This window comes from Trachypithecus francoisi, unplaced genomic scaffold (genome assembly GCF_009764315.1).
Source record: "Trachypithecus francoisi isolate TF-2019V2 unplaced genomic scaffold, Tfra_2.0 Lachesis_group5, whole genome shotgun sequence".
In the NCBI taxonomy this organism is placed as follows: domain Eukaryota; kingdom Metazoa; phylum Chordata; class Mammalia; order Primates; family Cercopithecidae; genus Trachypithecus; species Trachypithecus francoisi.
In genome coordinates this window covers 104,330,666-104,619,023 of record NW_022681470.1, presented here as the reverse complement: position 1 = coordinate 104,619,023, position 288,358 = coordinate 104,330,666, and the positions used below count along the sequence as shown (strand labels likewise).

Below are 288,358 nucleotides of genomic sequence, written 5' to 3'. Positions count from 1 at the left end.
TGTCTTCCCACAGCTTTCTTGTAACGGAGGGGTTTCTATGCCGGTTTGTTTGGCTTTGGCTAGAAAGAGAAAAGTTTCTATCATAAACGTGATCCCCACATTTTCACCATGCTGTTTAGTTCATGGACCCTTCCTATATCACTCTCATACTGCCCTTCGCATCCTCCCTAGTGCCAGCAGCCAGGGATTTTTTAATGTTTATTGGGCCCTTATAACTCTTAAGCTTCATAATAATGTATGAGATGGGAGTATTATTATCCTTACATAGGCTTAGAGGGGTTAGGTACTTCATTTTCACATCTCTGCTTCCTTGCCCCTACCCACACAGGTCCCATACAAGTCCAATAATTTTTAAGTATTTTCATTTCAATTTTCACTGAAATAAATATATTAAAGGAATTTTGAAAGTGAATTTAATTTCTAATCACACCATTCTCACTCATTTTTCTGTTTTTCAAAGTTTTGCCGTGTATATATATAAGTTATAACTATATGATCATATATACATTCTTTTTTATGTTTTTTATCGGAAATCTTTTATCTTTTTCTTGAGCTTAAATAACTCTCAAAATCTCATTTTGGGATACAGCTTAACATTGCATTGAGAAGATAAATAATAATCTGCCTAACCATTCCCACATTATTGGTTATTTAGGCTTTTTTAGTTTTAACTAATAAATATTGTGTGAAATAATACATTTGTTAAAGCAAAATATAAAATTTTACATTTATCCCTGTTAAATTTAAATTCATTAGTTTTTGACCAATTATTACAAAATATCAAGAGCTTCTTGAATTTTTACTTTGCTATCCAATGTGCTTGGATGATTCATGGATCCGAGGAGTCATTAGTTAAAGCATGGAAAATGGCAGACCCCAGGACAGAAGCTTACAGAGGTATTTGTGCCAAAAGGCATACTAGAATGTTCAAAATAACACCCATGATATTTCCCAACTTGCAACAGCCCAAATGTCCATCGGTTGCAGAATGTACAAACAAATATATATTCACAGAATGGACTACAATATAAGAATAAAAATGAATGCACTACAGCTAGAACCATTACTTGGATGGATCTCATAAAAAGAAGCCAAACACAAAAGAATACTTACTCTATGGTGCCATTTTAATAAAGTTAAAAAAATAGACAAGACTGATTTATGATATAAGGTATCAATATATTGGTTACCTTTAAGGGGGAGGGGCAGTTTGTGATTGGAAAAGCATGCAAGATAGGCCTTTGAGATGCTAATGAATTTTGTACTTCTAGACCTGAATGATTGCATGGGTATGTTTATTTGGTGATAATTCACCAAGCTGTATCCTTAGGATTTGTGAATTTTTCTGTGTTTTACAATTCAATATGAAGTTTATTTATTTTGTTTTTATATTTATTTATTTATTTGTTTGTTTTTAGAGATGGAGTCTCACTCTGTGGCCCAGGCTGGAGTACAGTGGTGTGACCTTGGCTCACTGCAATCTCTGCCTCCCGGGTTCAAGCAATTCTCCCTGCCTTAGCCTCCTGAGTAGCTGGGATTACAGGTGCCTACCACCATGTCTGGCTAATTTTTCTATTTTTAGTAGAGATGGGGTTTCGCCATGTTGGCCAGGTTAGTCTTGAACTCCTGACCTCAGGTGATCCACCTGCCTTGGCCTCCCAAAGTGCTGGGATTACAGGCGTGAGCCACTGCACCCGGCCCAAAGTTTATTTTACAAATAACAAGAATAATGAATTCAAAAGCTCATAGTGACAGCTGAACACAGTGCTGTGTGCCTGTAGTCCCAGCTACTTGGGAGGCTGAGGCAGGAGGATTGCTTGAGCCCAAGAGTTCAAGGCCACAGTATGCTATGATTGTGCCTGTAAACAGCCACTACTCTCCAGCCTCAGCAACAGAGCGAGAACTCATCTCTAAAAATCAAAAGTTCATAATGATGCTAACAATCATATATAAATCAATAAACATTAAAAAGATAAAAATATAAGATTGGAGCTAGCTTGGAATGGTAAATAGTGAGTTCAGTTTGAATATGTTGAAAGGGAAGCAGTGGAAGAACATGCAGGTGAAAATGTTCAGTAAATGGTGGTATATATGGGTCTGGGGCTCAGGGTAGAGCTCTGAGCTGGAGAGGAATATCTGGGAGTCATCAGTGTATTGATAGTAATTGAAATCATGGAAGTAGATGAGATCTTACACAGACCAAAAAAAAAAAAAAAAAAAAAGCAACCAGAGGAGCTAACCTTAGGGGATTGTCAAGACTTATAGAAAGAGAGCTCATGGAGTCTACAGCTCCCAGCACGAGCGATGCAGAAGATGAGTGATTTCTGCATTTCCAACTGAGGTACCAGGTTCATCTCACTGGAGTTTGTCGGACAGTGGGCGCAGGACAGTGGATGCAGCCCACAAACCGTGAGCCAAAGCAGGGCAAGGCATCACCTCACTCAGGAAGTGCAAGGGGTCAGAGAATTCCCTTTCCTAGCCTAGGGAGGCAGTGACACATGGTACCTGGAAAATCAGGACACTCCCACCCTAATACTGTGCTTTTCTAATGGTCTTAGCAAATGGCACACCAGGAGATTATATCCCATGCCTGGCTCGGAGGGTCCCACGCCCGTGGAGCCTTGCTCACTGCTAGCACAGCAGTTTGAGATCGAACTGCAAGGCAGCAGTGAGGCTAGGGGAGGGGCACCCACCATTGCTGAGGCTTGAGTAGGTAAACCAAGCGGCTGGGAAGCTCAAACTGGGTGGAGCCCACCACAGCTCAAGGAGACCTGCCTGCCTCTGTAGACTCCACCTCTGGGGGCAGGGCATAATTGAACAAAAGGCAGCAGAAACTTCTGCAGACCTAAACATCCCTGTCTGACAACTTTGAAGAGAGTAGTGGTTCTCCCAGCATGGAGTCTGAGATCTGAGAATGGACAGACTACCTCCTCAAGTGGGTCCCTGATCCCTGAGTAGCCTAACTGGGAGGCACCTCCCAGTAGGGGATGACTGATACCTCATACAACCGAGTGCCCCTCTGAGACAAAGCTTCCAGAGGAATTATCAGGCAGCAACATTTGCTGTTCTGCAATATTTGCTGTTCTGCAGTCTCCGCTGGTGATACCCAGGCAAACAGGCTCTGGAGTGGACCTCTAGCAAACTCCAACAGACCTGCAGCTGAGGGTCCTGACTGTTAGAAGGAAAACTAACAAACAGAAAGGACACCACACCAAAACCTCATCTGTACATCACCATCATTAAAGACCAAAGGTAGATAAAACCACAAAGATGGGGAGAAACCAGAGCAGAAAAGCTGAAAATTCTAAAAATCAGAGCACATCTTGTCCTCCAAAGGAATGCAGCTCCTCGTCAGCAATGGAACAAAGCTGGACGGAGAATGACTTTGACAAGTTGAGAGAAGAAGGCTTCAGAAGATTGGTAATAACAGACTTCTCTGAGCAAAAGGAGGATGTTTGAACCCATCGCAAAGAAGCTAAAAACCTTGAGAAAAGATTAGACAAATGGCTAACTAGAATAAACAGCATACAGAAGACCTTAAATGACCTGATGGAGCTGAAAACCATGGCACGAGAACTACGTGATGCATGCACAAGCTTCAGTAGCTGATTTGATAAACTGGAAGAAAGGGTATCAGTGATTGAAGATCAAATGAATGAAATGAAGTGAGAAGTTTAGAGAAAAAAAGAGTAAAAAGAAATGAAAAAAGCCTCCAAGAAATATGGGACTATGTGAAAAGACCAGATCTACATCTGATTGGTGTACCTGAAAATGATAGGGAGAATGGAACCAAGTTGGAAAACACTCTTCAGGACATTATCCAGGAGAACTTCCCCAACCTAGCAAGGTGGGCCAGCATTCAAATGCCACAAAGATACTCCTCAAGAAGAGAAACTCCAAGACACATAATTGTCAGATTCACCAAAGTTGAAATGAAGGAAAAAATGTTAAAGGACAGCCAGAGCGAAAGATCGGGTTACCCACAAAGGGAAGGCCATTAGACTAACAGCAGACCTCTCAGCAGAGACTCTCCAAGACAGAAGGGAGTGGGGGCCAATATTCAACATTCTTAAAGAAAAGAATTTTCAACCCAAAATTTCATATTCAGCCAGACTAAGCTTCATAAGTGAAGGAGAAATAAAATCCTTTACAGATAAGCAAATGCTGAGAGATTTTGTCACCACCAGGCCTGCCTTACAAGAGTTCCTAAAGGAAGCACTAAACATGGAAAGGAACAAACGGTACCAGCCACTGCAAAAATATGCCAAATTGTCAAGACCATTGATGCTAGGAAGAAACTGCATCAACTAATGAGCAAAATAACCAGCTAACATCACAATGACAGGATCATATTCACACGTAACAATATCAACCTTAAATGTAAATGGGCTAAATGCTCCGATTAAAAGACACAGACTGGCAAATTGGATAAAGAGTCAAGACCCATCAGTGTGCTGTATTCAGGAGACCCACCTCACATGCAGAGACACACATAGGCTCAAAATAAAGGGGTGGAGGAAGATCTACCAAGCAAATGGAAAACAAAAAAAAGCAGGGATTGCAATCCTAGTCTCTGATAAAACAGACTTTAAGCCAACAAAGATTAGAAGAGACAAAGAAGGCCATTACATAATGGTAAAGGGATCAATTCAACAAGAAGAGCTAACTATCCTAAATATATATGCACCCAATATAGGAGCACCCAGATTCATAAAGCAAGTCGTTAGAGACTGACAAAGAGACTTAGACTCCCACATAGTAATAATGGGAGACTTTAACACACCCCACTGTCAACATTAGACAGATCCACGAGAGAGAAAGTTAACAAGGATATCCAGGAATTGAACTCAGCTCTGCACTAAGCGGACCTAATAGACATCTACAGAACTCTCCACCCCAAATCAACAGAATATACATTCTTCTCAGCACCACATCGCACTTATTCCAAAATTGACCACATAGTTGGAAGTAAAGCACTCCTCAGCAAATGTAAAAGAACAGAAATCATAACAAACTGTCTCTCAGACCACAGTGCAATCAAACTAGAGCTCAGGATTAGGAAACTCACTCAAAATCACTCAACTACATGGAAACTGAACAACCTGCTCCTGAATGACTACTGGGTACATAACGAAATGAAGGCAGAAATAAAGATGTTCTTTGAAACCAATGAGAACAAAGACACAACATACCAGAATCTCTGGGACACATTTAAAGCAGTGTGTAGAGGCAAATTTACAGCACTAAATGCCCACAAGAGAAAGCAGGAAAGATCTAAAATTGACACCCTCACATCACAATTAAAAGAACTAGAGAAACAAGAGCAAACACATTCAAAAGCTAGCAGAAGACAAGAAATAACTAAGATCAGAGCATAACTGGAGGAGACAGAGACACAAAAAACCCTCCAAAAAATCAATGAATCCAGGAGCTGGTTTTTTGAAAAGATCAATAAAATTGATAGACCGCTGGCAAGACTCACAAAGAAGAAAAGAGAGAAGAATCAAATAGATGCAATAAAAAATGATAAAGGGAATATCACCACCAATCCCACAGAGATACAAACTACCATCAGAGAATACTACAAACATCTCAATGCAAATAAACTAGAAAATCTAGAAGAAATGGATAAATTCCTGGACACATACACCCTCCCAAGACTAAACTGGAAGAAGTTGAATCCCTGAATAGACCAATAACAGGCTCTGAAATTGAGGTAATAATTAAGAGCCTACCAACCAAAAAAAGTCCAGGACCAGACGGATTCACAGCTGAATTCTACCAGAGGTACAAAGAGGAGCTGGTACCATTCCTTCTGAAACTATTCCAATCAATAGAAAAAGAGGGAATCCTCCCTAACTCATGTTATGAGTCCAGCATCATCCTGATACCAAAGCCTAGCAGAGACACAACAAAAAAAGAGAATTTTAGACCAATATCCCTGATAAACATCGATGCAAAAATCCTCAATAAAATACTGGCAAGCTGAATTCAGCAGCGCGTCAACAAGCTTATCCACCACAATCAAGTCGGCTTCATCCCTGGGATGCAAGGCTGGTTCAACATACACAAATCAATAAACATAATCCATCATATAAACAGAACCAATGACAAAAACCACATGATTATTTCAATAGATGCAGAAAAGGTCTTCGACAAAATTCAGCAGCCCTTCATACTAAAAACTCTCAATAAATTAGGTATTGATGGGACGTATCTCAATATAATAAGAGCTATTTATGAGAAACCCACAGACAATAACATACTGAATGGGCAAAAACTGGAAGCATTCCCTTTGAAAACTGGCACAAGACAGGGATGCCCTCTCTCACCACTCCTATTCAGCATAGTGTTGGAAGTTCTGGCCAGGGCAATCAGGCAGGAGAAAGAAATAAAGGGTATTCAATTAGGAAAAGAGGAAGTCAAATTGTCCCTGTTTGTGGATGACATGATTGTATATTTAGAAAATCCCATCGTCTCAGCCAAAAATCTCCTTAAGCTGATAAGCAACTTCAGCAAAGTCTCAGGATACAAAATCAACATGCAAAAATCAGAAGCATTCCTACACACCAATAACAGACAAACAGAGAGCCAAATCGTAAGTGAATTCCCATTCACAATAGCTTCAAAGAGAATAAAATACCTAGGAATCCAACTAACGAGGGATGTGAAGGACCTCTTCAAGGAGAATTACAAACCACTGCTCAATGAAATAAAAGAAGACACAAATAAATGGAAGAACATTCCATGTTCATGGATAGGAAGAATCAATATTGTGAAAATGGCTAAACTGCCCAAGGTAATTTATAGATTCAATGCCATCCCCATCAAGCTACCAATGACTTTCTTCACAGAAATGGAAAAAACTACTTTAAAGTTCATATGGAGCCAAAAAAAGAGGCCACATTGCCAAGACAATCCTAAGCCAAAAGAACAAAGCTGGAGGCATCATGCTACCTGACTTCAAACTATACTACAAGGCTACAGTAACCAAAACAGAGTAGTAGTGGTACCAAAACAGAGATATAGACCAATGGAACAGAACAGAGCCCTCAGAAATAATACCACACATCTACAACCATCTGAACTTTGACAAACCTGACAAAAACAAGAAATGGGGAAAGGATTCTCTATTTAATAGATGGTGCTGGGAAAACTGGCTAACCATATGTAGAAACTGGATCCCTTCCTTACACCTTATACAAAAATTAATTCAAGATGGATTAAAGACTTAAATGTCAGACTTAAAACTGTAAAAACCCTAGAAGAAAACCTAGGCAATACCATTCAGGACATAGGCACGGGCAAGGACTTCATGTCTAAAACACCAAAAGCAACAGCAACAAGAGCCAAAATTGACAGATGGGATCTAATTAAACTAAAGAGCTTCTGCATAGCAAAAGACACTACCATCAGAGTGAACAGGCAACCTACAGAATAGGAGAAAATTTTTGCAATCAAACCATTTGACAAAGAACTAATATCCAGAATCTACAAAGAACTTAAACAAATTTACAAGAAAAAAATCAACCCCATCAAAAAGTGGATGAAGGATATGAACAGGCACTTCTCAAAAGGATACATTTATGCAGCCAACAGACACATAAAAAATGCTCATCATCACTGGCCATCAGAAAAATGCAAATCAAAACCACAATGAGATACCATTTCACACCAGTTAGAATGGCGATCATTAAAAAGTCAGGGAACAACAGGTGCTGGAGAGGATGTGGAGAAACAGGAACACTTTTACACTGTTGGTGGGACTGTAAACTAGTTCAACCATTGTGGAAGACAGTGTGGCAATTCCTCAAGGATCTAGAACTAGAAATACCATTTGACCCAGCCATCCCATTACTGGGTATATACCCAAAGGATTATAAATCATGCTGCTATAAAGACACATGCACATGTATGTTTACTGTGGCGCTATACACAATAGCGAAGACTTGGAACCAACCCAAACGTCCATCAATGACCCCAAAATGCCAAATGCCAGAGATACAGAAAGTAAGTTAAAGACTGAGAAGTCTCCACCGAGTTTAATAACTAGGTCACAAATGACTTTAGTGAGAATAGAGTCAGTGGTATCACGAGGTCTAAGATGGGTTTTCCACATGGATGTCATCTAGGAAGATGGCAGAGTTTAGGAAGAGAGGAGGAACTTAAGATTTTGGTGGGGTTGGTGATAAGGAAGTACAGAGAACAAAGTAGCTAGATGGCATGAATATTGAGTAGTACTGGTCTAAAAGCAGCATGGGGCCTGGAAGAATGCTGACGACCCACCTTCCCGCTCTTTGGTATATGGGGCTAAAAAGCTCTCAGCCTCTATTCAGGAGGCTATAGTCAGAATATATGTCGGGGGAACACTGGGCTTCACACCAGATCAGGAAGTGGAGGAAACATTCTATGAAGTGATTGAGGGAGTCTTTTTTATTATGGATTATGCTTGAAACTGAAGAAGAACAGACTAATAGTCTTCCCCGCTTGGCTGCTTAAGCTTTACCTCTTGTGGTCTGGATGTTTATCTTTGTAACCATTGTAATCAATTAACAGGCATCCTTAGGTAGAATATTACTCTCCTCTTCCTGCTCTCTGTCTGTTCACTTCCCCGGCTCTTGGCTATCCAGTAATTCTACATTCTTGTTAGTCCCAATCTACTCCTGAATGAAAACACTTTCTTTTTCCAGCCCCAAACTTCAGATTCCTCTTGGAATTTTTTGTTATATAGAAAATTCAAAGCCAGTACAGCCCTCCTGGGTGGGAGACTAAGGTGTATTCTGTTGATTCATGAAAAATCAATTACACAGAAAAAGTCTGAAGATACAAAAGCTGTCACCGATTCAAGGGAAAATTGGAATTCCTGATTGGTCATTGAGAAGAAATCTAATGGTCCAGGGCCTGATTCCAGACATGTGCTGTATGCCCATGGCCATTATGTTCAATGGTTCCTGTATGTTATATAATGGTTACTTTTCCATGTGAATAGGATTTGATGAGCAGATGAGCAGAAGGAATGTGAATCAATGCTCTAGTCCATTTCCCTATGGCTTCAATTTCATCCTCTACCTTTTGAGCAAAAGAAAGATACCACAAAAACTACCTTCCCACTTCCTCTTCTACTTGATTGCCTCATTCTCTTTCCATTCCTTCTTTGGGGGTTTGCTCCAGTAGATGGCACAAGCTAGAGTGAGAACTCAGTGAGTCAGAGTATGGGGAAGGCCTGATACAGTGTCTCACATGAAACACAGGTGATTTTCTTCTTCCCAAAGTGGGAAATCTGGGGCAGGGTGTGGTGGTTCATGTCTGTAGTCCCAGTACTTTGGAAGGCTGAGGTGGGCAAATCTCTTGAGGTCAGGAGTTCGAGACAAACCTGGCCAACATGGTGAAACCTGTCTCTGCTAAAAATACAGAAATTAGCCAGGCGTGGTGGTACACGCCTGTAATCCCAGATTCTTGAGTAGCTGAGGCATGAGAATTGCTTGAACTTGGGAGGCGAAGGCAGTGAGCTGAGATTGCACCACTGCACTCCAGCCTGGGTGACAGAATGAGACTCCATCTCAAAAACAAAACAAAACACCAAAGTGGGAAATCTGGTGGGTGGGAGTTGCCTGACCAATGAGTTCACACAGGCTTATCTTTCAGACTTCTGGGGTTCATTCCAATAAAGATTTGATTTAATTAAAGAAGAATCTGTAAAGTGTCTATTTTACATGCAGAGCAATATGGGAAATATATAGAAGAAGCGTGTGTAATAGGCTGCATAATATCTCCTAAGCGCATCAGGTCTTAATCTCTATGATTAACCTCTGTTTTTCAAATATGTTACTGTTAACATATTTGGGAAAAGGGTCTTTGCAGATGTAAGTAAGTTAAGGATTTTGAGATGAGAAAATTATTTGGGATTATCTGAGTGAGCCCCAAATGCAATCACACGTAACCTTAAAATAGAGAGGCAGGCCAGGTGTGGTGACTCATAACTGTAATCCTAGCACTTTGGGAGGCTGATGGGGGTGGCGGATCACGAGGTCAAGAGATCAAGACCATCCTGGCCAACATGGAGAAACCTTGTCTCTACTAAAAATACAAAAATTAGCTAGGCGTGGTGGCAGAGGCCTGTAGTCCCAGCTACTTGGGAGGCTGAGGCAGGAGAATCACTTGAACCCGGGAGGCAGAAGTTGCAGTGAGCCAAGATCGCGCCACTGCACTCCAGCCTGGCAACAGAGCAAGACTCTGTCTCAAAAAAAAAAAAAAAAAAAAAAATAGAGAGGCAGAGGGAGATTAGACACACACAACACAGAGAAGACCATGTAAGGACGCAGCAGAGAGAGATTCGAAGATGTTGGCCTTGAAGATGGGAGCAATGCGGCCAATGAACCAAAGAATCCCGGCAGCTGCCAGAAGCTGGAAAAGGTAAAGAATGGATTCTCCCCTAGAGTGTCTGGAGGGAGCACGGCCCTGCTGACACTCTTATTTTGGCCTAGCGGTGCTGATTTCAGAGTTCTGGCCTCCAGAACTGAAAGAGAATAAATTGCTATGGCTTTATGTCACCAAATTTGTGTTAAGTTGTTATAGCAGCCACAGGAAATTAATACAGCATGTAACAGTTTGGAAACAGCCCAACTCGCTGAAAAGGACATAGGAATAGGTATGCTGACTTACACACACACACACACACACACACACACACACACTCACCCACCAAGGTGATGAAACAAATAATACAGGGTTCAATCCAGCACTAAAGTGCATGCCATCCAGAAGCAGTATTTGATGGTGTAGATGTCTTAGTTCACCGGAATCCTTGGTGTCATTCAATGCCTCTCACTCAGCATTTCCATACAGGCCCACCTCACCCATGATGCCGCCCATCACAAGGCCCTGCACAAGGACCAATGAGAACCTCAAGCCCAACACAGACAAGAGTTGGGTTGGAACTCTAGGAAGAAAGTCATTCTCTGAAATCTTTCTGGGGCTGGAGCACTTGTCAAGAGTAAACAGAAAAGGAATAAAACTTGCCTCTATTTTTGAGAAGTCCAGCTGGACAATGGGCATATTGAATGGCCAAGGCTTCCTCTAATTTCTGACTTGGGAAGAACTGGAGATAACTCAGCAATGGAGAGACAAGGAGGGCTCCTAGGGAACATCTTGGAGAACAAGGAATCTTGCTGAATGCCAGCAGGTTGTAGACAACAGGTGGTGGCTCTTCAGTTGCCATTACAGCCCTGAGGATTGAGTGCAGATGTACTTCATCTTGAGAATTTAATATTATTTAATCACAGAAAGTAAAGGCTCCATATAATTTCATTGGAGCAATCAATGAAAGCATGAGAAATGCCACAAGAGGTCATGACAGTAAATACCCCCAGCACCACATTCTAGCTAGTAGAGGTATCAGTGGAGGTCTGTGGGTAGACACTCTCCAAAGGGTAGGAATGTGTTCTTCTCTCCCTTCCCAAACAACTCTAACTTTTCTAAAGTGTGACCCATTAGCACTGTTAGCATCCATTAGTCATGTAATCCTTTGGTTTGAGAGTTTAGGGCAAGGACTCTGGCCATTATATTTTCTGCTTAGATGCTAAAAAAGGCAAGGCTTCCCTTCATAATTCAGAATGGTCAGTGGTACCTTCATAAAGTCCTTAACAACTACTCCCAGATTAAGGTCCCTGTCAGCACAAGCCTTGTCCAGGTGGCAGTTTATTTTCTATTGCCCTTCCATATGGAGAAGAACAATGTGAGCTGTCCCAGTGACCAGTATATTATGCTACTTCTGACTGCACAGGCTGAATTAACCTCCCTGTGATTTAGAAGCAGATGGGTCTGAATTTCATTATAGATATGACTTCCATGTTCTTCTCCTTGGCTGGGGCACAGGGATTCTCTTGGAGGGGTGTTGTTATTACTATGCAGATTGCTTTCCTATCATTTGATTGAAATTTCAGGAAGAAGGAAGGTCATTAATGTAACTTCTTCCTCAATTTCTCATTTTAGAAAATCTGGAAGCGGAGCCACGTATAATTCAGCATAACTGAACCCACTGAGCTCTCCAGGGAAATATAGATTGAGCACAGAAGCTCTGAAATGGATTGTAATCACAGCATCAGAGGAAGTCTCAAAAGATCCATTCTCTTGGAAAAAAGTTTGCCAAGTGGAGCTGGATCCACAGCTGCCACTCAAGACCTGTTTTCCTCAGAGTGCTGTTCAAGAGACTTTACCTGCTTCGTAACCCATCCCGTGGTGTAGAGCAGAGGGTGTGAAGGCAGCCACTGCAGGGGTGAGTTCGTGGCTCATTCTGTGGGTCTCTTCAGAAAGAGAGCTGCTGTTATGTCAGATGCACAAGGAGCAAGGCATGTGTTTCCCAATGCACAACCCTGTCATTTTACCCCCAGAGCCCATATGGCATCAGCCACCATAAGTAAGGCAAATCTGTTGAAGGCAAGAGACTTGTCAGGCCAAGTTCCCACTATGGCTTTTAGCTTACTGTAGCCTGAACTGGACATACTGCTGTGATTCCACTTCATTCTCCTTCCTTAACCAGTATCTCAAGAGAGATATAAAGGACATTTACTGAAGTATCAAAATAGTATGAGATCAGAAAGAATCTAAATATCTAACAACAAAAGACTGATTAAACTAGAGTACATCTATATCATGGGATACCACATATCCAGTAAAAAAAAAAAAAAAAAAAAAAAGACATGGGCCAGGCATGGTAGCTCACGCCTGTAATCCTAGCACTTTGGGAGGTCGAGGCGGGTGGATCACCTGAGGTCGGGAGTTCGAGACCAGCCTGACCAACATGGAGAAGCCCTTTCTCTACTAAAAATACAAAATTAGCTAGGTGTGGTGGTGCACACCTGTAATCCCAGCTACTTGGGAGGCTGAGGCAGGAGAATCACTTGCGCCTGGGAGGCGGAGGTTGAGGTGAGCTGAGATCATGCCATTGCACTTCAGTCTGGACAACAAGAGCAAAACTCCATCTCAAAAAAAAAAAGAAAAAAGAAAGACATGGATTAACAAAAACCATATGAAATTACTTCAAAATATATTAAATGAAAAGGGTAGGCCGGGCGCGGTGGCTCAAGCCTGTAATCCCAGCACTTTGGGAGGCCGAGACGGGCGGATCACGAGGTCAGGAGATCGAGACCATCCTGGCTAATACGGTGAAACCCTGTCTCTACTTAAAAATACAAAAAACTAGCCGGGCGACGAGACGGGCGCCTGTAGTCCCAGCTACTCGGGAGGCTGAGGCAGGAGAATGGTGTAAACCCGGGAGGCGAAGCTTGCAGTGAGCTGAGATCCAGCCACTGCACTCCAGCCTGGGTGGCAAAGCAAGACTCCGTCTCAAAAAAAAAAAAAAAAGAAAAGGGTAAGGTGCAGAAACTATGCATCATAGGAAAACGTTATGTAAATACAAAATTATTTGTAAATGTACATATCTATATACTAGTATATAAATGTTACACATATAAATTTTATGCTAGACTTTTTTTTTTTTCCAGAATATTCAAGGAAGTGTCAAGAGTGATTGCGTTTGGGGATATAGGCTTCTTACTTTCATTTCTTTCTATATTTTTTAATGCTAAGTGTATATTGTTCTTAATTTTACTTTCGTAACGACTTTCCAAAGTCTCTCTGACCATCCCTCAGAACACTTTCCAGCATCTTCCTCTTGACTCCCGGGTACCTTCTACGGTTATGTAGACTGCATTCTGGACATAAGCTCCTAGCCCATGGGACAGAATCCAGTCTGAAGCATGCTTGTCTAGCTGTGAACCCTGTCACTGCGCTGCATCCACTTACAGGCACATCTTTTTTTAATTCCCCAAAATGCCACCATATGGGCTGGTGGCAGCTCTGCACAGCTCTTCATTCTACCTTTCCCTACCGCCTACCCTTTATTTTTGCCACAGTTTGATTTGGTTCTTGTTTCTCACCTACCCCCTTCAATTTACCTCTTCAGAACATCCCTCATATCCTGTCTTCCTACGCTTAGCCCAGGAGTCAGTGAAACTCCAGGCCCATCCGCTGCCATACCCAGCCCAGGCCTGAAATCAAGCAGCCCTCCCAATTTACCCGAAGGGAAGCCATGCGAAGGTGCTCCTGCTGCCCCAGCTTCTGCATGTGTACCTGTTGGTATTTATCATGCATAGTTTATGGACAGGCAGCTCTGATTATCCACACAAAGGGCAGTGGGCATTGGCACATATCATTTAAAACAGCAGACGATCACAAAATTAGGGCTTTGGGAAATTGTCCTTGGAAGGTCATTGGTGATTCTGTTTAATATAGATTTTGCCACCGTAGATTTACTTGAATTCAAATTAACTGATATTGTTTCATATCTACTGAATGTAGTAGGACTGAAGTAAAAAATCTACCAGCAATTAAATTGACCAGAGATTTAAAAAAAAAAAACAAAAAACCCCGTTTGGGATAATCTACCTGGAGGGGGCTATATTTAAAACTACATTTAGGTTTTTCCTTTCTGTTTTAGCATAGTAGCCTTTTCTCAATACTAATATTCAACCTAAGGCCAAAGTACACTTTCTTCAAACTTTTTTCTTATCTTTTATAAAAGTCTTGTGTGGCTGTGTATGCTATTAGTGAAATTGATTTTACAAAGCACCGAAAATCTTCTCTTATTTAGTTGTAGCCACTTGAATGTCTGTCAGCTTCAGCTCACTTTCTTCGCTGCTTTAGTCTTTGAAGGGAAACATCATCAGCTTATTGATCTTTACATTGCTGGCACTAAATACCATTTTTCAGCTTGCTTCATGGTCACAACTACAAACATAAAAGAAACTTCACAATTTGACTGTTAACTTAAAGGCTTAGAGTACCAGGAGGATGAAGATTTCCAATATATTAATTATAATCACTAGGGGTGTGTGTGCATGTTGGCGGGGGTTTGTTTTGTTTTGTTTTTCTTTTGAGACGGAGTTTCACTCTTGTTGCCCAGGCTGCAGTGCAGTGGCGCGATCTTGGCTCACTGCAACCTCCGCCTCCCTAGTTCAAGCGATGCTCTTGCCTCAGCCTCCTGAGTAACTGGGATTAGAGGCATGTGCCACCATGCCTGGCTAATTTTGTATTTTTAGTAGAGATGGGGTTTCTCCATGTTAGTTGGGCTGGTCTCGAACTCCCGACCTCAGGTGATCTGCCCGTCTCAGCCTCCCAAAGTGTTGGGATTACAGGCATAAGCCACTGTGCCCAGCCATGTGTGTGTGTGTGTGTGTGTGTGTGTGTGTGTGTGTTTACTCATCTTTTGTAATGGTTATGCCTGACTTAGGATATTGGCACATTTTATCAGTGTAATATATATCCACAAAGCCATACTGCTCCTACATGTGAGAATTTAGTTTACATGTTTATGAATGGGTCTATCCGTTATCCATTCATGAATGGACCTCTTCTCTAAAAAGTACAAAATAGATTATTGTATTCTACAACTGTGAGAGCATTAAGAAACAGTAAGCTTTCTTTCTTTCTGTTTTTCTTATTTTCATGGGGTCTCTACTGCCCTGCATGTGGCAATCTGTAGGCTACATATGATCCCAGAGTTTCTACCTAAGGAAGGAACAGGAAGTATCTACCTAGCCCACAAAAAGACATGACTCTAGCAGCAAACTGCAGCTTGTAGCTCACCAGATAAGTTTGTCAGGATGGAAATGTCAATTTGAGCCGATGTGCTTTCTGTTTTTATAAAACAATTTAGGGAGGAGGAATGGTTGTCACAGTGTAGGAGTTTTATCAAGAGTTTTAAATTCAATAGAGAAGGAACCAGGAGGTACATATATAAGCAAGAGTGAGAAAGGCATTTCATAATTTAGCAAGAAACTGACACTTCCCTCTCATCCTTTACTGCAAAGATTTTTTATTTATTTATTTATTTTTAAATAGATGGAGCCTCGCTCTGTCTCCCAGCCTGGAGTGCAGTGGCTCCATCTCAGCTCACTGAAACCTTTGTCTCCGGGGTTCAAGAGATTCTCCCACTTCAGTCTCCCGGGTAGCTGGGATGACAGGTGTCCGCCACTATGCCCAACTAATTTTTGTATTTTTAGTAAAAACAGTGTTTCACCAAGTTGACTAGGCTGGTCTGGAACTCCTGACTTCAGGTGAAGTCCACCTGGCTCAGCCTCCCAAAATGCTGGGATTACAGGCTTGAGCCACCGCACCCGGTCTACTGCAAGATTTTAAAAAATCGGTGATGATAACCTTAATTGCTAACAGTTATGCCACGTAGAGATGAACAGAGTTGTTCTGTGATGAGAGGAGGCTGCTTTGTAACCAACTTCTTGCCTGAGAGCAAAAGTGGCTTAGGTTTAGCTAGGGTTAGATCTAGGGACTGCCACTTACTAGCTATATGACTTTGGACAAGAGGCCCACTTCATTACCTACAAAATGGGGTTCGTAACAGTGCCTGTCTAGTAAGGTGACTGAATAGATTCTGGCTACTAATACATGTGAAGGGTTTAGCACAGTGCGAAGCACATAGTAAGTGCCCAATAAAAGTTTACTTACCATTCTGCTTAAGTATTTGAAAACAGTTTACCTTGTTAAGTAGGCTAACCCATTTTGAATATTTTTCAACAAATGTTGTCTTCCCAAAACATATACAAGTAAACTCCAATCAAGTTTGGGTGAAATTATTATAGATTCTGTATTAGCAGCAACCTAAATAAATGAGGTGTTATTGTTTTTCACTATCTGTGTCAATACGTCCCTCCTTTTGTACAGAGCATTGAGAGCTGAATTAGCCTAAAGAAGATGTTAAGTTGTAATGCCCAAGTAGAACTTATTTAAGGAGTGATTATGGCTAGAAAATGGTCTTTAAAAATAGTTCTCGCCCTTACATCACATCACTTACTTCCAGCGGCGCCTTGAAGTCATCCTGACAAACAGGCCTGCCCTCCTGCAGACCCAGGATTCTATTCTGCCTCACACATCCCCAACACAACTGCCAGCTGAGTTCTAATTGCAGAATCTTCATTACCAGGGATGATTGAAACTATAAAAAGAACCCAGCTGAATTTTTCACATCCTGCTGGGTGAGCACAAGGACCAGCTCTCCTGTTCCTGCTCCCTCCCCCAGCAATTATCCTTGGTACATGTGTGGTCTGGCTTCTGCAGGGAGCTCTGGGCAATTGATAGATGTTATCTTCCTTCTCCTCCAAACCTCCCTCCCCAGGAGGTGGGTTGATGACCGTGACAAATATGCCTGGTCTTCCTCCACAGCTGTGGAGACAGGAGGTTCATTTCTTAACCTTCCCCACCTAAGTATCTTGTCCAAAGTCACCTAAATGTGACAGATCAGAGAGAGATAAGAATCATTTCTCCTAACCCCCTAGGCCTTTATGACCACCTATTATACCCTATGTGAAAATTTGCCTTTTTTTGTTTTGTCCTTTCTTATTTCAGTGAGCATTTCTAAAGCACCTGCTGAGTGCTCAGTACTGCATTAATTGTAGTGAAAGGGGATATCCAGAAATAAGAGGCCACCAAGGAATTTAAAATATAGTTGGAAGGCAAAAGGCAGGACTGTTCTTGATTCTGTAGTTAATAACTGTAAGAATCAAGGAAAAAATTTATGCAAATTTAACGTAAAATTTATGCAAAATAACTTTTCCTGTTTGAAAGAGAGAGAAAAAGAGCACATGTATCTATATATTTAGAAAGAAAAAGAAATGTCTGGAAGGATGTGCATCAGAAAAGTTAATGGTAGCCATCTCTGAGACGCTGTGTAACAAAACGATTAAGAAGGTGGTCTCTGAAGACACGATGACACGATCTAGGTTTAAATCGCAATTCCACCACTGACCATTGCCTTGTGCATGTTACATTTCACCTAAGTTTCAGTTTTCTTACCTATACAATGGGATGGTAATTGTAGTATCTGCTAGGTTTGTTGTGAGGATTAAATAGGATAATATAGATAGGGCATTTAGCAGTGCCTGCCATTTAAATTCAAGTGCTCTAAAAATGTAACTGTTTCTAGTGATGCGATGTTGAAGGAGAGGTGTAAGAGGGGAAGTCTTAGTGGAGGCCCGACTTGAACTGGTCCCTGGTGAATGGTGAAGACTAGGATAGTCGGAGGGGAGAGGCAGGGGCATTCTGGGTTAGGGAATCATCTTGAAGGAAGAGACAGAAAGGAGCCTCGGCTGTTCTCCAAAAGAGAGAGGCCTGTGCATGAACTAAGAAAAAGGTTGCGTAAGAAGACACACAGTGGAGACAGAAAGTTTTGTTGCTTTCTCTTTTGCCCCAGTCCCTATGCATGCACAGCCTCTCCCATCATCAACATCCCCCATCAGATTGGTACATTTGTTACAACTGATGAGCCTACCTAGGCACATCATTATCACGCAAAGCCTATAGTTTAAATTGGGGTTCACTCTTGATGGTGTACATTCTGTGGGTTTGGACAAATGTCTAAGGACTTGCATCTAGATGGTCTGTTTTTTTCATCTCCCTGACTCTCCACCACAAAAAGAGACGCAGCAATTAAAACAGCAAACAAAACCACCTGCAGATAACATCTTGAACAAAACCAGGTATCGAGGTACCTCCATAAACTCCAAAATATCAGAGGGTGAGGCCAAAGCACCTTACTGATGTCAACAAACTAGAAGGAAGCAGAGGAAAGACAAGGAACATATGACAGTTCCAAAAGCCAGGGAAATCTGAGATGACTGATAAATACTTGGCCTCAAAAGGAGGGGACTCCACTAAGGGGATAAACTGCACAGACCCAGCTGAGGTTGGGAGGGGTCGACTCAGGCTCTAAGTCGTGGTTTGTAGTTGGCCAACTTCCCCTTCAGGGGGAGATTCAAAATAAAGAAAACTTTTTAAATGATTCTGCCCACCCCAGCATTATTGAGAGACAGAAAAATTGAGTTCCAAGCCAGTAGAGGGGTGACATGTTCACTGTGTGACTCTGGAAGCCTGCTGTGAGGAGGGATGGACAGGAACAGAAAGGGATTCCTCAGTGCCCTTTCCTTCTACCTTCCCATCAAGAGAGTACAATATCTATGGAAAAAGAAAATAACAAAACCCCAGCCAGTACCTAGGACAGAGCTATGAGGACTTATATTATGGGGGCAGGGTTGCCTTATGAAAAGGCAACAACCAGCAATGATCAAACCCAGACTCTGATCCACTGACTCCCTTCATCCTCCTTACAATCAACAGGAATGACCCCAGTGAGAGGCTGAGATTAGACTTCTCCCCTGTACGTCAAATGTCCTGCCAAATAGCTGACAGCTACATGGCAAAATGAAATTACAGTGAAAAATACCAGATAACTGAGGAATGCAACCACTAAAAGAAAGATAATAAACTTCATCACTCCTACTAGATGGGATAGATGTTAAAAAATTAAAATAGGCTGGGCATGGTGGCTCATGCCTGTAATCCCAGCACTTTGGGAGGCCAAGGCAGGCGGATCACTTGAGGTCAGGAGTTTGAGACCAGCCTGGCCAATGCGGTGAAACCCCGTCTCTACCAAATACATAAAATTCAGTCGGGCATGGTGACAAATGCCTATAATCCCAGCTCTTCGGGAAGCTGAGGCAGAAGAATCACTTGAACCCGGGAGGCAGAGATTATAGTGAGCCAAGATCGTACCCCTGCACTCCAGCCTGGGTGAGAGAGTGAGATCCTGTCTCAAAAACTAAATAATTAATTAATTAAACATTTAAAAGGCATAACATATACTATCAAAGAGAGAGATGATCGTATATTGTTTTTTGTTGTTGTTGCTGTTGTTTTTGAGATGCGGTCTTGCTCTTGTTACCCAGGCTGGAGTGCAATGGCACGATCTCTCCTCACTGCAACCTCTGCCTCCCAGGTTCAAGCAATTCTTCTGCCTCACCCACCCAAGTAGCTGGGATTACAAGTGCCTGCCACCACAACCAGCTAATTTTTGTATTTTTAGTAGAGACAGGGTTTCGCCATGTTGGTCAGCCTGGTCTCAAACTCCTGACCTCAGGTGATCCACCCGCCTCGGCCTCTCAAAGTGCTGGGATTACAGGTGTGAGCCACTGTGCCCAGCCTGATCGTATATTGTTAACATGAAGTGAATACTATCATTTTTAAAAGAACCAAGCAAAAATACCAGGTAGAAAAAATATAACGGCTTAAGGAAATCAAGTGAAGGGAGAAAAAGCAGAATAGATTCAGAAAAATTTGCATTTGTGAACACAAGATTCAGCTAAGGAACTTCACAAGGCACCAGGAAGAAAAAAGTGAAAAAAAAAATAGAATAAAAATTTTAATATCCATGTAATAGAAGTCCCAGAAGGAAAGACAAAGGAGGTGTGGTAGATTGCAAAACTATGCTCCTCAGTGAATTCCATCCACCTCTTACAATGCATAATCAGTCCCATCTAGCAATTCATACTGAACTTGATCATTTTGCCTTACTTTGACGAACGAGACATCAATAAAGGTGATGCAAGCAAAAATGTGTTAAGAACATGTGCTTTGAGATTGGTGTGGAGTATGTGATCATGTAACTTACTTTAGCCAATGAAATATCAGTGAATTTGAAGCAAACAGGCTTAGTAAGCACTCGTGCCAAAAGCTGCTCTGGCCATGTGAGGAAGCCTACTATAGCCCTCTTGAGGACGACAGATTATGTGGAGAGAGGGGCCTAACCACTGCTGTCTAGATGAACCTAGCCCCCTGGATTCTCTTCAGCTGAAAGCAGCCACGTAAGTATGGCCAGAGAAGAGCAGTAGAACCACCCAGCCAACTCACAGAGCCACAAGAAATAACTGTTATTCTTTCAAGCCACTAAGTTTTGAGTAATTTATTATGTTTTTAGCAATAGATGATTGATATAGGAAATAATATATGAATAAAAAACAACCTAAAATTCCCAGAATAAAAGATTTTAGATGAAATAAATATTTTCGATAGAAAGACTAGCACAATACCAAAAGAACAAGAAAAAAAAAGCAGATAAAACCTCACTTAGGATTTATAGTATAATTCTAAAAGGTAATTCTATAATCATGCAGAAAGAGAATATATGACTTACAAAGTAACACAAATACATTTGACATCACTTGTCTCTATTGTGACGTGGGAATCAGTAAGTCAATGGAGTGTTATTTCCTTTTTTTTTTCTTTCTTTTTCTTTTGAGATGGAGTCTCGCTCTGTTGCCCAGGCTGGAGTGCAGTGGCACAATCTCGGCTCACTGAACCTCTGCCTCCTGGGTCCTGGTTCAAGCAATTCTCCTGCCTCCGCCTCTGGAGTAGCTGGTAGCTGGGATTACAGGCATGCGCCACCATGCCCAGCTAATTTTTGTATTTTTAGTAGAGACGGGGTTTCACCATGTTGGCCAGGCTGGTCTTAAACTCCTGACCTCGTGATCTGCCTGTCTCGGCCTCCGAAAGTGCTAGGATTACAGGTGTGAGCCACCGTGCCTGGCATAATGGAGTGTTATTTTCAAGGAGTAAAAATAAAAGGACTTCTAACCTAGAACTAAACTTTCCCATTTAATGTGAAGATTCAATAAAGATATTCATAGGTAAAACAAGGCTAAAGGAACTTTAACAAGCAAGAGATGTTCCAAAAAATACTCCTTGACCAAAAACTAATGAATTAACTAATCAACTCAAAAAGTAAAATACAATAAAGAAGAAAAACAAAACCAAAAGTGTTTTCTTCAAAAAGATTTGTAAGATAGACAAACCTCTGGCAAGAGTAATTAGGGAGAAAAAGTAAGATACAAATAAATAAGATATAGAATAAACATGGAAAATAACTAAAAAATAATAGATTTTAAACATAATGAAAGAATATTATGAGGAATTATATGCTAATAAATTTGATTACACAAGTAAAATGGCGGCGGAACTTTCTCAAGCAAAATTGTTGAGGCAAGAAGAAACAAAAAATTGGAATCAACTATAATCAATTAAAATAGTCACCATGGCCGGGCGCGGTGGCTCAAGCCTGTAATCCCAGCACTTTGGGAGGCCGAGACGGGCGGATCACGAGGTCAGGAGATCGAGACCATCCTGGCTAACACGGTGAAACCCCGTCTCTACTAAAAATACAAAAAAACTAGCCGGGCGAGGTGGCGGGCGCCTGTAGTCCCAGCTACTCGGGAGGCTGAGGCAGGAGAATGGCGTAAACCCGGGAGGCGGAGCTTGCAGTGAGCTGAGATCTGGCCACTGCACTCCAGTCCGGGCAACAGAGCGAGACTCTGCCTCAAAAAAAAAAAATAATAAAAAAAAAAAAATAAAATAAAATAGTCACCAATAACTCTGTACCTAAATGTGCACACACACACACACATACATACCCCTTTTGCATGCACACACACACACATGCCTCAAGTAAATTTATAAAACTTTCAAGGAATAGATACTTTCTGTCTTATCAAAGATGTTTCAGAAAAATTTAAAGGCCTGGAAGGTACTCAACTCTTTTATACCTAAACCAGGTTCCAAAATTTAAAGGATACAAAAAAGCATCCTGTAAGCTAGCAAGAGCCAGCTGAAAAATATATAAACAAAATACTATTTTCAATAGCAACAAAGTAACAAAATATCTAAGAATTAACCTAAAAAAAGAACCTCATAGGGAAAATTTAAAAACTCTATTAAAGGACATAAATGTTTATGCACAAATAAAAAGACATACCATGTTCATGAATGGGGAAAGTTCAAAATTATAAAGAGGTTATTTCCCCTCCAACTTAATCTGCCTACTGTAATTTTAATATTTTCAGATCTTAAACACATACATGGACTAAAAGTTTATAAATAGCTTGCAATCATGAAAATAATGAGTTCATGACAAGAGGGAGAGATGACAAAAGAGAAATAGGGCAGAACTCACTGGGGCAGATATTAAGTACAGAACATAAAGCTGTAATAATAAACATATTGATATACTGGAGGAAAAAAACACATGAGACTGGACTAGAGACAAGGAGCTCAACTCTCAGATGTTCACAAAAGTACAGGCAAGGAGTGATGAGTCTCAGCATTATCTTGGTAGACTAGCAGTGGGAACAGCACAGCAGTGGCTGTGAGATATATTTTATCAAAAAGCCTGGAGGATTTCCTGACTGAATGGATATAGGCGTTAAGGAAAAGAAAAGACTGAGTTGTGCAATGGGAGATGAGTCTGGCAAGATGGATTAAGGATAGACTGTGTGGGATCCTTTATAAGAAGTTAATCTTAGAAAGGTTAAGTGTTGGGGCAGCATAGGGAATGAATCAGCAGAGAAAGAGGCCAATTAAGCTAACTGGAGAAACACCCATTAAACTGTTGCAATTGTCAGGTAGGGAATGATGAAGGATGGAACTAAAACTGTGGGAATTGGGATGGGAAGTGGGGAGGTAGAGACAAGAGATATTCAAAATGTTGAATCTAAATGACTTGGTACATTAGTTAAAGTGGATAGCAAAAGAGGAGAAGGGTTCAAGAAAGCGCTGAGTTTTCTAGCTTTGTTAGGAGGTAGGTGGCAGCAGCTTTAGTCAAGGAAATTCAGGGGTCACCATTTCAGCCAGAAGTCAATTTAACTCTGAATATCCAAGTTTGGATGCTTTCTACACATGTGCAACGGGTAACTGGAAAGGAAGCTCTGGAACTTCAGAGAGAGGTTAGGCCTGCAGATATAGAATCGAGCATCTGACCAGAGTTTGGAAAAGTAATAGAAGCCATGGATATGGCCAGTATTTCACAGGAAATGAACATAGAAGGGGAAAGTCGGGTGGTTGAGTTCTCCAGGAGTCTGTGGTCCCAAGGCAGAATCCAGCACTGCCTTTGAGAGGCACAGGGAATGCCAGAAAAAGTGAGAGCCACATTTGGCAACTGTCACATCACATCTGCTCTCTGTGGCATGGTTTCCTCACTGACTATCAGAATACATAAATATATGTAGCACATCAAACAGACAAATCCACTCTGCACAGATCTGCCTAAATATTTAGACAGAGCAAAGCAGTGACAGAAATGATTAAGAAATTGAAATTCCAGTCACTAAAGGTGATCAGTGAAACAGAGAACAGCTCTCGTTTCAACCTCTCATCATCAGACCCACAGTTGACTTGTCACTTCCGGAACGAGGAAAGAATAGTTCAGCAAATGTGGGAGGCTTTGTAGATTTCTGATGGTGTGTGGGTTAGCCCTTAATTCTCCTTTGGTGAATTTTCTTCTCGTGGCATTCCACCACCAGAGGTTAGACTGGGGAAGTCAGCAAAGGGCAGAGGGTAGGTGCAGTTAAAAGAATATTGAATTTGGCACCAGAAGATTGAGTTCAAGTCCAAGATCCACGGGTTACTACCGACGTGACATAGCCTCCCTGAATCTGTTCTTATCTATAAAATAAGAATGTTAATTCCTGACCTGCCTACCTCCCAGGGCAGGTGAGAGTCGAGAGCTAATGTGTGTTAGTGGTTTTTGAACTGTGTTCTTCAGGGTTCTGAGCTTCCTCTCTGAGCCCTTAGGTGCCACAGCTACAAGGGGGAATGAACTTAAGAGGTATAACTAGAGGCAGTGCTTTGGCTCCCCCATTCCTGGCTATCCCAAAGCAGCCCGACTTTTATCTGTATCTGCTGCTAAAAATACAGAGGGCAAACTCACTGCCCTGGATTAATATTGGATGAAAAAGAACATGTGGCTGAGCACGGCTCATGCCTATAATCCTAGCACTTTGAAAGGCTCAGGTGGGTGGATCACTTGAGGCCAGGAGTTCAAGACCAGCCTGGCAAACATGGTGAAACCCCATCTCTACTAAAAATACAAGAATTAGCTGGGCGTGGTGGCATGCACCTGTAATAACAGCTGCTCAGGACGCTGAGGCAGGAGAATTGCTTGAACCTGGGAGGCAGAGGTTGCAGTGGCCGAGATAGTGCCACTGTACTCCAGCCTGGGCGACAGTACGAGACTTTGTCTCAAAAAAAAAAAAAAGAAAGAAAGAAAAAATAAGTATCTGAAATGAGCTTTTTGGATTATCTGTGAACTGCAATTTCTGGTATCCTCTCTTCATTATCAGATAATTAAGAATTCATTGTATGTGATTTTTTATTATAATAAGTTGGCTCCTAGTACTATCCTAAATTACATCTCCTGTAAGACCACAGATTTACTTATTGTGATTACATCTATGGACTTGGTGCTGAGTTGCCAGGTGAAGACTGCTACCATCTTCTACGACTCCTGGTTTAATTGCAATGCCCCATCCTGCAGCCCAGCAGAATTGCTGTGAAGATGCAGTGTCCCAGCTGTTCTCTACTGCAGAGAGACCATTCAGGAGACTGAATCCCTGCTCAGACAGAGTTCCTGGGGAATAACTCAATTTCCCTTAAAGTTTTAGCACAGGTGGGGCGCAGTGGCTCACGCCTGTAATCCCACCACTTTGGGAGGCTGAGGCAGGTGGATTGCCTGAGCTTGGGAGTTTGCAACCAGTCTGAGCAACACGGTGAAACCCCATCTCTACTAAAATACAAAAAAAAAAAAAAAAAAAGAAAAATCGCCAGGCATGGCGGCATGCGCCTGTAGTCCCAGCTACTCTCTAGGCTGGGGCAGGAGAATTGCTTGAATCCGGAAGGCAGAGGTTGCAGTGAGCTGAGATTGCTCCACTGCACTCCAGCCTGGGCGACAGAGCAAGATTTTGTCTCAAAACAAAACAAAACAAAACAAAACAAAACAAAAAATTTAGCACATTATTTCACACCATTAGACCAAGTTCTATCACAAAAGAAGGTGCCAGGGAGGAGAAGCAGAGCTTAGGTTTTCTGCAGGCAGATCATTAATGACTTTACTCTGGTGTGTTTTAACAGGGTTCCCAGGAGCTCAGGATCTGAATGGTCTGTAGCACAAGTAATGAGAAATGGGTTGACAAAGGAAAGAATCAGATCGGCTCTAGTTTTTTTTTTTTTTTGAGACGGAGTCTCACTCTGTCGCCCAGGCTGGAGTGCAGTGGCCGGATCTCAGCTCACTGCAAGCTCCGCCTCCCGGGTTTATGCCATTCTCCTGCCTCAGCCTCCCAAGTAGCTGGGACTACAGGTGCTGCCACCTCGCCAGGCTAGTTTTTGTATTTTTTAGTAGAGACAGGGTTTCACCGTGTTCGCCAGGATGGTCTCGAACTCCTGACCTCGTGATCCGCCCGTCTCGGCCTCCCAAAGTGCTGGGATTACAGGCTTGAGCCACTGCGCCCGGCCGATCGGCTCTGGTTTTTTATGCCACGAAGAGTGGCATAAATCCTGATCAAGATAGTGACCACAGGAGCTAGAGCTAGTTAATTATTATTTGTGTATAAGGATATCATAAGTTACCCACGAGTCCCTCCTTTATAGCAATAACACCCAAGAAATAGTAGTCAGAAATGAAGGAAGCGTTTACTTTAGGAAAGCTCTTAAATTCTCAATTATCTTAACCTCTGAAGACTGCAGGGCTTTCAATCCACATCTCTCCAGGCAGTAGCTTTTGTAGTCAACCCACCGTTTCCAAGGTCTGTTTCTACCTTCTCAGGGATGTGTCACACAGGGTTTGTCTCTCCCAAAGTGTTGCTTTCTCTAATGCCACCTGGTCATCCAGCCAGAACATGGGAGGAAGTATGGCAGATTTTGTCATTTCTTTCAAACAGGGAAAAGGGAGGATTGGAATAGTGTTTCCTAAAGTTGTGTTCAAGGCCTTGGTAGTTTCTAGCATTACAGGAAAATGAGAAAAGTTTTGGGTCTTGAAGTATGGTGAGCAACAACATCCTATGTAGGAGCTAAAGGGAAATTCCAGAATCCTTCCTTCATTTGCCTCAGGTTGGAGTAGGAAAGAGGCACACAGCCCTGTTGGCAGCCAGGAGAGCCATAGGATCCCAGCTCCCATCAGCTTGCATCATGGAGGTCTGGAGTGAGGACCATGTAAACTGAACGGCAGGGCCCAAAGTACAGAGTCCATATTGTCAGACCTCATTTGGAGATTTCTAGAACCTTACCAGGAGCTCCACTTGCTTCTTCAGAGAATTGAAGAACACAAGAATTACCACATGAGCTCAAAACATGATCCATCCAGCCTAGAAGTTGTTTTATCGTGAAAACTCCAGAGATGTGTTATGGCAGGGCATGCTGTCCCCAAAGCCTCAAACCCCAGATGTCTTTAGCTATTGAGAGGATTTCCAAGACCAAAGTCTCCATAATTTGGAAGAGCCCTTCTGTAGCATAAGCTGAGAAGAAAAACAGAAACTGAGAAGAAAACTAGTTATTTGTGGAAAATCTATTTGTAGAAAGCCCTGTGATAGGTTCTTTTACAATAAGCACCTTTAAGACTCTCAACAACCCTGTGAATTTGGTAATATTACTGCCCATTTTCCAAATGAGGAAACAGAGAATTAGAAAGGTCAGGCCCTGTGCCCAAGGCCACATCACTAATAAGAGGTAGGCTGAGATTTTCTTCAGCCTTTGCATTCAGTTAACTAATCGCTAAATCCTAGAGGTTCTGCCTCTTAAATAAGTCTCAAATCAGTCTCCTCTTTGCCAGTTTTATTACTATGAGCCTACTTCAAACCTTCACCATTTTGGTTTGACTATTGCAATGACCACTTAAAACTGGCCTTCGTACGTGTCTGACTACCCCTGCTTTCCCCTTCCCTCCCCACCCCACCCATACATCATCCTTCACTGTAGCCATGTTTTGCCCATACCACCCACTATAGACTATCTTAGTAAAGTCTTTTTTCTTCCTTTAAGTCTCAACTTACGGCATCACCCCCTATGTGAAGCCCGCCCCGATATCTCAGGCAGACTTAGAAGCTCTTCCCCAGTGCAGTACCTTGTGCATGGGTCCTTCACAGCAGTAGTTGCATTGAGCAGAATTGGCCCTTTAAGTGGCTATATCTTGCCAGACTATCAGCCTTTTATAGACAGGGACCAAGTCTCTTTTCATCCATTTATCCCCTGCCCTTACAGTGTCTTGCCTACAGTAGGCACTCAATAAGAACTTGTAGAATAAAATGAATGAATGGAATGAGTGAAATTTTTAAATACTTACCGAATCAAAGAAATGAATAAATGAAATTTTAAACAAGTTATCTCCGACTCAAAAGCTACACATAAAAGAATCTTGAATCATTACTAGAATGTTAGATTTCTCTTGTAAACACAAAAGGAACTAGAAAAATAACTATAGAATAAACTTTATATGTAAAGTTTGAATTTCAAACAAAGTAATATTATTACTCACTTCAGGTACAAAAGGTATACACAGAACCATAATACATTATATATATGTAACACTGCATAGTCTTCAAAGGATGTTTATATACTCTATTTCATTTCAACCTAACAGCAATCCAGTAGGGTAAAGCAGAGGAGGTGTTTATTATCCCAGGTTTTCAGATGAGGAAACTAAGGATCAGGGAGGTTAAAGTGACATACCCAAAGTCACACAGAGGCAGAAATAGAACAGATCCCAAGATTTCTTTTTTTTTTTTTTTTGAAACGAAGTCTCACTCTTGTCCTCCAGGCTGGAGTGCAATGGAGTAATCTCAGCTCACTGCAACCTCTGCCTCCTGGGTTCAAGCAATTCTCCTGCCTCAGCCTCCCGAGTAGCTGGGATCACAGATGCCTGCCACCACACCCGGCTAATTTTTGTTCTTTTAGTAAAGACGGGGTTTCACCATGTTGGCCAGGCTGGTCTCGAACTCCTGACCTCAGGTGATCTGCCTGTCTCGGCCTCCGAAAGTGCTAGGATTACAGGTGTGAGCCACTGCGCCCAGCCTAGATACCAAGAATTCTAAGTGCAAGTTCATCAGTCTTCTCTACTAGGTGACCTCTGATAGCAGGCTTTGATCATTCCATCGGCAGTGAAAAGGTACAATGATTATCATTCTCACGAACTTTGAAAATCCCCTCCTGACTACAGGCAAAAAGGGTCTCAGGCATCTTAAGAAGCCAAAAGACTGAGGACAGGCAACTCCTTCAGAGCCAAGACTCCATCCCATTTGACATGTCTCAATCTTCCTAGCAGACAGCTGACACTATCATTGATTCGGCTGCTCCATTGTCTCAAGCTCTAGGTTCCTTTCTGAAGGTTGTGGCCAGAAAGGGTAGGTGGGGCAAAGTCAAGGCATGGGAAGGGGGCAGAGAGGTAGTCAGAGGAAAAAGAGGCAGACAGAACTGGGTTCAAAACCTAGTTTTACCTCCTTACTTTTCCAGATGGATATCCAATTGCTCTAGCACCAGCTGTTGAAAACGTTTTTCCTTCCCCATTGGATTGCTATAGAGCTTTTGTTGAAAATCATTTGACTGTACGTGCAAATGGCCTGTTCTAAGGCACTCTATCCTGTTTCAATGATTTATTTGTTTCTCCTGATGCCATACAGTCTTGACAGTGCAGCTTTATAATAAGTCTTGAAACCAGGTAGTTTAAGTCCTTTAACTTTGTTCTCTTCAGCCTTTCTGTAGGCATCCTAGGTTCTTTGCATATAAATGTGAGAGTCGGTTGACAATTTCTACAAAAAACCCGGTGAATCTATAGATCAATATGGGGAGAAGTGACATCCTAACAATATTAAGTCTTCAAATCCATAAACATGGTGTATCTATCTACTTATGTAGGTCTTTAAAATTTTCTCTTAGCAATGTTTTATACTTTCTGGTGTAGAGATCTTGCACATCTTTTGTTAGATTTATTCCTAGGTATTATGTTTTTGTTGTTACTGAAAATAGAATTATAGGTTTTATTTTATTTTTTTAATTTTTCAATTCTAGTAACAGCAAATGTGAATTTACCTTGGAGTTAATACAGCTTAAGCTCCAGAGTTCTCCTTTGCAAAGGCCCTTTGCAAAACCTTCTGAGGTAGCCAAGCAGTTTTATAATCATAATTTTATATTATTTTTATTATGTAGGGCTCTCCAAAATTGTACACCATCCAGACCACACAATACTTAGATTCATCCCCTGCCTGATAGTAATGTTCTTGTCTCTCTCAGAGCCTCAGTCTTCTTATCTCTAAAATTGGAATAATCTTTATTTATCTCCCAGGCTTATTTTTTCTAATGTGGAAACACACACACACACACACAAAATAAAATTCACCGTTTTAACCATTGTAAAGAGTACAATTCAGTGACATTAAGCACAAAATGTTGTGCAACCATTACCTCTATCTAGAATTCTAAGTGCAAGTTCATCAGTCTTCTCTACCAGGGGACCTCTGATAGCAGGGTTTGATCATTCCATCGACAGTGAAAAGGTACAATAATTATCATTCTCAGGAACTTCTAAAATCCCCTCCTGACTACAGGCAAAAGGGTCCCAGGAATCTTAAGAGGCCAAAAGTTTTTAACCTTTTTAAGTGGTTAAAATGGCTGACCTTTACAAATGGTTTTAACCATTTTAAAGAGTACAATTCAGTGATATTAAGCTCACAATGTTTTGCAACCATTACCTCCATCTAGTTCCAGGACTCTTTCATTACCCTGAAAGGAAATCCTATAACTATTAAGCAGATACTACCCATTCTCCCTTTCCACCCAACCCCTGGCAACAACAAATCTGCTCTATTCATGGATTTGCCTTTTCTAGATATTTCATATGAATGGAATCATACAATATGTAGCTTTTTGTGTCTGGCTTCTTTTATTAGCACAATATTTTCAAGATTCATCCATGTTGTAGTGTGTATAATCATTTCATTTCTTTTTATGACTGAGTAATATTCTGTTGCAATATACCACATTTTGTTTAACCATTCATCTGTTGATGTACATCTTGGCTGTTTCCATCTTTTGGTTATTGTGAATATTGTTGCTATGAACAATAACCTGTGCAAGTTTTTGTTTGGGCGTGCAAGTTTTTGTTTGGGCGCCTGTTTCCAATTCTTTTGGGTGTATACCCAGGAATGGAATTGCTGGGTCATATGGTAATTCTATGTTTAACTTATTGAGGAAACACCAAACTGTTTTTCCTCCTAGAGCTATTTTGAGGATCAAATGAGCCAACACATTTGTTAAGCTTTTAGTATAGTTCCTGGCACATAGCAGGAACTCAATAAATCATTACCCAAAGATATAATTCAAATTATACACAAGTTATCAGCAATAGAGTACATCTGCTGTAAAATGTGTCATATGTTGGAGGGAACAAATAGTTCCTGCTCCTGATTTTTTGTGTGAAGTGACCTCCATGATAGTAATATTCCAAACCTCTTGCTCCATCCCCTTTCTCATTCCTTTCAGAAAAAGAGGAGTGATTTACCATCTGGAAGGCCAAAGTAGGCCTGTTCTTGTCAGTCCGTTTTACTGTTCCCTTGGGATCTACATGCCTGTAGGGAGCATGTATTCTAATCTCCTCCACAATTCTGTGCCATAAAGTTTTAAGGGGCACACCCCTATATTGGAAGTCTGAAGCTGTTTCACTCAAAGATTGGCATGGCAGATGTAGTGGGCAAATTTAATCTCAGGGCACAGTACTAGCAAGTATACTCTCACTAATGGAGCCAAACCACCTTTTCTAAACACCTTCATGAGTAATAAAGATTATATTTTTGATTTACACTTACCTTGTGTATCTTACACAACTGCTTCCGTCAATGAGAAGAAAGGGATATTGTATATTGCTTTCCTCCAAAAAAAAAAAAAAAAAAAAAAACCCTGATATACCCAGGTAAATTAACAAGGCTGCTTCAATCCCCAAGTTCTTCTACTTCGAACCTAAGTAGGTAAAAAACAAACTTTAAAATTGAGGTCAAATATAATGAGTGACTACTTGTCTTTTTCAGAGAGTTTTTTATTCTTTGATCTTGGAAAAGTTAAAATTAAAATAGAAAGGCATTGGGCTATTGTGTGGTATTATTACAGTAAACCTTGATATAGAAAATGCTTTGCAAGCAATTCTCCATTGTGGAGAGCCTTTATTTCAACGTCCCTATATTCTTAAATTACCAACCTTGAGATGGCATTTGTTTTCATTTTTGCACTTAATAGAGCATAATATCACATTCACTTTTTTTTCTCCTGGGGTGAGTGCAGAATTGATAAGTAGTGAATGTCTTCTTTTTAATTCCATTCAATAAACATTTATTGGGCACCTGCTATGTGCTAGACACTGTGCCAGGCATTCTGGGGGAGACCAAAATGTGTATCCTTCAGTTTCATAGGCAAATGGCTTTTAATCTAGTGGCAAATGGAAAAAATGATACTTACATAAGTATAAGGCAAATTTTAGCTGATTTGGCTTTAAATGGGTTTCAGCCATTTGGTTTGGATGATTAAAATCTAATACATCTCTACAAAGGAAATTTGATTCAGAATTTTTCTTTCATTACTATTCCCATGCTAGTTATCCTCCCTTCTGTCAGACTAAATTTCTCTCTTCCTTTGGAAAATGACATGTTTTCTACAGTTGCAAACGTATTCCAACCTATTCAACTGGTTTATTAGCTTATTTTATCTTTATGAACCAACCCTTTAAGCAACTTAATTGACTAATTTTTTGCTGCTATTATATTTTTTAGACAGGTAATAGGCAGCAACAGGCTAGTGAATGAACAAATTAATGGATAAATAGAATTCCAGACTGAAACTCAGAAAACTTGAATTTTAGTTTTATCCCAAATATATCCTTTAGAAATTCCTTTCCCCAAAGTTACTTCTCAGGGTTTGGGATCACACTGTCTAAATTTATGTGTTTGTTAGGTAGATTGAAAGGAGTGGAAAACAACACGATCTAGAGTATTTATGTCCAGGAAAACCTAAGTATGAACATATTTCCATAGATGGATGCATTGATCCATTGAAGGCCCAAATGAAACGTGGCTGTAGCAAAATGATTTAAATGGGGCTATGAAGCCAGGCTGTTCAGCCTTGAATCCTGACTCTTTCCCCTGCAAGCTGTGTGACCTTGGACAAGTAAAGTGACTCGGTTTCCTCATCTGTAAAATGAGGATAAATCATATTGTCTGCCTGGCAGATTTCTTTTGGGGAATAAAAGTTAGTTAATATTTGCAAAGTACTTAGACCAGTCCCCGGCACATGGTAAAAACTCTGGAACATCAGTTGAAATGCAGTCAAGAGTTTGGGATACAGAAAGAGGGCTAAAAAACAGTGCCCCCAAAGGACATAAGAAGGTAGAATGAGGTGGAATGAAATGAAACAAAAGAATGCGCCAAATGAAGAGAAAGTTGTAAATGAACACAAGGCAAGTATTTGGCTCAGAGAAAGTAATGAGTCCATTGCAGAGTATAGAAAGAAAGGACCAAAACCTTTTTGTTTCCTTTTCTATATGACCTTGTACAACTCACTTGACCTCCCTGTCCTCTAATTCCTCCCCTACAAAAAAGATAAGAGGCAGTAGAGAGTAGTGGTTAAATACCAGCATCGCCATTGACTAGCTGTATAACCTTGGGCAAGTTACTTAACCTCTCTCGGTCTTAATTTCAACTGTTTCATGAGAATATTAATAGTTCCTAATGTTGGGGCTCAGAAAATGATACCCCAAGCACGGTACTTTGGCATGCTGAGTACTTTGAAGTAAAGGAGATTGGAAGCCTCAGAAGCAGCCTCAGAACCAAGGTTTCTCCAATCTTCTGCTGCCCTCCAGTCTCTTGTCCCTCTTTCTTCCCCAAAGCGTCATAGAAACCAGAATTCCTCTTCCCCAAATCAAGTCATAGAAACTAAAACCATCTCCCCCCAAAGAAAACCATAAAACCTAGATATTTCTCTAACTTTCCCCTGCCTTTCTGTGTAGGAGCTGGTCATAAAGAAATTCTCTGACTTATTGTGTCTGGTTGTAGATTATAAGACCCTCATTCCAGAGTGGTCCTGCCCCATGTCTTGGAAGAAGGAACACCACATGGAAAGACCAAGAAGAATCCTAACAGACAGGCCTTCCTGGGTTTCCCCCTCAGTCTCCTACTGTTAGATCAGACCTAAATGTGGTTTGGTCCAACCACATTTCTACATGGCTGTCCATTCTTCATCGAATCTAAGAATAAAAATGAATAGTTTTCCCTGGGTCTTTGAATCTTCGTTTCTGAAGGCTTCTATATCAGGTAAAGCTTTGATTAAAGAAATCTGTTGTTTTTCTCTTGTTAACCTGTGTTTTGTTATAGAAGTGTCAGGCGTCACCCTTACGATGGGTGAGGAAAGGTATCAAACAAATACTCAAGAGGTCTCAGGATATCAGTTCGAATGTGAAAGCATTTTATACACTTCAGAGGCCTCCACCCTATAAATATTAGAGATTATGATGGCTTTGAAATTTATTTACTGTTTTCCATTTAGATAGTGACATGGGCTAAACATTTTCCTTCTGTCTTCATCCACCTGATTTTTAAAACAAATTGAGAATCTCGGTCAGTAGTGAGATTTCATAGCTTCTATCTCTCCTCTCTGTGGGCTGACTTCCTAGCTAATTCTCTCCCTCTGGATAGCTGTAAAAGCAAGAACTACTGCCAGGACAGCTCTTATCAAAATATTTTAGCACTTCTGCATCTGGTCCTGGCCATAAAATAGAAGTGAAGAAACACTTATGTAAAGCTTTCAGAGCTGTGAAGGAAAAAGAAAGCTCTTATATTATTGGCTCTGGTTCATATATCTCCAGGACAGCAAGGAAAAAAATAACTCAGATTTAAACCAAAAAGGCATCCAGTGAAAGAAACTTAAAGATATGACATGAGCACCAGCAACTAAGATAAACAAGAGAGCAAAAAAGAGTCAATGTTGTTGAGTGAGTTATCTTTCCCCTGAGCTCCGTTCAGCTCTGTGTACCAAGTAAACTAATGAGCTAGGCCAGTGGGAGAACTCAGTGATCCATATGCTAACAAATCAGCTTCTGAGCAATTGTTCCCACCCTTGTCCGATTGCTGTGCTGGCAGCTCACATCCATACCAGTGGGTCCCCGGGTCCTGAAACCTTTTCCTCCTCTGCAGTCAAGTTCTTTCTGTCTCAGCACTTCTCATGATCAAATAGGAAATGGATAACAAAGACAGCATTCATTTAATATTTACTGGGCATCTACCATTCTCCAGGCACTGAGCTAGGATCTGGGGTATGCAGATAAACTAGACAAAAGCCTTGCATTCAAAGAGTTTTCTTGAGTGATGGGAAAGACAACAGCAGTTAAGATGTGGCAAGAACTAAGGAGGTGGGATGCCCTGAGCACACAGATAAGGGAGTCACTGTTCTCTCCGAAGGAGGCGGGAAAGACAAAAGCCTTAGCGTAGCATTTCTTATATATCGACTGTCTCTCATAATCCTCATGACATCTCTTATGAAAGGGATATGATTTGTATCACTTTATAGATTAGGAAACTGAGGCTCAATGTAATTAAGTCACTTATTCCACGTAACAAGACGCTGAATCTAATTCTTAATCCAAAGCTTCTGCTCTTTCCAGTAACCTTGTTTTGTTGACATGACAGGATGATAATGCTGGTGGGATTCAAAGGAAAGGGGAAAGGGTAGGTAGGAAGCACTAGCTGAAATTGTGAGTAATTTCATGGCAGAGAGGGAGGGTAACTGAAAAAAACAGGGAGGAGTGAAGAGAGAGATTATATGAAGAAAGAGAGACGGCAGCATTGGCGTACTGAAGCCTGCCCTAATCTACTCTCACATTCAGCAATTTTGCTATCTGGTTGTTATACCCTTGGCAGCTTAATCCACAATGGTGGGAGTATTTATAGGACAGAAATTGGCAAATCTTACAAATTAGTGTGTTTCTGTCTCCCAGAGACCCAGTTAACCAGCACACTACTGGTGAGAAGGCTGGGAGAGCACGTGGATAGCTGTGGAAGCATTTACAAATAGTAAATTTCTTCTGGGGGAAAACTGAAGTCTTAAGTCATACACATCCCATCTGTTCACATACCTCTATTTCTAGTGATGAAAAAAGTGCGCTGAATGGAGACACTGGTGTGTAAACGCTAATTGATTTTCCTCTTTCACATGCTATAATAGTCAGGATTCTTTGCATTGCAAGTGACAGAAACCAGTGTAATTGGCTTGATTGAAAAAAGGGGTTTATTTGCTCAGACACCCTAATGAGCAAGTCCAGGGAAGGAGCTGACTTTAGGGATTCCTAAGAGTTAACAAGTGCTGTTGGTTGTCAGCTCTAGGTTATTTTTCTCCCTCTCCATTTTTCGCCCTTATTTCTGGATGTTTGCCTTGCTCTTTCCAAATGCATAGATGCTTTCTATGCAGAAGTAGTGCAGAGAAGGGGGTCCTGAGTAGGAAGGGATGAAATGGCCCCAGGCATTGCCAAGCTTGCATCACACCAGCTTGGTGACCCCAGAGAGAAGAGACAGCTTTTCCCTTCTAGCATCCAACTCTATCCCAGGGCACCATTGTGATAGTCCTGGTCAATCACTGTGTTAAGAAGAATGGGATACTTTGATTGGCTAGACCCGGGTAATGTGCATACCCCTGACTCCAGGGAAAGTAGGATTCTGTTTGGTAGACCTGCCTGGATTGGGGTAGGTCAAGAGAGTACAGTTACTAGAAGAAGTGAGGGAAAGGTGGACGAAACCAAAAGATTTCCTTTATATCTGCTCATATTATTTTTAGAAGCACTAACATTCTGGATCTTTAGGATACCTTGAATGAGGCACTTAGATGACACGGGGAAGAATACAATCATTTGACCTTATGGTTATCTCCCTACAAAGTTGATTTCTTTTGAATAAAGTCCAAAATCCTTGTGAAGTCCCGATGAGATCTGGCCCCTGCCCACAACTATATTTCTAGCCTCCTTCTCTATCACTCCCTAGCCACCCCAATTCTCCCTTCATTTATGCCACTTCAATCACACCGGCTTTCTTCCTGTTTCTAGAAGAGGCTGTTCATTCTATCCTCCAGCTTTTCAATGACCATTTACTCTGCCAGAAATGCTCATCTCCTAGACATTCCCATGGCTGGCTCCTTCTCATAATTCATCTCAAATATTACCTTTCAGAAAAGACTTTTTCTTAACCACCATGTGCACACTCACTGTTGCCCCAACCATAAACAACTTCTATCTCATCATTCTGTTTTATTCCACTTGCATCTAGCACCGTGTCATGTTTTTTTAAATTAATATGTTTCCTTGTTAATTGACTGTCTCCCTCTATTAGAAAGTAAGCTTAATCAGAGAAAGAACCATGTCTGTGTCTTATTCTCCAATATGTCCCTCTGTCCTAGCACAGTGCTTCATTCACAATAGTGCTTAACAAATAACTGTGTGATGAGCAGATAAACAGAATGACATGTATAGTTGACCCTTGAACAACACAGGTCTGAACTGCATGGGTTCACTTATACACAGATTTCCTTCCACCTCTGCCACCCCTAAGATAGCAAGACCAACCTCTCCTCATGCTCCTTCTCTTCAGCCTACTTAACTGAAGATGGTGAGGGTGAAGACCTTTATTATGATTGAGTTCCACTTAATGAATAGTAAATATATTTCTCTTCCTTATGATCTTTTCTCTAGTTTACTTAATTGTAAGGACACAGAATATAATACCTATAACATACAAAATACATGTTAATCGACTATTATGCTATCAGTAAGGCTTCCAGTCAACAGTAGACTATGAGTAGTTAAGTTTTGGAATCAAAAGCCATACACAAATTTTCTACTGCACGGGTGGTTGGTTCCCCTAACCCTCGCATTGTTCACGGGTCAACTGTATTATTCCACTGTTATCAGCAGAATGAGTTTGAGGCAAGAGAAGAGGTTCAGGATTTATGGGTTATTAACTCAATGTTCTTGAGGCATTTCCCCTGTCTTCTGTCCTGCATTTCCTTCCACTTAAACTGCTCAAAAGTAAATGATAATCACTTTATGGCCAAAGCTAATGACATCTCTTTGATTCATCTTATCTTGATCTTTCTGTTGTCTTTGACACTATTGCCCAATTATTCACTTGATTTTTCTTTTTCTCAGTTCAACTTCCACAATTCTACAATATCTTCTCCTTCCTGCCTTTTCTGCCTTTCCTTATCTCTCCTTTCCTGGCTTCAGGTCTTCCCATTAATCCTGGGCATCTATCAAGTCTTAGTCTGTTTTATTTGCATATTTATCATCATGAGAACACAGATCAGCCCAAAAAAAACTTCTAGAAGCAAAAAGATTTACAGGATCAAGAGCTCTGTCAACCAACCAAAAATAGGACCCATAATTCTCAGTGCTATTGACATAAACTTATAACGATTTTTCCAGGAACTTTACTGTCTAAATCATTTATATAGTAATGAGAATGGATTTAGGAGTATTACCAAGGAAGTTATCAATTTATTCACAAAATCTGGTGTCAGAAGATATTGCTTTAATGCAAAGGGAAAAATTAGAGATGAAGATGAATATTCATGCCTAAAGTTCTTCCTCATAGTCTTATTCATGATTTTAAAAATAGTACCAGAAGAACCAATGTTCAATAAAAGAGGAATAAATAAGATACCTTTAGACATCATGATTGTTTAAAATATTTAATGTGTGGAAAAATAATCTTGCTATATTGCTGAGTGAAAAATGGAGAACACAAAATATGTAGGAAGAGAGAAGAACAAAGGGCAGACTCTTTTATGAGTGATTTTCAGTATGTCATTAGATATTTTTTTTTTTTTTTCTTTTTTTTTTGAGACAGAGTCTCGCTCTGTCACCCAGGCTGGAGTGCAGTGACCGGATCTCAGCTCACTGCAAACTCCGCCTCCTGGGTTCACGCCATTCTCCTGCCTCAGCCTCCCGAGTAGCTGGGACTACAGGCGCCCGCCACCTCGCCCAGCTAGTTTTTTGTATTTTTTAGTAGAGACAGGATTTCACTGTGTTAGCCAGGATGGTCTCGATCTCCTGACCTCGTGATCCGCCCGTCTCGGCCTCCCAAAGTGCTGGGATTACAGGCTTGAGCCACCGTGCCCGGCCGTCATTAGATATTTTTATATTTTTAAAATATTTTATAAACGGTCTACAGTAAGCATGTATGATTTCATGAAACTATTAATTTTCAAAAAGAACATATTACTTTACAACAAATACCTTCGATAGGCTGGGTGCGGTGGCTCACACCTGTAATCTCAGCACTTTGGGAAGCCGAGGTATGTGGATCATCTGAGGTCAGGAGTTCAAGACCAGCCCAGCCAACATGGCAAAACCTCATCTCTACTAAAAATACAAAAATTAGCTGGGTGTGGGTGTGTGCCTGTAATCCCAGTTACTCAGGAGGCTGAGGCAGGAGAATAGCTTGAAACTGGGAAGCGGAGATTGCAGTGAGCCACTGCACTCTGGCCTGGGTGACAGAGCAAGACTCTGTCTCAAAAAAGAAAAATAAATAAATTAACACCATTGATACATTTATTTGCATGTATAGTGTATTTCACAACATAATTTTTAAAAACATGACTTTGGATCATATTATTTAAAAAGACAAAATATACACAAAGTTCTGAGAAACTGTGCTCAATGCGGAGGTCAGGGTGTGTTGGTCCTCATATAGACAGAGTGGAATAACTGCAACTACACTGAGGAGTTGTCCATCAACTGTCCATGTGGAAGGAGCAAGTGGCAGGGTAAAATCTGGAGTCAGCTTTTAAATTTCTGTCAGTGAAGCATGGCCTTGTTTAATTAGTGTAGGAGATTGTTTGTAGATAGTGGCTTCCTGAATTTTACAGGCAAGCCTCATGATGAGAAAAGAATTGAAATTACAGATGATGAGATAGATATTTAATAGACAAGAACAGCTGATACGTAGAAAATGGGATGCTGATTCAAAAGTTGAAATGCATAATTTAATTATTAGTGATAATAAGTAAATCTTTACATCCACGAACAGAATAAAATACAAATTACATAGTCAGCACAATTCAGGGCTTACAAGCTATGAGACTAATGTAAAATAATAAAGGACAGCAGCTAAGTTAATTGACCATTTCCATGTTATTAATTGGAGAATGATATGGTAATCATTTAAATGGAAAAGAACCATATTTTGTGGAAAATACATATTAACCATTCCAGATACTTTCTTCAGTAAAATATTTTCTTCCTATTATCAGAGTATTTTTATTATTGGTGCTCTTAATATTTAAAAAGTATGCAATATATCTGGGCCTTAATTTTCTCATCTGTAAAATAAGGGTGTTGTGGCACTGGTTTAGTACTTCATTCTATGAGAGTGGTACTGCAACATTTTCATAAATGTTTTATTCCATTTCATGGAAGCTGATGTTGACCAAGACTGTGATCATTATCCATATTCCTGGATTTCAGCTTCTGTTTATCAAACAGCCTTATTGATCTTATTGGTAAGCTTTATAATTAATAAATAGTATACATTCAAGCTTATAAAATAATTATATTCTGATGTTTCAAAATGGTTTTACTTATTGAGTTCTTTGTAAGATTTTGTTGGGGGAAACGTGGTTTTATTGCTTACACAATAACAACAAAGTTGAAAAGGACAGAGCTTTAAGGTTTGCCTGGCACTCAGACTCTGAGGGCGTATCACAAGCAGCATTCCCAAACTTGTAGGTCCAATAAGTAGTAGATGCAGGCTTTGCCCTAACCTCCCTCATCACCTCGAAATAATACCCTTGAAGGACCAGGGCCCATTCCCCCACACCACTTTCTACTTTAAAAAGTCACTCAAAGGATCTAATCATCTCTTTGCACTTTTAGAACCGTCCCACGAGGGAAGAAGTTCATGCTATATATTTACATGAAAAAAGCAAACTACAAGGAAATATGAATACTTCCATATATTTTATAAAAAATATGTAGCTGAATCTAGACAGATAAGTGCTGGAAAGATATAGATTGTGTTATCTTTATAGATGCACAAGGCGTTATGTGAAGCACTCTTTTTTTAACTCATGTTTTGTCCTCGGAGTCTCTCAAATGAGGCAGATATTATTATCATTTTCATTTTACAGATGAGGAAACTGATGCATAGCAATTATTTATAAAAGTTACCTTACAAATGCATGGAAAAAATTCTGGAAGCATTTACTCTAAAAGTTGTAAGACTATGGGTGATGTTTGCTCTTTTGCCTGTGTATAATTTCTAAAAAGAGCTTGTATCACTTATGTAACAAAATGAACAGGGAGACTGTCAGTTCCCACCTTCATTTTCCCATTTTTGGCGTCTGAGCAGTAGAAGGCTCGGAATCACAGACTCGGCCCTGCTTGGGAATGGGACAATGATCCATTAAGACTTGCAGATGATTCTCTGCTCTATGTTACATGGGATGGTAGCAATTTTTATTCAGTTGGAAGGAAGGGATGGGTGGGATGGCTCATGCCTGTAATTTCAACACTTTGGGAAGCTGAGGCAGGAGGATTGCTTGAGCTCGGGAGTTCAAGACCAGCCTGAGCAACAAAGTGAGATCCTGTCTTTCCAAAAAAGTAAAAATTAGCTGGGCATAGTTGTGCCTGCCTGTGGTCCCAGCTACTTGGGAGGCTGAGGTGGGAGGATCACTTGAGTCTAGGAGGTCAAGGAAGTCAAGGCTGCAGTGAGCCAGGATCGTGCCACTGCACTCCAACCTGGGCAACAGAGCAAGACCATGTCTTAAAAAAAAGAAATCCATTGGCAAGAAGTGGTTACAATAACTTGGAAAGAATCCTTGCTCTAGGATGCTTGGATTTTACTAAGGGTGAGCCTTCAACCTGCCCTACCAGGCTAGGATCATTCTGTCAGAGCCAAACCCCAGATAAGTCAGGCCTGCAGAAATTGTGTATTCATCTACCTGGGTCTATGAGAACCAGGGAACTAATGCTAGCTCATGCCACTATTCTGTTGAACTGCTTATTTTTTTTGTGTGTTGTTAATCTGCATTAAGTATCTGTTTTTAATATCTTTAATGAGATTATAAATTCCTGGGTGGAAGTGATGTTCTGGGAAATATCTCTTCATTAAACATAAATGCATTAAACATAAAAAGTGTTTGATGAATGATACCTGAATGAAATGGAATCAAATATATATATAAAATGGTAGATTTTGGCAATTTGGATTATTTATTTTCTGTAACAAATAGGCCGGGCGCGGTGGCTCAAGCCTGTTATCCCAGCACTTTGGGAGGCCGAGACGGGCGGATCACGAGGTCAGGAGATTGAGACCACCCTGGCTAACACGGTGAAACCCCATCACTACTAAAAAATACAGAAAACTAGCCGGGTGAGGTGGCGGGCGCCTGTAGTCCCAGCTACTCGGGAGGCTGAGGCAGGAGAATGGCGTAAACCCGGGAGGCGGAGCTTGCAGTGAGCTGAGATCCGGCCACTGCACTCCAGCCTGGGCGACAGAGCGAAACTCCGTCTCAACAAAAAAACAAAAAAACAAAAAAACAAAAAAACAAAAAAAAAAAAAAACAAAAAAACAAAAAAAACAAAAAAACAAAAAAAAATAAATCAATAAACAAAAAATGGAAGGATCTTCCCTTTCCCTTCCCTTCCTTTTCCTTTCCCTTCTCTTCCTCTTTCTCTTCCCTTCTCCTTTCTTAACAATTCCATCCTACATCCATTGTATGGGGCAGAGAAAGGTAGACATCCATTCAGATGGGTGGCCTGGTGTGGGATGTCAGAACCCAAAGGGGATGGGGGCTCTACTCAGGGACAGGAGCAGCAATGGTGATAAGAGATTGGCTATATACAGGGGAATTGATCTAATAAAATTGATCTAATTAAAAATAATGGGAACCAAGCTTCTCATTGTTGTAGAAGAGAGTCAGAAATCAGGAAAGGGAGAAAACTAGAATGAACACTGTGGCGTTGAATTGGTATTGGAGATACCAGTGTGAACTCATGGATTTCAGTAAATATATATGTAGATATGGAAACAAATTTAGATGTAAATGTGTTTATGTATATCTTTGTCAATAGGTGTGTGTCTGTGTGTATCTTCTTTACCTAAACACTTTTCTTTGTTGTGTTTTCAATTCCACATTTAATTCATCTGGGATTTATTTTTATGTGCAGTATGAGATGGGTGCCACATTTTTTTTGACCAACTAGCCAGCCAATTTTCCCAACACTGTTTATTAAATGATTCACCTATCTCCATTGATCTGAGATACTTCCATTCTGATATGCACATATTAGGTTGACTGCAAACATCTTAGAAAAGCAACATTGATCTTGTTAATGATGGAGCAATGAGACACATCTCCATTTCTCCTGCTCTGACATCTTGGGCATCAATGGCCTATTTCCAATTGAGTGTTCAAAAAACATCCTGAAGGTCAACACTTCCCAAACTAAACTGATCCCATTTGTCTTCATGAATTCCTGACCTCAGAAAACAACATCAGCAGCAGCCTAACTGCCCAATGATCTTTCAAATACTCTGACCCTGTCCTCCCCTCTCACTGTTAAATCCCTTCCTTCTTTCCCTATTGTCTGCAGTTCCTGAGTTTGGACTTTTCCCTTGAGCTATTATGATTATATTATATTTATTTCCAAAGTAATATTGAAAATCTTTCAAAAATTGAAAGAATTCATGAGAAAATAAAGCATTTGGTCTGTTTGACAGTCAGGGCTGATTTGATGAATCTGAGTGACCAGATCCCATCTAATCTACCTTTCACACTGATTTCTGAATAATAAATAGAAATAATAAGTAAATAAATATAATATAGCCATATGGGCCTGTGCTTGTGATTCTGCAACTCAAAACCCTTCAAGTCTGTGAGTTTTCATAAACACCATAGCTGAACATCCAAGGTCACTGGGATTGACCTTCCAGGTGTTCTTTCTTCTACCTGACTTGCACTTTCATCACTTGTGTTAAATTCCGGTTCTGGAACATGCCAAATATTTCCCCAATTTTCTTTTTTTTTTTTGAGACGGAGTCTCGCTCTGCCGCCCAGGCTGAAGTGCAGTGGCCGGATCTCAGCTCACTGCAAGCTCCGCCTCCCGGATTTACGCCATTCTCCTGCCTCAGCCTCCCGAGTAGCTGGGACTACAGGCGCCCGCCACCTCGCCCGGCTAGTTTTTTGTATTTTTTAGTAGAGACGGGGTTTCACCGTGTTAGCCAGGATGGTCTCGATCTCCTGACCTCGTGATCCACCCGTCTCGGCCTCCCAAAGTGCTGGGATTACAGGCTTGAGCCACCGCGCCCGGCCTATTTCCCCAATTTTCTGCTTTTTTGCCTTGCATGGAAAGCTGCCCCTTTCCCCTCTATCAATAATGATATGATCTTTTAAGGTCAGCTTAAACACAGCCCTCTTCCATAAAGTGTTTCCCTAATCCTCCAGTTGGAATTATTACTTACCACCTGTTTTCAAAGCACTTTGTTTGTGCTGTATTGTACTACGTGTTTCATTATGCTTAGAATGGAAGTACTATAATCTTAGTTTTCAGATCCAGATTTTAGCCCCTGAAGCCAGGACTGCATCTTTGTTACCTCTGACCACTGCCTACAGCTAGCAGTTTTAGTACACTCACTTTGGCACCTAGCTAAGTGCTCTTACCCCTCTCCTCCCCTCCCCTCCCCTCCCCTCCCTTTCCCTTCCACATTGATTTAATGAATTGCAATGTATACCAGGCGCTATTCTAGTACTTAGGATACTGTGATGAACCAGACAAAGTTCTTGTCCTTATGAAGCTTATATTTCACGAGGAGTCTTAATTAACCCTTTCAAGAACCCCGTGACATAGGGGCCATTGTAAATTATTCAGGAGTGTAGTAACATATTTGGTAAGTAGCATTACTGGAATTCAAACTAGATCTATGTAATATCACTTGTCCCTAGCATCACAGCTTGTTGAAATATTTGTGGAACTGGGAATAAGTTTGGTGCTTCAAGAGGATTAAATAGGATACTTCTTTAGATGCTGAACTGAGAAGAAAACAATTATGTGTCACTATTGAAAAAGCCATGACCCCCTTTGCTCTCTCCATATGCTCAGGAAATAAATATAGAAACCAAGTCTTATAGCCAAGTTTGATCTTCAGTTCTAACTGAGGGCCCATGTTGCTTTATTACAGAAAGTTGAAAAGAAAGAGAAACTCACATTTGTTTGAGGTAGATGCATCTACATATTTTATTTTTAAAAAATCTTCATAGAAACAATGCAAGGTAGATATTGCTGTTTCCATTTCTACAGGTAGAGAAACAGATCCAGAGGGGTTAAATAACTGTTAAAAATCATGGCTATTTCCTGGCATTATGTTTTAAACAGGAATTTTATAAGCCATATATAGAACTTATATCAATTGAATCATTTTAAATGTACATGGAGACCATTCTATTTAAAGGACTCCTATAAAAGGTAGATTAATTCAATAAATGGTAATGGGATTTACTGACTTGCCATTTTGGGGTAAAAAAAAAAAAAGACAAGTAAAACTGGATCCTTATATCACCTCTTATACCAAAATAAATTCCAGATGGATCAAAGATTTACATGTAAAACACGAAATCACAGACGTCCTAGAAGAACACATGGATGCATATTTTTATAATTATAGAATGGGCAAGACTTTAAAACCCCGGCTGGGCACAGTGGCTCACGCCTGTAATCCTAGCACTTTGGGAGGCCAAGGCAGGCAGATCACCTGAGGTCTGGAGTTCAAGACCAGCCTGGCCAACATGGTGAAACCCTACCTCTACTGAAATACAAAAATTAGCTGGGCATGATGGCAGGTGCCTGTAATCCCAGATACTCAGAAGGCGGAGACGGGAGAATTGCTTGAACCCGGGAGACAGTGGTTGCAGTGAGCTGAGATTGCGCTGCTACACTCCAGCCTGGGTGGCTGAGCGAGACTCCGTCTAAAAAAAAAAAAAAAATATATATATATATGTACACACACACACACATATGTATATAACCCCAAGCCCAGAAGTTATGAAAGAAAAGATTAGTAAATTTGATTATGTAAAAGTTTGAATTTTGTATAGCAAACTTTAGTCTCTTTAAAAACATGGGCAAAGGCAAAAAGAAAAAGAGGAGAAATATTTTCTTTCACTTTTTTTTCTTCTGTCCTTTCTTACCTGCAAGGAAAGAAGAAATATTTTCTTTGGTTTCCAGACCTTAGGTAGATCTCACCAAAGGACTGCTTGGGTATTTGAAGCCAAATCCCTGCTAGTAATGCAGGACTGTATGACCTGGCCATGTCTCATGTGACAAAGTGATAGTTGCCAGCCAATCAGAAACAGAATTGGGGATCAGTATCTATCCTGGACTGTATGTTTCCTGCAAGTCTCAAATTACAACAGAATTCACAAATTACTACCTAGGGACTTGATGGAGGAAAATAACGTGATTCACTGCTTGAGGCTTCAAAAATGGAAAGAATGAATGTGGAAGTAAAGCATTTGGCCTGTTTGACAGTCAGGGCTGATGCGATGAATCTGAGTGACCAGATCCCCAGGGCTCCCTGTCATTCCTTCTTGAAGTTGGGTTTCAGTCATAGAAGAGGGAAGAAAAGCAAGAATGAAAGGGCACGTGAAATCTATTTGATTCTTGGTGGAACACTAGATTTTCTGTGCAAAGTGGTGCTTTACTATTTTTAAAGGATACCTAACTGACAGGAAACTATAACTGAGTTTATGTGACTTTTCTCAGCAAAATTATGGAACATCTCAGTTTAGTAAACATTGGGGACTGGGTTAGAGGGCTATAGGGGACTTGCCATGTATTTGTGTTACATTTATATTTGCCAAGTGCATATCCTCTCTTAAGCTCTTTCTGAGGCAAAACAAACGTGAGCTTATTTGGAATGAGCAATAGATATTTTATTTTGTATAGCTGTGCTTCTATTTTCCATAGTTCCACTAGTATTTAAGTTATTTTCTAATGAGACTTTCTGCATTATGCTGAAGCTTTGCAATAGGAAGACGGGAATTTAGGAAGTCCATTGAGCAGCCCCAGCCTGGTCACCTTTGCTTTGTAATGGAACCTCAGTGTTTGTCATTGACCCAACCCAGTCTAGTCACCTTTGCCCTGTGATAGAACCTCAGTGTTCATGGGGTGTGTGTCAGAGTGAGAAAGAGGGATAGTTGAAAGAGGGGAGCACAATCAAAGAGCTCTAACAGTTTGAGGCCCAGGTAGCTCTGGTGTGGGATATCCTTAAAGGAATATGACTCTGGTAAGCTTCTCCTTTGCATTTCAAAAAAGATTAGGCCAGGTGCAGTGGCTCATGCCTGTAATCCCAGCACTTTGGGAGGCCAAGGCGGCCGGATCAGTTGTGATCAGGAGTTTGAGACCAGCCTGGCCAACATGGTGAAATCCTGTTTCTACTAAAAATATAAAAATTAGCCAGGCGTAGTGGTGGGTGCCTGTAATCCTAGCTATCCGGGAGGCTGAGGCACAAGAATTGCTTGAACCCAGGAGGCAGATGTTGCAGTGAGTCAAGATTGCACCACTGGGGCAATACAGCAAGACTCAGTCTCAAAAAAAAAAAAAAAAGTAATGAGCTGTCATAGAACCCTGAGAATGAGACATGAGACACGGAGGAGACAGTGGAAACCAGGTAGATCTTCATACCTAAAAATTTGAATTAGAAGACAAGGGTGAGAAATTCCCAAGCACACCTTATCAAGTTGGGCAGTTTCTCAGTGCCAGCCTCATTAGCAAGCTGGAGTGGATGTGTACAAACACTCACATTACTTCATGGAAACAATTAAACAGTGGAACCCAGAAAAGTTTGGACTTAGGGCAAATCAGCAAAGGGACAGTGTGAGGGCAGGAAGAGTGCGCTCAGAGATGTTGCAATTTGGGTATAAATGCCCATGAGACCTCCCAAGCAAGAGAAGTCTGAATATTGTTACATTTTAGGGTTCATCCAGGATTTTCCTGAATCCTAATGCTGTACACCTTTGTTGCAAGGACAAATTATTCCCTCTAAGAATTATGGTCAACTGGTATTTGGAAATGGTGATAATGTAGGAGGCCTAATGCATGGAAATGGGTGTGGAATCTGAGCTTGTCTGTGACTGCAAGTCAACAGTGAAGAGCCTGAAATGAAAAATACCTGACAGGTTGCTTTAACCCTGGAAAGGGGTAAAATGCTTGACAAGTTTTTTAGGAAGGGGGAGGAAGCAAATGTAGCCTTACTAGAGCTTAATAACTTGCACCCCTGGAGGGATGTTGGGAAAGTATCTGGAAACTAATCTTTCAGCCCTGTGTTTTTTTTCTCTCTCTCTTTTGAGATGGCGCCTCGCTCTGTCACCCAGGCTGGAGCGCAATGGCATGATCTCGGCTCGCTGCAACCTCCGCCTCCCAGGTTCAAAAGATTCTCCTGCCTCAGCTTCCTGAGCAGCTGGGACTACAGGAGCATGCCACCATGCCCGGCTAATTTTTTGTATTTTTAATAGAGATGGAGGTTTTGCCATGTTGGCGAGGCTGGTCTTGAACTCCTGACCTCAGGTGATCCGCCCACCTCAGCCTCCCAAAGTGCTGGGATTGCAGGCGTGAGCCACTGCGCCCAGCCTGAATACTGAATTTCTGTACAGACTGAAGCTATTCCTAGATCAAGATAGACAAGGAATGTCAGACTTGACGCAAGTCCTTAAGTAATAGTTCACCCAGTGGATTTAAACCTAAGCAGGTCATGTGTCATATGCATACGAGCTCAGGTTCTGGGACAGACATGGTGGAAACCATGGAGGCCAGAGGCAAAAGCTAGGTGTGTTTCTCAAGAGTATCACCACAGCAGCCCTGGGAGGAGAGACATTTAAACTCTGGCTAAGGAAAACCTGTGACACTTCAAAAACTGCATGTATCAGAAGTGAAGTAATAACAGCCCCAAACACAATCCTAACAATAGCTTACATTTACTGATTGCTTACGAGGCTGCAGGCATTGTGTGGAACACTTTACAAGCATTATCTCATTTAGGAAATTGAAGGGGGTTGATGGAGAACTTTAGAGGCTTGACATTTGAGGTCATATATATCCTAAGGGATGTGGTACTTCAATAAGAGTGGTAAAATGTTCAAGAACTCTTGAGCTGGTATGTGGAAGTCCTATAAACTGTAGAGCTGTACAGGTAAAATTGCTAAATTATCAGCGAACAAATTTTTTAAAAGCTTATTTTTTAAAACTGGAAATCCTGTGATGGAAGGTGGTCAAGAAGAAAGCATGGATTGGACTCTCTGTGAACAAGCAATTATTGAGGCTGCCTTGAACAGAACACTTTAATCAAAGCTCCGGCTGCCAGTCCAAGGACAGGCTCCTGCTTCCCTCCAGCTGCCAAGACTTGAGACAAGCAACATGAAATGCCTGTCCAAATCAGGGCGGAGTCACCCAGACCAATTGGGACAGTCACTTAACTGCTAGAAAGGCAAAGCGTTTACTTCACCCTAGGGCTTCTGAGAAGGCTGGTAAGTGGCCTCTTGCCAGCTTCAAGGTTCAGTTGGTCAAGAAAAAAAATGTGAAAGAGGGTGCCCATAAAACAGCTAAACAAAACTGTGCTTTCATGGACAGTGTAGAGAACAAGGCTATATGCAAACAGAAAATGATCAGGATGAAAACCCATCTTTACTATTCCCAAGGTAAACTTGCATTATAGTGAGTCAGACATGGCAATGTGGGCCAGGATATGAACTGGTCCTATCACAATAGCAGTCCTTAGGCGTGTAGAGATTTAAGAGTATCAGACTGGAGTTGAAAGGGAACATGGAGAGATTTGGGGTTCAAGTAGTGCAGGAAAGTGAATCCCAAGCAATGATTTCTTCTCAGTCTCCCCATGACCTATGCCTGACCTACCTCTCTTCACAAGAATCTGATGGATTAGGGTTTGTGGTTTTAGCATAAAGGTTACCCCAACCCGCATTTTTTGTGGGAGGACAGAGTCTTGCTCTGTTGCCCAGCCTGAAGTGCATAGTGGCACAATCACAGCTCAGTGGCACAATCACAGCTCACTGCAGCCTCAACCTCCTGGGCTTAAGCAATCCTCCTGCCTCAGTCTCCCAATTAGCTGGGACTACAGATGTGGGCCACCATGCCCAGCAAATTTTTTTTTCTTTTAAAAGGAGTTTCGCTCTGTCACCCAGGCTGGAGTGCAGTGGCAGGATCTCGGCTCACTGCAAGCTCCACCTCCCGGGTTCACGCCATTCTCCTGCCTCAACATCCCAAGTTGCTGGGACTACAGGCATCTGCCACATCACCAGGCTATTTTTTTTGTGTGTGTGTGCATTTTTTTAGTAGAGATGGGGTTTCACAGTGTTAGCCAGAACGGTCTTGATCTCCTGATCTCATGATCCACCCACCTCACCCACCTTGGCCTCCCAAAGTGCTGGAATTATAGGCGTGAGTCACCACGCCTGGCCACTAATTTTTTTTTAACTCATTTTGTTGCTCAGGCTGGTCTCAAACTCCCGACCTTAACCAATCCTCCTGCCTCAACCTCCCAAAGTGCTAAGATTACAGGCATAAGCCATCACAAGCAACATCCTTAAGCACTTTGGAGCTGTAATCTCAGCACTTTGGGAAGCCGAGGTATGTGGATCATCTGAGGTCAGGAGTTCAAGACAAGCCCAGCCAACATGGCAAAACCCCATCTCTACTAATGCAAAAATTAGCCAGGCGTGGTGGTGCACACTTGTAATCCCAGCTACTTGGGAGGCTGAGGCATGAGAATGGCTTGAACTGAGGAGGCGGAGGTTGCAGTGAGCTAACATTGCACCCATTGCATTCCAGCCTGGGTGAGAGAATGAAACACTGTCTCAAAGACATACAAACCAAAAACAAAGTTGATGGAGTGATTCTAGATCAGTACTTCCCAAACTTCTGACATTCTAGTACTACTACCTTCAAGATTTTTGCCACATCCTTGTATTTAATGTTTTCCTTTAAATTGGTGAGTATTTTAAACTTACATATACTTTTTTAAGGAAGAAACTTCATATCATGACTCTAAAAGAAAACCGATATCATTTGCCATATAGGAGGTAACAATAAAAACAAGTACTTATGTAATAAAAACCAAAACAGAGTTGTAAAACCCTAGCTAGATACCATTACAAGCCAAAGGCTCTCAGCCTGAGGCCTTTTCTCTCTTTTAAAAAGGGAGATTACCAAGTGATAGACCATACAAGGACCAAATGGAAACTTTCTCCTTGGAATAATGAGCAGGAGTGTGAGAGAACTGGAAAGGGAATAGCTCTCTCACTATGTGATTCAATGCCATTTAATGTTGTTTTCTGGGTACCACTGATAATCGTCTCCAGTGTCAGTTAGGCTCAAATCATGATTTGTGTTCTGTATACTGTGGGAAACACAGTTCTTGACCCTCTTAGAGTGATGTAAACCTCATCCACCTGGAAAGGAGTAAAGGTAAGATGGGAAATCAGAGAAAAAAAGGTATTTAAAAACTCTAAAAAGTTAAGAAGCAGCAACACGGCAGGAGCAAAAGATACACAAACATAAGGCAAAACATAAAAGAACATGAGAGGATAAACTCAATGTCTGAAAGTAAGCAAAGATAGCTCATAAAAGGAAGAAGCAAAGCTAATTAAAGACTGAAAGTGGATATGAAGTGACATCACATCCAATCAAGATAAGCATGAACAGAAATGCAGAAAGCTATCCAAATAAGCACACGGGCTAAGTCTGTAGGCCACATCAGCTGTTACTCCCTGCCCTCTGTTCTTGAGGGAAAATGGGGGTGGTGTGAGAGAAATGGCTGACACTTCTGTGTGTGCATCATGAGATCATCACACAACTGAACCTTCTGGTGGCAGGAACAGGACCAACTGGAGAGTCAGGCATTTCAGCTACTTTGAAACAAACATCTTCATTTTCCCATGATTAAAAAAATGCACGTTTGTCCAGCTGAGTTTTGCTTCTCAGATAGCTGTTTTGCATGTAGAATTTGAATTGCCCAGTCCTTAATTTGTTTTTCTAGAAGGCAATAAAAGGTAATTTATAACTGGCAGGTTCGGTGGCCAGAGAGAATGATAAAATTCTAAACCCAAGGCATTGGTATTCAGTGCTTTTAGCAATTCCTCTATATAATCTAGTTTACAGCAAAGTAAAGATGGGTCACTTGGGGCTCCTATAGTTGCCATTTATGCCTCAGAAAATAATTGTTAATGATTGGGGCAACGGTAAATAAATAGAAGACCAATAAAGCTCAAGGTGAAAGCTGTGTTCAGATCACACCAGAAGCTACACATGTGCTAATTAACATAAAACTGTGTTTCATTTCTGTAAACATTCCAGCATCTGAATTGTAACGGTCACATGGGCATAAAAAGCATCAACATGTAATAACATAATTAATATATCTAATATAAACATTTATAAATGTATTTTTAAGCTTCAAGGCAGTGTTTCCCAAGTACTGTTACAAATGTGGTTTTCTGAATTTTGAAAGTTCCTTTCAATTTTTGTTTGTTCTAACATTGACAGAATGAAGTGGGAACCATATTTATGATAAGACTTACTAGATTTTAATGTAAAATAATTTTAGAATAATATTTTACATTTATATAGTATGTTACAGCCTATGGAGTATTCTCACATTCCCACTGACCTTCACCATGACTCTGTGAGGCAAGTAGACTTTACAGAGGAGTTAACAGGCTCAGCAAGATTAAATGACTTGCTCAAGCCCACACAGCCAGTAAGTGAGGTTGACATTTAAAGTGAGCATGTGTTGAAGCTAGTGTGTGTTGCCAGGGGAGAAGAGGCTGATTGTGTCCTCAGAAACCTCACAGGTGACCTTGCCTCATGAAGTCCCCAGGTTGTATGGTCTGTCCCTAGCTTGTCAATGTCCTAGAATGTTGCAATCCAAGTCAACTGACGTACTCTGATCAAACCCATAGGAGACTGAATTCTAAACCAGTGAGCTGGTTTGTTTATTGTCAGAAACATTACTGCCATGTGAACCGGAAAGAATGCAGATGCTGGTACCACCAGTATACTCTCTTCCTTTAGGCAGAATTACATGGGATGACACACTGCGATCATGAGATTAAATGATGGACATGAAGGGAGACTAGGAGACAGATGTTGAGGAGTGGGCAAGCAAAAAAAGTGACATGTATTGATACTCACAAGATGCCTGTCATTATCATGATCAATTTCATTATTACCTGTACTTGTTATCTTCATCTGTCCCATTCTAGAAAGGAAGAAATTGAGACAAAAAAAGATTAATTAACTTGCTCAAGCATTTGTTGGATTTCATTTTTAGGTAGTGCTTGTTGAGATGGATTTCTCACACTTAAGTCAGAAGCTACTTGCTCTAATTACAGCAGGAAAAAAGATAGAACCCACATAGTGGGTTGGGGCATACAAGCTTGCAAGGAGTAGATATATCTATGGGTAAAAACTCACATTAAGGGCCAAGATGATTCACTTTTGAGTCTTGGCTCCTCAACTGGCATCATCAGTGAATTTCTATTATGTATTTATTTAAATGATACCCTCAGAAATGTAGCCCTCTCTATCAGTGATCTTATATAATGGAGCCAGATGACAGGTGGTTCAGGACTTGAATTTAAAGTTTTCAAAATTTTTTGCAAATTTTTTATGAAAAAGTGACATAAATACCCTATTACTAATATTTAATCTGATGAGCAGCCACAGGAGAGCCTTATGCCCTCTCCTTTTGCAATTTTATAGCTTCCACATTATATTTTAGAGGTTTAAATATATCATCTCTTCACGACTCTGTAGGTTTTAATTATCAAAGCAGCTACATCAATTTTTACCAAAAGCAGAGTGACCTTATTTTATAAATGAAACAAAGCCCAAAGCTTGGTCCCAGCAGCAGGCAGTTAATAGGTCATTCCATAAAGATTTATGTATACTTTGTGGATTCGGAAGAATTTTAAATAGGGGAAGTCAAACTTATGGACTCACTTGTCTTTCATCACTTTAGGCAAGATAGGATTTACTTCAATTAAAAGCTGTATCCTGGCTAAATGGGGCTTATTTTTATGAAGACTCAAAAAATAAAAAAATAAGAAAACACTGCCATTAAGCAATTCAGAGACTACTAAATTCAGCAACTAATCTTAACATCCCTTTGTAGGGGAGACAAACACAACAATCAAGTTTTCTTTTGTTTCAGCGTGAAGGTAGCTTCGCTGTGGGATGAGAGAAACAGGCAGTGTTTCATAATTATATTTATACACCTGACATAAGAAAAATATTCCTCCAAAGCGAAAGCAAAAACTAGGGCAGAAATAGCTGGGTGTTGGAGGGAGGTGGGTATGTGTGTAGGAGAGGGTGAGGGACATGTTTCTATTACCTCTTGGATCTAGCAATATCAATAACAGCCTATCTTCTAGCTCATTTTGCCACTGCAAAATTCTTTAGGAAAAAATCTGTGATTAAAATCCTCAACCTCTGCTCCCCCATTCCAATACCCACCGTCCTCTTCCCTGAAAAAATCTGTTGCCAGTGCCTCTTCCGTGATCTTTTCTTGTGTGGGTTTTCTCTCTAGAATAACAGTGAAATCAGGGAAAGGTCTTGGGCATAGCTCACTGCTTCAGTGACTACCTTGAGACCAGCTGGGGACTGACAGTCTTAGACTCCGACCAGTTGCCACAGATGCAATTGCTTTGAAAAGCAGATTCTCTTCTCTGCTAACCTCATGCAGAAAAATAAAAATGAGCAATGCAGTGATATTTTATTTCATTTTCTCCTGCTCATTCTAGGAAATGGAACCAAGGGAATGTATGATTGGAATGAAACAGGGTTTTTCTTAGTAAATAAACATTCCACCTGCAGAATCAGTACCAAATGCGGGTTTGAGAGTATTCTAAACAACACTATATGGCCATTCTTCATCTTCTTATCTGTGAGGGACTGGGGCAGTGGTGGAGGGAGTGTGTGGAGAATAAATGGTCAACACTTAGAGAGTAGATCTCATTACGCTCATTTTTAAAAATAGCATTCAAACGGGTGTAAACTTTATAATTTTGTCATTCCAGAGAGAAGTATCCTTTTAAACATGTTTGGATGTGGTATGAGGAAATGAGATTGTTATGATGCTCTAAGATCTCTTAATTAGGACTACCGGTATTTTCTGCAGTACAAGATATCCATTATTTGCAATTTAAAGCCCAGAGCACCTTTCCTCACGGGTGGGGAGATGGAGAGAGGCTGCACTTCAAAGGGAGAAAGAAACAAGTGCAAGTGGAATGGAAGTGGCAGCTTGCTACCTAACAGAATCCACATCATTTAGCCCTAATGCAGGGAACACATGCCCCTAATAACCTGCCTTATTCCTGGCTCTCTTTCCCCGATAAGCTCATACTGCCAGTTAGTAGTCTCTTGCATCTCCTGAGTGGCTGTGCTTCCTTAGTGAGGGAGCTTGCTGGGGCCTGGGTGCCTAAATAAGCAGAGATGGGGACACCCCGTGTGATCCTGCCATGTAATCACTGCAATTGTCTTCACTGTGAGAAGGGCAAGGGCCTGGTTCCCTACAGTCCATATGTCTTGTGAACCAGGAGTAAATATCACCCAGATTAATCCAACTGAGAGAGATGCTGCTTAGCTCAGGGACTAGAGGAGCTCAGCCTCAGGAAACTAGACTTCAGAATGAGAGTCAGAATGATGGGAAGCTGGGGGGCAGAGAGGGGTTAGACCTGCCGTGCCAGTGGGAGAGAAGACTGGCATCTTGGGAGGTGAGTTCAGTGCAGTGGTTATGAGTTCAGGTTGTCTGGCCATACAGGCTGGTTTTCTACTGACCAATTGATTGTGGGCATATTTCTAGAACTCTGCAGTTTCTGTGACAGCCCCAAGTTTCCTTCTCTCTAGAATGGAAATAATTATGTTCTGAAAATCCAAAGAGACAATGTATATAAGTTGCCTGGCATAAAATAATGTTAAATATTATCATCACAAGCAAGTAGAGGCCAGGTGCAGTTGCTCACACCTGTAATTCCAGCACTCTGGGAGGCCAACGCAGGAGGATTGCTAGAACCCAGGAGTTTGAGACCTGGATAATATAGTGAGACTCCATGCCAACCAAAAAAAAAAAATTTTTTTTTTTAATTAACCAGATGTGGTAGCATGAGCCTGTAGTCCCAGCTACTTGGGGGTGTAAGGTGGGAGGATCTCAAGCCTTGGAGGTCAAGGCTACAGTGAGCCGTGATCATGCCACTGCACTCCAGTATGGGCAGCAGAGCAAGACCTTGTCTTAAAAAAAGCAAATAGATGTGGATTTTTTAAATGGCATCTGGGATGAGACTGACAGTTATTTTGTCCTTGTGCCTAAGTTCTTGCTTGAGCAAGTAGATAGGCACGTGCAGCTGGACTTTAAATTATATCTTTTACTTTGGTCCTGCAAATATTGATTTTTGTGTTGGGTTAATTTCTGTGTGGAGGAGCTGGCATGAAGGCAGGCTGAGCTATTTGTTGGGGATTTTCCCTTTATGCTCTGCCTGGTCTCTATAAGTTGTCTAACGAATATAAATCAGTATTAATAAATGCCTACCTGAGAGAATTGCAGAGCAGTAACCACTGACCTTTCATCCTGTCTCCCCTGTTTTCTGGGGTTTTGATAGCTACAATTATAGTTGTAACATCTGTTTTTACTAAATAAGAAAGGGGACACAATTAGGAAATTGAAAGGTTTGGTTGCACTTGGCTATGCTGCTTTATAAAACATGTACTGACTGTTAACATTAACTCTGCCAGCTGCTTTCCTCATACTCTTTTAGTCATTGCAAGAACCTACAAGAAAGTTATTTTAGCTCTACTTTACTGAGGATGAGAGAAGTTAAGTAGCCTGTTTTAAGTTAACAGCTTCAAGTGGCAGAGTCCTAATCCATCAATAGTTAGCTCTATCTACCTATTTGCTCCTCAAATATTTTTGGATTGCCTCTTGTTCACCGTACTAGGTGCTGAGGGGATAAAGGTCAGTGAGACCGACCCCATCCTGGACCTCACAGAGCTGCTAGCCTGTGGGGTTAGCAAGGCTGAGTGGAAGGCTGACAAGTATATAGGCAATTGCAACTCCATCTCACAATGTAGAGGGTGTGGAGTGGCATAGTCATCCCAGGCAGAAAGAACAGCCTCTGCAAAGGCCCAGGGGCAGAAAAGAGCAAGGCACTTTGGGGGAAGCACAGGGAGTTTGCTATAGTGCTAAGTGCTATGTGATAAATAAGGGTACAGGCAGAATACTGTGGGTTCTCAGGACAGAAAGCCACTACGTCTGCCTGGGGATTGTTAGGTTAAATTTGAGTTTATTTGAGGAATTGTGCTGTCAGACTCTTGAATACTTTGCAAAGCAGTAATAACAGGCTCTGGGGATGATGATGTTCATTTCTCTGATTAGAGTTTTCCAAAAAGGAATGGGACTCAAGGCTCCTCCAGGTTTGTTTCATGTTCCTGTGCTTTAACGTGCGCTGAGGGGCAGCTCTGATCGGGTCCCAACACATCAAGTAAGACATAGCCGAGGCCAGATTGGCCAATATGGTCACTACTAAAAATACAAAAAATCACCAGGCGTAGTGGCAGCTGCCTGTAGTCCCAGCTACTCGGGAGGCTGAGGCAGAAGAATTGCCTGAACTCAGGAGGCAGAGGTTGCAGTGAGCAGAGATTGCGCCACTGCACTCCAGCCTGGGTGACAAAGCAAGACTCCTTCTAAAAAAAAATAAAAAATAAAAAAACCAGACATAGCATGTGTGTGTGTATGTGTAGATGCATATGGAGATCCACTGTAGGATCCTGGTGTCCCAGAGGGGATGAAACACCTCTCCTAATAACATCATTTGGCTCTGTACACCTAACATTTTTGTGCCAGACTGTTTTCTTGAGCTGGTGAGGTACAGACTCAATATGTCTTCATAATAATCCTGTCAGGTAGAAGCAATTATTCCTAATGCTTCAGATAAGGAAATTGAAACACAAAGAAGATATCTACGCTCACACAGCAAGTAGGTACTAGAGTCAGCACTTAATCTCAGAGCAGTGTGGGCCTAGAGTCTGTGCTCTTATTCATAGTCCTCTACCCCAGACTCCTGTGCCTCCTCCTCCCATCATTGCTGAGAATTTAGAACTTTCAAAAGTTCATGAAATCATTTATGTAAATTATGAAAGATAAGCCACAGTTCTGTTCTCTGGTAACATATGAATCAAGACCATTTATGGGCAATCTCAGAAATAAACCTACCACATCCGCCCCCAGTGCTTTTGACTCATTACCTCTATGCCTTTGCCAAACAACCAGATGTTGTAAAGCTGGTTACCTTCAATGGAGCAGTAAGCAAAGGCACTCCACTCAAACCTTGTGATCTATCACGGCAGTGGAGTCACTGCCTGTAGGTGGATTTTTTTTGTTTGTTTTTCATCCAAGCCTGAATCCTGGCTCCCCTGTAGACAGAGCTCCATAAAGGCTCAGCCAAAGGTGAATGGCAGTGACACTGTGGCAGTCTTTTGTTCCTAATGAAGCACCTTAAGGTTCATTATGTGACCAGGTTCTACCCCCAGGAGATCCTAATTTAGTAGCTTAGGGAAGAAGCTGAGGCATACAGATTTAAAAGCAAAACAAACAAAACTAACTCCATGGGTGATTATGACATACAGGTAGAATTGAGAACCCCTGGAATGGGTTAATTGGGTGGAGATCTTTTACCTGCCTGTGAAAGGTAAAGAATGTCTGACATCAATAATGATAATGGTAACAAATTAAATTAGTAGAATGAATGAATGCTTCCATGAAGTCTTGGGATTTAAATGCTTCCTATTTGGTAATTAGAAATAAACATATTTGGGGGTCTATAGTTCCTAGCCTCAGCATCATCAAGAGACCCATCTTTTATAGGAGGTTATGACCTAGCTTAAGTTAGTTCTCTCTGTGTCCCTCACCCATAATTCACTCTCAGCTCTGTGCCCCTTGGTTCATCTTCCCTACAGGTTGCATTTGGATTGCTCCTCAATACTCCTTTTTCTATCTTTATGCCTTGCATAGTTTGATTGGTTACCTTGGGGTCTCCAGCTCTGCTCTTATATATATAGTAGAATTAATTTCTTCTTCTACTATTACATTACCGTAAGTGAACCTGATGCCCAGGAGCCACTGTGACTGACCCATTTCCCTGTTGCCTACAGATATTAGTAGATAGAGAAGTTAAGGCAGAAGAGAGGTTCAGTTTAGAGGCAGAAAACAACTTGTATGAGATAGCAAGACAGACATTTGAAAAGTCTTTATTTTACCCAAATTGATAGAAAAAAGATAGTCATCATCTTGTGGGGACGTTGTGAATATCTTGCTGAAAAATAAGAGAAAGCACTAAAAGACCTTTCCAAGTTACTTGCTATTATGTTATATGTTATGTTATTATGACTAACATTGCTTCTGAGAAAATGCAATTAATTTTTTTTCCTGTTGGATGCTGATTCTATCTTTGAATCTTGATGAATTTTTCTGAGTAGCATCTGTAAATCTTGTGTATTATTCACATCCACCGGTGCATCACTCTCTTCCTTCCTTCCTTTCTTGCATATACATTTCCAGGAAACATGAAGATCAGAAGGAAAAATTCCATCAAATGTAAAAAGAAAAACAACCCAACTGTAATACATTTCTGGCTCAACTGGAAATGTAAAGAACTATAATTTTATTCTCATGGCCTAATTTTGTCTATGCTGTTTAAAACCATTAAGTGATTATTATTTTGAAAAATATCAGAGAAGCATAGTGCATCTGTTCTTTCAGCTTACATTATAGAGAAGAAGAAATCTACATCTTGATAGCAGGACCTCTGTGTTTTTAGCATGTCTCCATTAAGGGAGTGATGTCTATGTAGCAGATGAGAATGAAATGATGCTTTGGGTTGGGTGACAAAATATAATGATTGTCACTAAAGGAGAAGAGCCCACCTTGCTATTTTGCTTGCACTACCCTTCAGTGGAAAGGGCTGCAATTGAAGAAGCAATATGGTCTGGAGCAAAATTACATGCTAATGGCTCATAATAAATAGCGGACCCTGTGTGTGTGAAATTTAATGCAGTATCAGTCCTCAACTAAGTGTTAACATTAAAAGTTAGACACAAAAAAGATTTTGTCATTTCAAAATGCATCTTTATCATCATTCAAGAGGCAATACTAGAGTCAAACATCTCATTAGGGCTCTATTACTACCAGGAAACTTCCAGTCTGCAGACTTCCAAACAATTCCCTGTAGTGGGAATTAAACCAAACCAAAAGGTTTTGTGACTATTTGAGCAGTCCTGTTCTGCATTACAGGCTAACTTTACTCAACTTTTTAGCCTAATAGGCTGCAGTTGCACAGCACATTTGGAACTTTAAAATGTATATTTCATTTGCATTTTGGAATTGCTATAAAATAAATACAAAACCTTAAAATCAATAATTAGAAATCTGTAAGTCCTTTAAACCTTCTTCGTGCTGGAAGATAATAAGTAAAGTACCTTTGGAATAATAGGTCCTTAATTTCCAGCATTTATAAGTAACCTCAGTTTGGTTGTATAATATGTACCCATCTCCCTAACTCCAGTCAATGCAAAATCATTTCTGAAGGATAAACACACATTAAAACTCAAACATTAGTTTAAGGTAATTAATAGCAACTAGGAAAAAGAAGGGAATGTATGTGCTATGAAATCTGTGACTGTAAAAATTCACAGGTCAACAGATTGGATTTACTTGATGCTAACAGCAGCTGTACACAAAGGAAAGCAAAGTCATGATTGGTTTATTACCTCAGGAGTTAGGCATACAGGAGTGCTTGAAAATCCATTATGTATAGGAAAGTAAGAAAAGCTGGCCAGGTGCGGTGGCTCACGCCTGTAATCCCAGCACTTTGGGAGACTGATGTAGGTGGATCACCTGAGGTCAGGAGTTTGAGACCAGCCTGGCCAACATGGTGAAACCCCGTCTCTACCAAAAATACAAAAATTAGCTGGGTGTAGTGGTGGGCACCTTTAATCACAGCTACTCGGGAGACTGAGACAGGAGAATTGCTTGAACCCAAGAGGCAGAGTTGCAATGAACTGAGATTGCACCACTGTCCAGCCTAGGTGACCAAGAGAGACTCCATTAAAAAAAAAAAAAGCTGCAATAAAAATATAATTGTAAAGAACTATCATTGCTATTTGAAAAATTATTTAGAATATACACACGTTTCTGACATTCTTAAGGTATGATTTCCTCTAGATGATTGAAAAATCCCCTAAGCCTCAATAGTTTAAAATAGAATGCTTTTAGATAGATATTTTTAAAAATTGATTTACATACTCCTTGTGTACTGAATATAATTTAACTTTTTTTTTTTTTTGAGACGGAGTCTCGCTCTGCTGCCCAGGCTGGAGTGCAATGGCCGGATCTCAGCTCACTGCAAGCTCCGCCTCCTGGGTTTACACCATTCTCCTGCCTCAGCCTCCCGAGTAGCTGGGACTACAGGCGCCCGCCACCTCGCCCGGCTAGTTTTTTTTTTGTATTTTTTAGTAGAGACGGGGTTTCACCGTGTTAGCCAGGATGGTCTCAATCTCCTGACCTCGTGATCCGCCCGTCTCGGCCTCCCAAAGTGCTGGGATTACAGGCTTGAGCCACCGCGCCCGGCCATAATTTAACTTTTTAATGAACAAGTTTGAATGTCAGAATTGAAGGACTAGCAGTTAAGTGCTATAATAAAAAACAAGGGGAAGCAATATCTTCTCTCCCCTACCCACTAGATATGCTTTTCCTCCACAATGCCATGTATCAAGTTGTCTAGCGGAGAACTATGTATATTATCTTTGATCCCCTCCCCTGCCGTCCAATCAGCTACGTTATCTGAGTGCTTCTTTAAATGCCTGCTCTTTCTTTGCCAATAATACTGCTATAGTTCAGGCCATTAATATTTCCATGTTAGATGACAGGAAGTTTTCTAACGGGGTTCTCTGCCTTTATGTAGTCCGACCACCCTGAAGTCCTTTTCCATTTTATAGACAGAGTGATTCTTCTAAAAATGCATATCTGATCTAATCAATCCTCTGCTTAAAACCCTTTCATGGCTTCCTACTGCTCTCAAAATAAAACCCAACTACTTAATGTGGTCTCTTTCAGGCCCTGTATGATTCAATCTCTATTATTTGCTTTTTGTCTGCTTGATCTAGCTGTTTCTGATTGTTACACTCTCTCATTCATATGGTGGGCTTGTCAATTTATCTTGGTAATTCTAGAGGTTTTGCTTTCTATAATAGAAAGCTGTGTTGTTAGGTGCCTTAAACTTCTTGGTAGTGACCCTCTATTTCTATTAATATATTTGATTTTAAAGACTGTTTTTTGGTCTGATATTAGTAATGTTTCATCAGTTTTCTTTTTGTGTGTGTTTTGATAATTCATCTCTTTTTATTCTCTCATATCAAGACTTTTTGTTTAGTTTTGTGGTCTTTTTTTTTTTTTTTTTTTGAAACAGGCTCTCGCTCTGTCTCCCAGGCTAGAGTGCAGCGGCAGCCTCAACCTCCTGGACTCAAGTGATTCTCTCATTAAGCCTCCCAAGTAGCTGGAACTACTGGTGAGTGCCACCACACTGGGCTAACTTTTGTATTGTTTGTGGAGATGGGTTTTTGCCATGTTGCCCAGGCTAGTCTTGAACTCCTGGGCTCAAGTGATCTACCTGCCTCAGCCTCCCAAAGTGCTGGGATTCCAGGTGTGAGCCACCACACTTGGCCTAATTTTGTGTTGCTTTAAGCCAAGCTGATAATCTCTGTCTTTTAAAGGTAATTCAGATCTGTTTAGTTATTGTGCTTATTAATACAGATTTGAAATTAATTCTACTTTGTTTGTATATTTGTTTTCTTTGCTATAACTGGGAGCGGTCTCACTCTGTCACCCAGGCTGCAGTGCAGTGGAACCATCACGGCTCACTGCAAGCTCCGCCTCCCAGGTTCACACCATTCTCTTGCCTCAGCCTCCTGAGTAGCTGGGACTACAGGTGCCTGCCACCATGCCTGGCTAATATTTGTGTGTGTGTTTTCAGTAGTGACGGGGTTTCACCGTGTTAGTCAGGATGGTCTCGATCTCCTGACCTTGTGATTCGCCCGCCTCAGCCTCCCAAAGTGCTGGGATTACAGGCATGAGCCACTGCGCTTGGCCTATAACTTTATTTTTTTAAACTTTTTCTATTTTCTGTTAAGTTACTAGTTTTCTATATTGCATCTCCCCAACCCTTGGCCACTCTTTCCTCGCTGCTTATTTAGAAGCTCTAGGTGATATTTTTATTAATATAAACTATTTTAAGTACAAAGCATTCAGAGAAGCCAGGCACAGTGTAGCTTGTTCCTGTAATCCCAGCTACTTTGGAGGCTGAGGCAGAGGACCCTTGAGCCCAGGGGTTCAGAGCTAGCCTAGGCAACATAGTGAGATCCTGTCTCTAAAAAAGCAAAACAAAACAAAAACCAAAGTATTCAGACAAAGTCATTATTTCTAGCCCTCTTCCAAACAGATATGACAAAGTCCTTAGCTTACTTTACCCATTTTACACTTCCTTCCCTCTTGTTATTTTTTTTAAACAAAAAGTGGTTATTTTTAATTCTACCACATATTTTAATTTCTTCCCTCACAAGTATCTCTTATATCATATGTTTTCCCTCTGGGCTTATTTTTCTTTAGTAGTTCTTTGGTGTCGGTCTGTTGGCAGTAAGCTCACTTAGTCTTTTATGATTGAAAATGTCTGTTTTGTCCTTTCCCTTAAATGATAGTTTATCTGGAAATCAATTTCTTGTTTGATAGTGTTTCATTCAGCACTTCTATCATTTAGTTGTCTTCTTGTTTCTATTGTTGTTTTGAGGAATCTAGTTAAAGTTCCTTCGTAGATAATCAGTATTTTTTCCCTTTGGTAACTTGTGATTTTATCTTTATCTTTATTGTTCTGTGCTTTCACTATAATGTGACAAAAGTGTTAGCTTATCTTTATGTGCTCAGTACACATGATGCTCTGATATTTTCATTAGAAAACCTCAGCCATTTCGCTCTTTCTTTTTTTTTTTTTTAAGATGGAATTTCACTTTTGTCGCCCAGGCTAGAGTGCAATGGCATGATCTCGGCTCACTGCAAGCTCCATCTCCTGGGTTCAAGCGACCATGCCGAGCTAATTTTGTGTATTTTTGGTAGAGCTGGGTTTTCATCATGTTGGTCAGGCTGGTTTCGAACTGGTGATCCACCCGCCTCAGCCTCCCAAAGTGCTGGGATTATAGGCCTGAGCCACTGAACCCTGCTAGCCATTTCTTTTTCTTCTCCACTCTTCCTTTCAGTGTTTCCTTCCAGAACTTCTATTATACATATGTTGGAGACACTCAATCTAACCCCAGGAATCTGAAATTTTCTTTCACATTAAAAAATCTCTTTATTTTTATTTATTTAATTTATTAATTTTTTTTTTTTTTTTTTTTTTTGAGACAGAGTCTCGCTCTGTCACCCAGGCTGGAGTGCTGTGGTGCAATATCGGCCCATTGCAAGCTCCGTCTCCCAGGTTCACGCCATTCTCCTGCTTCAGCCTCCCCAGTGGCTGGGACTACAGGCGCTCACCACCACGCCTGGCTAATTTTTTGTATTTTTAGTAGAGACGGGGTTTCACTGTTAGCCAGGATGGTCTCGATCTCCTGACCTCGTGATCTGCCTGCCTCAGCCTCCCAAATTGATGGGATTACAGGTGTGAGCCACCGTGACCAGCCAAAAAAAAAAAAAATCCCTTTATTTTTCTAAACTCTGTTCCGGGTGAATTCTTTAGTACATCCCTTTAATTCACTACCTTTTCTCTTCAACTTTGGTTAGCTCCAGACATCTTTTGATTTCAATGACTATATTTTTATTTTTCAAATTTTTATTAGTTCTTTTTCATATTTACCTGTTTTTTAATTCAGCCTGTATACGTTCCTTAATTTCTTGTCCTTTCAAAATGGGTGCTATGCATCCACTTATAAAATATCAAATTCAAAAATATTTAATTTAAAAATATTTGCCAGATAGTTCCACAGAATTATTTTTATTTGGAGGGAATACATGCTCTGAGTGTTCATTTTGTTGGCTATCTTTTATAGTATTAGATATTTTTATGTGTTGAAACTTGGTGGTCAGGCTCATTTTGAGGGGAAGCTTTTATTTGCTTTTTTCTGTTTTGTTTTAGTTTGTTTATTTTTTCTCACTCCCTCTGGGCTCACCTCTCCATGCTTAGTGATTTTGCCTCCATGTGTCTCCCCAGACCTCCATTCTAGAATTAGATCTAAAGCTGACACCTTGATGCTGCTATTCCTAGTGATGCCACAGGCCAAATCACATGGCCAGCTGCTTGACTTCATTCTTGATTCCGAGGCTGTGTCTTTGTTCTTCTACTTTCCCAGGTAGTGGATTGGTAGCGGTTTATTTTCAGCCACTTTTCACGAGTTCCTGGCTTCAAGCACCAAGCCTGGCTCCTGCCCTCAACTGAAGCATCTGTAATTCTTTTCACCTTGCAGGAGACAATAATCTTGGCTTTTGAACCCGAGACCCTAGTGAGTTTGTAGCTTCAGCCTTGCTGAATGCTTTCTGTTTGGTTCCACTTTAGATCCATGAAAATGATCATTTTGTTCTTGAGCCTGGTTATGTCTTTTTGGTTTTCTCTATTTTTTAGCCATCATTTCTCTTTGTGTGGAGGAAAAGCAGTAGATGAAACCATGGTGTTACTGCACCAAGTTGAGTAGATATATTTCTGTGTGTACTTCTCTATTTTTACCTCTCACCGTCGCTACCTTACAGTTTATGTTCTAGCCGTAATGAACTACTTTCAGTTTCCAGAGGGTCAATAAATCGCATGCCTGTCTCCCAACCCCCAACTTTGGATGAAATAAGACAACAGACGAAAGTCAAATAGAGACTTAAAAAATTGGTATCTATATTATATCTATCTCTATCTGCCCTTATGCTTCATTAAAGATGAGCTAATAAAACTAGGTTCTAGATCTGTAACCCAAAAGGGCTTGCCAACATTCTCTGCTGACTCTCAACCCCCACAGAATCTAGCCTTGGAATAGCCCACTAAAGGGGAAGTTTGGGTCTGCAGCCTAACGTGTCTAACCAAGATCATTGCACTGATCTAGGGCAGAAAGCAAAAAAAAAAAGAATGAATTTATTAGATTAGTTCCACCCAGTCAAGAACTATGAGGTAATTAATGTAACAGTACTCACCAATCAAGTAACTCACCCCTGAATGTGAAGAATAGTGGTATAAGAAGCCAGAACTAGTATTCCAGTAGAAATTCCCCTTTCCTCCCATGGAAGCACTGTGCCAAGGGAGAGGAGGTTCCCTTAACACCTTAACACACAGGCCATGCTCTTTCTCATTCCTCTAAGTCTTATTTTTTTCCTTCCTTTCTCCCTCCCTCCCTCCCTCCTTTCTTCTTTACCTCTCTTTTGTTTTTTTCTTTTCTTTTCTTTTTGAGACAGAGTTTTGCTCTTGTTGCCCAGGCTGGAGTGCAATGGTGCAATCTTGGCTCACTGCAATCTCCACCTCCCGGGTTCAAGAGATTCTCCTGCCTCAGTCTCCTGAGTAGCTGGGATTACAGGCATGTGCCACCATGCCCAGCTAATTTTGTATTTTTAGTAGAGACAAGGTTTCTCCACCTTGGTCAGGCTGGTCTTGAACTCGCGACCTCAGGTGATCCTCCCACCTTGGCCTCTCAAAGAGCCGGAATCACAGGCATGAGCCACCGCACCTGGACCTTTTGTCTCTTTCTTTTGAGACAAGGTCTTGCCAGGTTGGAATCCAGTGGTACGATCTTAGCTCACTGCAGCCTTGAACTCCTGGGCTCAAGCTATGGGAGAGGAGGTTCCCTTAACACATGCCATGCCCTTTCTCTTTCCTCTATTCCTTGTCCCCCCTCCCTTCTTCCCTTCCCTTCCCTCCTTCTCTTCCTTTCTCTCCTTTCCTTCCCTCCCCTCCTCCCCACCTTTCCTTTCTCTTCCCTCTCTTTTCTCTTTCGAGACAAGGACTTGCTATATTACACCTTGAACTCCTGGGCTCGAGCTATCCTCCACCTCAGCTTCCTGAGTAGCTAGGACTGCAGGCGCACACAACCGTGCCTGGCTAATTTTTAATTTATTTTTGTAGAGACACAGTCTCACCATGTTGCCCAGGCTTCCAAAGCTGGGATTATAGGTGTGAGTCACCTCACCTGGCCCCTCTAAGTATTTTCAAAGGCTCTTCCCTCCTCTCTTTATCTGCCAACTCTTACTTTTTCTAATGCCTATAATAAAAACAATAGTTAATACTTATTGAATCCCCAACTATGGGGGGGGGAGCACTATCACATACATACATTATTGAGTTTAATCCTCATAACATCCCTATGAGGTATGTATTTTTAACCTGATTTTATGGATGAATAAATTAAGAACAAGTAAGATTTCCTTTGTTTCCAAGATTGTGCAAGTAAATGTCAGAGGCAAGATTAGGCCCAGGTTTCTCCAGCTCCAGAGTCCATGTTCTTTTCATCATATACAGCTGCCTCTCATGTTTTATTCATCTCCGGATGCCTAAAACACAGCCTAACACCAACAAAGAGTGAGTGCTCAATAATAATGAAGGAACATATAAGTCAATGAAACATGTTTTCAAACTAGCTGCCTAGAGTGGATTTAAAACTATTTTAATATAAGGATTTATAAAGAATTCCTAACCTCTTTTGGAGTCAAATTCCTTTTCATAAAGGTGGATATGAGGATCCAGCTTTGAAGGTTTCTGTAGGGTTTGCTAGGTTTGATGTATCTCTGCAGTCACATCTGTCCAGCCCTTCCAGTTTTAGGTTTTCTTCCCCTGGCTAACCAAAGAGACGTCTTCTCTGCTGGTTTCGTTCTGCTTTTGTCCCAAGCTTGTTGCCTACCTGAAAGAGTGGATTCTTTCTAGTCCCTGATCACTTATACTTGTAAAATGACTGAAACTTCACATACTACTACCAGCCACAGTACCTCCACGTAAAGGCACGCTGTGTATTAGCCAAGACTCGACTGTAAGCCACAGAAACTAATTCTGACTGAAAAAGAAATGGATAGGCTTATATAACTGAGAAGTTCAAAACATGAACTAGCCTTAGATATACTTGGATTCAGAGAAGCAGATTTACAATGAGCTCATTGAAGTTTAAATTTCTGGGTTACTAATTGTTCGGTCCTGTCTTAGGCTCTGGGAGAGGTCCTAGCAACGTGTTTACATAATCATGTTTTTCTAAATATTGTAAAAATAAAATATTTCAATCATGATTGGTTAAGATTGTGGTTTCTTTTCTACTCTGATTTCCTGTCACACTGCTCTATTGGTTGCTTGGGTTGGGTGGTGTTGGTGTGGTCTCAGCATTAAGACATACTCACTTGTAATGGAATTCAGTTTAGCAAAATCCACTTTTTTTTTTTTTTCTCTGTCACCAGGCTGCAGTGCAGTGGTGCAATCTTGGCTCACTGTAATCTCTGCCTCCCGAGTTCAAACGATTCTTCTGCCTCAGCTTCCTGAGTAGCTGGGATTACAAGCGCATGCCACCATACCCAGCTACTTTTTGTATTTTTAGTAGAGACAGGTTTTCACCGTGTTGGCCAGGATGGTCTCAATCTCCTGACCTCATGATCCACTCGCCTTGGCCTCCCAAAGTGTTACGATTACAGCATAAGCCACCACACCAGCCCTAAAATCCACGTTTATAATTCATTTTGTATTTGTAATTTTGTATTATTTTTCTTAAAGAGGACTCCTCAAATTATGTATGCTTCAGGCCCCACAAGACCCAGATCCACCCTTGCCAGGGGCTCGAGTGATACCACATGGATACTTTCTCTCTCAGTGTTTCAGCTCTTTTCTTCTCTGTTTGCTTCATTAGTAGCAGACGTCCTCACATGGTGGCAAGAAGGCCATCGACAGCTCTAAGGTTACAGCATGCTCGGGGTTGGTAATTCTAAGGAAGAGATACCACTTTTGCTGATGACATTAGGAAATGACCTATGGAGGGTTTGCATTAGCTTGGGTTGAGTCACTTGCCCTTCTCCAAACCAATCATTATGGCCGGGGAAATGTGGAACACAGGTTAGTCAAATCTGGGTAGCATCCCTGGATCTAGCTGATGACGGGATCAAGTGCTATGGTGGGTGGTTGAGAGATCATCCCAATATAGACTCATAGACTAAGACTGGGGAAAAGATAGTTCTCTAAAGGGATGCTAGACAAACTGGAATTTCATGTTTCCAAGTCACACAAACACTACAACTATCAGCAACCTATCATTTTGAATAGAACAAACAAGTCTTTAGAGCATTTTAGAAACAATAGCTCTTGGATTCTTAAACAGTCCTATAAAATAGGTAAGGACTATTATGTTTTATAAATAAGGAAACTCAGTAAGGAGTTGAGCTAGGTTTGAAATCCATGTCTTTTGACTCCTAGTGCAGTACCTCATATACATTTAAAGAGCTTCATTTTATTAATGGATTTAAAGAGGTAAAACATTGCCTGAAATAAGAGGGTACTGCCTGGGAAAGCACAAATACCATCTATCTCTTTTGCTTACAGAAACATGTTGGCAATACCCATTTGGTCATTCTGAACCCATTTTACTTGCAATGTAATAGCATTGCCCCACCACTTTCACTTTCCCAGCTCAAGAGTGTTGCGAGATTAGGGCCAGGCAAGCTATTTACTGGAAGAGTAGAGCAGGACATTTTCTGCGTAAATGGCAGAAAAACCAGCTATGGGTGCCTGCGCATGCTCTGTTCCCTAGGCTGAAGCATGATCCTTCTCTTATGGTTCAAGGCTCAGCTCAGGTGACACTGGATTGGGTAACTTTCCCTGACACTTTACCAATCCACCTCCTCTCACTCTGGTGGCCCCTTCAGTGTTCCCATAAAGCCCGTGACACTTTGCTCCAACAGCATTCTTCTCACCATCCTGTAATCATCAGTGTTCATCTATTCCTCCACACCAGACTGCAAACTCACTGAGCGTAAGGATTCTGACTTATTTCTCCAAATCTCTAGCACCTAGTATAGGATTTGTTAAATAGTAGTCCTCCAACAAATGAGTCTTTTATAAGCAAATGAGCCTCAAGTACTTTGGCTCAGAGAGGCATCCAAGCTTTTTCGGCTTTGCTGACTTTCATGGATCTAATTTGAGGGCTTCATAGCACTGAACCTCAGTTTATCCCTGACCTCTGAGGAAAATGCCTCATAGAGGAAAGCAAGAGCGGAAGGAGCATGGCTGAAGCCTGTTATTTCCCTACACATTCAGTGGTCACGTCCAGTAATTTCTCCTCTACTATCTTCCTTGTACATTTTGGGCACCAGTTGGAACAGGTTACATAAGTAAATCAAAAGCCTCTTTTTGCATACCAGCTTTTTTTCCTGTGGCACTTCAGTTTCACTTAAAACAGAGCTACGTGTGTGTGTGTGCGTGCATGTGTGTGTTTGTGTGTATAATAGGTGTGAAAATGGTTTCAGTAATAGAAAACTCAACATATGGTTGAACAAATACAAGTAACTTCCATATTGCAATACACGAGTGGATCTTAGGAGTGGTCCTCTAAATCTGTAGGAGTAAATTTTGTTAGTAATTTATTAATTCTGATTTCTAAAATATTAATTTATATGGATTTCTAAAAGGGAAATCATCACTTTGGAATCTCTGATCACAGGTTAACTACTCTTTGAAAATGAAATACTCTTTAGACTCTCTGGAACGAAACCCTTCCCTATTGTACATGTACACACACATACACACATACATAGAACAGGCTGCATACTGTTTCTGCTGACTGCCTTCGGTTGGGCCGGTCTGTGTGTTCATCTTGATACAAGTCAGTCCACCTATTTGAAATCTGACCTTAACTTCTTCAGGCACCAGTTCCTTTGTAATTTTTATTTAATGGTAAATATAATACAACAGAACACAATGCAGAAAATCATATGTAATACCAGTATCTTAACAGAACAGGTGCAATCTTTTTCAAATATTCTTTGTCTTTTTATGTGTTTTTAAGTGCATATAATCATAATGAATACATTTGCAACCTTTTTTTTTTTTTTTTTTGAGACGGAGTCTGGCTGTGTCTCCCAGGCTGGAGTGCAGTGGCGCGATCTCGGCTCACTGCAAGCTCCGCCTCCCGGGTTCATGCCATTCTCCCGCCTCAGCCTCCGAGTAGCTGGGACGACAGGCGCCCGCCACCATGCCCGGCTAATTTTTTGTATTTTTAGTAGAGACGGGGTTTCACCGTGTTAGCCAAGATGGCCTCGATCTCCTGACCTCGTGATCCGCCCGCCTCGGCCTCCCAAAGTGCTGGGATTACAGGCTTGAGCCACCGCGCCGGCCTGCTTTTTTTTTTTTTTTTAAACAACACATTTCTTTAAAAACTCAGACTTGCCTTTAGTAGAGTGGATATATGTAATACTACATATACAATATTTTCATTGGTAGTGTAGGAGTATGATAACTGACGGTATCATCAATGACTTTAAAATTGCTGGCTGCATCATCAATGACTTTAAAATTGCTGGCTGCATTTGGACATCTGCAATAACCCCTAATTTGTTTTTACTCTCATGAAGGAAAAAGGAATTTTGCAAAACAGACAAGCAAAGAAAAAGGGGTCTTCTCCATCAGCCGTGAGGTCTTACTTGCTCAAGCTATACGTGTCAACTACGTTATGTCAGGTTTCATGATTGAAATCTCTTGTGGTTACGTCTGGTGTTAACCTAGGTAATATTTACTTTTCAAGACTTATATAACTTGCTATTTCATTCAGAGTTCAGTATTTACTTTCCCTGTGAACTTTTCATGGAAAATAATGATCTCAACAGCAGGAAAACAGTGTGTTCTTTTTTCCCCTCCTTTGGCTTACAGTCTCAACATTAGAGACTTATTCTTAAATTTGGCACATTTTACAGAGACACACTGGGAAGGCTGAAAGTTTTTTACATATACTCTTCACAACTGTCCACCATAAATCTCACTAGGGACTGGGCACTCCTTGCTTACCAGTCTCCCTGGGTGAACTGGTGAGAGGTGACCCTCAACATTTTTACTTTTTATTTGGTGAAGCAGGATCAATGACAATGACTTCTTTTGTCATGTGGTAGGCAGTTAGATATGCAGAGCTTCTAGAAATAGTGCAGACTGGGAGACTGGAATGTAGTTACCAAGTATGCCAATGAACATGAGATTTTTTTGCTTGATTTTTAAGCTAAGGCTGATTTACTCTCCTGACATTTAAGGGCCTCCTCTCCAATTCCCAGTTATCAGTAAAGGATGTGTACACAGAATGACAATATTAGAGCAAAAACCACCTGCAAGTAAATCGGATACAAGAGTCTATGTATCTTGCAAGGAAATCTTTTGCACTTAATCACAACATGGCTCTTCTCAATACTATGGAGAACAGAATTGATTCAGAATGTTTTCAAGCCTGAACGTAAACAATATTGTTGCCTTTTTGGGTTTCAGCACCTCCTTATTCATCCCTATTTTTTTCTTTTATGGGAAGAGTGGTGGTGAGGTGTGTGAAGATGATAGATCGTGCCCCAGAAACAACCAGGAAGAGGCGCCTGTCATATGGGGGGTACCTAGATTCCTCTGAAAGGAAGCCCAGCTGAAGGAGCAGGTTCACCACTTTATTTTAAACACATAACATGGCACATGTTGGTGCTCTCTCTCTCCATTAATGGAGCCTCGTGAGCATGGGCTGCATGGAAGTTTGAGACCCTGTTGCTGAATCCTCGGGCCTGATGGTCTATCACTGAAGACAAGACTTCCACAGAACCACACTAAACATTAACCTAAGCCATCAGAAGCCGTTAACTCAGGTGACACTAAATTTCAGCGAAACCTTAGCGACCCACCCCCTCACTCCCTCTCGCCTAAACGCTGGGTCAACCCCACGAACTGGCGGTGGCAAGGCCCTGGGCACCGGTGAAGTTCTCCGGGCAGCGCCGATCGGCGATCTTCTCTTCTTTCGCGCTCAGACGGCGGAGGCAGCAGAACGCTTTCGGGCTGCTGGAGCCGGCAGCCGGGCGGGGTGGGGGAGGGGCGGCGGCAGCGGGGCCGGGAGCGTGCGCGCGCACCTTACACTCCGCCACCCGGGGACGCCCACTCGCGAGTCGGGGCCGGTAGGCCGGCCCGGGCCCCGTCGCCCCCGCCCTCCGGTTCCTCTCCAGCGTGAGCCCAACGGGTGTCGGCCTAGCAGCTGCTGCTGCGCTCACCAGGCCTGGGGAGGCAGGGTACCGGGACCGGGCCGCAGCCCCGCGCGGCGTGGGTGCGCTGTCTCTTCGGCAGCCGCCGCCACAGCGAGCAGCTGCGAGCCACCGGAGGCGGCGCGAAAGAGGCCCCCGCGGCCGGGGCAGGAAGGAGACGCGGCCGACCTCTGCCTGCCCGAGGCGCGGCTGCTCCCGCGCGCCCCGGGCCTCCCGCCGCTCCAGGGCTGAGTGAGGAATGAGCCAGCGCCTGCCCTGGACTCTCGGAGCGTGGGCCGCGGCTTGGCTTCTTAGGCGCGGGGGCTCGGCCACTGCGGCCGGCGGCCTAGCTCCGGTAGCACGCGCCGAGGTTCACTGAACCGGCCGCGGAGAGGAGGAGGAGGAGGAGGAGGAGGAGGAGGAGGAGCTCCGCGGGGGCGGCCGCCGCGCCCCCTCCCCCCGTACACGCCAGGGCTTCTCAGTGGCCGCCGGAGCAGGAAGTTCCGCTCCCTGACAGACCCGTGCGGTAGCAACAGCGGCGGCGGCCGCGGCTTTTGGCCGGGCTCAGGTATTTCGGACGCGATTGCCCTTCGCGCCACCCGTCGAGTGGGCAGCCTCAGAACTCAGCCGGGCGCCGGGAAGCGCGGGCAGCCGAGAACTCCTTCCTGCTACTTCGCCCAGCGCCCCTGCTTCGGCTTCCCATCGAGGTGGGAGACCTTCCTCCCTGTTTGCAGACGTCCGTGGGAGACCCTTATTTTTTTCAGCGCTAAGGTTAAGAGATTCTGGAATAGAAGCGTCGAAGGAGATCAAGTGAACCTTCTACACATCCTCGGATGTCGCCAGGCTCCCTTTCGGGGCGGAAGACTACGTTTGAGCATCTCACCGAGGTGCAGGAATGGAAGAACCCACCTTGCAGCTTTTCTGCAGTGTGGCTTGCCTGATCTACCCCTGGGAATGAAGAGGAGGCTTGTAATAACCCAGTGCAGTACAGATGTTAAAGAGGATATCGCAGAACCTAAACTTGTGATCGTTTGGGGGAGGTCACACACGTTTCTGAGTGGAAATGGACGGGCGTGAACGACGTGCCCTCTTAAAAAGCACAACAATCCTTTAAGAGGAGAGAAATTGAGTTTTCCCATTTCGGCCAAGATTTTGAAGACAGTTCAATGTATTGTACATTTGACATAAGATGAGAACTTTCTAAAGTATTCTCTCCGAGAGCGTAAACGATGACTACCCCAGCCCTGCTGCCCCTCTCTGGACGTAGGATACCACCTCTGAACCTGGGGCCGCCCTCCTTCCCACATCACAGGGCTACCTTGAGACTTTCTGAGAAGTTTATTCTTCTCCTTATTCTTAGTGCCTTCATCACCCTGTGTTTTGGGGCATTCTTTTTCCTTCCAGACTCTTCAAAACACAAACGCTTTGATTTGGGTTTAGAAGATGTGTTAATTCCACATGTAGATGCCGGTAAAGGGGCTAAAAACCCTGGAGTCTTCCTGATCCATGGACCCGATGAACATAGACACAGGTTTGTTTATTTCAGAAGTTCTGGTACTAACATTTGGCAGAGCAAGGTACGGTGATTGGATCGAATCTGTCTTTTTTTTTTTCCTTGCAGTAAAATGTAATTTTCCGAGTCCTAAGAATTGTATTACTTCAACACAGGCTGAATAAAACCATAGACTGGAGGGACTCATAGAGTCCTATCTAAGTCGTTCTTCTCTTTGGTTTTATGTAAGAAAAACATTTGGCGTTCAGAGTTGTTGTGTCTAATGTGGAGATCTGGGAAGGGAGGTACGAAAACTTAACCTAAAGAAATGGTGACATAAGCTGTGCCTGCATTTATTAAGAACGTGTTGCAGTCAGTCATTTGTGCCACCATGTGAAATCAAAGCATTGAACCTTGACAGCTCTTTTTTGTTTGCTCTCCCAGAGGGCTCTCATTTTCTGGCTTGTAGTTGAAGCTTAGTAGTGAATCTTAGCCTTTTAGGATGACAAACGTGGGCAGAATATACCTGTCATTTCTTAACGTGAAAATATCCTGGTTTTTGTTCTTTTTTTGGGGATGTGTGTTGGTGCTCTATATGAAATCAGTTAAAAGGTGTTGAATCCTAAGTTATTGCACTTTGTGAGGCTTGTAGACAAGATTTACTTTTGTAAAATTTAATTTTGCTCTCTTTTAATGTAATAGATGGACTGTGTCAAGCAGCTGTTAGAATTTGGTTGATTAAGGGGTTCACTTTCTTTCAGATCACTAAATCTAAAGTGAGCTCTGGAGAGAGCATAGCCAAACTAGGATAAAATGGGAGCTCTAGTTACAATTTTTATAATTTTTATATTTGTATTCAAAAGAAGAGTTTGGGAAAGTAGTAGACTTTTCTTAGACCTGCCATCTTTTCCCTGTTTCTTAAAATAATTCTTGAGTATGTGGGAAAAATCATGCTTGAATTCAGTTCTCATCTGATGATAGTTTTAACTTTTTGTCAAGCACCGAAAAAGCTTAGGTTCACATGTGAGCCTACATTAAATATTTGGGAAAATGCACTGTTTTATGAGAACTGGTTTTTCTTTTTTTCTCAACCTAGTTAATTCATTACTTGTGTGATGGTTCTTTGACTTTTGGGTGAACTTTATGGAGTAGTTGTTGATTTGGAATTTTTTCCATTTTCAACTACTGTACTGGATTTCTTTAATTTTACCCTGTGTTTGTTGTGACTTTAAGAATAAACACTAACATGATCTGTGAAATATGTTACTGAAAAATTAACAGTGAAAATAGTTTTCCTTGAAAATCTTATTTCCCATGGTATTTGTATGTCCTGTGAAATATATTGAGAAAATGTGTTAAGGCTGTTTTTAGAGCTGTTTCACAGCACTCACACATTAACATTACTTAGCTCTATTATTAATAGTGTCTGTCATGTACTAAGCAGTTTAGGAAACACATTTTGCATGGTCTAAAAGTTTAAAATAATATGACCACATTTTAGTTGAAAAACATTTACACAAAAATTCTCAGTAAATGGAGTTAAATATGAAATTTGAATGAAAATACAGATATGTGCCTTTTATTCACATTTTTAACAGTCTGTATAAATAGTGTAAACAAGAATTCTTAAATTTATAAAGCCCTTGGATATATATGCATATGTATTTAGCATCTAAAACTACTGGGTTCCTGAGTTTGGAATGAGAGATTGGTTGTTTTTCTGATAGCAAGGAGTGGTTTGTGAGCCATGCCCTGAGTTTTGGCTAGTAAGAGTCTGGATGGCAAGAGATACATGTGAGTCTGGATAGATTCTAATGCAGTTTTTGGAATCTGGTCGGTTCCTGAGTTTTGGAAAACGAGAATTCAAATAGAGTTCAGGTAGCAAAGGATCCTTGTATTATCTCTTTATATTTCTGTGGTTATATCAGTTTACATTTGCTTTAGCATATTATTTGCTGTTGTTTACTGTATCAGAAAAGAGTCTGTAGTAATAAACTTTCTTTTACTTTGAGCAAGGAAATACATTTTAAATTAAGTGTATGTTTCAAATGTGGAAACAGAAAATATCAAATGTGTAAACATTAACTTATTTAAAAATAACTCAGAAAAGTAACATTTTTACAGTTGGTAACTAAGATCGTAGGAATTTTGGGTGTGGGTCAGAACTTACCTAATTTAGAAAAAACAAATTGTCAGTTTATCTTAATTTAGTGTGTGTGCGTTTAAGGGTACAGGATAGAGAGCTCAGGAATGTTACTTTAGCTGATAAATAATGGAAAATAAGTCATGGCCACCATTTCTTTTTTGCAGTACTTAAGAAATACTTGTTTAGTTAGTATTTCTTTATTAATAGATTAGTATAGTAATTTGGTGTTTAAGTTCTGGAGTCAGACAGTATAGATTCATACCCTAGCTTGCCACTGATTAGATTTATGATACTGAGAAATTTTGAAACTCTGTTGTTTCCTTTGTATGCTAGTGGCATGTATCTACTGTACAGATTGTTTTATTGAAAGAGATAGTACATGCAAAGCACTTAACATAGTTCCTGACATTTAGTAAATGATCAATAAATGTTTATTATTATCATCAGTGATTATAATTTTAATGGATTATTTTTATTCGGAATCTGCTTTCCTTTAAATACTGTATATTTTCTGAAAAGTTGGGTACAGTTTGATTAATATTTAAAAGTATATACTAGAATCTTACTGTCTAAAGGAACATTTTATAACCGATTGGCAACAAATGTATGCCTACTGTGGCAGGCCCTGCTTTTATGGAGCTTTCCATCTAGGGAGAGATGATGGGCATTAAATAAATAATTTTGATTTTGAGGTGTGATGAATGTTATGAAGTTGTACTCAGTGCTATCAGAGCATGTAATGAGTGACCTGGTCTATGGAGTTTGGGGTGGAGGGGCAGTGGGAATAAGGAAGACTTCATTGAGGAAGTGTGCCTCAGAAACATAGAATGAGTAGGAGATCACTTAGTGAAGTAGAATTGGAGGTTGAGGGGAGTTATGGTCAAAGCAGAAGACACAACATGTGTGAGAGCCCTAAGGCAAAAAAGCTTGGCATCACTGAGGATCTGAGAAATGTTAAGTATGGCTGTTGCAGAGTGTGTGGGTCTAGGTGATGAGACTAGATGAGAGGTCAGGTTTGGCCTGCTTACAAGTTTTTTGTCCTCCTTCTTCTTTTTACAAAAGTTCGAATTAGTTGTCAGCATTCACAGTTCAGGAGATTTCATGTAGAAGTCTGGATTTCTGATTTCTCTTGAAAAATTAGAGGTTATGGTAACATCCAATGTATTTTCAGATGGTAATATTCAAGCCACAATCTAGTAGCAGCTGCTCCCTCTAGAGGGGGCATGTGCCACTCAGAGAGCGAAACAAGTAAATATAAATGAATCGATATTTAACCTGGTTGTTGTTGAGTTTGCAAATTCTAGTCAGGATTCTAGACAGTTTGTAGTTAAGTATTTTGGTCTTTATCATAAGTACTAAGAGAAGTTATTGAAGGATTGTAATAAAAGCAAGAGAATGACATGATCACTTTAAACTAAAAAGAAATTAATCACTTTGGTTGCAGCGATTACTTACTGGATGGTGAGAAGCAGGAGGATAACAAGTTAAGAGGGTCTGGGTCACAGAGGATATATTGGCTTAGACGACAGTGGTGATAGTGGAGAATGAGATAAATTAGTGGAGAAAAGTGGTTGATTCAAGAGGGATTAAACTATTAAGTTTCACAGAAAATGGTGGTTGGTTAAATATGGGGCTAAAGTAGAAAGAAAAGAGAGTCCAAGATAACTTCTAGGTTTCTAGGTGACATGGCCATGGATTAGTAAGAAATATATACTATATTTAATTAATGCTTTAATTTATATTAGTGGTATTACATGAATTTAGTATATTTTCATGAGGAAACCAATATGTTCCCTTCTATTAAATAGTTCATAAATAATCCAGAATTTTCAAGCACTATAGATACACTTTATAGATAAGGACATACTAAATGTGTAGTTTGGTTTTGATTATGGTTATTTATAGTATCTATGATTTTGCAGTACCCAAAATAAAGAAGTGGTTATAATATACATGTTATATGCTGATATACATAAAGTAATGTACGTAAGGTATACTTTGTATACATAATAGATCTCAATAATTAAAAACTTACTTTTTTTAAAAAAACTGATATTTGTTTTATATAATGGCATTATATATATGGGCTTTGTGAGTTAAAAAAAAAAAAAAAGAAAAACCCAGCTTATGAGCTGTTTATTTGAATAGCTAATAAGTTTCACCCTCCAGTCAGAATTTTGTTAGTCTGAATTGAATACTTGAGGGTCAGGTATATGTCTACCTTTGATAGTTTCCTCAAAGGGGAAGAATATAGGCATTGGAGGTATAAATAAGGCTGCATCTTAGTTGTACTAACTAGCTGTGCGACTGCTAGACGTAATCACTCAAACCTGTGTGCTGTCCAATACCACAGCCATTAGTTATATATGACTCTTGCACTTAAAATGTGGCTAATCCAGGCTGCAGTGTGCTTTAGTGAGTTTCTCAAGTTCTTTATGTCATGATTTGTGTTTTTTTGCTTGATTCAGTTTTATTACAAGGGTAGAGATTTCAAATCTCACTATTGCAATTTTAATTTTCTTGTCATCTTTCTTTGTCTCGTCCCTCTTCTAGACTTTTTTTTTTTCTATCCTGTTTTTTATTTGGGGCTTTCTGCTCCAGTGTGGGCAACGTCACATTGTTTTATCCTCTCATAAGTCCGCTGGATGTTCCATTTCCCTTGTAAATTGCTCATGGTTCTTTTTCCCACTTCCCTTTACTCAGACATGAATTATTGTGAGGTCTGTTTATATTTGACATTTGTCAACAACAGACTGGTGTAGATGCCTTTGCTGCGTTTCTTTTTGGTCCACTTGTATGCTGAATGAATACCCTTTTCTTCTTTGTAGTTGGAGAGAACAAATTGATCTATACAGCTCTCAGTCTAGTTTCCTCTGTTATAATGGTAGCCTCTTCAGTAGTCTCAACTGTTTTGGTGCTAGAATAGGTTTTTGTGTAATTCCCAAACTCAGGGTACATTTGGAAGTGTGGACAGTCACTGAGATTCTTTTTGTCTTGCCTCTTATCACACAGAATGCAGTTGCTCATCAAACTTCACTCGCACAAATACTCAAAGAGTTGCTCTTCTGACAAAATGTAGCTAAAAAGGTAAGAATTAGGAAGGGACTGTGTGGAAAGGGAGATTGAACTGCATGGAGGTCTCTGTCCCATTTCCTCACTGAGACAGAACATTCGGTCCTTGAGATAGGGTACAATTGGAATAAGGTAATAGTTTGGACATTTTTTGTTTCATGAAGTAAGGCGTTGTTCTGGCAAATCTAGATTTTTTTTTTTATAAGTTCTTTCAGATTCTGACAGTAACTTCGTGATGGCTCTTATTTTTTTTTGACAGTCTGAGTTTTCATCATTTTCTGTGCCTTTCACAGATACAGTAATTTAGAAGAGGCTGTATATTCTGGGGCGGCTTATCAGATAACATTTTGTATATGCTTGTTTAAAGTCTACTTTTGATTTGAAACAAAGATAACAGTGACTTTGCTTTTATTAGTTCAGCATTATAAAGTCACTGAATATCTCAGTATGTTTCATTCTTCTCAGAAATGAGGAGTATTATTATGGCATGGTTAAAATGCAGAGTGCCAAAGTGTGGGTCCTGATTTTCATGTAGGTCAGTGAGGGTTGGACATTTCAGGAGGTGACATAGTGTATAATGTCCATAATAAGTGAAAAGTATTTATTGGATGTAGTTAAATGTTTCAGGGAATTCAAAATGGTTCAAGTACTAGTTTATTTGCTCTAAAAGCTGTAATAACTTTTACACAGTTTCTCTTGGGTTTTATAAGAAGATTTTCAGGGCTGTGAAATATTTATTTTCTCTTGTTAATACTTCTTTTGGGCTTTCTTGATAAAATGTCAAATTCACAATCTCAGAATATTCCTCCAATATTATAATGGGTTTGTATAGATTATTTAGTCTCTATAATATGTAGTTTGAGATTTTGTTTTCTAACATCGCTGTTTACTGTAAATGTTTGCTTGAATTACTTTGAGTTTTTTCACTTAATGTTATTTCTAATAGTGTTTCCTGATCTTCAGGTTCTTGTTAGTATTTTACTTGTTAACAGCTGAGGGTAGCCCACATCCACATGTCTTAGTCAATTTTTTTTGTTGTTAGCATACCACAGACTGGTTAATTTATAAACAATAGAAATGTATTTGGCTCATGGTTCAGGAGATTGAGAAGTCCAAGAGCATGACACTGGCATCTATCTGATGAAGACCTTCTTGCTGTGTCATCCCATGGAGAAAGGTGGAATGGCAAGAGAGTGAGTGAGAGAGAGCAAGAGGGAAGTGGGCAGAAATCATCCTTTTATCAGGAACCCACTCCTGTGACAGTGGCATTAATTCATGAGGGCTCTGCCCCCAGGATGTAATCACCTATTAAAGATCTTACTCCTCAACACTGTTGCCACTGTTGCACGGGGATTAAGTGTCCAACACATGAACTTTGAGGAAGACACACTCAAACCGTAACATCACGTATAGACTTGCTCTCTTACCTCCCCTATCATTAGGTAGTTTTTCTTTTTTTTCAATCTTTCTCATGTACTGTTCATGACTGCATGAAGTGTTTTACAATCATTGCTTATGTATCTGTCTCTTTCAATAGAAGATGTACTCCTTGAGAACAAATTACTATATTTTATTTATGTTTGTGTCTCTAATGTTTGAAGTACATTTGGTCCTTAATAAAATTATATGCCTGTTGAATGAATGTTGTCCATGGCAAGGTAACTAACAAATTCCACGAGAGAAAATATAAACAAAATACCAGGAAGTATTGAGAAATAAGATGCGAAAGCAGAGGGAATGATGTCTTAAAGTGAGAATACATTCTTTAATAAAGGCCCTTTATAAAAGATAATAAGATTAGGAATAATTTGTATTTTCCGTATTTAGAACATACTCTTTTAAATGTATCTAAAATATTTTGCATGCCCCCACGTGGAATTTTTTTTCTTATTTAGGAAAAAAGGAAGAAAATAATAGAGAATATGTGATGAGTGTTTTCATATATTTTCTTTAATCTTTATGTCAGATTTGTAAGTTAGGTATTAAGAATTTTTTTTTTTTTTTTGAAACAGGGTCTCATTCTGTGGTCCAGGCTGGAGTGCAGTGGCACAATTATAGTTCACTATAGTCTCAAACTCCTGTGCTGAAGTGATCCTCCTGTCCCAGCCTTCTGAGTAGCTGAAACTATGGGCATGAGTTGGGACTGCAGGTGTGAGCAACTACGCTAGGCTAAATTTTAATTTTTGTAGAGGTAGGGTCTTACTTGTTGCCCAGGCCGGTCTCAAACTCCTGCGTTCAAGCAATCCTTTTACCTTGGCCTCCCAAAGTATTGGGATTACAGGTGTTAGCCACTGCACCCAAACGAATCTTATTTTTACAGATATGGATACTTTGAAATGGAGCTCATGCCGAAGATTGGAAAGTTGGTAACGTAGAAGCTAAGTATCTTCTAGAAATCAGTAGTACATGGTAAACATTAATTGATTTTTTTTTTAAAGTGAAAGCAAGTTTATTAGAGGAGGAAAGAAACAAAGGATTGGCTACTCCATAGACAGAGCAGCCCATTTAATTTATTTTTAACTGGGCAAATGTTTTGTTTACTATTGTTTGAAAATTATAGCAATATTTAACTTATATAGGAGGCAGAGGTGGGAGGATTGATTGCTTGAGGCCAGGAGACTAGCCTGTGCAGCATAGTGAGACCCTGTCACTGCACACACTCGCACACGCACACACATGCACACAGCTGGGCATGGTGGTTGGTGCTTACCTTTAGTCAGAGGCTGAGGTGGGAGGATCACTTGAGCCCAGGAGTTCGAGGCTGCAGTTAGCTATGATTGTGTCCTTGCATTCCAGCCTGAGAGACAGAGACTCTGCCTCTTTAAAAAAAATTAACTTCTGGTTTGGGCTGACTCCACATATTTCTTGGATAGGAAAATCATATTGCTACTTTTATTTTCCCTAGTTGTGCAAATTCTGTCAGAAAAGTTTATTTTCACTGCTGTTGAATTTTTGCTAGAACTTTATTCTTGTCGGAACATGATTGTAATGAAGTCTGCACTGGAGTTTTATTTTCAGATTGGGTATTAGGATTTGTCATTAAAAAAAATGTCCTTCAAAGAGGAGTTTTTCCAAATATCTGTTTTTGAATTTAATATAGACCAGAAGGAAGGCATCATTATATATTAGAAAGAACATTGGACTCAGTGTTAAGAGACGGGGGCTTTCGTTTCACCATTGTCCTTGGTTGTTGTAGTATATTTAGATAAGCTATTCAACTTCTCTGTGCCTTGATGTTCTTATTTATGAAATGAGGGAATTGATTGAATCTTTAAAGATTTTTTTTCTAGCTCATGCATATGAAATACATCTAATTGTATGAAGTAGGGAACTGAAGAGTGTGCAGTAATTTAGTTCATACATCTCAAATATTACAAAGATAAAATGGATTCTACTAAAGGAATTAGTCTTTTTTGTATATAAAAATTAGTTTAAAATCACTTTAGAAATGACTAAAATTTATTTACATAGTATTATGATTATTTACATAATGAAATCTATACCAATTTAAAATGTGAAAATGAATGAAATGACTTTTATACATTATTGTTTCTCATTAGTTTAAAAGTATAGTTTATTGAGCATTTTATATGCCAGCCTGAAAGTAGTGGGTATATTTACAAAATTGTTTTCAGGTGTCATTTCTTGAGTCCAGTTATCAATTACACATCCTCACCTGTTACCTAAGACTTTAGAATAGATTCTGTGGAATACAACTCCTGTGGCACAATTTTCTTTGATTTAAGGCTATAATTGCCTTTTTAAAAAAATGTTATTTTATTTTTATTTTTTAAACAAAACACACCTGTCATGGGAAGGACTATAATTTTCTAACCTTAATACTGAGAGATACCACTGAAAGTGTTCTCTCCTGTTCTCCATATCTTAAGAACAACTTTTGGTACAAGTTATACAAGTAGTTTTTTTTTTAAAAGAGGAAATTAAGTAATCTGGAGATTACAAAGAACAATGCATGTGTTGTGTTTCCTTTTGACTTTTTAAAATGATCAACCTATTACGTATATCTCTTGGCCTCCCCTTAGTGATATTGCTGTTACCATTAAAAAATATTAGTGACAATCATTTATTCAGCAGGTGTTTTGAGTATTGTATACCAAGCATTTTGCTAATTATTGGAGATTATTAGTGAATGTTACAGAAGATTAATTTTGTCTATTGAAAAATTAAGATCTTAGACTCACATCTTAATATTTTCCTTAAAGTGTATTATTACGTTTGGAGCCAGATTCCAGGAGTCTTAGAGATACCTTTCCATCTATGGGAGGTTCTGGTACAGGCATTTAGGTCATTGGCATTTTTTAAGAGTTCAGATAAGTTACTGGTTTATCTTTCCCCATTTTTGTTTTTTTTCTAAGATATATTTAATATCATTAATTTATGTTTTTTGTTTGTTTTTGTTTTTTTTTTTGAGATGGAGTCTCGCTCTGTTGCCCAGGCTGGAGTGCAGTGGTGTGATCTCGGCTCACTGCATCTCCGCCTCCTGGGTTCACGCCATTCTCCTGCCTCAGCCTTCCGAGTAGCTGGGACTACAGGCGCCTGCCACCACGCCCGGCTAATTTTTTGTATTTTTAGTATAGACGGGGTTTCACAGTGTTAACTAGGATGGTCTTGATCTGCTGACCTTGTGATCCGCCCGCCTCCGCCTCCCAAAGTGCTGGGATTACAGGCGGGAGCCACTGCACCCGGCCCTAATTTATGTATTTCTAACATACGGGCTGGGTTATCTGGTATAAAGAAAATGGATGCTGCGGTCAAGAATAGGTTGAGGCAGACATCTGGTCCAGCATGACTCAGGAAGTTTGGAGTGCAGGCATACAACTCTGCTTATTATGTAACCATGCCATGTGAGGCACATTAGGTGATCACGCATGTGCGTTTGTGCTTGGCTTGGAGCCACTGTTGCCTGTGAAAGGTATAATTACCCTGTTAACATGGTACAAAAGGCTCGTGCCAAGGTTCGCTCACCCCTAGAGAGAGAGAGAGAGAGAGTAAAGCCATGTTGATACTGTCTATGATTCCTCTAGTATTTTTCCAGCTACCTGCCACTCACCCACCAACTCTCCTCAGACCTCAGTTAGAACGTGACATCTAGAAATAAGAGACAAATATTTTGAAGCTTTTTGATAAGGAATCAGGCTCTGGCATCTGAAAAGAATGCCTGACATTGTGTGAAGTTGAGATCTGGTACATTTGTATGTACAGTTGGCCCTCTGTATCCATAGGTTCCACATGTGTGGATTCAACCAACTGCAGGTTGAAAATATTCAGAAAAAAATTTAAAAAGATGATTGTGTTTGTACTGAACATGTACTGACTATTTTTCCTTCTCATTATTTCCTAAAGAATACAGTATAACCACTATTTACATAGCATTTATGTTATATTAGGTATTATAAATAATCTAGACTTATTTTAAAGTATGAGAGAGGATGTACATGGGTTATATGCAAATACCACACTATTTTATATGAGACTTAAGTATTTGTGGATTTTGGTTTCCAAGGGAGGTCCTGGAACCAATTCCTCATGGATATCAAGGAACAACTGTGTTTATATTTAGCCGTATATACGTATACATATTTACATATGGCTATATATGGTTATATCTGTATGTTTATAATGTTATACATGCATACATGACTTTTTTCCAATTGGCTGTCAGGTGGCATCTGATACAAAGTTTGTTATGTGTTTGGTATGTATCTGTTAAATATAATAAATGAGAATTATTTTTCTATTTGTGATGTCATTAATAAATATGTTTTCGTGACTAGATTTTTTCCCTCTACATAAAAAGGTTGGTGACACCCTGGGTAAGGTGAACATTGAACCTCTGGCTCCTTTTGAGTGCTGTTGGTGTAAATGTAAATTAATAGAATTTTCATAAAGAGCAATTTATTTATGTCAACTAATTTATAGTGCTTATTCTTTGATTCAGCAATTCTAGGGATTTATCCTTGGGAAATTCTCACATCAGTGCACAAAGAAATGTTCAAGAATGTCCCCTGAAGCTATCACATGACATATTGTAAATGACCTAGATGTCTGTCAGCAGGGGATTAGTTAAATAAATGATATATCCTATCCCAATATTTACAAAGGGTTTTTTTGTTTTTGTTCATTTTGTTTTTGGTGCTGTGAATCTCTCTGGTTACTCCCAAAAGCACCACACTGTTTTAATTTAAAGGTTATTGGCTTACACTTTTAATCCCAGCACTTTGGGAGGCCAAGGTGGGCGGATCACGAGGTCAGGAGATCAAGACCATCCTGGCTAACATTGTGAAACCCCGTCTCTACTAAAAATACAAAAAAAATTAGCTGGGCTTGGTGGCAGTCGCCTATAGTCCCAGCTACTTGGGAGGCTGAGGCAGGAGAATGGCGTGAACCCGGGAGGCGGAGCTTGCAGTGAGCCGAGATCACGCCACTGCACTTCAGGACCTGGGCGACAGAGGGGACTCTTGTCTCAAAAAAAAAAAAAAAAAAAAAAAATTAAAAAAGTTATAAGCGTACATAAAATGTCTTAATGGATAATATTACTGAATGTCAGTGTAACTAATAGTTAGCTTTGTCAAATCTTAATGTTTTCTTATTTTAGCTGAAGATTATCCTTCCTGAGGTAAATTCCTAAACTGAGTTGGACATTGTCGTTCTCAGTACATGGTTTTATATTTCCATAATGTGTATTTGTTGATAAAATTATATACAGTTTTTCATGTTTTTAAACATGTATCATTCTGCAAGTTGTTTTCCCCTTCGTGTTATCTTTACAATTTGATGTTTGGGCTCTGGTTCAATTATGTAATTATCCACCTATTCAATGATTAAACCTCAAGTTATTTGTATATTCCCCTGTTGATAGATTTTTAGTTTTTTGTTGTGGTGGTGGTGGTTGTTGCAAAAACATTCTGTACTTATGTTCTTGGGCACATGTGTTTTTCTCCAAGGTAAAAATTTAGAACTATAATTACTGGATTGTAGGGTATGTGTATGATTGACTCTAAATGTTTTTGTTTACAGCCCCTGAAGTGGTTATTATACCAGTTTATACTTCTACCTGCGTCTTAACAAGCCATGATATTGTTAGACTTTAAAACTTTTCCAACCTGATGTCAATTTGTTTGTACTTCCCTGATTACTAATGAGGTGAAATACGTATTTTTAACATATTTATTGGCTGTTTGAGTTTCTTAATCTTTGAGTTGCTTGTTCAATTTTTTGCCAGTTTTCTTTTGGGTCATTGCCTTTTCCTTATTTATTTGTAGAAGTTATTTGCACATTCTGGATGAATTATGTGTTAGTTAATATGCATTACATGTTTCCTCCTGTGAGTACCTTATTTTTATATTTTGTTTATGATGTTTTTATTTTTACACAAGTTTGAAATTTTAATATATTTAAACTTGTTAATATTTTCATCTGTGGTCTCTACTCTGAAGTAACAGTTTCCTGTATTTTCACTTCTGGTAGTTGTAAAGTTTTGTTTTTCACACCTAGGGATTTAATCTACTTGTTGATTTTTGTGTATGATGAGGTGGGGACTGAGTTTATATTTTTCCATATGGGTATCTAGTTGTCCCTGTGTGACTTATTGAAGAGTCTGTTTTTTTCCTCATGGATTTGTAATGTCATTTCTGCAATATAAATTTTTTCATATATTCATAGATTTGTTTTTGATTTCACTTGGCTCTTTTGTATATTTCTGTTGGATAACGTGCCATTTTGTTAAGTATAGCCTTTAGCTACATCTTGACATTAGATAGTGTGGGCTTTTCTACCTTGTTCTTCAAAATTTTTTGCCCTTAGTTCTAAGCTCTTTCATAAGCATTTTTCTTTTTTAAATTCAGGTAAAGTTCGTTTAACATAGAATTAATCATTTTAAAGTGAGCACTTAGTAGCATTTACAATATTCACATGTTTGTGTAACCACCACCTCTATCTAGTTCAAAAAAGGTTTTCATTACTCCAAAAGGAAACTCTGTACCCATTAAGTGGTTACTCTCCACTCCCTTCTCCCTGCTTCCCCCTAGCCTCTGACAACCATCAGTCTGCTTTTTCTATAGATTTACATGCTCTCATATTTCACATAAATAGAATGATGCAATCTAAGACTTTTTTTGTCTGGGTTCTTTCACCTAGCGTAATGTTTTTGAGGTTGATCACACTGTAACAGGTAACAGGTATTAGCACTTCATTTCTTTTTTATGGCTGAGTAATATGCCATTGTGTATATGTGATTTGTTTATACATTCATCTGCTGTTGGGCATTTGGGTTGTTTTTGCCTTTTGGCTATTGTGAATAGTGTTGCTGTGAACATGTGCGTGCCTGTATTTGTTTTGAGTACCTGTTTTCAGTTATCTTGGTTATATACCTAGGAATGGAATTACTGGGTTGTATGATAATTTATGCGTAGCTTTTTGAGGAACCACCAGACATTTCTGTAGCAGCTGAAATGTTTTGTGTTTCCACCAGCAATATAGAAGTTCTAATTTCTTTATATTCTCTCTAATATTTATTCATCAAAAAATTATATCCATCCTATTGTGTGTGAAGTGATATCTAATGATGAATGAATGAATAATGACGAATAGGAATGAATAATAATGTTGAACACATTTTCAGGTGCTTGCAGACCATTTGCATTTTTGAAGGAATATCTATCCAGGCTTTGTCCATCTTTTAAATTGGTGGTTATGTCCTTTGCACAGAAGTTTTTAATTTTGGTGAAGTCCAATTTATCTGTTTTCTTTTGTTACTTGTGCTGTGGGTGTCATATCCAAGAATTAATTGCCAAATCCAGAGTCATGAAGATTTACTCCAGATTTTTTCTTAAAATTTTAAAAAAGTTTATGGTTTTAACTCTTATTTAGGTTGTTGATTCATGTTTAGTTAATTTTTGTGTATGGAATGAGATAGAGGTCCAAATTAACTGTTTTGTTAGTGGATATCTGTTTGTCCCAGCACCATTTGTTGAAGAGACCGATTTTCCCCTATTGAATAATATTGGCACCCTTACTGAAAATCAGTTGGCTATAGATGTATGGGCGTGTTTCTGGACATTAAGTTCTATTCCATTTATCTATGTGTGTCCTTATGCCAATATACACAGTCTTGCTTAATGTAGCTTTGTAGCAGGTTTTGAAATTGAGAAGTGTTCTAGCTTTGTTAATCTTTTTCAAAATCGCTTTGGCTATTTGGAGGCCACTGATGGTTCCTTATGAGTCTGAATATTGGCTTTTCATTTTCTGCAAAAATGACTGTTGGAATTTTGATAGAGATTACATTGAATCTGTAGATTGTTTTGGTGCTATTATCATTTTAATAAGAGTAAGTCCTCCAACCATGACCACAGGATATCTTTCCATTTTTAAGGTCTTCTTTAATTTTCAGCAATGTTTATATCAGCATACAAGTGTTTTACCTTCTTCATTAAATTTATTCCTAGGTATTTTGTTCTTTTGTATGGTATCAAAAATGCACAAATTTTTTTTTTTGGGTTTTTAAATTTCTGGTGTATAGAAGCACAACTAGTTTTTAGTGTTGATGTTATGCACTGCAATTTGCTAAATTCACTTATTAGCTCTAGTAGTCATTTTATGAATTCATTGGGATTTACTAGATATAGGATCATGGCCATCTGTGAAATGAATTAAATTTACTTCTTCCTTTCCAATTTGGATGTCTTTTATTTCTTTTTCTTGCCTAATTGCTCTTGCTAGAACTTCCAGTACAGTTTCAAATAGTAGTGGTGAAAGTGGGCATCTTTGTCTTACTCCTTATCTTAGGGGCAGAGCTTTCTGTCTTTTGCCATTGAGTATGATATTAGCTGTGAGTTTTTCATAAATGCTCTTTATCATGTTTAGGAAATTCTCTTCTATTTTTAGTTTGATCATATGTCCCTTCACTCTATTAATGTGATACAGTACATTCACTGTTTGATTTTCTTATACTGAACCATACCTGAATTTCTGGGGTAAAGAGTACTTGCCTGTGCCTGTAATTCTTTTAATATGCTGTTGGATTCAGTTTGCTAGTGTTTTGAGGATTTTTGCATCACTATTTATAAGGGATATTAGTCTGTAGTTTTCTTACGATGTCTTTGGCTAGCTTTGGTATCAAGATAATTACTGGCCTCATAGAATGAATTAGAAATCCTTCCTCTTCTGTTTTTTTTAGAAAAGCTTGAGAAGGATTGCTGTTAATCCTTCTTTAAAGGTTTGGCAGAATTCACCAGTAAAGCTATTTGGTTCTGGGCTTTTCTTTTTTGGGTGGTTTTGGATTCCTGATTCAGTCTCCTTACCTGTCACAAATCTATTCAGATTGTCTTCTTGAGTCAGTTTTTATAGTCTGTTTTCAGGAATTTGTACACTTCATGTAGATTATCTAATTTTTGGATGAATAATTGTTTATAATACTCTTTAAAAAATGTTTTTGTTTCTTTTTTTTTAGCGTTAGGGGTCTGTGTTGCCCAGGCTGGGGTGCAGTGGTTATTCACAGGTGTGATCATGGTGCACTGTGCACTGTAGCCGTGAACTCCTGGCCTTAGGCTATCTTCCTGCCTCAGCCTCTTGAGTAGCTGGGACTACAGGTGCACACAACAAATAAACCGGGCCAAAAAATTCTCTTTTAATCTTTTATATTTCTGTAAGGTCAGTCGCAGTGTCCCCACTTTTATTTGTGATTTTAGTTATTTGCATCTTATCTGTTTTTTTCTTTGTCATCTAACCAGAGGTTTGTCAATTTTGCTGATCTTGTCAAAGAACCAACTTTTGGTTTCCTTAGATTCTCTCTCTTGTTTTTCTATTCTCTGTTTTATCACCACTCTGATTTTTCATGTTTTTGTCTGTTCTGCAGGTTATGGGCTTAGTTTGCACCTCTTTTTCTAATTCTTTAAGTTGTAAAGATTATTGATTTTAGATCTTTTAAACGTAGGTATTTGCTACTATTAATTTTCCTCTGAGGATTGCTTTTGCTGCATCCCATAAGTTTTGGTATGTGTTTTTGTCTTCATTTGTCTGTATTTTCTAATTTTCCATGTGATTTCTTTGACATATTGGTTAAGAGTGTGTTGTTTAATATCCACATATTTAAGATTTTTTCATTTTCCTTTTATTATTAATATCTAACTTTATTGGGGTCAGAGAAGATACTTTGTATGATTTGATCTCTTTAAATTTATTGAGACTTATTTTGTGGCTCAAAATGTGGTCTGTCCTGGAGAATGTTTCATGTGCACTTGAGAAGAATGTCTGTTCTGCTCTTACTGGGTAGGTGCTCTGCATGTGTCGGTTAGTCTTCTCTTTCCTTATTGATCTTTCTAGATGTTTTAGCCATTATTGAAAATGAGGGTATTGAAGTTTCTATTATTGTGACTTTGTCTATTTCTCCCTTCATTTCTGACAATGATTTCTTCCTATATTTTGGGAGTTCTGTTGTTTAATGTGTATGTTTATATATATGTTCTTAAATTGACTTGCATAAGTATTTTAGAATCAGGTTATCAAGATACCATCCTTGTGCCTTCAGGTTTCGCTTTAGTACTTCCTGTTGGTGGAACCTAGTAGGAAACCATCTGACAAAAGAAAGATGTAATTTGCAGAGTCTAAGCCCTAGCATTGTGAGCTTAGACGACTGAATTTGCAATTATATAGAAGAGTGGATTTGGGGTTGAAAATTTTGGTTTACTTACTGATGCTCTCTGGCTGTCTGAAGTGTATGAACTTTGATTAGGTCTTGATAAGCAGTCAGTGGAACAGTCTATGAGGGACCTCTTCCTTGTAGAATTGGAATTGAATAACCAGCAGCTCACCTCAGACAAAATGGATGCCTGTTGGAATGGGCCTTTTCTCAGTAGGGCCTTGCAGATTTTGTGACTTGTGTAGTCTGAGGTTTTGCCCCAGGTGGATGAGCAGGAGGGCATCTTTCCCGTAGTAACAGAGACAAGCTCTCGTAATCTGTGCTGGAGGATATACCAGTTCTTAACTCAGTCATGTGATAGACTTGCCAGGAGAAGAACTTATATAGGTGAGTTCCTTGCTAGGTTCCAGGTCTCTTCCTAGATTCCTGACAGTGCCTTCTATCTGAATGTGTAATAGTAATTATGGGCTGGTTGACTGCCTTCCTGCATTCCACCCTATTCTTATCTATAACATATTCAGAGTAACTTGGAGTTTTAATCATGTAGGTAGGATCCTTCTCTGTTTTTCAGGGACATTGTGATGGATCAGAGTTTTCTATTCTGTATTGTTTGACTTGCCTTAGCAAGAATTGAGGGGGCAGGGTGATGCGTTAAAGGCATGTGCTTAAGTTTTATTCCCAGAATACTTTTCCATTTGTATTACAAATAATTACAGGAGAGGAATCCTGGATACAGAGAGTAGACATCAATTGTAACATGCAGAAAAGGTATTTATTGGAAGGATGTTAGGTTGCTTCAGAATTGACATAAAATTCTGAAGAACTAGGCTTTGTAAATAGGCATTAGGTGAAGCCAGATACATAGAACCACTGTCAGTGCTGCTGATTAATGAGCATTCGTTATGGCATTGCTACCTCTGGATACTGGATGTCTCTGCTTCCGGAGTGATTTCTTAGATTGAGTCCTTGTTTCTTCACAGGTATATAGTACCAGCCGTAGCATCTCATTGCTTACACATAGGTGATAGGCAATACCCTTGCTGCTAGATGTTAGGGAGATGAAGTATCTTAATTTTTTCTGGCTTCTGTAGGAAGAGGAGGGATTCTGCTACCATTATACTAATTAATTCCTGAATGTTTTGGCAGCTTAAGAAACATAAAGGAAACTGAAAGGAATCCTACATTTTATTACAGTGACTTGTAATAAAATAAGGGGATGAAGTTTTTATTTGTGCTGTGCTATTTAGAAATGTAGATATAAATAGACTTTCTAGACTCCATCCTTTCGGCGCTTTCCGTTCAGGGGTTTAAAGTAGGGGTTGGTACTGTTCATCTGAGAGGGAGCTTGGAAACATGGGGACATTTTTTGGTTGTTAGAATGATAGGGATGAGGGCACTATTGTGTTTAATGAATGTGGGCCGGATATGCTAAACATCCCATGGTGCCTTGGTGTTTCTGCACAATAAATAATTGAATTATCCTCCTCATAATGCCAGTAGTACATTTAAGAAACACCAGGTTATATGGATCATTTTGATGAAGGACTAAAAGTTACTACTAGCTTCCTTTGCTTTACTGTCTGCACCCTCTGGCTGGTGATTATTTCTCATTTCATTGCTTTACTGTTTTCTTTCCTTAGTTCAAGGGACTTGATTCCTTTCAAGCTCTAAAAATTTTATTTTTAAAGTCTGGCTTTGTCTGGGCTCAGTGGCTCATCCCTATTATCTCAGCACTTTGGAGGGCCAAGGTAGGAGGATTGCTTGAGGCCAGAAGTTGGAGACCAGCTTAGGCCACATAGCAAGACCCTGTCTCTAGAAAAAAATAAAAAAATTAGTCAGATGTGATGGCACACACCTATATTTCCAGGTACTCGGGAGGCTGAAGTGGGAGGATCGTTGAAGCAGGAGGCTGTAGGGAGCTATGATTGTGCCGCTGTACTCCCACCTGAGTTATAGAGTGAGACCCTATCTCTAAAAAGAAAACAAACAAACAACTGTGAAAAGGTGCCCTGTAGCATGGGAGAAGATATTTGCAAATCATATGTCTGATAAGGTATTAATATCTAGAATATATAAAGAACTCCTACAACGCAACAACGACAAAAAACCTGATTTAAAAATGGGCAAAGGACTTGAAAATACATTTTTCCAAAGAAGATGTACAAATGGTCAATAAACACATGAAAAGATGCTCAACACCACTAATCATTAGGGAAATATAAAGCAAAACCACAATAAGATACCCCTTCACGTCTGTTAGGATGGCTGTTGTAAAAAGAAAAACACAAAGTAACAGGTGTTGGAGTGGATATGGAAAAATTGGAAACCTTGTGCATTGCTGAGGGGAATGTAAAATGGTGTAGCTGCTGTAGAAAACAGTATGGTGTGTTCCTTTCAGCAGCAGTCTTTTGTAGCCAGTAGTTGTGATTCTAATAAAAGTAGCAGTTGATTTGGGACTGATAGTGATATGATATCAGTTGGGTAGTGCTGACAGTATGTGGTTCTTGGTATCTGTGAGGACAAACTGCATAAGCGATCTCATTTCTATCTTACATGAGTGATGTGGATCATTCCGTATCAGTAGGTTCAGTAACACAAATGAAGTACATTTAAAACAATGTAAAAGGTAGTAGTAAATGCAAAAGTATGGAGGTAAAGGTATACCATTAGTTTTTGGGTTTCAGTGCTTGGAACTCAGGGTTGATGGCTGTCTTAGTTTGCTTGAGCTGCCTTAGCAAGGTACCATGGACTGGATAGTTTAAGCAACAGACATTATTTCCCACAGTTCTGGAGGCTGAGAAGTGATGACGATGCTGGCTGATTCAGTTCCTGGAGAAAGCCCTCTTCCAGGCCTGTAGACTGCCACTTTCTCTGTGTGTCCTCTTTTCTCCATGTGTGCTTGTGAAGAAAGAGACAACAGCTCTCTTTCTCTTCCTTTCCTTATAGGGCCCCACCCTCACTACTTAATCTAATCCTGATTATCTCCCAAGGTGTGGGGGGGTGTCATCTCCAAATACTATCATTTTGGGAATTAGGGATTCAACATATGAATTTTGGGGGGACACAAATATTTAGTCTATAATGGAGGCAGTCTGAGAGATAATATCTTAGTAAAAAACCAGATAAGTCTAGGCTGACCACAGAAACAAGTTGTCAGTTTGGAGAAGCCAGACAGAAAGGAAAGATGTGAGCCGATAAGACAAATTAGAGACACATGAAGAGAGGAAAGGTTCAAAGCCTGAGAGTGGGATGGCAGAGATTTGAGAAATTATCTGTAATAACAAGGAGTGATGGCTATGACAATTTTGTTTTGGGGTTCTTACTGCTTTAGATATATGTAGGTAGGGGAGACATGGTAAAAATGCTGTATCAGGCTGTTCTTGCATTGCTATAAAGAAATACCCAAGATTGGGTAATTTATAAGAAAAGAAGTTTAATTGGCTCATAGTTCTGCAGGCTGTACAGGAAGTATGGTGCCAACATCTGCTTCTGGGGAGGCCCCAGGAAGCTCATAATTGTGGCAGAAAGTGATGGGCCAGGGGAGTAGGCATCTAACACAGTAGAAGCAGGAGCGAGAGAGTGAGTGGGGAGATGTCACAAACAAGTCTCATGAGAACTAACTATTTTGAGGACAACACCAAGCCATGAGGGATCCATCCCATGACCCAAACACCTCCCAACAAGCCCCACCTCCCTAACACTGGGGATTACAATTCAACATGAGATTTAGTGGGGTCATATATTCAAACGGTATCGGATACCCGTAGCCCTTTGGGCCAAGGGCTACACAAACACTGAATGGGTGATGTTTTACTCCACAAGAAAAGAATGAATAGTGTACCAAAATCTTTTTAAAAATAATGTTTACAATAAATTATTTTCATGTCTTCACAGGTAACCCATAATGACTTTTTGCTCTGTACTGATGGTGATTTCTGATAATCAGCATCCTGGTGTGTCAGTGCTGTTTCTGACCTCTTTTTGATGGTAACTTTTAATGAAAATATACACATTTTTGGTAAAGGATCTTTACGGTGATCAGAAATCCACTTCAACTATTATCCTTTATACTTCAAAATGTCACTGAGAATGACTACTTAAAATACCAAATCACCATCTAAAACACCCCCCCCCAAAATCTCATAAAATATTGAAGCTAAAAGAAAGAACAAGTTACTGTGTGCATTCTTTTTTCTTTGGGTTTTATACCTTTTTCAGTTTCTGATTTATTACAGCAGTGGTCCCCAATCTTTTTGGGACCAGGGACCGGTTTCATAGAAGATAATTTTTCCATGGACAGTGGGTGGAGTGGGGGATGATGGCTTCAGGGTGAAACTGTGTCACCTCAGATCACCACAAGGAGTGTGCAGCCTAGATCCCTCACATGAGCAGTTCATAACAGGGTTTGCGCTCCTATGGGATTCTAATGCCATCACTGATCTGACAGTGAGCGGAGCACAGGTGGTAATGCTTGCTTGCACAGCTCACCTGCTTGCCAGCCAGTTCCTAACAGGCCCTGGACTGGTACAGATCTCTGTGGCCTGGGAGTTGGGGATCCCTGCATTACAGGAAGGCCAGGCCTTATTTTGTTTAGAAACTGTATACTGGGGTAGTGATTTTTAGTATTTTTTCGTGATGTATTTTAAAACTACAACAAAGTAATTTAAAGGTCTTATAAAGTTTATGCCTTTTTTCTTTTTTCTTTTTTTTGTCTAATTGCACTGCTAGAACCTGTAATAGATTTTTGAGTAGAAGTGGTGAGAGTGGGCATCCTTCCATTGGTCTTGATCTTAATGGGGAAGCATTCAGTCTTTCACCCTTAAGTATGATGTCTGCTATAGGTTTTTAATAGGTGCCCTGTATCAGATTAGGAAATACCCTTGCATTCCTAGTTCGCTGAGAATTTTCATCAGGAATGGATATTGAATTTGGTCAATACTGTTTCTGCATCTCTTGATGATCATGAGGTCATTCTTTTTCAGTCTTTTAATGTAGCAAGTTGTTACATTGGTTGAGGTTTGAATGTTAGATACCCTTTGGTAATTATTCTGTAATCCTAAAAGTAGTTCTCTGTGTTTATGAGGGATATTAATTTGTTTGTTTATTGTATTTGTCTGATTCTGGTATCCGAGAAATGTTGGCGCCATGAAATGAGTTTGGTTTTCCTTTTTCAGTGTCCTGAAAGAGTTTCCATAGAACTGGTATTGATTTCTACCTAAATGCTTGGTAGAATTCATCAGTGAAATGGTCTGAACTGGAGTTTTCTTTGTGGAGAGGTTTTAACTATACATTCAGTTTCTTTAATAGATACAGGCTGTTAAGGTAGTCTTGTTCTTGAGTTCACTTGAGTAGTTTTTTTTAACAAGGAATGTAAATTATTGAATTTTTGATATAAAGTTGCTAATAATAGTTTCTTACTGTCGTTTGAGTATTTGTAGGATTGTAATTATATCAGCTCTCTCATTGCTGATATTGGTAATTTGTGGTTTCTCTTTTTTCCCTTCTCTTATCACTATTAGAAATTTATCAATTTTATTGATCTCAAAGAACTAGCTTTTGGATGTATTGGTTTTTCTCTGTTCTTCTGTTTTGAATTTTATTTCTTGTTTTGCTTTTATTTTTATTATTTTCTTTCTTCTTCTAACTTTGGGTTTAATTTTCTCTTTTTTCCATTTTCTTAAGTTAGAACCTGAGGTTCTTGATATAAGATCTTTTTTCCCCCTAATGTAGATTGGTTAATGCTATAATTCTGTCTTTAACTTTTCTTTTTTTCTTCATATTTACTATTAGTGCTATGAATTTCAGTCTAAGAAGTACTTTAGCTTTATCTACAGTTTGATGTTTCCATTTTCTTTCGGTTCAAGGCACTTTCAAATTTCACTTTTTAAAAAATGGCTTTATTGAGATATTATTCACATACCATACCATCCACCCATTTAAAATATACAGTTCAATGGTATATTCAGAATTTAGTATATTTAGTATATTCACAGTTATCTGCAGTTATCACCAGTTATCTAGTTTTACTTTTGATTTCTTCTTGTACCTGTGATTATTGAGAAGTGTTTTATTGAGTTTTTAAATATTTGGAGACTATCCAGATACCTTTATGTTACCTGATTTCTCCTCTAATCCCATTGTAGCAAAAAGCATACTGTCTATGGTTTGAATACTTTTAATTTCATTGAAACTTGTTTTATGGCCTAGAAATTGGTCTGTATTGGTACATGTTCCATTTGCATTTAAACAGAATGTATATTTTGTTATTGTTGAGTAGAGTGTTCTGTAAATGTCAATTAGGTCAAGTTGGTTGGTAGTGTCGTTCAAGTCTTTTATGTCCTTATTAATTTTCCTTCTATTTTGATCAGTTATTGAGTGAAGGATGTTGAAATTACCTACAACATTGTGAATTTGTTTACTTCTTTCATTTCTATCAGTTTTTGCTTCAGTATTTTGAAATTTTGTTATTAGGTGTGTAATGTTTATCATTGTTATAGTCTCTTGACATATTGATCTCATTAATGTAAAGTGACCCTTTTTATACCTGCTCTAAAAGCTACTGTCTGATTTAATATAGTTGTTCTCCCTTAAACTTTGTTGAGTTACTTTACATACTGTAAAATTTACCCATGTTAAGTGTACAGTTAGGTGGGAGCTATGCCTCCTATATATAGGCCGATGATTTCCAAATCTGTGTTTTCAGGCTTTGACATCTGAACCTCTGAGCTTTGTTAACTTTTTAAACTTAACAGGTCTAAAATCATACAAATTGATCTCTTTCTCACTCTTTCCCTTTATCCTAAATCACCCTTTCTTTTCTTTATTTTTGGTTCACCCCTTTCTATCCAGTCAATATTGTGAAAAATCTATTATTGTTAGTTAACTCCTTTTCCTTCTCATGTTGAATCACTTGCCTAAATTTCTAGCTTTCTAAGCTCTCTTACATTGGTCCTTCTTTTCCATATCTACTTTAAATGCATTTTAGTAGGCTCTTGTCATTTTTTGCCTGGGAGGACTGCTGTGACCTCCTGACTCCTTTTCCTACTTCCAGCCTTATATCCTCTCCCTTTGTACTCCCACCTTGCCCCAAGTCAATCCTGAGGAGGCATTCTTTCCAAGATTTAAGTACAGTCATGCCATTTTCAAGTTGAAGTTCTTTAGTGCCTTGCATTTTTCCCCAGGCTGCATTGTTGGCTCAATTAATGATTGAGCTTTTGTCTTCTCTAGCTTCCTTGCTATGCTGTCTATCCTACTTTACTGCACTCTCCTCTACACTGCACACTATACATTAGTGGCCATACCAAGTTAATTGCTAACTAGTATATTGTGTTACTACTTCTGTGTCTTTGTATACTCTGCTTTCTTCATCTAGAATGCCCTTATTACTTGATCTGCGTGGCAAACTCTTACTCTTTTAGTTTTTATTTGAAGATCATGTATTTCTTTCACTATCTCCCTATGTAAATCTGCTTTCAAGTCATATACTTGTATGGTTAACAAGTGACTATTCTTTTCTATGTATATCTTACCTTTTCTATAGCTGTCCGTGGTATTTACTTTCTCTTTCACACATTTTGTACTTACTTTGTTTATGTATTCATTAGATTGTGAACTCTTGTGGGCAAATCATGTGTCTTATTTTTCTTTGTATCCCTTGCCTTTCACATTTGGTAAATTTTATTATTGAGTTAAGTTGAAATTACTTGAATGACAGATAACCTTTGATTTAATCGGAAGTTAACATAAACGCAAACTGCAATCCTTTGAAAACCCTAGTTAGAGTAATCTATAACTGCGTTCTACAGAAACAAAATCTTTTAATAGCCAAATAGGTGACCTATACCTAACTAAAGATAGAGACAATAAGTTTGTGTTGATGGTCCATGACTGCATTATTAAAATGGGAGTGCTAAAGCACTTAGTATTTTGTAGGGGCCACATGACCAAAGTAATTGGATTGGTATAAAAGCTTAAGGTTCTGTGGATTTCTCAGTGCTTAGCCTTAAATCTCTTTTAGTCTCTTTCATGTGGCCAACCAATTACTCATATTGAGAAACAGTTGGGTTTCTTCATTAACATGTTGTTTTAGGAATGGGATTACTGTTAAGGAGTAGTGATCCCAAATGTGATACAGTTTGTCCTGTTTGGCTTTTAACTACAGTCAAGACACTGAAAAGTATATGATTCTTAAGATGATAACCTTCAGAAACTTTTGATCATTTGTATGACAGTATTATTCTGTGCAAGTAGAGTATGTTTATTTGCTGTTGAAAATCATCTTAGACCAGATTTATAAACATCTCCCTTATAATAACACCATTTTAATTAACCTCTTGCTTATTTTCAAGTTTAAGGAGATCTTCTTTTTATTACCTCGAAAGCATGGCATTTCTTTTCGGAAGGTCTTAAATTCCTTCAGGCACTTGCCACTAAAGCAGTGTAGAATGCTGTTGTTTCATTATTTTCTGTACCAGTTGCTGACTATCCTATAGTCATTTCCCAAAATCATTCTTGGCCTATATTGTGCACAAGTAACTATTTACATAACTGCTTCAACTATTCTTTTTGTGTGTGTGTGTCTTCCTGGATTATCTCAAATTTCTTTAGAATATTATTAAAATATAGGATGTTTGAGAAAGCTATTTAATATCTAACTTTGTCATAAAAGAGCTTTTATTATTGGCCATTGTTACTTATCTTTTAAAAGGTAGCATTACATTGTTGATTCATTCAGCATATATATATATTTTTTAGTCATTAAATGGAGCAATGGGGAGTTATTCTTGGAATGTGGCGATAAGAGTCAATGTAAAATTCGCTTATGATTGTTAACAATAGTTATCTGCCAAAGTCTTTAAAGGGCTGTCATATTCTTAGTCCTAAATCAGAAGAAGATGGTCTAGAAATCTTAGCAAAGTAGTAATGGATGTGAATGAAAGCGGATGTAAACAGTGGTGTTATCATAGAAGAAATAATGTATCAATGGAAGTTTGAATGTGTGGAGTCTGGAGATGGGACCCGATAGATAGGGAGGGAAGGAAGTTACGTTTACTGAGTACCTGTTGTCTTCTCACAGTTTCCTTCCCTTGCTGCTCTCTTATTTATTTGTTGATTCTTTTGAGTTTTCTATGTAGAGCTCATATTGCCTGTGACAAAAGACAGTGGTTTTCTTTTTTTTTTTTTTGAGACGGAGTCTTGCCCTGTTGCCCAGGCTGGAGTGCAGTGGCGCGGTCTCGGCTCACTGCGCCCTCTGCCTCCCGGGTGCACACCATTCTCCTGCCTTAGCCTCTTGAGTAGCTGGGACTACAGGCACCTGTCACCACGCCCAGCTAATTTTGTATGGGCCTTCATTTTCTTTTTTTGTGTTGCTGGCTAGGACTTCTAGTACAATCACATAGAAACCGTGATAGTGAGCATCCTTACTTGTTTCCCTCACTTTGAGATAGAATTACTTCTGTAGTTTGATTATCAAGAATGTGATTTGCTGTAGTTTTTGGAAATACCTTTTATTAGGTTGAAGAAGTTCTTTTTTTCTCTGTTCACTTTCTTCCTCTGTTTCTACCGAATGAGTGTAAGAGCAGAAATGACTAAAAGGATGGAACCCTGTACTTTTGAGGGTACATTGAAGATGATAAAGCCAGTGATCAGAGGCCTGTTGGTAAAGCAGGTTTGAGGAAGAGGGAGTTCAGAGGAAGGATCAATTTTTAATGGTGGTGGATAGAAGAGTCATGTAAAGTGTAGGAAGTGGAAACAGCAAGTGTAGTACTGTTTGAAAAAGTAAAGTGAAGGAAGGGGAACACCAATGAAGGGTGAAGTGGAGGCAGTTTTGAGGGGAGTTTTATTTATTTTTAAAGGATAGGTGAGACTTCATATTTGTAAGTGAAGGTTAAAGCTCCAGTAGAGAGGGAAAGAATGAATATAAAGGAAAATTTCTGCCAACCAAAACTCCAGTGTAATTTTATGTATCCCTATGTAAATTAGAATCATCCAGAATGCTTCCAAACATGATTCAAGAGCCTCAGTGGCTTAAGCAAGATAGAAGTTAATTTCTGTTCACACATATGAATTCTGCAGGACCGTTTCAGTAAGAGAGGCTGAGAGATAAAGTTTTTATTTAGCAGGATCATGGGCCTAGCCAAAACTTGAGGGCTCTAGGACTAAGGAAGAAGAAAGAAGAGATTTGGGGAGACAGTTTTCAGTATCTGCACAGTAAGTGTGAGAAAACTCTTAAATAAAATTTATCTGTCTCAGTATTTGCATAGTGTTTCAGAAGCCAGAATGCATTTGTTTATATCTAGACTCTTTACTTGACCCTGAACAAATTATTTTTCTCTGTATGCCTTAATATTTTCATAATAAGGTGGAGAATAGTGGTGTTTGATAGAGAGTGCCTCATACATTGATATGAGAATTAAATAAGATAATATATGTAATTGATGAAACTATTGTGTTGTACATCTAAGCCACAATTACTAGTTTTGTTGTCATTTGCCCTTGCTCTTCAAGGCAAAAATACAAAATACAAAAAACAAAACAAGATAACAAAAACAAAAAAAACCTTGTATTACTTACGGGATATCCAAAAGCTAATTAAATATTACACATTGAGACACAATTGAAAAGAATAATTTCAAATCTCCTGAGAACTTGCAGATATAAAACTAGATTTTATTGGTAACCTTGGAAGGTACTCAGCCAGACTGCAAAGTCCGAGGGCACAGTTCTTCACATGACCACTGTCACTTCTGGCACCACTTACAAATTCAGAGGGCTCCCCAGACCACCCTCTGGCTTGATAATTTGCTAGGACTCACAAAGGGATTACAGATTACAGGAATCCAGATTAAAATCAGCCAAGGGAAGAAACACTTAGGGTGAAGCCCAGGAAAGTTCCACATGTTGATCTGCCAGTATCCTCTTCCCATGGAGTCAGGACATGTTCTTCCAACACCAGTGTGTGACAGTGTGCATGATTGCCCACCTGGTAATCTCATTCAAGCTTCAGTGTATAGAGTTTTTATGGGGCTTCTTTATGTAGGCATCATTGATTGGTTACTCAATGGCCTGTATGGTTGAACTCAGTCTCCCAATGGACTGATAATGTGTAACCCAGAGCCTTATCCTAAGCCGTATTGTTGGTATTTATGACATGGCCAGCTTCTGCTTTAAAACTGTTAGTTGTGGCCAACCCTACCTGAAGATCTGGTATGGCCAGCACCCATCGTAAACAAGCACACTTCTATCAACTATGACACATTCCCTCTCAGAAGCTGAAGTCAATGGTGAGACTTCTGTTTGGGCAAAGCCAAATTCTTTGCTCCACAGGAAGATACAAGACACTGATGAAAAGGAATGATCTTTACAAATGAAAGTCTAACATAATTATCTGTTGAAAATACCAAAGTTAAAAAAAATCTTAAAAAAATATATATATATAAGAGAAAGATCATCCAAGTGAAAATAAAACCCCCAGCTGGAGTAATTTAAAAATCTAGAAATTTGGCTGCCAAAGCAAAATTTGAGGAACCATTTGCATGGAGATCCAAATTGAAAATAAAATTTTGAGTCATATAGAGAAGAAAACTAGCAAGAAAGTTCATAGTGCTACTAAATAATTATTGTGAAAACTCAAGGAAAAAAGGAAATAAAGTACATTATTTGCTTTGGCAGTTGTAAAGATTGCTGCATTCACTTGTAATTTGGAACAGAGAGGTGAGAAGGGTTGAAATTATTAATGACTTACATGTGTATGTAACATTACTTTTTACTTGATTCCAAGGTAAGTAGAAGGAAGTACTTAGCAAAAAGGGGTTATAGTGCTTTTAAAGTGGTATAGTCATAATAGTGTATGTTTTCCTCTCTGTTGATGAAGGAAGGTACTAATCACAGAGGTTTTTGTTTTTTTTTGTTTTTTGTTTTTTTAGTGATTGTTCCAGGTTGTAGGGTGAGGCATGGGCAGAGCTGGAACTAAAATCTTTGTCTCTTGACTTTTGGGTTAAGTATACTTTTTTTTCTAACTGCAAAATGATTCCTCTTGGAACCCGGTTAATAGGAGGTCTGATTGAATTTCCTGGAACTCTGGAGTTTCTCTTAGGACCAGTCTGGTTAGTCTTTTCTTGCCCTCTAGTTGATATTGGTTCTTCTGAAATACTTTACTCACTAAACTCTTAAGCAAATGGTGCTTTTTGAGGGACAAATAAAAATAAATCTGTAGATTATTTAGATTTTCAAAATGTGTTTGAATAAGGCTCTTCACAATATTGCAACAGTATAGGTTCTGATGAGCGAAGTTTAACTGCCTTAACAATAACAAGTGGGATAAGATGACTGGAGCTTTCCTTTAGAGCAAACATTTACAGGGCTCAATTTTTTACTTTTAAAAATAATTATAAAAATTACGTCATTTGTAAATTATTTACATATACATGTTACTATCAAATGTACTTTTCACCTGTGGAGGAACAACTAATGCTAACACAAAGTTAACAGCAATAGTAAGTGAAAATGGAAAACTGTTACATGGCAGTGTTATTAAGGGGTCTCACCATAGCCCATGTCATTAATTTTAATATGGATTTTGATATTTAATATTCATTTGCATTGCCTGCCCTGTAGTCAGAGCTGCTGTTTACAACTTTTTTTTTTTTTTTTTGAGACGGAGTTTCACTTTTGTTGGCTCAGGCTGGAGTGCCATGGCGCGATCTCAGCTTAGTGACACCTCTGCCTCCCAGGTTCAAGCAATTCTTCTGGCCCAGTCTCCTGAGTAGCTGGGATTACAGGCGCCTACCAGCATGCCCAGCTAATTTTTGTATTTTTATTAGAGACGGGGTTTCACCATGTTGGCCAGGCTGGTCTCGAACTCCTGACCTCAGGTGATCCACCCACCTTGGCCTCCCAAATTACTGGGATTACAGGTGTGAGCCGCCACACTCGGCCTTACAACTCTTTTTTTTTTTTTTTTTTTTTTTTTTTTTGAGACGGAGTCTCGCTCTGCCTCCCAGGCTGGAGTGCAGTGGCCGGGTCTCAGCTCACTGCAAGCTCCGCCTCCTGGGTTTACGCCATTCTCCTGCCTCAGCCTCCCAAGCAGCTGGGACTACAGGCGCCCGCCATGTCGCCCGGCTAGTTTTTTTTTGTATTTTTTAGTAGAGACGGGGTTTCATCATGTTAGCCGGGATGGTCTCGATCTCCTGACCTCGTGATCCGCCCGTCTCGGCCTCCCAAAGTGCTGGGATTACAGGCTTGAGCCACCGCGCCCGGCCACAACTCTTTTGACTGTAGCCTCATGATGGTTTGTAGACTTTCTATATCATATTCATTTCAGATGGGGTCTTAGAATCTGTATTTGCATTTTAGTATTTTTAAATACCTATTATATGCCAGGTATTGTGCTAGATAGGCATTGAGGGATACATTGGAACAAAAATCAGATGGGGTCTCTGAACTTAATGGAGTTAATAGTCATCAGGAGAGACAGGCGTTACTCAAAGAATCACATGTGGTTAAGTACTATGAAGGAAAGATACATGGTGCCATCAGAATGTGTATTAGGGAGATTTGTCTAATATAGGAGATACCTGAAGAAGTTATGATTGATCAGTGACTTGAAGGTAAAGAAGGAATTGTAAGAGTGTTGTAAGCGAGGAAACCTTATGCATATGGGGCTATTGATGGGAAAGAAAATGGTGCGTAAAAGAACTGAAAAGAGGTGGCTGGGCGCGGTGGCTCATGCCTGTAATCCCAGCACTTTGGGAGCCTGAGGTGGGCAGATTGCCTGAGCTCAGGAGTTCACGACCAGCCTGGGCAACATGGTGAAACCCCGTCTCTCCTAAAATATAAAAAATTAGCTGGGCGTGGCGGCATGTGCCTGTAGCCCCAGCTTCTTGGGAGGCTAAAGCAGGAGAATCTGTTGAACCTGGGAGGCAGGGGTTGCAGTGAGCCGAGATCGTGCCACTGCACTCTAACCTGGGTGACAGAGGGAGACTCCAGTTCCAAAAAAAAAAAACAACGAAAGAAGGTGTGTGGCTGTAGAACAGAGAGGTAGATGAGTGTGTATTAGATGAAGCTTAAGAGATAGATACGGCCGGGCGCGGTGGCTCAAGCCTGTAATCCCAGCACTTTGGGAGGCCGAGACGGGCGGATCACAAGGTCAGGAAATCGAGACCACCCTGGCTAATACGGTGAAGCCCCGTCTCTACTAAAGAATACAAAAAACTAGCCGGGCGACGAGGCGGGCGCCTGTAGTCCCAGCTACTTGGGAGGCGGAGGCAGGAGAATGGCGTAAACTCGGGAGGCGGAGCTTGCAGTGAGCTGAGATCCGGCCACCGCACTCCAGCCTGGGTGACAGAGCCAGACTCCGTCTCAAAAAAAAAAAAAAAAAAAAAAAAGAGATAGATAGAAGGTACATTATACAGAATTCCTTAATAGGCCATAATATAATAGAATTCCTTAGGATAAGGGAAGCCATGAAGTGTTTTAATGAGAGAGAGTCATAGTCTGAATAATTTCAGAAAACACATTGGGTCTATAGTATGGATGGTGAATAGCTTGTGCGTGGGTGGGGCTGTGATTGGAGAGTGAATGTGTGAAGACTATTGGAAGCGTATTACAATAGTTTAGGTGAGGCATGATGGTAGCCTCCTTATTGTGGTTCCATCACACGCTAAAAAGAGTATGCAGAAAAGAAGGACTATGATTAAGTAAGTTCAAGAAGTGTTATGTTAGGCAACTCTATTGCAGAACTTCTCAGGGCTTTTAAAATGCCCATGTGCGTGGTGAAACTCTGCAAGGGGATATGGGATATTTTGTGGCATGTATGTCTTGCCCCACACAGGGTGGGCTCTAGAAAGTGGTGTGTAATACCTGTTCGTGGAAGTTCACTGGTAGGTGAAGATGCTTTCCGAGTGATAACATATGAGCTATTGCAAACATGGTTGGGGGCTTCCATATGCCATGTAGCAATAACTTGGGAATAACATGGTACTCGGAGATAGAAATGGAAAGCTTGTTTTCCTGGGGAAATCTCCCCATTTGTCATCGGGACAGAAAATTACCCTTGAAAGAGCCAGTCTTCCCCATTTGATGTTGCTCTTCCTTGGGGCTCTTTTCCAGGTCCTCTGTTTTTCTGAATCTATGTGCATGCTTGCACCGTGAGTGGGTGAGTTGGGAAATTCTCAGCAGGGAATGTCAGAGTACCCACTGATAGTTACTCCGTAGAATCTGAAATCTGGGGACAATTGAGGGCCGTGGTGGTAACTCATGATAGCAGGCACTTTCCCTCTTTCTCTTCTGTCCTGAACCATGTTGGCCATTTGACCTCAGGCTTATTGTCTCTTGATTGCAAGATGGCTCTCTTAGCTTTAGGCTTCACAAATACATTTGAAGACAGGAATAGGAGGTTGGGTAGGTTTAGACTTAGCACCTAAAGGCCCTTTTCTCAACTGGCTCTGTCCATTTGTTAATACCTAAAGGAAAATTCCTGATAGTTCCATTTTTTCTCTTTGGTTGAAATAGAGTTTTATGGCTACCCTTAGCCGCAAGGGCAGCTGGGAAAGACTTGATTAACATAGACGGATTATGATCTGTTCTCTAGGGATAGTAGCACAGTGTTTTTCTGTTGGCAAAATGTGGGGCTGGGATTGGAAGGCCCTTGGGTGTTTCTGCCTTGGATATCTTATTTAAGACTTCATTCAGCATGATGATGCCCTTGTCTGCCTGAGTTGCCTGAACAGATCAGCCCTCATGTCATTTTCTCATGGATTCATTCAGGGGCCAGCATTAGTTCCCTGCCCTATTCCTCCTACATCCATCCAGTCTGTCTGTAGGCCCCATGGATTCTTCCTCACTGATGATTGACCTTTTCTGTTGCTGACTGTTTAGCCTGCTTCACCTCCCTCTCCTTTTTCTCTCTCGTTTCTTTTATCAGCACCTTCTCAGTGCTAATAACCCATTTTTTTCTCTAGTGTTTAACATTTTATTGTTAATACTAGATAATATTAGATTGTGAATTTTTCTTTTGGCATGCAGGTTTATGATTTAACACATGTGCTATTCATGTAGCTACCATCATAATTATATATGTAACAATTCTATCATTAAAAAAAAAACTCCCTTGTGTTATTTCTTTATAGTTAGCCCATCCCTCATTCATAACTCCTGGCTATCACTAATCTATTCACCATCCCTCTTTTTTGAGAATGTCATATAAATGGAATTATATAGTATACAACCTTTTGAAATTGGCTTATTTCACTCAGATAAGAATGCCTTTGAGATCCATTCAATGAGTGTGTATAAACAATTCACTCCTTTTCATTGCTGAGTAGTAGTCCATAGTGTGGACATACCACAGTTTTGTTTAACCGTTTACTTGTTGGAGGATATCTGGATTGTTTTCAGTTTTTGCCTGTTACGGATTAAGCCACTATAAACATTTGTGTATAGTCCTTTGTCCTCCATTTTTTTCATTATGACAAAATACAATTAACATAAAATTTACCATCTTAACCATTTTAACGTATACAATTCAGTAGCATTACTATACAACCATCACCATCATCCATTTCCAGAACTCTTTTCATCTTGCAAACCTGAAACTGTACCCATTAAACAATAACTTCTCATTGTCACATCTCTAGTCCCTGGCTACCACCATTCTACTTTTTGTCTCTAGGGTTTTGCCTTCTTTAAATACCTTCTACAAGTAGAATCATACAGTATTTGTCTTTTTGTGACCAGCTTGTATAAAGCTTTTCTTTTTTTTTTTTTTTTTAATGATCACAAGTCTTTATTTCTTTGAGATAAATGCCAAGAAGTGCATTTGCGGGATTCTATGTTAGTTACATCTTTAGTTTTTAAAAAAAACCACAAACTTTTCCAAAGTGGAAAATTTTACACCATTTTACATTCTTACTAGCAATGTTGTAAGTTCAGCCATCTGCAGAGTTTGAATTAAATTTCTGGAGAGATTACCCTATTGACTGTTAGGTTAGGTGTTTACCCTTAGAGTAGTTATCGTTGGTTGGTTGATTTGGAAAAGAATGGTTTACAGTAAGTACCACTCTTGTATTCATTCCTGTGGATTGGGGTAGATATAGAGGGAATATTGAACTCTCTTTCACAAAAGTGGGGCTGGGTAGGAAGCCGTGTAGGTGTCCATTGCAGTAGTGGTTTTCAAATCTGTGTGTACACCAGAATCATCTGAGGAGCTCTTCATTATATAGATTCATGGGTTTCATATAGACCTACTAAATTGGAATCTGGTTTTAACAAGGGTTCAAGAGAGTTTTAAGTAGTCATGCCAACATCTGTTGGGAATGTGACATTATAATATCTATGCACTTTTGAAAGTTTAAAGGTTTTAGAAGCATATGCTGTACTATATAAATGAAAAACTTCCTGTTCTCTTATCTTTTCCTCTTTTTCTTTGGCCTTATGTTTATATTTTTGTCTCTTCTCTCATACTTATTCTATTTTTATTTTCTCTCCTCCATTTAGTTTTCACTGGTGTCTATTTTTTGCAAGTGTCTATGGATAAGTTACTGTTATCTCTGTTCTTAGTATGGAAATTGTATAAAGAGATTATAAAGAGAGTTTGATCTTAGGCATTCAGGGTTCCTTTTCTTTCTCATACCACATCTGAATCTCTCTCACTGATAATTCTTTCCATTTAATAGCAAAAGTAGAAAACAAGTTCCTGGGTTTAATGGAGAAACCTTTATGTTTTATATTTAAAGGTTGACATTCTTAAGTAGGCTCACTCTTATGTTTTATTTCCTCCTTTTCTCACAGGGAAGAAGAAGAACGTCTGAGAAATAAAATTCGAGCTGATCATGAGAAGGCCTTGGAAGAAGCAAAAGAAAAATTAAGAAAGTCAAGAGAGGAAATTCGAGCAGAAATTCAGACAGAGAAAAATAAGGTAGTCCAAGAAATGAAGATAAAAGAGAACAAGCCACTGCCACCAGTCCCTATTCCCAACCTTGTAGGAATAAGTGGTGGAGACCCAGAAGATAGTGACATAAGAGAGAAAAGGGAAAAAATTAAAGAGGTAATAAGCTGAGTTTTGTGATATGGAGTGTTTGTGGATTTGTATTTGGATATAAACAAATGTGTATAATCTATGGTACCCTGTTTTTGATCTTTTTGTTCTTGGGTCATAGTTGTAGTATAGTTTCCAGGTTGGTAATAAGGACTAGAACTCTTTCTTGTTTTTTTTTTTTTTTTTTTTAATGTTGATTATAATGTAATTATTGGGCACTTAAAATATTTTTGATATGATGTTTAGATGGTTAGTGCCACTCATTCTTGTTCAGAGATCTTTTGAAATTCAGCATTTTATTAATAATATATCTGTATATAACTTACCATTGTCTAAGCAGTTTCTTCAATGTTCAGTTACAAAGGGACTCTGCTAGATACTATGTAGACCCCCTCATAAACATGCTTCTAAAGAGCTAGCATTGTATCTCCAGTTTTTTAAGGAACATGTCATGATACCTCTCAACTATACTGTAGATTAAAAACACATTCCTTCCAAAAAGTCTCCATGGATTGAAAAATGGGAAAGAATTGATTTCAAAATTCTTTAAATTTATTTAGCCTCAGAAGCCTTTCAATTTGTTATTCTGTAATTACTTAAAAGTAAAGAAAATACCAGATGGGAAGCATCTAGTGAATATTTGAGTTAAACTTTGTTCATTAGAACTCCTAAAAATTCTGATTGGAGTTTGTGATTATACTGCCTATGAAGAAAAATATTTTATCAGAGTGTAATTGTACCAACAATATTTGAGAAGGTTTAATTATTATAAAGTAAGATAAATTTAGTTCAAGTAATCAAATATCTATTTGGATATATTCTAGTAATGGATATGGAAGGTACAGCAGATGTTTTAAGCTTAGCCTTATGAATTATTATAAAACCTTGACCTTGATGGAGTAGAAATAGAGCTGTGCTCTGATTTTACCTCATGTCTAGAGTCTGTTTTATATGTAGACTACTTAAGGCACTTCCTTCAGACAGTGCTGACAGTGATAGATTTTGTTTTTTCAGATGCCTGACTTGCTTTTTTTCAGATGTCATTACAATGTACTGAAATACTTTTTTCAAATACGTAATAATTCAGGTGGATAACCATGTGTGTTCGGGGACCCCCAGATGATCCTCAGGTTCAGTGATTCACCAGAAGTACTCATACAACTCAGCATATAGAAATATGTTTTAGTTTGCTGAACTTTTATCCTGTTATTTTACTGAAATTATTTATTAATTCTTAGAGCTTTTTTGTAGATTGCTTGTGATTTTTCTTATACATAGTCATGTCTTCTTTGAAGAGGTACTTTTCCTTTTTCCTTCTTGATTTTTATACCTTTTATTTTTTTTTTTTCTTGTCGTAATGCAGTGGCTAGGAAAATAAGTGCACTTATTTTCAACAACAATACATTGTTGAAAATAAGTGGTGAGAATGGACATACTAGGTTTATTCCCAGCTTTAGGGGTTAAGCATCTAGTCTTTTGCCATTAACTATGTTGTGTCAACTGTAGGTTTTTAAAAGATGCTGTTTATTAGGTTGAGGATGTCTCCTTGTAGTTGTAGTTTACTGAGAGTTTTATCATGAATGAGTGTTGAATTTTGTTAGATGCATTGTCTTCATTTGTCTCTAGATGACTGTATGATTTTTTTTTTCCTTTATTCTGTTAACATGGTAAATTACATTGGTTTTTGGATGTTAAATTAGTCTTATATTCCTGGGTTAAACTCCACTTTGTTATGGTATAGTATCCTTCTTAGATGTCGCTAATTTTTGTTAAGGAATTTTGCATCTGTGTTCTTGAGATACATTGGTCTTGAGTTTTCTTGTAATATCTTTGCTTGATTTTGGTGTCTGATTAATGCTGGCTGCATAAAGCAAGTTGGGAAATGTTTAATGAATAATATGCTGTTAAATGAATAGATTTTTGGTATACCACAGTCTACTATTATATAATTCATCTGATATATAATTAAATACTCTGCTGTTGTGTAGCTCAGAACTCCTTGGGTTGTAAAACACTCTGCTCAAACTAAGTGATACAAGTAGTATTTATTGGTTTAATGGCTCTAAATAAGGGCTTCGAGTTTGGCTGAATCCAAGCCTGTAGATATTATTGTGAGTATTAAGCATCTGTCTCTCTTTCCTTTTGTTAGTTTTTCCGTGTTGGCAGAGAACCGTTATCAGCTCCAGGTTTATATATTACACAGATCATGATATTGCAGAATAAAAAAGTCCCTCTATCTCCTGGTGTCTATAACAATGTGTAAAAAGAACTTGATTGTTCCTACTTGAATCACATGTATCCATTCACTTTGTCTAGGGCAGGGGTTGACAGCTACAACCTGTGGGCCAAATTCTGCTTGCTGTCTGTTTTAAAAATACATTTTAGGCCGGGCGCGGTGGCTCAATCCCATAATCCCAGCACTTTAGGAGGCCAAGGCGGGCAGTTCACGAGGTCAGGAGATCGAGACCATTCTGGCTAACCCGGTGAAACCCCGTCTCTACTAAAAATAACAAAAAAATAAGCTGGGCGTGGTGGCGGGCACCTGTAGCCCCAGGAGGCTGAGACAGGAGAATGGTGTGAACCCGGGAGGTGGAGCTTGCAGTGAGCTGAGCTTGGGTCACTGCATTCCATCCTGGGCGACAGAGCGAGACTCCATCTCAAACAAAACAAAAATAAATAAAAATAAATTTTAATTTGAATACGACCATGTCCATTTCCTTCATATTATCTGGGACTGCTTTTGTGCTGTAACAGCAGAGTTAGTTTGTTGATCTCTGGTCTAAGGATAAGGGGTTTTCTAGCTAGACTGAGTTAATTGATGGTAGAAGCAGAGCCTCTTGATTGACAGCTCTGTCATATGTGAGGAAAGGGAGCTGTTCCCAAAAAGACTAACATTTCTCAGAAGGAAATAATGCCAAACAGATATGTACTTCATGAAGAAACAGGACTTGTCCCATTTTTTCCTGTCATATAGATGAGATTAAACATAGTTATGTATGTTTTCATACTGATAGAAATGTTAATTGAATAATATACTAATGTAGATCTAGAAGAATGGGCAAGGATATAGTAATAGAACCCAAAATTATATGAAATAAAAAAACAGTTTGTGAAAAATTTAACTTGATGGATTATAATTTTTCTCTTTTCAGATGATGAAACATGCGTGGGATAACTATAGGACATATGGGTGGGGACATAATGAACTCAGACCTATTGCAAGGAAAGGACACTCCCCTAACATATTTGGTAAGTTTACTTTTTCTAATTACATTTCCATTTTCTACCTCCATCTTTTAAAACAAGATGTAACTTTTCAAAGTACTTTCTAAAATCTGAGTATTTCTATGGAACTATTAATTTGAAGAAACATGTATGATTTTTGCAAGTGTCAGTCACAGTTAAGTTCCAGTTGCTTTCGAGTACACATGTATGTGGTAGATTTTCTATTTACATATGGATGCTTTAGTCATTTATGTGAGTATTTAAAAGCTTTTTTTTGGCATTTTTTTCTTTAGTGTCAGGAAAGGTAGGCACCTACTTGTCATTTTTTTCTTCAACACAATACCTATTCTGATATTCATGTTACAGAGGAAGAGGGGAAGGATAGGAAATTCTTGTAGTTCTGTGTACATTTTTTTAAAAAGTGACCTATCCAGGGTGATTGGGTTACTGAATTCAGTGGGTTATGTTGTACATTCACAGTTCCTAAGGAAAAATTAACAATGTGTTCTGTGAATGGAGGTTTGGGGAAGCGCTGTGTTCATCTTGAGTTTGTTCATCCTATTTTCCTTGAGCTCAGTTCACCTGTAAAACTTCCCAGTTTAACTTACTCAACTAATTTAACAACTTTTACTAAACCCTAAGGTAAGTCTTGAGAATTGTTAAGCTACTCTTTGTAGTCTTCACTCCTTTCCACCATTTTAAATGCTTCTCAATGTGACTTGATGATTGTCTTTTAAGTAATGATAGATGAAGGCAAGAAAATTTTAATGGGCTAAAAAGACACAAACTAGTTATATGCAGTCTGATTCTCTTTATTACCTGTAATAAACCATCACAGTAATTCAAATAACAGCAATTTTCTTTTTGACACTAGGGAAGGATTTTTCTAATGCTGTGACTTTTCTTATAATTTGTTCATTGTTGCTTGTTTTGGTCAAAAAAGAAAATGTCTTAAAAAATAATTTCTGTTGGGTTTGGAAGATGTTGTGGTAGAGGAGTAAAGGAAAAAAGTTTCCTCTAGGTAATCAGTGACTACCAGAGACTTCATAATATGATATTTAATTTATCAGCCATCATGTAATGAAATAAAGTATATTTTCTTAGCAAAGTTTTGGACTGGAAAGTTCTTACTGCTTTGTGGATGTCACAGTATGAGGCGTTAGTGCAATAAAGACATTAAATTTAATAGTCAAAGTTAGAACCTCCCTTCGAGTAAGTATTCCTTTATGTTAAACTCAATGGTAAATTGTGAGCCTTTTAAAAAGATTGGAGTATAAAAATGTATTGAAAATAAAAATTGGATGTTAATTTTTTACTTTTTTCAAATGGTATTTCTCAGAACATCTAATGTATTAATATTTATCAAATAGATACTGGTCCTATCTGTTTGCCAAATAATACTGCTGCTTTAGTAAACTTTAAAGATAGAAGAAAATTAATTTGACACTTGGGAAACATCTAATGTGAGAAGAAAATTATAGTGAAATGGTAGAAAAAGAAAATCTGCAGAATTTTCAATAGTCAAAATTAGGTGCTGCTTATTTTTTATTTAATTTTTGAGTGGTTACAGTTACTTTTCCAGCCAGATAAGCTACGTAGGAATAGATTATTATTATATTTTGTCTTGTGTTTGTAGCTATGCAGTTAGTTTGTTAAAGGATTATTTTTTATAGTTTAATACTTTGTTTCCTACTTACTCTGTTTCTTTTGTGTATCTCAAATTCTTGCCAGTAAGTACAATTTTGAGTTTTTTTAAAATATACTTTTTGATTTTTTCTTTTTTTAAAAAACAATAAAAGTCTAAGAGAAGGGTGGTAAGTAGTTCTCAGTGTCTCATTTGACATCCCAAATTTAGTACGCGTTTACAGAATAGGAATATATAGGTGGATACGGAACCTTTGCTTGCAATATTCTAGATTTTAGGGAAAACATTAACTTAAAACACACCCCTTTTTGTTACCCTCAATTGTTAAACAGTTCTTTTATATGGTAACTGAGATAGGGGCTCCTCTGACTTCTGTCCAGTTCTTGGCATCAGAGTCCTCTTTTCGTGCAGATAACAGAAAATCCATTGCAAAATGGCTTAAACTAAAAAGGAAACTTAATCAGCTGAATGAATTCCTGGTGTATATTTGATTCTACCTGAGCTTTTTTACTTTATCTTTTCTGTTTTCCTGTTTGTTGATATAATCAAGCTGGTTTCTTAGCAGAATGGCTGCAGCAGTTTGAAGCTTCATATCTTCATACTGCCACATCTGTAGGAAAGAGAACACTGTAGAGAAGAGAGCACTTGGATGTCTTAGAAATATAATTGAAATACTCACTGTTTCTTACTGTTTCTGATTAGGTCTTGTGCCCACTGTTGAACCAAATGCTGTACTTAGGAGCATGGGACATGTTCTTTTTGTTTTGCTTAGTTAGGGCCTGGATCTGGAGCCAGGAGAGGGGAGAGGGAAATGTTGCTGGATGTAAGTTAGCACTGATACTAATTATTCTAACAGTGATTAATAGTTAGAATGGCTGGGTGCAGTGGCAGTTAGTCCCAGCTCCACAGGAGGTTGAGATAGGAGGATCGCCTGGGGCCAGGAGACCAAGGCTACAGGGTGCCATGATCATGATGCCTGTGAATAGCCACTGTGCCCTAACCTTGGCAACATAGCAAAACTCTTTCTCTTAAAAAAAAATGCAGAATGAATTCTTTCTATTTAGATGTTCTGGAAAATAGAAGTCTTGTTAAGGATAGGTCTTTTTGCATGAAGAAGAAATTATTTTAACTTGGAAAAAGATTATTCTTTGATTTTGCAATGCTTTTTGAAGGGTGCATTTTATTTTCCAGGTGTGTGTGTGTATATGTGTGTGTATTTATATGTAAATAAGTTCCTTTTGTTATTTCTGACTTAAGGTGTTTTGATTTGTACATGTTTTGTTGAAGATTGTTGCTTTATATTAATAAGAGATATTGTTCTGTGCTTATATTGTCTTTGTCTTGGTTTGGTATCAGAGTAATGCTGGACTCAGAAAATGATTTGGGAAGTGTTTTCTGCTTTTCATTTTTCGGGATGAGATTGTTTAGCATTGGTTTTATTTTTTTCTTAAATGTTTGGTATATGTGGCTGAAGAAACCACTTGCATCTGGAACTTTTTTTTTTTCTTGAATGTTTTTAAACTACAAACTTAATGTCTCTAATAATAAGGACCATTCAGCTTATCTGTTTCATTTTGGGTGTATTTTGGTAATTTGTCGTTTTTGAGTAATTGGTCTGGTTTTTTCTAAGTTATTGATTTTTTATGCATAGAATTGTTTGGAGTATTGCCTTGTCATTTGAATGTCTGTGGCAGCTGTAGTAATAATAATCCCCTTTCATTTCTAGTATTAGTGATTTATGTTTTGTCTCCTCTTTTGTCCTGCTAGAAGTTTGTTTATTTTATCGATCTTTTCAAGGAAACAACTTTTGGGTTCATTGATCTTTGTAATGTTTTGTTTGTGTTTTCATTTCTTTGATTTCTACTCTTTATTGTTTTCTTCTTTTGCATGATTTGGGTTCGTTTTGCTCTTGTTTTTCTAGTGTCGTGAAGTAGAAACCTAGATTATTGACCAGAGATCCTCTTCTCTAATGTATTTGTTACCGTAAACTTTCTAACTGCTGCTTTTGCTGCATTCCTGAGGTTTTGATATATTTTCATTTTCATTCAATTCAGTGTTTTAAAATTTTCCTTGAGTAAGTTTAAGTATTTAGAGTTTTAAAAAATCTTTCTGTTACAGATTTCTTGTTTTAATTCTGTTAGGATCAGAGAATGTACTTCACATAATTTTAATTCTTTTAAATTATTTTTGGTTTGCTTTCTGACAGAGGTTTGTCTTGGTGAATTTTCCATTTGTGCTTAGAAATAATAGTATGTGTATATTCTGCTGTTCTTGTGTGGAACGGTCTGTTGATGTCAGTTAGATCCCATTGGTTAATGGGGTTGTTCAGGCTGTCTCTGTCTTAGTTGGTTTTCTGCCTCGTTCTGTCAGTTACTGAGAGAGGGATGTTGGAGTCCTCAACTCTTATTTTGGACTTCTTTCAGTTCTGTCAACTTTTGCTTCATGTAATTTGAGGTACTCTTGGCAGGTGTTTGTCCGTTAAGGATGACGCATTCTTAGGAGCACCACTAAAGCCCTAGTATCAAAACCAGACAAATATATTTATAAGAAAAGGAAACCGTAGAGCAGTATCTCTTATGAACATAGACGTAAGAGTATTTAACTAAATTTTAGTAAATCTTATTGAGTAATAGAGTTGTCCTTTGGTATCCATGGAGGATTGGTTTCAGGACCCCAGAGAATACCAAATTCCACAGATACCCAAGTCCCTTGTATAAAATAGTATACAATATTTGCATATAACCTAAGCATATTCTCTCATATATTTAAAATTATCTCTAGATTACTTAGAATACCTAATACAATAGAAATAGTTGTTATACTGTATCTTAAAATTTTTGGTTTTTAAAAATTGCTGTATTGTTATTTTAAAAATTATTTTCCCCAAATATTTTCCATCTACTGTTGGTTGAACCTGTGGATATGGAACTGGTGAATACTGAAGGCTGAGTGTATGTTATGTTATGACTAAGTGGAGTTTATCATAGAGATACATGGTAGGTTTTACATTTGGAAATTAGTGTAGTTTAAGATATCAGTATAATAAAAGAGAAAAATCATAGGATTATCCCAGGAGTTGGAGAAAAAGCATTTAATAACATTTAACAACCATCCATGATAAAAACTGTCAGCATACTAAATTAGAAAGGGGATTTCTTTAACTTGATAAAGAAAATTTCAAAACAACAACAATAAGCAAAAAATGCAAAATACACCCCACATACTGAATATTGAAAGACTATATGCCTTCTCCTAAGATTGCAAGCTAGGCAAAGATATCTACTCTCTCACTTTTATGTAACATTGTACTGGAGATCCTAGCCAGTACACTAAGGCAGAAAAAAGAGAAAAAAAAAAGAGTAAATATTGGAAATGAAGAAGTAAAACTGTCTTTACATTTTTAGTCAACATAATTGCCCGTAGAGAGAATCCTAGGGAATGTACCAAAAAAAAAAAAAAAAGGTACTAGAATAAACAAATTTAGTAATGTTATAGGATACAAGTTTAATATGCAAAACCAATTATATGTATTGGTATACTTGCAACAAACAGTTATAAATGCAGTTTAAAAAATAAAGTCATTTGCAGTAGTATCAAAAAATATGAACTATATATGTATAAATTTGATGAAATATGTACAGAACCTGTACACTGAAAACTTTATATTGTTTTTGAGAGAAATTTAAAAGGACTTAATGGAGAGAAATGCCATGTTCGTGAATTTGAGTACTCAATATTGTTGGGATGTTAATTCTTTCTAAATTTATGTTTAAATTTAGAGCAGTCCAGTCAAAATGACACTAGACTTTTCTGTAGAAATTGGCAAGTTGATTCTAAAATCTGTGAAAATACAAAGCACTTAGAATAGTCAAGTAATTTTTTTTAAAAAACAAAGTTGAAGGATTTGCACTACCTGATTTTATAATTTACAGTAAAGCTACAGTTGAGGACAGTATGGTTTTAGCATAAGGATGGGCATAGAGATCTGTGGAAAAGAATAGAAATAGAAGTGCACATACATGGTTAATTGATTTTCAACAAAGATGCTGAGGTAATTCAGTGATTAAAAGGATAGCCTTTCCAACACATGGTGCTGGGTCAACTGTATATTTGTATGGGGAAACAATGAACTTTGCCTCTTCTTTCAACATTGTGTACAAAAATGGATCACAGAACTAATATGAAAGCTAAAAGTAAAAAACTTTTAGTAGAAAACACTTGAGAACATCTTTGTGACTTTGAGGTTAGCAAGGATTTTTTAGAATACAAAAAGCATCAAGTATAAAAGAAAAATGTGGGTAAATTGGACTTAATGAAAACTGAAGATTTATGCTCCCCAAAGACATCAGGAAATTGGAAAGACAAACTACAGACTTGGAGAAGATATTTGAAATACATACATAAGGATGTATCCAGAATATATAAATACTTCCCCACCCAATGAGGTATATGAATAGCCAATAAGCACGTCAATAAGCAGGGAAAGTAAAATTAACACCACAATGGAATATTTCTACACACCCATTAACATGTCTAAAATTTGAAGATCAATAATATCAAGTATTGACAAGGGTGCTAGAGCAGCTATAACTGTTACACATTGTATTGGGAGTGTAAAATGGTACACTGTGGAAAGCAGTTTGTCAGTTTCTTATAAACTTACTGTATAGCCTAGCAATTCCACTCCTAAATATTTCCTTGGTGTTCACGAATGAGATCAGGTGTAGTTGTATGTTTCTTAGTAAATTCGATTTTTTTTTCCATCGATATACAGAATTTACAAATTGAATTTTAAGATCTTTTTCCCTATGTTGTATAAAAGTTTGTATAGAATGGGAGTTATCCTTAAAATTAAAGTAGTATTCATTCTGTGAAACTTCCAGAGTATGGTATTTTGATAGCGGGTAGCTCTTTAAAAACTTACTTCCTGTGTTTTTCAGTCTGTTTGTTTAGATTTTCTGTTTCTTCTTTCATAAGTCGAAAATAGTATTTCTTGAGAAAGATCAAGTTTATTGTGAATATATGAATAAAGTGGACCTTTTATAATTTAAAAAAATTTTCTCTGTGCTTGTCTGTTGTTGCATTTTTATTTATTATTTTGTGTTTTGTCTACCTTTTAAAAATGAGGTTAATGGTAGATTCGTTGTATGGTTCTTCGTGGAACCATTTCTTGAATTTATTATTTCAATAATTTTCTTCATTTCTAATTCATCCATTTCTGCCTTTAGTTTTTCTCATTCTTCTGTTATTTTGCCCAAATTTGTTTTTTCTTTCTTAGAATATTAAATTCAGTTGTTTTCATTTGTTCTTATTAACTAGTATAAATATTTTATTTGTGAGAACTACTTTAATTAATTCCCATGCTCTCATACTAAATTTTTATGATGTTTTATATATTCTGCAATGTCATGTTTTGCTGCTTCTTTGACCCAAGAATAGTGTTAGGCTTTTTCATTTTTTCCTGTTCAAATCTTGACTTGTCCAGGTAAACAATCATGATGATAGCCAGTAATTTCAATTTTATACTTTTCTTCCTTGAGCCCTTTAGCACATGGCACCTTGTGGAACTAACCAAGACTGGTACAGAATAGGTGGGTCAGGCCTTTTCCCACTCCAGAATAGTCAATACCTCAGAGAAATATGTACTTAGAGAACTAAATAAATAACTAGATAACTGAAGGAGCAGAACTATCTACAAAAATTAAAATAAGGACACAAACAGTAGTCTCAAGGATTTAAAATAAGTTTGGTAAATGTTTTGGATGAAATGCTAAAATTAAAAGAGATACATATTCAAGAAGTTATGCAAGAGATAGAGATATATGAGTAATTAAATGGCTTGATACCATTTTTATCACAATAAAAAGCCAAGGGACGTAATAACACATAACTGACTTTCTAGATAATATCAACATGAAGGGAACTGAGCAGGGAGAAGACCAAGGAATTTGATTATCAGAGTTGGAGTACTTGTTAGCTAAGAGAAGATAGATGTATTGATAAGTTGAAGAAATTATTAGGAACACATGAACAAGAAAATGTCATGTAAATTAAGGACAACCATCATAAGAACAAATTTGTGTAGCTTTAAATCATTGGAAGAAAACAATTTCTACCCAGTAGAAATGGAAAAAGAAAGAAAAGAAGAATAGTAAATGGAAAATGTGAACTAAGTAATGTTGAATGCTGGCTCTGAAAATGTCACCAAGAAAACCTGTTGATAAGACAAAGCTGTTAATTGTTACTTTGGTAAGGAGATCACTACCTCACTGGAGTCGTAGCCTTTCAGAGTTTGGCGTATAAATCATCATTTGGTACTTTCTGTTGAAGAGTTGATGGGTCTTTCAGGAAGTTCTTGGAATGAACAATAAATTTTTTTTGGCAACTTTTATCTTTCTGGGCAAGAGCTCCTGGAACTGTAAATTCACCTTGTTGAAGACAGTGTAATAGTAAAGCCATGTTAATGCAAGCAGTAAGCTGTCTGGATCGTTTGAATTTTTATAGGACAGAAATAATAATTGCATTTATGGGATTGGGGAGAACCCATCTCCTCCCTGATATTTATTTTTTTGCTGTACTACTAGATTTTTTACTCTACTAGTAGCAAAACAAACCTAGCTTTGCTACTATTTTCTTTAGGATTTGTACAGTTATATTCATTAGTAAGATTGGTCTGTTTTCTTTCCTGATGTTTTCATTATCAGGCTGGTTTTGAATTAATTTTTCCCTCTCTTCCTCCCTTTCTCTCTTGCTTTCTTCCCCTTGGAACTATTTTTTTTTTTTTTAAATGATAAGGATTATCTCTTTCTTAAAAGTGGATACATTGTATTATTTTGATTTTCTCTACTCATGTTGTTTGATGGTTTCGTTTTTTCAGTATGATCTACCTGTTGTTGATTGTTAAGGATTGTTAAGTTTTTTTTTCCACTGTGGTTATCCAGCCCCGTTGTACATTTATTATTATTTTAAAATATAGTTTTTGTCCTTCCTATGAATTTGGACCAGAGCAGAAGGACACGGTTGTCTTATTACTTAGCTTTGTCATCGTGAACTGCTCTCCCCTTTTCTTGAATTAATCCTCTTTTTTTTTTTTTCTTTCTCGGTTAAGTAGACAGATATCTCAAATTCTGACCAGGCAGAAAATTAAGGAAAAGTATGCTTTTAGTTTTCTTTTATCTTCCTATTTTTACTGAAGTACTATTTTTAGTAAAATATATTAAACTATGTATATTTTCTAATATACATATAATTTCTAATGTAAAAGCGAACAATATTGGGTATTCTAAATTTTTAGTCCTTGTACTCTTAGTTTACTTTTATATATAAAAAATTAAAATACACTGAATGTGAAGGGAATCTTTTTTTTCCCCCAAAGAGAACAGGAGCCTAAAGTGATCTTTTTAATGATAATTTTTTCTTCCCAAATACAGGAAGTTCACAAATGGGTGCTACCATAGTAGATGCTTTGGATACCCTTTATATCATGGGACTTCATGCTGAATTCCTAGATGGGCAAAGATGGATTGAAGACAACCTTGATTTCAGTGTGGTGAGTGTATGATTGATAACTAATCTCTTAGATTGACCATGAAAAGACAATGTCTAACTGCTATTGTCTGAACATTTGTGCCTTCCTATTCATATATTGAAACCTCATCACTGATGTGATGGTACTAGAAGATGGGGACTTTGGGAGGTGATTAGGTCATGAGGGTTGAGCTCTCATGAATGGAAAAAAAAATATGTATATATATATTTTGAAGTTTAGTGATTAGCACAGCTCCGATGAGTTTTCATAGTTAGGCCTATACCCATTCTTCTGGTACTTTAGCATGGTTAAGTGGTACTGCTTAGGTTTGGCATAGTTGTTAATCAGACGCCCAGCACAGTTGCATTCTAGTCGTGCGACTTGCGAAAGTTCCTTATCTTTCTAAACCTGTCAGAAAATTACTATTCCATTATAGTATTGTGAAGATTATTTGAGATAATCTGGTACATATTAAGTGCTCAGTAAATGGTGGCAATTATTTTCATTATCACCAGTCTTCACCTAAAAGATGCGTGGACCGTTTTGTTTTGTCATATTCACATCTTTTGTGATGTTTGTGCTTGCTTTTCCTTTTGACTACTTCTTTATGTACTTCTCTCTGACAGACTCTTCGTTATTTAAACTGTGATATAAGTCCATAATTATTTCTTCTCTGATGCCTTTCTTGGTGCTAACTAGACAAAAATGGTTTACTTTCCTTTATGTTACTGTGGCATTTGGACATATCTCAATGAGAACAAATTTTATTATCATTTAAGTTTAGGTTTGATGGTGAGTGGCAGAAAACCTAATATAAAATAGCTTAAACAAGATATATATATATATAATATATATATATTTTTTTTTTTCCATGTAAATCAAGTACAGAGAGAAGCATTTCAGGGCTGGTTTGGGTGGCTCCTTGATCATCAAGGATCTAGGATCATTTGTCTTGTTGCTCTGTTGCCTTCAGTGTAGATCTTAGACCTCATGGTATAAAATGGTTCCTAAAGATCCAGGCATTTTATCCAGTAGACAGAAGGATATGTGACTGTTCTTTAAGAAGACTTCTCAGGAGGTAGTCTCCCCAGTTTTGCTTGTAGAGTTTACTAATACGGCCTCAACTAACTCCAAAGGAAAGCTGAGAAATATAGTCTTTTTTTTTTTTTTTCTGTGTAGCTATGTAGCCTTTATACAACAGATTGTGCTTTTTGTATCTTATTTAAGAAAGCCGTACTCCTAGATCATGAATATATTTTCTTATATTTTATTCTAAAGGTTTTAAAGTTTTGCTTTTGTATTTAGTCTTTAATCCAAATGGAATTGATTTTTTTAAAATGTAGGGTGAAATAGCCCACTATTAGTTGATCCTAGTACCATTTATTTCCCTGCTATTTGTATATGCCACATTAGTCATATATTAGTCATGTTATAGTTGATTCTTTAACATTGGCTTTTTTATTTATCCCATATATCAATACTAAATTGTCTTAACTACAATTTTTTTTTTTAATAAGAAGTTTGATGTCTGTGTCTGAATCTTGGTATCTGATCTCGTTCTCTGCGGAAATTATCTTAGTTCTCAGCTTTTTGTTCTTTCAAGTTCTGGAAAACTGTGGAAATTTTGATGAGGATTGCATTTAATTTACAGATTAATTTGGGGAGAATTAGCATCTGTGCAATACTCCCATTCATTGACAGGACAGTTTTATTATGGCTAATAATTTCCTTGTATATAATTGTTATCAGTCAGGGTTCAATCAGAAACCAGAACTATACCATTTATTTTAACTAGAAGATTTAAGGTTTAGAATTGTTATCCAACTAATGGGGAACCAAAAAGGCAGAAAGAGAGCATTGTGTTATCACCAGAGGTGTTTAACTCTAGGAAACAGGAAACAGCTGCCACCTGTGGGGGCTATAAGAACAATGGGAAGAGGTTGGTTGGGATCATTAAAATGCAGTAGCTTGGGCTCTGTAGAACTAGTACTTGTGCTGCCCAGGTGTTGCTGGTACCTTAGGAAGACTGTGTCAGAGCTGGAACTCAGAACTCTGAGGAGGAGACACCTAGCCAAGTGCTTGATATCTGTAAAGGAAACCATGAGGTTGATTTGGTGAACCCTGGCTGGTGTGACACTATCAGAAACTAGAAGTAAACAAGAGGGAATAAGACTCTTCTTCCTCCAGTCTTGTGTTGTCTTTTTAGAGCCTCCTATTGTTAGTGCCTAAAAGGGAGCCAGCTGCTAAATTAAATGCATTTGCGTAGTTTTGCATATAGTATGTATTTGGGTTTTGTTATTTTTATCCAATCTTAGAGTCTTTTAAAGTATTAAGTTTGATATATTTATATTTACTATGATAACATATTTGGAGTTAGGTCTTTCATCTTTGTTTTGCTACCTATATTATGATTATGCTTTTCATTTGCTTTTAGTTTGTTTTCCTTATTTTGGATTAAATTACATCATCTCTCTTTTTCCCTCTACTAGTTTAACATTATACCTTCCATTTCAATTGACTTTGGAGATATCCTTGAAGTTTAAATATATATATGTATATATACACACATATATGATATATATATTTATAAAATATATTAAAACTAAGTTTTTCTCTTTTTTGTGCTTGTGCTCTGGTGTTAGGAGCAAAACAATAAACAATATATGTGTTCAGACTTTAAGGGTAACTCCAAAGTAGGCACGTGCACACACACACTCTCTTATCAAAGTATAGTATATATAAATATATATAAACTTTAAGGATAACCCTAAGTAGGCAGATACATATATATATATATATGTATTTGAAATTAATCAATTTCAGATCAGGCATCATGGCTTATGTCTGTAATCCCAGCACTTTGGGGGGCTGAGGCAGGAGGATTACTTGAGCCCATCCTGGGCAACATAGTGAGACCTAAACTCTACAGAAAATAAGTCCCAGCTACTTGGGAGGCTGAGGAGGGAGGATTGCTTGGGCCCAAGAGGTTGAGGCTACAGGGAGCCATGATCATGCTACTGTACTGTAGCCTGGGCAACAGAGTAAGATCCTCCTTCTGAAGCGTATAAGGATTTTAGAATGTTTTAACTTAACTCATCCCCTTTTGTTTTATGTGTGATTGTTGTCTAGTTGATCCCAAGTTATTATTTTAAACTTCCAAATTAAGTAATAGATAAATAAATGCACACATTTATCAAATGCAACAGGCACTGTTCTAGATTCTGTGGATACAGTAATCAACAAAGCAGAGTTTTATCTCTTTTTTGTGTTTGTGTTCTAGTGTTGGGAAACAGTAAACAAAACAGTAAACAAGTTTTATATAGTACATCAGATGGTGATGATAAGTGCTGTGGAGAGTAATAAAGAAGAGTAGGTAGGATTGGCGTTAAGTGGTGGGGTACTGCTATTAGTATTTTACATGGGATGGTCATGGAAGAACTCTTTGTTAAAGTGACACTTGTGAGAAGAGACCCAAGGGTAGACATGTGGATATACAACTCTATCATAATAGATATTAAAAGTGAGAATAGAAGTACAGTTCCCTTGTCTTTCCTGCTTCTGTTATAGTATTGCAAAGTGTGTTTTCAGTCTAATTTTAAAAAGGCAATGTATTTTTTTTCTTGTTTTAATATTTTATTTTTCACTTTATTGTTCCATAATTCTATTACCATACATCTATGTGTGGGTTATTCTTTAAAGGATTCATAATGTTTCATCAATCTGAAGACTTATGTTTTCATCAAGTTTAGTAGATTCTCAGTTATTACTTCTTTCAAAAATGTCTCTATCCATTTTTCCCTTCTGTCCCTCTAGAATTTTTCATACCTTTTGTTTCTGTAGTGAAGGAAGATCATTTTACAAATGTAACTATTTTATTACCATGTGATTATATAGTTAGATGATGATGTGTTAATTAGGGAAATGATGCAAGGTAGTTGGTATTAATATTTTATATTAGATGGTCAGAAAAAATTTCTGATAAGGTGACATTTATTCAGAGACCTGTAGGAAGTGAGAGTGATTTGTTCAGTTATGTGAAAGGAAAGCATCCAGATAAGAGGGTAACTAAAGACTGACATAGGAGTCTCAAGTTTAACAATTCTGGTACAGCAAGTAGACTCATATAGTTAAATGAATCAAAGGGATATTAGTACGAGAGATGTCAGAGGTTGTAGGGGATCTGAGCATATTGGATCTTATTGGTCATTTTACTCTAAGTATAATGTGAAGGCATTGTAAGGGTTTGCACAGAGCAGTTACCTAAACTGATGTAAGCTTTAAAAGGCTTGTTTTAACTATAGTATGCTGAATAGAGGGTAGGGGAGGAGGGTAAGTATTAAAACAAGGACTGGTTGGAATGTTATTGTTGCAGTTCTGGTGAGGGATGGAGGCCCTTCCAGCCTTTTTCCCTTTCTCATATTTAGTGAATGTCTACTATGTGCCCTGTAGTATGTTAGATGTTGGGAATATATGAAGTAATATTAAGCAGTTTGCTTTCAGGGTGAGATGGAATGACAATGTTGTTATCAAAAAATTACATTATATTGTAAAAATTCTATACTGGAGAAATATGTTAGCAGATGATGTACCTGCCTGTGAATGTTGGAAAGACTTTAGAGTAATACAGTTTCCTTTTAATTTTTATTAAAATTAACTGTGAATGTTTTTATCTTAGTTGTATATCTTCTGTAGATTCTTTGATCATGTTCTCTGCCACTTCTACTTTTCTTTCCGTGTGTTAGAATATTTCTAGCAATATCTATATCAATATCTAAATACAAACATAGAGACTGTATTTAGTAAGGTTATTAATATTGCTATATTTGTGCTGTTTCCATCTGTTTGCCATTTAATTTTGTTCATGATTCTTTTTCTTATAGGTAATTTGCATTTTAGAAAAATTTCATGTCTGTCATCAATTTATCGAAACTATTGGTTTTATGCTTAAGTACCTGCTTTCTCAAGGAAATTTATATATTGTAACACTTCTACTTTTTAAAATTTTTTAACATTTATTTCTAAATAATTTAGATTTCATTTTGATATTTGTGAAATTAGTATTTATGTTAATTTCTTACCCAGGAGGCAATTTTCTCAACATTATTATTGAATAATCCATCATTCTGCCATTTTTTTGGTGCTTCCTTTAACATTTATTATATATTCTAGGAAAAATACTTAAAATCCAGGAGGAGAGATAGAAGTAAAAATTATGCTGTAGTGATTAGAACAGAAGAAAAAGGACCACCAGTAAAGAGTGCTATTCTAGAATCATGACCCAGAATTCTAGAAGTGAAGGCTTTCATGAGAAAGGGCAATAGTTAACAGTATTAAATATCTTGATAATTTCACAGTACTGTGTAAGGTACATAAAAAATGGCTTGTTGGTTTTGGCAATTAGAGAGCTGTGGTGACAGTAGTAGAGAAGTTTCAGTAACATTAACAAATGAGAGGAGAGATTGCAGTTGCATGAGAAATGAAGATGCAGAAAGTAGAAAAATATTTTCCATAGGGTGTTTGTGAAAAACAAATGAAGTATTGATAATGTTTTGAAAACCATAAAGCATTACGTATTTGTGAATATTTTCAATATGTTTTTCACAGAATTCAGAGGTGTCTGTGTTTGAAGTCAACATTCGATTTATTGGAGGCCTACTTGCAGCATATTACCTATCAGGAGAGGAGGTGAGCAAAATCAAGCAACGCGTTGTTTGTTTTGGAGGGAAGGGTTGGAATTTAATAAAAGGAACAATTTCCCTAGAAATGTATTATTTTTCTAAATTGGTAATATTGAACCAGTCTAGAACTGGATGCTTCAGGCAGAACTATTCCTTGGGAATAATAATTTTTCCATTTTGAGAATCTCAATAAAACATGAATTCTTCACAGATCCGAGCTTTATATACACCATGTCTCCTTTGCAAAAGTGATCCTTCTCCAGGATTTTGCCATTGCAATTAATTCCATGGTCCAAGTAAAGGGGGGAAATTAATAAGGACAAAATTAAATAACGAATCAGGAAGAATTAATATGGATCCTCCTAAGACCAAAAATTAATAATTAAAACTTACTATTTGGAAATTGAATGTAGTTTTTGGCTGTAAATAATAACAGCTCTGAATTCTCCTCTCTGGAAATCTTGGTACAGAACACACGGAGACACTTGAGACTTAAGGTGATGGAGAATTGGGTGTAGGAAATTCCCTTTTACTATTCAAATAGGTTAAAGAATGGCATTGAAGAGAGGGAGAAAGAGAAACTAAAGGAAGAGGTTATAAGTAATTTCTTTGTTTTTTGAGAAACTGTTTCACCCATATTTTAGAATTGATGTTTTAATCTAGACAATTTGTAAGAGCTGTTTGTAGATTTAAGAAAATTTATCTTTTGTTATATGTATTATAAAGATATGTATCTATGTTATCCGTATTTTGTTTAATTTTTTTTGTTGTTATCGTTAAAGTAATCATTTAAAGGATTTTTTCCCCCACTGTTATGGCTTCTAGATTTTGGTCCTTAGAAATCCTTTCCTATGTCTGTGTTATTACAAAACAAAAATTCCCATTTTCGTCTGGATTTTTATGACTTTATATACTTTTATCTTTATATTTCATATATTGGTGTTGTTTTGTGTGTAAAGAGTGACCTATTTACTACTATTTTTTTAAGAAGGAATATGTTTAAAGATGCCGGTATTTAATATATAATATTTAATTACATTTAATGTGTAATTTATTGTCAAATTATATTGTGTGATTTGTTTATACTTCTAACCTATATTTCTATAGTCAGAACATTTAAATTCACATTTAATAAAATAGAAAAAAATTGATTTATACTCTGTCCAAGAGGTTATCAAACTTTAGTATGTGTTAGAATCACATAGGGTGTTTTATAAAAATGAGGATTCCAAGCCCTACCCAAAGGACTGATTCACTGGGTTTAGCGTGCAGAGCATTATCCTATGTTGTTTGTGCCAAATACTCCTTGTTAAAGGTGATTTTGGAAACATTGGTTCTATATTTTGAGAAACTCTAACCTGGCTTATAGGAATAAAATCATTGTGAATTAATTGATATTTTTAGTGAGGTTTATTGAGGTATTATTTATGTAGAGTAAAATTCAGCATATAGTTTTACGAGTTTTTACAGTGCATAGTCTTGTAATCACCAGCACGATCAAGATACAGATTTTTGGTATCCTAGAAAATTTCCATTTACCATTTTACAATTACCCTATCCTGTTGCCAGCCCCTGATAACTACTGATCTCTTTTCTGTCTCTACAGTTAAGAATGCTGGCTTCTTTTACTTAGCATAATGCATTTGAGATTTATCCATGTATTAGTAGTTTATTCCTTTTTACTGTATTACAGTACTCCATTATGCATTTTATATGTTTATCGGCGGAATTGTTTACAGTTTTGGAGATTATGAATAAACCTGCTGTAAGCATTTACCTATAGATTTCTGTGGGAAAATAAATTTTTATTTATCTTGGATAAATACATAGGAATGGGATTTACTGAGTCAAAGGTTAAGTGTATATTTAACTTTGGAAGGAACTGTCAGATTCTTTTCCAAAAGTTGCCTGTCATTGTTGCGAGTACTTTGTGTTGTAAGTCTCTTTATTATTGTTAGCCATTCTAATAGATGCGTAGTAGTATCTCACTGTTCTATTTTGCATTCCCTGATGACAAGTGATGTTGAGCATCTTTTCCTGTGTTTATTTGTCACGCGTATTTTTTGAATTAGCTGTTCAAAGCCTTTGCCTATTAAAAAATTTTTTTTGAATTAATAAATTGTGATAGTTCTTTACCTCTTTTAGACATAGGTCTTTTATAATCTGTACATTTGCAATTATTTTCTCTATCTGTGGCTTGTCTTTTCAGTGATTTAACAGTGTCTTTTGAAGAATTGATGTTGTTAATCTGAAAGTACAGTTTACTAATTTTGTCTTTTATGGTTCAGAGCGAGACTCCGCCTCAAAAAAAAAAAAAAAAAAAAAAAAAAAAAAGAAATGTTTGCCTAATCCAACATCACGAAGATTTTCTCTTAAGTTTTCTTCCAAAAGTATTATAGTTTTACTTTATTTGTATTTTTAAGTCTATAATTGATTTTGAGTTAAATCCTACATACACTATGAGGTGTAAGTTGAAGTCTATTTTTTTCCGTATGGATGTTGAAAAGACTACTTTTTCATTAATTGACATTGTACCTTTGTTGAAAATAAGTTGATTATATATGTGTGGGTCTACTCTAGACATTCTGTTTTGTTCTCTTGATTTGTGTGTCTGTCTTTTTTACTACCACATTGTGTTCATTATTATGGCTTTATAGAAAGTCTTGAAATCAGGTTGTGTGAGTCCTCCAACCTTATTCCTTTTCAAAATTATTGTGGCTCTTTTAGTTACTTTTCCTTTTTGTATACATTTTAGAATCAGCTTGTTGGTTTCTATAAAATAATCTGGGATTTCAATTGGGATTATAAACTTTGAGTGATTTGACATCTTTACAGTATTGAGTGTTTCAATCCATGAATATAGTATATGTCTCCATCTATTTAATTATTTTTTTTCCATTGATGCTTCTAGTTTTTAGCATGCAGATCTTGCATGTATCTTGATAAATTTATACATATTTCATGATTTTGGTAGTTTTGTATTTTAAATTTTAGTTTCCCATTGTTCATTGTCAGTATATATAAATACATTTGATGTTTTTAAAAAACTTTTAATAAAGACTTAAATTCTCAGCTGGCTCAGGACTTTTTGTTTCTTCTAGGTAACTTTGTGATACTTTCATTTAAAAACAAAGTGCTGAAAGGTACACAACATAAAATTTACCATTTTAACCATTTTAAATGTGCAGTTCAGTGGCATTAAAAATAACATTTGCATTGTTGTGCAATATGCAATTGATTTTTCTTTTTTTCTTTTCTTTTCTTTCTTTTTTTTTTTTTTGAGACAGAGTTTTGCTCTTGTTGTCCAGCCTGGAGTGCAATGGTGCGTGGTCTTGGCTCACCACAACCTCCGCCTGCCGGATTCAAGTGATTCTCCTGCCTCAGCCTTCCACAATTGATTTTTATATTGACTTTTTACCCTCTGATTTTTCTAACTTCATTAATTAATTCTAGTAGCTTTAAAATATACTTTAATGAATTCTTTGGGATTTACTTTGTAAACAGTCATGTCATTAGTAAATAGAAATGAGTTTTATTTTTCTGTATAGATAATGGTTATTTATTTATTTTTGTTATTTTCCTGCCCCTTCTCCTGAGGCAGAGAATGGTTTTATTTGTGTGGTTCTTTTCTTTTTCTTGCCTTACTGCATTGCCTAGGACATCTACAAAGTTGAATAGTAATGGGTGGAGTAGGCATCCTTGGCCTGGTTCCTGATCCTAAGAATTGCAGTCATAGCTTTCTTCTCTACCATGATCATGGCATATGGCTTCAAAAATACTGTGATCCATAAATGTTTATTATTTCTCTTGGTCTGCTACTTAAACTCTCCAGAACCTTTCGTACCCATAAGATTTTTGCCTGGTTTGTCCTTTCTGTGCCCTGGAGTGAAGATAGTTCGTGGAAAAACTAGTCCCAGAGGGAGAGCTTTTGCTCATGACTTGGGAAGGAGTGGGATTTATGACTTGGACCCCTAGTCTCTTTTAGTCCCCTCAGCTCTACTGTATGTGTTTCACTCCTCTGCCTTGAGCCTGTAGTCTGTTGCTTACCCCATCCTCTGTCTACCTCAGCCTTACATACAAACAGTAAGTCTGGGCTCTTTCTCTCAAACGTCACTCAGAGAGGTGCCTTTCTTTATAAAACCTTTGGGATTTAGATTTCCCCAGGAAGGCTGGAACATTCATTGTTGGGTCTCATCTTTTCCACTTGACTCAAAACTTCCTCCCCACAAAAATGTCTTTAAGAATCGTCCTGAGTTGCTTCATCTGCTAACTGCCAATTCTCTTAACACTGAAATGTGGCAGATAACTGGACATATTTGAAGGACATCTTTATATAAGAGATACATGGAGTCAGGAGATAGTCACCTTCATGCATTGCTCTGTGCCAAGATAAATAAAACCGATTTCTTTTTCCAAAAGAAGGAGACAAAACAGGAGAGGGGGAAGGGAAGAAAAGGAGGGAGAAGGGAGGAGAAGGGAAAGGGGGAAGGAAAGGGAAAGGAAGGAAGAAAAGGAGGGTGAAGTGGGGAGGGAAGGGGGAAGGATCAGACCTGTCTGTAAAAAAAATGCATAGTTTTAAAACTTGGAAAGGAAAAAACAAAACTCCAAACCCAAGTTGCCTCACTGGCAAATTCTACCAAATATTTAATATCAATTATATGTAAATTTCTCCAGAAAAAAAAGAAGAGCAATTTTTCAGCTCATTCTGTGAGGCCAGCATTAATCCTATGTGACACACAGAAGTATTAAAATAAAACTATAGATCAGTATCTCATGTGAATATAGATGCAAAAAATTCTCAACAATATATCACAAAATCAAATCTAGCAATATATAAAAAGGATAATACAGCATGACCAAGTGGGATGTCTTCCTAAGAATGGAAGGCTGGTTTGATGTTCAAAAATCAACCAATATAATTCACTATGTCAACAGACTAAAGAAAAACATCATATAATCTTATTACATACCGCAAAAACATCTGACAACATGTGACATCTGTTCATGATAACAACTCGCAGCAAACTAGAAGTAGAAGGGACCTTTCTCAAGGTGACAAAGGGCATCTACAAAAAGCCTATAGCTAACAATATTCTTTGTCTCTTTTTGTATGTGTTGTTGTTATTATAGACTTCAGTTTTATGCTGCAAATCCATAATACGTTGCTACCATTTTTACCTTAGGTGGTCGGTTATTTAGACCTATTAAAAATAAAAGAAATGCCTTTTTGTTTGTCTTCATTTCAGTCAGTTTTGTTCATCTTTTTGCAGGTTCAGGTTTCTGATTTTTCAGGTTTTTCAGGTGTTTTATTCCTTTTGTGGGAAGAGCTTCCTTTAACATTTTTTATAGTATAGGTCTATTGGTAGTGATTTCTTTTAGTTTTTATTAGTCTGAAAGTCTATTTCCACTTTATTTTTGAAAATTTTTCTTTGGGTATAAAATTTAGGTAGACAGTTTTTCCTATCAATACTTTATGTCACTGCATTATCTTATAGCTTGCATAGTTTGTGATGAGAAATCTCCTTTAATTCTTTATTCCTCTGTATGTAATAGGTCTTTTAAAAAATTTGACTGCCTTTAACATTTTCTGTTCATATTTTGTTTTGTATGAAGAGTCTGAGTAGTTTTACTTTGTGTGTGTATATGTCTTGTGGCGGTGGCATGAGTAGGACTATTTATTTTGCTTGAAGTTCTTTGAGCTGCTGGGGTCTGTGGGTTGGTAGCTTTAATTATTTTCTAAAATATTCTCAGTTACTGTTTTTAAAAATACAGATGCTCATTGACTTATCATAGGATTATGTCTGATAAACCCATTGCAAATTGAAAACATCCTAAGTTGAAAATGCATTTAGTACATCTAACCTACCAAACATCATAGCTTAGCCTACCTTAAACATGCTCAGAACACTTACATTAGCTTACAGTGGGCCAATTCATATAACAAAGCCCATTGTATAGTAAAGTGTTGAATAGCTTGTGTAATTTATTGAATACTGAAAATGAATAACAGAATGGCCATATGAGCACTTGAAGTATAGTTACTACTGAATGCTTACTGCTTTCATATCATTGTCAAGTTGAAAAATCGTGAGTTGAACCATCCTAAGTCAAACTATTGTAAGTCAGGGACCATCTGTATATTTTCTTATCAATACTTTAAAAATGTCACTGCATTGTCTTATAGCTTACGTAGTTTGATGAGAAATCTGCTTTAAGTCTTTGTTCCTTTATAATAATATAAATTATATTATATTTTTTTATGTATTGCAAGAGCCCCATGCCCCACTTCTGGGATTCCAATTATATACATATACTAGGCTGTCATGGCTCTTGGATTCATTGTTAGATTTTGAGTTCAGACAAATTTAAGTGCTTTTTAAAACAAAAAATGAGCACTTCTCCGAAGATATAACAGAATCAGCTTCCTCTAAAGCCTGTCAATCACAGTGATCAGGATACAGTTTAAAAATTACTCAGTGTATGAAAAAAATAGGGAAAATGATCCATTTTTTTCCCCAAAAGTCAATCAGTGGTGACCTGTTCTAAGGTAACCCAGATACTGGCATTAGTTGACCAGGATGTTAAAGCAGCTGTTATAACTATGCCCAGAGACATAAAGGAAAATATTTCCGAAATGACCAAATAGATGAAAATCTCGTCAGAAATGAAATAACATGGAAATTCTAGAATGAAAACTTCAGTGTTTAAAACAAAAAGTCATCGTGTTGACTGTCATCATTGGAAGGGTAAGAGTCAGTGAACTTGTAGATAGATCAATGTAAATTATCCAGTGTGAAGAAAGAGAATTAAATATTTAAATGAATGGAGCTTCAGAAACTTGTAGGACAGTATTCCAACATACATATAATTGGAATCTTGTATGAAGAGAGCAAATAGCTGTAAAAAATAGTTGAAGAAGTATTGACTGTATTTTTTCTATATTTGGTAGTAGACCTGAATTTAAAGGAGCTAATTAGATCCTAAACAAACAGCTGAAAGCCAAATACAAAGAGAAAAGTTTGAAAGCTTTCAGTGAGAAATGACACGTTATATGTGGAGGTACTTTAATTTGGCTGATGGCCAAATACTCATCAGAAACCACAGAGATTACTTTTTCAAAAGTTCTTTAAAATTACATGAACGCTTATGGCAAAATCCATAGTGTTTTATATTGGGTTTATAACATACATGGATGTAATACTTACAGCTATGGAATAAAAGAGGGAGGGAGGAAATGGGACTCTAAGATTGTAAGGGATTTTATATGAAGTTACACCATATTACTCTTAATAGTCTGTGAAAAATTAAGGTGATAATTAATCCGTAGGACAAACATTAAATAAAAATATTGCAAACATGTGCAGCTTAACCACCAATAAACTGTAATTCTACAATTTTTTTTTTTTTCTGGGGGAACAGAGTCTCACTCTTGTCACCCAGACTGGAGTGCAGTGGTGTCATCATAGACTGGAGTGCAGTGATGTGATCATGGCTCACTGCAACCTCAACCTCCTGGGCTTAAGTGATCCTTGCATCTCAGCTTCCTGAGTACGTGGGACCACAGGTGCATACCACCATGCTTGGCTAATTATTTTATTTTTTGTAGAGATGGAATCTCTCCATGTTACCCAGGCTGGTCTTGAACTCCTGGGCTCAAGAGATCTTCCTGCCTTGGCCTCCCAAAGTGCTGGGATTACAAGTGAAAGCCACTGTGCCCTGCCTAGAAAATATTTGAGTTAAAAAAACAGGAAGGAATAGAGGACAACAACAAAAAGCAATGGAAATGGCGAACAGAAAACAAAAAATAATATCATATACCTATATCCAGTAATATCAATAATGCCATTAAATTTTAATGAATGAAATACTCTAAGTCAAAGGCAAAAATAGTTAAAACGACATAAAAGCAAGACCAAACTATTCACAGTCTAAAAAAGACACAATAGGTTGAAAGTAAATGGGTGGGAAAAAAGATACATAATAGATAAATAGCAAGTGTAGAAAGGTTTAAATGACTACACCAGTATCAAACTATACTTCAAGATGAAAAGTATTGTCAGAGACAAGAGACCTTTGATAATGAAAAAAGGTTCTGTTCATTAGAAAGACACAATCACAACATTAAAACATAAGCAAATGTGTAGGCATCAAACAACAGAGCTTTGAAATGTATGAATCACAAATGGAAGAATTAAAAGGAGATTCCTTTTTAATTTTTTATTACAAAGGTAATTCCACAAAGATTGTTGGATCCTTTAACATTCTTCTCTTAAATTGATAGAATAAGCAGACAGAAAAAGATGATGTAGAAGTCCTGAGTGACACTATGAGCTATTTTAAATGAATTGATATTTATTTATAGAGCACTTTACTCAACAACTGCTGAATACACTTTCTTTTCAAGTGCACGTGGTATGTTGATCAAAATAAGTCATATGCTGGATCATAAAACACAGTCAATTTAAAAAGTTAGAAATAGTACACAGTATGGCTAGGTGCAGTGGCTTATGCCTGTAATCCCAGCACTTTGGGAGGCTGAGGTGGGTGGATTGCTTGAGCTCAGGAGTTTAAGACCAGCCTGGGCAAAGAGGGCAAATCCTCGTCTCTACAACAAATACAAAAATTAGCCGAGTGTGGTAGCATGTACCTGTAGTCCCAGCTACTCAGGATGCTGAGGTGGAAGGATTGCTTGAGACTGGGAGGTTGAGTCTGCAGTTAGCTGTGATCCCACTACTGCACTTCAGCTGGGGCAACAGAGCAAAATCCTGTCTCCCAAAAATGAACAACAACAACAAAAAAGCACGATCTTAGACTTGATGGAATTAAATTAGAAATCAATAATAGACATCAGGAAAAACTTCAAATATTTGAAAATTAAGCAATATGTTAATAAATAGACATCAAGTAAGCAATTACAAAGGAAATTGAAAATATTACAAAGTTGATTCTTTCAAAGTATCAACAGAATTGATAAACCTTTTTAGCTAAATTGGTCAAGAAATAACAGAAGACAGATTACCAATAGCAGGAGCAAATGGTGTTGCCAATAAGAGGCTATCATCATTGCAGATTCCACATACATTAAAGGCATAATAATGGAATATTATAAGCAGTTTTTTTGCAAAATTTAATAATGTAGACAAAACAGGGAAAATATTACAAAGTTGATTCTTTCAAAGTATCCACAGAATTGATAAATCTTTTTAGCTAAATTGATCAAGAAATAACAGAAGACAGATTACCAATAGCAGGAGCAAGTGGTATTTCCAATATTAGGCTATCATTGCAGATTCCACATACATTAAAGGCATAATAATGGAATATTATAAGCAGTTTTTTTTTGCAAAATTTAATAACATAGACAAAACAGATTTTCTAAAACAATCTTATTGAAACTGAGTCAAGGTAAAGCAAGAAGTATGCCATTTGTAGTATTAATTGAATTCGTAATAAAAAGCTATTTCACAAAATTAAGTCCAAGTTAAATGGCCTTATTGGTGAATTATATCAAATAAGAAAGAAATATCATTCTTCCACAGAGCAATAGGGAACATTTTGCAACTCTACTTCAGAGGCCAGCATAGCACTAACATCATAGCCTGAAAGGCAATATAGCAAGAGAAAATTACAGACCAGTATACTTTTTGAATACATTAGCAAGAATCCTGAGCAAACTATTAATATTTGTAAAGCATAGCTAGTAAGAATATAAAAGATATATATATATAATAAGAATGTAAAAAGATATATAAAAGATACCTTTTATATTCTTTTTATATAATATAAGATACCTTTTATATTCTTTTTATATAATATAAAAGATAATATATAAAGAAAAAGCTCTTTTATCTTAGGAAAGCGAAGTTAAACATTTGAAAAAGCAGCTAATGTAATTAATCATATTAATTAACAGAATAAAGGAGAAAAATCATGTAATTATTGCAATAAATTTAGTAAAAGCATTTGACAAGATGCAACACCCATTCATGATTAAAATCTCTCAGTAAACTAGTACAGAGTGATTATTCCCAATCCAAAAACCTGAAATGCTCCAAAATCCTAAACTTTTTGAACACCAACATGGAGTGCAAGGGAAATGCTCGTTGTAGTGTTCAGGATTTCAGACTAGAGATGCTAAATTGGTATAATGCAAATAATTCAAAATTTTAAAAAATCCAAAATTGGAAACACTTCTGGTTCTAAGCATTACAGATAAGGGCTACTCAACCTGTACTAGAAGGTAATTATTATTTTTCATGCTGATAAGGGACACCTACGAAAACTTACAGCAAACTGTATGTTAATTATAAAATATTAAAGTGTTTTTACCCAAGGATCTGGAATAAAGGAAGGTATTCGATTTTCACTGTTTACATTTAGCATTGTACTGAAAATCTTAGCATTGCAAGAAAGCAAGAAAAATACCTTGTTCATATTTGCTTGTATAGTGTTTTTGCTAGATTCCTTTTGATTTCTGAGATACACAGTCATGTTGTCTGCAAATAATGACAGTTGTATGTCTCCTTTGTTTCTAAATTCTGTGTAGCCAGGAATGCCGTCGCAATACTGATTTGTTGTAGTCATTACCGCATACACGTTGCAGTTTGCACTGATGGCCCCACTGATACTGGATACTGTCCTTAAAAATTTTTGGAAATGAGATGAACTTGACACTACCTGTTAGCTGAATGGCTAAATGGATTCCCCACCATCTCCAGTCTGTAACTTCCCCTTACAACCTAATTTACATACCCCTGAGTAACAAAACAAAGGTCGTGTTGCTTACTACCTTAGTGGCAGAGGAGGCTTGGAAACATGATTATATGGCATTTGCAGCAGCTTTAAGGTAATAGATGGAATGGAGTTTCTTGTTTGTCAGACAGATAGAATGACAATTTCCATAGAAAGTAGAGGGAGTACTTTCTAAAGAGGTCAAAAGCTGTAAAAGAGATCGTCTGAGGGATCTATTTACTATTTCCTAAGATTTTCCCGACTTAACACTTATATTAAACCACAGTATTATGAAACTATTGATTTAGACCACATTGTTTTATCTCCCTGTGTTTATAGAGCTATATCATGATTTTCTCTCTGTAATAGTCTGTCACTCTTCCACATTCTTTGCCTGATAGAGACTTTCAAGACCTTATTGAAGTTAACTTATATGCAATAAAATGTACCTGTGTTGTATGTATAATATGTAATTAAATGTATACTTTGCATTTTACCAAATGTGTGATAAACTGTTAGAATATAAATTGATACTATCTTTTCAGAAAATAATTTTGCTGTGTGAAGTAAATATTTAACATTTAAAATACTCTGACCCAGCAACCCACTTCTAGGAATCTCTTATCTAGAAGTAACAGAGTACATACACAAGGGTATGCTTGAAACGATGTTTCATTGCAGTACTGTTTGTAGTAGAAAATATTTGAAAAAGACTTGAATATTCATCCACAGGAGAGTGACTGAATAAATTGATATATCTGTTACCGTAGGATAATGTTCAACTATAAACCTAAATTGATATATTTTAACTAGGAAAAATGTGCTTGATATATTCAGTGACTAAAGCAAGTTATAGACCAGTAGTTGGTTACAGCTGTGTGTGTGTGTGTGTGTGTGTGTGTGTGTGTGTGTGTGTATCCATTCAGTCAGCTAGTCACTACAGTATTTTGCCAAGAAATAATGGCAACTTGTACTAAGATGATGTTGTAGAGATGAGAGATATAAATGATTTCAGGGTATCTTGGATATAAATTTAAATGGATTGGGTGATATTTGGAGGGAAATATAAGACAGAAGGAATTGATTTTGTTTCTCAGCTTTCTGTTTTTGGTGCTAGATTGATGGTAGGATAGTTATTAAATAGCAAACACTTAAAGAATACTAGATTAGAGGGGGGAGATCATGCGTTAATTTTAGGTATTTTGAGTTTGAGGAGATTTTGTTATATTTAAGCGAAAATAAGTAGTAGAGACATGTAATGGGTCTGGTGCTCAATGGAAAAGTATTGACTAGAGATATAAATTTGGGAGTCAGTTGCTGGGTAGCTGATAATTGAAATCAAGCACATTGTGACATTGTCTAGAGAGACAATTTTGGATAGGAAGAGAAAGGGGCCTAGAATCAAGCCCCAAGAAATACAACATCAAAGGCCAGATAGATGAGGATAAACCAAAGGAAGCAGGGAGATGATAGGATGACTGAACACAAAGGAAGAATGTATTTTAAGGAAGAACTCATCAATAATAACTGAAAAAGCTTTTGCTCACATATGTGGCCAATCCTCAGTAAGATCTGTTTCAGTGAAATGATGGCAGCCGAAGCCATGTTGGAATAGGCTGAGGAGTGAATAAAAAGAAGAGGATATGGATATAGTAAAATAGACAGTTTTGTAAAACTGGAAAAGTTACTTGTGTTATTATGTCAGTAGCAGCCAAACATGGAATAAAAATCCAGCTACTTAATTGTATGTTATGTATAGAAAAAAGGCATGGAAATACACAAAAACGTTAATAGTATTTGGTTCAAGATAGAGGAAGTGTTTATGATTTAAACTTTGTTTTTTAGTTTTTCTACTTTTTAAACTAAGCAAATATTTTGTAATAGATAATAAAATATGGATTATTGGCCGGGCGCGTTGACTCATGCCTGTAATCCCAGCACTTTGGGAGGCCGAGGCGGGCGGATTGCCTGACGCTGGGAGTTTGAGACCAGCCTGGCACCAGCCTGGCCAGCATGGTGAAACCCTGTCTCTACTAAAAATAGAAAAATTAGCTGGGCATGGTGGCAGACGCCTGTAATCTCAGCTTCTCGGGAAGCTGAGGCAGGAGAATCACTTGAACCCGGGAGGCGGAGGTTGCAGTGAGCCTAGATCGTGCCATTGCATTCCAGCCTGGGCAACAGAGTGAGACACCATTTCAAAAAAATATATATATATGGATTATTTATTTGTCAAAAGTCTAGTTAAGAGATAGAATGCATCTAGTTACTTGAACAGAGAAAATTTAATATGAAGTTTAATTAGGTATAAAGTTGTTAACTAGGTAAATGCTAGATTAAAAAGAATATAGGAATCACAGAGGTGGCTCCTACAGGAAGCAAACAGGGTTGACATAAGATGGGGAAGAGGTTTTAATTAGTAAAACTTAGAAACTTTAAGAGGAAGGAGTATCCAAAGCTGAAACTCAGACCTCTGATGAGAGTGGGCTAGCAGGTTATTGCTGGTGCTGATGTCTTTGGGGTGGGTGATAGTTACTGATGTCTTTGAGGGTGATAAAGCTGGTTCTAAGAGTATTGGAGAAACTTCCAAATGAATCCAGCTGCTGCTATAGGAAGAGACTCCCCTTGCTGATGTGAAGTCTTAGAAAAGCAATCCAACATTGGGGCCTGAGCATATCTCTCCCTGCACATTTGTGCCAGATGTACCAGGAATGCAAGTCCCTGACTGCTCTTTACCCGTATAATCACAATTGTGCTTGTAGGGATGAGGTAATGTCTTACCCTGGATAAACAGGCTTACTTTCACTTACTATAGAAGAGATACCGCAAGCTGAATGTTCTCCTATAATGTAACCCACTGTGTGTACAGGCATTCATCATGGGCCCTGTGCATCATCCCAGTGCAATAGGGATGGAGGTGGGGCATATACAGTGAATGCAAATGAACTTGAAGCTTTGGCTGCTACTTTACTATAAATAATAAAGTCTTTTAACTCTGACCCAGGAGTCTTGTGTCTTCTGCCAACATTTATGAAATTGTGGCAGGCTGACTTACTAGCTTGCAAGTATAGTAAAATCTTAGATTTCATTGTGAGTTTTAAAATTATTATTTGCAGGTTCCTTTTAAGAGGGAAGTGTGTGTGAATATGTTTCTATCTCTGTGTGTGACCTCCACTTGGTCCTGAGGGACAGCCATCTAGCCTTTTAAGGGTACACGTGCTCACGGTGATACTGAAAAATTTATCCAGAATGCAGTATAGAGAGTGAAAGAGGGAAAATAAGCAAAAGAGTTGAGAGATGAAAGTACATTGAGAGGTTTCAGAGAATATTTGGTAGAAGTCTCAGATGAGTTTAATGGAACAAATAATATGTGAAAAGATAATCAAGAACAAAGAAGAAATATTAAAAGCTACCAAAGAGAAAGGGCTGATTACTTAAAAAAGAATGACAGCTGACAGTAGAGTTATCAGTAGCAATTTATGTCAGAAGATTTTAGAGTAGTATCTTTAAACTGCTGAGATAAAATAGCTACCAACCCAGAATTTTATATTAGACAAACTGTCATTCAAGAGGGAAGATACAAGATAAAAGACAAAAAGGTATACACATCAATTAATAGAATATTTTTGAGGAATTTATTAACTATAAAAATTAAGATTAGATAATGCAAGGTGTAGGAGTGTGTGTATGCATGTGTGTGCACGTGTGTGTGTGTGTGTGTGTGTGTGTGTGTGTGCGTGGTCAAGAACATGGACTCTAGAGCTGGACTGCCTGGGTTTAAATTCAGACTAACTGCTTAACTACCTGTCTGACCTTGGGAAATACACTACTTACTCATTTTATGTCAGTTTTTCTACTCTGTGAAATGGGGGCAAAATTAATACTTATCTCACTAGCTTGTTGTGAGGATTATGAGTTAATATGTTTGTCATCATCATCATCATCATCATCATCATCATCCCAACATTTTTGTAGAACATATTAAAAAGTCCTTAAAGCCCTTGCCTGTTAGTATCACATATTAGGGGGATAGAGTTGGTATGGAAATGGGAGGAGATAATTTGTTTATTTTAAATCTCTGCGCCTTTTGTCTTAATTTATTTAATACTTGTTGAGCATCTGCTATATGCTAGGCACTGTTTTAAGCATTGAGAACAAACAGATTTAAAACAAAGAAATTCTTGTACCCCTATGTCTTATGTTTTACTGTGGGGGAAATAGGGAATAAATAAGATAGATGTGTGAGAGAGTGTGTATGTATACACTTATACAGTCATGTACCACATAACTGTGTTTCAGTCAACAATGGATATGATGGTGGTTCCATGAAATTATAATGGAACTGCAAAATTCTTATTTCCTAGGGGTATTTTAATGATCTTAACCCTGTGTAGGCCTAGGCTAATGTTTGTGTTTGTGTCTTAGTTTTTAACAAAAAAGTTTAAAAAGTAAAAAAATAATTTTTTAAATAGAAAGTGGCTTATAGAATCAGGATATAAAGAAAGAAAATATTTTTGTACAGCTGTAAAATATATTTGTGTTTTTGAGCTAAGTGTTACTATAAAAGAGTCAGAGTTAAAAACCAAAAAGTTTATATAGTAAGGTTATAGTAAGCCAAAGTTAATTTATTATTTTGAAGGATAATTGTAAAAAATAAATTAGTGTAGCCTAAGTGTACAGTGTTTAAATCTACAGTAGTGTTCAGTAATGTCCTAGGTCTTCATATTCACTCACCACTCATCCTCTGACTCGCCAGAGGATTTCCAGTCCTGCAGGTTTTGTTCATGGTCAGTGTCCTGTACAGATACACCATTTTTAATCTTGTATTCTGTATTTTTACTGTACTTTTTCTATGTTTAGGTAAACAAATACTTACCATTGTGTTAAAATTACCTACAACATTCGGTAAAGTAATGTGCTATATAGGTTTGTAGTATAGGAGTCATAGGCTGTACCATATAACCTAGGTGTGTGGTAGGCCTTACCATCTAGGTTTGTGTAAGTATACCCTATGATGTTTGCACAATGACAAAATTACCTAATGATGCATTTCTCAGCATATATCTCTGTCATTATACATGATGGAACATACACTGTTAGCAATAAGCCCCCAAGGAGAAAAAGGAAGCGGGATGGGGCATAAAGGATTTTACATTTCAAATAGGATGGTTAGGGAGTCCATGAAAAGGTAACATTTGTGTGAAGACCTGAAGGAGATTAGCAGGTGAGGCTATTTTTTTTAAGAACCTTTAATAGGCCTAGCAAATGAAAAGATGGTGAAATGAAAACATACCTGGCATCCTTAGAGGACAACAAAAGAGGTGAGTGGAGCTGATGTAGAGTGTGTGAGGGACAGAGTGAATGAAGGAGAGTGCATGAAGGAGGGGGTGAAGCCATAGAAGGTTATGGGGATACATCTTTGATATAGGTATATACCCTTGTTAAGTTCTGTGGCTTTTGCTCTGAGTGAGATAGGGAGCCATTTGAGGGTTCTAAACTGTTGACTTCTTTTTTTTTTTTTTTTTTTTTTTTTTTTTGAAGCGGAGTCTCGCTCTGTCGCCCGGACTGGAGTGCAGTGGCCGGATCTCAGCTCACTGCAAGCTCCGCCTCCCGGGTTTACGCCATTCTCCTGCCTCAGCCTCCCGAGTAGCTGGGACTACAGGCGCCCGCCACCTCGCCCGGCTAGTTTTTGTATTGTTAGTAGAGACGGGGTTTCACTGTGTTAGCCAGGATGGTCTCGATCTCCTGACCTCGTGATCCGCCCGTCTCGGCCTCCCAAAGTGCTGGGATTACAGGCTTGAGCCACCGCGCCCGGCCTAAACTGTTGACTTCTATTTAACACTCCCACATTGACTGCTTGATTGAGAATAGGCTGCAAAAATATTATCATGGTAACTTAAGTACTGTAATAAATAAAACAAGCATAAGAAGCATATATAGATCCTAATGCCACTTCCCTCCTCAAGAATCTACAGTGGTTCTGTGTTACCTATTGTGTTGTCTTAGCTTTTTTCTTTTTCTTTTTTTTTTTTGGAGACAGTCTCGCTCTGTTGCCCAGGCTGGAGTGCAGTGGTGTGATCTCGGTTCACTGCAACCTCTGCCTCCCGGCTTCAAGTGATTCTCTGGCCTCAGCCTCCTGAGTAGCTGGGACTATAAGCGCGCACCACCACACCTGGCTAATTTTTTGTGTTTTTAGTGGAGATGGGGTTTCACCATATTGGCCAGGCTAGCCTCAAACCTCGGGCCTCAAGTGATCCACCCACCTTTGCCTCCCAAAGTGCTGGGATGATAGGGGTGAGCCACTACTCCCAGCCTGACTTTCATTACTTATACTTTAAAGCTCTTCGTAATATTGCTACATTGTGTCTGTTAAATTTTATTTCTTCCAGTTCTTCTGGACCTAGGGTCAATTCTTCTGATCCTAATTCTTCAAAACCTAGGACTGATTTTAGTGTAGTTCCATTACTTATAATTTATTCTGATAAAAATAACTGGAAGGTTTTACATTTTACATACAATCAATACATGAAAGTTTTTTTCTATGAATGAAATGTTTGGAAGTCTTCTTTTAAGTACTTTTGAGACTCTTGAACCTGTGAATAATTTATTTACTTTCATCATTTTATCAGTCAAGAGTCCTAGTTTCAGGAACCAGAATCCATTTTAGCTAGTGATTTATTGGAGGGTACTGATAGCTGACAATCTTTGGGAAAGTTAGGAAATCAGATACTTTTGTTACACACTTGGATCCCTGCAGCCAGGAGAAATGCTTAAGCATAGGATGTAGCTGATGAGTACCAGTTTTATTGTCTTCATTACCCCTATAGTATCTGTGAAGCCAGAGACCAGTCACTAGAACTTCTATTAGAATTACCACAGAAGAATCAAATACCTCCACCACAGTGCTTCCAAGACAAGCAGCCTCCCATCATGTGACCACTGCTTCAGTGTGCTCACTTGTTCCTTCTAAATGTCACATACTTGTTTATACTTGGCAGTGCCTTGGTCATTCTAGCCCCTTAGCTGGAGTGGAGTCTGGCAAATGTTATGTATAACTTTCCATTCTCTGTAATACATGAAGGTATGCTTGAAAGAGGATTTGAATGGGTTTTGAGTATCTGTTACATTCATAATAAAAGAAATGAGTTAATATCCTTTTTCTACCATTGGATGGGTAGTAGTCAACAGTTTGATAACTTTTGTATTAACGAAGATATCATGAAAGAGCCACTCATAAATTGCTGGTAGAAATGTAAATTAGTAAAACGTATACGGAGGGCAAATTGGTAGTAACTTACCAAAATTTCAAATGCTTATACTGACTGAGACAACAAATTCACTTCTGGAATTTATCTTAGATAGCCGTATGCTGTAGAAACAAATGTCCATTAATAGAGGACTGAGTAAATAAATTACAGTATATCCATAAAAGAGGAAATTCTGCAACCACCAAAGAGAATGAGATGGTAGCCATTTGTAGGCTGCTTTGGAAAGCTCTCCAAGATACAAAACAATAAGTTAAAGAAGCAAGTTCAGAATGTGTGATATTCTGTGTTAGAGAGAGACAGAGACTCTGAGTGTGTGTAAATTGCAACAGAATTTCTGTTTTTGTAAGGGTTTGGGAATGAGGATTTTATGTGACATGACCAGGAACCACGTATACCATGAAACTGATTTGGCACAAAATACAAAGAAGCTAATAGGTGGTTGCATTGTAAAAGGAATTGTGTGGCTGAGGGACAGAACTGAAAAAGAGACTTAATTTTTTACTTTTGATACTGTTTGGATTTTGTATTATTTGCCTGCATTACATACTGAAAACTAATTTGCTATTGCTGTTGCCTACCAAAATATTTTTCTGAAAATAGGGAAGATAAGTCTAAAATATATTGTTAAAGAGTTTATATATTTGTGAATAAATTAAGATTTATATACTATGTAAGGGATTTTTTTCTCAATGACATCAGGGTGTTGTTTTCTTTTAGACCTGTCTACTATAACTGTTTATATGTTAATTGCTATTAGTGACACAATATTTTTAGCTGAAAATTAGACAATATATTATTGGTTTATTCTGGGAGTGAATTGAGCATGCTTTCTATTGAGAAAAAGTTTATATTTGTAGGTCATTTTATCACTTTTAATTTTGTATGTAGAAAAGATGTGATACAAAAATGTGTGATTAACAAATATGTAGTATTAATATTAGTTCCTAGATAAGAAAGTTGATTCCTTTGACTTCATGGTAAACAGAAGCAATACCGTTTGCTATATAAGGTAACTTGTCTTTACTAGCATGTAAATGTTAATAAAGAGAGAACTGATTTTACATTTGCTTTTCCTAATTCATGAGATGGATATGAGAACATTATTACAACTTTGACTTTAAATTATAATGTTTTTCTTTGGAGTTTTGATGTTAAAGTAGATATTGAAGGAAATGGTAAATTGTAGATGTGTGAGTATATCTAATTAAAAGTTCTGCTGAGGCAGAACTTTGTCTTGTTGAGGGAACTTTGGAACATCTTAATGAGGGACAGAGTGAATGCAGGTGAGTACATGAAGGAGAGAGTAATGGGGATACGTTACCTCTATGATATTTCCTTATCTACTTGTATGTATTTCTCTCTAATGTTTTCTATCCCCAGTAATGTTGGTATGCTTTGTTATAATATAATCTCAACTCAAAATTTTGATTCATTCCAGATCTTCAACTACTTATTATATTATTAGTAGAATCTAATAATACTTTTATCAAAAGTATTTGGCTGCAGTAAAAAGATGGAATTTTAAGTAACCAATCAATTTGCAGACCATTTGAGAGGGGATAGACTTGACGCATATAGGACAATGTGCTACTTTTCCTAACAGAACATTATGACCCAGTCACAGTTTGGAATCTTTAAGTGAGTGGTCTCTAAAATTAAGTACACACACTTATGTGTTGGGATATACTAAGAAAATAGTAGAAATTTTACTATATACATCTTGATAATACTACATGCTAAGAAAATAGTAGAAATTTTACTATCTATATGATTTTAAAAGTTTGGAAACCACTGATATTTAGGCAATTAATTTTGGATATCAAAAAAGCAGCAATTGGGACTGACAAATGAAGCATTTATAACTCTCAAAATAAACTTAGCATGTGAACTCAAATGTTTTCTTTCCTTTTTTTAAATAATATGATAAAACCTTGATGGAAAATTTTGAGACATAACATATTCAGAGTAACTTAAGGGCATTTATGCAAATTAAGTTACCTCTTTTGCTTATATTTTGAACTAAACCTGTTTACCTTGGATGAAAAATCCATAGCCTAATGTTTCTTCTTAAATTTTTTGCCAGCTGAAAATAGACTATCAACACCAAAACTATGTCCTTCCTTTTCAATTAATTGTAGTTTCAGGCCTTTGCATGGTTAGCTTTCCTTAGTATCCAGTTTGCAAACATAGTCTCTGATTGCCAGATGCTGCATGGTACCAATGAGATGCTTTTTCCCACCCTGTACTCCCGTGTACCCAGTACTTTGTGCTATGTATACTATGAGAGAGAGAGAGCACAATAAGTAAATGCCTCCTAATGGCTATCATTTATGAATATTCATGTTTTAAATCTCAGATATTCAAGATTAAAGCAGTGCAATTGGCTGAGAAACTCCTTCCTGCCTTTAACACACCTACTGGGATTCCTTGGGCAATGGTGAATTTGAAAAGGTAACTCTATATGGGTATTCTTATTCTGGAAGAATTGTTTTGACCTTTTTAGTCTTAGAAATTTCTAATGAGTCACCCCCACATTTTTTAAAGACTTATATTGTTTTTCTCTCTATATATAATCTTTATTTTCTTCTGTGTATATGCATAAATGTGTTTCTTTAAAACATTTTCTGATTTTTAAAATATGTCCTTTACTTTGAAACAGGTTAGCTGTCTTCACTTCATTGCAGTTTTTACCACTTGTTTCTCTAAGTCTAGATTTTTCTTCCTCACCTGTGTGGTATACAGTATTTGTTTCTTTTATTTGCTTATTCGTTTCCATTTAGTGCTAGAATAGGGTCAAAGTACATTCCCCCTGTTTTTCTTTTTATATACCACTTGCTGATCTTCTAAGTGAAAATAGAAAATAATATACCTAGAAATGAGGGCTTCCTATTGCTGAATATCATATTAAAGATAAAGAAAGACATAATTCATGATGTTGACTGCGGGGTTTTTATTATAGCATCTATGCTATTGAAGTTCAAAGTGAACTCTTAAGCATCATTCTTTATAATCTGTTTTATTCTAATTGAAAACATTGGTTTTTTACATAGAAATAGATGAAATGTTTTCTTTGGACAACTTTATATTTATGTAAAGATATACAATTAACATTTGAATAATGTCAACATATTTGAACTTGCGTTTAAGTAATTTATGCTGACTGAAATTTGTTCTGTTCATTTTTTCTCCTAGTAAAATTTATTCATCATAATGTTGGAATTTGGAAATTACCTAAAAATTTGATTGTTGTTCTCCTTGCCTTCAGACCCTTTAGAATAAAAGTTAGGAACGTTTATTTTTCTAGAGATGTGAATCTATGACATTATTTTTAAAAATGACTCGATTTTAGTAAAATGTTTCTAATTGAAGAACTTTGAGTTTAGATTTACATTGAGATGTCAGCAGCATTTAATACTGAACATTAAATCTAACTTTACTATCTCTGATTTCATGCACTATATATAGTGCAGATTACCTCCTTGGTGAGGAAAAAGCTGGTTGGAGTTCCAGAGCAAGCTCCATGGAAGGATATGGCCAAGTGATGTTGTGTATACACTTGTTCTCTTTCCTTAGTTTTGTTGCAGATTTTGTGATATTTCCTTCAGGATCATTGTCAGAATCAGACATTATTATCTACTTAGATAATAATTAAAACTTAATTCCAGTAGGAAGACAGACTGTGGAGGTTCTTTTGTTTGTCTACATAGAGGAAAAGAACTTGAAAATCAAGATTAAATTGCAGAACTTCTAATTTAAGATTGAGATTAAAGTAAAAAGGTTTCCAAGGACCATGCTGTGAGCTTTTTATAAGATAAATTTTAATTTAATTCCTTTGGTATATAAACAAATACATAATTTTACTTGAGTTTTTATATCATGAATGTAATTATTTACCTATTTAAAATTTTTTAAATAAATTTTTTGCAGAGAAGGGATCTTATTTTGTTGCCTAGGCGGATCTCAAATTCCTGGCTCAAGCGATTCTCCTACCTCCCAAAGTGCTGTGATTATAGGTGTGAGCCACTGCACCTAGCATTATTTACCTGTTTTTTAAAGTTTTTTTTTTTTTGGCTGGGGTCTACGCATTTCCCACACATAGGCCTTCCATCAGTCTTAATAGTCTATCGTATTTATCTTCTACAGTATGATACAGCAGACAGAAATAAAAGCAGAGCTTTTTTTGTAATCTTTGTTTTATCACTTTAGTGGCTTGCTTTTCTGCTTATCTTTCTCACTCAGTAATACTCCATGGAAACATGATTCCAAGTTACTCAATAAAGATCTAAATAAATCTTTGTGATGAATACCGAGTGAGAAATGGGATAGTTATACTATAATTTATTCATTAATTTTCATATCAGTGGTATTTGTTTCCATTATTTTCCTACCACAAACATTGCTACAATAGCATCCTGTTATACATGTCCTTATGTAGCAGGAATTTTATTTCTTGGACAGTGGTTCTCAAGAACACGATTGCTATATCAAAGAGCATGTGCCTTTTTTTTGTTTGTTTTTCCTTTATCTGTGGGACAGATTTCCAGATGTAGGATTCCTGGATAAAAGGGATATGTATTTTAAAATTTAATAGATATGGCCAAAATGTGTTCCAGAAAGGCTGTAGTACATTTCCACCAACAATATGTGAGAGTCTTTAAATGTCTGCAGGTATAAATTCTTTTTAATTTTTGACACAGTGGTTGCTATAAAATATTCATTGTTTGTATTTTTTGAACATCCTTTTCATAAATCTATTGGACATGTAGATTTGCTTTTTTGTGAATTGTCTATTCCTGAGTCTTGCTTGAGTTCTTTCTTTGTCTTTTTCTAATTAATTTATAAGGTGTTTTGTAGATCATAGAATTCTTTTCTCTCTACTCGTCTGTTGGTCTATCTTTATAATAATTTATGATTAATAAGTTTTAAACTTTTATATATTCAAATATATCTTTTATAACTTTTAGTTTACAGTATTGGTTGAAAAAATTGTCTCCATCTATATTTTTTACATTCTTCGAGATTTCCATAAAAGCTTTGAAATATTGCTTTTCTAAAAAAATTGAAATATGGCATTAGTTGTGGCGTTTTCATCAGTTACATCAATTTCCTTTATAAGATTGAAGAAATTTCCTTTTATTCCTATTTCACTGAGATGTTGTTGTTGTTGTTTTGTCATGAATGGATATTAAATGTTGCCAGATACTTTTTTTTCCATCTATGGAGATAATCATAAGGTGTTTCACCTTTATTCTTTTAATATGGTAAATTACTTGTAAGATTTTCAAATGTTAAATCAACCTTGAATTTCTTAGATATTCCTTGGCCAAAATGTATCCTTTTAATATTTTGCTGTATTTTATTTCCTAATACCTTTTGAAATTATATGATGGATATTGGTAGGAATTTTATTTTTGGAATGCCTTTGTCAAATTTTGGTGTGAGTTACCCTCTTTAAATGAGGTATTATTAAATTATTAAAATCGTTTTTTTCAGAAGTAATTCGTGGAGTGCTGTAGTTACTTCTTTCTTAACTCTTTGATAGATAGACCTAAGTGCAACTACCTGGGCCAGAAATTTTCTTTGTTGGAAAGTTTTTAATCACAAAATTTGTGTGTGTGTGTGTTTGGAGGGGGCTGGTTTGGAGACAAGGTCTTACTCTTTTGTACAGGCTGGAGTACAATTGCACAATCACAGCTCACTGCAGCCTTGACCTGCTGGGCTTAAGTGATCCCCCCATCTCAACCTCTCTAGTAGCTGAGACTACAGGTGTGTGCCACCACACACAGGTAGTTTTATTTATTTTTGTAGAGATGGGGTCTCACTGTCTTGTTCAGTCTGGTCTCAAACTGCTGAGCTCAAGTGATCCTCCCTCCTTGGCCTCCCAAGGTGCTAGGATTACAGGTGTGAGCCACTGCACGCTGCCCAAATTTTCATGTGTGTGTGTTTGTGTAAATTTATATGTATACGTATATATGAAAATTTATATATACATTTATATAATATATATAAGGTATATATAAACATATATCTTATATTCAGATTTTGTTTTATTTTGTGTCAGTTTTAGTTAAAGAAATTTCTTTATTTCACTTAAATTAGAAAATTTGGTGTAAAGTTGTTCCTGTGTTACTTTCTTTTTTACTTTTCATCTTTGTAGATTCTGTAGCAACAACTACTTTCATTCCTGATTCTAGTAATTTGTATTCTTTCTTTTCTCTTTACTAGTTCACTGAGGCATTTGTCAAATTTGTTAATCATTTCAAAAAAGTACTTCTGTTTTTGTCAGTTTTTACTTGTTTTTGGTTTTATTGATTTCTGGTTTATTTTTATTACTTCCTTCTCTTATTGGAGTTACTTTGCTCTTTTTCTGGCTTCTAACATTGGAACTGTAGGTTGTATCTTTCTACACCGATCTTATACCTTTCTCTCTTTTCCTGCCATAAACTACTGTTTTTCTATAGAGCTATAAATTTCCCTCCAAGGACTGCTTTAGCTACATTCTAGAAATTTTGATATTTTTTTTGTTATTATTCAGTTCAAAATAGTTTCTCATTTTCCTGTAGAACTTTTTCTTTGATGCATTAGTTTTGTTATAATTGTGTGGTTCAATTGCCAAATTTTAGGTGGTTTCTTAGATATCTTATTGTTTTCATTTCTAATTTAATTTCATTGTGGTCATAAAAATTACTCTACAATTTGAATCCTTTCAAATTTATTACAACTTGTTTATAGCTCAGCACGTAGTCTTTCTTGGTAAATACACTTGGTAAGAATGTGTATTCTGCAGTTGTTGGATGTAACATTCCGTATATATCAGTTAGGTTAAGGTGGTTAGTGGTGTTTAGATCATGTATATCTTTCCTGATTTTTTGGTATAATTGTTTTATGCATTCCTGAAATGAAGTGTTAAAATATCCCAAGTATGATTGTGGAATTGTCTGTTCTCTATTTCTGTCAATTTTTTGCTTCATGCATTTTGATGAAGCTTTACTCTCAAGTACTTAGACATTTATTATATGTTTTCCGATGACTTGAGCCTTTTGTTATTCCAGTGTGTCTTCATCTCTGGTAATGCTTTTGTCTTGAAGTTTATCAGATATTAATGTAGCTGCTGTACCTTATGCTTACTGTTTTCATGGTTTATCTTTTTTCCATTTATTTTCAGCTTCACTGTATTAACTATAGTGCTGCTTTTGGAGACAGCATATAGTTTGGATCATAATCCAAATTTTGTTATTCAGTCTGACAATATTGACATTTTACATCATTTAGCAATAAGTCTAGAAAAATATTTTGTATCAACACTTTATATATATTTATCTCATTGTTGTTAAGAGCTTCATAATATAATGCTTAGGAAAATATTGACTTAATTCTGTATTAGTGAACTAATAGATTATTTCTAGATTTTAATACTATCAAAAAATATTGGATGAAGTATCCTGCATATGTTGGAAATGGTGTGTGTGTGTGTGCTTGTGTGTGTGTGTATATATACATGTGTTGGTATGACTTTGGCAGAAATAGTGGATCAAAGAATTATGTACATTTTTTTTTCTGTTGATAGGTACTGTGTTCTAGAGAGGATATGCCAGTTGACATTTCCTTAATAAGTATGTGAGAATGACTCTTACCTAACCTTTTGAAAATATGGTTTACTTTTACTTATCAGATAGGCAAATATAAAATCATGTTTCAATGTTTGTTTTATTAATTTTTGAGTGAGATTGAGTTTATTTTATTCACTCAATGGATAGCCTTTTTATGTCCTTTGTTTTTTATTGGCTATTTTTAAAAAAAATCAGTCCTTAAGATACTTTTGTATATTAGCTAGATTAGTACTTTGTCATGTAAATTGCAAAATTTTTTTTTTTGCTAATAGCATAGTTTGAAGTGGAGTAATGTGATGCCTCCAGCTTTGTTCTTTTTGCCTAGGAATGTCCTGGCTATCTGAGCTCTTTTTTGGTTCCATATGAATTTTAAAATAGTTTTTTCTAATTCTGTGAAGAATGTGAGTGGTTTAATGGAAATAGCATTGAATCTATAAATTGTTTTGGACAGTATGGTCATTTTCACGATATTAATTCTTTCTATCCATAAGCATGGAATGTTTTCCCATCTACTCGTGTCCTCTCTATGAGTTCCTGGAGCAGTAGCTTGTAGTTCTCCTTGAAGAGGCCCTTCACTTCCCTTGTTAGCTGTATTCCTGAATATTTTTTGCGGCAGTTCTGAATGGGAGCTCATTCATGATTTGGCTCTCTGCTTGTCTGAATATGTTTAAAAGAAAACTGAACATGTTTTAAAGAAAGAAAATTCAGATATCCAACAATAAACTTTTATAATATCCGTAATCCAATCCAAAATTACTTTACTTTATGGTATGCAAAGAAGCAGCAGAAAAATGTAGCCAATTATTCTGTAGCCCAGAGAAAAATCTGTTCATAGAAACAGACATGGAAGTAACAGAGGTGATGAAGATAGCCGTAAAGGACTTTAAATAGCTATTGTAAGTGTGCTTGAGGATTTAAAGGCAAATGTGAAGAATGAGAAGAGATTTTAAAAAGGACCAAAGTGGAACTTCTAAAGGTGAGAAATATATGAAATAAAAAATTTACTTGACAAACTTAAAGGCAGATTTGACACTGCATCAGAAAAGATCAGTAAGCTTGAAGACAAAACAATAGAAACCACCTAAACTGAAGCACAGAAAGAGAAATAGAAAGCTAGAGTATGGAGAGAAGCATATCCAGTTACCTATGGGGCAGTGTCAGATGGTTTAACATACCTGTAATGGAGTGATGGGAGTGGCAGATTTGGGAGTGGGAGGAGTGGCTGAAAAACTACAGGCATGAATTATTCTATTGTGCTTCACTTAATTGTTCTTTGCAGATGTTGCTTTTTTCCTTTTTATTTTTATTTTTTAACAAATTGATGATTTGTGTCAACCGTGTGTTGAGCAAGTCTGTCAGTGCCATTTTTCCAACAGCATATATCACATTTTGATAATTGTCACAATAGTTTAAAGCTTTTCATTATTATTATATCTGTTATAGTTACCTGTGATCAGTGATCTTTCTTGTTACTCTAGTAATTATATAGGGCACCATGAACAAGCAGTCATAGATGATGGCAAACTTAATCGCTAAATGTTGTCTCTGCTCTGACTGCTCCACAGATTGCATTCTTCCTTCTCTCTCCTTCTCCTTGGGCTTCCCTACTCCCTGAGACAGAACAATGCCAATAAATAACCTTTCAATGGCCTTGATGTATTCAAGAGACAAGAAGAATAGCATGTCTCTCACTTTAAATTAAAAGTTAGAAATAGGCTGGGTGCAGTGGCTCACACCTGTAATCCCAGCACTTTGGGAGGCTGAGACGTGCAGATTGCTTGAGCCTAGGAGTTCGAGACCAGCCTGAGCAACATAGTGAGACCCTGCCTCTACAAAAAATACAAAAATTAGCTGAGCATGGTGGTGTGTGCCTGTAGTCCCAGTTACTTGAGAAGCCAAGGTGGGAGGATTGCTTGAGCCCAGGAGGCAGAGCTTGCAGTGAGCTGAGATCCTGCCACTGCACTCCAGCCTGGGTGACAGAGCCAGCCCCTGTCTCAAAAGAAAAAAAAAAAAAAGCTAGAAATAATTAAGCTTAGTGAGAAAGTCATGTCAAAAGCTAGGCCTCTGGTGCCAAACAGTCAGCCAAGGTGTGAATGCAAAGGAAGAGTTCTTGAAGGAAATTAACAATGCTACGCCAGTGAAACACATGAATGATGAGAATGTGAAATAGCCATATTGCTGACATGGAGAAAGTTTGAGTGGTCTGTGTAGAAGATGAACCCAGCTATAACATTCTTTTAAGCCAAAGCCTAATGCAGAGCAAGGCCCTAAGTCTTTTCACTTCTGTGAATGCTAAGAGAGGTGAGGAAGCTGCAGGAGAAAAGTTTGAGGCTTAGAGATTGATTCACTAGGTTTAAGGAAGGAATCTGCCTCCAAAATATAAAGGTGACAGGTAAAGCAACAGTACCAATGTCCCAGTAGAGTGGGACATTGCTGAAAAGATGCCTAAAAATGTGGAACAACTTTGGAACTGGGTAACAGGCAGAGGTTGGAGAAGAAGAAGACAGGAAAATGTGAGAAAGTTTGGAAATTCCTTGAGACTTGTTGAATGGCTTTACTTAAAATGCTGATAGTGATATAGACAATAAAGTCCAGGCTGAGGTGGTCTAAGGTGGAAATGAGGAACTTCTTGGGAAACGGAGCAAAGGTGACTCTTGTTATGTTTTAGCAAAGAGACTGGTGGCATTTTGCTCCTGCCCTAGGGATGTGTGGAGCTTTGAACTTGAGAGAGATGATCTAGGGTATCTCGCCAAAGAAATTTCTAAGCAGCAAAGCATTCAAGAGGTGACTTGGGTACTGTTAAAGGCATTCAGTTTTATAAGGGAAGCAGAGCATAGAAGTTCAGAAAAGTTGTAGCCTGACAATGTGATAGGAAAGAAAAGCCCATTTTCTGAGGAGAAATTCAAGTCTGCTGCAGAAATTTGCATAAGTAACAGGGAGCCGAATGTTAATCCCCAAGACAATGGGGAAAATGTCTCCAGGGCATGTCAGAGGTCTTCATGGTAGCCCCACCCATCACAGGCCCAGGGCCTAGAAGGAAAAAGTGGTTTCATGGGCTGGGCCCAGGGTCCCCTTGTGTGCAGCCTAGGGACTTGGTGCCCTGCATCCCAGCCTCTCTAGCTATGGCTGAAAGGGGCCAACCTAAAGCTCGGCCTATGGCTTCAGAGGGTGCAAACCTCAAACTTTGGCAGCTTCCATGTGGTGGTGAGCCTGCCAATGCCCAGAAGTCGAGAATTGGGGTTTGGGAACCTCCACCTAGATTTCAGAGGATGTATGGAAATGCCTGAATGTCCAGGTAGAAGTTTGCTGCAGGGACAGGGCTCTCTCTCTTGGAGAACCTCTGCTAGGGCAGTACTGAAGGGAAATGTGGAATTGGAGCCCCAACACAGAGTACCTGCTGGGGCACCACCTAGTGGAGCTGTGAGAAGAGGGCAACCATCCTCCAGATCCCAAAATGGTGGATCCACCAACAGCTTGCACCATGCATTTGGAAAAGCTGTACTCAATGCCAGCTGGTTCAAGCACCCAGGAGGTTGGGCTATACCCTGCAGAGCCATAGGGGCAGAGCTGCCCAAGGCTGTGTGAATCCTCCTCTTGCATCAGTGTGACCTGAATGTGAGACATGGAGTCAAAGGAGATCATTTTGGAGGTTTAAGACTTGACTGACCTACTGGATTTCAGACTTGCATGGGGCCTGTAGTCCTTTATTTTGGCAGTTTCTCCTATTTGGAATGGCTGTATTTACGTAATACCTGTACACCCATTGTATCTATAAAGTAACTAACTTGATTTTGACTTTACAGGCATGTAGGCAGAGGGGACTTGGCTTGTCTCAGATGGGACTTTGGATGGTGGACTTTTGAGTTAATGCTGAAATAAGACTTTGGGGACTGTTGGGAAGGCATGATTGGTTTTGAAATGTGAGGACATGAGATTTGGAAGGGGCCAGGGGCCGAGCGATACAGTTTGGTTGTGTCCCCACCCAAATCTCATCTTGAATTCCCATGTGTTGTGGGAGGGACTCAGCAGGAGGTAATTGAATCATGCTGTTCTCGTGATAGTGACTAAGTCTCACGAGATCTGATGGTTTTAAAAAGGGGAGTTTCTTTGCACAAGCTCTCTTCTCTTGTCTGCCACCATGTGAGGTGTGCCTTTCACATTCCACCATGATTGTGAGGCCTCCCCTGCCATGTGGAACTGTAAGGCCATTAAACCTCTTTCTTTTGTAAATTGCCCAGTCTCAGGTATGTCTTTATCAGCAGTGTGAAAATGGACTAATGCAGTGTGATGGCGCACACCTGTAGCCCCAGCTACTTGGGAAGCTAAGGTAGGAGGACTGCGTGAGTTCAGGAGGCAGAGCTTGCAATAAGCTGAAATCGTGCCACTGCACTCCAGCCTGGGGGACAGAACCAGATCCTGTTTCAAAAAACAAAACAAAACAAAAAACAAAACCCAGCCAGGCGCAGTGGCTCACACTTGTAATCCCAGCAGTTTGGGAGGCTGAGGAAGGCGGATCACCTGAGGTCAGGAGTTTGAGACCAGCCTGGCCAATGTGGTGAAACCCCATCTCTACTAAAAATACAGAAATTAGCTGGGTGTGGCGATGCATGCCTGTAATCCCTGCTACTTGGGAGGCTGAGGCAGGAGAATTGCTTGAACCTGGGAGACGGAGGTTGCAGTGAGCCAAGATCACGCCACTGCTCTCCAGCCTGGGCGACAAGAGCAAGACTCTGTCTCAAAACAAAAAAGTTGGAAATAATTAAGCTTAGTGACGAAGGCACGTGAAATTTAAGCTTAGTGAAGAAGGCATGCCAAAAACTAGGCCTCTCATGCCAAACAGTCAGCCAGGTTGTGAATGCAAAGGTAGAGTTCTTGAAGGAAATTAACAGTGCTGTGCCAGTGAACACATGAATGATGAGAAAGTGAAATAGCTATATTGCCAACATGGAGGAAGTTTGAGTGGTCTGCATAGAAGATGAAACCAGTTACAACACTCTCTGAAGCCAAAGTCTAACGCAGAGCAAGGCCCTAACTCTCTTCACTTCTCTGAATGCTGAGAGGTGAGGAAACTGCAGAAGAGTTTGAGGTTTACAGAGGTTGGTTCATAAAGTTTAATGAAGGAAGCTGTATCCGTACCATAAAGGTGACACGTGAAGCAGTAAGTGCTGATGGAGAAATTGCAGCAGGTGATCTAGAAGATCTAGCTAAGGTAATTGATGAAGGTGGCTACACTAAACAACAAATTTTCAATGTAGATGAAACAAGTTTCTACTGGAAGACGATGCCATCTCATAGTTAAAGAGAAATCAATGCTTGGCTTTCAAGGACAGGCTGACTCTTGTTGGGGACTAATACAGCTGATGATTTAAAGTTGAAGCTAGTTCTTGTTTACCATTCTGAAAATCCTAGGGCCTTTAAGAATTTTGCTACATCTACTCCCTGTGGGGTCTGTAAGTAGAACAACAAAGTTCAGATGAGAGCACATCCGTTGATGGCAGAGTTTAAGCCCACTGTTGAGACCTACTGCTAAGCAAGAAAGATCTCTTTCAAAATATTACTGCTCATTGACAGTGTACCTGGTCACCCATTTTCTACAGTGAAGATGCCCAAGATTAATGTTGTTTTCATGCTTTCCAACATCCATTCAGCAGCCGATGGGTCAAGGAGTGATTAAGACTCTCAAGTCTTATTATTTAAGGATTGCATTTTGTAAGGCTATAGCTGCCATAGATAGTGATTCCTGCGAGAGATCTCAGCAAAGGAAATGGAAAACCTTCTAGAAAGGAGTCACTATTCTACATGCCATTAAGAACATTTGTGATTCATGAGAGGAAGTCGAAGTATCAAACAGGAGTTTGGAAGAATTTGATTCCAGTCCTCATGGGTGATTTTGAGGGGTTCAAACTGAAGTGGAGGAAGTAACTGTAGATGTGGTGGAAATAGCAAAAGAACTAGAATTAGAAGTGGAGCCTGAAGATGGGACCGAATTATTGTAGTCTTATGATAAGACTTGAACGGATGAGGAGTTGCTTCTTACAGATGAGCAAAGAAAGTGGTCTTGAGATAGAATCTACTCTTGGTGAAGATGCTGTGAAACATTGTCAAAATGACAATAAGGATTTAGAATACTACGTAAACTTAGTTGATAAAGGAGTGTCAGGATATGAGAGTGGACTCCAAGTTTGAAAGAATTTTTGCTGTGGACAAAATGCTGTCAAACAGCATCACATGCTACAGAGAGATCTTTTGTCTTACACAGAACTGAAACAGGAAGAATCAAATCAATACAGCAGACTTTATTGTTGTCTTCATTTTAAGACATTGACCCAGCCACCCCAGCCTTCAGCAGCCACCACCCTGATGAGTCAGCAACCATCATTATCAAGGCAAGACCCTCCACCAGCAAAAAAGAGTATGACTTGCTGAAAGCCTCAGATGATCATTTGCATTTTTAGCAATAAAGTCTTTTTCAAATTAAGATATGAACATTATTTCGACATAATGCTGTTGCACACTTAAAAGGCTACAGTATAATGTAAATATAACTTGTATATATGCTGGGATATGAAAAAGTTTGTGTGACTCATTTTGTTGCAATATTTGCTTTATGGAAGTAGTCTGTAACCAGGCCCATAATATCTCTGAGATATGCCTGTTTTTAAAGAAGTAATGTCTAGAAATTTATCAGATTTGTTAAACAGCTGTAAATTCACAGATTTCAACATTTGATGGAACCCAGCAGGATAAATATAAAGAAACATGATGCCTGAAAATCTGTGACTAGAAAAAGAAAAGTTTTAAACAGCCAGAGAAGAAAGACATTTACACTGTGGAACCAAAATAGAAATACTTCCTTCTTATCTTAAGTAATACAATCCAGAAAACAATTGAATCATCTTGAAACTGTTGAAAGAAAAAAGTCGATCTTGAATTCTATAGCCACTGAAAGTATTCTTTAAAAACAAAGGTGAAATTAAGACATCTTCAGGCAAATAACATTTATTTATTGCCAACAGACCTGTATTGCTAGAAATTTTAAGGAACTTTCTAATGACACTAGATGGAAAAGCAGATTTACACAAAGAAGGGAAGGGCACTGGAAACAGTAAATATTTGAGTAAATGTAAAATGCTTATTTTTTTCTGTTTTGGTCTTTGTTTAAAGCAAAAATAATAACCTGCATAGTGGAGCCTATAATATACATAGAAAAAAAATTTGTTACCACAGTTACATAGAGGATAGTATAGAAATGTGAAGCCCTTACATTATATGTGAGGTGATATAATACATAAAGGTCTACTGTGGGAAGGTTAATGGTTTATGTTGTAATGCCTAGAGGAGTCATAAAAAAATAAGCCAGTAAAGAAAGTGGAATACTAAAAACTACTCAATCCAAATGAAGGCATGAATGGAGAATGAAACAACTACTGGGAAAAATAGACAATGAAAAGGCAAGATAGTAAACTGAGGTTGGTAGGATGTAAAATGGTAGAGACACTTTGGAAAACAGTTTGACTGTTTTTCAAATATTTATCATATCAACAGGTATATAGATAAATAGTTATCATATTCATGCAATGGAATACCACTTAGCCATAAAAAGAATCTTAACTGCTGAGACACACAGCAATATGGGTGAATCTCAAAGACATGTTGAGTGAAAGAACCAAACACAGGAGCATATACTGTATCATGTTTACATGAAATTTTAGAACATGCAAGACTAATCAGTAGTGAGAGGAAGCAGACTGAGAGTTGTTTGAACTTGGTAGGGAAGTGTGTACGTTGATTGCAAAAGGGATAAGGACATGTTTTGGAAGAATCGACTTGGTTTGTATACCAATCTTTGTTTTCATTTGTCATAACCCCATTGAATGGTGCACCTGAAAGGATGCACTTTTGTATGTAAATTATACGTCAATATATAGTTAAAAAGAAAAATAAACCAGATCCTATGCTTGGCTGAGGGGCTGTGTAGTAACAAAAAATAACATTATGACCTTATAATTGAAGGACAATCTTAACTTTGAAAACATATTTTTAAAAAAGTTTGTAAAAATACAGAATTAAAATTAGAAGACACCAATGAGTATTTAAAATGTAATAGACAACTCAAATTATGCTTATGTAGGCATGCAGTTTTCCAAAAGGATAGATGAGAATGTGTTAACAGATTGCTTTGGGACTGAGAGTGATTGGAAGAGGTAGAGGGCTTAGAGAGATACTTTTTTTTTTTTTTTACTTTATGCTTTTTCAGTGCCATTTAACATTTTAAATTATGAGTGTATTACATATCCCCTCAAATTAAATGAAAATGTAACAAAAATCAGACTTCATTTAAAAATAAAAATTAAAGTTGTTATATTCATCTGCTGTCAAGGAAGTTTTTTACTTAAAAAAATTTTAAAGCATCTGCTATAATAAAAAGGTGAGAAGAAAGCCATTCTTACATTTCAGCTTTACTTGTAGACTAGTGTATTATCTGTCAAAAGCCCTTAAAGCAATTCAACCTTTGTTAATGTACCCGAAGAAATTGGATGTATGGACTAAGGAAGACGTCTACAAAATGTTTATCACAGCGTATTTCACAAAATCATAAGTACAGGTCGAACGTTCAAGAGTAAGGTCATTTGTTAAGCAAATTTGGTAGTCCATGAGGTAAAATAATATGTTGCCACATAAATGATGTCATACATAAAATATTTACATTATATTAAAAATATAAGCCAGATTATGGCATCATATAATGAGAATGACCATACAGTGTATTATTCATAAGAGTACAATTTCAGAATGAATGGGGGAGCTGAAATAATTAAAACTATTTAATTTTCAGAGTATTTAATCACTGACAAATTGGTTTATTTTATTGGGTATCCTGTAAAATAATTCTGCTATAAACCTGTATTCTAAAATGAAATTATTAAAAACATACATTCTTGTGTATTTATCTAAATTTGAAATTATTGGCACTTTCAATTGACTCTTGCATGCTTTTATTAGAGAAGGTATTCTCCCTACAGTTGCTCAGAGCAAATTCTGCTTAATTGCAGGATATTCTCAATTCTAAATTTTTGCATATTAAAACGTTAAATATTTCAGACCAGATATTGTTACAAATGCCATTCTTTTGCTTTCATTCAGAATACCTTCTACAAATCTGAGATATTTTTACGTTGACTTTTATTTGTAATTATTTTAAATAATCTTCCAGTTTAGATGACACAGAATCGTATAACTTCTCAATTTCATTCCATTGAAGTATACAATATAAATAAATCTAATTGAAAATAGGAGCTCCATCAAACCATTATTCCTACAAATGAAGATACTTCAACTTAAGCTTACACATTGAATGGTTTAATTTCTTTAGTTCATTCCTTGCTTTTGTTGGAATGCATTTCAGTATCAGCCTGTTTGCAAGCTTTGTTTCCAGTAACTGCAGTTTCCTGAAAGCTTTACTCCATTCTTTCAATACATTGATTAAATATATTCAGCTGACTTTGAACAAAATGCAAATCAAAATATAGAAGACTCATTATCAGAACAATTTAATATAATTGTAGAATGCTTAGGTTGATTTACTGTCAAGAGTTTACCAAACATTTTTAGAGTCTTTCCTTTTGCTGGTGGTCAGGTAAGAGAAACATCATATGTTTTGCTTGCTTGTTTTTGTTTTTTGGTATTCCTTGCAAATTTTTTGTTACTCAGGTTCTCTGAGTATATATGTAAATTTCAGTATCCAGACCTTTTACTTTGATCAGTTGAAAAAAACAAAACATTTGCATGAAATTATGACCCAGTTATTTTTTGGCAGCTCATCATCATTTTATAGTTGGAATTTTTTTGTCCTCAGCAGCATTGTATCTTGTTCTTAGGAATTTTCTTATTTTTCTGAGTTGCTAGGATATATGTAAGTATCAAGTTTAATATTTTAGATTCTTCCTGTGACACGATGTAAAAAATGTAAAAACCTTGTTTACAATTTAGTATTTTGAAAAGTGTTCCTTTTTGACTTTTGGCTGGAAGTTCTTTTTATAGAGAATGGCAAACTGTTGGACTTCGTAAGTTTTGTTTTTATAGTTGACCACACTGTAATTCATCCACTGTGCTGAAACCTAGTTAATCTTTCTAAATGGTACCTTAAAGTTATTCGTGACTTTCCATCACACTTAACGACTAAAATTTTACTATGGCCTACAAAATTATTACATAGTCCAGATTATACCTTGCTTTTTAACCTCATCCTAAGTCATTCACTTCCGCTTACTTTCTGAACTCTGGCCAAATTAGCCTCCTTCCTTTCCCTCAAGGCCATTACATTTGCTGTTTCCCTTACTGGGAATTCTGTTTTTCCAGATCTTTTAATTACTGGCTCCTCATCATTCAGGTCTCAGCTCAAATCACATCATTTTAGAAACATTTTCTCTGAACATAATATGTAAAGAGCCTTTTTTCTAATTCACTCTCTATCCCTAGTACTCAACATTCTATTTTTCCTTTTTAATTTTCTTCATAGCAACTATTGCTGTTTAAAATGATCTTATTTATTGTAGAAGCAGGAATAGTATATGTCAGGTTCACCACTCTCTCACAGCATAGTAAACACTTGCATTTGTGAAATGAATGTCTCATGTAGTTACTATATCCATATTTATTCTCTGATTCTCACTTCTAGCTATAAAATATCTTAGTGGTATTTGCCTTCCATGTTTTCAGACAATTTAAAAATAGCACCAAACAAGGAACTTTAAGCAAGGTTGTGATATGTTCTTACATTTATTTTAATGTTTTCTAAACACAAATAAAATATAAGATGTGGAATTGACAGAATACAAGTGAAGATAAGATGAGAAAAAATATGTATAAATATATATATTTTTTGAGACGGAGTTTCGCTCTTCTTGCCCAAGCTAGAGTGCAATGGCGCAATCTCAGCTCATGGCAACCTCCGCCTTCCGGGTTCAAACGATTCTCCTGCTTCAGCCTCCCGAGTAGCTGTGATTATAGGCGCCTGCCACCATGCCCAGCTAATTTTTTTGTATTTTTGGTAGAAATGGGGTTTCACTCTGTTAGTCAGGCTGGTCTTGAAACCAGGTGATCTGCCTGCCTCGGCCTCCCAAAGTGCTGAGATTACTGGCGTGAGCCACCCCACCTGGCAAAAATATTTATACTTCTCCCTTTAGATCCTAGAGAATGGTCTAGAGTTCTTGTAGGAATAATCTAGGAACTCTGCTGCTTGAACAATCTAGACTTCCAGTTCCAACCATGAAATACCTTTTATCAGACTACCCTCCTACCAAAAGCAGTCATGAAAGCTAGACCAAATATGTAAAACCAAATGATTTGAAGACACTGAAATGCAATTAACTCAGGTAGAACTTGAGGGGCTATGATCCTAAGGTCATCGCCATGTAAACATTGGCTTTTTCCCTGAGGATATGTTCTAAATCATGTTCAGAGCAATAGAGGCCATATCTAAAGTGGCAGTCATTTCGGGCAGAGGAGACAATGGTCAGGCCCTGGAGCTGCTAAAGTAACTGAAACATGAGGACAAAATCTCATATGGGAAGAAATTGCAGAGGAAAAGCCCAAAATTTATGGACACATTTCCCTCAAGTCATTGGTGATTCTATAACCACATATATAGGGCAAACAAGACTCAAAGAAACCCAGCAGAAAATAGCAGAAGGAAATTAAAGGGCTAAGGAGAAAATGTAACAGCCACATGATAGTGGGGAAACAGGTTAGGCTGCTTAGGTGCCCTTGGTAAATACTCCTGGCTTCCAACTGAAATTCCCAGGTCCATTTCTGGAAGTTGGGGTAAAAACAGAAATGGACTGTCTTTAACAAAGCCTAAAACACAATATAGTCTGCATTTACTCAGTCTGTGTTTAGAAGAAATTTAACCTTTTTAGAAGATAATGTAATTCAAAGCCTCTACAATTTTTCATTTATGTAGTCTGGCTTCAAATAAAAAATTACTGAACAGGTTAAAAAAAGAAAATGCAAGAGCATATTCTAGAGATTATATCTGCACAAATGAAATGTTTATGAGATTATTCACTGAAAAATGTTCATGATAACAAAATATTGGAAATAGCCCAAGGGACCATCATTAGGGAATTTATTAGACAAATTATGTATGTTTATATAATATATTAATTTTCACACAGACACTATCATCATTTGGTGCAAACCAGTTCTTTATTGTATGATACTGTCCCAATCATTTGCTACAGGGCAGTTTATAAATTTGGACCTGGCACAATAAGTGGAGGTTGCACATTAAAGTTTTGAGACAACTCAAAATGCTCCCACACATTTTCATGTGCCTCTAGGGTGGGGCATTCCACTTGAGAATCATTAATATTATGGAATTCCGTACAACTGTAAAAAAAAAAAAACAAACTGAGAAAACGGTTTGTGAACTGATACGGAAAGACCACCAACTTGCTATGTTTTGTTTAAGAAAGGAGGACAGTGAGAATATATATTTGGATTGCCTATATTTGCATAAAACATTCTGTAGTAATACGTAAGAAAGGAATGAAAGTGATTTTCTTTGGGTCCTGGTGAGGTGAATGGAGATGAGAATGGGTGAAATATGTTTACTGGATTTTAAAAATACTGTTTTAATTTTTAGAACATGGATTTATTACCTATTTAAATTTTTATTGCAATTTTAGATATAAATAAGCTATTGTGTCAGATATAATAATTTCTAAGTGATCTATTTAAAATTTACATATTCATTAAACAACTGTTTTGGTCTTTTCCCAATCCTGTCTCCTTTTACTTTTCCTTTTCATTCAGTGGAGTAGGGCGAAACTGGGGCTGGGCATCTGCAGGTAGCAGCATTCTGGCTGAATTTGGTACACTACATATGGAGTTCATGCACCTCAGCTACTTGACAGGGGACCTGATTTACTACAAAAAGGTTTGTTTTCTTGCCTTCTTTTCTTTGTTTGTTATAAAGAGTCCTTCAAGATTGGCCCAAAGATTTGATTAATGCTTAAAATGTTTGCCTTTCTAGATATATGTTTATTAGGGCTTTAGCCTTTATTTTTTCTTTTGAAGTTACTCAAAGAAATGTCCTTTCTATTTAGGACATATTTAAAATATTTATTGTTATTTGAGAAGTTATAACCACTGTTACATTTTTTTAAAAAGTTTCATTGCTATTTTTATGCAGCATTGTGCTGCAGTACCTAGCCAGCCTGGTAAGACAAGAAAGACAAAATATGTTTTGTCTTTGTCCAGATGTTTAAGAACTGAAAAGGAAGAAAGAAAATAGTAGTTATTCACAGATTACGTGATTATTGACCTATTACGAGAAACAAGAGTTTGATATGTTTTTTAAATAGATGATCAATGTGGATGTTAAAAATCAGTAGTATTTCTCTACACCAGCTACAAAAGGCAAGAAAATGTCATTTTGCAAAAAGATACCTTATATAATAAAACAAGAGTATATATGTTTCCTACAAATAAATCTAACGAAAGATAAAGTTCAAATTTTTACTCAGCCATGAAAAAGAATGAAATCCTTTCCTTTGCAGGAATATGGATGGAACTGCTGGGGGATGTTATGTTAAGTGAAATAAGCCAAGCACAGAAAGACACATATTATATGTTTCATTCATATGTGGGAGCTAAAAGAAATTGATGTCATGGAGGTAGAGAATCGAATGGTGGTTATCAGAGGCTTGGAAGGGTAGTGAGGAGAGAAGGATAAAAAGGGGTTTTTTAGTGGGTACAAAAGTGCAGTTACACACAATGAATAAGATCTAATGTTTGATAGCACAATAGAATGACTCTAACAATGATTTGTTTTATATTTCAAAATAGCTAGAAGAGAAGATGTAGAATGTTTCCAACAGAAGAAATGATAAATGTTTGAAGTAATGGGCATTTCAGTTACTCAGATTTTATCATTACACATTATATGCTAGTATCAAAATATGTACAACTCTTTCATATCCTTAAAAATTAAAATTTAAAAATACAAAACTTTATTAAATGACATTGAAGAGGATATAAATAAATGGAGGGATGTCATTTATGTATAGGTAAACGATATCATAAAAATTTCAGTCATCTCCAAATTTGTAGCATAAATTCAGTGCCAGTGAAATCTCTAATGGCCGTTTTCCTCCCAATGGAGCTTGAAAAGACACTTCTAGAATTTATACAGTAAAGAAACATTCTAGACACTTGTGAGGAAAAACACACCGGCTGGATTTACATTGCCCAATTATCAACATTGACAATGTAGTATTTGTTAATAGGGACAAACAGACAGACGAACAGAATAGATAGCCCTTAAACAGACCTACATATATGTAGAAACTTGTTATAAAAAGTGTTGCGCTGTGAATTATAATAGTTAATTCCAGGAACATTAAAGGCTTAACTTTAAAAAATAAAACACTGACATTTTGAGAATGAAAAATTATGCCCTTGGGGTAAAAAGGATTTTTACAATGGGAAACAAAAAATATTAGCTAGTAAAAATACCCTATAACCCAGCAATTCCATTATTTGGTATGTATATTTACATTATATACATAGAAGCATTGTTTGTATTGGCAATTTATATAATAAAATACAAAACAGTAATAAAATATGAATTATGTTTGTATCCATTAGTTAAAAGAATATGATACAATTTTTATAAAGTTCAAAACAAAGCTGAGCAGTATATTGTTTAGGGATTCAAAATAGTTTTGATAAATTGTTGAAGTAAAAATAACATACAGAGATGAAACTCTGAATTAAATGTTTTATTTGGAAGCACAGAATTCCAATTCAGGGCATACACACAGAGTAGGGTGGTTGGTCCTCAATCCATCCAGAAAACAAAGAGAAGGTTGGATGTTTTATTAGAGGAGAAATGTTATGTATCATTTTGAAAGGAAGTGTGTTGACACGAGTAAAGCTTCTAGAAGCTGTCTGGCCCTGATTGGTGACAGCAGTAGGTAAAACTATAATGTTAGGGTTATAGCAGCTGAGCTTGTAGAAAACGTAATTTTTGGAGCTGGTATTATGTGCCACAGGTGATTTTCCACTGGGCCCTTTGACTCTGAATTAGTTGAGTATGACAAGAATGACCCAATTCATATAATTTGCTTTCACAAAGTCAAGATAATGACAAATACGAAACTCAAGACTACAGATACATCTGGGATATAGGAAGTAGTATGTGAATGGGCAGTGGTAAACAGACCATCAAAGGTGTTTGTAGTGTTGTATTTCTTAAATTGAGATGTGAGTAGAGATATATATGTATATTCCTTTCTGTTTATGAAATACTTCAACAGAGAAGAATTTTCAGGTAAATACAGCAAAATGGAACTAGATGACAGAATTTTCCCTGTCCTGACTAAATGAATAATAAAACAAATTAAAGACAGTAAAAATTCATCAAAAGCAATAAAAGAAGGAAAAGATGTAACCTCATGTCATATTTGATAACCAAAATAAAAAAACAAAAACAAAAAGATTTCTGATTTCTGGCATGAGACATAAGTCTGCTCCCTACCCTATCCTGAAACCTTTTTGGGAAAAGAGTCAACAAATTCCTAGTATTCCCTATCAGTCTTGCCAAGGAGACCAATGCCCAGAGCATCAAATATTTAATTGTCCACAGCTCCAGCAGAGTTCTCACCTCTCATCCTTCTTGAACACACAGGCTTCAAGTGATCAGATAGAAGTACTCTAGCACTCCAGATCTCAAATTGTATCGAGGAAGGGAGAAACACACACACACACACACACACACACACTCGAAGAACTCAAGGAGAAATCAACAAAGTTCAGGCCAGAACTGACCCTTTTAAATGTGAACAAGATAAAACAAAGCATGGCAATTGTGCGAACATACTGCTGGAAACAAAAGCGGAGTGGTATATAGCATGTAAAAGACTGATAAAGAATCCAGTTTCAAATTTTAAAAACAGTAAAAAAAAAGTCACCATGAGTAATTCATACTATAATAGAAATTAAATTTAACAGAACTCAAAACCAAAATAAAACAATAAAATGATACAAAAATATTGTGGAGCTAAAGAAACAAATGGAGATGTAAAATGATGTATCCCCTAGCTAATAAAATGGGAAATAACAAAGAACTCATTGCACATAGTGAAAAACTGAATTACTTACATGGAATAAAAGCAAGAGATAGTCATAGACAAAACAAAGGAAAAGCAGAGATTAAAAAGATAATAAATTTGTAAAATAAACATAATTTAACATATGGTCCTTCTTGAAGTAGAAAACCTAAATCATAGGAATTAGCCTAAAAGCAGCAAGAAGAAACACTGCTGGGCACAGTGGTTCACATCTGTAGTCCTAGCACTTTGGGAGGCCAAGGTGGGTGGATTGCTTGAGCTCAGGAGTTCGAGACAAGCCTGGGCAACGTGGTGAAACCACTTCTATACCAAAAATTAGCCCTGTGTGATGGCATGTGCTCGTACTCCTCAGCTACTCGGGAGGCTGAGGTGGGAGGATCACTCAAGCCTGGGAAGCGGAGGTTGCAATGAATTGAGATTGAGCCATTGCACTCCAGCCTGGGCAACAGAGCAAGACTCTGTCAAAAAAACAAAACAAACAAACAAAAAAACTGCAAATTCCATTTTTAACAAAATTAAGAGATACTTCGTATCACCAAATAGGAAGAAAAGTAGGCATATAAGCAGTAAAGATCAGAGAGAGGTTTGGTATAAACAGAAGAGAGGATGTTTGGGGCTGCAGACTAAAAAATACAAAACCAGTAGAGCACAGTTCTCTGAATTAGGTGGTGTAACTTGACTTACAGAACTCAAATTCTCATGAGCAGCAATGAGAACAGGATCACAGGTTGATGGGGAGTACTTCTTTGGACGTTAGTAGACATAATGTGTTGAGAAGCTGGAAAAACAGAATTAAGTAAGGATTCTCACAGATAAGCTGTTTGCGCCTGCAGACTTTGGTGAGAGAAGGGAATGAATGACAGATTATTATGAGCAGTGCTGCATTTCCAATCTCAAGTGGCTGGGGAGAAGCAAAGTCTAAAAAAACGTATTTATATCTGGACTCTTACCTGGTGTTTTATGTCAAAACTTTCAGGAATATAGTAATGAGTAATTTGTTAAAAAAGAACAGGTACAGAATTTATACAAAGATATTACCAGAAAAAAGGAAGGAAAATAGTGGCCACAAAATATGTAAAAAGAGCAACTGAAAATTCCGACCAAATATCACCATAAGAGAAAACATAATAAAGGTTTCATCTCTGTAGAACAAGTGTATAAACAGAGATACAAGTGCTCAGAGACAATAAGGTCTGATGTCAGTAACAAAATATAAGAAAAAATAGTTATCAACAAAGTGAAGGCCAAAATGGAAGCAATACAAAGAAAGACAGTGTTCAAAATATACGGAGCTTAGATGACAAAATTGAGAAAAACTAGTAAATGTGTGGAAATAAAAAGAGACAAGAGTTAGAAAGAAAATGATAGATAAGGAAGAAAGGCAGAAAGAATTGAATAGTATACAGTTTTTGGATGACAGAAGAGTTAATTTTCTCACCTTTTATAACATCATTAAGAACTATCTAAAAAGTAGTCTATGGAATTTTTCAGATTGAGACTGTTATACATAGTGTTGGTCTGAAACGTGAAAGAACACAGGGAATATAGACAGCATCCTTGAGTCCATTCTAAAACTACTTAAAGACAAAATCCAGCCAAATGAATGACAATGGGAAACCCTGTGGCAGAAGAATTAATATTGTACTCAAGTCCAGAAAAGTGAAGTATATATCAGGTCCTCTGAAAAAGAAGGGTTTTCCCAAGTCATTTATACCAGCCAGGTTATTCATCAAATGTAATGACAATATTCTCAAACAAATAAGAATACAAGGAACATAACACCTCCTCCCACCCCCAGAGCCTCCCTTAAAAGCACTTACAAAGTTCACCCAATCTAGAGTTGAATCAAAATAAATCCCTAGGAAAGGCTCCAGCTTCTTAATATATTTCACGATTTTTCTTTCCCCATTACCCTCAGGAAGATATTTTAAAATTTGGAATTTCAGGAACTTACAGATATCTATTGTGGGAACATTTTTTAAAGTTCAACAGTTTGTTTTACTTCATTTACTTTTTGATCTGTTCAATTCAAATTAATACTTTTCAAAATACAATGGCATTTTATGATTCAATTCCTGTGAAGTTATTTCTCTTCTTATATTTGAATATATATGTGTTGACTGTGTCTGGAATGATGTTTATAACTGATGTTTCAGATGGTATTTCTAGGTAGTAGCATGTTGAGATTTAAAATGGTTTCTATCTGTGCTATTTCTTCTGTATTATTTTTATTGCTTGATTTTAAAATAACACATATCTTATAAAAATGACTCATTTAAGAAATAGAAGGCTTTGTTGACTCCCCCCTGCCCCTCCAGCACACACACAAAGACAAGGAATAGGTATAGATTCTGAGTCAGGGAAAACACAAAGCCTACGTTAATACCAAGCCTTGATGACACTTATTTTTATTAATTGCATTCTTAATTTTATTTTACTTAGGTTATGCACATTCGGAAACTACTTCAGAAAATGGATCGTCCAAATGGTCTTTATCCAAATTATTTGAATCCCAGAACAGGTCGCTGGGGTCAGTGTAAGTATTCTAGTATACCTGAGGCTTTCTTAAAGAATTATTTGTCTGAAAACTCTTTGCTTGATGTAATACAACGTACACTATGTGGAGTTAGAAACCCTCAGTGTCTAGCCTTGTGGTCTACTGGTGCTGTTCTTAGGCATATTTCTTATCTCTCTTAGCTTCAGTTTTCCCACTTGTGAAATGGAAATGTTAATAACATGTCTCCTAAGAGGATTTTATTTCCTGTATTGTTAAAATATAGTGTGGCAGTTTGAAGGTTGTACTTAAAATCTCTTGTTAATAAATGACCTCTTCATGTAAATAAAAGCACCGCTTAAGAGAGGGAGGTAGAGGAGGAGTATGGAAAGCAAACGAATATAGTAGATTACTAGAAGCGGGGCAGTTGTTCTTGGATAAGCCATGTCTATTCATTCATTTTAGAAGAAGGCATCCTGGCCTTCATTATTTACCACTCTCTGTGCTAAGTTCTTAGAAGAGATTGAGATGGAGAAAGAACATAGAGTTTGGGCTGAATTCACAGGCTGGCAGGATAGGCCGACACATAAATGTTATTGTATAGGAAGGTACCAATTGTTACATGAAACTGTGGGAAAGGGTAATTTTTCTTATTAGAGCTCATTTTTTTTGAAGAAATTGATTTTTAAAAGTAACAACTAATAAATATTTATGTGGAAATGTGGAACTTACAGAATTTTAGTAATTGTAGGTTTATCAATGCTATTCTTTTTTAAAGGTTAGGAAAACAAGAACAAATAATAGAGACTGCAACTTTGCCACTAATAAAACATGATTCAGTTATTTTTGAGACTAATAAAATCATAAGTAGTAAATAAGAGACAAAAGTAACGATCGTTTAATTTTAGTATCGAAAGCACTGCTGATTCTGCTAGTAAGAAAATATGCTGGTGTGAGTACCCAGAATAGGAAAACATTTGCCCTGGAATTGTCTTTTTGTACCTTTCCAGGAAATTGTCTTTTATTTTATGAAAGGAAAGCAGATAGGTCAATATAATTATGTCTTTCATGAATCTGGAAATAGATCTCAATCTTTTTTGACTCTTCTTATACTTCCTTTTCCTGTTTCCTGAAATTATTTACATATGACTCATTTTTCTCTTTATTTTGAAGAAGATAAAAGCTCTAATGCCTAGAATGAGTGGGAATGATATTTTTTTGAAAAACAAAACCCTGAAAGCTGCATTTCTAAAATGTAAAACCATAGTTTTCTTATTTCAGATAAGAGTGACTGAATTGGATGTCTACTTAGTAATTTCGATGAATTCTGTTATCAATCTTTACCCCTGTGAGTTGTATTGAGATTTGAGAATATTATGATAATACGATGATATACATGAAAAATTATGTTCAGTTCCTGTCTTAGACTTTATGCCAGTGTATATTCTATATGGTATTACTATTTAAATGTAAAAGATGAAATCATAAAAGTACTAAAAACAGAGTTGAATATATAATCATGAAAGCCTTTTCTAAGCATGTCACGTAAAACAGAAACTACAAAAAAAGATGTCAGTTTTTCCTGTATATTATTGTTAACCTCTGTATTAGTCTGTTCTCATGCTGCTGTAAAGTACTGCCTGAGACTGGGCAATTTATAAAGGATAGAGGTTTAATTGACTCACAGTTCCACAGGGCTGGGGAAGTCTCAGGAAACTTACAATTATGGCAGAAGGGGAAGCAAACACATCCCTCTTCACATGGTGGCAGGAAGGAGAAGTGCCAAGCAAAGCAGGGAAAAGCCCCTTATCAAACTGTCAGATCTTGGGAGAACTCACTCACTATCAAGAGAACAGCATGGGGGTAACATCTTCCTGTACCCAGTCTCCAGAGTGTGTACATTTGTATGCTTTTTGAACCACCAACTCATTTCTAGCAGTTTATTCCAAATACATTTTCAGAGCTATATATTAAAGTTTATTTACAACAGTCTTGGGGTTGTTTATAATAGGGATAATTTGGAAACAATCTGAAAGCAGTCCTATCTAACAGAACTTTCTGTAATGAGGAAAATATTCTGTTATCTGTGTTATCCAATACAGTAGTCACTAGCCACATGTGACTCTTGAGCACTTGAAATGTTGCTAGTATGATTGTGGAATTACATATTAAATTTTACTTTAATTAACTTACATTTAATTAGCTACTTGTAGCTTGTGCTTCTACATTGGACAGTGCAGTTTTTAAATGTCTTGTAATAGGGATTTGGTTAAATACATTTTGGCCTGTCCAGATACAGTATACTATGCAGCCATTAAAAGTTATATTTTAGAATACTTGACATAGATAAATATGACATATCTAGAAAGATATTTAGAAAAGGAGAGGAAATGCTATAACAATAGAAATCAAAGTGTTATATGTGGTTTTCTCTGAATTATTGTTTTTATTTTCTGCTTTTCATTTACTGTTACTATCCAAATTTGATTATGAACATCTATTACTTTTGATGTTAGCTTAAAAACATTTTTAAATAAAAAGAGAATCCCATTTTCCATACCAGTATAAGGATACTTAAAAAAGTAAATCACAGTTTGAGAATTGCCAGCCTTGAAATGATCAAAAGTAGAGCATTGATGACATGGAGGCAGGAGAACTGCTTGAACCCGGGAGGCGGAGGTTGCAGTGAGCTGAGATTGTGCCACTGCACTCCAGCCTGGGTGACACAGCGAGACCCTCTCTCAAAAAACAAGACCAAAACCAAAAAACAGAACTCTTTCTCTTCAGCATTGTGTTGAGAAAACTGGATAGCCCCGTGAAAAATAATGAAGTTGAACCCTTAGTGTATATTATCTACAAAAATTAACTCAAAACAGATCAAAGACTCTAAATTTGAGAACCAAAACTATAAAACTCTTAGAAGAAAACATAGGGGCAAATCTTCATGACTTTTGATTTGACACTGGATTCTTCAGTATGACACCAAAGGCACAGGTAACAATACAAAAATAAAAGATAAATTGGATTTGATTAAAATTGAAATTTTTTTGTGCATCAAAGGATACTATCTGTGAGAAAGAAAGACAACCCACAGAATGAGAGAAGATATTTGGAAATCACATGTCTTACAAGGGTATATACACAGAATATGTAAAGAACTCCTACAACTCAGCAACAGAAGGCAAACTACCTACAACTCAACAACAGAAGGCGAACTACCAAATTAAATAATGGGTGAGGACTTGAATAGTCATTTCTGCAAAGAAGATAAGCAAATGGAAAATAAGTACACAGAAAAGATGATTAACATTAAAATGCAAATCAAAACTCAATGAGATACCACTTCACCGCTACTAGGAAGACTGTAATCAAAAGGATGAAAAATAAGCGTTGGCAAGGATGTGGAGAAATTGGAACCCTTGTACACTGCTAGTAGGAATGTAAAATGGTGTAGCTACTGTAAAAACCTAGCAGTTCCTTAAAAAGTTAAACATATAATTACCATATGACCCAGCACTTCATCTCCTCTGTATATACCCAGAAGATTTGAAAACAGAGAAGACTCAAACAGATACTTGTATCCCAGTGTTCATTACAACATTATTTATGATATCCAAAAGGAGGAAGTAACTCACATGTCCAACAGACGAATGGGTAAACAATATTTGAGTATAAACATACCATGGACTATCCATAAAAAAGAGTGAAGTTCTGATACATGCTATAATATAAACGAACCTTGAAAACATTATGCTAATCAAAAAAAGTCAGTCGCAAAAGAACAAATATTGTATGATTTCACTTACATCAAATATCTAGAGTTGTCAAATTCATAGAGACATAAAGTAGATTAGAGCTGACTGGAGCTTTAGATGAGAAGAAAGTGGAGAGGAGAATGGAGAGTTATTGCTAGAGTTTCTCTTTGCAGTGATGAAAAGTTTTGGAGATAGGTGGTGGTGATGGTTTTACAGCACTGTGAATATAATTAATGCTACTGAATGGTACAGTTTCAAAATAGTTAAAATGGCAACTTTTGTGTTATATACATTTCATCACAATAAAATTTATAACAAAAAAGATAACTTTTATTCCTCTGTGTTTTCCTCACAAAATAAATTCAAATTACTTTATAATATATTCACTCTCAGCAGTTTTTAATTTCGATGTTATAGAAAGAGCCATTCACTGGTTATTTTGGCAGAAGATCTTTAAAATCCTAGTGAGCTGCCCTGATATCCTTTTAACAGCTGTAGTCCTTACAAAATTGTCCAATTTGTTCCTTTTAATGTTTTTGTATATTTTATATCAGCTTCTGAAAAGTATATCAAATTTTATTATCTTTGAGCAGTATACATCTGTCATATTTATAAATAGTCTGCAAAACAAACATTTAATTGAACTGAAATTTAACAATTCAGCTTTGGCTAACTGTATTATAATTAGAGTAATGATAATGTCTGTGACTTGCACATAGCAATCACAGAGAATAATTACTGGTAATTATGTTCAGGAAAAGTACTTGGCAACAGATATAATAGAATATAGTAAGAAACCTAGATTTAAAGGCAAATTACTAGTTTTTTTTTCTTTTCTAAAACTTTATATTTTGACTGTTCTAAGCACAATACTTAACCTATGTCATTTAATGATTAAAGTGAAGAAAATATAGGAAATCAGTCATTACTGATTCATTGTTTTATATTACTAAATTTATAATTGTGGAAAAAACAAGAATGAACATGTTATTTTGAGTTAGAAAATGAATTCTGATTGTCTTGCTTAATAATTTAGATAATTTATTTAGCTTCTCTATGCGTCTTTATCTGTTCTAATTGTACTTGTTTAATAGAAAATTCATGTGGGTCATATTTATGAGAAAATATATTTGAAAATACTTCAAATTGGTTTTTACTCTAGAATTTACCATAAGAAGACTTCAAGAAATAGCTTCTGTTAGAAACCTGCCATTAACTGTATAACGTGTTGAAATAAATCATGTGAATCATTGCTATTTAGGAGTGTTTTATAATATATTATCAATTTCTGAATATCAAAAGGACCTTAGAGTGACATGGTTTATCAAATTTGACATGTAGGCATATACTCTACAGGAAAGAGAAGTAGCTTCAAGTTCCATAGTGGTATCCTTTTGCTTTAATGTAATTTCAGATGGCCTGTAAAGCAAGATGAACAGAATTCTCACTTGAGAAGGGTTTTTTTTTGTTTGTATATTTTGTTTTTATTGAAGATAATTGACAAGAAAATGTAATATTCTCTGTGCTGTTCAATAATAAGGTTAATTTTGTTTTAATATGATTTGTTATAACATTTCCAATTCACATTCTTCCTTTTGCACTCAGTGAATATATACTCTCTTAAAAGTTAAACAAGGCGTAAACCATCAGGTGTCGTATTCAGACACTGACAAGAAACCGGACCAGGTTTTGAGAAAACGAATGAGAGAACAAGATTACTTTTATTCTATTAAAACTGTCCATAAAACACATTGTAATAAATAGGCTAAATTAAGAAAAGGAGGCCGGGTGCGGTGGCTCAAGCCTGTAATCCCAGCACTTTGGGAGGCCGAGATGGGCGGATCACGAGGTCAGGAGATTGAGACCATCCTGGCTAACACGGTGAAACCCCGTCTCTACTAAAAAAATACAAAAAAACTAGCCGAGCGATGTGGCGGGTGCCTGTAGGCCCAGTTACTCGGGAGGCTGAGGCAGGAGAATGGCGTGAACCCGGGAGCTGGAGCTTGCAGTGAGCTGAGATCCGGCCACTGCACTCCAGCCCGGGCTACAGAGCGAGACTCCGTCTCAAAAAAAAATAAAATAAGAAAAGGAAAGGCTTAAAGCAGAAGGACATACTAGAAAGCCAATATAATACAGATCTGGATCTAGGATAGCTGTCTGTGGGAGTGGTAGTCATTGTAGATTTTATCTTTTCCTTTGTATCCTACATTCATTCTTCACTAAGTCTTGTCAGTTCTATTTCTAAAATATTCTTTTCCCCATTTTAATTGTACCTTTTTCCATTTGGAATACCTTCCGCCTTCTCTATGTCCTCTTATCAATAAATTCCTACCTATTCAATTAAAACAGAAAAGGAAACTTCTAAGTTAAATAAGCTCTTTAAATATAGTAGTCTCTCTTGCAATCACCTGTTAGGGAAAAGGAAAAATATTGGGGTATATATATAAATACCCATTAAAAGATTAATATCAATTTTATGTGTGATAGTATTATAGGAATATATTTTCTCTACAGGATGTTTGCATTCATTAATTTCACTGATACTAAATATCAGCCACTGTGCCAGATGCTGGGTATATAGATAAGAACAAGCAGACAGTGTCCCTAATACCTTTGGAGAACTTACATTTTACTGAAGAGATAAGAAACAAATAGATGATGTGATGTAATATAATGATAAGAATTTCTTTTTTCTTAAAGCACTTTTAGGACAGTACATTCTTTTGCTTTTCTCGTAGCCTTACTTAGCGTCATGCTTCACTCAGTCTTTTTACTATTATTAGTCTTCTACTTTACTCCTAGCCTCTTAGTGTTAGAATGCCCTAGAGCAAGCTTGCCCAGCCTATGTCCCTGGATGACTTTAATGCAGCCCAACACAAATTGATAAACTTTCTTAAAACATGAGTTTTTGTTTTGTTTTGTTTTTTTTTTTGCAATTTTTATAAAGCTCATCAGCTGTCGTTAGTGTTAGTGTATTTTATGTGTGGCCTAAGACAGTGCTTCCAGGGTAACCCAGGAAGGTCAAAAGATTGGTGGACAACCCTGCTATAGAGGTCAGTCCTCCATTCTCTCTTCTCTCCAGTGTCATAGTTTTAAATACCATTTACATGCTGGCATCTCTCAAATCTAGAACTCCAGTCCTCGCCTCGTCCTTGACCTCTGTATTCATATATCCAATTACCTACTTGACATTTTTACTTAAATATCTTATAGATACCTGAAACTTAATATATCTATAAGTGAGCTCTTCATAATAATTCTCTCCACCTCAAAACCTGTTTTTCCTCCAGTCTTTCCCATTTCAGTTAATGGCAGGTCTATTCTTGCTTATGTCATAAATCTTGTTGTCACCCTTTACTTCTTTATCTCACACCCCACTCCAGTTTCTCAGCAAATTCTGTTCTGTCCGCCTTTGAAATATGACTAGATTCAACTGCCACTACCCTGAGCCAAGTCACCATCTCTTGCCTGCATTGTTATAATAGCATCCTAATTGGCCTCTCTGTTTCTGCCTCTGCTCCTTTTAGTCTGTTCTTAATACAGGAGCCAGTATTTTTTTTTTACAAAGTAAGTCACATTATGCCATTTTGTGCAGCTCTTCATTACTTTTCATGTCAGAGTAAAAGCCAAAGTCCTTTTGGGGCCCCGTGATCTGGCTCTTACTATCTCTTTTCCTTGATTTATTCTTCTCAAACTACATTGGCCTTCTGTCACTTGAATCCACTAGGCACTTCACCACCACAGAGCTGTTGCAGCCACTACTCCCTTTGCTTGGAATGGTTTTCCCAGAGATATTCACATAGCTCAATCCCTCACTTTCTTCAGGTTTTTTTTACTCAAAAGTTACCTTTTCAATGAAGTCTTTCCTGGTCACCTTACCTGATAAGCGGAAGTACAGAAAATTGAAAGTTATGTTTTATAGATTCCTTCCACTGAATGGTCCATATTTTCTCTGTGAATTAGAAGGCATTTAACTGCTGATAGCAAGGAAGAAAGTAGAGCAGTAGGGGACTTATGACAAAGAACAAATATCTTCTTCAGGAAATAGGAAAGATCACTAATTAAGGAGTTATAGAAAAGTTGACAGGCAGTGTTGAGGCTCGTGTTGATGGTGAAAATGATAAATTTGGAGATAATAGTAAAACAGACTGACAGCTGGGCTAATCCACAGTTGATGTTTACCTGATTGGGTACAATAGGAGAACAATGGAGTAAGGTTCTTGAATGGTTAGACTAGACGAATTAGCTATTGCTTCCTTTCCTATTCAACCTGACTGCATAGGATCCAAACTTATTTGAGAATATATGTATGTATACTTTTCTCTTTCTCTTTTATCTAACAAATCCCAAAACTTGTTTCAACCCAGCCACCTATTTTCCCACTTACATACAGAGTCAACTAAACATTGCTGGTGAAAATTACAGTACAGGTTAAAGTTATTGTAAACTTACAATTTCCAGTTTTATGTAGATCACTAGTATTCCATGAGTTTTTTTTTTTTTTTACTTTGATCAATTTACTTTCCTATTCTTTACTCTCCGTAAGTCTTCTATGTAACCCTTCTATCCATCTCCAACTCTTCTTTTGACCATTTCTCTATTCTCAATTTCCTAGGCAATTTTAGTTTAGATATCTCTTTAGTAAAAATAGTATTTATATAGGCTTTACACATTTCAGTTTGAGAGTCTCAGTGTTTGAAAAACAGAGACAAAACAACTAAATTTGTGGAGGTTACTGATAGCTTTGGACTAATTCCAAATATCCTTTGGTTTTGTTTGTTTCCTTTTGAAAAACTACTTTATTAAGGTATAATTTACATATAAACTGTACATATTTAAATTGTACAACTTGGTGTTTTATAATATGTGTACACCTGTGGAAATCATGATCACAGTCAAAATAGTGAACATATCTATCACCCCTTTCCTCATACCCTTTTGTATTCCTTCTCTCAACCTTCTCCCTTCCCCCTCCCCCAAAACAACCACTGATCTGCTTTCTGTCATTAAAGATTGGGTTACCTTTTCTAGAATCTTATATAAATGGCATCCTTTGTATTTACTCTTTATGTGACTTCTTTCAGCGTAATTATTTTGAGATTGATCCATGTTGTGTGTATCAGTAGTTCTGAGTGGAATTCCACTGTATGGAATACCACAGTTTGTTTATCCATTCACCTGTTGATGGACGTTTAGGTTATTTCCGGTTTGGGGCTATTACAAATAAAGCTGCTATGAATATTGACTTACACACCTTCATATATTCTCATTTCTCTTGGGTGAATACTTAGGAATAGGCTGCTTTTATCAAATAGCAGATATGTATGTTTAACTTTTTTAAGGAACTACGAAGTTGTTTTCCAGAGTACATATACCATGTTACATTGCTATCAGTAGTGTTTCTCTATATACCTGCCAACACTTGATATGGTCAGTCTTTTAATTTTAGCCATTTTATTTCGTTTTATTTTCTTTTTTTAAAATTATACTTCAAGTTCTGGGGTACATGCACAGAACGTGCAGATTTGTTACACAGGTATACATGTGCCATGGTGGTTTGCGGCACCCATCAACTCATCATCTACATTAGGTATTTCTCCTAATGCTATTCCTCCCCTAGCTCCCCACCCCCAACAGGCCCCGGTGTGTGATGTTCCCCTCCCTGTGTCCATGTGTTGTCATTGTTCAACTCCCACTTAGGAGTTGATGTTCTGTGTTTTGTTTTCTGTTCCTGTGATAGTTTGCTGAGAATGATGGTTTTCAGCTTCATCCATATCCCTGCAAAGGACATGAACTCATCCTTTTTTTTGTTTGGCTGCATAGTATTCCATGGTGTGTATGTGCCACATTTTCCTTATCCAGTCTATCATTGATGGGCATTTGGATTGGTTCCAAGTCTTTGCCATTGTGAACAGTGCTGCAATAAACATATGTGTAAATGTGTCTTTATAGTACAATGATTTATAATCCTTTGGTTATATACCTAGTAATGGTATTGCTGGGTCAAATGGTATTTCTGGTTCTAGATCCTTGAGGAATTGCCACACTCTCTTCCCCAATGGTTGAACTAATTTATACTTCCACCAACAATGTAAAAGCATTCCTATGTTTCCACAACTTCTCCAGCATTTGTTGTTTCCTGACTTTTTAATGATCATCCTTCTAACTGGTGTGAGATGGTATGTCCTCGTGGTTTTGATTTGCATTTCTCTAATGACCAGTAATGATGAGTTTTTTCATATGTCTGTTGGCTGCATAAATGTCTTCTTTTGAGAAGTGTCTGTTCATATTCTTTGCCCACTCTTCGATGAGTGGTTTTTTTTTTTTTCTTGTAAATTTAAGTTCCTTGTAGATTCTGGATATTAGCCCTTTGTCAGATGGATAGATTGCAAAAATTTTCTCCCATTCTGTAGGTTGCCTGTTCACTCTGTTGATAGTTTCTTTTGCTGTGCAGAAGCTCTTCAGTTTAATTAGATCCCATTTGTCAATTCTGGCTTTTGTTGTCATTGTTTTTGGTGTTTTAGTCATGAAGTCTTTGTCCATGCCTATGTCCTGGATGGTATTGCCTAGGTTTTCTTCTAGGGTTTTTATGGTTTTAGATCTTACGTTTAAGTCTTTAATCCATCTTGAGTTAATTTTTGTGTGAGGTGTAAGGAAGGGGTCCAGTTTCAGTTTTTTGCATATGGCTATCCAGTTTTCCCAACACCATTTATTAAATGGGGAATCCTTTCCCGAACATTGCTTGTTTTTGTCAGATTTGTCAAAGATCAGGTGGTTGTAGATGTGTGGCATTATTTCTGAGGCCTCTGTTGTGTTTCATTGGTCTATATTTCTGTTGTGGTACCAGTACCATGCTGTTTTGGTTACTGTAGCCTCGTAGTATAATTTGAAGTCAGGTAACATGATGCCTCCAGCTTTGTTCTTTTTGCTTAGGATTGTCGTGGCTGTACAGACTGTTTTTTGGTTCCACGTGAAATTTAAAGTAGTTTTTTCTATTTCTGTGAAGAAAGTCAGTGGTAGCTTGATGGGGATAGCACCGAATCTATAAATTACCATGGGCAGTATGGCCATTTTCATGACATTGATTCTTCCTATTCATGAGCATGGAATGTTTTTCCATTTGTTTGTGTCCTTTCTTATTTCCTTGAGCAGTGGTTTGAATTCCTGGACGCATACACCCTCCTAAGACTAAACAAGGAAGAAGCTGAATCCTTGAATAGACCAATAACAAGTTCAGAAATTGAGGCAGTAATAGCTCATCAACCAAAAGAAGCCCAGGACCAAACAGATTAACAGGTGAATTCTACCAGAGGTACAAAGAGGAGCTGGTACCATTCCTTCTGAAACTATTCCAAACAAGAGAAAAAGAGAGACTCCTCCCTAACTAATTTAATGAGGCCAGGATCATCCTGTTACCAAAACCTGGCAGAGACACAACAAAAAAAGAAAATTCCAGGCCAATATCCCTGATGAACATCGATGCAAAAATCCTCAATAAAATACTGGCAAACCGAATCCAGCAGCACATCAAAAAGTTTATCCACCATGATCAAATTGGCTTCATCCCTGGGATGCAAGGCTGGTTCAGCATACACAAATCAATAAATGTAATCCATCACATAAACAGAACCAATGACAAAAACCACATGATTATCTCGATAGATGCAGAAAAGGCCTTCGACAAAATTCAACACCACTTCATGCTAAAAACTCTCAATAAACTAGATATTGATGGACCGTATCTCAAAATAATAAGAGCTATTTATGACAAACCCACAGCCAATATCATACTGAGTGGGCAAAAACTGGAAGCATTCCCTTTGAAAACCAGCACGGAGATAAGGATGCCCTCTCTCACTACTCCCATACAACATAGTACTGGAAGTTCTGTCCAGGGCAGTCAGGCAAGAGAAAGAAATAAAGGACATTCAAATAGGAAGAGAGAAAGTCAAATTCTCTGTTTGCAGATGATATGATTGTATGTTTAGAAAACCCAGTCGTCTCAGGCCAAAATCTCCTTAAGCTGATAATTTACTTCAGCAAAGTCTCAGCATACAAAATCAGTGTGCAAAAGTCACAAGCATTTCTCTACACCAACAAACAGAGAGCCAAATCATGAGTGAACTCCCATTCACAGTTGCTACAAACAGAATAAAATACCTAGGAATCCAACTTACAACTGATGTGAAGGACCTCTTCAAGGAGAACTACAATTTTAGCCATTTTAATAGATGTGTAGTGGTAACTCATTTTGGTTTTAATTAGCAGTTCCCAAATGACTAATGATGTTGAACATCTTTTTATATACTCTTTGCTGTCCATTTATCTTCTTTGATGAATTATCTGATCAAACCTCTTGTCTATTGCCTATTAAAAAACAGATTCTTTTTTTTAATTTTTGAGTTTTGAGATTTCAGTATATATTCTGGATACAATTCATATATCAGATATATTCTTGGAAAGTATTTTCTCCCAGTCTATGGCTTGTCTTTTAATTCTCTTAATAGTGTTGAAAAGCAGAAGATTCTAATTAGGAAGTCCATTTTTCCAATTTGCTCTTTATGAATTGTTCTTTTATGTCATATCTAAGAAATCTTTGCCTAACCCAAGCATGCTTAACCCAAGCACACAAAGTTTTCTTCCTATGTTTTCTTCTAAAAGTTTATAGATGCAGGTTTTGTATTTACATCTGTGAGACCTTTTGAGTTGACTTTTCTATAGGGATCAAAGTTTTTTTTTTTTACATATAAATATTCTGTGATTTCAGCATCATTTGTTGAAAAGGCTATCCTTTTTTCACTGCATTGCCTTTGCACCTTTAAGGATCAGTTGTACGTTTAAGTGTATGTTTATTTTTAGACTCTATTCTGTTTATCATTAAATCTACACAATCAACACTGTGTATACCATCCTATTTTGATTAGTGTAGATTTATTGTAAGTGAAGTCAGATAGTGTTAGTATTCCACATTTGATCTTTCTCAATAGTTGTTTTTGCTCTCTAGGTCCTTTGCGTTTTCTTTCTTTTTTTTCTTCTTCAACTTTTGTTTTAAATTCTGGGCTACATGTGCAGGATGTGCTTGTTACATAGGTAAATGTGTGCCATGGTAGGTTGCTGCACAGATCAACCCATCATCTAGGTATTAAGCCCAGCATCCATGAGGTATTCTTCCTGATGCTCTTCCTCCTCCTGTACCTCCCAGCAGGCCCCAGTGTGTGTTGTTCCCCCATGTAGCCATGTGTTCTCATCATTCTGCTCCCACTTACAAGTGAGAACATGTGGTGTTTGGTTTTCTGTTCCTGTATTAGTCTGCTGAGGATAATGGCTCCTAGCTCCATCCATGTCCCTGCAAAGGACATGATCTTGTTCCTTTTTGTGGCTGTGTAGTATTCCATGATGTGTAGCTGAATAGTGTTCCGTGATGTGTATGTACCACATTTTCTTTATGCAGTGTATTATTAATGGGCATTTAGGTTGATTCCATGTCGTTGCTATTGTGAATAGTGCTGCAGTGAACATAAGCTTGCATGTATCTTCATAATAGAATGATTTATATTCCTTTGGGTATATATCTAGTAATGGGATTACTGGGTTAAATGGTATTTCTGCCTCTAGATCTTCAAGGAATCACCACATTGTCTTCCACAATGGTTGAAATAATTTACACTCCCACCACCAGTATAAAAGCATCCCTTTTTCTCCATAACTTCACCAGCATTTTTTATTTTTTGACTTTTTAATAATCATTCTGACTGGTGTAAGATGGTATTTCATTGTGGTTTTGATTTACATTTCTCTAATGATCAATGATGTTGAGCTTTGGATCAGTTTGATCAGTTGATCAGTTTGGGATTGATTTTGAGTGAATGCTTATTCTTATTGTGCGTTATTTTTTCTGCCTCTGCATGCCTGGTAATTTTTGACTAGATTCTATGTGCTGGATACTTTTTTTATCCCTAGAAATCTTGTTGAACTTTGTTTAGGGATACAGTTAAGTTACTTGGAAATAATTTGACCTGTTTCCTATTTTGCTTTTAGGATTTTTTAGGTGAATCTGGTGCATTGCTCAGTGAGGCAAGATCTTCCTGAGTACTCTGCTAAATGTCCTGTGAATTATGAATTTTTCTTGTCTGGCTGGTGTGAACATCCACTGTTACCAGTAGGCTCTTTGTAAGCACCAGGCAGTGTTCCTGCCAGTCCTTTCATGTGGTTCTTTCCGTTGTCTTAGGTAGTTTCTTCACATGCATGTGCTGCTCAGTACTCTCCTGACTACTCAAGGGAGATCCTTTGCAGATCTCTGGGGTTCTCTTTCTGTGCACGTCTGTTCTTTCTGGTATACTGTTCTATAAACTGTAGCTCCCTCAGTCTTTCCAGACTCAGTCATATTTCTTAAACTTAGAGAGTCCATAGGTCTATGCCTTAATTTTTTCTCTCTGTGCCTTTGCCTGAAAATTTTCTTGATGCAGTAATTTACGGGCAGTAATGGGACTCACTTTGTTTGTTTTCCGTCACTTAGCGATTACTATCCTCTGTTGTCTGATGTTCATTGGGTTGAAAACCAGTGTTTCATGTATTTTGTCCAAAGTTTCGGTTGTTTTAGGTTTCAGGTTAAGCTCAAGTACCCATTACTCTATTTTAGCCAGAAGCACTTTTTTTAAAAAAAGTCAATTCCTATTATGTTATTTTTCCTCCTATTTACTGGCCATTCTTAAAATATCCTACCCCATGCTGCCTCATTTTTTTACTCATTTGAATATTTGTATATATGTATATTTCCATCTTTTTCTAACAGTTGCCTTTGAATTTTAACTTAGTCCTATTTATATTTTTTCTAACAACATCTAGACTTAATCATTACTGTATCTTCCCTCTGAACAACATGAAAACTTATGTACTTTCACTGCCCCATTGCCCAGCCTTATCATGAACTTGAGGTTCAAAGAGTTAATCTCTCTTTTCATTATTGCTTTTTGCACACTCCATTCTATTCTCCTATATTTTTTGCTTTAAATTTTAGAACACTTCCTCTAGGAGTTTCTAATGGTTTGTCACCATACACCTTTCCCTCAATCCCACCCCAGTGACCTTGCTTCCTAAGTCAAGGTGAAAGAAAAAATCCTTCTGCAAATAATGTCTTTACCTATAAACTCATTTATTTACCCACTTGATCTTCTGTTTCTCCAGTCTCAGAGCATCCAGCATTCATTGTTCTGTCCAGTATCTATCCATTGACCTGTGCTCTGGATCCTATCTTCTCTCAACTCTTGAACATTTTCTTTTTTGGTGTTTCCATTCACTTATGCTATATATTAAACTTCTTGGTTCCTTTCTCATAGCCAGTAGGTCCCTCTCTCTACTTCAACTGTTTTTCAGTGCCATAGATTCCTTCTGGCAAATACTCTGTACTTCTTCTTCATGTCTTGGTAAAGCCTGTTTAAAAAAAAAAAAAAAAAAGTCTGTTTTTCTTGTTTGCCTTCTGCTCACTTCTCAATACATTGCATTCTGGGCTCTGCTCCCCCTCATTTCACTAAAAGTAATTTTACCCTCTGACTGTCATATAGACTAGTCCAAGAAAAGACAGTGTATTAGGTATTGCTGTATTAAAAACCCCTCTAAAATTTAGTAGCTTAAAACAATTTTTTATTTATTGAGGGAACCCGCCCCCAATATTTCAAAGTAGGTTCTTTCTATTTTCCATAAGTGTCAGCCAGCTGAGAAATAAAGAGAAAGAATACAAAAAGAGGAATTTTACACCTGGGCTGCTGGGGGTGATATCACATATTGGTAGGACCATGATGCCCACCTGAGTCTCAGAGCAGCAAGTTTTTATTCAGGGTTTAAAAAGGGGAGGAGGTGTAAAACAGGGAGTAGGTACAAAGATCACATACTTCAAAGGGCAAGAAGCAGAACAAAGATCACATGCTTCTGATGGAACAGGACAACAGGCAAAACAGAACCACTGATAAGGGTCTATGTTCAGCTGTGCACGTATTGTCTTGATAAACATCTTAAACAAAAGAAAACAGGCTTCAAGAGCAGAGAACCGGTCTGACCACAAATTTACCTGGGTGGAGTTTTTCCTTACCCTAATAAGCCTGAGGGTAGTGCAGGAGACCAGGGCGTATCTCAGTCCTTATCTCAACCACATAAGATAGGCACTTCCAGAGCAACCATTTATAGACATCTCCCCCAGGAATGCATTCCTTTCCCAGGGTATTAATATTAATATTACTTGCTAGGAAAAGAATTTAGCAGTATCTCTCCTACTTGCAAGTCCGTTTATAGGCTCTCTGCAAGAAGAAAAATATGGCTCTTTTTGCCTGACCCCACAGGCAGTCAGACCTTATGGTTATCTTCCCTTGTTCTCTAGAAATCGCTGTTATTCTGTTCTTTTTCAAGGTGCGCTGATTTCATATTGTTCAAACACACGTTTTACAATCAATTTGTACAGTTAACACAATTATCGCAGTGGTCCTGAGGTGACATACATCCTCAGCTTATGAAGATAACAGGATTAAGAGATTAAAGTAAAGACAGGCATAAGAAATCATAAAGTATTATTTGGAAGCTTATAAATGTCTGAGAAATCTTCACAATTCATGTTCCTCTGCCATGGCTCCAGCCGGTCCCTCTGTTCAGGGTCCCTGACTTCCTGCAATATTTATTTCTCTGGAATCAACAGGTTGCCTGAGTGATTGTGCTGATCTGGCTTGGGCTTTGCTTATCTTATCTGGATTTGTTCATGTGTCTGCAGGTAGATGACAAGTTGGCTAGAGGCTAGCTTGGCTCCACTGGGGAGGACTCTGGTCTGTTTCATGTGGTCTCATCATCTATCAGGAGATACTATGCTTTTTACATGGTAGTAACAGTTTCACAAAAAGGAGTGGAGCATGCAAGGCCTCTTGAGGCTTAGGATCGAAACTGGCACACTGTTACTTTTTACCAGATTCAGTTAAACAATGCAAAATGCAAGGCCAGTCCACTTTCAAAGGATGGAAATGTGTTTCATGTTCTTTATGCAGCTTCTTAAATGTTGATATTCCTAGGAATTTCTTCTTCTAACCCTTTCTATTGTGCCTCACCAGCCTCATCTCTTTTTACAGGATGACGAACTTTGCCCTGTATATTGGTGACACCCAAATCAGCAATTAGCAAGCTATGGGAGACCAGTCTGTGGCCTATTTTTATATGGCCCACTAGATTAGAATGGTGTGTGTATGTGTATATATAATATATATATATATTTTATTATACTTTAAGTTCTAGGGTACATGTGCACAATGTGCAGGTTTGATACATAGGTATACATGTGACATGTTGGTTTGCTGTACCCATCAACTCATTGCTTACAAATCATCATGTGTCTTTACAGTAGTATGATTTATAATCCTTTGGTATTATATTCAGTAATGGGATTGCTGGGTCAACTGGTAATTCTAGTTCTAGATCCTTGAGGAATCGTCACACTGTCTTCCACAATGGTTGAACTAATTTACACTCCCACCAACAGTGTAAAGTGTTCCTATTTCTCCACATCCTCTCCAGCATCTGTTGTTTCCTGACTTTTTAATGATTGCCATTCTAACTGGCATGATATGGTATCTCATTGTGGTTTAGATTTGCATTTCTCTGATGACCAGTGATGATAGGCATTTTTTCATGTGTCTGTTGGCTGCATAGATGTCTTCTTTTGAGAAGTGTCTGTTCATATCCTTTGCCCACTTTTTGATGGGGTTGTTTTTTTTCTTGTAAATTTGTTTAAGTTCTTTGTAGATTCTGGATATTAGCCCCTTGTCAGATGGGTAGATTGCAAAACGTTTCTCCCAATCTGTAGGTTCCCTGTTCACTTTGGTGGTAGTTTCTTTTGCCATGCAGAAGTTCTTTAGTTTAATTAGATCCCATTTGTCTATTTTGGCTTTGGTTGCCATTGCTTTTGCTGTTTTAGTCATGAAGTCCTTCCCATGCCTATATCCTGGATGGTATTGCCTAGGTTTCCTTCTGGGGTTTTTATGGTTTTAGGTCTTATGTTTAAGTCTTTAATCCATCTGGAATTAATGTTTATATAAAGTGTAAGGAAGGGATCTGGTTTCAGCTTTCTACATATGGCTAGCCAGTTTTCCCAGCACCATTTATTAAATAGGGAATCCTTTCCCCGTTTCTTATTTTTGTCAGGTTTGTCAAATATCAGACGGTTGTAGATGTGTGGTGTTATTTCTGAGGCCTCTGTTGTGTTTCATCGGTCTATATGTCTGTTCTGGAACCAGTACCGTGCTGTTTTGATTACTGTAGCCTTATTGTATAGTTTGACGTCAGGTAGCGTGATGCCTCCAGCTTTGTTCTTTTTGCTTAGGATTATCTTGGCAGTGTGGGCTCTTTTTTTGGTTCCATATGAACTTTAAAGTAGTTTTTTCCAATTCTGTGAAGAAAGTCGTCAGTAGCTTGATGGGGATGGCATTGAATCTATAAATTACTTTGGGCAGTAGGGCCGTTTTCATGATATTTATTCTTCCTATCCATGAGCATGGAATATTCTTTCATTTGTTTGTGTCCTCTTTTATTTTGTTGAGCAGTGGTTTGTAGTTCTCCTTGAAGAGGTCCTTCACATCCCTTGTAAGTTGGATTCCTAGGTATTTTATTCTTTTTGTAGCAATTGTGAATGGGAGTTCACTCATGATTTGGGTCTCTGTTTGTCTCGTAATGGTGTACAGAAATGCTTGTGATTTTTGCACATTGATTTTGTATCCTGAGACTTTGCTGAAGTTGCTTACCAGCTTAAGGAGGTTTTGGGCTGAGATGATGGGGTTTTCTAAATATATAATCATGTCATCTGCAAACAGTGACAATTTGACTTCCTTTTTTCCTAATCGAATACCCTTTATTTCTTTCTCTTGCCTGATTGCCCTGGTCAGAACTTCCAACACTGTGTTGAATAGGAGTGGTAAGAGAGGGCATCCTTGTCTTGTGCTGGTTGTCAAAGGGAATGCTTCCAGTTTTTGCCCATTCAGTATGATATTGGCTGTGGGTTTGTCATAAATAGCTCTTATTATTTTGAGATATGTTCCATCAATACCTAGTTTATTGAGAGTTTTTAGCATGAAGGGCTGTTGAATTTTGTTGAAGGCCTTTTCTGCATCTATTGAGATAATCATGTGGCTTTTGTCGTTGGTTCTGTTTATGTGATGGATTATGTTTATTGGTTTGCGTATGTTGAACCAGCCTTGCATCCCAGGGATAAAGCCAACTTGATTGTGGTGGATAAACTTTTTGATGTGCTGCTGGATTCGGTTTGCCAGTATTTTATTGAGGGTTTTTGCATCAATGTTCATCAGGGATATTGATCTAAAATTCTCTTTTCTTGTTGTGTCTCTGCCAGGTTTTGGTATCAGGATGATGGTGGCTTCATAAAATGTGTTAGGGAGGATTCCCTCTTTTTCTCTTGATTGGAATAGTTTCAGAAGGAATGGTACCAGCTCCTCTTTGTACCTCTGGTAGAATTCACCTGTGAATCTATCTGGTCCTGGACTTTTTTTGGTCTATTAATTATTGCCTGAATTTCAGAGCCTGTTGTTGGTCTATTCCGAGATTCAACTTCTTCCTGGTTTTGTCTTAGGGTGTACGTGTCCAGGAATTTGTCCATTTCTTCTAGATTTTCTAGTTTATTTGCGTAGATGTGTTTATAGTATTCTCTGATGGTAGTTTCTATTTCTGTGGGATCGGTGGTGATATCCCCTTTATCTTTTTTATTGCGTCTATTTGATTTTTCTCTCATTTCTTTATTAGTCTTGCTAGCAGTCTATCAATTTTGTTGATCTTTTCAAAAAACCAGCTCCTGGATTCATTGATTTTTTTGAAAGGTTTTTTGTGTCTCTATGTCTTTCAGTTTTGCTCTGAGCTTAGTTATTTCTTGCCTTCTGCTAGCTTTTGAATTTGTTTGCTCTTGCTTCTCTAGTTCTTTTAATTGTGATGTTAGGGTGTCAATTTTAGATCTTTCCTGCTTTCTCTTGTGGGCGGTTAGTGCTATAAATTTCCCTCTACACACTGCTTTAAATGTGTCCCAGAGATTCTGGTACACTTTATCTTTGTTCTCATTGGTTTCAAAGAACATCTTTATTTCTTCCTTCATTTTGTTATTTACCCGATAGTCTTTCAGGAGCAGGTTATTCAGTTTCCATATAGTTGTGCGGTTTTGAGTGAGTTTCTTAATCCTAAGTTCTAATTGGATTGCACTGTGGTCTGAGAGACAGTTTGTTGTGATTTCTCTTCTTTCACATTTGCTAAGGAGTGCTTTACTTCCAACTATGTGGTCAATTTTGGAATAAGTGTGATGTAGTGCTGAGAAGAAGGTATATTCTGTGGATTTGGGGTGAAGAGTTCTGTGGATTTCTATTAGGTTTGCTTGGTGCAGAGCTGAGTTCAAGTCCTGGATATCCTTGTTAACCTTCTGTCTCGTTGATCTAATATTGACAGTGGGATGTTAAAATCTCCCAATATTATTGTGTGTGAGTCTAAGTCTCTTTGTAGGTCTCTAAGGACTTGCTTTATGAATCTGGGTGCTCCTGTATTGGGTGCATATATGTTTAGGAGAGGTAGCTCTTCTTGTTGAATTGATCCCTTTACCATTATGTAATGGCCTTCTTTGTGTCTTCTAATCTTTGTTGGTTTAAAGTCTGTTTTATCAGAGACTAGGATTGCAACCCCTGCATTTTTTTTTTTTTTTTTTTTTTCCATTTGCTTGGTAGATCTTCCTCCATCCCTTTAATTTGTGCCTATGTGTGTCTCTGCACATGAGATGGGTCTTGTGAATCTAGCACACCGATGGATCTTGACTCTTTATCCAATTTGCCAGTCTGTGTCTTTTAATTGGGGCATTTAGCCCATTTACATTTAAGGTTAATATTGTTATCTGTGAACTTGATCCTGTCATTATGATGTTCACTGGTTATTTTGCCCACGAATTGGTGTAGTTTCTTCCTAGTGTCAGTGGTCTTTACAATTTGGCATGTTTTTGCAGTGGCTGGTGCTGGTTATTTCTTTCCATGTTTAGTGCTTCCTTCAGTAGCTCTTGTAAGGCAGGCCTGGTGGTGCAGAATCTCTGAGCATTTGCTTGTCTGTAAAGGATTTTATTTTTCCTTCACTTAGGAAGCTTAGTTTGGCTGGATATGAAAATCTCGGTTGAAAATTCTTTTCTTTAAGAATGTTGAATATTGGCCCCCACTCTCTTCTGGCTTGTAGGGTTTCTGCTGAGAGATCTGCTGTTAGTCTGATGGACTTCCCTTTGCAGGTAACTGGACCTTTCTCTCTGGCTGCCCTTAACCCTTTTTCGTTCATTTCAACTTTGGTGAATCTGACAATAATGTGTCTTGGGGTTGCTCTTCTTGAGGAGTATATTTGTGGTGGTCTCTGTATTTCCTGAATTTGAATGGTGGCCTGCCTTGCTAGGTTGGGGAAGTTCTCCTGGATAATATCCTGAAGAGTGTTTTCAAACTTGGTTCCATTCTCCCCATCACTTTCAGGTATACCATCAAATGTAGATTTGGTCTTTTCACATAGTCCCATATTTCTTGGAGGCTTCGTTCATTTCTTTTTACTTTTCTTCTCTAACCTTGTCTTCTTGCTTTATTTCATTAATTTCGTCTTCAATCACTGATACCCTTTCTTCCACTTGATTGAATCAGTTTTTGAAGCTTGTGCTTGCATCACAAAGTTCTCGTTTCATGGTTTTCAGCTCCATCCAGTTATTTAAGGTCTTCTCTACACTGTTTTTTCTATTCAGCCATTTGTCTAATCTTTTTTCAAGGTTTTTAACTTTCTTGCAATAGGTTTGTACATCCTCCTTTAGCTCGGAGAAGTTTGTTACTACCAACCTTCTGAAGCCTCCTTCTGTCAACTTGTCAAAGTCATTCTCTGTCCAGCTTTTTTCCGTTGCTGGTGAGGAGCTGTGATCTTTTGGAGGAGAAGTGGTCTGATTTTTAGAAGTTTCAGCTTTTCTGCTCTGGTTTCTTCCCACCTTTGTGGTTCTATCTACCTTTGGTCTTTGATGTTGGTGACCTACAGATGGGGTTTTGGTGTAGATGACGTTTTTGTTGAGGTTGATGCTATTCCATTCTGTTTGTTAGTTTTCCTTCTAACAGGTCCCTCAGCTGCATTTCTGTTGGAGTTTGCTGGAGATCCACTCGAGACCCTGTTTGCCTGGGTATCACCAGCGAAAGCTGCAGAACAGCAAATATTGCAGAACAGCAAATATTGCTGCCTGATCCTTCCTCTAGAAGCTTCGTCCCAGAGGGGCACCTGTCTATTTGAGGTGTCTGTTGGCCCCTACTGGGAGGTGTCTCCCAGTTAGGCTACATGGGGGTTAGGGATCCACTTGAGGAGGCTCTCTGTTCTCAGAGCTCAAACGCCATGCTGGGAGAACCACTGTTCTTTTCAGAGCTGTCAGACAGGGACGTTTAAGTCTGCAAAAGTTGTTTGCTGCCTGTTGTTTAGCTATGCCCTGCCCACAGAGGTGGAGTCTAGAGGGAGTAGGCCTTGTTAAGCTGCAGTAGACTCCTCCCAATTCGAGCTTCCTGGCTGCTTTGTTTACCTACTCAAGCCTCAGCAAGGGCGGACACCACTCCCCCAGCCAGGCTGCTGCCTCTCAGTTTGATCTCAGACTGCTGCACTAGCAGTGATCAAGGCTCTGAGGGCGTGGGACCCACCAAACCAGGCACAGGAGAGAATCTCCTTGTCTGCTGCTTGCTAAGACCTTGGGAAAAGTGCAGTATTTGGGTGGGAATGTCTGGTTTTTCCAGGGAGTCTATCGTGGCTTCCCTTGGCTAGGAAAGGGAAATCCCCTGACCCCTTGTGTTTCCTAGGTGAGGCAATGCCCCACCCCACTTCAGCTTGTCCCCCCAATAAGATAAACCAGGTACCTCAGTTGGAAATGCAGAAATCACCCATCTTCTGCATTGATCACGCTGGGAGCTGCAGACCAAAGCTGTTCCTATTCGGCCATCTTCAAAACTACCAGCGGTTTTTATATTTTTAAAGGGTTGTTTAAAAAAACAACGTAGTTATCAGCAACTCTAACAGTAAAGCAGAGGGATAAGCAACAGAGAGTGTGTGCTATTTTGCTGTTTTGAAAATAAATTCTGGCTGGGCACGGTGTCTCACAACTGTAATCCCAGCACTTTGGGAGGCCAAGGCAGGTGGATCATGAGGTCAGGAGGTCGAGACTATCCTGGCTAACATGGTGAAACCCCGTCCCTATTAAAAATACAAAAAATTAGCCAGGCGTGGTGGCAGGCATTTGTAGTCCCAGTTACTCGGGAGGCTGAGGCAGGAGAATGGTGTGAACCCAGGAGGCAGAGCTTGCAGTGAGCTGAGATTGTGCCACTGTACTCCAGCCTGGGCAACAGAGTGAGACTCCTTCTCAAAAAAAAAAAAAAAATTCTCCCCCATGTTAATCAGTATTTCATTACTGATCTTTCTTGAGTTATAAACTTCTCTCTGTACATGTACAGGATATTTGTGTCTGAGTATTTTGTGGTACTTTAAACTCCATATATACAAAGTTGAGTTCAGTATCTTTGCTTTAACACTTTCTCCTCTTAATTTCTTATTTCACCCACATTCTACATAGTCTTCCTGGCCTGTGCCAAAAACCTGACAGTCTGACCAGATACTAGTCCACTGTTTCTACATTGTTAGTAACACATAAATCTATTTCTTTGTTTCTTATTATCCTTAGTTAATTTAGACCTTCCGTTCAATATTACCCCTTATCAGTTCAACCTTGTTGCTTCTTGTATAATCTAATAATTTTCTTCCCATGCTTAAAATGCATTTGATATGTTAGGACTTGGGTGTAGGCTGGAGCCAGAATGTGGGGGATTAAGGAGCAAGTAGATTATGAAAAAGAAGCAACGTTTAAGTTCAGACTCTTGAGAGAGGAGCAGAATGGAATTGTGCATTCAAGTATTTCTATAAGATACATTCTTATTACAGTCAACTGAGTGGTATGAAATATTTTATGTGGAAAATTTAAAAGCTCTAGGCACAAAGATAACATTTATAGAATATTTATAAACTCCAAAAGGGAATCTTTAAATCAAGGTTTTTATGCATTTTTCTGATAATCTACATTAATGAGATCTTATTAGTTTTTAAAAATTATCTTCATAATGGATATTTAATGCAAATAATTGTAGTACAATTTTAGTAATGGGGATTAGTAAAGTGTTTAAAAATGCGTACATGGAAATTTTATTAAAACTTGAAAGAATTAGTACTTCAGATATCATTTAATACATTCATTCAGCATGTATGATTGTATAAAGAATCATTGTATAACTACAGTTGACCCTTGAACAACACAGGGGGGTTAGAGTCACCAACCCCTTGTTTTTGTTGAACTTGTATTTGGTATAATGCTAGGTATTAGTATTTATTCCATAATCTATTATTTGTTTTCATAAACTCAAAAAGAGTGAGAGTATAAAAATGCATTTGTTTTTTAAAGAAATACAGTCAAGTTTTTTTTTTTTTTTTGAGATGAAGTCTGACTCTATCAGCAGGCTGGAGTGCAGTGGTGCGATCTCAGCTCACTGCAACCTCCACCTCCTGAGTTCAAGTGATTTCCCTGCCTCAGCCTCCCGAGTAGCTGGGACTACATGTGTGCGCCACCACGCCCGGCTAATTTTTTTGCATTTTAGTAGAGATGGGGTTTCACCATGTTGGCCAGGATGGTCTCGATCTGCTGACCTTGTGATCCAGCTTCCTCGGCCTCCCAAGGTGCTGGGATTACAGGTGTGAGCCATTGTGCCCAGCCCCGATCTAGTTGATTTAGAAAAAACAAAAAGTACCTTCAAAGTTATGATAATTGAAATGTTACTTATACTGGAAAATAGAAATTTAGCTGTTTACTATAATTGTGTATAAGCATACATTACTATCAGAATTGTGCTAGGTACTGTAGGGCATTTAAAGAAGCTTAAGCCAGTGAAGTTAGTGTCTGCTGGGAAGTTGCAAATAGTTTACCAGAGAGTTAATTTTCTTTAATTCATGTTTCTTAGAATATTAAGTAAGACTTTTCAGATTCATTATCTGATTTTTTTTCTGATCTATCTGTTTTAAAGTAGATGTATTAAAATCTTTTATATTGGCCAATTTCTCAATGTAATTTTATCCGTTTTGCTTTATAGATTTTCTTTGTTTCCTTAGGACACCAAAATATACTAATTTTAAACTTCTTTTGAAAAGATTGCTCCATTATTTGCTTTTTTAAAAAGCTATTTATGTTTTAAAAAATACAGTGAATTCTCTGTTTGTATAGTTGAATTTCTTAGCAGTTCTTTCCTTATTTTAGTTTTTCTTATGGGCACTGGGATTTTCATTTGCAAGCTTATCTTGAGTCAGAGCTTCATAAGATGTTATTTCTCTCACGATTCCCCTCACTAACTCTTCCCTACTTTTAGTTTTATTATTACTTTCACAGGTTCATCAGTTCAGAACTTAGTAGTTTTTATACTGGAATCACAGTTCTCTCTTCTCTTGAAGACATTACACATTCCCAAAATATATAACAATTTATCCTAGGTCTTGTGCAGCTGTTTCTGCTGCTTCCTTGTAGTTTAGGAAAATAACTTTTTATAACCAGAGTCTCCAGCACGACTGAGTGCTTTGAATGCTTTTCCTACCTTGGAGGAAATAAACTCCTAGATGTCTTTGTTTACTTCATTTTCAAGAAATAGAAACTTCTGCCTTTGACACTATGAATTTCTTTGTATTTCTTCTTGACTGCAGATGTTACTTTGTTTTCGAATATGGCTACATATTTTTAATATTTAGTCTTTTATCATTGGTATGTGTTTCAGGTATGGGGTGGGATTTTGCGTGAACTTTTAAGAGCGTCTTGACAAAGAATCATTATATAACTACAGTTGACCCTTGAACAACGCAGGGGGGTTAGAGTCACCAACCCGTTGTGTAATTAAAACTTCACATATGACTTTTGACTCCTCCAAAAGTTAACTACTAATAGCCTACTGTTGACCCAGAAGTCTTATCAATAACATAGTCAACTAGTACATATTTTGTATATTTATTATATACTGTATCCTTAAAGTAAGCCAGAGAAAATAAAATGTCATGAGGAAAATCATAAGGAAGAGAAAATGCATGCACAGTACTCTACTCTATTTACTGATGCTGTAAATTTATGTTGTCTGTTTCCAAGATGACTAGTCTGTCTGAAATGGTGGCAACCACAGTGGCAAACCTCAATCTATGGTACAAATCAAGCAGTTCAACTTTTTCTTGTAATATCATGACTTTTCTTTGCTTCTTTGGAGCACTTTCAGATTGCTAGTGGCACTTCGTATGGGTTCCATGGTGTTATTCAAGGTTTAGACTACTGTGCCGAACACAATGAAAAATACACAAGAACCACGAGAAATCACTTTTTACTGCAATACACAATTTACTGAAGACACGGAGATGATTAGTGTCACAGGTTGTTTTAAGTGGATATTTATAACCCTTGAGCTCACTGCATGGCAACGAGAGGTGTCTGTGAAATTATTACAGTAGTAAAGTATGTACTACAATTAATCTTATACATTTATGATTTAATACTGCATCTTTACATTTGTTTACATTTCTCTTGACTATCAATGGCACCATGTTTGTCTGTGTATATGTAAGTTCTGATACATTTTAACTTTTTATAATAGATTTCATGATACTAAATGGTAAAATAGACTAGTATCTACACATCTGTTATTCATTCGTGACACATTCAACTCTTTCTTAATATTTTATCTATTTCTAGGCCTTGTGACTTTTCTGAGTTTTTCCACATTGTTGCACATCTTAAAGATCATTTCAATATATTTATTTTTAAAAATTCACATATAGTGGACCCAGGCAGTTCAAATCTGTGTTCAAGGATAAATGTTTTTTGATTTTTAAAAGGTTTTTCTGTGCAACACATTTTAAAAAGGTTTTCTATGTAAAATCATCTTGAATAACAAAGTGGTTATAAACTTACAAGTTCCATACCATAAAGAAATACAGAAATTAAACCAAGATTCCTTTAGCTTCCATGTGCTTTGGTTTTTATTTGTGATAGGACAAACAATGGGAGCAGATTATGAGACAGAGGAATAAGAAGTTAAACATGTATAGTATTAACTAATTGCAGTTATCAAAGAAGTAGTGAACTTGATAAAGTTATAGTAGTACTTCTGCTTCATGGAAGAAGATTGCACTATAACACCACCACTGTGGCCAGTCATCTTTCTTGAGACCATAATGAAATGAAAGTAGAGAAATATTTATAGATAGGCATAAAGTCATACTAATAAAAAGATTTGAAGGCAAGGGGGAGGTAATAATGGACAATATATTTCAACAAATTTGCAGAACATAGATGGCTGGGAATGGCTACAGAGGGACTACAGGAAAGGTAACTGATGGAATCCCAGAGAGATTTGGGGTTCATAAACAATCAATACAAGTAAACAAATATATGAAAAGTACAACAAAAACCAGATATTTATTCAAGGTCATTATATGGAACATGGACTCTACCTGAAATCCTTATGTGCCACCTCCATCCCTGGTATTTACCACTAGGAATAACTATACAGCTCTCTCTTTTTAAAAATCTCATGATTTCATTGAGGGAAGTTAAAGCTTTCAACATGGATGTTTGTTTCCCAAAATAAAGTCTCCCTTCATTCTGAAATTTAACCAGGTCCACAGTCCCACAGTATCCATTCCTGATTCTGAAACAAAGCCTACCAGTTAGCCCATCCTTCCTCAAAGCATTCTACATAGAAAGCATCCAGTCAGTATCCCCACTCAGGATAGAATTAGTGACAATTAGGTCTACTCAGTGGAGGAATAGCTGCTATTCAATAGAGGAAACCCACATTAGCTACCCAGAACTTCATTCTTAAGCATAGATAATTAAATAATGGTTGACTACTACAGTGGGATATCATACAGAAATGCAAATAAATGATACACAGTTACATATAACAACATGGTTGAATCTTGAACTATAGAAGCTGGACGTGAGAATACAGTTACATTTAATTAATATATTACATATACCAATAGGCAAAATAAGCTCATAGTAATTGGGAGAGGGTATCAGATGGTAAATGTATTAAAAATTCCAAGAAGTAGTTACCCCAAAAGTTAAGATATTGGTTACTTTTTTGGTGGGTGGGAATTATGATTTTGTGGGATACATGGAAGGTATTGTTCTGACTGTGGGTTATACAAATGTTCTCTATAATAAGGAGAACATTTCTGTTTTATATGCTTTTCTGTATACATGTTAAATTTCACAGTAAAAAATATTTATAGTCAAAAAAGGGATCCCACAGGAGACAGACAATTCTATAAACATTTTTAATTCTCCGTTTGAGTCAAATAACTTGGAGGAGGTATATTCATAGAATAAAAATAGGATACTGTGAAAAGGAAGCAATTAGAGAATGAAAAAAGAGTTCAGATTAAAAGTATGATTGCTGACATTAAAGCTTCAGTGACGAGACTAAAGATAAAATTGATTTAATAAAGTTCCTGGAATATACAGGAAGACTAAAAGACTAAAATTTGAGAGAAGAGAATAATAGAAACTCAGTCCAGGAGGTTCAATTTCCAATTAATGAGCATTTCAGAGGAAATAACTGAAAAAGTGGAATACAGAAAATATCAAAGAAATAGAAAAGTTTTTTCCCAGAGCTGAAAGATACTGATCTTTAGTCTGAAAAGTGCCTAGCACAATGACTGTCAGAACAAACAAATAAAAAAAGACTATACCTAAATTTAATCAATGTTTAAGTGAAGATTATCAACCTCGGAGAAGAGACCTGAGTGTGAGGAAGTAAGATTGGGAACATATTAAGCCTATTAAAAAATAACATCAGATTTCTTATCAATTATACTGGATGTTAGAAGGTATTGGAATGGTACTTTCAAGAAGCTCTGGGGGAAAATTATTTCCAACCTTGAATTTGATACCCATATGAAATAAAATTAAATGAGAGAGCATAACAGTGACATTTTCAGATGAAAAGGTTTACATCCCACACACTCTTTTGTGGGAAGTTATTTCAGAATGTGATTCAGTAAAACAGGTATAGACAAAGATATAGGACTGAAGAAGCAATAGGCATAACTCTGGAAAGCAAGAAAAGAGAAGTGACAAGATGACAGCTGTGGAGTATGCCTAGTAAATGACCAGATTGGGAGGAAGGTCTCTAGGGTAGTAAGGAGCGAGGGGTGACTCAGTATAAGTAACATGGTTGATAGGCTAGGATACAATAAATGATTAGGGAAAGTGATGGGACACAATAGGAAACCAGTTAGAAAATCTGGAGAAAACGAAAAGCTATACAAGAAAGTCATAGTTAAAACATAAGGACAACCAAAATGCAGCATGATTTTACATAGTTGATGTCTAAGAAAAGACTGGGCAGCTGATAAGATGGTAATGTCACTGAATGAGTCAATACATTTTGACTTAACCGCAAAATTGAGGTTGTAATATTGATGGGAATATTTTGTCATAGTTGTTTTGATACATAAATGTTTTAAAATAGTTCCTCTTCAAATGTAAAATCACTGCTCTCTTGTACATTACCAAAAAATGTGCCCCAAAGGTACCACTAACCTTTACCCCATCCCATAATGCCCATTAAGTATAAGGAACTCTCCCTATCTCTTCATTTCGGTATTTTAATATTTTACAAGTTATATGTTAACTTTTATGATTTTTTGTGATTATAAAATGTGTCAATTTGTTAGAATTAATTTGGCTTCTAACTATATTATATAAATCCATCATTATAAACGTATTAAATGTAAGTACGATGAGTATGGAAAGCTATTCAAAATTTAATTGTGAATTTCTTGTGCTATCTGAAATGTAGAGTAAGACATCTTATTATTGCCCTGTCTTCTACTCCTCCAAGTGACTTCTATAATACCCGGCCACTTAATCTTTGATATTCAGGAAGCTTTCATAAAGCAGAGGTGTCCTTTTAGATATTTAGATGCAAAATAAAGAATATCATTAAACTAATCTTAGTTGAAAGCAAATGGCTTTTTTTTTTTTTTTTTTCTTGAGACAGAGTCTCACTTTATTGCCCATACTAGAGTGCAGTGTTGCAGTCTCGGCTCAGTGCAACCTCTGCCTCCCGGATTCAAGGTATTCTCATGCCTCAGCCTCCCGAGTGGCTGGGATTACAGGCGTGCACCACCATGCCTGGCTAATTTTTGTATTTTTAGTAGAGATGGGGTTTCACCATGTTGGCCAGGCTGGTCTGGAACCCCTGACCTCAAGTGATCCTATCACCTCAGCCTCCCAAAGTGCTGGGATTACAGGTGTGAGCCACCACACCTGGCTGCAAATGGCCATTTTATATAAATTTCAAAACACGGCAAAACAAATTTATGGTGATAATAGAAATTAGAAAAAAATGGTATCATTTGGTATTGACTGTGAAGGCCACGTTAGGAAAACTTTTATGATGCCAGAAATGTTCTATAGTTTTATCTTAGTAGTGGCTTTGTTGGTATATACATGTGTAGACATCAAAATTATATACTTAGCATTAAATAAAAAAAAGAAGTGAGAAGTAATAGCATTTGAGATGAGGTGAAAGTGAATTATGGGAGTATTAGCAGACATATTGCCTAAGGTGAATGATAGCTCTTTTCCCCCATTTGTTACTTTCTACAACAAAAGATGGTTTTTGATTATATAAGTTACAGGTATTTAGATAATTATAAGTGTCTAAAGTTAAAATTGAAGGTCTCCTTCTTTAGAGCATTGCTTGAGTCCAGGAGTTTGAGATAAAATCTTTTCTATGTATACACCAACATTCTTTAAACACACATTTTGAGAAGTATCAAACTATATATATAATTCTGAAATTTGCTCCACCTCCACAACTCAACAGCATATAATAGATATCTTTTAGTGTCAGATTATAGACTCACCCTGATTCTCTTTAATGATTGTGCAATCCTCCATAATATGTTTATATCGTAACTTAGCCTCCTCCCTAAACATTTCAGGTTATCTTTAGTTTTTTACTAATGAAAATAATTCTGATTAACTTTTTTTACATCTATATTTGTATATTTCTGCAAATATTGTTATAGGATAATTCCAGAACTACAATTCCTAGGTTAAATTTTGTTAGCTACCGCAAAATTGTCCTTCAATTTCAGCAACTGGGAACGATAATCTTGCCAACATTGGATATTACAAATCTTTTAAAATGTTTGCTGATCTAATAGACAAAGATGGAATCTCACTGTTTTAATTTGCCTTTCTCTGATCACTAGTGAAATTGGGCATTCTTTCTTATGTTAATTATCAATTGATGTTTCTTTTTTTGTTAATTGTGTGTACTCTATTGTAATTTTCCTTGTTTGTCAGGAGTCGTCGTTTATGAGAATAATCCTTTTCTTATTACGTATGTTGCAAATTTCTTCTCCAATTTCTTGTCTTTTAGATTTATTTGTCTTTTAGCTTTACCTTATGAAGCTATCCATTTTTCCTTTATGACTCCTTCATTTTGTATTTTCTTAAGATCATTTGCTTAGGAAGACCAGATATATTCTTATATTTTGTTCTGGAAACTTACTCTTTTGCATTTTACTTTTAAATCATTAATCATCCACAAATGTATTTCGTGAGCTAAATATATGAATATGAGTAAGCTTTTTTTTTTCCCCAAAATGGATAGCCAGTTTTTGCCATAAACCACTGAATAATCTATCTTTTCCTCACCAATTTAAAAACCAGGGATAGTACTATATGAATGAATGAGGGTTATAAGAAATGTACTTTTTTTTTTTTTTTTTAAATGCAGAGAGGAGGATGTCAGTTTTGAAGCAGTGGTTAACAATATAGGACAGGGTTTGTAGAAAGTCAAGGATAAAAGAGTGTGGTTGCCTTGGTTGCTGCTGTAGTGTCAAACTGGATAGGTTTAAAAGTATAGGTGGGATGAAGTAAGAGTATATCTAGGACAGACACATATAGGCACACCCATATGTTTATATGCTTAGCTCTATGCTTTGCTTTACTGCTCTTCACAGATATTGCAGGGTTGGTGTGTGTGTGTTTGCAGATTACAGATCTGTGATAACCCTGTGCTGAGCAAATCCGTCAGCATCGTTTTTTGGACAGCATGTGTTTGCTTTATGTCTCTGGGTCACATTTTGGTAATTCTTGAAATATTTCAAATTTTTTCCTTAGTATTATGTCTGTTATAGTGATCTGTAATCAGTGATCTTTGATATTACTATTGTAATTGTTTTGGGCAGCATGAACAGCACCCATAGAAAATGACAAACTTAATAAATTATGTTGTGTGTGTTCTGACTGCTCGACCAACTGGCTATTTCCCTGTCTCTCTCCTTTGGCCTCCCTGTTCTTTGAAACAACAATATTAATATAAGGCCAATTAATAACCCTACAATGTACACCTAGTATGCATCAATATTAATCCTTCAATGGCCTCTAACTATTCCAAGTAAAAGAGTCATATGTCTCTCACTTTACATCAAAAGCTAGATATAATTAAGCTTAGTGAGGAAGGCATATCAAAAGCCAAGAGAGTCCAAAGGCTAAGCCTCTTGCACCAGTTAGGCAGATTGTGAAAGGAAAGGAAAAGTTCTTGAAGGAAATTAAAAGTGCTATGCCAGTGAACACATGAATAATGAGGAAACAAAATGGCCATATTGCAGACATGGGAAAAGTCTGAATGGTCTGGGTAGAAGATCAAACCATCTACAACATTCCCTGAATCCAAAACCTCATCCAGAGCAAGGCCCTAACTCTCTTCAATTCTGTGAATGCTAAGAGAGGTGAGGAAGCATCAGGAGAAGAGTTTGAAGCTTACAGAGGTTGGTTTATGAAGTTTAAAGAAGGAAGCTGCCTCCAAAACATAAAGGTGACAGGTGAGGCAGCAAGTGCTTATGTAAAAACTGCAGCACGTGATCCTGAAGATCGAACTAAATTAATTGATGAAGGCGGCTACAAGAAACAACAGATTTTCAATGTAGATGAAACAGGTTTCTACTGGAAGAAGATGCCATCTCATAGCTAAAGAGAAGTCAGTGCTTGGCTTTCAAGGACAGGCTAATGTTGGGGGCCAATGCAGCTGTTGATTTTAAGTTGAAGCCAGTGCTCATTTACCATTCTGAAAATCCTAGGGCCTTTAAGAATTTTGCTGCATCTACTCCCTGTGTGGTCTGTAATGGAACAACAAAGTTCAGATGAGAGCAGATCTGTTGATGGCAGAGTTTACTGAATATTTTAAGTCCACTGTTGGGAACTGCTAAGCAAAAAAGATCTCTTTCAAAATATTGCTGCTCATTGACAATGCACCTGGTCACCCATTTTCTGTGGTGAAGGTGCCCAAGGATATTAATGTTGGTTTCATGCCTGCTAACAACATCCATTTTGCAGCCCATGGGTCAAAGAATGAGTAAGACTCTCAAGTCTTGTTATTTAAGGATTGTATTTTGTAAGGCTATAGCTGCCATGGATAGTGATTCTTCTGACAGATCTCAGCAAAGTAAATGGAAAACCTTCTGGAAAGGAGTCACTATTCTAGATACCATTAAGAACATTTGTGGTTCATGGGAGGAGGTCAAAGTATCAACATTAACAGGAGTTTGGAAGAATTTGTTCCAGTCCTCATGGGTGATTTTGAGGGGTTCAAGCTTAAGTGGAGGAAGTAACTGTAGATGTGGTGGAAATAGCAAGAGAACCAGAATTAGAAGTGGGGCCTGAAGATAGGACTAAGTAAGACTTGAATGGATGAGGAGTTGCTTCTTACAGATGAGCAAATAAAGTGGTTTCTTGAGATGGAATCTACTCCTGGTGAAGAAGCTATGAACATTGTCGAAATGACAACAAAGATTTAGAATACTATGTAAACTTAGTTGATAAAGCAGTGTCAGGATATGAGAGAGTGGACTCCAAGTTTGAAAGAATTTTTACTGTGGACAGAATGCTGTCAAACAGCATCACATGCTACAGAGAGATCTTTCGTCTTACAGAGAAATCAAACAGGGAGAATCATTCAATATAGCAGATTTCATTGTTGTCTCATTTTAAGAAATTGACCCAGCCACCCCAGCCTTCAGCAGCTGCCACCCTGATGAGTCAGCAGCCATCATCAAGGCAAGACCCTCCACCAGCAAAAAGAATGTGACTTGCTGAAAGCATCAGATGATCATTTGCATTTTTAGCAATAAAGTATTTTTAAAATTAAGATACGAACATTGTTTATTTAAACACAACTTTTATACCTACTGGGAAACCAAAAAGTTTCTGTGACTCACTTTGTTGCAATATTTGCTACATTGCAGTAGTCTGTAAACAAACTTTCTGTATCTCTGAGGTATGCCTGTGTGTACTAAAATTTGTATAAATAGTAATCAAGGGTAGGAAGTCAACAGCTATTTATGTTATGCAAGGTGATACTATAAAGGAATTCTTGGGTGTTTTTTCTTTTTGTAGATGTATTTTAATTTATTATCTTTGGCTTAGGAATTACCATTAACCATTGTATAGGAACATGTCTTAAGAGTAAGCTCTTTTTGCTTAACATCAGATTTAAGTCGAGCTTTCATATTTAGTCATAACTTATTTATTTAAAGCTATTAATATATAAAAGGTAATTATCAATTCTGGAAAAGTTTGGCTCTATGACAGTGTACAAACTAATTCAAGAAAAAGACTACTAAGTACGTGAATCACCACATCCAGAGAAAAAAGATTTTCTAGAAAATTCGATACACATATAGAGGAAAGTGATTATGTGTACGCTTATGGGACTAAATTTGAAGTGTGTTGGAAATGGGCTTGTCAGTGTGATTTTAAAATTATTGACCTGTAACAGAGTCATTATAATTGAAAATATTGCTTTATTTGTCTTGTCTTCCCTTGCCTTTACCTCTATCCTTCTGTTTTCTCCTTTGTTACAGACCATACATCTGTCGGCGGTCTGGGAGACAGTTTTTATGAATACTTACTGAAAGCATGGTTGATGTCAGATAAAACAGACCATGAGGCAAGAAAGATGTATGATGATGCTATTGAGGTGATTATTTCCAGAACATTTTTCTGCTTAACAGATTGAACGTACAGTGTATTTGGTAGTGACTAGATGACTATCTTATAACCATTTTGTTATAGACATTCAGTAAATATGTATAAGCATTTTATTATATGCATTCACTATAGAGTTTGCTACTATTTTAATAGAAAAGCCTCATATTAAGTCTTCTTTTATTTGTGGCATTTTAAAGAAATTTTTGAAGAAAGAATTTATTGTAGGCCGGGTGCAGTGGCTCACATCTGTAATCTCAGCACTTTGGGAGGCCGGGGTAGGCAGATCATTTGAGGTCGGGCACTCAAGACCAGCCTGGCCAACATGGTGAAAACCCATCTCTGCTTAAAATACAAAAATCAGCTGGGCATGGTGGTGCATGCCTGTAGTCCCAGCTACTTGGGAGGCTGCGGCGGTAGAATCACTTGAACCTGGGAGGCGGAGGTTGCAGTGAGCTGAGGTCTTATCATTGCACTCCAGTCTGGGTGACAGAGCAAGACTCTGTGTCAACAATAAATAAAATAAAATAAGAATTTATTTTAGTGTATTCATGAAAATTGATTTTATTTACTTTTAGTTAATGTTTGCAGAGACTGGAAAACTTCTGACTTTGTATACATTTTCATAAACATTTTTTCTTTCAAATGACCCCTTTGAATTTATACATTGAGAGCCTTATGGGTAAATACTTAACTAATGACAACACACGTATATAGTATTTTCTACGTGCCAGGCACTGTTCTAACCCTTCTTACATGTATGAGATCATTTAATCATTATCACCATTTTACACATGAAGACCTTAAGGAACAATGAAGTTAAAGTAACTTGCTGAAGATTGCGTAGCTGGTAATTGATGGGGCCTGGAACTGAACAATCTGGCTGCTGAGCCAGTGCTTTTAACCACTGTCTTATATTGTTTCATATTTAAATGACTTCATACCATGATATTGTGACAGTTTATAATTGGAACAAGATTCATTCTAGGAAGAATTTATATGGAGTATTTATAAGAAAAAACTGAAATGGAAAAGTAAGTTAAAAGTGTGTTAAGTAAGAGTGTTTAGCAGGTTATTAACTGATTTTAATTACTTTTTAAAAGTTGTGTATTTTGTATATAACAACACTGTGCTGATGTAGTCAGTAATTAGTTGTCAGAGTTCTAATTTTTGTTTGGTTTGTCTTTTTCATTAAACCAAGAATCTTATCCATTTTATATCCCTACTCTTTAGGCACCTAATTTGGTACAATTGTTTTTAAAAAATGTGCAGGAGTTGAACTTAATATGTGGCTCACGGTGTTTTGCCCATTATAGGTACTCAACAAGTGTTTGTTGAGATATTGTGTTAAATAATAAATTGAACTAAAGGTACAACCAAGAATATAAATTTTAGTAGGAGAACTTTATTCTCTTTTATTAAAATTTAAACCTAGAAAGTTTTATGATCCAGATAGGTTATTATCTGGGAAGAATTTAATATTCTTAGAACCATATTGTTAAAAATAGCTCTTAGTAATTCCCACTAGACTGTGGCCTCCTTTGAGGGCAGAGACTAATTTGCTTATCATTATCTCAGCATCTAGCACGTTACTTGAAACATAGTAAATATTCAATAGTATTTGATAAATGCATGAATATATTTAATATTATATTTGAGAAAATGTGGTATATCATATACCATAATAAATTAATTTTTGCTGTTTTCTTGTAATTTTCTTTAAAACTATTTTGACTTTTGCTTAATTTTTTCCAAAGGAAAAAAATTATATTTGTCATTGCTTTTTAAATTGTACATGCTTTGAAAGCATAACTGTTTTGAAAGTTAACCTTATAAATTCACACTGTTTTTCATGAATCATCTGCTATATGTTGTGTATTCTGTAAATATTTCTGTACTTGCTTTCTTTTCCCTGTTTTTATTAGTTTTATTAGTTATTAAATCAAGAATAGGTACCTAATAAATGTTTTTTAATAGTTGGTCAGCTGTCACTTTGAGACATGATCTCAAGTATGCAGTCTTTGCAGTGTTATTTTCAAAAATTATTGTTAGAGTATTGTAAAATAAATGACATATGGAATGTATGAAAGAGATAGGAATGACCACTTAAGACTCATTCTAATTTGAAATACGTTATTTTTAAACCTTGTCTTTCTGAGCTATTTTACTTAAATTATTCCATACCCATCCTACCTTACTGTGTTCTCACAGATATCCATATCCCTGGTTTCTACTTTCTTTTAAAATTATTGGTAAAAAAAACTCTAATGAACTGCCTTTTACTTTAGTTCTAGTAAGTCCATGTGGATATACTTGGATATTTTTTAATTGTAATATGGTAAGATGTGTTATAATGAACAGAAATGACAAAATGACAAACATATGAATACCATCCTTTAGGCATTTTTGGAATACCTTTTATGTGGAAAACATGCTAGTATCATGAGGTTCAGAAACATGAAAAATACCACCCCATACTCAAAAAACTTTACTTGTGCTTCAGAGTACTATGGTTAAAACAATGACAAAAACTTATTACTTAATAATTAAACATGTATTGAGTGCACACTACATTATATGCCTTCTGGAATATAGGTGATCAGTAAGACATAGTCACTCCAGTTCTGTAAAACTGACATTATTTATTTATTTATTTATTTATTTTTGAGACGGAGTCTCGCTCTGTTGCCCAGGCTGGAGTGCAGTGGCCGGATCTCAGCTCACTGCAAGCTCTGCCTCCCGGGTTTGTGCTGTTCTCCTGCCTTAGCTTCCTAAGTAGCTGGGACTACAGGCACCCGCCACCTCGCCTGGCTAGTTTTTTGTATTTTTTTTAGTAGAGACGGGGTTTCACCGTGTTAGCCAGGATGGTCTCGATCTCCTGACCTCGTGATTCGCCCGTCTTGGCCTCCCAAAGTGCTGGGATTACAGGCTTGAGCCACCGCGCCCGGCCTAAACTCACATTATTATTACAGAGAATATAGAGTAAAATTTTCCAAGCCTGATTGTTATTAAACTTGTCAGCAAACAACTGACAAAAAAAATATTCCTTTTTGTCAGAAAGAAAAGTTAACCACTAATCATACATAATAGTTTCTACTAAAGAAAACTGAGTTAATGACCATTGCTTATACTTTTCCATAGAAATACCTCTAAAGGTAGAAAATAGCTCATCTCAGCAAAGTCTAAGAACATGTTCCAAAGGAGCAAAGCTCTTGAAAATCTCACTTTAAAAATGAAATGTGATTGTTATACTCTGATATACTCAAGTTTAGTATAGACTGTTTCTCTCACCATTCCCACATCTTTTGAGTAAAATTTATATTCCAGGAAGATAGACAATGTTTATAATATGGCTTCTCTTATCCATGACAACGCATCCAAAACAAATGCCTAAGTTTGAGAAGTAAGGGACTAAAGATAATACTATGTAGAAGGTAATCTTTAGGCCAAGTCTCTCCTCTTCCACGCTGTCTTATTATGGTAGTGATTCAGGTATTTGTTCCAGATTATATGCAGTTTGATCCCCCACTCCAACACTTACTATTAATTAAGTCTCTTAGTTTGGGAAAGTTACTACTTTATAGACTAACATGTTACCCAAGTTTTATAATGGCCAGAAGGATATAGTAAGTTTGAACACTTAATAGTTTGCATCTAAAATTTTGAATATCTTTTCTTTCCTATAGGCTATAGAAAAACATCTTATTAAGAAATCTCGTGGAGGTCTTGTCTTTATTGGAGAATGGAAGAATGGGCACTTGGAAAAAAAGATGGGGCATTTGGCCTGCTTTGCTGGGGGAATGTTTGCACTGGGAGCGGATGGTTCCAGAACAGATAAAGCTGGTCATTATTTAGAACTGGGGGCAGAAATTGCACGTACTTGTCATGAGTCATATGACAGAACTGGTAAGAATATTAATAAGGCTAATTATATAGTCTAAAATAATCTCTATGTTAAAAATGTATTTAGCAATAAGAAGAATATATAGGCGCTTGTTACTTCCAAATAGTTTACACCAACATGGCAAATCATTTTCTTAAAAACTTGAATTTTAATTCTGGAAATGTGTCTCTGCATTATTTTTTAAATTCTGAATTCTGCTGTTTCTGTTAAAGATTTTGAAGTAATTGTTTTAAAGACAAGAATTGTGGGGTATTTGGGAATAAATGGAATAACATTTATTTTAATATAAGAATCTATTTTTGCCATTTCAGCTTCTGTAAAAACAGTTACTTAAAAGAACATAAAATTGACTGATTTCAGGCCGGGCGCGGTGGCTCAAGCCTGTAATCCCAGCACTTTGGGAGGCCGAGACGGGCGGATCACGAGGTCAGGAGATCGAGACCATCCTGGCTAACACGGTGAAACCCCGTCTCTACTAAAAAATATAAAAAATTAGCCGGGCGAGGTGGCGGGCGCCTGTAGTCCCAGCTACTCCGGAGGCTGAGGCAGGAGAATGGCGTGAACCCGGGAGGCGGAGCTTGCAGTGAGCTGAGATCCGGCCACAGCACTCTAGCCTGGGCAACAGAGCGAGACTCCGTCTCAAAAAAAAAAAAAAAAAAAAAAAAATTGACTGATTTCAGTTACATTGCCTTGCCTATCCTCTTGTGATAAAAAGAATAACCAAAAGATAATAGTATTTATCTTTATTGGTATCTGGCTAACTAGTAGTTTTTCAATTAGTTCACCAATAGTTTTTAGAATTGTTTATGGCTTTAACTAAAAAGATCCTCTGACATTGCATTGGGCAAATATTTTCTGAACTTCAGTGTCCTTACTTAGAAAAGGAGATGATTCTTAAATGGTGACAAAAATTGGCTTGATTGGGGCTGAAAAAATTTTTACTCTTTGTGTATAAAGCACAGATGTACATATAGTCATACACAGTATATATTTGGTATTAAAATTTTATGGAGGGAGAAGTCAATTAGACTTTTTTTAAAAAGGCAAAACGCTTCTTAGGGGTGCAGTAATGAAAAGGGGGCTGAAAAACACTGGACTAGACCTTACAAGATTTTCTCTGGCTTTAAAAACATGAGTTTCTATATGAGGTAATGGATAATGAGCTCCCTGAAAGCCAAAAAACTAGAAATTTTTATTTGATTTCAGAAGCAAATCATTAATTTTATCAAACAACAATTTCTGTTTTAGGGTTACTTTATCATCAGATACCATGAAACAAATATGATTTACCTAAAATTTATACTAGTTCATAAATCTGTCAAGTTATTTTTATACAGTAAAGAATTATTAACTTATGGCAAAATTGATCCTTCAGTTTTCTCGTTAACTAAATCAAGAGTTCCGTTTCTTGAAAGAATATAAGTCAAGAGGACAGTGAAGTAGTGTTATTTCAGGGTAGTTTAAGTGTTGGTGTGTAATACATATAACGGCAGTGATCTGAGTTTGTAATAGAGGCTAAATTAAATTATCGTGTTGATATAGAATGTCAATTATGCACTTAAAATATAGCTAAAACATTAGTAAAACATTGAGGACCAGGATGGATATTCATAGAGGCTAAATTAAATTATTGTGTTGATATAAAATGTCAATTATGCACTTAAAATATAGCTAAAATTAGTAAAACATTGAGGACCAGGATGGATATTCAATTTTATATTAGGATCCACGAGAATAAGGATTGTTATTTGACAGATTTTGACCAAAAATCAAATAATAGACCTAAAATAATTGAATTTCATATAGCATACATACTAAAATATGGTATATCATAGTTATTATAATTAAATATTTACTCCATGAAATAGGGAACAGCCATTATATGCCAAGTATTATGCTAGATGCTTATAGGTTAAAGTGTGAACAAGATATATTCCCTGCCTTTCAGAAATTCATAGTGTATCAGAGTTATGAAAGGATTTCCTTATATTTCTGATTTTCACATTTCATAATGACATTGCTGATGCTGATTCTTTTTCTGATTGTCATTTTCACATTGCAAGTTGATAAACCTGTGACCCTCTTTGTTATGGTAAACCAAAAAATGATTATTTGATTTGTGTCCTATATTTTCAAGTCTTCTGTTGTTTTTACTTGTCTTTAATCTCAATTTAGATCCTTTAATTAAAAAGTACAGTCCTAGTTTTGCTAACTTTCCAGCAGGTTATTAATCCTCTGCTGTGTTTTCTTATAGCTGTGCTATAATTTTTGGCCACCATATTTTAAAATATCCATTCATTTCTCCTTAATAGTTATTCCTGCTAAATTTATACTATAATTATCTACAACTAAATCAATTCATGATCTAAGCTCTAAAATGTTTTCTTATACGTGTGTATTATGGCAAAATGTCTTTAAAAATTACCTTGCCTTAAAAAAAAAATCCACACAGTATAATTATCTATGTACTTTTATTTCGGACCACAGTGGACTATATGATGTGCAAATGTCTAGGTTTGCATTTGTTTCCAAAAGATTACTAGACTCTTATTGGTAGAATTGGATTTAGCAATATGTTGATACACATTATTCTGAGAAACATTTTATGTGAGAATAATAGGAATATTTATAAGTCTATTTTAAGAAAACCAAATGTGGATCTTTTAAAATGACTCATTTTGCACTGAGTGCAAACAGCAACAATAAAAATAAACAATAAAAATTACTTCATATTCTATTCTTTCAGGGAAGAAAGAAGTCCTTGCAAACAAACTTAAATGATTTATTTTGCTCAGTTATTTCTTTTGTCATGTTACAGCATTAAAGCTAGGTCCTGAATCATTCAAGTTTGATGGTGCAGTGGAGGCTGTGGCTGTCCGGCAGGCTGAAAAGTATTACATCCTCCGTCCAGAAGTAATTGAAACCTATTGGTACCTATGGCGATTCACTCATGATCCGAGATACAGGCAGTGGGGCTGGGAAGCAGCACTGGTAAATAAGCCAATATTCCATTTTATCTGCAAGAGTGTTACGTCATGCCCTCCTATGATGCCATGTATCCTCGCCCATGTTACCTCATGTTTAGTATCTGTAGGGCAGTTTTTGTTTATCTAATGAAGAAACTCTTAGTCAATTTAAGTTTCTTGGCAGTAGAAATAAATCTTACGAAACATATTAAATATATATTAAAATATTAAAATATTTTTAAAATATATAAATATGTATTTCAAAGGAGGAATTTTTAATGGTTAGTAGGTAAAGGAAGCAAGGAGTTTACTCTTAAAATGCTAGTCTTTCAGGGAATCCATGGCTATCAGTACCTAGGGAGGAAAAAACTATTAGTCTTTTATAAAAGTATAGCTTATTCCCAGGGGTAAGGGGTTGTTTTATTCTTTGAGATTTACTAATTGTGATAAATAGCACTAATTATGGTGACTATTCATATTCAAATTGTTTAACTTAAGCTTACAATCTAGATAGAATGACTAAGGAATCCCAAATGAGGTCAGTAGTGCTGGTAAATTGCCCAGACAGGAATGTATGAGATATGTTTTAGGGCAAGATGTATACCAATTTATGTAAAGAGAACGTTTCACAGTGACAAAGTGGGAGAGAAGATTGGAGACATTATGTAGACAGCCTTACATACCAAATCAAAGGTTCTTAGTTGTTCAGGAAATAAGATGTGTGTGCACAACTCCCTCCCTGCAATACACACTATCTTAGTTACTTCTGTCAGCTACTTTGTAAGTGCTGTCGATGGGAAGTGGTAATAGAAAGTTCTTTGCTTATCCAAAAAGCCCTTCAAATCTTGTTTTTCTTTTTTCCTTAGCATCTTCTACCTGCAAAAGCTGCTTGACTTTTGAGAATTCCTTACAGAACTACTAAATGTTTTATAAGGGGGAAGGAACTCCTGAAGGCTTTTTTCAATGGGGAGTAACAAAGCAAAAGGATCTGATTGTATTCCACAAATTGGTGGGTTTGGGAGACCACAGCCATAACCTAGGAATAATGTGAGATCTTGAACTAAGGGGAGTACACTTATTTTTCACCTGTCGTTCAGACCTAGGTAGTCCTCCTGGACTTTAACAATAAGAGCATATTAATGGAAGCAAGTGGTTACACAGGACAGGAACAGATGCAGCATTTATTGATGCTGCTTTTCCTTGGCTCCTTGGGTCTAGAATTGGGAGCACAGCTACTAGTGAAATTCTCTGTGTAGGAGGGTGCTGCCACAGTTGAGAAGACAGCCAAACTATTGCCACAGTGGTTTGGGAATAGAATGCACACACACTTCTATTGTTAGCAGTGGCTTACTAATGCTTCCATAAATTAAGCACTATTTTATGTAAGGAAAATAGATAGGTAAAATAATCATATAATGAACCTGTTTCATTTGAACATCCCCTGTTATTTAATGCTTCTTATTTAGAGGAATGAGGGGGATATGTCTGAATCACGTGAGGAGTGGAAAGTGGTGGCAGAAGCACTTTTTGTCATTGAGGAATACTTTAGGATAATTCATCCTTTTCCTAAGGTCCTTTTTTCCTGTGTGCTTTCTTCAAGTATGACCCTACTTTTGTCTGTTAAGGAGAGGTGTGACAGAGTCAGACTTTAGCCCATGTCTGTCTAAATTTGAATTATGAGAGGTAGAATTTTGCTTTTATAGCCTACGTGGACAAACACAAACTCAATGTGTAATTGGTCAAGAACAAGAACTGGAGTACTTATATTCTAAATTCAAGTTTCAGAAGTGTGCAGTGGAAGTGATGAGAAGAGGGAGGAATGGAGGCAAAAGAGGTAGTGTCACATCTTAAATAGTATTTGCTCATGCATCACCGTTGGCCTCTCCTCTTGGATGTGAAGAAAGCAAAGGGAAGGCTGGGTGAAGCAGAATAGCAGTATAGCATGTCTTCTGTAGCCTTAGCTATTCTGTTTACATATTGAAGCTTCCAAACTTGCCCTCATGACTCTAAATGTCTTAAAGATTAGTCATGCCTCCCCACTACTTTCTTATTATTCTTCAGCCATTTTGATAGTTCATGTGGTGGTGAAGACACATGATTATTGTGAAGAAAAGTACTTAAAAAGTCTTGTATCCAAAATTTCTTTATAATGTATTAGAGAAAAGCACCAAACCCCTTAAACTTAGCTATAATCAAAATGGAGCTATAAAATGAACAGACTGATTAAATAAACACCTTTTTAATGTTAATTAGCTTTTCATAGGAAGGAGAAGCCCAGAAGAGTAAGAAAAGTAGCAAGACTAGAAACAACAAGCCATGACAGACAGCGATGATTAGTTAAGTACCCATGACTTCATTGGATGACCTCCCAGTGTTAGGTAGAATAGAAAAACAGAACCACATGTGCTTTCCGCTTTTCATGAATGGCTGAATTCTGGACTGTGCTGTACCTGCATAAGCAAACTGTTTGGTTGCTTTGAATTAAAAAATAAGGTTGTGAATAGATTCCATTTGATTCAGTATATTTTGTTTAGACATGCCCAAAGATGCAAAAAGAGGAAGAATTTTAACTCTCAGTCAAGCAGTAAAGCACAGTAGTTAATAATGTGGAGCAAATTACTCTGTGTCTCAGTTTTCCCATCTGAAAAGTGAGGCTGTTAACCCCATAGAGTTGTGAAATTCAAATGTGACTATATTGAAAGCTCTTAGAACAGCTTGTAGCGCATAGTAAATAGTTTATAATTGTTAACTCTTTATACTATAATTATTATTGTGGTAGGTGGGCTCTTTCTGCCAGTTGGTACCACCTGTAATGGCTAACTCATAGGATTATGATAATGCAATGTCTGGCACATAGTATGTATTTAGTAAATATGATCTCTCATTGCTATTACTGTAGAGTGCTCCTAAGTAATACTTTTTTAGCATGTTGTGGATTATTGTTTGTCCTTGGAAGTGGTAAAATTGCAATAAAAATTGTTAATCGAAACTGACCTCCATCTTGATTTGTCAGAACTAATGGACCTTTATTTTGCCAGAGAGACCCCTCATTTCGAAAAAATAGCCTAAATTTGATTTCTAAGTTAGGAAAATATAAGATGTCTTAAAAAGATTAAAGGGTTTTGGAGAGAGAGAAGTTCTATGGGAAACATCCTATTTCTTGTACGAGTTAATTTTTCCAGTATGAGAATATTTCCTTTTGATAATATATTATTTTTAAGCCATCAAATTTTCATGCAAATCTTTATGAACTTTTGGCTATTGTCCTTCAGAGTTTTGTTGTCCTTCAAAACTTGAAATTCTGCAGAATTGCTTATTTTGTCTGATCTATTTCATAGGCCATTGAAAAGTATTGCCGAGTTAGTGGTGGATTTTCTGGAGTTAAAGATGTATATTCCTCTACTCCTACACATGACGATGTACAGCAGAGCTTTTTTCTTGCTGAAACATTAAAGTAAGTATATCGCTTTAAAAAAATTTTTAGACTAGACTAGTTTTGCTGTGTGATCACTAGATGATGAATTATGACTATGTGACAGGTTACACTAAATTTTATTGTAAATATCTTTTTATGTAATTGGATGTGTAAACTTTTTAGCTACATCTCAAGAAGAATGACTTAGACTGTAAGGTAGGTATTTTATCCAAAAAGTACTTAGTACCTGTTAAAATTTTTTGTTCCTTGTTCTTTAATGTGCATTAAAATCACCTGGAAGTCTTCTTAATACACAGGTAACTAGGTCCACACCCACAAAGTTTCAGTAGATCTGGAGTTTAGTCTAAAATTTTGCATGTCTAACAAGCTTCCACGTGTTACTGATAATGCTGGTCCTGGGATCATACCTGAGCTCCCTACTGTAGCTAATGAAATCTGTTAGGAATAATCATGCAGTTTTGATGGTACTAAATGATCATAGCCACTCATCCTCCTGATGAGGTTTACTGTAAAGATACACATAAAAGGAACAATGGAAAAGAGTAGACAACTTTATTTTGGTCTTATAATCAAAACCCCAGGTAGAGCTCTCTGTAAGCAGACCTGGAAAAGATGGAGGCTGTAAATATGTCCACTTCCCTGAAGACTGACCAAATAAATATCTCTTTGTACTCTCTTAAATTTCTTATTTGTATTTCTTGCATATCTGTACATGAAAGCCTTGTAAACATTTTATTTTTTCAACAAATGTGTATTACCAGGCACTGTTCAAGACACTTGAGGATGTTTCAATAGGCAAGCAGGACAAAAATTCCTGCCTTCTGGATTTTACATTCTAGTATACTTGTAGTTTACATTCTCATATATTACAATTAAAATGTACCTGTATCGAACTAAGTTTCTAAATGTCTATCCTAAATGCTATCTTATTCTAATTTTTCTTTTCTTACCTCTAGTACTGTTGTTTTCCTGTCTTTTTAGCTTATACATTATAGAATCATTTCTGCTTCCTCCTTTTAATATATCACCAGTTCTTTATGCTTCTTTCTGTTACTTTTTTTTTTATTTTGCTTCCTCCTTTCCATTTCTACAATTGACCCTAATCCAGCCCCTTATTACTTCTGGGATGGTTTAGAACATCTGCCTGGTACTCAGTTTCCTACATCTAGATGTTTCTCATTCTGATTTATCCTGTGTGATTAGGCTTGAGACTGTATACGTTGAAAGAGCACTGGACTAGAAAATAAAGCGACGGGAACTTTAGTTGTACACTAGCTACATCTAGCTGAATGAACATGTCAAAATAAAATTTCTTTGCTTTTGGTTTACATGTCTGTAAACTATGGAATTTGGCCCAGATTATGTAGTATCTCCTGTTTTATTTTTTTCTTTTTTAACTTTAGAAAAACTGTAATATAGGATAATGATTATTTGTGTCTTTTCACCTAGTTTTGCCACATTTCCTTCTCTTTCTTTCGGCATACACTCACGTATACACATAGTTTTACTTTTTTTTTTTTTTTTAGCTTTTCATTTTTCTGGACAAGTTGATAGTGACCAGCATTATGATATTTCAGCAGTAACTTTCAAGAAAAGGTCATTATCTTACATAATCACCATTCAGTTCTCACACTCATGAACCTTAATACTCACATAATATTGTTGTCTAATGTATAGTCCCATTTTCAGATTTCTCCAATTGTTCCAGTAATGTACTTTTTTTTTTTGTTTAATGCCAATTCAGGATCCAGTACGGGATCATTTGTTACTTTTGGTTGTCATGTCTCTAGTCTCCTTCAGCGCAGTTTTCCTATTTTTCTTTTATCTTTTATGAAATGGACATTTTAAAAGTATTCAGGCTAGTTGCTTTGAGGAATGTTCCCCATTTTAGATTTTTTTTCTAATTGTTTCTCATGATCAGATTTAGTTTAAACATTTTCAGCATGAATATTATATTGATCTGTGTTCTTATCATTGCATCCCTTAAAGAGACACATAGCAGTTTAGCGCATTATTGGTGATTTTAGGTTTGAGCATAGGTTATATTTGATTATTGTCATGTAAACAATCTTTTTTCTTTTTGTAATTAATAACCTATCTGTGGAGTGATAATTTTGAGACTGTGTGCATATTCTTTTAATCTTGTATTCTATTCTTAAACCAACCTAATGTACATTCAAATATTTACATATATATAAAGTTTGTTCTGTTGCATTTGTCTATTTTATATTTAATTGCTTCTGGCGGGAATGCCTTTATCCTTTCTATCAATTAATGCCTCTCATTTCTAATTTCAGTTCATATTTCACCTCTTGCAGACTGGCTTTCATAATTAATTCTTAAATCTCTCATCACTACAAACTTTAGCACTTTAGTACATGGCATAGGGCTGGAAATAGATGGTATGCTGCCTCATCCCCTTCGAGTACCTATATGGAATATCACCAGTTAATCTTGGTACTTTTCCTTGCCAAGTTCAGGCAGAATTCTTCTCAACACAACAGTACGCTAGGTAACCAGATAGATAGATAGATAGATAGATAGATAGATAGATAGATAGATAGATGGATGTTTGCTACAATTTTTGCCTTAAAAAAAATACATTTAGAACAATAAAAGTGAAAAAGGTCAAACAAAAAGAAACACACAAATAATTATAACATCACCTAGGCTAAGAAAATTGTCACTGTTGAGCAGTACATTCAGCATTGCACTTCCTGGCAGTGAAAGCAAAAAGGAATCATTCTGCACAGTGTCATTATCATTTTTGGGAGTTGAGGGAGCACATTTGACAAATGAGACAGAATTTTTTATGTTGCTAAATTATAAAATGACTTAAATTGGATAACTCTATGAAAATATTGAGCTATTAAGTGAACCGTATGAAATTACCCTTTTAAAAAGGGTAATTTGAATATTGGCAATTTAATACAGTTCGACCTAATACATAATGGTAATGGTAAATATTTTGAAAATATTTATTTTGTTTGAAACAGTGATCTTAGAGAAGATACAAAAACACTCAATCTGATTTACTCTTTATAAAAACTGATGTAAAAATACAATTGAATAAAATCATTTCTGTGAAGATGTAAATTAATGGAGCTGTAGTCTTATTGTAAAATTAGAGCTTAAAACTTTATAGAGGAATGAAGGTAAGTATGATCCCTTAAATATTTCTCAAAGATCAGTTAATTTAAATAGACTTTGTCAGAAGCTGTCAATTTAAGATTGTATATTCTACCAAATGGTGGGAATTTATTGGGAATTCATTAAAAGGCAACAATCAATGTGTTTTAGCTACCAGAGATGGAAACTGATTGTCACGGCAGTGGCAAAGTTAAATGAAAAAGCCTGTATTCTTGACCTAAGTTGAGGGTCATTTTACCTTTTACATGTTGTCATAGGTGCTATACTATGGATTAGTTATTGCTATAGATATGCCTTTTTCCCCAGAAGAGGCCATGTCTCCTACTTTATTTCCCTTAATAGTCCTTACTTCATTTATTAATATTTATCTAGCATATATACTGATGGCATAACAAAACCTATGTAATGAGGAAGGTCAGAGATAGATTCCTTCAAAGGTTCAAAAACTCTTATACTCTAGTACAGGAAATAAAACACATGCAATATATACAACAAATTTTAAATACATTAAGTGCATAAGAGAAATATTAACAAAATGCAGAAGTCTTTTAGAGAAGAGAGTTTGCTTAACCTGGAAAACCAGGGAAGATTTCCTGGAAGTAGTAGCATTTGAACCAGACTTGAAGGCAGAACTGGTATGCAGGGGAATAGCTGTAAGGTAGACCATGGCATATTAAGAATGAGATGAGAGCTCTAAAGGTAGATTGACAAACCTGAATATCTGATTACATATAAGGAGTTTCAGTAAGAAGGAAGAATCAGAGTTAATATTAAAGTTTCCAGTGCCAACCTGACTACAGTTTCTAATCAGCATGTTATTGCCTTTTAAATATTAATAAACAGTATTGACTTAGAAATGTTTATTGAACTATATAACATGTAAGATTTGGCATGTTTGTATATGTATGTTATACTTTGACTTTTAAAGTTTAAAATATGAATATAACAAGGTAATTTAAGAAAATATCCAAAAATAGAAGGATATGTTTCCAGCTTGAAGGAAACCATCAAGATCCCAGCATAGAAGATGAAAACAGACCCACACCAAGGCATAGCACGTTGAATTTCAAAACCCCTGGGGTAAAGGAAAGATCTCAGCTTCCACAGGGAGAGAGAGTAGAATAAAGTCTCATCGATATGGATTCAGGGTGGCTTCATACTTCTCAAGAATAGTCATGAAAGCTAGAAGCATTGGAGCAGTTGATTCATGAGAGAAAATTAATTCCAACTTAGAATTCTGGGTTTTTAGCCACATAAGGTATCGAAAATCCACTTCCAATCCTCTTTCTCAGTAAGTTTTTGGAGGATATGCTCCATGAAAACTGGATATAAACCAAAAAAGAAGACATGAATACAGGGAAGAAGTGAAAGGAAGATTAAGGGAATGATACATTGAGTTTGAGGAGGACAGAGGCTCTAGAGAAATTTCTTCAAGATTAAATTTATAGACTTTATATCTGAATATTTTGAGATGAGATTTAGACAGTTGGTGAAGATTTTAGGTGCATTATCACTAATAAATACAAGTCAGTTTGCTTTTTAAATAACGGGAGGAGTCGTGCAAGAAAGGAAAAGCCATGAATAGCTTTTAGTTAACATATGAACTTGTTTAAAGACATTTGGTTGGAGTCTTGATTGTTTTGTAAGAAGAGCTAAATGGTATTACTGCCCCCTCTCTTCAGCTGCAAGAAAGAGAAATATGTTCTTTGATAATGGCTTTTGTCCCTCCAAGGATTGTCTTATCCATTGGTTTCCGTGAAATAGCAGTTGGTCAAAAGTCTCTTAAGCTGAAAGAATTGCGAGAAAAGTAGCAGATAGAACACCAAGACTCCTAGGAGCAGTTCTCTAGCAGCAGCACTTGAATTGTTTAATGAATGTCTCCCACATAGATTCTCTATAGTTCTATCACTTTATACCATTTACTGTCATAAGCCTCTTATCAAAAACTTTGAAGGAATGTATTATTTTATGTATGTACCTTAGTGTCTACACCCATTCACTTAGATCTTTCATTGAATTAGATTTTCATTACATCTTACCTCAATTCTGTTTCACATTTATTTGAAGATCTGATAAACTGAAAGAAGTACACATTTTGAGGATACATTTCAACCATTTTTTCTGAGTTCATATATATTAGGCATTAGGCAGCTCAGAAATCACAGGTTAGTTGGAAACATAGTCTTCTTAAGAAATTTGTTATTAAAGGAAAGGGAAATAGCATAAAATTAAGATCAAATTTATCACCACAGTATGTCTACTTTGACTGGTATCAAAGTCTCTGGGGCAGAAATTATGTCTGTGTCTCTTGCTTGTGTGCTTTTTCCCTCCCTATCTCTTGAAATTCAGACTTTGAATATAGTAGTAAAATTCTGCAAAGCTATATAAGAATATGTCAATAATCTTAAATAATCAGAGTTATGAACAAAGACTTATGTACAAAGATGTTTATTGCTGTTATAAAAATAAGAGTCATTATTTGTTCAATAATAGCTGAATGGTTAAATAAATTATGGCACATCCACAATAGTATCACGAAGCCAAAACAATTGCATTTTTATAGACTTTTCACAGTATAATATTAAGTGGGCTATTAAGTCCACATGTGCATATGTAACACATAGATGAACATGGTAATAGTATTTCAACAATATCAAAATGTGAACTGTAATTTAGCTTAATTGAAGTTATTTTAGTTTTTAAAATACTTTTTGTTTTTGCCTCTGTAAATATTTAAAAACATCTTTAAACATACTCTATTTTGAAAAAAATAGGAAGGCTGGATCCCTGCTAAGTACCAAAACTAATTTTCTGTAGAACAAAACCTTAAATATTAAAAAGAGAAATAAAACCATGAAACAATTGGAAATTTTTTCCAACCCTGGGGATAAAGATGATATGATTCAAAACCCAGAAAACATTAAAGAAAAGAATGAAAATTTAATTACATAAAAATAAAAACGTGTACAAAAAAAGAGCACTAAATAAAGTAAAAGACAGATGGCACACTGGGAAAACTTCTTAAGATTAGAAATTAAGAAAAAATACTAAGCCTACTAAAAAAAGTAGTAGCAGTTCTTAGAAAAGAAATGGCTATAAACACGTGAAGAATGCTTGATCCACTTGTAAGAAATGAATGAAATAATAGATCAGATACTATGTTTTATTTACTATCACGCTGCTTAAGATTTAAAAGTTTGTGTTCTGGTGTTGGCAAGGATGTAAGAATCTAGTCACTTTCAGACACTCTAAGTGAAAGTACAATGGAAGTATATTCTTTTTCGTTGTTGTTGTTAAGGAAGCAGGGTCTACCCGTGGCCCGCGCCCCCACTTGGAAATATATTCTGAAAATATCCTTAAGTGTGTATTATCAGTACTTCATTTGTCCTGATAGTCTATATGAAATATTAATATCCTCAGTGCTTTAGTTTAGGGTTTTGAGTTAGAACAAGCATGCATGCAATCAACATGTTTGTTGATCTGTATATACATAACAGCATAGCACTTGTCATATTAAAATCAGTTGTGTAAACACTATAATGTGTAGCTCTATTACAGTGTGTGGCTCCTAAAAAATCAGGTTGTTTTTAATACAGCTTTTTTTGAATTATAAAAATAGTATGTGGATATTGCAAAATGAGTTAAATAGTATAGAACTGAAGAAATGACCAAATAAATAAATAAATAAATAAGTTTCGTTGTGCCTCACATCCAGTCTCACTTCCCAAAGAGAATACTTATTAAATAGTTCTTGATACAGCCTTCTGGAAATTTTCTGGGTATATGCAAACATATAAAAATATATATAATATATATCCTTTACCCTTTTTTCTCCATATGTAAGATTATATATAACTATTATTCTGAAACTTACATTTTCATCTTTTTATCTAGGAAAGGTTTCCATATTGGTATATATAAATCCACTGAGGAATGTTTTATAATTTGTTTGATCAGTACCCTATTGTTAGATATAGAGGTTGGTTCTGTTTTTTTGCTCTTATAAACAGTGCTGCAGTGAACGTCCTTTTACATATAGCTCTGCTCCCTTTGTGAAGATAAATGTTAGTTAGATTCCTAGAAGTAAAATGGATGGCTGGGGCAATGGCACGTGCATTTGATGTAACATAATTAAGCAAAATACGCTGAGAGAGCTAACTCTCCAGAAAAGTCAGAGCATTTTAGAAAATTAACTAATTAGAAATAGTTAAAATCAGATGGGTATTCTGAGAAGTATGGAAACATTTAGGCAGTACCTGATAGTGTGTAGTAAGATTTAAATGAACAAACCTTTTCAGTAAATCTTAGACAACAGAGTAAATCACTTCAAACTTGTTTTCTGTAGGTTAAGAAAATAGATGAAGGCTGGGCACGGTGGCTCAAGCCTGTAATCCCAGCACTTTGGGAGGCCGAGATGGGCGGATCACGAGGTCAGGAGATCGAGACCATCCTGGCTAACACGGTGAAACCCCCGTCTCTACTAAAAATACAAAAACTAGCCGGGCGAGGTGGTGGGCGCCTGTAGTCCCAGCTACTCGGGAGGCTGAGGCAGGAGAATGGCGTAAACCCGGGAGGCGGAGCTTGCAGTGAGCTGAGATCTGGCCACTGCACTCCAGTCCGGGCGACAGAGCGAGACTCCGCCTCAAAAAAAAAAAAAAAAAAAAAAAAAAAGAAAATAGATGAAAAGTCAAACAATCAGATTCTCAGGAAGTAAATGGAATGAAAGTTTCAGTGTTTGCTCACCCTTTTAAACTAGTGCTTTCTGGAATCCTTAATTCCACCTCTTTGTTCTTTATCAAGATGTGAGCTCTTTTTCTACTAAGTAAATAGTGATTAAAATATATAGACAATACAGTGTAATATATGAGACAATCTATCCAACAAATATTTGTTGTTAAATGCCTGATGTGTGCCAGCTGTTTTGTATGCTAGGGCTATATCAGTGAATATAATAGAATAATCCTGACATAAAAGAACTTATATCCTAAAAATTTCATTCAGTCTCTCCCTAACTTGTAATTATGCTGTTTTGAGTGCCTGCCTGTAAAAATATGCCCTATGTATTATCCAAACACTTCATTATTCTCTGTCCTCGTCCTCCTTTATTTTTCTTTGTAACACTATCATCATCTGTATTGGTCCATTCTCACACTGCTATAAAGAACTGCCCAAGACTGGGTAATTTATAAAGAAAAGAGGTTTAATTGACTCACTGCATAAGTGGGGAAGCCTCAGGAAACAAATCGTGGCAGAAGGGGAGGCAGACGTATCTTACATGGTGGCAGGAAATAGAGAGCATGTGAAGGAGGAACTGTCAAACACTTATAAAACCATCAGATCTCATGAGAACTCACTCATTATCACGAGAACAATATGGGGGAAACCACCCGCATGATCCAGTCACCTCCCACCATGTCCCTCCCTCTACATATGGGGATTATGGGGATTACAATTCCAGATGAGATTTGGGTGGGACACGGAACCAAACCATATCCCCATCTGACATAGGTGTGTGTTGTTCTTGTCTGGTAGAAATGCGGGTCTTGCTATGTTGCCCAGGTTGGTCTTGAACTGCTCGGCTCAAGCAGTCCTACTGCCTTAGCCTCCAAAGTGCTGGGATTATAGGTGTGAGTCATCACGCTCAGCTTGGATTTTTTTTTTTTTAAATCTATCTTCTTCCAGTAGAATGTAAGCTTCATAGCTGTAGGGACTTCTCCTTTTAACTATTATGATCTCCCTAGCACCTAGCACATGAGGCAGTGAGTAAATATGTATTGAGTTTGTTGATAAATTTTTAGTCTGTTAGGCAAGTAAAGAAGTTGGCTATTTGCATCTTTACTCTGATCACTCTTTAGTTTTTAATTATATCATTTTATCAGCTCTGTTTAAGGCATTACTTGATCATCCTGTATACAATTTCAAATTGTTCCCTTACTCCCTCTTATTTTTCCCTGCTTTACTTTTCATCATAGCACCTATCTTCCAACACTGCACATAATTTTCTTAAGCATTCCTCAATTAGAATACAAAGTACGTGAAGAGTTTACAGTATTTTTATATATTTGGGTTATTGTTTTATCCCCAGTATCTACAGTAGGGCCACACATATAATATGTATTTCAGTATTAAATGTTCGCTGAATAAAGGATTGAATCATTTGATTTCAAAGGAGACAGCTAAAAAACCCCAGCAATGTTACAAGATCTTGTATATAATAAGAATAGGAGGGGGAAAGAGAAGAGAATAATAGACCTACTTTATTTTCTGGTTGGGGCTTAGAGCTTGATCTCAGAATTCACTTAGTGTTAGGAGGTAGCTGATAATGAGTAAAAGAATTGATAAAGCAAGAAGAAGGGACCCAAGGAAAAATGTGAAAGCCGAGGATGTCAGGGCTGTGGATTTGTTTTCAGTAGAGAGTCAAAGGTCCAGGTGCCCACATAAAGGAGAAAAGCAGAAACAGTACAAACTAACTGTTGTTAGAAGTTACACAAAGTTGGTAACCTAGAAAAGTGGTTCTCAAACCTGAGAATCGTCATGAATCAGAATCACCTGGAAGCCTCTTAAAACGGGGTATGCTGGGCTCTGGACAGAGTTTCTGTTTAATAGGTCTAGAGTGAGGCCTAAGAATTTGCATTTTTAACAAGTTCCCAGGTGATGCTGATCCTGCTGGTCTGGGGGAATGACACTTTGAGAACCACTGATGTCTGTGACCCAGTGAAACATTTATGGAGGCAATTAGGGATTAAGAAATTAACTATACTGGCAGAGAACCTAGCATAAAGTCAGGTGGGCAAGTCTGCTTAACTGCTATATTTTTGTAGTTCAGTCTCTTCAAATAGATATACTGGAAGACGAGAACCGTGGTCTTCACATTTTTAAGTGCCTCCTATATCCTGTCACAGTGCAATCTAAACATTAGGCACTGGGACACACACACACACACGCACGTGCGTGCACGCATAAGAACACACAGAGTGAATTTCACTCGTACTATTTAGTATAAGCATCTTTCCAGTTTCAAAAGTTTAATCTTTGAAATATGTTTGCCAGTTTCTTTGCCAATTTATTTTGCTACAGTAGAGGGAGCTACAACCCAAATTTTACTTATGTAGCAGTAACACATGATAAGGCTATCCTTTTCCATCCTTGTTCATTAGTCTTTTTTAAAAAACTTTTAAAGTCAGCTTTTTTGAAATATGTTAAGTGTACAGTTTGTTGCACTTTGGCAAATGTTTAAGCCTGGGTAAACATCAGCCTTAGTTGATACATGGAACATTTCCATTCTAATTTGTCAGTCAGTTCTACTCACCCCCAAATTCTTACCTGTTTTCTGTCACTATAGGTTGCTGCTTGTAGAATTTAATATAATTTGATTCATGCAGTATTAGGGAAGAGGTAAAGGATAATCATTGTTTAAGGGGTATAGAGTTTGAGTTTTATAAGGTGAACAATGTGAATATACTCAACACTAGTGAACTGTACACTTTAAAATGGTTGGTAAATTTTTTGTTACGTGGCTTTTACCACAATAACATTTATGTCTGGCTTTTATTGCATACTGCTTTTTAGGTTAATCCATGTTGCATTTATCAATAGTTCATTCCTTTCTATTAATGAGTATTATGCTCTTGTTTGGATATACTACGTTTTATTTGTCCATTCACTTTTTGATGGTCTATTAATCATATGTTTTTGAAAGGAATCAGAAAAAAAGAATTGTTTACCATTTGACTACACTTAATCTTGCTCTTAATTTTTTCTTTCCAGTAATTTTCAAATTCATCCGTTAAAAGTAATTTCATCTAATTTACTGTTATTAAATAAATAAATATTATAAAATAATTTGCTATTTATTAAAATTCTAAATATTTTTAATCTAGTGCTTCGAAAATCAGAAATGTAGGAGCTAAAATTTGTGGCAACAATTTTTCTCTCAAAACTCAGGTAAATATTGTTGCCTGCAGTTTATTGCCCTAAGTTTGTCCTGGTTTTTAAAAAATGTCATTGTCTTCTAGTTCTTCCTTTGCAGACAATTTTACTAAGCAAGTTATTCTTGATTCTTAGTTTAGTTTGCTAACTTAGCTACTTTTTCTAAAGGAATGTATTGTCGTATTGTAAAGAAAGCTAGTAGTAAATGAATAGAGTAATAGATTTGTGATACCAACTTGATACCAATTTGTGATACCAATTTACTTCTAGGAGGTTAAGTATATGTGCACTTCACTGTAAAATTCTTTCAACATTTCTATGTTTGAAAGTTTTACAGGCTGGGCGTGGTGGCTCATGCCTGTAATCCCAGCACTTTGGGAGGCTGAGGCGGGTAGATCACCTGAGTTCAGGAGTTTGAGATCAGCCTGGCCAACATGGTGAAAACCCGTCTCTACTAAAAATACAAAAATTAGCCAGGCATGGTGGCACACGGCTGTAATCTCAGCTACTTAGGAGACTGAGACAGGAGAATCGCTTGAACCTGGGAGGCTTGTAGTGAGCCGAGATCGTGCCACTGCACTCCAGCCTGGGCAACAGAGCAAGACTCCATCTCAAAAAAAAGTAAGAAAGTTTTATAAAATATTGGGGGCCAAAGGGAGGGGAAAACTAGTAAATTATCCAGAATAGGTATTGGTACTAATGTTATCGTCGTATCCTCTCATAGTTTTAATTCTCTTTTTTACTGCTACTGTTATCTTCCTTTGCTTATGAAGTTATTCTCAGTATAAGCAAATGAATGCATAGTTAGCTAGCTATCAGACTATTAAAGCAAATTCCCTGAGCAAGGTTTTGAAGTAAGTTCAAAGACAACTCTGATAGTGGCTTTGTCCAGAAAACATCAGTAGTAGTATAATTTTTTAATTTCTAAGCAAAAGTGCTAAGTGATATATTTTGGAGAGGGAGAGAATCAGTGGGATCATTGAGGGTGAGGATTCTCAGATGAGGGGAAAAAAAAGTTAGAGAAGACTGAAAAACAAAGCCACTGTTTCCTTTCATTTATCTTTTATCTTGTCTGTAACTGGATCTTGAAGTTAGCCTCCTACCGTGAGAGAACTATTTTTCCAGCTGGATGAAAAGAGTAACACCAGATCCCCTATTCTGCTGTTTTCTGCTCATTTACTCCTGGAGAAAAGCTAAGTCAAATCAATATGTACTTATTAAATACCTGCTTTCTCAGAGTTGTGTTATTTGAGAATTAAAGTATATGAAACATATACTCCACCCGTAAAGAGCTTGGAGTCTAGTTTAGAAATCTCTTACCTTTAGGCATGGACAAATTTAATAAAAATATGAAGTATATGCAGTTGGCCCTCCATATCCATGGGTTCATGGATTCAAGCAACCATGGATTGAAGATACAGTTTTTTAAAAATTGCATCTGTATTGAGCATGTGTAGACCTTTTTCTTGTCATTATTCCCTAGGCAATATAATATAGCAACTATTTACATAGATTTAAAGTGTATGGCAGCATATGCATTGGTTATATGAATATATGATACCATTTGATATCAAGGATTTGAGCATTCAAGGATTTTTATATCTGCAAGAGGTTCTGGAACCAATCCCCCATAGATACTGAGGGACAACTGTATTTGGTGCTAAATAGAAAATAAATGTTTTAGAAATTCAGAGAAGGAAATTTTGGTGCAGGCTAGAGTAGTCATGAAGAAAGACTAAAATGATGCTGAATTAGTAAGACGTTAATAGGTGAGGTAAAACAGAAAGTAGCTTTGTGAAAAGAATGATTCAGCCTGAAAAAATACCTTTAGAAAAATACTACAGAAACTAGACCGACTAAAGTACATTCACTAGGAGAAGTAGTAGGAAATAGAGTTCTAGAATCAAAATCAGGGAAGCAGCATGGATGACCCTTGAAGACATTATGCTAAGTGAAATAAATCAGACATAAAAAGACAAATATGGGGTGATTCCACTTCTATGAGGTCCCTAAAGTAGTCACATTTATGGAAGCACAGTAGAATGGTGGTTACCAGGGACTTGGGGAGGGGGATGGAAATTAGTTTTAGTTTTGCAAAGAACAGCATGAATATACTTAACACTACTGAACTATATGCTGAAAAATGGTTAAGATTGTAAATTTATGTCACGTGTTCATTACCACAATAAAAAAATAAAGCAATGGCATGCTAGAAAGGGAATTATAAGATAAAATACAAAGCACTCGTACTTTAACTCCAACCTCCTTTCCTCTAACCTCTTCAGTCCAACTTTTCCCTTCTTTAAAATTATCTTTCTCCTATCCCACTGTTTCCCTCCATTATTCCTAAAATATTAATATTGATTGCAAAATCGCAATTGAAATAGTACCTTGGTATATAATTTATTTGGATTCTTGCAGTAATTTAAAATAACAAATTATATTCCAGATAAACAGTTATGGCTAAGATGAAACTAGAACCCCAAAGGAAGAAAAGTAACTTGTTAAATTACTACTACACATGCAGTTGTACTGAAGAAAATATAGATGTATTTAATGTCCATTTTCACAAAATTCTAGGAAGTCATGGTATGAAGACAGAAAGGAACTAGTCATCATGAAGAATCGGAAAGGATTTCTAAAAGCAAGTTCTTGCTGGACCATCTAATGTTCTTTTTGGGTTGGACTAATAATACACATGAGGGTAGGGGATTCCATGAACATAATTACATGGCATTCAGCAAATTGTTTGACACAGTCTCTCAAAATGGATGAGTGGAACTTCTGCTTTCTCTAAAGATGGAACCAGATTTACCCTTCTGCCTGAAATAAATGACAAAATATATATGAAACAATGGTTTTGAAACACCAGACAGGAGGCAAGGAAGGACAGTTATCTCTGAGAGATAGGAAACAAATGAAGTGAGCCCTGTGATTGCCCCAGCTGACGGTCTTGATAGAGTTTCCAGGACATAGTACAGGGAGGGGACTTGAGACAAAGCCCAGCACACTCCCTAAGGAGATGAAGCTGTGAGTGTGGGGAAACGAAGATAGCTAGAATTCATAGGACAGTACCAGAGAGGAGAGAGCTGCAGAGAGAAATAGCCAGGGGAACCCACTGGAGCATTCAGCAGAGTGCTGATCATCACATGCATGTGAAGAACCTACCTGAGGTGAGGGAAATAATCATCCTAGAGGATTAAAGGCAGCAGTTTCTGGCACTCACATAGGGCCATGTAGGGTTGCAGGAACAGTGCCTGTTACCAGCAACCAGACTGGAAAAATTCATAATTCAAGTGGCACTGAGTAGAGTGAGTACTCAGGAAGGTTCTGCCTGAATAGTGGGGAATAACCGGCTGCTTTGGACCTATGTAGCAGATAATGAAAGCAAGACCTGAAAGGATCAAACTGTTTCTAAGTGATATAACTACATCCCTGAACAAAACTGAAGATTTATATAAAGGAATATAAAAATAACTACCATGTAACAATGTAAAATCCATATGTCTAGCATCTAGTCAAAGTTTACCATGTATGCCAAGAGGCAGTACAATGTGATCAATAATTATGAAAATAAAACCAACTTAGAACTGATAAAGATGTTAGAATTAGGAGACAATGACAATTAAAATATTTATGATAACTATGTTCCCTCTATTCAAAAAGTTAAGTAGAGACCTAGAAGATACAAAAACCCAAATCAAACTTCTCTAAATGAAAACTGTAATGTTTGAGTTGAAAAATATACCAGATGAGATTATTAGCATGTTAGACATTGCAGAAGTAAAAATCAGTGAACTTGAAGACTTAGCAATGAAACTATCCAAAATAAAACAAGAGCAAAAAATAAGAATCTTATAAAAATAGAGATCAGTGAGCTATGAGACAACTTACAGTGGCATAAAATACATGAAATTAGAATCTCCAAAGAAGAGGACACAAGAAGGTGGACCCAAAAAAAACCCTTTTTTTAAAAGAAATAATGGCAAAAATCTTTCCAATCTTGATGTAAACTATACACCCACAGATCCAAGAAGCTAAACAAACTCCAAGCACAAGAAACATGAATGAAGAAAACTTCACCAAGACACATTATAATCAAATTGATCAAAACCGGGGTAAAGAAAAAAGTCTTTAAAGCAACCAGAGGAGAAAGACAAATTAGGTAAAAAGGAGCAAATATAAAAATGGCAACAAGAATAAACCACGAAATTTTAAACCTTCAATATAGGAAATTGAAAGACTTAAAGTAATTTTACAGAGGATCTTTATATCATGACAGCTCATGAATTTCATAAAAATAAAAATATTTTCTGCTGAAGATTGACTTCAAATTCTGAAAAAGCAAGAGTTTACTATAAAACAATGACAAAAACCTATTATAAAGAAGCCCATCTGATTACCCAGTGAAAATGCATAATTTTTAAAAACCCAAAAAGTGCCAATATGAACTATCTAAGAATAAAAGAAAACTTGTTATTTAGCAGCACATATACTTTGGCAATGAATACTGGAGAAAAGATAAAACTATTTTTACTTTTCACATTATTCTTGGAAAATCACTGTTTAAATCCCTTTTATAAGTACATATTCACTAATAAAAACATGGTAGCAGAAAGGGATGTCGTATATTTTGAATGGTATATGTTTTCTTTTATGATGAAATGTTATGGATGACCCACATCTTTTATGAGGTGAAACCATTCTGTAAAAATATTAGCAGAAGAAAGTAAAATTGATTAAAAAAAAGTAAAGAAAAAATTTTTTAAAAGAATGACAGTTACTTTAAACTTTAAAACAACAGCAGTCAAAAGAGACAGAGGGACATTATATAATGATAAAAGGTCTTGTCCAACAGGAAAATATCACAGTCCTAAACATATATGTACCTAACACTGGAGCTCCCAAACTTATAAAACAATTACTGATAGACCTAATAAATCAGATGGACAGCAACACAACAATAACAGGGGACTTCAGTACTCCACTAACAGCACTAGACAGGTCAACAAGACAGAAAGTCAACAAAGAAACAATGGATTTAAGCTATACCCTGGAACAAATAGACTTAGCAGATATATACAGAACATTCCATCCAACAACTGCAGAATACACATTCTATTCAACAGCACATGGAACGTTCTCCAAGATGGACCATATGATAAGCCATAAAATGAGCCTTAATAAGTTTAAGAAATTTGAAATTACATCAAGCCTTCTCTCAGACCTCAGTGGAATAAAACTGGAAAGCAACTCCAAAAGGAACCTTCAAAACCATGCAAATACATAGAAATTAAATAGCCTGCTCCTGAATGAGCATTGAGTCAAAAACGAAATCAAGATGGAAATTTAAAAATTCTTCAAATTGAACTACAGTAATGACACAACCTATCAAAACCTCTGGGATACAGCAAAGGCAGTGCTAAGAGGAAAGTTCACAGCCCTAAAGGCCTACATCAGAAAGACCGAAAGAGCGCTAACTGACATTCTAAGACCACACCTCAAAGAACTAGAGAAACAAGAGCAAATCAAACCCAAACCTAACAGAAGAAAGGAAATAACCAAGATCAGAGCAGAACTAAATGAAATTGAAACAAACAAACAAAAAATGCAAAAGATGAATGAAACAAAAAGCTGGTTCTTTGAGAAGATAAAATTGATAGACTGTTAGCAAGATTAACCAAGAAAAGAAAGAAAATTCAATTAATCTCATTAAGAAACAAAACAGGAGCTATTACAACTGACACCACTGAAATACAAAACATCATTCAAGGCTGCTATGAACACCTTTACACATAAACTAGAAAACCTAGAAGAGGTGGATAAATTCATGGAAAAATACAACCCTCCTAGCTTAAATCAGGAAGAATTAGATACCCTGAACAGACCAATAGAGAAGCAGCGAGATTGCAATGGTAATTTTAAAATTACCAACAAAAAAAAAAGTCCAGGAACAGATGGATTCACAGCAGAATTATATCAGACATTCAAAGAAGAATTGGTACCAATCCTTTGACACTATTATTGAGGAAGAAGTAACCCTCCGTAATTCATTCTATGAAGCCAGCGTCACCCTAATACCAAAACCAGGAAAGGACATATCCAAAAAAGAAAACTACAGACTGATATTCTTGATGAACCTAGATGCCAAAATCCTTTACAAAATACTAGCTAACCGAATCCAACAACATATCAGAAAGATAATCCATCATGATCAAGTGAGTTTCATACAAGGGATGCAGGGATGGTTTAACATATGCAAGTCAATAAATGTGATACCCTACGTAAACAGAACTAAAAATCACATGATCATCTCAGTAGATTCAGCATTTGGCAAAATCCAGCATCCCTTTATGATTAAAACTCTCAGCAAAATCGGCATACAAGGGACATACCTCAATGTAATAAAAGCCATCTGTGACAAACCCACAGCAAACATAATACTGAATGGGGAAAAGTTGAAAAGTGTTCCCTCTGAAAACTGGAACAAAAAAAAAAAGCCCACTCTCACCACTCCTCTTCAACATAGTTCTGGAAGTCTTAGCCAGAGCAATCAGACAAGAGAAAGAAAGGGCATATAAACCGATAAAGAGGAAGTCAAACTGTCACTGTTTGCTGATGATATGATCATTTACGTTGAAAACCCTAAAGACTCCTCCAGAAAAAGCTCTTAGAACTGATAAAATAATTCAGGAAAGTTTCCAGATACAAAATTAATGTACACAAATCAGTAGCTCTTTTATACAACAACAAGTGACCAAGTGGAGAATCAAATCAAGAACTCAACCTCCTTTACAATAGCTGCAAAAAATGAAATAAGGCAAGATGGCCGAATAGGAACAGCTCCAGTCTCCAACTCCCAGCGCGAGCGACACAGAAGACCAGTGATTTCTGCATTTTCAACTGAGGTACTGGGGTCATCTCACTAGGGAGTGCCGGACAATCGGTGCTGGTCAGCTGCTGCAGCCCGACCAGCGAGAGCTGAAGCAGGGCGAGGCATCGCCTCACCTGGGAAGCGCAAGGGGGAAGGGAATCCCTTTTCCTAGCCAGGGGAACTGAGACACACAATACCTGGAAAATCGGGTAACTCCCACCCCAATACTGCGCTTTAAGCAAACGGGCACACCAGGAGAATATATCCCACACCTGGCCAGGAGGGTCCCACGCCCACAGAGTCTCCCTCATTGCTAACACAGCAGTCTGCGGCGATCTAACCGCAAGGCAGCAGCGAGGCTGGGGGAGGGGCGCCCGCCATTGCTAAGGCTTAAGTAGGTAAACAAAGCCGCTGGGAAGCTCGAACTGGGTGGAGCTCACAGCAGCTCAAGGAAACCTGCCTGTCTCTGTAGACTCCACCTCTGGGGACAGGGCACAGATAAAAAACAACAACAAAAAAGCAGCAGAACCTCTGCAGACGCAAACGACTCTGTCTGACAGCTTTGCAGAGAGCAGTGGATCTCCCAACACGGAGGTTGAGATCTGAGAACGGACAGACTGCCTGCTCAAGTGGGTCCCTGACCCCTGAGTAGTCTAACTGGGAGACATCCCCCACTAGGGGCAGTCTGACACCCCACACCTCACAGGGTGGAGTACACCCCTGAGAGGAAGCTTCCAAATTAAGAATCAGACAGGTACACTCGCTGTTCAGCAATATTCTATCTTCTGCAACCTCTGCTGCTGATACCCAGGCAAACAGGGTCTGGAGTGGACCTCAAGCAATCTCCAACAGACCTACAGCTGAGGGTCCTGACTCTTAGAAGGAAAACTGTCAAACAGGAAGAACACCTCTACCAAAACCCCATCAGTGCGTCACCATCATCAAAGACCAGAGGCAGATAAAACCACAAAGATGGGGAAGAAGCAGGGCAGAAAAGCTGGAAATTCAAAAAATAAGAGCGCATCTCCCCCTGCAAAGGAGCGCAGCCCATCGCCAGCAACGGATCAAAGCTGGTCAGAGAATGACTTTGATGAGATGAGAGAAGAAGGCTTCAGTCCATCAAACTTCTCAGAGCTAAAGGAGGAATTACGTACCCAGCGCAAAGAAACTAAAAATCTTGAAAAAAGAGGGGAAGAATTGACAGCTAGACTAATTAATGCAGAGAAGGTCATAAACGAAATGACAGAGATGAAAACCATGACACGAGAAATACGTGACAAATGCACAAGCTTCAGTAACCGACTCGATCAACTGGAAGAAAGAATATCAGCGATTGAGGATCAAATGAATGAAATGAAGCGAGAAGAGAAACCAAAAGAAAAAAGAAGAAAAAGAAATGAACAAAGCCTGCAAGAAGTATGGGATTATGTAAAAAGACCAAATCTACGTCTGATTGGGGTGCCTGAAAGTGAGGGGGAAAATGGAACCAAGTTGGAAAACACTCTTCAGGATATCATCCAGGAGAACTTCCCCAACCTAGTAGGGCAGGCCAACATTCAAATTCAGGAAATACAGAGAACGCCACAAAGATACTCCTCCAGAAGAGCAACTCCAAGACACATAATTGCCAGATTCACCAAAGTTGAAATGAAGGAAAAAATCTTAAGGGCAGCCAGAGAGAAAGGTCGGGTTACCCACAAAGGGAAGCCCATCAGACTAACAGCAGATCTCTCAGCAGAAACTCTACAAGCCAGAAGAGAGTGGGGGCCAATATTCAACGTTCTTAAAGAAAAGAATTTTCAGCCCAGAATTTCATATCCAGCCAAACTAAGTTTCATAAGTGAAGGAGAAATAAAATCCTTTACAGATAAGCATATGCTTAGAGATTTTGTCACCACCAGGCCTGCCTTACAAGAGACCCTGAAGGAAGCCCTAAACATGGAAGGAACAACCGGTACCAGCCATTGCAAAAACATGCCAAAATGTAAAGACCATCGAGGCTAGGAAGAAACTGCATCAACTAACGAGCAAAATAACCAGTTAATATCACAATGGCAGGATCAAGTTCACACATGACAATATTAACCTTAAATGTTAATGGATGAAATGGTCCAATTAAAAGACACAGACTGGCAAACTGGATAAAGAGTCAAGACCCATCAGTCTGCTGTATTCAGGAGACCCATCTCACATGCAGAGACATACATAGGCTCAAAATAAAGGGATGGAGGAAGATCTACCAAGCAAATGGAGAACAAAAAAAGCAGGGGTTGCAATCCTAGTCTCTGATAAAACAGACTTTAAACCATCAAAGATCAAAAGAGACAAAGAAGGCCATTACATAATGGTAAAGGGATCAATTCAACAGGAAGAGCTAACTATCCTAAATATATATGCACCCAATACAGGAGCACCCAGATTCATAAAGCAAGTCCTTAGAGATTACAAGGAGACTTAGACTCCATACAATAATAATGGGAGACTTCAACACTCCACTGTCAACATTAGACAGATCAACAAGACAGAAAGTTAACAAGGATATCCAGGAATTGAACTCATCTCTGCACCAAGCGGACCTAATAGGCATCTATAGAACTCTCCACCCCAAATCAACAGAATATACATTCTTCTCAGCACCACATTGCACTTATTCCAAAACTGACCACATAATTGGAAGTAAAGCACTCCTCAGCAAATGTACAAGAACAGAAATTATAACAAACTGCCTCTCAGACCACAGTGCAATCAAACTAGAACTCAGGACTAAGAAACTCAATCAAAACCGCTCAACTACATGGAAACTGAACAACCTGCTCCTGAATGACTACTGGGTACATAACGAAATGAAAGCAGAAATAAAGATGTTCTTTGAAACCAATGAGAACAAAGATACAACATACCAGAATCTCTGGGACACATTTAAAGCAGTGTGTAGAGGGAAATTTATAGCACTAAATGCCCACAAGAGAAAGCTGGAAAGATCTAAAATTGACACTCTAACATCACCATTAAAAGAACTAGAGAGGCAAGAGCAAACACATTCAAAAGCTAGCAGAAGGCAAGAAATAACTAAGATCAGAGCAGAACTGAAGGAGATAGAGACACAAAATCCCTCCAAAAAATCAATGAATCCAGGAGTTGGTTTTTTGAAAAGATCAACAAAATTGACAGACCGCTAGCAAGACTAATAAAGAAGAAAAGAGAGAGGAATCAAATAGACGCAATAAAAAGTGATAAAGGGGATATCACCACCGACCCCACAGAAATACAAACTACCATCAGAGAATACTATAAACACCTCTACGCAAATCAACTAGAAAATCTAGAAGAAATGGATAATTTCCTGGACACTTACACTCTCCCAAGACTAAACCAGGAAGAAGTTGAATCCCTGAATAGACCAATAGCAGGCTCTGAAATTGAGGCAACAATTAATAGCCTACCCACCAAAAAAAGTCCAGGACCAGATGGATTCACAGCTGAATTCTACCAGAGGTACAAGGAGGAGCTGGTACCATTCCTTCTGAAACTATTCCAGTCAATAGAAAAAGAGGGAATCCTCCCTAACTCATTTTATGAGGCCAACATCATCCTGATACCAAAGCCTGGCAGAGACACAACAAAAAAAGAGAATTTTAGACCAATATCCTGATGAACATCGATGCAAAAATCCTCAATAAAATACTGGCAAACTGGATTCAGCAGCACATCAAAAAGCTTATCCACCATGATCAAGTGGGCTTCATCCCTGGGATGCAAGGCTGGTTCAACATTGCAAATCAATAAACATAATCCAGCATATAAACAGAACCAAAGACAAGAACCACATGATTATCTCAATAGATGCAGAAAAGGCTTTTGACAAAATTCAACAGCCCTTCATGCTAAAAATGCTCAATAAATTCGGTATTGATGGAACATACCTCAAAATAATAAGAGCTATTTAGGACAAACCCACAGCTAATATCATACTGAATGGGCAAAAACTGGAAGCATTCCCTTTGAAAACTGGCACAAGACAGGGATGCCCTCTCTCACCACTCCTATTCAACATAGTGTTGGAAGTTCTGGCTAGGGCAGTCAGGCAAGAGAAAGAAATCAAGGGTATTCAGTTAGGAAAAGAAGTAGTCAAATTGTCCCTGTTTGCAGATGACATGATTGTATATTTAGAAAACCCCATCGTCTCAGCCCAGAGTCTCCTTAAGCTGATAAGCAACTTCAGCAAAGTCTCAGGATACAAAATTAATGTGCAAAAATCACAAGCATTCTTATACACCAGTAACAGACAAACAGAGAGCCAAATCAGGAATGAACTTCCATTCACAATTGCTTCAAAGAGAATAAAATACCAGGAATCCAACTTACAAGGGATGTGAAGGACCTCTTCAAGGAGAACTACAAACCACTGCTCAGTGAAATCAAAGAGGACACAAACAAATGGAAGAACATACCATGCTCATGGATAGGAAGAATCAATATCGTGAAAATGGCCATACTGCCCAAGGTTATTTATAGATTCAATGCCATCCCCATCAAGCTACCAATGAGTTTCTTCACAGAATTGGAAAAAACTGCTTTAAAGTTCATATGGAACCAAAAAAGAGCCCGCATTGCCAAGACAATCCTAAGTCAAAAGGACAAAGCTGGAGGCGTCATGCTACCTGACTTCAAACTATACTACAAGGCTACAGTAACCAAAACAGCATGGTACTGGTACCAAAACAGAGATATAGACCAATGGAACAGAACAGAGTCCTCAGAAATAATACCACACATCTACAGCCATCTGATCTTTGACAAACCTGAGAGAAACAAGAAATGGGGAAAGGATTCCCTATTTAATAAATGGTGCTGGGAAAATTGGCTAGCCATAAGTAGAAAGCTGAAACTGGATCCTTTCCTTACTCCTTATACGAAGATTAATTCAAGATGGATTAGAGACCTAAATGTTAGACCTAATACCATAAAAACCCTAGAAGAAAATCTAGGTAGTACCATTCAGGACATAGGCATGGGCAAGGACTTCATGTCTAAAACACCAAAAGCAATGGCAGCAAAAGCCAAAATTGACAAATGGGATATGATTAAACTAAAGAGCTTCTGCACAGCAAAAGAAACTACCATCAGAGTGAACAGGCAACCTACAGAATGGGAGAAAATTTTTGCAATCTACTCATCTGACAAAGGGCTAATATCCAGAATCTACAAAGAACTCAAACAAATATACAAGAAAAAAACAAACAACCCCATCAAAAAGTGGGCAAAGGATATGAACAGACATTTCTCAAAAGAAGACATTCATACAGCCAACAGACACATGAAAAAATGCTCATCATCACTCGCCATCAGAGAAATGCAAATCAAAACCACAATGAGATACCATCTCACACCAGTTAGAATGGCAATCATTAAAAAGTCAGGAAACAACAGGTGTTGGAGAGGATGTGGAGAAATAGGAACACTTTTACACTGTTGGTGGGATTGTAAACTAGTTCAACCATTATGGAAAACAGTATGGCGATTCCTCAAGGATCTAGAACTAGATGTACCATATGACCCAGCCATCCCACTACTGGGTATATACCCAAAGGATTATAAATTATTCTACTACAAAGACACATGCACACGTATGTTTATTGCAGCACTATTCACAATAGCAAAGACTTGGAATCATCCCAAATGTCCATCTGTGACAGACTGGATTAAGAAAATGTGGCACATATACACCATGGAATACTATGCAGCCATAAAAAAGGATGAGTTTGCGTCCTTTGTATGGACATGGATGCAGCTGGAAACCATCATTCTTAGCAAACTATCACAAGAACAGAAAACCAAACACCGCATGTTCTCACTCATAGGTGGGAACTGAACAAGGAGATCACTTGGACTCGGGAAGGGGAACATCACACACTGGGTCCTATCATGGGGAGGGGGGAGGGGGAGGGATTGCATTGGGGAGTTATACATGATATAAATGATGAATTGATGGGTGCTGACGAGTTGATGGGTGCAGCACACCAACATGGCACAAGTATACATATGTAACAAACCTGCACGTTATGCACATGTACCGTAGAACTTAAAGTATAATTAAAAAATAAATAAAAAATAAAAATAAATAAATTTTTTAAAATGAAATAAAATAAAACACTTAGGAGTATACCTAACCAAGGAGGCAAAAGACCTTTACAAGGAAAACTACAAAACATGCTGAGAGAAGTCATAGACAACCCAAACAGATGGATACATATCCCATGCTCATGGATGTGTATAATGAATATTGTGAAAATGACCATACTGCCAAAAGCAATCTACAAATTCAATGCAATTCCCATCAAAATACCACCATCATTCTTAAGAGATCTAGAAAAAAATGCTAAAATTCATATGGAACCAAAAAAGAGCCCACAGAGCCAAAGTAAGACTAAGCAAAAATAACAAATCTGGAGGCATCACACTACCTGCTTTCAGACTATACATCAGGCCATAGTCACCAAAACAGCATGGTACTGGTATAAAAATAGGCACATAGACCAATGGAACAGAACAGATCAGAAATAAAGCCAAATAGTTACAGCCAACTGATCTTTGATAAAGCAGACAAAAACATAAAGTGGGGAAAAGACATCTTTTCAGCAAATGGTGCTGTAATAATTGACTCGCCACATGTAGAAGAACGAAACTGGATCCTCATCTCACACTTTATGCAAAAATCAACTCAAGATGGATTAAGGACTTTCACACCTGAAACGATAAAAATTCTAGAAGATAACATTGGAAAAACCCTTCTAGACATTGACTTAGGCAAGGATTTCATGGCCAAGAACCCAAAAGCGAATGCAACAAAAACAAATATAAATAGCTGGGACTTAATTAAACTAAAGAGCTTTTGCACGGCAAAAGGAACAGTCAGTAGAGTAAACAGACAACCCACAGAGCGGGACAAAATCTTAACAATCTATACATCTGACAGAGGACTAATATCCAGAATCTGCACCAAACTCAAATCAGTAAGAAACAATTTCATCAGAAAGTGGGCTAAGGACATGAATATACAGTTCTCAGAAGAAGATGTACAAGTGGCCCACAAACATGAAAAAATGCTCAACATCACTAATGATCAGGGAAATACAAATCAAAACCACATTGCGATACCACCTTACACCTGCAAGAATGGCCATAATCAAAAAATCAAAAAATACTATATGTGGGCGTGGATGCAGTGATCAGGGAACACTTCTGCACTACTAGTGGGAATGTAAACTAGCACAACCACTATGGAAAACAGTGTGGAGATTCCTTAAAGAACTATCTTTTAACTTCTAAAAGTAGAACTACTATTTGATCCAGCAATCCCACTAGTGGGTATCTACCCAGAGGAAAAGAAGTCTTTATACAAAAAAGATACTTGTACACGCATGTTTATAGCAGCACAGTTCACAATTGCAAAATCATGGAACCAACCCAAATGCCCATTAATCAATGAGTGGATAAAGAAACTGTGGTATATTTATGTGATGGAATACTACTCAGCTATAAAAAGGAACCAATTAACAGCATTTGCAGTGACCTGGATGAGATTGGAAACTATTATTCTAGGTGAAGTAAATTCAGGAATGGAAAAACCAAACATCGTGTGTTCTCACTGATATGTGGGAGCTAAGCTATGAGGACACAAAGGCATGAGAATGATACAGTGGACTTTGGGGGCTTTGGGGGAAGAGTGGGAGGGTGGGGAGGGATAAAAGACTACAAATATGAGGCAGTATGTACTGCTCAGGTTATGAGTGCACCAAAATCTCTCAAATCACCAGTAAGGAACTTACTTATGTAACCAAATGCCACCTGTACCCCAATAACTTAGAGAAAAAAAATGAGTGACAGCAGAGTCCTCATCAGAACAAATATTCCTCCTGCACATAGATAGAACTAAACAAGATTTTGACAAACCAAACAACAAATTAAATAGATAATACGTTATGACTAAATGGGTATATCCTAGGTGTGGAGGGTTGATTTAACGTTTGAAAATCAATCAATGAACTAAAAAAGACCACCTCAGTAGACACAGAAAAATCTTTGGCAAAATCCAACACTCATTTCTGATAAAAACTCTCAGCAAACTAGGAATAGAAGGAAACTTCTTAACCTGATAAGGGCATATATGAAAAACCTACATATAACATCATATTGGAAAATTGAATGTGTTACTCTTAAGATTAGGAACAAGACAAAGGTGTCTGTTCTCTTCACCATGCCTGGCCGGAATTTTTTTTAAACTGTTTTATTTCAGCAGGTCTAGTTCATCTTACTGGATTTCTTATACACTGTTCTGAAACCTCTTGTCTTTGTGTTTAGATCATTTCGGTGACTGAGGTTTATTTCTGTGATGTTTTTCATCAAAGCTGCTCAAAATAGGTTGCTGATTTTCTCTGCCATTATAAGTGAGCTCACTTCATGTTCTTGTTGAATTCTAACTGAAGCTCATTTCTCCCCTTTTTATTTTCAGATATTTGTATCTGCTGTTCTCCGGTGATGACCTTTTACCTTTAGAGCACTGGGTGTTTAATACAGAGGCTCACCCTCTGCCTGTGTTACATTTAGCCAACACCACACTTTCAGGTAATCCTGCTGTTCGATGAAAGCAGTTCCAGAAGGACCATTCTCACCTGTGTTTTGTTTACATGGACCACTACAGAAATTAGTTTTGGAGAGGCGGCTTTTGAAAACCTGGACCTCTATGTCAACATGACAGGGTGAAACTATTCCCCCTAAGACTTTTCAACTTGTAGATACGTCAACTTTGAAATTATTCCATTTTATACCTGACCAAAACATGTTCTGGTATATGTAGGACAGAGACCTGGATGTGCTTTGATCGTTAATGAGGTGGTCACATGAGAAATGTTGCCTGTTACTACTGTATTGTTTTTAGAGTCCTGAAGTCTGGAGGCTAGACTTCCTAAAAGCAAGCCAAGAATATAGAGCACCTTGCAGGAGTTCAAGATGGCCTTTGGAACCAATTATATATTTGTTTCCTCCTACAGTGGAGCAACATTCAAATCAAATATTTACATATTGCTTATCACTTTTTCTCCATTTTAATAATGGAATGAACTAAAATAAACAAGAATGAAAGAATAGTATAATTGTATCAGTAACAAGAAGACTCAAAAAAGAAATAGGAATACCTAACCCTATCTGAATTTTCAAGTTCCCCATTGGATGACCAGACTGGCAACCATTTCAAATCCCAATCTATTTCATTGAAATTTCTTGGTTAAGTTTAATTTTCTCTGGGGGCATGATCTCACAAAGAATACTCAAATCTTTTTCTTCATATGGAATCACCGAAACTGCTGTTTATCATAATCACCACTTATGAGCCTGAGTTTGGGATTTTTTGCATGTAGTTCAGTCCACGGTTAGTACCATGACAGAAAGTGGGAAGATGCCCGGCTTTGTTGCCTTGAAACCTATTCTAAGAGCAATCCTTGGTTTTGTTGGTACTTTATTTTTCCAGACCAACACATCTACCAAGTAAATTTTATTCACTTTAATTTCATAATAAAGTTAGTAGATCACTCAACTTACAACTTTATTTATGTGGCTTGGCAAAATTCACTATACTGTTAGGCAGCTCTAAATTTGCCTTGATAAGCTAAATAAGTTACTTTTATAACTTATTAAAGCAAAACAAACCCAGTGAAACTTTCTTAAATGTTCTATCTGGAATAGCGATAGGGGATCTTTTATTTATAGTGTCATCAGATGAGTGAGTTGTTCACAGATATTTTATGTATTTTAATTTTCTCCAAGAATATTATAGAATTCCAAAGAATCAGAATAGTTTCAGAACAATTTTCAGTGTTAAAAAAGAATGGTGTTATTACACTAAAATTGGAATGCGTCTAAGGGACTTTATCTTATTATCAGTAGCTTTTGCATTGATATTTCTTTTTAAATAAACTACAAGTTCTTTATATTTCGGCAAAAAGAACTTAAATTTTATCAGGAACTATAAGATAAATATCTAGTGCTTAATAAATTTTCTGTCCTTAAATTTATGTGACAGTGCAAGATACTTTTTTGCTCTTTTCATTTAATATAGACATCTTCCATTGACATTAATAAAAGTTAGAAACAGTATAATTAGTATAATATTTACTCTGAATTTGAAGATTTCATGAAACAAAGTTCGTATAAGAAGCCCACCTTGGAATTCTGAAGGCTTATTTTCTTGTTTGATAGCTTTTCTTTTTAACTTAGCTTTTAAGTTGGGAAAAGATTTAATTAATTAATATAATATTTTGTAAGGTTGATAATCTTACACCACAAATCATTAATTTTGACAGTTCTGCTGATGATCCGTAAATGATAACCACTGCGAAAGTTTTCAGTATACATAGAAAATAAAGATGCAGGGCCAGTTACAATAGTCCTTAAGAGAGTTAAATTATAGCACATGTTTTGACATTGTAATATCTTTTACTACTTGAACATTTAAATTTCTAAATGAGAAAGGTATATATATTACTGTAACTGTAGAAGAGAAAAGGGAAAGTATTTGGTTCTAAAAAACGTTAGCCTTCCTCATAAAAGTAGCACAAGCCCACTTATGAATCACTGAGAAAAAGTGAAAAACTTGAGTTGGCCAAGACCCAGAGCGGCAGTGCAGATGGCAATGAACTCTCTGAATTCTCTTTCACCTTGTTTAGAAGAATGCAGAGTAAAGGGACCTTCTTGGTTCCGCAGGAACTTCTCAAGGGATGAAGTGACAGAACCCCTACTCCCAAGTGCTCTATTTGTATTACCCAGATGACTGAAGCTTAAGAGAAGGCAGGGAAGTATGCAAGCAGAGCCAGTTCGGGTACAAACAAAGAATTTGACAGGGACAATGGAAGGGTCTTCTTTACCACTCCCTACCTTCTGTGTGATGGAAAGACTAGAGCTTATAAAATTACTTCCATTTTTTTTTAAATCTCCTGAATACCAAAGGCAATTAAAGTCAGCTACAAATGACTTGCCAGTGTCATGTTTTATTTTTGTTACAGATTTTTAAATTATTTCCTGCAAGATCAATTCTTATCCATATAATGCTTAGCTTCCAAGAATGTTCTTTCCTTTCTTCTGTCTTTTACAGCTCTTTGCATTTTTTAGACCTTAATACTCAGGTTAAATATTCATTGCATTTATAAGACCTTCTGCAAAAAGTCCAGAAATGGTCCTTTCCAGGTGCCTCTTCAAAGAGCTGACACCTTACGTTGTGCCTTTGGCACAAATGTGCAGAATAGATAGATCAGTTGGTGCATAATAGAAAAAACAGGAATTTTGAACACTCTTCTTCCTTCTACATTTATTTCTCTTCATTTTAGAATCACACTTTTTATGTTTACCCAGATTTATTATTATTATTATTGTTATTATTATTATTATTCAACCAGTATTAAGTTGTTAAAACCAAGAGAATGGGGCCCTAACCAAAAAGAAGTCTCAACTCGAAAAATAAGTCCCCAGTCAGGTGGTTCTTACTTTTTTGTGGGTTGCACATTTTATGTCTCTCTAACATCGACATATTCCTGACTTTCGAGCAGATGTTTATATGTAAAATAAAACCTGGGTATTGAAAGGAAATGTGTTCTTTTTATGGAGTATTGACCCTGATCCTCTATGATGTCATATAGGGCAACTCAGGGCTATACTTGCTAGATTTTAACCAAGCAGTTTGAAATCTTAATCATCATCCTCTCATCTTCTCTGCTCTCCATTGCCAAAGTCTTTGTCAAAACTTCAAATTTGTTGATAAAAGATTGTGTTTGCCTTTCTCATTATAATGCAGTTTCTCCTTAAGCCTGAAGTTTTTTTAATGAGTGCATGAGTAAATGAGAGAATGTGTGAACGAACATTTATGAGGTATCTAATATGTGCCAAGCATTGTGCCTGGCACTTTCAATCATTAGAATGTTTTATGTGATTCCACAGCATTTTCTGTATGAGAGTAGCTCACAACATTTTAAACGTTTCCAATATGAATCGTGTTACAAAATTCTTAATTTTATATTTCATATAAAGAGGAAAAAGAAAAGGTTTATAATATATTTTAAAACAATGTGTTATTATATAATACTAACAACTATAATTGTAGTTAATAAGTAAAATCTCTTGAAAATGTCAAAGAAATACTTGATTTCTGATGCAACTTTGACTAAAATATTTACTTTAGAAATAAAAACATTCTTATTTTGCTATATCACTTTAATTGCATAATTAAAAAGCAGTGTTTTATAGAAATGCTGGTTATTTTATATTCAAAAAGATTTTGTCACGTAATTCATGGGTAAAATTTGCAATTGTAAATTGTCTTTCCTCTGGTATGGGCCCTATTAATAGTCCCATGCTGTTAAATATAAAGAAAAAATACTAAAATATTCAGAGTTCCAAATAACAGTTCCTAGTAGTAATATTTTGAGTTATTTTTCTTTAGGTTTCCTTATACTCAAATTGGCTAGCTCCTGTGTTTTCCTCTCTCTCTCTATTATATATATATATGATCAAGATCTATATATGTATATAAATACAATTATACACAGATAAATTTTTAATATTTTTTGTTAATTAACAGTTGGAAACTGGTTTTGGCTGCACTAATAAGCAGAATTTAGAGTAACTATATATGATACGGAGATATTTTAATCCATTTATTCTGGCTCAAGAACACGAATAAAGATGATTTTCTATTACTTTAGCTCATTCAGAGCATGATGGACATGCTCTTTTTGATCTATAACTGGTCAGCAAGCTTCCAGATAATATTTTAGGCTATGGGAGCTATACAGTCTCTCTTATTACTCATTTCTGTTGTTGAATTGTCAAAAACAGGTATAGATACCATGTAAAGAATGGGCATAGCTATGTTCCAGGAAAACTTTATTTACAAAAGCAGATGGAGGGCTGGATTTGGTCAATGGGTCATAGTTAATGACCCCGATCCCAAGTTTATTTTGTGTTAGACCCTCTAACCTTTGATCTGCATCTTTTCTCTCTGTTTTGATTTATGTAATTCATTTTTAAATCAAAATGATGTGCATATGTATGATTGTGTGTACCTGTATAACCTAAAGCTATTTATTTTGTTATCTTGAAAGTAGATACACTCTTCCTGGAGTCTGTTCAGGTTTCAGGATGATTGACTATAATGAAAGAGGCAGAATGGGGGTAAAGGAAGATGGGTATGCTATCAGCCATTATCTTCGCCTTGACATTTAATGCCATAATTTCAGACTCTCTATGTAAAATGAAGGTCTGTGTATTGTCAAAATACTATATTCTCCAAGTTCTTATGCTCATTGACCCTCATTGACCAGGATTCTGGATTGCTGGAGCTGCAGAAATTCATCCACTTGGGTACTCTTAGAGCTCTACAACAAGAATATGATAGAATGTCTGATCTTTGTGCTGCAGAAAGCAAACTTTTGAAGAATTCTAAGCAACAGAAAATGGGTTATGTGATTCATTTGCTATTTGGCAGCCACTATTCCTTTTTTAGACTGCAGAACGGTACTGCCCCTGTTATAGAATAGCCTGAGTCTGAGGAGTGCAGAGAAAAGGTGTATCCAAACGGAGAATCCGTTTCTCTTGCATAACTCTCCTCAATTCCTTTACAAGTCAGTAGCATTATTTCAGAATGTCTATATGCATCATTTTCAACTAAAGCATACCTCATCCTTAAACTTCCACTATTTAACAGCTAATCCATTTCAAACTTGGTTTGAGCCTAACAATTGCAGAAATCATAAAATGCTTGTGAAATTACATACCATATTACTAGCAGATACATTGCAGTGCACCAATCATGCTAACAGATAATAGATTTTTCTTTAAGAAGTTTGTCAAATATTTCACTATCTTGGGAAATTTTAGAGGAGAGGAAGCCTGTATTCAGAATGATAGAGGGAGCAGAGACTTACTGTCTGTCTTCCACATTATAAATGAACTGCCTTTCCAGGTCCAACATGCTATCAGGCTGCTTCAGCTCAGTGTGAATGTAAGTGTGGGGACTCACACACACCCACCCATACACATACATATTAATATGCAGAGGATTTTAAACAATTGCAAATATCTTGTGGCTATTTGATTTCTACACAATTCTACTGTAAGATGTATACCAGAAAACATAATAAAGATAAGCTCAGTTCTTCATTGGGAAAAAATATTTTTAAAGAAAATTTAGAAGTTTTTGCTGAATTAAATAAAGTATCTTCAATTTTAATTACTGCATTTGGAAGTTGAAATGCCATCCTTCAATATCACTGGTCTCAAATTCATTGATAGAATTTTTTCTTAAACTAGTAAGTGGGGTAAGTATAATCTCCTAAATTGGTACCCACTGGCTGCTCCTGAACTGATTTCCAGTCATGTCCTCTAGTATGTGATTTTTATAAATTAAAGGTAATATTGTATATTAAAGTTCAAATAAAGATGTTCTTTAAGTGAAAATTTTTTGTTTAGCCTTCATTTTTACCCACTGATGACAGTTTAGTTTCTTCCTATGTACAGAAGAGCAACTTTGGCTTTTACAGTAACTGGTGGCCTTCAGTCTCTCGTTCAGAGAGTATTTCTTTTGGATCAGCTAATCTTTACATTCTTGATGTTACAGAAAGATGAAGAGCTCGCTTAGAGAGTCGTATTTTATTCCAACTATTTTGAGAAAACAAACCATAGACTTATGTGACAACCTTATAGTATTACTGTGATGTTATCTCTAAGAGCTAGTCCAGTCCAGCCTCTGAGATCATTAAGGTTAAAGACTGCCTCAGTCACTGGACCTCATTCTGTCACATTAAAATCTGACCTGACCCTTGAGTGATTCTTGGGCAAATATAGGCCCAAAAGACTTGAGCAATAGTATCAGCTGGACTATAGATAGTGGTTTAGTCTGTCATTACTGTAAAAGCACAGGATATTTAAAACCGCTTACCCAGGGAGCATCAAATAAGGTAGTGGTAAAAACCTTCTGAAATAACAGCCAGTTTACATCCTTGATTTCTTAATTCTTCCTGGCACAGTGGATTTCAACTTGATAAAAATTTTAAACTTAAGAAATTACATTGTGGATGTATCAAAATTAATTGCAGACTTACATTTTCTGGAACAACTAAAACTAAAACAGGACCAGAAAAAAAATAAATAAGGAGCTCTAAGTGACTATAATTTGATAAAATCTGGACTTCTCTTTGTTTGCCAGATAACTGAAATACCCATCTTTATTTCATTGGATTGCAAAGGAACTGTCATTATGCAAATAGTGCTCAGAATGGTTCAGATAGTGAGTGAGCCTGCACCCTTCTTGGTTGACCTAACAAGTTTATTTTATTATATTTTTATTGTGGTAAAATATATCTAACATAAAATTTGCTGTTTTAACCATTTAAGTGTACAATTTGATGTCATTAATAATTTACATCAGCAATGTTGTGCAACATATTGCCACTACCTATTTCTAGATTTTTCGCCATTCCTAACAGAAACTCTGTAACCATTAAACAATAACTCTGCAGTGCTCCCTTTCCTCCCCCAACTCCTAGTCGGTTCTCACACTGCTAATAAAGACATACTCGACAATGGGTAATTTATAAAGAAAAAGAAGTTTAATGGACTCACAGTTCCACATGGGTGGGGAGGCCTCACCCGGCAGAAGGCAAGGGAGGAGCAAAGGCATGTCTTACATGGCAGCAGGCAAGAGAGCTTGTACAGCGGAACTGCCCTTTATAAAACCATCAGATCTCATGAGACTTATTCACTATCACAAGAACAGCACGGGAAAAAGCCCACCCCCATGATTCAATTACCTCCCACCAAATCCCTCCCAGAACATGTGGGGATTATGGGAGCTGCAGTTCAAGATGAGATACAGGTGGGGACACAGCAAACCATATCACCTGGTAACCTTGAATCTCCTTTTTTTTTTTTTTTTTTTGAGACAGAACCTCGCTCTGTTGCCCAGGCTGGAGTACAGTGGCGCGATATCAGCTCACTGCAAGCTCCACCTCCCAGGTTCAAGCCATTCTCCTGCCTCGGCCTCCCGAGTAGCTGGGACTACAGGTGTCCGCCACCTCACCTGGCTAGTTTCTTGTATTTTTAGTAGAGACAGGGTTCACCGAGGATTTCTAGGATAATTAAATGAGAAAAATCCAGACAGCCCAAATTTAGCTTAAAGCTTTACTTGTTTTTACGTATTTTTGTTAGCAGATTGGAGTAATCATTTCTAAAGGAATAGAAAAAAATAATAAAGGCAATTAAAACAGGGCAGTGAAGAGCCAAGAAAACATCTAATTATACCTTCTCATTTTAGGCACAAGGAAACTGAAACCCAAAAGGGAGGATGAAATGAAGGCATTAGATGATCTTTAAGATAGTCTTTCAGTGTTATCCTTCATGGTTCTATGAAATAAGACGTGTATTTTTGTTGTGGTTATAAAAAAATTTAATATGCAAATACATTGATAATGCATGTGAACCAAGCAGTTTAAAAACTATGGCAGAAGTCACTTTTTGTTGGATACACAGCAAAAATATATACAAAAAGTTAATAGCAGTTATCTTTATATGGTAAGGATATAACAATTTCTTGCAATTTTCTTGTTTAACTTTTTAAAAATTTTTTTATTGAGATGTGATTTACATAAAATATTCCCACTCTAAGTGTATGATTTAATGATTTTTTAGTAAGTTTATAAAACTACAACTATCCCACAATCCACAAAGATCCCATTTATTGATTTGCAGTCAATCTCCATTTCCATCCCAGCCACTGGTAACCATTGGTCTGCTTTCTGTCTCTGTAGATCTGCCTTTTAACTAGACATTTCATATTAATGAAATCATACAGTATGTAGTCTTTTGCATCTGGCTTCTTTAACCTAGCATAATGTTTTGCAATTAAGGTTTATCGACGTTATAGCAACTATCGAGAGTTACTCCTTTTTACTGCTGAACAAATTTCATTGTATGGATATAACATATTTAACCATTCACTGATTGATAGACATTTGGGTTGTTTCCCGTTTTTGGTTATTATGAATGATGCTGTTAAGAATAATTGCATACAAGTCTTTGGGTGGATATATGTCTTCATTTCTCAAGTATATACATAGGAGTGGAATTTCTGAGTCATATGGTAAAGTTATATATAACTTCTCAGTAAATTACCACACTGTCTTCCGTAGTACTGTTTTTACATTCTCACTAGCAATGTATGATGGCAAGGGTACCAGTTTCTCCACATCTCCACTAATACGTGTTGTCTTTTTATTATCTGCCTTTTTTATTATAGCCATTTTGATGGGTGTGAAGTTGTATCTCATTGTGGTTTTAATTTGCATTGCTCAAATGACTAATGATGTTGACCATCTGTGGTAGTAGCTGTTCATGTCTTTGGCAAAATGTCTATTCCAATATTTTGCCCATTTTAAAAATTGAATTGTCTTACTGAGTTGTAAGAGTTCTTTATATATTCTATATTTATTTTCTCAGATTGTGGTTTGTCTTTTCAATTTTTTATTCATGTCTTTGACATGCAAAAAGTTTTAATTTTACTGAAGTGTTATCAGTGTTGTCTTCTATGGATTGTGCTTTCTTTCCTAATCCAAAGTCACTGAGAGTTGACCTAAATTTTTTTCTAAAAGTTTTATAGTTTTAGCTCTTACATTTAGGTCTGTGATTCATTTTCAGTTAATTCCTCATGTATATGAAGGGTCTAACAATGTTTTGTGCATGAATATCCAGTTATCTCAGTATTTATTGAAAAGATTATCCCTTTCCTATAAATTGCTTTGGCACCTTTGTGAAATGTCAACTGATATGAATTTCTGGACTCTTAATTTTATTCCATTGATATATGTCTTATCCCAGTATCACACTATGTGATAACTAGCGTTAGAGCAGTAGTTCTCAGCCAGAGGGTGACTTTGCCCTTCCTCCCTTCAGGGACATTTGGCAATGTCTGGAAACATTTTTGGTTGTCATGACTGGGGGTAGGGGGTGATTCTGGCATCTAGTGGGGTAGAGTTAAGGTACTTCTTTTTTCTGAAAATGGGCCACTATTTCCTGCTTCTTTGCATATCTTGTAATTTTTTGTTGAAAACTGGACATTTTAGATAACATTATTGTAGACCTCTGGGTTCTGATCTGATCTCTCTGACCCAGCGAGGTGGTAGTTTTTGCAGCTGATGTTCTGTTTGTTTAGTGATTGGTGTAAACGAATTCTTTGGAGGCTCTTTTCCCCATGTTGCACAGGCATTGATGTCTTTGCTTAGTTTTGTATTTCTAAAATCTTGTTTATATTTTTTAAGCCTGGCTTCCTAGGATCAACCCTGTGTCAGTATAGTTTAGTGGTCAGCCAATGATTTGTCAGAGGTTGTACCCAAGTACATTTGACTAGGAAGGGCTTCTACGTGTTGTCAGTGGATCCATGTGTAAACTGGAGAACACATTCAAAGTTTATGCAGTTTACAAGCCTTCCCAGCTTTTACTTCACCCAAGGTCTTATGTCTAAGGCCTCACATTCAGTCAGAAATGTTCAGAGGTAGCTAGGGCTTTCTCTGGTTTCTCTTAAATTATGTTCAACCTTGCTCTTGCATGCATCCTTCCATGCCACCAGAGATGTGTTGCAAGTACACTATGGCTGTTTCATTCCGCGAATCTCCCTGTTAAGTCTCTGGCTTGTCTGTCAATCTCTTGCTTGCCCCAACCAGAACAAAAACCTCAGGCTAACTGCATTGGCCTTTCCCATTCATTTGCCACTGAGATTCCTTTTGTTTCTAACAATGCCTAGGAGCATGGGAGTTTTTCTGCATTCCACTCCAAATCAGGTAACCCTCAAACCTGTCCTGCCCTGATAGAGCTGCCATGCTGATGGAGCTGGAAGGGGATGAGAGCAGCTCTGGGCTAAAACATCACAGACACACTGTTCTTTCCTGGTCCGGGAGTTTTTCTTGGATAAATACTTCTCACTGTGTTGTATGCCTTTGGTCAATTTCCAGAATCCTAAATGGTTCAAGTATTTTAATTGTCCATTTTATTCCTTTTGAGGGAAATGATTTGCTGAGCTCCTCACTCTGCCATTTGGCATTCCAGAAATGAATAGATAGATGTGTATATAGATACCTTTGTTCATATTCTTTATAAGTTCCTCTACAATTTTCAGCCTTTATTTTTATTTTTGAGACAGAGTTTTGTTTTTGTTGCCCAGGCTGGAGTGCAGTGGTGCAATCTTGGCTCACCGCAACCTCCACCTCCCGGGTTCAAGCGATTCTCCTGCCTCAGCCGCCTGAGTAGCTGGGATTACAGGCGTGCACCACCACACCCGGCTAATTTTGTATTTTTAGTAGAGACGGGGTTTCTCCATGTTGGTCAAGCTGGTCTCAAACTCCGGACCTCAGGTGATCCGCCCACTTCGGCCTCCCAAAGTGCTGGAATTACAGCAATGAGCCACCGTGACCAGCCGATTTTCAGCCTTCTTTTAAAGCTTTACTCTTCCCATCTGAGAGGCCTTTATCCAATTCCAGGAAAGCCCTACTCATCTTTCCTGTTCTTACAAGACTAAAAACTTTAACAGAACCTTTCCTGATTTCCCAAACTTTGAGTGATTCTTCAGTATTTGTACATCCATAGTTTGTTCATAACTTCTACAACCCTTCACATTCTGCCTTATAATAATCATTTGTGGACCTGTCTACCTCTTCTAGGTTATCAGCTGCTTAAGGATGTAGACAGTATCCTAGTCATCTTTTTATTCCTCTTAACAACAAATTTGTTGAATAAACATCCAGTTCTCAGAGGCTGATACTCCTTCCATCAGGCCAGGCTGCCTCATTTAAGGGTGATTGTAGTCCATTACTCTTGATTCTGAGTTTTCTATCAATAAAAGCTTTATCAAAACCATACACACTAAGAAAAGTCCACACCTTATAAAAATATATGGCATGTATTGCTTTCTTTTTCTACAAATGTAGAAAATACATGGCAAACAATGATTCACAGTGTCAGGAGGACCTAGTGTCGGGGATCCTTAGCTAGTCAGGAATCCAAAATTGTAGTCCTTGACCTTCCCCTGACTGACTGGTTGTAAGGCCTTTGGCAAGTTATTCAACTTCTCTGGACCTCAGTTTATTTTCTATAAGACGGAACTGGACTAGAACATTGGAATGTAATTCATGAGATCATTAATATAGTTATTCTACACATTTTTTGAGCTTTCACCTACTGTTTGCCAGAAGCTTTCATAGGCTTCAGGTATATAGAAATCAAAATAAAATCTGTACCCTCAAACAGGACTGGGTTGCTTAATAGTGTGACTTTCAATATTATGTGGGTAGAGTATGATCCTCATCAAGCTTAGCATAGATTTGGGAGGGAGGAGGATAATCAGGAAAGTAACTGACACTGGGACTGAATTTTAAGAGGTAATTGAATTTGAAAACAAGGGGAAAGGGAGCTATTTGATAAGGCAAAGATATCCGAAGAAGGGACCAGGACTATGAGGTCCAAAGCACAGGTAGGGAGACTGGCCTTGAACTTGAAGAACAAGGACATCCATTTTACTGAGAACCGTTAAGAGTGCCCTTTCCTGTAGCTCTTAAAGGCCTTGAGTGGGGGTCCAACAGGGGCACCTACCAAGATCCCTAAGAGTGATTCTCCCTTTTAAAAGTCAGGGTTCAATCCTCCCCCAGTACCAAAGAGCCCATAAGATGCAAAAGTGAATGTTACTTAAGAAGAGGTTAAGGGACTCCCCTGGGAATGGCTTTCAAAAATACTTATCACGGCCGGGCGCGGTGGCTCAAGCCTGTAATCCCAGCACTTTGGGAGGCCGAGACGGGCGGATCACGAGGTCAGGAGATCGAGACCATCCTGGCTAACACGGTGAAACCCCGTCTCTACTAAAAATACAAAAACTAGCCGGGCGAGGTGGCGGGCGCCTGTAGTCCCAGCTACTCGGGAGGCTGAGGCAGGAGAATGGCGTAAACCCGGGAGGCGGAGCTTGCAGTGAGCTGAGATCCGGCCACTGCACTCCAGTCCGGGCAACAGAGCGAGACTCTGCCTCAAAAAAAAAAAAAAAAAAAAAAAATACTTATCACTTATCAAAACTTAGAATGACTCAAAACGAAGTTGGTGTGGGCTCAGTATTTTGAAGCAGTTCATCAGTAAGAGTCTAGAAATTTATGCCACCAGAGGGCAGTAATATCGTTCTCTCTTCTGTCCCTCTCCTCCTCTCTCCTCTCTCTCCCCTCTCCCCTCTCCCATCTCCCCGCTCCTATTTCCCTTCTCCCCTCTCCCCTTCCCCCTCCCCCTTTTCCCCCCTCCCCCTTCTCCTCCCTCTCCCTTCTCCTCCCTCTCCCCTCTCCCCTCTCCTCTCCCTCCCTCCCTCCCACCGTCTGCTGATTGAAGCCTGGGAGGCTGGAGATACAGTGAAACACCTTGCTTAAGTTGTCAATACACCCTGCTGCTGGCTAACAGTAGGATGCCAAGGTTCTTGGTTGTTCAGGCAAGACCACTATACCAGCAGCCTGCTGGGGCCTCCACAGCCTCCACTGGAACCAAATCAGTGATGAAACGTTCTACAAACAGAAGACAAAAGACTTTTCCCATTCCTTTAAAATGTGATTGTCTTCTTTTAAAGACATTGAGCTAATAGGTAAGAGTTATTAGAAGATGAAAACTGTAATCTCATGACAGAAGAGAAGCCTAGAAAAAACCTGATTTGAACCCTATGAATGATTTTAGCTCATGTAGAACAATAGGTGTGTTATGAAATAGTATATTTCCTGACATAAATTGTAGTTGCCCATAGTTGTTAGGACATCACTCTGCCTAAGTCCTTTTGGAATTATTTTTCTTTAAACATTTGTTGAATATGTGTGTACCAAAAACTGTGTGAGACACTGGAGATCCAGAGCCAACTGTGACATCTAACCTCTGGAGCCTCCAAGCTGGAAGAGGACGATGGGCAAGCTGAAGGTTATGTTTTGCTAGTAAAGATGTGTACCAAATGCTGCTAGAGTGTAGAAGGAAGATGAGTCAGGGAACAGGGGAAGTGAGTTTACCTAATTAAGGGTGAGGTGAGGGGGCTGGAATTGAACCTTTTGAAGTAGGGAGGAGCTATGTGGTGGTGAAGAGAGAGTGGTGAGGAATTTATAACTCGAGCTTTCAGAGAGGAATTACCCATTTGACTGAAATTTGAGCAATGAGAGGTTTGTAGGATGTGATAGGAGTCCAGCTGCAACAAGTGAGGGAAAGACATTTTAGGAGAAGGAGACATTGACGGCTAGGAGGCAAGGAGAGCACTGCAGTTTCCAGCATCCGGTCCTCCCGGGCAGGGCTGCCGAAGGGTTCCCACAGTGCACCACCCATTCAAAGAAGAGCAAGAGGCTGGAGCAGAATGAACTAGGGGAAGGCAGAAGGGGAGACCAGCAAAGTAACAGGGCCCCGTCTTGGAAGGCCCTGTAGTCCCTTGTCAAGAGTTTGACTTTTGGCCAGGTGTGGTGGCTCACGCCTGTAATCCCAGCACTTTGGAGGCTGAGTGGGAGGATCACTTGTGCCCAGGAGTTTGAGACCAGCCTGGGCAACACAGTGAAACCCTGTCACTACTAAAAATACAAAAAAATTAGCCAGGTGTGATGCACACCTGGAGTCTCAGCTACTGGGGAGACTGAGGCAGGAGAAGCCTGGGAGGTGGAGGCTGCAGTGAGCCTTGATCGTGCCAGTGCACTCCAGCCTGGGTGACAGAGTGAGACCCTGTCTCAAAAAAATTTTTTTTGACTTTTACACCAAGTAAAATAGAAGCCCCAGGAGACTGAGCACAGTTGTGACATGATCTGCTCTGTTTTCAAAGGGTCGCTCTGGCTTCTGTGTGGAAAACAGATGGTAGGGGAGCCATGATGGGAGAAGGGACACCAGTTTGGAGGCCGCTGAAATAATTCAGGTGAGGAATACTGGTGACTCAGACCAGCGGTGAGGGAGAACAACTATGGTCTATATTTTAAAGGTAAAGCTGACGAGATTGATTATGGGTATGAAAAAGAAAAGGTTTGACTCCAGTGTGTTTGATCTGAGCTATTGGAAGAATAGAGTGACCATTTTTGAATGGAGAAGATTAAGATCTAGGAGGGGTGCAATGAGGAATTTGTTCTTGAACATGTTAAATTTTCATTTCTTATTAAACATCTACATGTTTACTAAGTAGTTAACTGTGTGAACCTGGAGTTCAGGAGAGGCCTGGGCCTGCGATACAAATTTGGACAACTGTCAGGGTATATAGCCTTGTAGACTTGAGATCCCTTAGGGTAAAGCCACTTAGAGGTTGAGAAAAGAAATCACCCAAGGGCTGAGCCCTGAGGCCATCCAGTGTTTAGAGGTCTGTGGGATAAGAAGGGAGCAGAGAAGACCAGAGAGAGCCAAGGGACTCGGGGGAAAACCCAGAAACCAAGGAGGAGGGAGTGAGCCACTGATGGATTAAGTAAAATGAGTCCTGAGAATTGGATTGGGTTTGGCAACGTGGTGGTGACTGGTGATCTTGACAAAAACTGTTCTGTGGAATAAGGGGGCAGAAGCCAGCTCAGAGGAGGTTCAAGAGGAAATGGAAGAAGAGGTAGAGACATTGAGTGTACACAACCCTTTACAGGAGTTTCACTTGCGATGAGGAGCATAAAAACAGGTGGTAGCCAGGCATTAGAGATAGAGGATCCAGAAGAGATTTTCTTTTGGAGGGTGATATTACAATCTGTTTCATTCTGATGGGAATACTCCCATCTGAAAAGTAAGGTGTTGCAGGAGAGAGGATAACTGTGGGACCCACGTCCTTAGGTCGGTGGTAGGCGTGGCCTCGCCAGTGCGTTTGGACAATTCCCTCATTGTAACAGGAGGGAAGCTGAGCACTGGGAAGAGAAACAGGTAGTACGAGGGGCAGCACAGGGGAGTTCTCTTCTGATTGCTTCTATTTTCTCAACAAAATAGGAAGTAAGATTATTACGAGTGGGAATGGGGGAGAAGATGTCGGCATTTAAGGGGAAAAAACTTGAGAAAAAGGATAAGAAATAGTTTTATAGGAAAGTGGCAGTCCGAAGGACTAGGGAAACTGCCTGTTTTATTTTCTGTCAGACTGAACTAATAATGTTACCCGTGGACTCTCTACCAACCCCCCCCACCCCCCCCCACTGAGGACAACTTGAAAAGCCAAATAAATCTTAAAATGAGGCCAAGTGCAGTGGCTCACGCCTGTAATTCCAGCACTTTGGGAGGCCAAGGTAAGCAGATCACCTGAGGTCAGGAGTTCAAGACCAGCCTGGCCAACATGACAAAACCCTATTTCTACTAAAATACAAAAATTAGCAGGGCGTGGTGACACGTGCCTGTAATCCCAGCTATTCTAGAGGCTGAGGCAGGAAAATTGCTTGAACCCAGGAGGCAGAGGTTGCAGTGAGCCAAGATTGCACCACTGCAGTCTGGCCTGGGCAACAAGAGCGAAACCATCTCAAAAAAAAAAAAGAAAGAAAAGAAATCTCTTTTAAAAAGCACTGAAGAACTAAAAGCCTAGTGAAGGATGACCAGACCAAAATCTAGGAGGAATGAACCCAAAGAAGTAAACTGCCCAGCATTCCAGGCTACCTTGACCTGGAGGCATTTGTCAATAAGGAAGAAACATCCAGGACACTGAGTTCCTCAACTCTGCCCGGAGGGGAGCATCGAAATCACCCACCCATCTGCACTCCCAGTCCTTTTAGGCTCGCCTTCAATTCATAAGTCTATGGGATGCTCTAGGAAGAGGAACAAGGCAGAGCCTCTGCCTTATAATCTGCTGGGTTGGAGGAAGGGGGAAGCCAGGCAGTTGTTCCTGGAGATTGGATTGTTTGTTTTATCTTATCTGCCTTAGGAAGCAGAAAGCAGTATGGCAAAAGGAGAGGACCCCAGATGAGGAGGGTATGGTAGCTCACACCTGGAATGCAGCACTTCAGGAGGCTGTGGTGGGAGGACTGCTTGAGGCCAGGAGTTTGAGACCAGCCTGGACAACATAGTGAGACCCTGACTCTACAAAAAATAATAAATTAGCCAAGCATGATGGCTCACACCTGTAGTCCTAGCTACTCCAAAGGCTGAGGCAGGAGAATTGCTTGAGCTATAATTGCAGCTGCAGTGAGCTAGGATCATACCTCTGCACTCCAGCCTAGGCAACAGACTGAGACCTTGTCTCTAAAAATGAAGAAGATAGACTCAGAATGGGAGCAGCAGTAGGGTCATCCAGGGATTCTTCACGCAGGCCTCCAACCACAGCACGGTTCTGCTAACCTCTTGGAGCAGGGAGCTACAGACAGCAGTGGCCCCTAGCTGGCACCCCAAGACCTTGTATCTGATACTGCACTTCAGAGGTTCCCTGTCCTCACGGGGAGGTATCAGTGTAGCCCCTCCATATTGTTCTAGCCTCATCACCCACCACTTCCTGCTTCCCAGCTCACACTGTTCCAGCACCAAAATGGGTGGGTGGCTCAATTGGCTGATGGGGAAGAGAAATAGACTGGGCCACGGGAGCCAGAGGGACAAAGAATGTACACATGTGGGGTGTACATGCAGGTGGAGGAGGGGGAGGATGTGAAGCTGGCATTGTTTGTAAGAGTGCAGGGGTCTATGGGTACATGTGTCACTGTGTGACCAGTGAGAAGGGTTATATATCCTAGGGGTTGCTGCTGTGGGTGGCCCCCAACCCTGTCTGCTGGAGTCCCACCCCACTTGACTATGCAGCTAGGCTCACATAATGGAGACCAGCAGAAAGCCCTATACTCCTGGGCTTAGCAAAGGCACTTCAAGCGAGAAAGAGCAAGGCCAAAGGTAGCCAGCTGAGCCCTGTAGGGCCAAAGCAACACCCACCTCCTATTCCCAGTCCAGGCAGCATCACTGAGGAGACAGCCTGCTGAGACTTTGGACTGTCTGTCAGTGTTCTTCAATACAAGGAGCAAAAGCCAACTCTGGCTACTTACATAAAAGGTGTTTATGGAATGATATATAGAGGCTCAGATAGTCTGCAGAGAGTCAGAGGCCTAGGCTTGGAGAACAGGCAGACAGCGGGGGTTTTAGAGACTAGGCCACAGTAACCCCCAGACAGGGGCCACTGCCGGACAGCCCCATTGCTGGACCACCCCAGACCTATTCTTAGCATCCCCTTGCTTTACAGCCTCATGCAAGCTTTGAGTTTAGGTGTTTAGGTGAACAGTGTCTGTTGCATATTCTGTTGCATATTCACTGTATGATCTTGGGCCACAACTATAACATCTCTTTCTGAGCCTCCATTTTTTCATCTGAAAAATGGGATAGTGATACACCTATTACAGAGTGGTTGTGAAGATTAAATAGATTGTCCCACGTGGCATCACTAGGCCTGACTAGCTGAGGCTCAGACCATCCTTCCTTCTGGAACAGCTTGTCCTGTTGGACCGGAGTCTGGGGCAGAGGAGTCCGGGACTTCACTCACAATCACCCCTTGGCTCCAGCCTTACCCAACACCTTCCAGTCTACCATGACGTTTGTAAGTGGAGGGTAGTTGCCGCATGTCCTGTGAAGACTATAAATCTCTCTACACCTCAGGATCTTTTCATTCAGCTTAGCAATAACACCCTTATATGTCAAGCCCTTCTAAAATGCCAGGCACTCTGCTAATCGCACTGCAAACATCATCTCGTGTATTCCTTATAACAACCTGAGGGAGGTAGTAGCATCACTCACATTTTCAGGTGAGGAAACTGAGCCTCAGAGAGGCTAAGGGGCTTCCCCATGGTTTTTTGAAACAAAAGCTTGCACTCCTAACCACTAGGTAGTACCACCTCTAACAATGGCTGGTTGAGTCCGCCTGCGGGCCCAGCCCTAACCACTTCAGCTTAGAATACAAAACCGACCATCCCTGAGAGCCAGTGCCCACTGGAAATGTTACAGGGATCCTTCACTCCCCTTCAGAGCGGGGCAGGGGGGCAGCCTCTTCTTCCACAGCTTGGTCCAAGGTTGTTGCCTGGGCTGGGTAAGTTTCACTGGAGCTCTGGGATGCCCCACAAGGGTCTGCAGCTGACCAGGAGCTCGGAAGCCTGGCCAGGCCACCCTCCTGGCTCACAGAAAGCAGCACCAGAGGAGGAGGACGTCATGACCTTGAGGTTACCCTCTGCCTGGTGTAGAGGCCAGGGTGGGCTGCAGCTTCCAGGAGCCGTGCAGGACCAGCTCTTGTCGGCACTGTCCACAGTGCAGTCCCTGAAGACGTCAGGACTGAGAAGAAAACTGGAGACTGCTGGATGCCTCCCAAAGGCATGTCAGGGATATTATCCTGAAAGGGCACCCATGTGACGCAATCCGCAGTTCCCTCTGGGCATTCAGGGCCTCAGCCCTCTTCAGACCAATACTGGGAAACGGCAACCTGTTTGTGGAGAAAAGAAGGAAGCAGCTCACACTTGGCTCCAGTAGAAATGGCACATTTCGTTTTGCCCCTTTGATGAAATGTTTCCAAGAAACACAAAGTGAAACATGCTGAGGGTTTGGTATTTTTCCACTTGACAAACATCTGTGATTTCAAGGGCACATAGTGCTGCTCCTCACATACTTTATTCCTTTCCTTCTTTCTTCACCCACATTCACTGTCAGCCTAACTCAGGAAGAGAGCATTGAAGATCATCTGTGCATACTCAGCTCGAAGTATGTTTCCGGTGTTGTGGGGAGGCCCAAGGGAGACGGCTTGGAGCGGTGCAGCAGCCTCATTCTCCCAGAGCCCATGGCTTGTTGTTCACCGGCCAGCAAAGTTTCTTGAAAAGAACAGGGAGCAGAATACTCCTTGGCCTCTCCAGGAGCCAGTGGAAGCCAGAAGAGACCTTGGTTAATATGGTTCCTGATTTGCTGGCAACACTAGGAGAGCAAAGGCTGCAGAGGGCACAACCACAGCCACTCAGCACACCTCAGCCATGCGGTGATGCTTCCCAGAGCTTTCACTTGCTTGGACTTAAGAACCACAAAACTCCTCCTAAAGGAAACTAGAAGTTTTTAATCATCTAGCTTGAGGGGGACCTAGAGATCATTTCTGGGGGTACTTTGCAAATTCAAAAACTGCAAAGGGGGGAGGGGCTTTTTAAAAAGTCATGCAACGTTTGTTTATTTATGAATCACATTGGTAATCATTAGTGCTGAGTTACTGTAGGATTTATAATGATTCATTATATTTAGTCCCTACCATACAGGAGCTATCAATATATTGTCATTTCTACTTTGTTCTCAGGCTGCTTTGAAGCAGGAAAACCATCTGCAAAGAGCTTCATTCCATTTAGTCTTTTTGTCAATAATTTTAAAATCTGGTTTTTGTTGGTGAAAGTGACTCACTTAACAATTAAGCTAAAGACATTTTTGGCTGGAGTGAGTGTAGCCATTATGGGTTTAATTCAATTTGACAAGCATTGACTGAGCATCTGTTCTATGGCAAGGACTAGGTTAGGCACCAGAGGTGCAGAGGTGACTGAAAGATGGCACCTCTTCTCAAGAATATCACAGCAGTGTAAACATACCCAAGCTGCAAGGTGGACTCTGTGCTGTAGAACAGGCCTAATGTGCTGTGGGAAGAGAGAGTTGGGAATTAGGAAAGCTTCATGAAGAAGGTGGCATCAGAGAGTTAAATCACTGCCTGCAACCCCTTCTGTCTATGAGTCCTATCCTTCTTTTTCTCTTCCAAATCTAGTCTGTTTATTAATTCATGTAATCATGTAATTCAGACATTCGCCAAATAGTCATTAAGCCCATGATGTCCCAGGCACAGTTCTAGACATGGCAGACACACTGGTGAGTAAGACAATTTGCATACTTTTAGTAGGGCAAGGATGGATGACGATACTTACAAATGAATCAACAAATAGAATGTCAATTGTAATGGGTATTGTAAATAAAAGTAAAATAATGAGAGGGGTACAAAGAGTGAGTGCAGATGGGGAAGGCATGTGTGTCCTGTATTAAATATAGTGTTAAGGAAATCCTGTCTAAAATGGAAGTATTTGTGCAGACACCTGAATGGAGGGACAGAGGGAGCCACGGGAGCTGTGGGCTGACAGTATTCTTGGCAGAGGGAAGGAGTGGCAAGCACAAAGGCCCTGAGGCAAAAACACATGTGATGGTCCAGGATGGCAGGAGGATGGCGATGAGCAGAAGGATGGGGAGAGCTAGACTGGAAAGACAAGCAGGGGCCAGATCATGAAGGCCAAGGTAAGGAGTATGGATTTTTTTTTCCAAGGGTGTTAGGAAGCCACTGGAGCTTTGAAGGGAGTCATATGATCTGATTTGTATTTTTGAAGATTATTATGGCTTTGGGGTTTAGAATAAACTTTTAAGAGATCAAGAAGGGAAGCAAAGAGAATTTGAGAAATATTTCCCATTTGAGAAATGAAAAACACAGTTGACATTTGTGATATAGGGAAAATAAAGGAGTAAATTTGGGGAAGGAGGACTTCATGGATTCAATTTTGGTCGTAAGTGTAAAATGCTGATGAGCTATCTGAGTGGGGATTTTGAACAGGCAGTACCCATTGCCACCCAGAAGGCAAATTAGATAAGGACTAACAATAGTTCTTTAAGATTCAATGCCCAGGAAGTTATTAGAACCTTTTTTTTTCTTTTTTTTTTTTTTTTTGCCATAGTAACATTCATAGAATGACAGAAGAGGTAAAAGCCAAATTGCAGGGGTGAAGATAGTGAGTATAGATTATTCTTTCAAAAGAATCAGATTTCAGCTTTGTTAATTCTATTTTTCTTTGCTTTCTACTTCATTAATTTCTACTGTTTATTATTTACCTCCTTCTATTGTCTTTTAGGTCTCTGTTCATTTTCTTAAGGTAGAGACTTATCTTATTAATTTATTCTTTCCTAACACAAGTATTTAAGGCTTGTTCAAATTTGTTTGAAAGGTTTCTTTCAGGTGTTTGCTTCTAATGTTGACCTTATTTCAAATATTTGGAAAAAAAGTCAAATATTACATATGCTGCTTTCAGTAAGCTTTGACATGTAGTGATTTCACTATTACTTACATCTAAGTATTTTTAAATTTTCATGATGAATTCATCTTTGACCCTGCCTCCTGTCTTTATTTCAAAAAAGGACGCAATTGCAAAGATGAGTTTACTGCGGAAAACCAACAAAAATGACAGATTTGAATAACAAACAAATGGAAATTCTAGGAATGAAAAATATAACCACCGAAATGAAAAACACAGTCAATAGATTAAACAAACGATTAGACACATTGAAAGAGAATGTATCCAGAGTACAGGAAATAAATATAAGAATAAAGAGAAATGAAGGAAAAGTTAAGAGCAAAGTTACTAAAAAATCAGATTTAAAATATTCTAAACAATACTCTTAGTTCAGGGCAGGAGCACTGGAGCTAAATCTTAGGAGAGGAATGAAGTTCTAGATTGACTGCAAGACTTTATGATAAACACGTACAGTCGACTTTGCAGTAACCACTAAAAGAATAGAAACAGCATGGAAACATTCCAAATCTGTAGAGAGAGAACACAATGAAGTGAAGGAAATAACTTGGTAATTTTTATAAAAGGCAAGAATGAGGAAAGACAGGAATGATCAGGCTACGGTGAAACAGTGATGTACTATTTATGTGAGGCATAACTAAATGATAAGAACATGGAAAAGTTAAGTGTCCCATCCCACACACTTTGAGGGGTTCACCATGAAAGAGACATGATCAGACTTGTGCTTTAGGAAGGTGACACTGACTGCAACCATCTGTAACGTGAGATGTGTGCTGTAGGAGGACAAGATGGAGGCCTGGGCTTCGGAAGCTTTGAGCTAGCTTGGTCCTGCGCTAAGGCTGTGGCAGTGACAGTGGGGTTAGGCTGGGTGGGCTGGGGAGATGAAAAGGCCATTTCAGTTATGCTGAGATGAAGTTAAAATGACAGCCACAGACCTCTGGTCTCAAACAGGGAAATCAAAACCTGGCCTGCATTGTGAGCCCAAAATCAAGGGTTTGGGAATTGGTAAGTCTGACCTTTGTTCACTTCCAAGTGATGTCATCAGTTCACGGGGCCTCTGAGCTTCCTAATCCTGCCACTGAGACAGGTGGCTGTCAAGCCGTCACGTTGAAAACCTGCCTCTGGAGTTGTTGTTTGGGGCTCTGCTCCTTCAGAAAGTAGAGAGAAACTCACACGATATCTGAAAACTACCAACCCTTTTATTTTATTTTATTCCAATAAAAATAATCTCTTCCACTTAAATAAAGCTTGCTTGGTTCAGAGGTCTGCTCTCACAAGTTCTTCACACCTTGCCATGTGAGGAGATGCTATTATTTTATTATGCTGTGCAGATATTATTGTTCACATTTTTTTTTACTGAGAGGAGACAGAGATCCAGAGAGTTGATATGGCTTGCTGAAGCTCACCCAGTGTCAGTGGCAGAGCTGAGAGTGGAAACCAGGTTGTCTGGTGTGGGCCCAGGCTCTCTGTGCTGTCAGGTTTGAACTCGTTTTGGTAATAGGAGGGAGTCATGAGAATAGAAACTGGCCAACTCCAGCCTGTATTTTCATCCACTGCCACCCACTAGTCTTCCTCCTCCTTTATGTAAAGAGTGTTTTTTCCCCCAACAAATAAGAAAATTTTGGGGTAAATATAAAACCCTGAATTTAGATTTTAACAGTAGGTTTCTCAAGTTTAAACTGGAGGAGGCAGTTCCTGAGAAAATGAACAATATCCAAATAATAGTAGTTCCTAAAAGAGAAAATAGAGGCCAAAAAGAAATTAAAAAAAAAAAAATTCCCAGAACTAAGAAAAACATGACTTTACAAATTGAAAGGGCTCTCCAGTACCTATCACAGAAAAAAAGAAAAATAGGCTACATATCTGAAACTGTGGCATTTCTGAACACTGTGAACAAAGAAATTTGAAATGCTTCTAGAGAGAGTGGGGGAATAAAAAAGGTCATATAAAAATGATCAAGAATCAGAATGGATTTGGATTTCTCAAAAGTAACCCTGGAAGCAAGAACATGTGGACCATTGCTTTCAATATTCCATGAGAAAATGATGTTCAACCTAGAATTTGTATTCAGCCAAATTATCAAGTGTGTAAGGAACATAAAGACATTTTCAAGGCCAGCACGGTGGCTCATGCCCATAATCCCAGTACTTTGGGAGGCTGAGGAGTCTGGATCACCTGAGGTCAGGAATTCGAGACCAGCCTGACCAATATGGTGAAACCCCCTCTCTACTAAAAATACAAAAATTAGACAGGAGTGGTGGTGCATGCCTATAGTCCCAGCAACTGGAGAGGCTGAGGCGAGAGGATCACCTGAGGTGGGGCGGTCACGGCTGCAGTGAGCTGTGATCAGGCCACTATACTCCAGCCTGGGAGCCAGAGCAAGATTCTATCTATCTATCTATCTATCTATCTATCTATCTATCTATCTATCTATAAAAGACAGTTTAAGACAAAAAAGGTCTTAAAAAATTTATCACCTAATGAGAGATGGCTGCACTAGAATCAGTATTTAGCTGAAGCCATAAGTCACCATTGAATGAATGGATGAAATGGAATGAAACCCCGAGACACATGAGTAAACTAGAAAATTTATTTTTAAGGTTTATTTACTAATATAATTTTATTATTAAGTTTAAGAGGTCAGTTTTTAAAATTTGTCATTAGAATTCACTAATAGTAATTTGTCATCACTTCAATCTGCTGGATTACTCCTGTTTCATTACATTTGTCATACAAATAGAAACTTTGAACTGAGGTTGGTGAGGACACAAGGTGTTTTTTAGTATCTTCTTGCCGGCACACTAGTGGTGATGTTGCTCCCAAATAATTAATCTTTTCTTTTCTCCATAGTAACTAAGGTAATGTTTATTTCCCTTTCAACACCTACTTGAAGATTTGATTGCTAGTAAAGATGCTATTTGAAGCATGTTGAAGTTTTGTGCTATCTGAATATTTCAGAAGGAAATTTCAGATTTTTGCCCTCACATGCATTGTGTATTTCTTTAATCCTTGGATAAACAAGGGTGTAAATAAAGTAATGTAACTAGATTTCAGAATAACAAAATCTATGAATTTCCATCTGTATTTAAGATTTCGTTGCATGCATATCAGTGTCAGCATCTTTTCTTAAGTAGAATGAAAGGTGGGTCTTTCAACAAGTATAATTCAAGAAAAAGTTATCCTCTCAAGATCCATCATTTTGATTACTTCTCCAGCAGAGTCTAGCATATGAATTGATTTCTCTCCAGTTAACCTCTGGGCATTAGCAAATCCTGCTAACAAGTTATCATTATTATTATTACCTGAAGCATACAATATTAAGGTATTTTCAAAACTCAAGCTACTTTTTAGTATGTGATGGCTGCATTTCCGTCTTGTTTTAACATCTCATATAAGTAAATAACAAAACGATTTCAAAACCATGCAATTTGTCTTTAAAGAAGTATGATGAGAATGGCTCACTATCTTCATGCTTTGGCCTATAATTCAGTTAAAAATATACTATTATAATTACATTTTAAGTACACAACTTAAGGAGGTGTATAAAATGTTTTGTTTGTGATTCCTAAATCACTCATTACCTTCACCACATTTTTCCCATGGTCAGTCTATAGATCTGTTTTCTACTCTATGAATATGTCTGTCAGTTTCACCATTCTCTTGGTAAAACTGCCTTACCCTGATACCCAACCTCATTTCTTTGCAAGCATTCATCATTAATCCATTGTATTCTCAGTCTGTCACCCAGGCTGGAGTGCATTGACTCGATCTCAACTCCCTGCAACCCACGCCTCCCATGTTCAAGCGATTCTCCTGCCTCAGCCTCCTGAGTAGCCAGTAGCTGGGACTACAGGCACATGCCATCACACCCAGCAAATTTTTGTATTTGTAGTAGAGACAAAGTTTCACCATGTTGACCAGGCTGGTCTCAAACTCCTGACCTCAAGGGATCCACCCGCCTTGGCCTCCCAAAGTGCTGGAAACACAGGCATGAGCCGCCTCTCCCAGTAGTGGCAATCTTTAAGAACAAAGTCTTCTGTTTCTGCACATCCAAATGACTAATGTTCAGGATACAGAAGTAGCATATTAAATAACATTATTAAAGTTTATACTTCTGGGAATGCTTTTTGCAGACCAACCCCGCCACCAAAAAAAAAGAAAAAAGTTGTAATAGCAAGACAAAAGACAAAAATAAATCTCTTTGAAGACATTACATAGCTATTAATAAATACAGAGTCAGTTACAGTTAGGTGGCCAGACTTGAGTGGCGAGAATATCAGAGCAAAGAAATACATTTTGAGATAAACCCAGAAGTCTGCAGGCCTTTTTCCTTGAGGCATTTGCCAATTTAAAAGCAAAACAAAGAAATGCATTTTGAAATAAACCCAGAATCCTGCAGGGCATTTTCCTTGAGGCATTTGCCAATTTAAAAGCACAGGGCTAAGAAGCTAGGAAGCTGGGCAGCAGCAGACACTTAAATAAGGCTAGAAAGCTGAGCAGAGCTTTCAGCAGTCTAACAAGCCTAAGGAAACAAAAATTAGAGTTCAGGGTTCAGCAAGAAAAGGCCCCAGTAAACACTCTAGACCTCCCATTAGGACACCCAGAAGCTACACTCTAAGAGGTAAGGTAAACCAGAAATAAATGGTGTTCACAAAAGACTAAAACCTAGTCCTGAACCAGTGTAATCCCAGTGTGATTAATAGGGGTTAATATGATCTACTCCGTCTCTACCTCCCTACCAGAGAGTTATACAGCAGAAGAGAGAATTCATCACCAGGAAGACAGACTAACTGAAAATATCCATCCTGAAGTTCAGGGAGAAGGGAAAAATAGAGATGGAAAGTACAGAAAAGACCATGAGGCATATGTGATACAGTGATGAGGTCTAATATGTAACAATATGTAATAGTCTCAGAAAAACAAAAAGAGAATGGAGCAGAAGCAATCTTTTAAGAGCTATTAACCAAGACTTTTCTAAAACTGTGAAAAAAAAAAATTCAGTCAACAGATTCAAAAGTTCTGTGAGGCTGGGCATGGTGGCTCACGCCTGTAATCCCAGCACTTCGGGAGACCAAGTCAGGTGAATCACTTGAGGTCAGGAGTTCGAGACCAGCCTGGCCAATATGATGAAACCCTGTCTGTACTAAAAATACAAAAATTAGCTGGACATGGTGGCACATGGCTGTAGTCCCAGCTACTCAGGAGACTGAGGCAGGAGAATTGCTTGAACCCGGGAGGCGGGGGTTGCAGTGAGCCGAGATCATGGCACTGCACTCCAGCCTGGTGACAGAGCAAGATTCCGTCTCAAAAAAATAAATAAATATAAATTAAAAATTAAAGAAAAAAATGTGGGCTTTCCTGGGCTATTATGATGGTGATGAATTTCAAGTGTTTGTGGCAGTATCGCTTCCCGCCCTTTACATTACAGCTGAGCATGGCCACTTGGCAGAAGCAGCTGGCCACCTGATGTTCGTTGGTTCTGTCCCTCTGCTGCCTATACAAACAGTCCAGCGTGATGGCAGTGGATGCTCAGGAGATCCTGCTCTTCAGCAACGTCAAGCTGTGGAAGCTTCCTGTGGGATCAATCCAGGTTGTATTAGAGGAACTGAGGAAGAATGGGAACTTACAGTGGCTGGATAAGAGCAAGTCTAGTTTCCTAATCGTGTGTCAGAAACCAGAAGAATGGGGAAAACTCATCTATCAGTGGGTCTCCAGGAGTGGCCAGAACAACTCCATACTTAGCCTGTATGAGCTGACCAACAGGGAAGACATAGAGAATAAGTTGTTCCATGGACTAAAGGAGGCCTTCTGTGGGCTCTGCAGGCCCTGCAGTAGGTATATAAGGCTGAGATCATTATCATCTCATTCGGAGACCAGTGATGGCTGACGTGTCAGGTCCATCTGTCAGAGACCTGCTTCCTTTTACTTTCTATCTCCCACCTTTCCAGGGCTTTCAGAAGGAGACAGACTCTGTGGACCCACACACTGTACCTGTGAATCCACCAGACTCAAAAGGGCTCCAGTCCTAAAGCCTGGGACCCAGGGGTGAGTTTCTCATACCCCACATGTCTGTCCTGGGATAGGGTGAGGCTGAGGCACTCCAGAGAAAAATGTGCTTCTTCAAAGCTTGCCTCCTTCCTTTCCTATCCTAGACTGCCTCTGAGTCAGGGTCTGTAAACCTAACACCTTATGTGTGTTCACATGTGTAAGTTCATACACACATGCACCTGCACATGCTTCTGTCTCCTCCATCTTCCATCCCCTTAGCTGCTGTTGCCTCCCTTGTCAGGCTGCTGCTGGATCTTTCCTAGAGAATGTGGGAAGCCTGGCTGCAGGCAGCCGTCCAAGCAATAGGAAGATAGGAGGCCCATGGGCCCGGCACTGACAGGCAGGGCCCAACATTGATTTATGTTATTAAAATCTCAACTGCCCCCACTTCAGACAATAAAAACTGAGCTATATGCTGCTTACAAGAAATTCAGTTGAAATATAATGATTAGAAATGTAAAAAGTAGTAAGAAGGAATAAGGTATGCCATGGAAATACTAATCAAAAGAAAGCAGATATAACTATATTAACATCCAAAGCATGACTAATAATAATATCTCTATTGCATAAAAGAATATAATCAGGAGTGTTTTTTAATATCTTTTTATTTAATCTGGAATTCATAGCTTGAACAAATCGCAAAAATCCATCATCCTTTTTTTTTTTTTTGAGACAGAGTCTCACTCTGTCATCCATGCTGGAGTGCGGTGGTGCAATCTCAGCTCACTGCAACCGCCATCTACTGGGTGCAAGTAATCCTCCTGCCTCAGCCTCCTGAGTAGCTGGAATTACAGGTGCCTACCACTACACCCGGCTAATTTTTGTATTTTTTTATTAGAGACAGGGTTTCACCATATTGGTCAGGCTAGTCTCAAACTCCTGACCTCAGGTGATCAACCCGCCTCGGCCTCCCAAAGTGCTGGGATTACAGGCATGAACCACCACACCCGGCCAAAAATCCATCATCTTCAATTACTGAAAATTGATTATAGTCTATTGCAACTCTTTGAACAAGTATATTATTTACATTTTTATCCTCCAAAGACTCAAAACTAAAAAAATACTTAAAGAACTCTTGTGAGGTCTATTACTTTGATATTTTGTCAGCAAGAAAAATTTATGTGTTTTGTTTACCTCAATTTTTTCTAAAATTGTGAAATGTATTATTTGTATCTTTGTTATGTCTACATTGAAGATGATTAGTCACAGATGATGATGTACATGGTTTTGGAGTTTTTTCTTTTCACGAAATGTTGAGAGGAGAAAGCATATCCTTACAAGCCATGACAAATTTTTTTGAAATACTTTCGGCCTAAAGGGAAATAACAAAAAGTTAAATATAGTTATTAAAGTTTATTTTGTTAGTGTTTTGAGTGCTAGTACCTCAAACAATTCTATAATGATGTGAATTATGATTAATCTAATCTTTGTTATTCTTTCTTGTATCATTTAGTTTTTAATTAACATTTTGTTCAAAAAGGATATGAAGTTCTTCCTATGTTTATCTCACTAATCCACTCTTTTCTAACCTTGAAATCAACAGGCACTCTATTTCCTATATATTCAGCTATTTGGATGTTTTTAATAATTGTTTTCATATGTAAAATTGCTCATTACTTTTTGTAGCATTTCAACTTTTTTAATAGTTTGAGGGGTACTAGTGCAGGTTTGCTTCATGGATGTGTTGTGTGATGGTGAAGTTTGGGTTTCCAGCCTGTCCATCACCCCAATAGTAAACACTGTACCCAACAGGTAATTTTCAACCCTTACCCCCTCCCACTCTTACCACTTTTGAAATCCCCAGTGTCTATTAGTTCCTTTTATATGTCCTTGTGTACCCCTTATAAGTGAGAGCATGTAGTATTTGATTTTCTGTTTCTGAGTTATTTCACTTATAGTAATGGGGCCTCCAACTCCATTTATGTTGCTGCAAAAGACATAATTTCATTTTTATGACTGCATAGCATTCCATCTGTGTGTGTGTGTGTGTGTATAAATACACATACCACATTTTCTTTATCCAGTCATCTGTAGATGGACACTTAGGTTAATTCCATGACTTTGCTATTGTGAATAGTGCTGCAATAAACATATGAAAAAACTATACCATGCAAACAGAAAAGAAAAATGAGCAGGAGGAGCTATACTTACATCAGGCAAAACAGACTTTAAACCAATAACTGTAAAAAAGGACAAAAAAAGGTTATTATGTAATGATAAATGGTTCAATTTAACAGGAAGATATAACTATCCCAAATATATATGCACCCAGTACCAAAGCACCAAGATCCATAAAACAAATACTACTAAACCTAAGAAAAGAGACAGCAATACAATAATAGTGGGGAACTTCAACACCCCACTGACAGGACTAGACAGATCATCAAGGCAAAAATCAGCAAAGTCTTAAACTGGACTCTAGGCCAAATGGACCTACCTAATAGACATTTACAGAACATTCCACCCAACAACTGCGAATACATTTTTCTTATCTGAATGTGGAACATTCTCGAAAATAGACCATATTCTTCGCCATAAGACAAGTCTCAATAAATTTTAAAAAATCATATAAAATATCTTTTTAGACCACTGTGAAATAAAATTAGAACTCAATATCAAGAGGAACTCTCTAAACTATTTGAATATATGGAAACTGAACAAGTTGCTCCTGAATGATCTTTGAGTAAATGATGAAATTAATGCAGAAATTAAAAAGATAGAAACAAATGAAAAAAGACACAACACACCAAAACTTCTGGGATATAGCAAAAGCAGTGCTGTAAGTTTATAGTGTTAAATGGCTACATTAAAAAGATAGAAAGACCTAAAATCAACAACTTAATGTCACACTTCAAGGAACTAGAAAAACAAAAACAAAACAAACCAACAGCTAGCAGAAGGAAAGAAATAGCAAAGATTAGAGCAGAATTAAATGAGATTGACACAAAAACACATGATACGAGGATCAATGAAACAAAAAGTTGGTTCTTTGAAAAGATAAACATAATTGAGAGACCACTGGCTAGACTAACCAAGAAAAAGAGAGAGAAGATTCAAATAAACACAATCAGAAATGATAAAGGTGACTTACAATTGATACCACAGAAATACAAAAGATCAGTTGAGACTACTTTGAACATCTCTATGCTCACAAACTAGAAACCCTGGGGGAAATGGATACATTCCTGGAAATGTACTACCTTCCAAGAATGAACTAGGAAGAAATAGAAATCCTGAACAGACCAATAGCGAGTAATGAAATTGACCTAGTAATAAAAAATTCCCTGACCAAGAAAAGCCCAGGGCTAGATGAATTCACAGCCAAATTTTACGAGACGTTCAATTTTTGAATAATACCAACGCATTTTGTGTTTGGGAGTACATATTCAAGTAACTGATAGATTTATAATATATAAAGCACACAAGTAGCTTCTCACTCCAAAAGTCATCTAAAGTGACTACTGATATTTGAAGGTGAATATTCTAATATTAGCAATAATTTGAATGGTGTGGCTTATTCACATTACTGACGATTTAGCACTAATTAGATATGGTGGTAACCGTAAAGGTCACAAGAATATTGATTAGTAAAAATTTATAGATGCCAGAAATTATGTTTAAGTATGCATTTGGCTTTTTGGCCTTTTTAAGGCTGAGGCTTAATACCAAGGCCAGAATTGAACTGTGTGCACCCTATTCATACTATGCACCACTTCTTAGGAGGTCTTTTACCAAAATAAAAGTATAAACCAAGAAAATGGCTTCACATCTCCTATAGGTTCTGCATCGACTAAATTAGCCTTGCTTTGCTTAATATTTTTATTATTTATTTATTTTTAGACAGGGTCTTGCTCTATTGCTAGGCTGAGTGCAGTGGCAAAGTCATGCCCTATTGCAGTCTCAGCCTCCCTGGTTCCAGCAATCCTCCCACCTCAGCCTCCTGAGTAGCTGGGACTAAAGGAGCTTGCCAGCCTGTCTGGCTAATTTTTTGTATTTTTGTAGAGACGTGGCTTCACCATGTTACCCAGGCTGGTCTCGATATCCTGGGCTTAGGCAATCTGGCTGCCTTGGCTTCCCAACGTGTTGGGAGTACAGGCATGAGCCACTGTGTCCAGCCACTGCTTAATGTTTGTATAACTTAAACCTACCAACCTATTAATCTCTTTTAAAACTGTAAATGTGTTGTGGGCAGAAACTTTATCTTAGTTGTGTTTTGCCTCTTTCTTTAATTTTATAGGGAAATAATGATAATTTGGTAATTTTCCTCTAAGGATTCTTTTTTATATATATACATGGATACATGTCCAGAACCTGCAGGTTTGTTACATAGGTATTCACGTGCCATGGTGGTTTGCTGCACCCATCAACCCGTCATCTACATTAGGTATTTCTCCTAATGCTGTCCCTTCCATAGTCCCCCACCTCCCAACAGGCCCCGGTGTGTGATGTTTCCCTCCCTGTGTCCGTGTGTTCTTATTGTTCAGCTACTACTTATGAGTAAGAACATGAGGTGTTTGGTTTTCTGTTCCTATGTTAGTTTGCTGAGAATGATGGTTTCCAGCTTCATCCATGTCCCTGCAAAGAACATGAACTCATCCCTTTTTATGGCTGTATAGTATTCCATGGTGTATATGTGCCACAGTTTCTTTATCCAGTCTATCACTGATGGGCATTTGGGTTGGTTCCAAATCCTTGCTATTGTGAATAGTGCTGCAATAAACATACGTGTGCATGTGTCTTTATAGCAGTGTGATTTATAATCCTTTGGGTATATACCCAGTAATGGGATTGCTGAGTCAAATGATATTTCTGGTTCTAGATCCTTGAGGAATCGCCACACTGTCTTCCACAATGGTTGAACTAATTTACACTCCCACCAAAAGTGTAAAAGCGTTCCTATTTCTCCACATCCTCTCCAGCATCTGTTGTTTCCTGACTGTTTAATGATCACCATTCTAACTGGCATGAGATGGTATGTCCTGTGGTTTTGGATTTGCATTTCTTTAATGACCAGTGATGATGAGCTTTTTTTCATATGTTCATTGGCTGCATAAATGCCTTCCTTTGAGAAGTGTCTGTTCACATCCTTTATCCACTTTTTGATGGGGTTGTTTGTTTTCTTGTTAATTTGTTTAAGTTCCTTGTAGATTCTTGAGCCCTTTGTCAGATGGATAGGTTGAAAAGAAGAAGATATGTAATTCAGGAAACAGTTTCAACTTAAGAGACAGAAGGAGAAAAACTCCAAATGATGGTGAAAGGAGATTTCAGGATAACGGCTATGTACCAAGTATAGATGTCAACCAGTACAGAGTGGAGCATGGTCAAATGGATCCAGAGACAGAGCTCCAGGAAGTGGAAAATGATGGAATACCCCCATTTATTTGAGTGATTGAGAGGAGTTTTCAGTGGATAGGTGAAAGCTGGGGTTGTATCAGCGATAAGTGTATAGAAACCTATATCAGACGCAAGCTCCCTAAGCCTCTTCTAGCTGTTCTTGAAGCTGGGCCAACTAGCCATTCCTCCGGAGTTTTTCTCCTTCCATCTCTTCCAGGGTTGGATAAAACACTACAGCACAGAGTGTGAGATCTAGGATCCCAAGTGGGCATCCCATGAAGGGGCTGGTTAATGCAATCTAGAAGTACAAGGGAATAAATTCACATGAGATGAATTTTACCAAACAAGAATCCACAGACAAGAAGGAGCCAGGAGGACAAATCACTTTTCTCCTTTTCTTCTATGGATGACATTGAAGCATGATTTATTCTTGCAACCCATCTGGAGAAGTCTCAGGTGCCAAATGAACAGACCTGCTGAACAACCTGCTGTGTCACTGAGTGGCTCTTTATTCAGGAGCAGCCAAGTGCAGTAACATGTCATTTTGCATTGCTTCACATCTTTCTTTGCCTCCCTTCCTTTTTTCTCAGCCTCAGTGATCTGGATTTGCATCTCCCAAATAGAGTATCAGTACTTTAATTTTTGCTTCAGACTGTACTTTTTAGAGGCTAAGATTAAAACTAAGCAAATAATTAAAGAAGAAACTTCAAAGAAAACTAAAAGTAGTGCAAGAAAGAAAAAATAATAGGGTGGCTATTATTATTATTATTATATGGCTCAATCCTTAATAGAATTTAGTCATAACGTTGTAAATATTAAATATCCAACAATTGAGATATAGCTACACTGCAAGAATAGGGTGAGGGAAGAGATATTGGTCATGGAATAGTGGTGGTTAAACAGAAATAAATCTCTGTCTTCACTAGTAAAAAGTCAATTAGGTTGAAAAATCAAAAAAGTTAAAGTTAAAAAAGAAAAGAAAACTAATGGAATTGAAATGATTCCCCTCTTGAGAAAAGGAAATAGGGAGTTGACAATTCCTCTTTTTAAAGTCTTACTGAATTAAGTAACGGACTCTTCTATCATGTACACTTATAACGTTGATTTTAAAAAACACATTTCAAATGCTAGTTACTGATGAAGGCCTGTGGTTTTATTGCTGTAAGCTATAAAATCAAATTAAGGTGGATATTTAAACTCTGAAGAAACTTCAGTTTTGTGAAGTGACTGCACATTTTACACTTCCTCTAGCCATGTATAAGATCTTATCCTAGCTGCTCCACATCCTCTCCAACATTTATTGTTGTCGATTTCTTTTTATTTTAGCATTTGGTATTGTCTTTTTCATTTCCGTCATTCCTGTTGATATGTAGTGGTACCTCCTTGTGGTTTTAATTTGCATTTTGCCTAATGCCTAATGAGGATGAGCATTTTGTCATGGGCATCATGGACTTACTGACCATTGGTCCATCTTCTTTTATGTTCTTTTTAATTGACTTGTTTCCTTCTTTAGTTATAGGAGTCTTTATGCATGCACATACCAGTCAATTGTCAATGTTATGTGTTGCAAATATTTTCTCCCAACCTGTGACTTAAGTATTTTCTCAGTTTAGCAATTTTTTTCTTTTATGGCTAATATTTTCTGAGTCCTCTGGAGAAAACTTTTTTCTTCTCTAAGGTCATGAAGACATTCTTCAGTGCTTTTTTTCTAGTAACTTTCTAGCTTTTCTATTTAGGTCTGTGACCCATTTATCGATGTGATTTTCGTTTCCTCATGTATCAGTATTCTATGCTGCATAACAAATTACTACAAACATAGTGATGGAAAACAGTGAACATTAATTATCTCACAGTTTCTGCAGGCAGGAGTCCAGGCACAGGTTGGCTGAGACCTCCACTCAGGGCCTCACAAGAATAGAAACAAAATGTCATCTGGTCTTTGTTCCTTTCCAGAGCTTGGGGTTCTCTTCTATGCTGACGTGGTCATTGGCAGAATTCATTTGTGGCTGAGGTCCCACTTTCTTGCTGGCTGTCAGCAAGGGGCTGCTCTCAGTTTCTAGAGGCTCCTGCAGCTCAAAGAAAGGTCTCTCATTCCAGTTGGCTAAGATGGAGTCTTATGCAAAATAACATAATCATAGAAGTGACATCCATCACTGATGCCATACTCTATTGATTAGAAATAGGTCATAGATCCTGCCCACACTCAAGAGAAGAGGGTGTAGAGCCAGGAGGCAGAGATCATAAGGACCATTTAGAATTCTGCCTACCTCACCCCATCACATTTCCCGTATGACCCAGTGCTTCTCCTCTGTATTAGTCCATTTTCATGCTGCTGATAAAGACATACCTGAGATTGGGCAATTTACCAAATAAAGAGGTTTATTGGACTTACAGTTCCATGTGACTGGGGAGGTCTCACGATCATAGGAGAAGGTGAAAGGCACATCTCACATGGAGACAGACAAGAGAAGAGAGCTTGTGCAGGAAAGTTCTGCTTTTTAAAACCATCAGATCCCATGAGACTTATTACTATCATGAGACAACATGTGAAACACCTGTCCCCATGATTCAATTACCTCCCACTGGATCCCTCCCACAACATTTGGGAATTCAAGATGAGATTTGGATGGGGACACAGCCAAACCATATCATTCCGACCCTGGCCCCTCCCAAATCTCATGTCCTCACGTTTCAAAACCAGTCATGCCTTCCCAACAGTCCCCCAAAGTCTTAACTCATTTCAGCATTAACTCCAAAGTCCACAGTCCAAAGTATTTGGACAAGACAAGTCCCTTCTCCCTATGAACCTGTAAAATCAAGAGCAAGCTAGTTACTTCCTAGATACAATGGGGGTACAGGCATTGGGTAACTACAGCCATTCCAAATGGGAGAAATTGGCCAAAACAAAGGGGTTACAGGGCGCTTGCAAGTCCAGAATCCAGCAGGGCACTCAAATCTTAAAGCTCCAAAATGATCTCCTTTAAGTCCATGTCTCACATCCAGGTGATGCTGGTGCAAGAGGTGGATTCCCATGGTCTTTGGCAGCTTCACCCCTGTGGCTTTGCAGGGTACAGCCTCCCTTCTGGCTGCTTTCACAGGCTGACACTGAGTGTCTGTGGCTTTTCTAGGCACACAGTACAAGCTATTGGTGGATCTACCATTCTGAAGTCTGGAGGATGGTGGCCCTCCTCACACAGCTCCACTAGGTGGTGCCCCAGTAGGGACTCTGTGTGGGGGTTCTGACCCCATATTTCCCTTCCACACTGTCCTAACAGAGGTTCTCCATGAGAGCTCTGCCCCTGCAACAAACTCCTGCCTAGACATCCAGGCATTTCCATACATCTTCTGAAATTTAGGTGGAGGTTCCCAAACCCCAATTTTTGACTTCTGTGCATTCGCAGGCTCAACACCACGTGAAAGCTACCAAGGCTTGGGACTTGCATCCTCTGAAGTCATGGCCTAACCTCTACATTGGCCCCTTTCAGCCATGGCTGGAGCAGCTGGGACACAGGTCACCAAGTCCCTAGGCTGCACATAGCATGGGGATCCTGGGCCCAGTCCATGAAACCACTTTTTCCTCCTAGGCCTCTGGGCCTGTAATGGGAGGGGCTGCCATGAAAACCTCTGACATGCCTTGGAGACGTTTTCCCCATTGTCTTGGGGATTAACATCCAGCTCCCCATTACTTATGCAAATTTCTGCAGCCAGCTTGAATTTCTCCTCAGAAAATGGACTTTGCTTTTCTATCAATTGTCAGGCTGCAAATTTTCCACTCTGCTTTATGCTCTTGGTACTCTGCTTCTGTTATAAAACTGAATTCCTTTAACAGCACCCAAGTCACCTCTTGAATGCTTTTCTGCCTAAATCAGCCTAATAGCCAGATAGCCTAAATCATTTCTCTCAAGTTCAAAGTTCCACAAATCTCTAGGGCAAGGGCAAAATACCACCAGTCTTTTTACTAAAACATAACGTGAGTCACCTTTGCTCCAGTTCCCAAGTTCCTCATTTCCATCTGAGACCACCTCAACTTGTACTTTATTGTCAGTATCACTATCAGCATTTTGGGAAAAGTCATTCAACAAGTCTCTAGGAAGTTCCCAACTTTCCCACATTTTCCTGTCTTCTTCTGAGCCCTCCAAACCTTTCCAACCTCTGCCTGTTACCCAGTGTCCAAAGTTGCTTCCACATTTTGGGGTATCTTCAGCAACAGCCCACTCTATGGTACCAATTTACTGTATTAGTCCATTTTCACACTACTGATAAAGACATACCTAAAACTGGACAATTTACAAAGGGAAGAGGTTTATTGGACTTACAGTTCCATGTGGCTGAGGAGGCCTCACTATCATGGCAGAAGGTGAAAGGCACGTCTCACATGGTGGCAGACAAGAGAAGAGAGTTTGTGCAGGGAAGCTCCCCTTTTTAAAACCATCAGATCTTGTGAGACTTATCTTTACCAGAACAGCATGGGAAAGACCTGCCCCCATGATTCCATTACCTCCCGCGGGGTGCCTCCCATAACATGTGGGAATTCAAGATGAGATTTGGGTGGGTGGACACAGCCAAACCATATCACCCTCGTAGGTATTTACCCAAGAGAAATGAAAGCATATGTGCACAAAAACCTGAACGCAAATTGTCATCAGCACTTTGTTCAAAATAGCCAAAAACTATAGACAACTTGTATGTCTAACAACAAAGAATGGAAAAGCAAACCATGACATATTCATGCAATGAAATACTAGTCAGCCACAAAAAGGAATGAACTGCTGACAGACATTTTGACATAGATGAATCCCAAAAATATGCGGGGTGAACGAAGCTGGCCACAAAAACGTACACATTATGTGAACTCAATTATATAAAGTTTGAGAAGAGGTAAGACTAACCTATAATGATATAAATCAGATCAGTGGTTGCTTAGAAGGTAGAACTGACTAGGAGGGGGCATGAGGCAACTTTCTGGAATAATGGAAGTGTTCTGTGTCTTGATATGCATTCATTAAATCTGACAAGTTTGAGGTTCACTGTATGTAAAGTATGCCTCAAAAGGCATACATTATTTCAGAGCAAGCATGTATTGGACATGGGATTTTGGCAGGGGTCATTAAACTTTAATGTATATAGGAATCATTTGGGGTGCTTTTTAAAAGTGCAGATGCCTAGGCTTCACCCTAAAGATTCTGATCTAGGTAATCTGCAGTAGTGCCAGGGATCTGCATTTTTAATAAACAATCCAGGTTATTCTGCCACTGTTGGCCTCTGGAATAACCTTGGAGGAACACTGTTTAAGACATGTGCTCTCACTCGCTGGCTCGTTTCCTCCCTCATTCTCATTCTGAGCAGCGGCCTCTCATAGCTATCATGCCATGGAACGGGGACCCAGGACAGATTGCTCAAATCTCAAGCAGAGAGAGGAGGAGGGACAGCTTGTTGTGCCTCTGGTGGGCGAAGGTACTCCTTACTCCCTGAATTTTTGTATATCTTGGAGGGGAACCCTCTTGCATGAAGCCTCCCTGGGCACCAGTGAAGAAAGCTTGGGTGTGTACTGCCTGGGCTGTGCCTCAGACAGGCTGGAGAAGGAGCGGCTGCCTCCTCCCAGCTTGCTCATGACCAGCCCCAGCCCTGGCCTAGGGGTACATTGTTGTTGAGCATCAGCTCAACTATAGCTGGGCCTGCCGCCCAGCAAGTCTCAGAATGGGTGCTCTGACAGTGTCTTCTGGGGAGCCCTGAGGCTCCCAGGGACTCGATGGCTACTTTTAGTTTGGCGCAAGATTAAATTTTACTGTTGCTCCACAGTGCACATGAGACTTTTCTCCATGAGGCCTCCTCAAAGGTAGAGCCATCTTTTCAGAAACTCATGGCAGACGACAGTGGGTGGACAGGGGTTGTGGGGCCCTGTGTCCATCTGCAATGACCACAAGATTGAAAGTGATGAGCCCAAGCAGGTGTTGTGTGAGTCAGATTCAATGTGTACCTCTCATCCCAAGGCCACTCTTGGTATCAGATGCAAGACTTCCACCTGCCCCAGGGGGTTGATGGCTCTCCCTGCACCCTGCAGGTATTAAGCTGTGCACCAACTCTGGCAGCCAAGCCAAATCAGAAGCCAAAGATGGAGGATGGAGTAACCTGAAAGCACTCTCTACTGTGGGAGCTTCCTATGTGCCAGCAAAGAAGCCTCATGGTTTCTGGGGCCCAGGCTGGTCTCACCCAATGCACAGACCCATGTGTGAGCGGAGAGGGTTGTGTGGGACCAGGATGCCCCAACCACAGGAGAGAAGAATAAATACTTGAGAAACACCTACTAAGTGCCAGATGCCCTGCTGGGTGCTTTACATGCATTATCTCTAAGCCACACAACAACTCTGTAGGCTAGGCCTTGGTCCATCTTGTAGATGAGAATCTGAGGCTCAGAAAGCTTAAGTAACTGGTCAAAAGACACACAGTACAAAGTGGAAGATCAAGGATCCATCTACCTTCACAGCCCCATATTTCTTCACTAACATTTCCCTGGCCCCTTACCAGGAAAAAAGCGTGAAGTGTGCAGCTGCTGGAGGCTGAGAGCTAGTGGTTGGTGCAGAGATCACAGGGAAAAATATTCTAGAACGTGTGTGCTCTCAGATCACGGCCACAAGACTGGGCTAGAGGCTACTCAGCAGCACAGCAACACCTAGGAAGCTTCAGCAAATGCTTTCACCTTCACCATCATTGTTGTCATTGTCATTATTGTTGCTATGCTGCATAGCCTGATGACTGAGGAAACCTGTGCACATCCCTTCTGTTATTTGAACTTACCCTGGGAAGTAGGTGTTACTATTCTGTTCATTTTTCAGATGCACAGATTGAAACTCAGAGCAATCCTGCCTTTCAGATCTTTCTTTCCCAGCAAGCTACTTTCGGACTACAGAGCTCTCAGACAGCCCTTCTCAGGGATGGGTGGAGGGCCTGGAGCAGGCTCCCCATCCCCGTCAGTGAGGGGCCCTGCCAAATATGTGTGGGTGTGAGCCCTCACGCAGGTGAGGGAGGAAATGGACAGGCCGAGTGGATTACTGAGCATTTGAACTCAGCCTCAGAACAGCAAATATTGATTCAAGAAGCTGCCCAAAGGAGCTGACATTTTTATAGTCAACAAATAAAGCTGAGCCCCTCCCTGGCCCCTCAGTCAAAGGCCCTTTCTCTCTACAGCTGCCAGGGTACATTTCTGTTACCATGTGTGAGAAGAGAAGGAAGAGCTGGTGGGAAATGTCCACAGGGACCTGACTGACCTCATCATCTCACCTTTAGAGAGAAGTGGGAGCCCTAGGCCCCAGGGTGCGACCTCGGGGAACCAGCCAGCTGTCTGACAGGTACCAGAGTCCCTGGGGTAGAGCAGAACCTGGCACCGGAGCGTCCAAAGACAACACACACCTCCCACACACAGCTTCCTCATGGGGTGGCTTTTGACAGCCTACACAGTTCTGGTTCCCTCATTCATGGATGAGGACCTGAGCTCCAAAGAGAGAGATAACTTTCAAAGGTAAACAGCCAGAGAGCAGTAAGGGCTGCCTCTGTTTCAAGGCAAAGGGAGGGTCTGCCCTCACTAAGCTACTCAGCTGGGAATGAGAACTCATCATCTGCCAGACAGCTGTCCCTGCCCTCTGGGCTCGGCCAGCATGACCCACAGCCTGGCATTCCTGAGCCTGCCTTCACGCATTGTCCAGTAGGTCCCTTCACCTGAAATCCTCCTACCCAAGCACATTTGCAGGAGGACTCATCATGCATGACCCTGCTCACTTTTCACCTCTTCAGGGAATCTTCCTAACCCGCTCCCCACCCTCACTCCCACCTCTGGCAGGCAGAAACCACTGCTCCTTCCTTGGTGCTCCCCAAGCACCTGCTTCCTTTCTGTCTTGTGGCATTTATGCTGTTTTGCCTTGGGTGGATCATTTCTTGGGTACTTGTCTCAGTCCTTCTTGGTCAAGAGCTCCAGCAAGAGGTTGGTTCATTTCTGTTGCCCCAACGAGCCTAGAAAAGCCCCCAGCACTTGGCAGGTGCTCAGTCAATGCTTGCAGCGTTGAGTTAGAACAATCCAAAACGCGTGGCTAAGAAACCAGAGTTGCAAATTCAGCTGCATGTAGACCAGGGAAGGAAGCTGGCCTTGCCTCAGGCAAGCCCTCCCTCAGGAAGGAGATTTGTGCAGGCCCCAGGAACTCTGCCATTATTTCCTTTACTGGCCCACCCTGCCTTCTATTCACCCATCTATCCATCACCTAGGGGATGAACTTCTACTCTGTGTCTGGTCCTGGTTGGGTGCTAGGAAGGCAAAGGCAAGGGCACACACCTGTGAACTCTGCCTGGAGCTGCTGGAGCGTGACAGGTTATGTGGTGAGGGGAATCTAGAGGCCTTTTGCCTTCAAACTGGTCTGTGGGTCAATTGTGGTAAGCTGTGACTCCAGGGACTGCGGCTTTTGGGCTTCAGGGAAGAGAGGGCAGCTCTTCTCAGGACTGGCCCCAGGCAGAACTGTGGAGTAAGCCCCATTATCATTATTGCTATTCACCAAGAGTCCTTCCCCTTCTAGGCATGTGGCAGGATTAGATTTCTCTGCCCCTGTGGTTGGGTGGGTCCATGGAGCTAGCTCAGGGCAGCAGTGGCACAGATCACTTCTGAGCTGGACATACAATTGGCCAATTTAATTGCCCGTGTAAGACCCTCAAAGGTGCTTTTCTCTTGGGTAGGCAGCTCTGCACCTTGAGGTTATTCAAGGATCAGCTGTGGGTCCCAGCACTGGATCTCTGCATCCGAAAGTGTCCAAGGCAGCTCCCCAAGTGGCACCATTTCCCAGACAGCAGGAAGGGGAGCCAGGCATGCAGACCAATGACTTGTCTTTAGGAAGATGACCTGGAGGTGTCTTTGTTCCCGTCTTTTAGCCTGCACTTTGTCATATGACCACGCCCACCCACAAAGGAGCCTAGGAAATGTAGTTTCGAGTGGAGCAGATGTGTGTCCATCTTAAACTCAGCCATGTTCGTTACTAAAATGAAACAAGGGAGAATGGATACTGGGGATAATTCGTGGGCTTCAACAGAGTCACTCACTGTCTCTCTCTAAACAAATGCCTGATTCTCCCAGACAAGCCCCGGCTGCCCACAGCCCCTCCCTGAGACCGGCTGAGCTGCTGACCTTTTCTCTCCTCTCACCATCAGCCTTCCAGCTCTGAATGGCCATGAGCAAAATGCCTCTTCCTAGGGCTTCCTTTCCTTATCTGTCAAAGAAGGGTTTAGAGCAGTTGATTTCTGAAGTTCCTTCCAGAACTAACATTTGACCACTGTGGTTACGGGTAAGTCCTTTAACCTCTCTGGATTTCAATTTCCTCATCGAGAAAACAGAGATAAAAATAGTTCTTACCTCCAAGGGTTGTTGTGAAATCATCTATGGTTACGCCTGACATTTAAGAAATAATCAATAAATGTCTGCTGTAATCAAAACAATATGAGTTTCATTTGTCACTTCCTTAGAAGTGATGTACTCATTCATACTAAGGCCTAAGGCAGAGTCAGCAGATATCTGGCCCAAGGGCTGTCTAACCCTCCCTTCTGTTACCGACATCATTGATCAATGAGGGCATTCTCTGCAGTAAGCGAGGATACAGCCACTGGACGCAGCCCCCTGGCTTTTCTCAACCTAGGGCTGCAGCAGCCTCCTCCTCTAGGAAGCCTTCCTGGTTCAACCCCAGGCATGATGAAAAACAAGAAGCCCACATATACCCCTAAAATGGCTCTTGTTGCTCCATATTATATTTTCTTTTCATTTGTTAGTACCCCAGCTAGACTGTTCCATGCTAGAGGGACTACAGTCAGTTTCTCTATAGCCTAGGTCAGTCCCCAGAACATTGTAGATGCTCAAAAAGTGAATTCTAGATCCTGTGGCTGACAAGCAGGGGATGTTTGGGGGACGGGCGGTGTGCTGTGGGATGGCTTTATAGAAGCCCATGTTTCTTGCCTCTGGAAGCTGCTGCAGGAGCTGTGGAGAGGGTCTCCTTGCCTACATTTCCCCTGCAGGGCTCCCTGGGCACCTCCAAGTGAGCTGGTGCAGCCACCACACGTGGGGAGAGAACAAGGCCAGCAAACATGGAGGCCCCAAGACTGCTCCGAGGGAGATGCCCTCTCCAGGCCCTGTGGGTATCTGCTTGCCCCGCAGGCTCCAGCTGTAAGGCAGTTCCAACTTAGCAACTAATGGACCTGGGAGAGTTCAGGCACCTGCCTTCTGCTCTTGCAGACCCGTGCTCAGCATCACCTTGGCGATAGAGTGGAACATGGGGTGGAGTGGGGGGAGCTGCCATCTGTCCAGTCAGCGCAGAGAGGTGCGCCCTGCGGGGCTCAGGAAGGCCAGGGAGGGGGGAAGGGCTGTGACCACACTGCCTTTGGGGGATCCTGTTGAGCTGCGTGGAGTGCTCATGGACACCAGAAAAGCATGGCACCTGAGACCTGGTTTCCAGTGTCCTGGCTCCTGGCCAGACAGCGTCATCTGATTTTTTTGTCTGTGGAATATGGTCGCCAGACCTGGGTCAGATGTGACCCACGCATAGCATGTGATGAGAGCCCCGGAAAGGCCTGTGTGTGCCATCTGCCTACCCTCTGGCCTGTCACAGGCCCTGAAATACCAGAATCAGGACAAAGCCAGGAGGATCCCCTTGCTAAGAAAACTTCCTGGTTACTCAATCTATTATTGCAGCTGAAGAATCTGAGACTCAGGGAACATTAAGTGACTTCCACAAGTCACACAGCTTGGAAAGCTTGGAAAGCAGGCCATGTACCTCCAAGCATAGGGCTTGCCTCACTCTCCCACAGGACTCTGCTGCAGGGGCCTCCACTTCTTGGCCAAATCCTTGATACCACACTCTTGTAGCCGACACGGAATCCAATGGGCAAAGGGTCACATAAGAATAATATTTTTTAAATATTAAAAATTTTCTGTCCATGAACTCAAGTGATTCAAACAGCACCCCTGGGCCAAGTGCTGGGCAGTGGGATAGGTGTAAGCCGTGAACTCTGACCTCCAGGACTTTGGGGCTGGAGATGGACTCACAGCTACTGGATGGGGGCGCCTCACGTGTTCAGTGATGGGTCGGTGGCATTGCCCCTGGCATCCTTGGATAAATAATAATAATAACACAACATACACCTGTTGTGCAGGGAGAGTATGTGTTGAACTGTGTTTTGGGCTTTCCCTTCACTCCCACTGCTTCCATGTTTGCACCAGCCTTCTCCAAGGTCAGATAGAGCCATCCATTGCTTTCAAGAGGATTGGGATGTTACAGCAGGAATACAAAGGAAAGAAACTCATTACACAGATTTTTGACTTCCAAAAGAGATTTTTAAGTCCCACTTTTAGAAGCAATAGTTATGAAAGTCATTGCTTTTAATTTATAAAATCAAGGAGCATTGAGAGGTAAAAAGATTTTTTGCTAATCCAAATTGATCACACTCACTTATTCAACAGGTATTTACTGAGAACCTGTTTTGTGACACACTGTTCTGGATGCTAAGGCTGTTGTTTGTCCATATACATAGTGGGAAAAAGAACAGATAAGGAATTATTCTGCCCCAGGAGGGGTTGGGATTACCCTGCCTTGTGGGCTTGAGGATGGGGTAAAGTTGAGGTGGGGAGTGTGGAAGGAACAGGTGGAGTCCAGTGGAGCCTCCCAGACCAGGCGTCTTTGGGAAGAAGAGAGGGTCAGTGCGGAGGACACTGTCCAGCTCTACCCAGGCACCTACAGGCTCCCAAAGACATGGCGTTGCCCATGGAGGGAGTCTCCATAGTGCATGGAATCTGTGCCAAGAACTGGCACAACCCTTGACATCCCATGGTGTCCTGGACCTCCAGGAAGAGAGGTGTTCCTCCACGCCTCCAGACTTGACCCTGCATGGCAACACTTCTTCTTCAATGACCCGGGACACTCAAAAGCCATGCCCTCATAGAGGATGGGACCCAGGCTGGCCGGAGGGGACATATTTGGATGGAATTGAAGAGAAGTAGTTCAGAATTTCCCTCTCAGCGCACAGTGGGGATCACACATCC

At 38.0% G+C, this 288,358-nt stretch overlaps 1 protein-coding gene and 1 pseudogene across 9 annotated transcripts; both read left to right on the top strand.

The window, feature by feature from the left end:
- The first annotated feature begins 73,481 nt into the window (after positions 1-73,481).
- Positions 73,482-249,370, top strand: MAN1A2 (mannosidase alpha class 1A member 2). 9 transcript variants are annotated; one of them, XM_033199482.1, is made up of 14 exons: positions 77,033-77,049; positions 78,530-78,533; positions 109,167-109,422; positions 112,566-112,662; positions 121,714-121,832; positions 127,416-127,496; positions 147,842-147,936; positions 165,912-166,035; positions 171,674-171,767; positions 206,486-206,601; positions 210,296-210,515; positions 213,332-213,504; positions 216,818-216,933; positions 243,381-249,370. In XM_033199482.1, the coding sequence occupies exons 3-14, from the start codon at positions 109,306-109,308 to the stop codon at positions 243,511-243,513; spliced, it is 1,485 nt and encodes a 494-aa protein (XP_033055373.1). In that variant the 5' UTR covers positions 77,033-77,049; positions 78,530-78,533; positions 109,167-109,305; the 3' UTR covers positions 243,514-249,370. The 9 variants fall into 9 exon arrangements, with proteins under 9 accessions (XP_033055366.1, XP_033055373.1, XP_033055372.1 ...); XM_033199475.1 differs by lacking the exons at positions 77,033-77,049; positions 78,530-78,533 and adding an exon at positions 73,482-74,544; XM_033199481.1 differs by lacking the exons at positions 77,033-77,049; positions 78,530-78,533 and adding an exon at positions 79,681-79,738.
- Positions 249,371-270,289: 20,919 nt separating this feature from the next.
- On the top strand, positions 270,290-270,798 carry LOC117074152 (annotated as a pseudogene).
- Positions 270,799-288,358: the final 17,560 nt, after the last annotated feature.

Excerpts from the sequence above, each read along its gene's own strand:
- MAN1A2 (XM_033199475.1), top strand. The coding sequence starts at position 74,243 with ATGACTACCCCAGCCCTGCTGCCCCTCTCTGGACGTAGGATACCACCT. Across the intron at positions 127,497-147,841 it reads ATTACCTATCAGGAGAGGAG|ATATTCAAGATTAAAGCAGT; the intron begins GTGAGCAAAATC and ends TTTAAATCTCAG. Across the intron at positions 166,036-171,673 it reads ACCTGATTTACTACAAAAAG|GTTATGCACATTCGGAAACT; the intron begins GTTTGTTTTCTT and ends TATTTTACTTAG.